The 257,422-nt window shown below is 39.4% G+C and overlaps 5 protein-coding genes, 1 long non-coding RNA gene and 1 other non-coding gene across 14 annotated transcripts; 4 read left to right on the forward strand and 3 right to left on the reverse strand.

Annotated features, from left to right (window-relative positions):
• Positions 1 to 1,695: 1,695 nt before the first annotated feature.
• On the forward strand, positions 1,696 to 22,287 carry LOC124261597. The gene is made up of 3 exons (XR_006894371.1): positions 1,696 to 1,746; positions 13,113 to 13,115; positions 22,207 to 22,287. It is a non-coding gene; the product is annotated as an uncharacterized LOC124261597 (long non-coding RNA).
• Positions 22,288 to 51,496: 29,209 nt separating this feature from the next.
• LOC124261513 (poly [ADP-ribose] polymerase 1-like) lies at positions 51,497 to 98,165 on the reverse strand. Its single transcript, XM_046695830.1, has 27 exons — positions 98,007 to 98,165; positions 97,292 to 97,312; positions 96,640 to 96,763; positions 95,404 to 95,522; positions 93,977 to 94,116; positions 92,204 to 92,281; positions 91,079 to 91,161; positions 81,894 to 82,012; positions 80,360 to 80,442; positions 78,682 to 78,801; positions 77,766 to 77,867; positions 77,065 to 77,231; positions 75,764 to 75,909; positions 75,081 to 75,156; positions 73,591 to 73,668; positions 68,626 to 68,758; positions 64,005 to 64,203; positions 63,244 to 63,369; positions 62,500 to 62,583; positions 61,156 to 61,278; positions 59,658 to 59,780; positions 58,830 to 58,928; positions 58,012 to 58,164; positions 57,462 to 57,589; positions 57,222 to 57,283; positions 56,029 to 56,146; positions 51,497 to 54,650 (listed from the first exon to the last, which is right to left on the reverse strand). The coding sequence occupies exons 1-27, from the start codon at positions 98,124 to 98,126 to the stop codon at positions 54,578 to 54,580; spliced, it is 2,997 nt and encodes a 998-aa protein (XP_046551786.1). The 5' UTR covers positions 98,127 to 98,165; the 3' UTR covers positions 51,497 to 54,577.
• LOC124261602 lies at positions 73,992 to 74,116 on the reverse strand. Its single transcript, XR_006894372.1, has one exon. It is a non-coding gene; the product is annotated as a small Cajal body-specific RNA 8 (non-coding RNA).
• A 1,164-nt stretch (positions 98,166 to 99,329) lies between the features above and the next one.
• Positions 99,330 to 115,024, forward strand: LOC124261511 (protein YIF1B-A-like). 2 transcript variants are annotated; one of them, XM_046695829.1, is made up of 10 exons: positions 99,330 to 99,376; positions 99,468 to 99,498; positions 103,410 to 103,529; positions 105,538 to 105,677; positions 106,506 to 106,610; positions 107,118 to 107,196; positions 107,689 to 107,746; positions 108,365 to 108,520; positions 109,940 to 110,033; positions 112,463 to 115,024. In XM_046695829.1, exons 2-10 carry the CDS (start codon positions 99,471 to 99,473, stop codon positions 112,619 to 112,621), a joined length of 939 nt encoding a protein of 312 aa, XP_046551785.1. In that variant the 5' UTR covers positions 99,330 to 99,376; positions 99,468 to 99,470; the 3' UTR covers positions 112,622 to 115,024. The 2 variants fall into 2 exon arrangements, with proteins under 2 accessions (XP_046551785.1, XP_046551784.1); XM_046695828.1 differs by having other exon boundaries at positions 99,346 to 99,376; positions 99,468 to 99,504.
• Positions 115,025 to 116,499: 1,475 nt separating this feature from the next.
• LOC124261574 (signal recognition particle 9 kDa protein-like) lies at positions 116,500 to 121,269 on the reverse strand. Its single transcript, XM_046695902.1, has 3 exons — positions 121,094 to 121,269; positions 118,772 to 118,840; positions 116,500 to 117,809 (listed from the first exon to the last, which is right to left on the reverse strand). The coding sequence occupies exons 1-3, from the start codon at positions 121,163 to 121,165 to the stop codon at positions 117,714 to 117,716; spliced, it is 237 nt and encodes a 78-aa protein (XP_046551858.1). The 5' UTR covers positions 121,166 to 121,269; the 3' UTR covers positions 116,500 to 117,713.
• A 163-nt stretch (positions 121,270 to 121,432) lies between these two features.
• On the forward strand, positions 121,433 to 189,528 carry LOC124261562 (protein enabled homolog). Of its 7 annotated transcripts, none has more exons than XM_046695884.1 (9): positions 121,433 to 121,680; positions 141,270 to 141,435; positions 141,821 to 141,986; positions 156,588 to 156,620; positions 160,090 to 160,200; positions 161,900 to 162,020; positions 173,806 to 173,858; positions 176,073 to 176,354; positions 177,083 to 177,249. In XM_046695884.1, the coding sequence occupies exons 1-8, from the start codon at positions 121,676 to 121,678 to the stop codon at positions 176,297 to 176,299; spliced, it is 882 nt and encodes a 293-aa protein (XP_046551840.1). In that variant the 5' UTR covers positions 121,433 to 121,675; the 3' UTR covers positions 176,300 to 176,354; positions 177,083 to 177,249. The 7 variants fall into 7 exon arrangements, with proteins under 7 accessions (XP_046551840.1, XP_046551842.1, XP_046551841.1 ...); XM_046695889.1 differs by lacking the exons at positions 121,433 to 121,680; positions 141,270 to 141,435; positions 160,090 to 160,200 and adding exons at positions 178,395 to 178,563; positions 179,726 to 179,865; positions 181,299 to 189,528 and having other exon boundaries at positions 141,885 to 141,986; positions 177,083 to 177,265; XM_046695890.1 differs by lacking the exons at positions 121,433 to 121,680; positions 141,270 to 141,435; positions 160,090 to 160,200 and adding exons at positions 178,398 to 178,563; positions 179,726 to 179,865; positions 181,299 to 189,528 and having other exon boundaries at positions 141,885 to 141,986; positions 177,083 to 177,250.
• Positions 189,529 to 197,597: 8,069 nt separating this feature from the next.
• On the forward strand, positions 197,598 to 207,214 carry LOC124261564. The gene is made up of 8 exons (XM_046695891.1): positions 197,598 to 197,848; positions 199,270 to 199,379; positions 201,020 to 201,088; positions 201,690 to 201,813; positions 202,499 to 202,650; positions 204,711 to 204,782; positions 206,554 to 206,674; positions 206,968 to 207,214. The coding sequence occupies exons 1-8, from the start codon at positions 197,794 to 197,796 to the stop codon at positions 207,084 to 207,086; spliced, it is 822 nt and encodes a 273-aa protein (XP_046551847.1). The 5' UTR covers positions 197,598 to 197,793; the 3' UTR covers positions 207,087 to 207,214.
• Positions 207,215 to 257,422: the final 50,208 nt, after the last annotated feature.

Below are 257,422 nucleotides of genomic sequence, written 5' to 3' on the forward strand. Positions count from 1 at the left end.
CACTGCGCAAACATAACAACGAAATAGCATATTATTTTAGAAATACCAATATATCAAAATGAAAAAAGTGAATCATACGTTTGATACCTCTGCAAAGTTTCATAATAAAACCTTAAAGAGTTTCCGGTTGATGCTGCATAAACAGACAGATCTAAGGCCAGTATATTGCCAAGGAAGCAATAAAACTTGTATTAATAAATACTAAAACATCAAAAGGCACCAGTTCATCATGTGTTGACACACGCATAATACACGTATAATAATGTGTTAAATAATAAAATAGCAAAAGCTTTCCCAGTAATGAGTTTCCGACGGACAGTATCCATTCCTATATCCTCTTCCTACTTTGTGATTGAGTATAAAAACTAAACTATCTTGTAGATAATGTTGGTTCAAACTGTTTTCAACTCATCTGTCACCAAGAAGTTGCGATTTTCAACACCATGTGACCATGCATATGGTTACTGTGTTTTCTCGTGACTCTTGCATTGACACTGCCAACTCGTTAGTTTGAAAGATTGCCTACGTCTCATATTTCTCGTTAATTTATTCTTTTCCAGGTCATTACATCCAGTTGGCATTTCCCCGACATCCTAGAAAGTCGATCGAAATTTAGGCTGTTATATAGATGGTAGATTTTTCCCTGTAGTTAGTAACATTTGGAAATTCTTTGTTTCGAGCTGGCCGCCAAGTTCCAATTCTGTTTGCACATCTAATGCTTTATGGGCGATATGTGACATGTCTAGTTTCATCTGACGGGTCTTGTATATTTAAACAGTCTCTTTTCGTCTGTTCAACACCTAGTACAAATGCTACCATGTATCTCTTCACAAGAAGTTGCGATTTTCAACACCACTGAATGTCGCAACAGATCCTGGAAGAGGGCGATAAATCTCCAAATCAACGGTATCAGTTGGCCTTCTTCCTCTCTTGTGACCATGGTTACTGTGTTTTCTTTGAGAACCAAGAACAGACTCTTTTAATGACACCGGCAACTCGTTAGAAAGACTACCTACGTCTCATCTTTTTCTTTAATTTATTCTTTTTCCGGGTCATCCAATTGGCATTTCCCTGGACATCCTAGAAAGTCGATCGCAGTTTAGGCTGTTAGATAGATGGTGGATTTTCTCCATGTAGTTAGTCATGTTTAGAAGCATTTTTGTTTCGATCTGTACTGGCTGACTGACTGAGTTTAGTTTCATCGCCGAGTCTTGTATGCAATCAGTTCCGTCAATATCACGGCGGGGACACTTAGTAAAATGCTACCAAGTTCTAGTTTGCTTGGTTCATGAGAATCTATCCCGCATTTCATTTCTTATGCTGCCTAGGTTCAACACTGTGCTATGAGGGCGATATGTGTCTAGTTTTATCTGACGAGTCTTGTATGTTTAAACAGTTTCTTTTCGTCTTTTCAACACTTGGTAAAATGCTACCAAGTTCTAGTATTTCTTGGTTCATGAGAACCTATCCATAAGCATTTCATTTCATTATGAAAAATGCCATTGTACAATTCTGGCTATAAGTCAACGCAACGATGACAACCAGATAATGAAGAGAGGAAATTTAAATAGAAAGTGTAAATGCCTTATTATGACGTATCAGATGAAAAACTACCAAAGGAAGACGAAAGATGTAAATACGAATGCAGCGAATACGTCCCTTTATTTACATTTACACAGTTCCTCTCTTCATTTTGGGCAGGGGCTTTCGGGTAGCCAAGTGGTTAAAGATTTCGCTCGTCAAGCCGTATACACGGGATGGATTCCCCACATGGCTGCACTGTGTGAAGTCCATATCTGATGTCCCTCGCCGTGGTATTGCTGGAATATTGCTAAAATCGAGTAAAACCAAACTCACTCACACACGTTTGGGCATCGCAATTCAGCCGCAGTACACGATAACTATGTCTATAAATAACAAGGCTGAAACAAACAAAGGTAACATACCGGAACAGACACCCAGCAACGCACACACGAAACTCTTTGCGAATGGAGACACTGATACATTCAACAGAGTTACCTAAGTAACACAAATTCTTGTGACATTCAGTGCAAAACAGTGTAAACAGTCACATGTATAACAGACTCATGATTCTCACTTAACTACGCGTCACAAACGTTACCTTACCAAAGAAACTGGTTAAAATACAGTCAATAACAAGACGACATATATCTTCTCTTTTATGCTGCAGAAAGGTCTCCTTTCAAGAGGATTATCGATTTGTATACTAACCTTTCTAAGTTGCATCTCTGACCGCCACTGGCGGCAAGTGTCTAATCTTTTCACCTTGTGTTGGAAACACATCAGGTACCATTTCAGGCAAACACTCTTTCATCCATACAAACTGAAACTGTTTTTGTTTCGGACAAAATCTAATTTTACTGAATACAAGTACAATTTTTACATTAGTTGAAATCACTAACAACACGGCATCAATTAGCGCTTACACCAGTGTTACCCAATGAAATCTGAACTTAACCATCACAACATATTCCGGGTTTCATGGTGAACTGCATGTTGCTAATGCAAGGGTCACACTAGGCTCTACCTACTCAGCATCACCAAGCACTGCTAGTTGTCCACAATCTCCGAGTTCATCCCTGAAACGTGTAAAGATCTACCATGGAATTCTGGCTGACATAATGAAATAGAACCAACTCCCCAGGGAAAGGTAAATTGAACTATGCTCGCCATGAGGACTTTGTCAAACGACTAATAACATCTCTAGTTTCCGATAAAGACCAAATGCTTGAAGATACTAATTATGGGTAAAAGCCTTGTGGTACCTCTAGTATATATGAACAAACAAAATAATAGCAGAAGTTCATAGACACCTACTTAAGCTATACATCAGGCATGTAATTTGGAGTGGGAGTGATGTGAATTACAAATATATGTCTTGTTTCCTGATGCAGTTAATGAATATGGTCTTCGGAATTATACGATGGGGCGCTTTTAGCAGAGATCTTTTTGTCAGAATTATTGACAGGTTTTGTTGCTTTGATGCCTTCTGTCATTCTGTACCATTATGTTACCGTTGTATTCACTGTATTTCTGTCATTCTCCATCGAATACACATTCATTATACTAAAACAACACATCACTAATTGCATGTTGAGATAACAAATCATCCACCTTTGGATTTCTGTAACAGAGAAAGAGAAAAATGTCACCTTCATTCACCAAAGCAAAGCTACGGTCGAAAGTGATGGTGGATGTAATGTGGATTATATTATTATTATATTATCATGAGTTCCATTGCTGTATGCACTTAATTAAAAGCTGGCCAATAATAGGATGATATTCCTTGCCTTTGCATAACTGGTTTGTCATTTCTGATTAAAATGCTTACCCATTCCACCCGAGTAATCAGTCTAGGACATATGTGAAATGATTCCTTGCTTTGAAGTTCAGTATTCTGTGTCCTGACGTAACTCAGCAGGATTATGACTATCAGAGAAAAGTTGTACGGTCAGGCGAATGGCAAAGTACACCTTATTTTTATTTTTATTTTTATTCCAGCAAAATAGGTTCAATCACATGGGTAAAGACAGTGATCAGCATGATGTACAGGCTTCAAAACAAAGTTCAGGGAGATGAACATTGAAAGCATAATGAAGTAATTCTATGGCTGTACAGATTTGTTTGAAATAGTGTTCCAGGCACATTTTTTATAAAGTGGGGTAGCTGTGGCACTGAGCCAATACTATAGCTGGTACAAACTGGTACAACTCAAGCTGGTACAAGCTGGTTCAAGAATGGCACAATGTTTGCCGAAGAAAGTAAACTTCATGGTTGTATGCCAGTGATACATAAAGTTGTACGGTCAGGCGAATGGCAAAGTACACCTTATTCATCAAGACATAAATAGTTCCTGTTTAATGTAATAGAATTAAAATATTGTTACATCGGGTTATTAGATAGATTTGGTAGCCCAGACGAACCCTCTTTAAAAACCTATTGACGTAAACGCCAGTAGTGCACATCAGACAGATAGTAGACAACACCGTGGTGAGACTAATTGAACGGAAATTGAGACTGCAGGTGAGCGAATGTATGGGTTTCTGAATAATATAAAACCTATGCAAGCTATTTACTGGAATTTGCTTAGCATTATCTACTAAAGTTTGTTATTCTGGATGTGACTTTTAAAAGAAATGGTGATGATGTAAGTAGAATAACACAACACTTTAGTCACGACTGCAGGCCAAGCTTACCAAAGCATGATCTACACTAGACTCCCATATGTTGTCCTCCAATCAACTGCAACTTGTCAAGAATGGAGCGGAAGTTCACCAGTAAGTTGGTATTGTGGAGGTAATTAAGTGGGTCTCCTTCATTTCTACACACTCTTTTCAGTGTGATTGCACAGGCAAATTTAATCTTCTAAGGTCAAACACAGCTACTTGCTTTGAACTAAATATATGTTATACAGTGTTGAAAGCAGTAGAGGTTAGCAGTGCTTCCTGAAATGTTTTCAGTGATCGCTGCCATGTTTATATAACACAGCAATGAGTACACCCTTCTTACATTAATATAACTGTCTTAAATTGGTATAGTAAGTAATAATAATAATGTTACTGGCTACAGGTCACATTTTCCTCTTCCCATCTCAGATTCATGTTATTATGACGGAATTGCTATGTTCCTACAAAAAGGATGTCATATTGATCATAACTTATTACTATTTGCTCTCCGATCGTTCATTAACTCTCGTTCAAGTGTGTATTTGTGAATATACATGTACATACATTGATATTGCTAGGATGAAGGGTTTTAATTAGCCATAGCTCCATAAACATGCCCTTCCCATCAAGGACGCATAACACCAAAGGACTTTCATACGGTATTTGTTTTTACCCTGCCTCGCTGGCATCATTTCACTCAGTAGTGTATCCAGGTTAAACTGCGGAATGGTATCTCAGTCGGTTAGGATTATATAACCCACATCAGTTTTGAAGATTACATACAACCACAGTCATACAGTTGTATACTTGCAATGGACCAATACTTAATCAAGATCAAGATGGTTTATTTTACATAAGGCCTCCGGCCCGTATACATAGTGTTATATTGACAGGCAAAGTATGGACATTGCAAATAGTGGAAAGCATCATAACATTGTGAAATTAGTTGACTTAAAATTCTAATGTATGTGGTATTTTCGCATATGCTTATATCTCCTGATGACAGGTAGGTAGAGTAGGCGAGTAAATTGGAAGAGACCCCAATTAATCATTTTCAATGTTTTAAGGTAATTGGCATTTCACAAGTAAATTTTCATGTGAACCTGTGGGTTAACTTTCATTTGCTTCTTGCTTTTAAAAAGCAAGTTAGCATCATTATATACATGTTTGCAAAGTTGTTTATGTTTGACTATAACACCTTTGCTCCCTTCATTGTTGAATTAAAGTTTACCAAGAATGCTAATACACAATTGACTTTTTCCCTTTAATGCATCATATTACATCTCCCTACAGGTGCCTGTTGTCCACAAAGACGAGGCCTAGGTGATTCCAGAATACACATGATACAGGTTAATGTTTGTTTCCTTTTGGTATGAATTCGTCTGAATAATGTCTGGTGTACATGTTGAACACACTTCTTATAATTAGTATCAGACATTTCTCCCTATAGAAAAAAAATAACGAGGAGAGTTACTTGCTTGATAACGGTGTTAGTAGCTACACCGAAATGTCGCTCATTATTATATTGAAGAAGTTGTATATCCATAGTACTCTCATCACACCAACTTCTAAATGCCACTCAAAGAAGGAAAAAAATGTCAGCATTTTATAATATGCTTCTCCATAGTTGAAACATTTGTTAAAGGTCACATGCAACCAAAAAATCAAACATAATTAAAACACAATTATCACTTATTCATGACATATAATATACATTGCTGATTATGAAAAAAACATATATAAAATTATAAGCGTACAATCGCAAATCAAAGTGCAATATTTTGTACTTGGGTTAACTTTCCTCGAAACGAAGCACCCGGGATACCGAACCCAGTCAGAGCGGGTGGGTGTGCACTCAAGTGTAACGGCTGGTTCATTTGCCGATGCCCTCACGGCTCATTGTGTGTGTGTATATAGAGATGTTGGGTTTTGTAAATACATGCTCATTTTTTGTGTATAACATTTTGCAATCAACAGACATCATAACATGTCATGTGTACAAGTATCACACCTGCCTGTCTGTGTAATTACATAATGTGACAGAGACCAAACTCGGGCCATAAATTAATGCGTTTTGTTTATGGTGTATAGCCTGATAGGTGTTAAGTTCAAATTGCATGTGGTCAGTGATCGAAGTTGTGTATTGAATATTGTCATTAGCAGACAGGCAGCCAAACACACATAGGTGTCAATAAAACAGACATTGAGTTTTGTCTGTGACAACGACATATATCACAGTTAGAAATTCTGTCAACGCTAAATAATGACATTGCTTTTAAGTATCAAACTGAGAAAGTGACTCGGTAAGAAGAACGTGCGGTGAAATAGACAAATGAAATTATATAAACAGTTAAATCGGTAATCTACGGTCATAACATATAAAAAGCTCGCGCCTGTGAAATATCAACAAAACATTAGAAAAATAGCTCACATCAAAGCCTTCACCGAGTATTCACCGCCAGCGAAGGTTACCCGTCTTGAAATGTCGAACGCCTCACTGGTTGACACAGCTGAGTAGATCTAGATCCTAACAAGGTTCTTTTATGTAATGAGTAGATTATTTACCATTTGTGTTGATTAGACTACTCCTGCTCACGACCTTATAATCCGGACATCCCGCTTCCAAGATGTGCGAACCTATTTCACTGCGCATGTGCTATGAGCGCAGCCCAACGCAGCGCAGCACAGCTGTTGAAACCACGTTTCACCCCAAGCGCTGGGGTGAATTTAGTGAATCGTTTGAACTCCGATTTCGCGCGGTTTTTTTCATCGCCTTATTTTTCAACTTTATAAGTTGAATTTGCATTTTGGATGAATTGTATCTGTAAGTCTATACCGAAAGGTATCAAAATCTGCAAAGTTGTGTTTTACGTTGCATGTGACCTTTAAGAATACTGTTTTCTACCTTTGACTTATCCAAATGAATATGTTCATCATGTGACATGTCTTTCTCCACAACAGTAACTTAAATCTGATAATGATACAATTTCTGGCAGTCGTAAGATAATATCACCCTGTATCAGTTGGGATAGTAATACTCCATTGATGTTTTCCAGGATGAACACCTCTGAGGCAAGAGAGAAAAACAGATGCTGTATGACCAATTCTTGACTGTATCAACTGACCCACTTAATGCTGGTGGATACTTGTGATATTGAATGTAACATCAGTGAGGTTGCTGGGGAGGAAACAATCACCCATGATGATTTTGATGGCAAGAATATTGAGTCAAATATTTTATCTCCAGACTGGGCAGAGGCCAAATATGAAAGTACCTGTATATGAACACAGAGAGACAAACATGCAGTGCTTCCAGTACTAACTATTATGCTTAGTGCTGCAGCAATTTTCATTTACACAGAAATGTCAAACTATTCAGACTTCACTGTTGTACTTCCATTTTGGGTCCATATGCATGTCACCTAAATTATCTGTACAGCAATATTGATAGTGTGATTGTCAGTGTGGAAAACATCAACATGCATCTGGGGTAAGTGTTAATCAAGGCTCTTCAAAGGAAACCGTCATTTTTTACTGTATTTCTGTCTATATTTATGAATGTCCATACATGCAAAATATAATATGTTCAACAATAAAAACTGAAATGACAACCCAGACTTTATTGATTAATTATTCCTTTTTTCAATATTTCAAATGCAGACTGTTTTCACTGACAATGTGAGTCCATAATAATTGTGATGAGCCTTGATGTAATTTGCAAACCCTTCACACATGCTGGAAAAACAAATGTGAAATATTTGTATTCAAATCTAAAAGGCTCCCACCTTAAAGGACAATGAACCTGATACGCCCTTGCTTCTGGCATCAGATAGTTCAGATCTCCAGTAATGGTTCAATGTGTTTATATATATTTCAGTATTTCACTCATGCTTAGTTACATTATTTGACAACACCTGAAACACAATTTCAAATAATATTCTTGTGTTTTCAAAATGTGATCTGTCATTTAGGTACTGGTTATTTGTGTAGAGAAGGGACAGCCTTTAAAAATAGTAAAGATTGGGGTGGGGTCACACACGATACTTAGAAATATATCATGCAAGCAATATGCCAATTTACTGAACATTTTTGAGATTGAATAATGGCCTAAGGGACAGTTCATAATTTATTTGGGGGATATGGGGTGTGAGGTGATGATGATTTTAAGGGGGTCACCTATTTTGTTTTGGAAAGGTAGGGGTCATCAATTTTGTACCCATATACGAGGGGGGTCAGCAAATTTGTACATAAAAAAGATCATGCTTAAAATTATGGGGTGGGGGTGGGTTCAATTAATTTTGAATATGACTTATGCAAAGGGGGTGTCACTATACTTTGTACATGAATTGTAGGGAGGTCATTCACATGCTTCTCCATAAAAAGTCATCACCAACCCCCACCCCATTAATTATGAACGGTCCCTGAATATGTAGAAACTATAAACCAGCAGTTGTGTGCTTATTTATCGTGTGAATGTCAATATTACAATAACTGCAGTACCGTTCTATTAGCAATTTTTCGTCCAGACACGCTAGTTCTTCGTGCTTTGAGCACAGTCTTCAGTCGGGGCAACTTCCAGCTTCCGTAATTTGTAATATAAGAATCACAGAGTAAAAAGTACGTTTAATGTCGATTTAAGTTTAGGCTTGGCCGATAGGCAGGCCAGTATCAGAGTGACAGCTACTGTTGGACCGTAACTATCGCAGCGCTCCAAGCGGGCAAGGGGGCGCAACTCCAGGAATGTTCCCCATTGGAACTCATGTTTGGGTATTGAAATATTTTGAAATTCTCATAACTTTTATGTTGTTTTGAAAAATGTAATTTAACGGTACCAAAAGGGCTTGGACTCCTCTGTAATTGCCAAAAGGCATCTGTTATTAAGGTGACATGAATATTCTTGTTTCCTGTGCACTTAAAAGAACTGACGAATGATCTGGTAAATGACCAGATGGTGGCCACATGAATACGTGCAAAGACCTAGTTGCGGGTACAGCAACGTGCAGTACACTTGGACAAAGTACTGTGACTCTGTGTCCCAGTCCACCCAGCTGTGACTGGGTACCTCGAAAGGATGGGAAAGTCACATTAACTCGGTGCGCCTAGTGGCAGCAAGAGTTGTATGATCCTCGGGGAGTGGAGATTCATATATATATATATATATATATATATATATATTTATATATAGCGCTATAGTCCATTCCATTTGCATAGTCAATCTCAGCTATATATATATATATTTCACATATATATATATATATATATATATATATATATATATATATATATATATATATATATATATATATATATATATATATATATATATATATATATATATATATATATATATATATATATATGTAGCTGAGATTGACATCCAATGATCGAGGGAAAAACAAAGAAGCGCTTTGAGCATGCAAATGGAATGGACTATAGCGCTATTTGAATACCCATATGTGTGTGTGTGTGGGTGTGTGTAATTTACAGTAAATCAACTTATACATTGAAATCATCATTACAATCAGCATGGCCTGTAAAACATAAAGAACCCATCTGATCAAATGAGTGTTCTTCTGTACAGTAATCACGAGTCACATTTCTTAGATGCATCGCTGCTGATTAATCCCATGAAGTAATGCATACTGCAATCATGTTGCTCTCTCAACTTTACACAACATCAGAGAGAGAGAAAAACACATGGCATCAATGAAGACAGAACTTGTTTTCAAACTAATGAAGATGATCAATATTGCCATTTTGGATATGTGTCTTCAATATCTGAAATGACAGAATAAAGGGTAAAGCGGCACAGAGGCACATTGACCATGATCACAAGCTCAGAATATAATTCTTTATAGATTTCATTACCTGGGCTCCTGGGACATTAGATTAGAAAGAGAAAGAGTGGGACTCCCACTATCACACATTCTTTGGTACAGCATGGCAGTGTTCATCTTTCATCACGAGTTTTAATTTCATTTGAATATGTCAGTTTTCTTATTTGTGTATGTCAGCTGCACACAACTATTTGTAGGGGAACAGAGAGGAACAAGTTAAATACCACTGTGTCACTGACTAAGGAAGGGCGTTGTGAGCATAGAACTATAGTACACACAAAATGCTACATTCAGTGACACATTTAAAAATCTTTCCCAGACTCCCAGAGCATTTAGTGCATAAATCTCGGCAATCCTGTACATCGTGTCAGATGGATCACTTCCTTTGTGCTTCTGTAGATTGGTATTGTGTCTTTCCACAGGCTATTGTGTCTTCAGATGTTTTGATCGAATAAGAAAAGCAGTGGGTTTAAACGTAAAATGCCTCAGTTTGGTAAATAGATCAGCCAGCACCCGAAGTCAGCGATCTAACCCACTCAGCCATCGCGGTTTCCACAGAACTGGAAGTCTGACAAGTAGTATTTCATATCACGTACTTTGTGTACCCCTCTGACAAGATTAATTTGGAACGATTCCAACGCTTGAAAAGCGTCAAATGTAAGAGGAATTGTGTTTATCAACCAGTAACAGAAAACTATGAGAATATCAATTGGGTATATTATGCTTTTGCTTTCAGGTAAAATTATGGTATTTTGAACAGTACGAGGCATCATGCAACACTCAATCAATGGCAGTGGGTGTGAAAATATAGTTAGGAAAGGGTAGGAAAGTGAGGGTTCATAACTATGGGTTGTTTCAAAGATAACATTATATGAATATATGTGATGTTTAACGTCATTGTAATAAACATTTAGACACAGTATGACTGGTATGGTTTTGTACAGTGAACGATGGGCATACCAGACATCACCTTGTTTACGTATATTGGTCAGGATGACCAAGCCACTCCTTTGCCAGACCCGTGTCTGGTTCTGTAATCGACTGATACCTGCCGAGACCAGGGAGGAGGTTTGCTTGTACGGAGGCAATACTGATGTTGTAATGGTAATGAAGAAGGTATGGTGTACTTAGTGCCGCCGTGGGCCTGCGTGATCTGGGTCAAGTTCACCACCATTTTATTCATCAAACATTCCTTCATCCAAACAGGAACTATTAGGAAAATAGTGTCAAGTTATATTTACTGTTATCCTGTTTTAGTCAATTAAGTTAGACCTACCCAACTGGACCATTGCCTGGAAACTCGGTTTTCACATCTGCAACCTTGCTCCAAAGCAAGACTAGCATGATCCTGTAGAGTATACTCCACATGTCCATGACTACTTCAGTAAGATTATCACACACCTTTCACATTAAGACATCATAGCAACATGAGCATAAAGCAGACAACATGCGCTGTCAGGCTAAGGTCAGAGTGAATGTGAAAGTATTGTTTATCAGTTTTAATTGTCAAATGGAATAAATTCCTAGCTTTATTGTATGTGTGGACTTTTTTATCTTTCCACCTTAAAAGAATGGCATACTGATATGTTTTCCAGGTTCCTTAGGAATCTTGTTACCAGCGGCAGGCATCTGTTAAAAAACTATTACAATACCATTTCACATGTGATTCAGCTCTTTGGAGGCCAGTGTCCTGACGGCACGGGGAAATGGTAGGTTACAGGAAGACCATTCCACATCCTGGTATGGGAGCACCTGTATGGTCAATCTGTAAGGTCAGTGGAATGTTTTCATGTGCACACGACCGAACAACGCGACAATGTTCCTTCTTGGATTACACTGAGTATGCAATTTTTTAAAGGTTGTCAATGGTTAATGAGCGCTTTATTATGATGCATTGATTAATGAAATGCTTCCTTAAAATACATGTCATGTTGACGCTGCGTGTAGATTTTGAAATTGAACAGTAACTTTACCCAGAAATCTATACACACAAAAATAAAAAAATAACTGTTATAAATTAACAATGTAATAAAACAAGCTTTGTTTAAAAGTCAATAAAAATTGCTAAAAGGAATTTCCATGGCAGTACACAAACGTGTGGCGGTGTATTCAGTGAATGTACAATTGCAATGTAAAGTAAAATAATGTGACAATTTCTTCCAAAGTAGGCCTATCCTTGATATCCAGGTGGAAAGATGATCTTCACACATCCGCTAGTCTTGTAATATCAGATTATAGAGGCATTTATGTGCCTTATATAGTCTTAAAGCCTTCCCGAATGTTCGTCTATGCTGTTCCAGAAGATTCCAGGTCACACCTGACATCCAAAGCACTTAAGTATAGCAACTTCCTAACCACTGCTTACACCAGGCAGTGATAATTTCCTGAGAACTAGCTGATTTTCTAGCACAATGTCATGAAGTGCAACTGAAACAGAAACAATGTAATGCCATTCCAACATTGTTTAGTAATAAATTTCACAGCCATATAACATTGACATATCGGATGGATAAGGAAAGGCTCCCATCAGTCCATGCTAGTTGCAATAGACGACTGAAACGTTGATCTGGTGGTCGGGATGAATGACATGGTATATTAACCACTAATTTGTAACAAATGGTTCTAATATTCACAGTGCGTCGTAGCTCTCCTATGAATGACTGTAAACAAAAATACGTCACGGTCTGTGAGGTAAAGTAGAACTCTGTTCAAGAAACATTTCCACATTGTGATTTCTACATAGTTTCGTGGAGTTCAGTACAAATGAGTCACTGTCATTGATTGTAATTACGCCAACACGACATGTCGTCAATGTCTCTGACATTTACTGCTGGTCTTGCCTGATGAAACCACCATTTTATCGACTTGGCGAAATTAGAGACACAAATTACACAGTACGGACAGGGTCAAACCGGTAACATTGTGTTTTTCTCCTAATCTATCGGTGCATGTTGCCATTGTTATTCATAGCCAATATAAGTGTTTATTCTTGTTGACTTTCAATTCAATGTATTGCGTTTCTCAGGATCAGGATTATGTCCTACTTATGGCTGCTGTAAGTTGTCATAACATAGCTTGCAGGTAGCAGGAAGTCGTTTTAACGAGGAGGGTACCGAATAGCCCAGTCGGTATTTGCTGTGCAGAGTTGCATCCCTTGAGCACGCAAGACGTTAGTGGTTTCCAATTCCGTTTCGCCTGGATTATCTTTCTGGTTTTGTCAGTTCCTAGACCTGTTTGTCCTGTCACATTAAGCTGACATGCTGTGATGTAAAGAAACACTGTTCAAAGCGGGGTTAAACCCAACTCATTCCCTTTAACAGGAAACATATGATTCATATACTTAGTTGTTTCTCTGAAACGGAAACCTTCAGTTTCGTTTGCAATTGTATCAAATCAATACATTGATCTTGCCCGACAATGCATCATTACAATAAAACATTTCCTTTATGAGTCTCCGATTCCTGTCTAACTGATGTCATTTTTATTTGAAACATAAATTATGTATTCACAGATCGCTGTGTTGATGTGATTTCAGGTAAAAACGTCAGCCCCAAACCAGTGTATGAAATACGGCCCGACCGACCGAGACGGTCTAGATTTTTGACGGACGGTCTAAATTTACAGCTAGCCAGCCCGATGGTCTTGTACAAAATTTAGATGTTCCATACATCTGAGTAAATTCACCATATTTGGTCTGGTTAAATCCATTTTGGGCTGGTAACATTTTGAAGTTACCAGCCCTGATGTCTGGCTGGATTTTTGGCTTATTTCATACACTGCCCAAACCTTATTTTAGTACTCTGGTATATCATATACAGTGATGCTGATAGTAAAGTGCGGTCAGTTAGTATGAAACATCACAATGTCAGTGCAGAGCTTTGATCCGAGGAAACAGTGAACATACAGCTAATATTGGATAACGAAGTTGTTAATCAATCTACTTCAGTCATGTTTCCAAACTAATGAACGGGGTCGATATTTTCAGTATGGATTTCGCTCAAAATCAACTGTGCTGTCTAAGTAAGGATCGAGAAGAACCACATGGTGGATAAAGGCAGGGGTGCAAGATACAGACTAGACCCATGTCCAGACCAGGTGGTTCTTTCACCTGTCGAAGACGGTTTTGTACAATGAAGAATGGTTGTCATTTGTAGGAGTGATTCGTTGTTTCTTAAAGGTCACATGCAACGTAAAACACAACTTTGCAGATTCTGATACCTTTCGGTATGAACTTACCGAAACAAATCGTCAAAAATGCAAATTCAACTTATAAAGTTGAAAAATAACGCGATGAAAAAAAACGAGCGAAATGGGAGTTCAAACGTTTCACTAATTTTCCCCAGACTTTTCTGGGGAAAACGGGTTTCAACAGCTGGGCTGCGCTCATAGCACGTGCGCAAGTAAATAGGTTCGCGCAGCTTGGAAGCGGGTTGTCGGGTGAATACTCGGTGAGGGCTTTGGTGTGAGCTATTTTTCTAATGTTTTGTTGATATCTCACAGGCGCGAGCTTTTTATATGTTATGACAGTAAATTAACTGTTTATATAATTTCATTTGTCTATTTCACCACACGTTCTTCTTACCGAGACACTTTCTCAGTTCGATACTTAAAAGCAATGTCATTATTTAGCGTTGACAGAATTTCTAACTGTGATATAGATATGTCGTTGTCACAGACAAAACTCAATGTCTTGTTTTATTGACACCTATGTGTGTCTGCCTGCCTGTCTGCTAATGACAATATTCAATACACAACTGCGATCACTGACCACATGCAATTTGAACTTAACACCAATCAGGCTATACACCATATAAACATAATGCATTAATTTATGGCCCGAGTTTGGTCTCTGTCACATTATGTAATTACACAGACAGGCAGGTGTGATATTTGAACACATGACATGTTATGATGTCTGTTGATTGCAAAATGTTATACACAAAAAATGAGCATGTATTTACAAAACCCAACATCTCTATATATACACACACAATGAGCCGTGCATGAGGGCGGCATCTGCAAATGAACCAGCCGTTACACTTGAGTGCACACCCACCCGCTCTGACTGGGTTCGGTATCCCTGCTGCTTCGTTTCGAGGGAGGTAAACCCAAGTACAAAATATTGCACTTTTGATTTGCGATTATACGCTTATAATTTTGTTTATTTGTTTTTTTCATAATCAGCAATTCATATTATATGTCATGAAGAAGTGATAATTGTGTTTTAATTATGTTTGATTTTTTGGTTGCATGTGACCTTTAAGGGAGGCTGGTGATGACGTGTTACTGCAGAGGCGTCCGGATGGAGTGGATGGACGTTGTATCTGACAACTGTAGTCAACCACCGCATATCAAGCAGATATCTTTGTGATCAAGCGTTCCAGAGGCCAATACGTTTGTACGACATGTCCAGATACTCCACCAGATGAGATACTGAAGTAATTGATCGCACTGTCCATTATTGTATGCCAGTGGCCTGAAGGAAAACATCAGTTTTAACTATATAACGTCAGTTCTAGAGAAGACCCACTCTCGATTATCTGCAGATTACATTTGACGTTAAATGAAAAACAGCGCTGGACATAGTTAACATCGGACATTTTATTTGGCTACAGATGTTGTTCAGAATGATGGAAAAATATGACACAATACGAACTATTACCACATATAGAAAATACATTTCCAAACGCATGCAGTAAGAAGGGTTCATGTGTCTCTGGCTTTTCAAAGGCTAGAATAAGATTCATACATCTCCAACAACGTCCTTGCACTAAACCAAGACAACGGTGCCGTCTTCGGCTTGACACTACAGCAAATATCCATGGAAACAGTCATTGCCAGAAATAAGTATTAGTTTTGTTTTCTTTGTTTCTGTTTCTGTTGTTTTCGTTGTTGTTGTTGTTGGTGGTGGTGATGGTGAAGGTGTGTAACACCGAACTCAACAATATGCCAGCTGTATGAGGGTGTTCAGTAAATTGGGAAAGGGGACGGACATTAATTAAGTGAGCGTGAGATGTAGGTGTTTATAAGCATCACTAATAATTAGGGCTGCGCAATATAACCGGTTTACCGGTATTTACCGGTGCAGACATGAAAACGATACGTATTGCGATACGCTGATCGAAAACCGGTATTTTGACATGCATTCGGAAAACTTCGTAACACTCGGAAATCTTCGGATATTTCCGTTTTTTGAATTGTTCTTTTCCCTGTTTCATTAGTGCCAAATGTTACTTACGTTTTTATTTTGTCATGATTAAAAGTTTTTATTAAAGGTTAATCAATCATAGTGATTTTGTTGTGTTTTTGCTTTATAATCAAGCATTAACTCGATTATAAATAGTTTTTGTTAAAAAAATAATCCTTGCAATATATTGCAATACATATCGCAATATATGCTTTTGCATCGCAATATATCGCAATACGAAAATTCTCTGCAATACCCACCCCTACTAATAATGTTTCAATAGGTGTCCCCTACAGTCACCTCCAGGATATAACAAAAGGAACAAAAGCGTGTCTGCGTGAGCTAGGTCATTACCAACAATGGTGGATGATGCGCGCCAAAATTGGTAAAGATGAATCTTTGCAAATTATATTTCTGTAGTCCCTGGAGAATTTCATTTTCACATTCCAACTGATGACTTATTCAAGTCAAAACATGTAGGTCACGCTACGCGTGTCGTGAAAAACACTACCTCGTCCATTTCAGTCAGTTTCTCCAGGGCACAATACCGGCATCTAGATTGCGAGGAAAATGACTCTGTAAACGGGATCTAATATTTCGTATGAAGAATTGTCTGTCTCGTGTATAAACACTTCTCTTTCTATGTTTTGTAAGCATTGTTCACTTGGTAAACATACAACTGACCAGCATAGATGACCAATGAAAGAAGACGGCTTCTAGTTTAGAAATATTCAACTAGTTGACAGTGAGACATACAAATGTCATATTTTGGAGTCAAGAAATGTTGAGGTAACAGGTTCCCCCCCCCCTCTCTCTCTCTCTCTCTCTCTCTCTCTCTCTCTCACTCTCACTCTCTCTCTCACACACACACACACACACATTCTCTGGCGTAAAATGGATGAGAAATTTATTTCGCATTGCAAAAATGCTTGTTCAAACGCAAACCTATGCCTGTGCACTTATGTATATATGACACGTGGAGGGCTAGTTTGCGTACACTATTTACATGACATTCATGATGTGAAATCATTCAAGTACGATGGCAATATATACTGTATCTATATCAAAACAGAAACAGGTTATTTTCACTTCAAAGTGGCGAACTTGACCTGTAGCATTAACACACAAGCACACTGAACGGCGTGCATTAAGCAAATTAGTCCCTCTTCATTACCTCCACAAGACCCGTATTGCCTCTGTACAAGCAACCCTACCCATGTACTCGCCAGGTAGCAGATGATCACAGTACCAGACACGGGTCTGGCGAGGGATTGGATCGGTCACCATGACCTATATTGAGTTAAGTGTACCCCGTGTGGCACAGTACATACTAAGGAGTATATTTATGAGACGCCGACGTATTACTGAAGGCAGCAATAAGCTATATACGTTTTAGTATCGATGTCTGTTAAAATGATAGTGCCTTTCTTCGGTGAGTGAATTGCTCGATGGTACAACTAAAACTACAAATAAGAGCACTGAAGGAATATAGATGCAAGAATCTATAAAAGTTAAAGGGCGGTGAAAGAGAATATCCAGTCTTAGCTTTATGCCAAAACACACAAAGTCAATATTTCAGCCATATCTTGCTTTGATGAATTCAAAATTTGACCCCCCTCAAAACTGTTGAGGCTACTCCCTTTTTATGATCGATGGTCGATAGAGGCTGCCTTGGGACAAACCTTCTTATGTTTGATATAATTTCCCATTTAATATTTGTAGCATTATGTATTTTATCAGGTTCACAATTGACTTGCCGCTGCATGTGTTTGTAATGTTGGAGCAGGATACACTCTCGTTTTCGTTAACAACTGGATGCTCACTCATCACCTGTCCTCACGTCCAATGACCAGTCTATCTTTTCTGAAATGAATATTCATAACACTTACATTTGTTACCTTTGAACTGTGTCCCCTAAAACAGACATTTGACGCTACATACGTCCGATGGGAACGATACCAACAGCAACCTTTCCAACATCAGTAACAGGGATGACCTCTTGCTGGGCGATGACTGCAGACTACAGCACCCCGGGGAACCAGAACCAATAAACACTGGCAGTTTGAACATAACCATTTAACGGATGTCTGCTGCAGATAACCATTGTTGTATTTCCGTCTGATGGCAAACGCGTGATTACATTTTTATTTCCCACTTGTTCTACGACAGGATACAGTGGACGACAGGTTCTATGGTGTATTTAAACAAATATAACATGGTAATTCTTGTCGCATCCAATCAGACCAACTTTGAGACATAGCGTTGGTCCTAGGATTTTTATTTCTTTGAAGTGTCAGTTCGAAACCATTGAATTTATTCATTGTGTGATGATTTCATCTTTAATATTTCTTGATGGAGTAAATAGAGATGACAAAACCCTTTCCGGTTTCGTAAGCGATGTTTACTAAAAGCAGAGTCGATTGTACAATTGTGACTTCATCATGAGTGTGTGTTTGTTTGACGTCATATTCATCTGTATTATCGCTGTAGGACGCTGTATGAAGCGGTCGTTAAAAAGATCATTTAAATAAGTAAACTATATTTATAACGAATGATTTTTGGTCACTTTCTGTATATTGTAAACCAAAAGTCACTGTGTTTTTAATCTGACTGGTTGAAAAACATGATCAAATGATATTCGATTCCTTGAAATATTTAATTCTAATATATATTACGACCTAAATGCGTGGGGCCTTTGAGTTCGTTATAACCGTTGTTTAGCTATATGCTATGTGTACGTTTTTCTTTATGTATTACATGGTGCCATTACGGGAGGGAGTCAGCATTTTGTTGGCGTCTGTAACAGTTAGTAAAATATAAAACCCAATTAAAACAATTAAATGTTCTCGTCACGATATGGCTGAAATATTGCCGATAAATTATAACTCACTCACTCACTCAGATCTTGAAGGTAGAGTCAGATCAGTTGTTCAGTCTGATCAAGGCAAAAAACATATTACGAATCTTAGAATCGAACTAGCAATCTTTTGATCCTAGTACTAGTTATTTGCAACTGGAAAGGCACAGTGAAACTGACCTCAACTCAGGGTGCTGATCATGAAAAAATAGGATACCAAGCTGAAAAATGTGTTTTTGACCCTCAAAATTGAAAAACAAAATGGCCGCCAAAATCGCCTAAAATAGTGGTAGGTGTGCACAGTAGTTTCGCCTGTGACTGTATCTCTATTTTGTAAATTTTGGAAACTTGACCTTTTATGACATTCAAAGAATGCTGACGTCAGTCGATATTAGTGAAACATTCGCGACAGATATGACGTTGTCAGATACACGATCCAAATCTGGTCAAAACTGAGATCAGAACTCACTTCCACTGACACTCACTGCGTTGCCTTAGATTCATCCGGGCACCTTTGCAGATAAGGTTGTATAGATGAAACATTAACGGAGACGACATGTTGTATGCGGGATATGGGGTGACGGCACTTGACGACACTTACGACGACTGTGTAAATCAATAGTCTCACTTTGAGGAGACATGACTTCAGATACATAAGCTAAGTATACGTCTGGCAATATATTCACTGGGTGTTGTTTTTTTCATTCACAGTTACATTTTGCATGAATGATGGACTCGGTGGCACGGCGGGGCAGGGCAATCCATTGTTTCGTTCATCCCAACATTTCTTGACTCACTGTCAACCGGCCGTCTTCTTTCATTGGTCATCTATGTTGGTCAGTTGTATGTGTACCAAGTGAACAATGCTTACAAAACATAAAAAGAGAAGTGTTTATACACGAGACAGACAATCCTTCATACGAATATTACTGAGTCATTTTCCTCGCAAAGCATCTGGATGTCGGTATTGTGCCCTGCAGAAACTGACTGGAATGGACGAGGTTGTGTTTTTTACGACACACGTAGCGTGACTTACTTGTTTTGACTTGAATAAGTCATCAGTTGGAATGTGAAAATGAAATTCTCCAGGGAATACAGAAATATTTCTAAATTGCAAAGATTCATCTTTACCAATTTTGGCGCGCATCATTCACCATTGTTGGTAATGACCTAGCTCACGCAGACACGCTATTGATCATTTTGTTATATACAGGAGGTGACTGTAGGGGACACCTATTGAAACATTATTAGTGATACTTATAAACACATACATCTCCTTCTATACCTCCAGTGATCCGAGTTGGTCTTTCAACAAACTCTTGCTGTATGTGATGAGGCGACAGACGGGATCAGCTGGGCAGCTTCGCTCACTTGGTTAATGTCCGTCCCCTTTTCCCAATTTACTGAACACCCTCATACAGCTGGCATATTGTTGAGTTCGGTGTTAAACACCTCCACGCCTCTGCAGTAACACGTCATCATGAGCCTCCCGTAAAACAAAACGAATCATTCCTACAAATAATTCTTCATTGGACCTAACTATCTTCGACAGGTGAAACAACCATCTGGTCTGGACATTGGTCCACTCTAATCTTGCACCACGTTAAAACACCATGTGATCTTTCTCGATCCTTACTTAGAGAGCACCGTTGATTCCGAGTAAAATCCATACAGCAAATATCGACATTGTTCATTAGTTTGGAAACATGACTAAAGGAATTGTTTGGCAGCTTTCTTTTCCAGTATTAGCTGTATGTTCACTGCTTCCTCGGATTTATGTAATGAACATTAATCAAGCTCTGCACTGACATTGTGATGTTGCATAGCCAACTGACCACGGGTTACTATCCACATCAGGCTGTATATGTTAATATGTTATACCAGAGTACTAAAATATAGTTTGGGGCTGACCTTTTTACTTGAAACCACATAAACACAGCGATTTTTCAATTCATAATAAATATAATAAAGAAAAGAAATACATCAGTATAATATCTAGCATTGATTTGGTATTATTGCAAACGAAACAATAGGTTTCAGTTTCATTAAAATAACTTAGTATATAATCATAGTTCCACGTGTCCTATTTAAAGTGACTGAGTGAGTTTGGTTTAACCCCGCTTTGAACAGTGTTCCCTTGATATCACAGCATGTCAGCTTAATGTGGCAGGACAACCAGGTCTGGGTACTGACAAAACCAGAAAGATAATCTCAGCGAATCAGAATTTGAAACAACAACTATATAGGTTTCTGGCTTCCCCAAGGGACGCAACTCTGCACAGCGAATTGCCACTGGGCCATCCGTGACTCTCCTTGTTAAAACACTTTCCTGCTATCTGCGAGCTATGTTATGACAACTTTCAGCAGCCATACTTAGGACATTATCTAGAACCTGCACAATTTAATACATTAAATTGAAAGTAAACAACAAGAATAAACTCTTATATTCACAATGAATAATAATGGCACCATGCGCCGATAGATTAGGAGAAAAACACAATGTTACCGGTTTGACCCTGTCCGCACTGTGTAATTTGTGTATCTAATTTCGCCAAGTCGATAAAATGGTGGTTTCATCAGGCAAGACCAGCAGTAAATGGTGGTTTCATCAGGCAAGAGTAAATGTCAGGGACATTGACGACATGTCGTGTTGGCGTAATTACCCAGATTCTGTCATGATTCTCAATCAATGACAGTGACTCATTTGTACTAGACTCCACGAAACTATGTAGAAATCACAATGGGAAGATGTTCCATGTTACCTCACAGATCGTGACTTGTGGTGAATTACACCACAGTCACCAATACGTGAGCTTCTCTATAGCGGCCTGTAAATAGGAGAACCAATGATTACAAACTATTGGTTAACATCGTCAACCACGTCCACAAGAACCACGTTCCAGTCGGTTCCTGCCACTAGCATGGAGCAATGGGAGCCTTTCCTGATCCAAAATCCTCACAGGTCCATAGCAGATTCCAGGAAACCAGCATCCCGGGTGGAAGGCGATGGTGGTAATGCAGGGGAATTGCACAGGACAGCCTAGCGGTGTATAGTTATTATCAGTTATTAGCACTGGTTCATTCAAGATCGGGCGGTGGGGTAGCCTAGTGGTTAAAGCGTTGGCTCGTCACGCCGAGGACCCGGGTTCGAATCCCCACATGGGTTCAATGTGTGAAGCCCATTTCTTGTGTCCCTGCTGGAATATTGCTAAAAGCGGCGTAAAACCAAACTCAGTCAGTCAGTCAGTCATTCAAGGTCAGGGTGACACTGCAATCCTGGTCAGTAATGCACCGACTTGAAATGAACATTCGACAGACTGGCAAAGGTCCTCTTGTGTAAGTTGTTCAAATGCTACAATGACAAACCACCAATACAAGGGGGTTGCGGACGAGGCACGGACCTTGAGCACTCAGAATAAGAGGTTGAATATTTAAGTGAAAAGGGTGTTTAGCTTCGACTTCGACTGTCCGATACACCTCAGACATGTTGTCTGAATTAAAGTGGTGGAGGCTGACGAACTTGTGTTGTTTATGCGGGATAAATCAACTCGAGCATCAAACATACACGCCGGATACAAAACATATACTGGACAAAATAAGTTAGGGATAGTGGTATTTTTATGATTGATATTTTATCAATGTGTCAATGAATAAATATACTGAGTCAAAAAATAAACTTCACATTCTTTCTTCACATACCGTTCACGACGTCGTCTCCAGACTCTATGCCTGCCGTCCGCGAATCTGAGGGTAAACCTGGATTCATCGCTAAAGACGACTAGATTCCAGTCTCTCTGGGTCCATCGGAGGTGATGTTGGGCCCACAGCAGACGTTGACGTTGATGAAACGGCGTCAATATTGGCCCACGATATGGACGTCGAGAATGGAGATTGGCAGCCCGCAACCGATTTCGAATGGTCTGTGAGGACAGTCGACCTCTAAACATCTCAGCCCTGGTTCGTGCAGCCGGCAGAAATCTGTCACGTAGGTGACGTAGGACGATTTGACGGTCTTCTGCTCGAGACGTCACACGTGGACGACCCGACCTTGGGCGATCAGAAGTGGTGCCAGTTTGTTGTAGACGACCTCGCAAGTCATACACAGTACGACGGCTGCATCCCATTGCTCTTGCGACGTCAATAACTGATCTTCCCGCTTGCAACATGCCAACGGCACGTTCACGTTTGCACATTTGACAATCGTGGCATTTCAAGTACCGTTAGAACTGTGGTTTAAAAGTGTTTTTTCAATTCTTGAGGCCAATGCAAACACGTGCATATGAAGAAAACTTCGATGCGAAGATCACGTGATCGACTGCACGTGCAAAACTTGATTTGGCACTAACGTCATTTGCACGACGAATGGATGGGTTTGAGTGGGTTTTGCTAACGTTTTTCTAGAGTCGAAAGATAGGGATCCCATTTCGGATACATAGCTGTATCATCAGAGAAAAATTATTCATTATTTTTCAAATTACATTTTGTGAAGTTTCTTTTTTGACTCAGTATACATCATTATTCATAATTTCAAAATGTACATATATCCCTAACTATGTTTGTCCAGTATGTGTCCGCTAAGTGAAGATACGAAGTGGGATGCGCAGATACCAAGAACGTGATCACACCGAGATCACACACTTTTTATTTCAGATACCCTCACACAAATATTACTCGAGAAAAGGAATAGTTTCCAGGCCCTTCCAAAAGCGAACTGTTAAAGCCAAAAATCCTATGCGACCAACTAATAAGAACAGGTATCTGGTTGGTTGGGTGGTTGTTTAACACTGAACTCGCCCCTCCAGCTATCAATCGACCATCCAGTGATCAACATCATGAGCATCGATCTACGCAATTGGGATACGATGACATGTGTCAACCAAGTCAGCGAGCCTGACCACCCGATCTCGTTAATCGCCTCTTACGACAAACAAGGGTTGCTGAAGACCAGTTATGACCACAGGCCATCGTGTCTTTGCGAGGCTTAAAGATGTTAAGAAAAATAAAAAAACTTTGAGATGACCCCCGATTCGAAATGCTTCACAGCACAATACATTATAACGTATTGTACAGTGTAGCATTTCGAGTAGGGGGTCATCTCAAAACTTTTCTTTTAAGTCTTTAATCTTCGCAAAGACACGAGGGCCTGTGGTTATGACCCGGATCTTCACAAGTCTGTGAGTTGTTTAGCACCATTATCGTGCTCTATCGTTTCACCAAAGTGGATCATTTGGTCAGTCCTTCGATGTTAGGCCTTGATGTAACAAGATCACAGTTTGCAGTGGCGTTAAACCTAACTCTCTCACCCACTCTTTACATTTGGCACTCGTTTGGAACTGAGTCAGGACGGTCTGAAAAACTATGAGATGGAGTCCTTCTAAGTCCATCGAAAGTGTTGATCAATAATGATTACATAATTCTGCTCTTAAATCAAGAAACTACTATAATAGTTGTCAAAAGTTTTACAAAAATAATGATTGTCAGTGGAACTGAAGACCCTGAGATGGTTGTAGAGAATCATGTTTCTAGTGATTAAACTGCCCAACACGACAAAGTAACCAGGAGATTCATCGTCAATGTGAAATCGACACATCTGAATATTGTGTTTGATAAAGAGAGAAGAATTATACTGATTGAAACTCAGCAGTTGTAATACATTCTTCGGTCTCAGCTGAAGAATGGGATGTTCGGCAATATTCAATCTGGAACACGTATCCTGTTGACAATGATGTATGAATCAGACAAACCTGTGGTTGAAAGTACGAGCACCGTCCAATGCCTACCGGGGACGACCACACACAGACCAGTCAAAGAGTGTGTTGAGTTTTGCACAGTGTTCAAGCAATATCATGGCGGGGGACACCAGAAATGGGCTTCACATATTGTGTCCATGTGAGGAACTGAACCCGTGTCTTCGGCATGACGAGCGAACGCCTTAACCACTAGGCTACCCCACCGCCTCGTTGAACACTATGTGTACAGTATTCACCTTATATGAAGGCGTGTCATTTAAGTGAAACCCTCGGGCACGAGTATGGTCCTGACAAACCAAGACGCATGATCGGGGCGAACAAAGAATCTAACCCACTACCACAGGCGCATGTCCACCCCGACGTCAAAGAGCCTGTCTGTCCAACCCATACCTCCTTATGTACAGTCCGTCCTCCTTCAGATGGCTGAGACGTTAAATAATTCACTTCAGTAACTATCACTCTACATGCAAGATGTAGTTACATCAGGTATAGCCCAGCATATCAACATTTGAACATGGCCCTAACGTAATAAAGGGAGACAAATCTACGAATGCTTACATTGACAATCGTACTAACGGAGTACTCGAGCCCGGACTGTTAGTCATGTGACCGAAGTCTCGCATGTCGCGAGATTTCGAATTGCTCTAGTGATGGCTGCCGTTAGACATGCCATCACGCCATTGCAACTATCGGAAGATTAAATCCACACTTCAGTTCCAGTCCATCGGACCTCTAGAGTCCCTTGTTAATTGTGATTGGTATTGATCACTGTTTTATTACGACCATAACGTTTTGAATCATACACAGCCCCACGGTTGCCAAAGACCATGTACCGAAATGAGTATATGGTTGCCTAGAAACCAGGTGAAAGATTCTGTGTCCATACCTCCAACTGTACTGGATTAACTTCCTGTGCATGGCGTGAAACACTCCTTCATAAATTCATCAGCACGATGTTTGAAAAGAGCATGGGAATTAAACACGGGACTAAGATTCAACTAAACTGAGCTTTAATTTCCTCAACGAAGTCGTTATATTTTCTATAATGGCCTCCTACAGCGCAAACTACTCTCTTCCGACAAACCAGCGGGGTTTCAATAGGCTTGCGTCCATATTTAACAGTTTTTAAACTTAGTTTTTATACAAATGTATCCTTGATGTTGGGATTGTCTCAAACAAAATTAGACGATGTGAATACTTAGAAAATGCAAAAGTCAGTTTGTTATACCCAGGCAACTTCATAGGAGCTACACTGACACTGTGTTTAGTTTTGTTGACGACACTAGGAGGACTCATTATATATTCAGAGCAGAATGTTGGAATATTGTCGTGGCTTGAGTAGTCAGATCTGCCACAAATAAATAGGTGAAAATACATAATAAGACTGAATGGAGAGACATGTTTGTCTCTTGCTTTGTAAGATAATGAGCAAGGTGTAGTACTTTAACACTTGAGATCCCCGACGTAAGCTTGTTTGTTTGTTGTTGTTGTTAAAGCCGCACTCAGCGATAGTCAAGCTATATGACAATAAGTGATCGATATTGTGAGTATTGATCGACACAACTGGGATCCAATGAGATGCATCAATCAAGTCAGTGAGCCTGACACCCCGATCCCTTACGACAAGCATGGGTTGCTGAAGATCAATTCTAATCCGGTCCTCGGTGTAGGTAGTTACACTTGATACTGATACTTGATATGGGTGTGGTGCTTATAAACCAAGTTTCGTAACTGAGAGTCGAACCCACAACTAGATGACCCAGACAGTTCAGTAATGGCGTTTTAACCAACAACCCCCAAAGGCTTAAAGTGAGAAAGAAATCTGTCTTACATGTATTTTTTTCACAGGTCTGAACAGAACGGGGGTTAAGATGCATTGCCAAGGAAAAAAAACGTCGAATGATCCTTCCAAATTATGTCGTGAATGCTTACCATCCGGCCTTTGTAGACCAACAGGTCTTGTCCCATACTTCACACGGTCCTGGAGGATAATTCAATGATATTGCAGCTCGATAGAGACTCGGAGAGATTTATGTTGTGTGGAGAGCAGTTGGTTTTGCAGCAACCGTTGATGCAAGTTCCTGCGGCGTGGCACCCATAAAACATCTCGATACAATTAAAGGTGCACGATATCCGAGATGCAGGCATTTCTATCTCGTATGCATAGAACGCCTCTCTGTTGTCATTGATTGACCCGAACTTCTCAGGGTAATTATCCCCACAACATTTTGATGTTTTTGCACCCATCCATGTTATGAGGAGTAAAAGCAGTTACCGTTTTTTGTTCACATCATTTTTTTCATTTTCTCTAGAAAAATAGTTTTTCTGTGCTTATATTGCACTACACTGTGCTAAGTCAGAAAATGGTTAATGGTCTGAACACTATTTGAGGCTGTAGTGTCTCGGGTTAATACACATTTGTTCACATGAATGAATACCAAGTGAGTGAGTGAGTGAATTTGGTTTTACGCCGCTTAGCTAAATCACCGTAGGGGATACCGTGGGGGATCAGTCAAAAATTGTACTGATATGGGGAATCGACCCCGGGTCTTCTTGTTTGATGAGCAAACACTTTAACCACGTGAACTAGGCGAATAACATGTGATGGTGATATGCAAACGTATTGTAACTATAACTGTTGATATATGTAACATTGCACCCAGATTGTGCACCTCTTGGTGCATTCGTATTAATAAAAACAAACCCTGTTTAACCCGATTGTCTATATGTCCCTTCACACGCTTCAATTTTCTTGTACCCTAGGACCTTTTCCTTTTTCTCTAAAATAATCAGGACCAATAACTTACTGTGGAACTATAACCATCGTACGGAAAATGGTTTAAAACACTCCAAAAACCACCAGCATTATGTCCCTTCGGACAGGTAAACATATCAAAATTATATTGCCTCGGAGGAAAATCCGGCTGGAAATTGATTGGTCTGTCTCCAGGATTAATTGCTTCATGTAGACACAGGGATGCGTTTTCCGCCCACAGGCATGACGATAGGCACTGTGCAGAGGATCCTTCTGTTGCATGGTTAGACTATCGTGTCATGACAGGATCTCGTGGTTAACTCGTTTACGAAGACAGCGTCTAATTAAGTGGACAGCTCTCCTCCCGCTGAGACATCTACGCCACATGCGTCATGGGCGGGCACCACAGCATTCTGGTCCCTCTATGAAACCTTACATCATAACAACCACTTACCCATTGCGTCGCTGCACGAAGAAACACAACCTGCCCGACTGGAACCAAATATCCTTACAGGTTGCAAATATGAATGCAATCTCAATTTCTTCTTTGTTGAAGAAACCCGTCTCGAATAAAGCAGGCAAAAACAGATGCAACCCTTATCCTCTTGGTAGTTCGTGACAAGAATGTAATTGTGTATTTGGTTAGGTTACCGGCTTCTTTCACACTTCCAGGAATCTCACCAAAATTGTTTCCGTGACAACCGGTGTTGTAGTGTTACGGTTTTCTTGACATAATCCAAGTTTGCCCTCATTGCGATGTTTCACTGACCGCTGTGTCATCCCGGACTGGCCTTCCAGACAGGTAACAGACCAGGTGAAAAAACATGACTCTAACCAAACACACATGTGGAATTACATCGTACAGTGGGTAGCCTCTCACCTTCATGTGGAGTTACCCTGGCTTATTGTTCTATGTTTTATGTCGTATGTTTATATTGTGAAGATGATTTCAGCACACATCTAATGGTTTTCACCTGTGATGCTAGATTTGTTATGTGATAACGACCGGTAAGTGGCAACTGAAGCCCCGCTTCAGCCTTTGATCTTCCAATGATGCTATACTCATCCTGTTTATTTATGTGATGTACTTTAACCGCTATCAAAGGAACCCACGTTTTGTATTTTTCCTATGATTAACTTTAACCTATGTAATATGTAACTTCATCCCATTGCTCTGTGTGTTGAGAGAGCATGGTGCTCCAGATGTCCAAGACGCCGCAATTAGCTGTGCAGAGTTGCCTCCCTTCGAGTCAGTATAATGTGTCTGAGTATTCATGCTTCACTGCGGCATGGTATCTCAGTGGGCTAGCACTATAAAACCAGCTTAAGTCTGGGCTAGTACAAGCAGCCGCACATACACATACACACATACACAAATATTCTCAAGCACGACGTTAAACCCAATTTCACCTCACCTCACCTCACTACGGGTTTTCCTCCCACATCAAGCAGACATCTTGCTTCCTTCCGGAGATAAACTTTAACCAAGGTCATATGTAACTCCCCTTGCTTTCTCCCCATGATGAACAATCACCACTGTACAATCTAGACCCATTCTGTTTTATCCCTGAATCAGTGTCCACTGTCGTCGTCATCCTGAGTTCGCCCTGTGATGAACTAGTGTCCATAATTGACCTCATCCTGTCTTCTTCTTTCCTGGGGATGGGGTGGTCAGGCTCGTTGACTGGGTTGACACATGTCATCATTTCCCAATTGCGCAGATCGATGTTCCTGCTGTTGATCCCTGGATTGTCTGGTCCAGACTCGATTATTTACAGACCGCCGCCATATAGCTAGAAAAAATTGCTGAGTGCGGCGTAAAACTAAACTCACTCACTCACGTTAAAATCGCCGTTTAACCCTCACTCTTATGGGAGCGCTCGCAGTGTACATTCACTTAAATCGGGGCATGTCCGTGCCAGTTCTTGAAGGCGCTATGTGGCTGTTTTGTTCCACATACTTTAGTTTACCAGATATTTGATTCGAAAGTTTATACGTGATAATAAAGATATGTGGTCTCGAAATGAATATGTTTTATGAATTATCTCTTGAGGCAATACAATGTTTACTCAGGTATAGTTCCTCTTTTACTTGATCTGTTCACCATGTTTAACTTGGAAATGCCAGGCAGACAAACCTCATGTAGACTAGCTGTATGTTATTGGTATATGCACTGCAGCTTTGTTTGCAGCTGGTCTGGCATTTGGAAACACTCTGTTTTATGGGCAAATCGAAACGTTTAAGTCCTTGTGGATTTCCAATAAGCATCTGTTCTAAAGAGCAGTAGAGGCCATCGATTCTCAATGCCTTCCGTCCAATGTAGATGTGACTCCTGTCTGCTGATGTGTCATCCTGACTCACATGATTGTCAGACCGACAATCTCTGGTCTGGCTCCTTCAGACGCCAATGTTATGCAACTGTAATAAAGTTGTTGCCTCAGTTTTACTAACCATCCCATTGTAAACCAATCACTGAGTTTCTGGTTTTTCTCCGTTGTAATTCCAAGCAGAATTGATCTTCCTAATCTGAGACTTGTAGCAAATAACAAACGTCAACGCCAGAGAATATTCAGTTTCGATTATTTACCAAAACAAATTCCACTAGGCTCAAAAAGGCGAAATGGTGAAAATTATATGCGTCGATCACTGATAAAATCATCAAATCATCAAGTCGATCAAATCAGATATTAGCGAAAGGCATACTATTAGCATATCAACTGGTAGCACACCTGTTAGTACCCATCACACACACAATATACATACATACAAAAGTATCTCATTTTTCTCTGCCGCAATCAGCAATACCTCCGCCCTACGGCGGCGGCTTGTAAATGTGATTGGTCTCCAAGATAGCTGGAAAGAAAGAGTTATGGCGTGTTTGTTTTACACCGCGGTTAGATCACTAGAAAAGTACTTCCCTTATTGTACTCTTACGGAAAATCGAACTCGAGTCTACCTAAACGACTGACTGACTGACTGAGTTTGGTTTTACGCCGCTTTTGGCAATATTCCAGCAACATCACGGCGGGGGACACCAGAAATGGGCTTCACACATTGTGCCCATGTGGGGATTCGAACCCGGGTCTTCGGCGTGACGAGCCAACGCTTTAACCATTAGGCTACCCCACCGCCCCTCTAACTAAACGAACTAAAGGAATTCTCCAAAACTATAACTAGCTACTCCGCTGACCCTTGCAGGTCTGAATACTAATGCACCAGTCTGCGTTAATTTGACCTTGATATTAAAGCGCCACAATCATCGTTACGAAACTCCTATTCGTGAACAGTCTCGTTCTGCACCTAGCTTTGTGATCGCTTCATGGAAAGGGAGGAAGATTCATAGTTGACTAATGTTCCTTACTGTTTACATTGATGCGTGCAATCCAAAACTCGGGTTTATCTGGTTCAGATTCATTTACCTCTCTGTCTGCCTCAATACGGATGAACCACTGCCGAGTTTGAAGAAAACATTGTTTACTAATCTATGTAATCATTTGATCCTAGTCGTGCCTCACCATCTACCGCCGTCTCGCAGCCCAGGCTGTGGATCAGCTCCATCGCTTCATCCTCTGTCTATCTGTGTTTATGTCACTCTGTTTATACCTTCACTTAAAACAAACGTAGCGTACAATTTACGCCACTGTGTAAAACTAAAAACATAATCACCAGAAATAGCGCCCCAAGCACGTTGTGCTGACGCCTTCCAGCTATTTTGGACACCGTCTATTTCAGGACCCGCCGAGCTGGATTCCCTGTACACAGGTACTCCTGTCCAGGTGTTAATGAGCGCTGTACACAGGTACTCCTATCCAGATGTTAATGAGCGCTGTATCTGATAAGGTGTTAGTGTGTACGAACGTGTAACAGTCGCCCTTAAAGACGTTATAGAGGAAATATACGTACGTCGTTCACTGGAATCAGACCAACTGTGGCAGATCGTTCAGAGTTACGATCAGGGCACCGTGCATTACATGGCCGTGAACTTAGGAGCCGGATATTACCCCTTGAGTTGCTGAAGTTTGGAAAGTTAGGTCGCGCTGACTAATTGGATGGGTTAGCACATGGGGAACTTCGACACCGCCCGACGGAATAGCTTAACAACGTCTCGCAAGCGGCAGTACGTCAATTTAGGCGTATTTTTTTCATGATGCATTCAAACGTATTTTATTTTGTTTCCTTGGGATATGTGGCAGCACTGGTAGATGAAAAGTACATTATGACACGTTTCAATTACAGAGGACTAATTGTATTGTTTACTGTCACGCTTTAGTGTATGAACGCCCAATGTCACGATCCATGTCATTTTCGCTGGATACGCAAGACACAGATAAATCACGTTTATAACGAACTCAAACGGACCACTAAGTTTAGTTCGTTATAACCGTAGTTCCTTATACACATTTCAACTAAAATATACAGTTCGTTGCCGGGACTGAATGATAACAGCTTGTTATAAGCGTATTTGTAATATATTTAATGTTCACACATAATATGGAATCTTTGCTGCTTTTACCTTGATGTCTTGGGCATTGTCTTCAGGTCTACGTCGTAAGCTACGACAATACGTCATAACGGGTAAGTTATCACTATGGTTAGAGGACTATGTAAGTCATCGGAAACAGAATGTATTTGTTTATGGCAGCTTCTCATCTATGACACTTAGTTAAAGCTAGAGAATTACAAGGCTCAGTTTTAGGCCCCTTTATGTTTGGCTTACATCAATGATATCGCAGACAATCTAGTGATTGTAGACCATGTTTCAATTTGTTTATCATCTATTCACATTCAAACGATAGAATACAGACCAAACAGTGACTTAGAACGTGTCAGTAATGCTACTTGTAACGCCTCTGTTTCTCAAAACCATGTGGGCGTTTCTCTGTCTCAGGATATGACATGGTCAACCCACTTTGATAAGATTTGCTGCGCTGATCAAACGATTTTTTTTCTTATGAACCGTTAAGTATGTGTTTGATAGACCAACCGTGTAATATCTATCTCGTCATTATAAATATGCTTCAGAGGAATGGGATAACTGTATTGAAGGCAACTCTGAAAAACTTGAAATGATACAACTAACAACAAACAGTAGGCCTTCCTACGTTCTCTTCAAGATCGGACCGCCTCCGTGGTGTAGTGGTTAGAGCGTCCGCCCGGAGAGCGAAAGGTCGCGGGTTCGATCCCCGACCGCGTCATACCAAAAGACGTTAAAATATTGTACTTGTTGGTCCCTGCCTGGCGCTCGGCATTAATGGGTACAACAAGGACTGGTCGGCTCGGAGTCAGTATAATGTGTCTGAGTGGGGTATTCATGCTTCACTGCGGCATGGTATCTCAGTGGGCTAGCACTATAAAACCAGCTTAAGTCTGGGCTAGTACAAGCAGCCGCACATACACATACACACGCATGCACGTCGTCATATGAGCGAAATATTCTCAAGCACGACGTAAAACCCAATTTCACCTCACCTCACCTCTTCAAGATCGAGTTTGAATTTCTGGACAGGATGGGAATTACTGTCTAATATACAAAAATCTAAATAGCTTTGTACAATATACATTATTGTTAACAATTTATGTCCATCGTGTTTACATGACATGCTACCATCCAAGGTATCAACAACTTCTATATGATTTACGAAATATGAACAATGTTTATTTACCGCATGCACGAACGACTACATACCAACACTCATTTATACCTGCTTCAATCAAACTGGGGACTAATGTTGACTACCTTGGTAGCTGCTTATGCTATTCATCACTGGTTTGTCTGGTCCACACGAGGTCATTTAGAAGCCACAGAGGTATAGCTGTGATTTGAACAGCCGGACAAAAGAAGGTATACATCTATGTTTGATGGTGGAAATATATGTAGCAAGTGTCGATGTTGATGTATTTAACAAAGAATTTATAGTTGTGTTTTAAAGCTTACAGTGTTTTGGCGGGGTCTCATTTCTTTCACATAGTCTGTAACCAGTTGTACCAGAGAGGCTTGCCCCACGGAAACACATTCAATAAAAACCAGAAACTAGATTGGACATGACGTCAGGGGCCAATCTTCTTTGATTCCAGATGTGCGTTTGATGAGTAAATATAGAATGCACTTGGATCCAAATCAGAGGCTCCGCCGGTCACCCTTGTGTCCGGAGATTCTATCTGCATCTTGTCCAGATTAATTCTGATGTTAGTCTAGGGGATTCCCGGGGTAAACGTTCACCTATTTCCGGACCTTCCCTCCAAGGCTTCTAACGGAAAGTGTCGATGATATCCGACTTGGGACTTCACTCGGAAACATCTCGGTTTTCCCTGGGGATGTTTCTCTATAAGCTACCCGGCTGAGGATGCACTTATATCTGGAGTATGATCACACCGTAATGGTGGAAACAAGTCTTGATCCTTGTGCAGAGTGTGTGAGTCACTACTCGAGCTCGTTGTGTTTATGGAGCGCAGGTGTAGGTGTATATACACATACATTATACATCAGGTGCTAGATGTAGAGCTCGTTATTGACAACAGGTGAGGGATAATTGTTTCTGCCGACGTACTAGAAGAAGCGAGCGTTTGTTAACAGGTGTACCAACAGTAGGAACTGTTGTGAATTCAAAGAAGGAAATTAGCTTGCTTTTCATATTTGGCATTTTCGTAGACTACTTAGCAGCGTAAGACGCCTTAACAGATATCTAACAAGATCGTATTATAATGTATTTGATAATGTCAACATATATACATAACATAATGACATGATGATGACTTCACTATGTACTCGCTGGCGTCAGATATTTAGCTTGGAAAGGAGATGGGAATTCTATCTCTAATGACGAATCTGTTAGCGTTAATACGACCCAAAAGGGGGAGATGATGTGGTCAAGTGGTAAAGCCAGCGCTTGTTTCCATTTCCCTGTTATCCCGTTAGAATATTGCTGGAATGGCGCAAAAACAACACTTCACTCACTCACTCAAAGGGGCAGACAAAATGGCGTTTGATATGATTTACAATTCAGACACAAACGCTAATTTGGAAGGCGTACTGTGGTTGGTTTGTGATTGTGGCTATGGTTGGTTTGACTGTGACTTTGGCTATGGTTGGTTTGACTGTGATCGTGGCTATGGTTGGTTTGACTGTGATTGTGGCTATGGTTGGTTTGACTGTGATTGTGGCTATGGTTGGTTTGACTGTGATTGTGGCTATGGTTGGTTTGACTGTGATTGTGGCTATGGTTGGTTTGACTGTGGTTGTGGATATGGTTGGTTTGACTGTGATTGTGGCTATGGTTGGTTTGACTGTGATTGTGGCTATGGTTGGTTTGACTATGATTGTGGCTATGGTTGGTTTGACTGTGATTGTGGTTGGTTTAACAGTGATTGTGAATGTGGATGGTTTGACTTTGATTGTGGCTGGTTGTGTTAGAAGACAATAGTGGTAATGGTTTGTTGTTGAACTAGGATTGTTGGTTGCGTGAGTTTATCTAATGTAGTGGTCGGTTGTATTCGACGGTTAGATTGTGATTGCTTTTGGGAAACGTTTGCGGTGGTTGTTTTATGTTGTAGGTGCCCCTACAAATACTAGTATACATCAGTGTATGAAATAAGCCAAAAACCCAGCCAGACATTAGGGCTGGTTACTTCAAACTGTTACCAGCCCAAACTAGATTTAACCAGACCAGACAATCCAAAGAAAATAACTCAATTTTTAGGTACAATGAATAATTTAATGAACCTGAGACATGTATTTGCTACTTGTTTGCAGAACTCCACACATCGATAGGTGTCGCTGTTTTAGTGATAATATATGTAAACGCAGTTCTTTGAGCCTGCGACACGACAGTTCAATGTTCAAACAGTAATTGTCAAATATAAATTTAACGCTCAAGTTGAAAAAAGATTTTAAGATATGATGAATTTACTGAAATGTGTGGAACATGTTATCGAAGGTTTTTACCAGCCAACGGGCTAGCTATATAGCTAGCTGTTAATTTAGACTGTCCGTCAGAAATCTAGCCGTCTCGCGCGGTCGGGCGGGCCTTATTTCCTACACTGTATACACAAACATCCGTTAGCCTCAACTAGTTACACTGCCACATATCGACCTAAGAGGCATGGGTAGTTGTAGGTATATACATGCATCAGGAACTTGAAGATCCCAAGTAAGGCATATATTCATTTACCGGCAAAAGACCTAGGCATTTCCCAAATCAACCATTCTCGTAGGAAGTCGCATGGTTCAATAGTCTCTACATGTAGGTGGTAAGTGCTTCACACACATCGGTGTGAGTGTAGATGGTTAAAACATCTCTTGTTTCTTTGTTTTCTTCAAGTTTACTTGGGTGCAATGTGACAAGCCAGTTTCCCCCGCTGTGATATTGCTGGAATATTGCTACAAGCGGCGTGGAACCTAAACTCACTCACTCACTCCCTAAAACATCAGTTGTCTTAAAAATACGCAAAAAAACGACTCTAAGACATTTCCCAAATGACCCCTTCTCGTAGGAAGTCGCACAGTTCAAGAGCCTCTACATGTAGGTGGCGAGCATTTCACACACATCAGTGTGAGTGTAGCTAGATGGTTGTGTTAATACATCCCTAGGTTGGAGGGACTGAAATGTCACACTGATTTGATAGAACTACGCTTCCACATCACATTTACTTTTATACCAGTGACCTTTGTAGCCAGCGCTGCAGTCACCAAGAACCGACATTGCCTGTTGTTAAAGTAACATATTTCTTCCCTATCGCAGAGGACAAAGACGTAAGCTTCAAGCGACATGCAAGAAGATTGAAATATAATCCCCGAGGACGACATTTGCAACACGAAACGTGACCGAGGACGTCATTCCTGTAGACTGTGCCACATGTAATGGGAAATGTTCACGTGTAGGTCTAGCTCTGTCTTCACTGTTTCAGTGGAATTAGATACCGGCGCTCTTCGCTTTTTCTGATCGACTCATTACAGGAGAACACATGTTGGACATTGCCTAACAGATTACAGTCTAACGTGTTCCGATCCAATCTCCATTTCAACAATAACGTTTTTCTTAAACGTGACATCTGATATACACTAGTGTAAGGCCTCAGGGGAGATGTCAAGGACGATCGTGAGAGTACGCTCCGACGATTTCAACAACGTAAATGTCTGTAGGCGTCAGAGAAATGTATCTTTTGTTGGTTAAAAACTTACACACGTATTCTAATGTTATTTCCTTTACTGGCAAGTGAGTTGGGGTTTCATGGGCGGTCAGTAGTCTACCTGGCATGGTAATTCAAGTCGTTGCCTGGATCCGCTGTTCATTGGTTCGAATCTCAAATTTACCCAAAGCGTTATATGACAGTGTGATGTATTCAAAACCAGCGTTTAACTTGTATTACTTTGTTTTATTTAAGGCTCAGTAGGGGTTCAAACAATGTGTTTTGACAATAGTTCTCTAACGTTTTTACGGAATTTTTTTCAATATTACAGCAATTTCACGGTGAGGGAAATGGGTTTCATACATTGGGTTTCAGAAATGGGTTTCATACATTGTATCCATATCGAATCGGGGCCTTCGGTGTGACGAGCGATCGCGTTGACCAGTCGACTACCCCACCGCCCAATGCTTTACAGAGAATGTACGTTCATAAGTATGATGTACTCCTTCACACACACAAGGAGGCACTGGTCGCCGGCCACATGAGGTTGTAACATGGGAATAGAACAATCGTGTTGTGTACATCAGGGCTGAGGGTATTTTTGGGACTGTTCAGCAGTAGGAAATACCAGGAAGGTGAGACTGCCGTACAGCCTCGGCCAACAACCATCAGGAGGTTACATCGAGCCCTACTGCCCTATCAGACACGGTGCATCAGTGAGACCCATATCGTCTACAGAACACAGACCACTTTAACATGATCTATTACAATGCCGACATACTGTCCGGGTAACGATGGGGATACTGCAGCGCAGGTGCACCTATTCAGTGAGTGCACGAGGACAGCCCTGCGAGTACCGTGGATTAAATGGGTGAGTGAGTGAGTTAAAGTTTAACGTCACATCGGCAATATTGCAGCCATATCGTGACGATGGATTAAATGATGCCCAGTGATGACGTTATAGGGAATGGGATACCTGGTTTAAAACGTCATTGAGTGAGTTTGGTTTCACGCCGCTTGTAGCAATATTCCAGCAATATCACAGCGGGGGACACCAGAAATGGGCTTCACAGATTACACCCATGTGGGAAATCAAACCCAGGCCTTCGGCGCTGGCTTTTACCACTGGACCACCTCATCTCTCGGTTCGATCTTGGGTCGAACGCTAAAAGATTCGTCATTAGAGATAGAATTCTCCATCTCCTTTCCAAGCTAAATATCTGACGCCAGCGAGTACATAGTGAAGTCATCATCATGTCATTATGTTATGTATATATGTTGACATTATCAAATACATTATAATACGATCTTGTTAGATATCTGTTAAGGCGTTTTACGCTGCTAAGTAGTCTACGAAAATGCCAAATATGAAAAGCAAGCTAATTTCCTTCTTTGAATTCACAACAGTTCCTACTGTTGGTACACCTGTTAACAAACGCTCGCTTCTTCTAGTACGTCGGCAGAAACAATTATCCCTCACCTGTTGTCAATAACGAGCTCTACATCTAGCACCTGATGTATAATGTATGTGTATATACACCTACACCTGCGTTCCATAAACACAACGAGCCCGAGTAGTGACTCACACACTCTGCACAAGGATCAAGACTTGTTTCCACCATTACGGTGTGATCATACTCCAGATATAAGTGCATCCTCAGCCGGGTAGCTTGTAGAGAAACATCCCCAGGGAAAACCGAGATGTTTCCGAGTGAAGTCCCAAGTCGGATATCTTCGACACTTTCCGTTAGAAGCCTTGGAGGAAAAGTCCGGAAGTAGCTGAACGTTTACCCCGGGAATCCCCTAGACTAACATCAGAATTAATTGGAACAAGATGCAGATAGAATCTCTGGACACAAGGGTGACCGGCGGAGCCTCTGATTTGGATCCAAGTGCATTCTATATTTATTCATCAAACGCACATCTGGAATCAAAGAAGATTGGCCCCTGACATCACGTCCAATCTAGTTTCTGAGTTATTGGATGTGTTTCCGTGGGGCAAAAGGAAACTTTCTGGTACAACTGGTTACAGACTATGTGAATACAGATTCCTTTAAGTGGAAATGGACCGTGGAATGTGTTTTCATCGCAATGTGATCAGGTGTTTTGCAAAAGAATCCGTCCATTGTATAAAACACAACATCAAACCGTGCTAGGCTCAAAACAGTCGCCCGCCGAAACACTGTAAACTTTAAAACACATCTACAATATCTGTGTTAAATACATCAGCATGGACACCTGTTACATTTTTAGCCACCATCACAGTATATACCTTCTTTTGCCCGGCTGTTCATATCACAGCTATACCTCTGTGGCTTTTAAATGACCGCGTGTGGACCAGATAAACCAGTGATGAATAGCATAAGCAGCTACCGAGTGATGGACATTGGTCCATAGTTTGATTGAAGAAGATATAAATGAGTGTTGGTATGTTCGTGCATGCGGTAAATAAACATTGTTCATATTTCGTAAATCATGTAGAAGTTGTTGATACCTTGGATGGTAACATGTCATGTAAACACGATAGACATAAATTATTAACAATACTATATATTGTACAAAGCTTTTTAGATTTTTGCATATTAGACAGTAATTCCCATCCTGTCTAAAATTCAAACTCGACCTTGAAGAGAACGTAGGAAGGCCTGTTGTTGTCCGAGATGTTTGTTGTTTTATTTCAAGTTTTTCAGAGTTCCCTTGACTACAGATATCCCATTCCTTTGAAGCATATTTATATATAGGCCTTGAAATGACGAGATACATTTGCCAGGGTTGGTCTACCAAATACACATTAAACGGTTCATAAGAAAGAAATACCTTTTGATTAGCGCAATAACGCTTATCAAAGTGGGTTGTCCATTTCATATCCTGAGACAGATGGTTTTGAGACACAGACGCGTTACGTGCAGTGTTGATATGTGCAGTTTAACCTTTTACAATGAGTGAATAATATGAATGTTGTTTTGTCCGGGTTAGTTTTGACGAGGAATCTATTAGTTCAATTACTGGCACGTTATAAGTCACTGTTTAATCTGTATTCTATCGTTTGAATGTGAATAGATGATAAACGAATTGAAACAGTGTCTACAATCACCAGATTAACTTGTTTGAGTGGCATTTTAGAAGTTGAGACGTACAATATAGAACAAGTTTTATGGATAACAACTTCTTTATTTCTAAATCACCAGATTGTCTGCGATATCATTGATGTAAGCCAAACATACGAAGGGGCCTAAGACTGAACCTTCTAATTCTCTAGCTTTAACTAAATGTCATACATGAGAAGCTGCCATTAACAAATACATTCTGTTTCCGATGACTTACATAGTCCTCTAACCACAGTGATAACTCGCTCGTTATGACGTATTGTCGTAGCTTATGGCGTAGACCTGAAGACAATGCCCAAGACATCAAGGTAAAAGCAGCAAAGATTCCATTTTATGTGTGAACATTAATTATATTACAAATAAGCTTATAACCAACTGTTTTCATTCAGTCCCGGCAACGAACTGTATATTTTAGTTGAAATGTGTATAACGAACTGCGGTTATAACGAACTAAACTTAGTGGTCCTTTTGAGTTCTTTATAAACGTGATTTATCTGTGTCTTGCGTATACAGCGAAAATGACATGGATCGTGACATTTGGCGTTCATACACTAAAGAGTGACAGTAAACAATACAATTAGTCCTCTGTAATTGAAACGTGCCATAATGTACTTTTCATCTACCAGTGCTGTCAAAACTCACACGGAACCAAAATAAAATACGTTTGAATGCATCATGAAAAAAATACGCCTAAATTGACGTAATGCCGCTTGCGAGACGGTGTTAAGCTATTCCGTCGGGCGGTGTCGAAGTTCCCCATGTGCTAACCCATCCAATTAGTCAGCGCGACCCAACTTTCCAACTTCAGCAACTCAAGGGGTAATATCCGGCTCCTAAGTTCACGGCCATGTGATGCACGGTGCCCTGATCGTAACTCTGAACGATCTGCCACAGTTGGTCTGATTCCAATGAACGACGTACGTATATTTCCTCTATAAGGTCTTTAAGGGCGACTGTTACACGTTCGTACACACTAACACCTTATCAGATACAGCGCTCATTAACATCTGGATAGGAGTACCTGTGTACAGCGCTCATTAACACCTGGACAGGAGTACCTGTGTACAGGGAATCCAGCTCGGCGGGTCCTGAAATAGACGGTGTCCAAAATAGCTGGAAGGCGTCAGCACAACGTGCTTGGGGCGCTATTTCTGCTGATTATGTTTTTAGTTTTACACAGTGGCGTAAATTGTACGCTACGTTTGTTTTAAGTGAAGGTATAAACAGAGTGACATAAACACAGATAGACAGAGGATGAAGCGATGGAGCTGATCCACAGCCTGGGCTGCGAGACTGCGGTAGATGGTGAGGCACGACTAGGATCAAATGATTACATAGATTAGTAAACAATGTTTTCGGCAAATGCAGTTCATCCGTATCGAGGCAGATTGAGAGGTAAATGAATCTGAACCAGATAAACCCGAGGTGTATGCACCGATGTTAACAGTCAGAGTATATTAGTCAACGGTGAATCTTGCTCCCTTTCTACGAAGCGGTGTCAAAGCTAGGTGAAGAACGAGCCTGTGTTAACGAATGATTCGTAACGGTGATTGGATAACCTGCAAGGGTCAATGGCGTTGCTATTTATATTTTTCATAGAATTTTAGTTCGTTCCTCCGAAGACACAAGTTCGATTCTCCGTAAGAGTACAATAAGTGAAACACTGTTCTAGTGATCTAGACCGTTACCTGGCAACAAGTTCTAAAAGCGGCGCAAAGCACTCACGGCCTTAACTCATTCTTTCCAGCTATTTTGAAGACAGGGTCCTCATTGTGACCAATCACATTTACAAGCCGCCGTCGTAGGGCGGAAGTATTGTTGAGCGCGGCAACAAAAATGATTTAGTTGTGTATGCATTTTGTGTGTCTGATGGGTATTATTTCGCCTTTCGAGAATAGTGGAATCTGTTTTGGTAGATAATCGAATATATTCTCTGACTACAAGCCTCAGATTTCGAAAATCAATTCTGGCCTGATTTCCTACGGAGAGAAACCAGAAACCAGTGAATGGTTTAGAACGGGATGTTTAGTAATATTGAGGTAATAACATTATTACAGCTGCATAACATTGGCGTCTGAAGGAGCCAGACCAGAGATTGGTGGTCTGAAGGAGCCAGGCCAGAGATTGGTGGTCTGAAGGAGCCAGGCCAGAGATTGGTGGTCTGAAGGAGCCAGGCCAGAGATTGGTGGTCTGAAGGAGCCAGGCCAGAGATTGGTGGTCTGAAGGAGCCAGGCCAGGATTGGTGGTCTGAAGAGCCAGGTGGTGGTGGTCTGAAGGAGCCAGGCCAGAGATTGGTGGTCTGAAGGAGCCAGGCCAGAGATTGGTGGTCTGAAGGAGCCAGGCCAGAGATTGGTGGTCTGAAGGAGCCAGGCCAGAGATTGGTGGTCTGAAGGAGCCAGGCCAGAGATTGGTGGTCTGAAGGAGCCAGGCCAGAGATTGGTGGTCTGAAGGAGCCAGGCCAGAGATTGGTGGTCTGGAGGAGCCAGGCCAGAGATTGGTGGTCTGAAGGAGCCAGGCCAGAGATTGGTGGTCTGAAGGAGCCAGGCCAGAGATTGGTGGTCTGAAGGAGCCAGGCCAGAGATTGGTGGTCTGAAGGAGCCAGGCCAGAGACTGCTGGTCTGAAGGAGCCAGGCCAGAGACTGCTGGTCTGAAGGAGCCAGACCAGAGATTGGTGGTCTGGAGGAGCCTGGCCAGAGATTGGTGGTCTGGAGGAGCCAGACCAGAGATTGGTGGTCTGAAGGAGCCAGACCAGAGATTGGTGGTCTGAAGGAGCCAGACCAGAGATTGGTGGTCTGAAGGAGCCAGACCAGAGATTGGTTGTCTGAAGGAGACAGGTCAGAGATTGGTTGTCTGAAGGAGACAGGTCAGAGAGCCAGGCCAGAAATTGGTGGTCTGAAGGAGCCAGGACAGAGATTGGTGGTCTCACAATGATGTAAGTCAGGATGACATACCAGCAGCCTGGAGTCATATCTACGTTGGACGACAAGCGTTGAGAATCGATGGCCTCTTCTGCCATTTAGAACAGACGCTTGTCGGAAATCCACAAGGACTTAAACGTTTCGATTTGCCCATAAAACCGACAGTCTCCAAATGTCAGACCAGCTGCAAACAAATTTGCAGTGTATATACCAATAACATACAGCTAGTCTACATGAGGTTTGTCTGCCTGGCATTTCAAAGTCAAACATGATGGTTGTTCAGTGATTATTGTTCATCATGGAGAAATCAAGCAGAAGTTATAAATGACCTTGGTTAAAGTTTATCTCCGGGGAGAACCGGGATTCAGTCCCACATCATAGCTTTCCAGAATGTCGAAGGGAGGCAACTCTGCACAGCTAATTGCAGCGCCTTGGACAACTGGGCCACCATGCTCTCTCGTCACACAGAGCAAGTGGGATAAAGTTACATATTACATAGGTTAAAGTTAATCATAGGAAGAATACCAAACGTGGGTTCCTTTGATAGCGGTTAAAGTACATCACATAAATAAACAGGATGAGGATAGCATCATTGGAAGATCAAAGGCTGAAGCGGGGCTTCAGTTGCCACTTACCGGTCGTTATCACATAACAAATCTAGCATCACAGGTGAAAACCATTAGATGTGTGCTGAAATCATCTTCACAATATAAACATACGACATAAAACATAGAACAATAAGCCAGGGTAACTCCACATGAAGGTGAGAGGCTACCTACTGTACAATGTAATTCCACATGTGTGTTTGGTTAGAGTAATGTTTTTTCACCTGGTTTGTTACCTGTCTGGAAGGCCAGTCTGGGATGACACAGCGGTCAGTGAAACATCGCAATGAGGGCAAACTTGGATTATGTCAAGAAAACCGTAACACTACAACACCGGTTGTCACGGAAACAATTTTGGTGAGATTCCTGGAAGTGTGAAAGAAGCCGGTATCCTAACCAAATACACAATTACATTCTTATCACGAACTACCAAGAGGGTACACGCTGCTTCCTGCCTGCTTTATGTGAGACGGGTTTTTTCAAGAGAGAAGAAATTGAAATTGCATTCATATTTGCAACCTGTAAGGATTTTTGGTTCCAGTCGGGCAGGTTGTGTTTCTCCGTGCAGCGACGCAATGGACAAGTGGTTGTTATGATGTAAGGTTTCATAGAGGGACCAGAATGCTGTGGTGCCCGCCCATGAAGCATGTGGCTTAGATGTCCCAGTGGGAGGAGGGCTGTCCACACAATTAGACGCTGTCTTCGTAAACGAGTTAACCACGAGTTCCTGTCATGACACGATAGTATAACCTTGCAGCAGAAGGATCCTCTGCACAGTGCCCATCGTCATGCCTGTGGGCGGAAAACGCATCCCTGTGTCTACATCAAGTAATTAATCCTGGAAACAGACCAATCAATTTTCAGCCGGGTTGTCCTCCGAGACAATATAAACTTTAATATGTTTACCTGTCCGAAGGGACACAATGGTGAAGGCTGTTGGTGTGTTTTAAACCATTTTTACTTACGATAGTTATATTTCAACAGTAAGTTATTGGTCCTGATTATTTTAGAGAAAAAGGGAAAAGTCCCAGGGTACAAGAAAATTAAAGCGTGTATTCCTAAAGGGGGCATATAGACAATCGGGTTAAGCAGGGTTGTTTTCGTTAATACGAATGCACCAACAGGTTTGTAAAACTAGTGAATTGGTTGAGGATATGACGACGACGATGCTGATGATAAGGACGACGACGACGACGATGATGATGATTATGATGATGAGAATCGACACTCCTCGTCACATCCCGAGTCAGCACTGCCGGCCGGAAACGTATGACGTCCGAAAACCTATGATCCAACGATATCTCAATGTCCTGAGAACAGATACTGTCAGATGGTTTTCGCCTAGTGCCAGTCTAAGTAAGCTTAGGCTCAGTATTATTCGTTATATTGCGCCTAAGTTTACTTAGACTGCACCTAGTGCACGTGTTTGCTCGTCACGCCGAAGACCCGGTTTCGATTTTCCATATCGGTACAATGTGTGAAACTAATTTATTGTGGTGTCCTCTGCCGTGATATTGCTGGAATATTGCTAAAAGCGGCGTAAAACCATATTCACTCACACACATGGTATTCAACCATACTTAACTCGAGACGCTCTATGTATTACAGTGTTCAGACCAATGGCCATTTTCTGACAATATAAATATAAATTGGGCAATGTAAACACAGCAAAACTATTTTTCTGAAGTGAAATTGAAAAAAAACAATGATGTGATCAAAAAACGGTAACTGCTTTTACTCCTCACAACATGGATGGGTGCAAAAACATCAAACTTTGTGTGGGGGATAATTTCCCTGAGAGGTGAGGGGCAATCAGTGTCAACAGAGAGGTGTTTTATCCACATGAGATGGAAATAACTGCATCTCGGATATCGTGCAACTTTAATTGTATCGAGATGTTTTATGGGTGCCACGCCGCAGGAACTTGCATCAACGGTTGCTGCAAAACCAACTGCTCTCCACACAACATAAATCTCTCCGAGTCTCTATCGAGCTGCAATATCATTGAATTATCCTCCAGGACCGTGTGAAGTATGGGACAAGAGTTGTTGGTCTACAAAGGCCGGATGGTAAGCATTCACAGCATAATTTGGGAGGATTATTCGAGGGTTTTGCTTTGGCAATGTATCTTAACCCCCGTTCTGTTCAGACCTTCTGTGAAAAGAAACATACATGTAAGACAGATTTGGGGGTTGTTGGTTAAAGCGCCAACTTCTGAACTGTCAGGGTCATCTGGTTGTGGGTTCGACTCTCAATTACGAAACATGGTTTATTAGCACCACACCCATATGAAGTATCAGTATCAGGTGTAACTACCTACGCCGAGGACCGGATTCGAATTGATCTTCAGCAACCCATGCTTGTCGTAAGGGATCGGGGTGTCAGGCTCACTGACTTGATTGATGCATCTCATTGGATCCCAGTTGTGTCGATCAATACTCATAATATCGATCATTTATTGTCATATAGATCGACTATCGCTGAGTGCGGCTTGAACAACAACAAACAAACAAGCTTACGTCGGGGATCTTAAGTGTTAAAGAACTACACCTTGCTCATTATCTAACAAAGCCATTCAGTCTTATTATGTATTTTCATATATTTATTTGTGGCAGATCTGACTACTCAAGCCTCGACAATATTCCAACATTCTGCTCTGAATATATAATGAGTCCTCCTAGTGTCGTCAACAAAACTAAACACAGTGTCAGTGTAGCTGCTATGAAGTTGCCTGGGTATAACAAACTGACTATTGCATTTTCTAAACATTCGCATTGTTTAATTTTGTTTGAAACAATCACAACATCAAGGATAGATTTGTATAAAAACTGTTTAATATGGACGCAAGCCCATTGAAGTCCCACTGGTTTGTCGGAAGAGAGTAGTTTGCACTGTTGGAGGCCATAATAGAAAATATAACGACTTCGTCGAGGAAATTAAAGCTCAGTTTAGTTGAATCTTAGTCCCGTGTTTAATTCCCATGCTCTTTTCAAACATCGTGCTGATGAATTTATGAAGGAATGTTTCACGCCATGCACAGGAAGTTAATCCAGTACAGTTGGAGGTATGGACACAGAATCTTTCACCTGGTTTCTAGGCAACCATATACTAATTTCGGTACATGGTCTCTGGCAACCGTGGGGCTGTGTATGATTCAAAACGTTATGGTCGTAATAAAACAGTGATCAATACCAATCACAATTAACAATGGACTGGAACTGAAGTGTGGATTTAATCTTCCGACAGTTGCAATGGCGTGATGGCATGTCTAACGGCAGCCATCACTAGAGCAATTCGAAATCTCGCGACATGCGAGACTTCGGTCACATGACCAAAAGTCCGGGCTCGAGTTCTCCGTTAGTACGATTGTCAATGTAAGCATTCGTAGATTTGTCTCCCTTTATTGCGTTAGGGCCATGTTCAAATGTTGATAAGCTGGGCTATACCTGATATAACTACATCTTGCATGTAGAGTGATAGTTACTGAAGTGAATTATTTAACGTCTCAGCCATCTGAAGGAGGACGAACTGTACATAATGGGGTATGGGTTGGACAGGTAGGCTCTTTGACGTCGGGGTGGACATGCGCCTGTGGTACTGGGTTCGATTCTTTGTTCGCCCCGATCATGTGTCTAGGTTTGTCAGGACCATACTCGTGCCCGTGAGTTTCACTAAAATGACACGCCCTCATATAACGTGAATACTGTACACATAGTGTTCAATGGGGCGGTGGGGCAGTCTAGTGGTATAGTGTTCGCTCGTCAGGCCGAAGACCCGGGTTCGATTCCCCACATGGGCACAATGTCACAAAGCCCATTTTGGTGTCCCCCGCCCTGATATTGTTGGAATATTGCTAAAAGCGGCGTAAAACCAAACTCACTCACTCACAGCGTTCAACACAATTAACTGACTCAGTTGTGTGTCAGTGTGTGATCGTCCCCGGTAGGCATTGGATGGTGATCATACCTTCAACCACTGGCTTGTCTGACTCATACGTCATTGTCAACAGGATACGAGTTCCAGTCTGAATATTGCTGACATATTGCTCCATCAATTCACTCACAAAGGGCTAAACATTTGATCATCAAAGTTCCCATGAACAATAGTTTCGATCTTTGCTTTTCGAAAGTCACGACTCTGAACTTCAGAACTTCCTTGACGCATCCCCATCTTCAGCTGAGACGGCAGAATGTATTACATCTGCTGAGGTACAATCAGCATCATTCTCCTTACTTCTCCAAACACAATATGTATCGATTTCATATTGACGATTAATCTTTTACTTCGTCCTGTTTTATCAGGAATGGCAGTTTAATCACTAGAAACATGATACTCCAAACCCATCTCAGGGTCTTCAGTTCTAGACTCGCAGTTCCACTGACAATCATTAATTTTGTAAAACGTTTCGCAAATATTATAGTTCTTCTATGATTTAGGAACAGAATTATGTAATCATTATTGATTAATACTGTTGGTGAAGGACTCAATTTCATAGCTTTCCAGAGCGCCTTGACTCAGTTCCAAACGAGTGCGAATGGTAATGAGTGAGTGAGTGAGTTTAGTTTTACGCCACACTCAGCAATATTCCAGCTATATGGCGGCGGTGTGTAAATAATCGAGTCTGGACACAACAATCCAGTGATCAACAGCATGAGCATCCATCTACACAATTGGGATACGATGACATGTGTCAACCAAGTCAGCGAGCCTGACCACCCGATCCCGTTAGTCGCCTGTTATGACAAGTATGGGTTTCTGAAGATCAATTCTAACCCGGATCTTCACAGTCGGCGACTGGTAATGACAAACGTTACAAACAGTGTTCCTGTTATACCATGGCTTCATGTGGAAGAAAAGTCCCAAGTGATCCACTTTGGTGAAACACGTGAGCATGGTTATGGAGCTAGCAAACCTAGAAACCTAATCGGGAGGAACCTGCATTCGAACCAAGGATAATAGCATTCTGGTGTTCCCAAGGGAAGCAACTCTACACATCGACTCAGTTGACCCAGGTTTATGATATTACTGTTAGGGTATTATGAATAATTGTTTTGGGTATTACCGGAGACTCACTCAGTCTCTATCGGGCTCTAACAATGAATTATCCTCCAGGAAAGTGTGTGATCAGAGTTGTTTATCTACGAAGGTGGATGGTGGACTGACTGAGTGAGTTTTGGTTTTACGCCGCTTTTAGCAATATTCCAGCAACATCACGGCGGGGTACACCAGAAATTGGCTTCACACATTGTACCCATGTGGGGATTCGAACTCGGGTCCTCGGCGTGACGAGCCAACGCTTTAACCACTAGGTTACCCCACCGCCCCTGGATGGAAAGCATTACACAATATAATTTGGAAGGTTCACTCGGGGGCTTTGGGCAATATTTTAACCCCAATTCTGTCCAGGCTTTTTGTGACAAAACTTCAGACAGATTTCATTCTGTTCTTAAGCATTTAGGGGAATGTGTGGCCTGGTTGATTGAAGCGCCATTATTGGCTGTGTGGAAATGTCTGTGCCAACTGGTTGTGGGTTCGATTCTCAGTTACTAAGCTTTGTTCATTAGCACCACACCAGATTCTCCAACTGAGGTCCTTTGAGGTTGTAGTACTCTGCAGTACCATCCAGAGCACAAATCTAAATACAGAGCATATCATTGAACCCTACTGAATGTAAACAGGTACAGTGTATTACACTTGGAACAGTATAACACACTGAATAACACTGCCACAAAAGAACGTTCGAGTGAGATTCGGTGTGGTAAAGAAGAGCTAGTAATTTGGGTTTTACGCCGCTTTTTGATAATATTCCAGCAAGATCACGGCGGGGGACAACAGAAAAGGGCTTCATACGTTGAACGGATATAGGGAATAGAACCCAGACCTTCGGTGAGACGGGCAAACGCTTTAAACACTGGGTTACCCTACCGCCTATTATGGCGGTGCATTATTATTAATGCCGGTTTTATAGTTCCAGGTTGACACTGCTGTCCCTCACACAGTGCACCCCCAGCCGGCCAGTCCTTGTTTCATCTCACTAATGCGATGCTAGGTAGGGGCACAGCAAGTTGTTTGACCGGCCCGGATCGATCCTATCCATACTGCAACGTCACCTACATTTTACAGTAGGGCAAACCATCAATTTTATATCTTTGATGTGATTCTGATGATAGATTGCCTTCCAAGGAAAAAATAAGTTGTAGCTCGAGGCATTTAGTCTGAAAAAGACCAAGTCATACGATCGTTGATGAAAGAGCAACGTGATAGTCCGGTCGGAAGAACAACGGAGTTACCGTGGAACATCATTGAGGCGGCGAGATAATTACATTACAATTTCCTCCTGCCATACAAGAGAATGATTTCCCCAAGTAATTGAGCATCTACTGTTTGTTACTGGTGTCTGTGAGTGACGGTCGGTACGTGTTTACAATACAGACCATTTTCGCCAACAGGGCTGCGAACTGAGGCCTCGCTGTGAAGCCTTACTGAATTATCTCCCTTGAGTCCTTGTAGCTCACATGTGCCATTAACATGTAATCTTGAACCTAAAATTGGCGGCTGTCCACTTACCACACTAACAATATGCACAAATTATAAGAGAAGGTCGTTGTTGAATATGTACACATGGTAGCCCCGTAAACTGATCACGCTCAGATCCGGCTCCGTCTCTCATACGGCTAAAATATGCATTCAGCTGTTTTGGTGATGTTGTGGTGCACTGAGGATGAAACCTCATTCACTCGGATCAAAATTTCATTCACATACACATTTTCCCTTAAACGTTCGTCGTAATTCAAACACCATGCACTGCATTGCGGCTAAAGAAGGAAAACAGATAGTTAAGCAGGCCTTAGAGCTTTTTTATGGAGGAAATGAGTGTTCATCGATGCTTTAAACATTTGTAAAAGGAACTTACCACGAGTGTAGAGGTGACAGACTAAAAGGGTCCGGGATTGTACCAACCATTGCACAACCAGACAGCTACAATAAAGTAAGTTGACTGTTCAAGCTTCTTTTTCTAAAAACGATGGACCCGTGAAGATCCGGGGTAGAATAGGTCTTCAGCAACCCATGCTTCCCACACAAAAGGCGACTATGCTTGTCGTAAGAGGCGACTAACGGGATCGGGTGGTCAGGCTCGCTGACTTGGTTGACACATGTCATCGGTTCCCAATTGCGCAGATCGATGCTCATGCTGTTGATCAATGGATTGTCTGGTCCAGACTCGATTATTTACAGACCGCCGCCATATAGCTGGAAAATTGCTGAGTGCGGCGTAAAACTAAACTCACTCACTCTCACTCTAAAAACGATGTACCTGCAGTTTATTTGTTCACGGTTTAAGTATTACATCAGAGATTTTGTTTGAATAGAACTCTGCACTAAGAAATACCCTGTACATGACAACGCCCTGTAAGTTATAATGGTTTAGTGATCGATGCTGAGAGCACGACGTCGGGTCAACAAGGCACCGAGCCTGACCACCCTTTCCTCTTACAACCATACGGATAATCTTAAGCCCAGAGAGTTGTCCCCCTTGATCTCGAAGTTCGATCAAAGCCTTAAGCCATGTGTCAGCGGGGTGAAATCGGGTTTAACCTCGCGTACAATACTATTTCACTGATGTAGTGACAAGCTTGTACGTCAGTTGCAGGATGCTATCTACTGAGCGTGTTTTAGTTTAACGCAGTTTTTAGCAATATTCCACCAATATCACAGCCTGAGATGATTGCACGCTTTAACCACTGTGCTACCCCTCTGCCCCTGGTCAACTTACAATGCGATACCCAGATTCATGATTGGTTAACTCTTGCTTGTCGTAAAAGTCGACAAACGGGATCAGATGTCTGGCTTGCTGACTTGGCTGACACACGACATACTCAACTGCGTGGATCAATGCTCATGATATTGATCACTGGATCGTCTGGTTCAGGCTTGATTATTTAAAGATCACTTTGCTGGGTGCGGCGTTAAACAACACACAATTGGGACACTGTGCACATCCTCCCTTCATGTGCTAAATGAAGAGTGCCATGCAAGGTAATAAGTGCGCGTTTAAACATCTTTTATTATGACGCAAATGGGTCGATTCATCAATCCTGCACTCCATGCCGATGCACTTACCTTGTAGTGAGTATTCATACAATAGTTGAAAGTAAAACACATTCCCAGTTTTTCACATATTTATTTGTTCAAACATGGCATAGAAGGAAAATGCCTCAAGACTAAGGTATCAATATTTGTCAATGACAAATAAACATGTTGATTCGTTAAATGACAATCTTAGTTCCTTAATCTAAGCATTATTCATCAAACAAAGAAATCAGTCAAGAGTAAAACTTGTTCATTACTAACAAGACACTGAAGTATGACAATGTCATACACTCCTGATCCAGACATCCGATCGTCCAGTTACTTACATGAACCAAGACAAGTCATCAGATTGGCCAATTGCTTCCTTGAGCAAGAACCAAGACAAGTCATCAGATTGGCCAATTGCTTCCTTGTACAAGAACCAAGACAAGTCATCGGTTGGCCAATTGCTTCCTTGTCCAAGAACAGAGACAAGTCATCGGGTTGGCCAATTGCTTCCTTGTCCAAGAACAGAGACAAGTCATCAGGTTGGCCAATTGCTTCCTTGTGCATCAACCAAGACAAGTCATCAGGTTGGCCAATTGCTTCCTTGTGCATCAACCAAGACAAGTCATCAGATTGGCCAATTGCTTCCTTGTACAAGAACCAAGACAAGTTATCAGGTTGGCCAATTGCTTCCTTGTACAAGAACCAAGACAAGTCATCAGATTGGCCAATTGCTTCCTTGAGATAGAACCAAGACAAGTTATCAGGTCGGCCAATTGCTTCCTTGTACAAGAACCAAGACAAGTTATCAGGTTGGCCAATTGCTTCCTTGAGCTAGAACCAAGACAAGTCATCAGATTGGCCAATTGCTTCCTTGAGCAAGAACCAAGACAAGTCATCAGATTGGCCAACTGCTTCCTTGAGCAAGAACCAAGACAAGTCATCAGGTTGGACAATTGCTTCCTTGTGCATGAACCAAGACAAGTCATCAGGTTGGACAATTGCTTCCTTGTACAAGAACAGAGACAAGTCATCAGGTTGACCAATTGCTTCCTTGTGCATGAACAGAGACAAGTCATCAAGTTGGCCAATTGCTTCCTTGTGCAAGAACAATTAGGCTGTCATGTACAGGGATCAATCAACATAACATTTGCCATCACAAGACAGATCTGGACTGCCACACAAATATATCACAAACATATTCATGCCATGTGATATAGGTATAGAACGTGTCATCATGTCAGTGGTGTATGTTTGTTTTTTAGGCCTCATTCAGCATTATCCCAGCTACACGACTGAGGTCTGTAAATAATTGAATCTGAAACAATGATTAAGAAAATGATACTGTGAGCCACAGTGGCTTACACTATTAAACTTTAACTCCTGTAGATACAGCAATTAACACATACTTCATCATATTGCAAATCATGAACTCGAGGCACAAAATATTTCACTTAACTATAACAATAAGGGTTCTGTCTGGGTGCATAAAACACATCTTGGCTGGCATCCCTGAGTTTTCACAGCCAGCCAACATCATCATCAAAACATACTTGTGTTTTTAACTAAAAAGTCACTAAGTTTCAAGTAGGAATGGATACAGGTCTTGCTTATTACTACAGAGAAACCTATGAACATGAGTTTGGTGCAGGAAAACCGAGAAACATTACTAGGGAAAGCTAGGATTCAAACCCACAATCACATATTTCTGACATGCTCACGGGACAACTCTGCACAGAGAAAAGCAGCAACTGAGACAAGAGGACCACCAATGCAGACTAGTATGATTCATATTAACAAAATGGTTCACAATACATCTACAGCAAGTGTGTTTACACCTTTCACCAAACTAAAACAGTTTTGTGTACACTGCAAAATTACATAAAGACAATCACACAACATGACTGCTTGAGTGAGTGAGTGAGTTTAGTTTTATGCCGCTTTAAGCAATATTCCAGCAATATCACGGTGGGGAACACCAGAAATGACAAGGGAACTCTTTAACTACTAGGCTACCCCACAGCTCCAATTGCTTGAGACAAGACAAATGTCACAGCGTGATTTCAACATTTTCAGAGGCTTGACATGAATCATATTTGCCAAGATTTGTGTATGCCTGTTTATATGACAAATCGTTCTCTGTTGGCAGAAAATATCCATTCAGACATTTTGGTCATCAAACAGGCTTAACAAGAAATCAATCTGGCAAGGTTAAATCATAATTTTAAGTCAACAACAACTACTTTGTACCAAACATGGGAACGAGCAGCTTTAAGTACTTCTGTTGTATCACGGAATGTGAGGGAGTTCGGTTTTACGCCGCTTTTAGCAACATTCCAGCAATATCACGGCGGGGAAACACCAGAAATGGGGTTCACACATTGTACCCATGTGGGTAATCGAACCCAGGTCTTCGGCGTGACACGCGAACGCTTTAACCACTAGGCTACCCCACCGCCCCATCAAAAAGGTGAGTTTTTTGCAGGAGGAAAGTGATAATCACTACAGACATTGCCACATCAGTGAAACCTACATGCTGACAGATTGAAAAACAAATGGGAATTCAGCCCAGTGATTTGGCATGCACAAGAGATGCCACTTTGTTCAGCAACTGTGCCTCTCGTGCCCCTTGCACTAAATAGCAGCATGACATGCATTGCTTTGTCAAGAGTATGTCAAATACATGCAAGTGCTTTATTCTGTTCGGTGGTTTATCACAACATCAGATACATTCTCTTGTCAAGAAAACATCTGTTTTTGAGTAAAACAATACATGAAAAATAACTACAAAACAAACAAGTTCGATGTTAAAAACACAAAGAAATCCTTTGTCATAGAAGCAGCATTAAACAATACTGAAGCTGTATTAAACAGAACTGACGCTGCTTCCAGGCATCTTGGTTTTGTCTAATTCAGTCAGTCATTTTAAGCATGGAACTGTTTGGACAAACCAACATTCATACTTGTGCACAGACATAATCAGACAGCTCTCAAGCAAGAACACAATCAGCTAATCGCAGACAGGTAAGGAACACAGGAGGTGCAAAAACCACATTGTCAATTCTCAGTTTCTCATCATGGGTGTCCAGGTGAATGTGTTCAAGCTACGTATATGCATAGTGATCCCAAAACACATTGTGACACCATACAAATGGCAGGTGTCACAAGTGTTTCACCACTTGTAGTTGAACTTCAACTTCAGCAGGTACTTGATGTTAACCTGGGCTATGTCATACACAATGAATCTGAGGCATGGTTAAGGAGAACATAGAATGCAGCTGCCAACTTACTGTTTTATATTGAATTCTACCCTGCATCGATTATCGGGTCTGGTACGTTCTATTGAAACAAATTAAACAAATATATAAAGCTGTTCAAACTTAAAATGTTATCACGCAAGATAGATTGTGGATTTAATGCTGCTTTGGACCATATTTCAGTCATATGACAGTGTGTCAGTATGATGTGTGAAGAAAGAATGAAGTCACACACTTTGATGAAACTCACCAACGTTGCTGTGGTACTGACAGCAAACAGATAATCATCCTGATCTCTCATAGCAATCTGTAGTTTCTAGACATATACAGAGAAACCTGCCAACACTGGCACCTGTCTAATACGGCACACTGTCAAAACGGGCATAAAATTTTGCATTAACTGTTTTCAAGTGAGTGATATGTGTCAGAGAGTATATAAATAGGCATTGGTTTTATTGACTCGTCAGTCACTTTGTGTGTCATGATGAGATAAAGGTGAGGTGAGGTGAGGTGAGGTGAAATTGGGTTTTACGTCGTGCTTGAGAATATTTCGCTCATATGACGACGTGCATGCATGTGTATGTGTATGTGCGGCTGCTTGTACTAGCCCAGACTTAAGCTGGTTTTATAGTGCTAGCCCACTGAGATACAATGCCGCAGTGAAGCATGAATACCCCACTCAGACACATTATACTGATTCCGAGACGACCAGTCCTTATTGTACCCATTAATCCCGAACGCCAGACAGGGACCAACAAATACCAAATTTTAACGTATTTGGTATGACGCGGTAGGGGATTGAACCCGCGACCTTCCACTCTCCGGGCGGACGCTCTAACCACTACACCACGGAGGCGGTCGATGAGATAAAGAGATTGACGAGTGTAAATGGCAGCCATGTTGGAAAATGATCATCACTGTCTAATCCGGCACCCTGTCTAAGGGACTGTTCTTAATTTATGGATAGGGAGGGTGATGATGATTTTAAGGGGGGTAACCCATTTTGTTCTGGGGAGGTGGGGGAGCAGCAATTTTGTACACATGTACTGGGGGGTGTCAGCAATTTTGTACATGATATGCAGGGGGGCACTTACTTTGTATGTAAATTTTAGCGGGGGGTCATTCCCATTGTACATGCTTCTGCATAAAAATCATCATCACTTCTCCTTGCCATAAATTATGAACGGTCCCTAAACCGGCATTTTATTTCGGTCCCGTGGGGTTCCGGTTTAGACAGGTTTCACTGTATTAGGGATAGAGCACTGTTACCTGACCTTTAACGATGATGCTGCATTCCCCTTCACTCCAGTGCCCCAAGTACATGACAACTTTAACAACTGAATTATTGTGGACTAACAAAGGATACTCATTGTAGAGCAGACTTGAATATTTGATGTCTGCATTACATCCCTTGCCCATGGGAATCTCCACGCCTTTAGGAGTTGTGTAGGAGCCCTTGGGATCAGGAGCTGTCATGCCAATACCTAAACAAAATAATAGAATTATATAAATATATATTTTAAAATAACACATAAACAAAGTTTACAATCACAGACTCCCTTCAGAAGTGTTCAAGGAATCTGACATAATATTGTTGGTTTGCTGATTGTTGTCACACTAAGCATTATTCAAGCTGTAAAACGCCAGTCTTCAACTAATCAAGTCAGGACCGAAACATCCAGTGATTAACATCATGAGCTAGGATCTATGCCATTGTGACAGGATGGCATCAACCAATTCAGCAAATCTGATCACATATCTGGTTAGATGCCTGGTGAATATTACAAACATTAGGGTTTTTTTAAAAGTACTGCAGCACATCACTGCTAGGGTTTTGTGTTCAAGCCGCAGAGTATCTTTTCAATATAATTTTACTTTTAAGATGGGTAAGGAAACAAGAGGTTTCCTGACTTTCTGATGATGCAGTGGTGTCTGAGTACCAAGACTATATTTTTTTAAGCGGTACAATAAGCGCGACCTTCAAGAGATTGACACTCATTGAAATAAATAAGTTGTATATCCACAGAATTATCTCCATTCTTTCATAACGTCACCTTTGAAGTCAGATCTTAACAAGTCTTTAACATTTTTAACCAGCTGGAATAAATTGTTCTTCTGGGACAACATGCGTGTGTATGTGTATGTGCGGCTGCTTGTACTAGCCCAGACTTAAGCTGGTTTTATAGTGCTAGCCCACTGAGATACCACGCCGCAGTGAAGCATGAATAACCCACTCAGACACATTATACGACTCCGAGCCGACCAGTCCTTGTTGTATCAATTAATGCCGAGCGCCAGGAAGGGACCAACAAGTACCATATTTTAACGTCTTTTGGTATGACGCGGTAGGGGATCGAACCTGCGACCTTCCGCTCTCCGGGCGGACGCTCTAACCACTACACCACGGAGGCGGTCTCCTGGTATGAACAACAATGTCCTCTTTATAAACATGTAAACATGTACAATTTCTTGTGGATTAACACATTAAATGGCTTCATAGTATTTTAGCTGTATAACAGTTTCAGACAAATCTGGGACTCCAACCATATTTTTTTTTACCTTTGGTACTGTGCTTGCCCTTGGGTAGCTTATCGATGTAGCTTGCACCAGTCAGTTCATGCCTGCAACAGAATACATTTCAGAGGCTCAAACTATTTACAGACAGGTTTGCATGTTTGTCATAACCTTAATCCTTCCACATAGTTTTAGACGATAGTCAGTAAATGAGCACGAACTCCATGACAAATAAACCAGAATACTGTATAAAAATAATACAGATGGCACTGCCACGCTACTCACATGTTGCCAAGAGCAACCTCACACAGCAGCAGAATACCCGTGGGATCGTTCTTTGACGTACGACAATAGTTGGCGGACTTGGACACCATATCAGCAAAGTAGATACCCTTCCCAAACATGTAACCAGTCTGCAAAACAACCAAAAAGAGTCAGTCTAAATTACCACAATACACACTGAAGATTTGGCATGTCATGAAAAGAATATTCATCACAATAATGGAAATACAAATTTACGTAGGTATGAAGTATTTCACCAAATCACAGATGCATAAAACCCAAGAAAAGGGTTTTTTTAAACAGTGAAAGGTTTGATTTGTTCTTATCAAATACATGAAAGTATACCATTAACATCATATTCTGTATCGTGTACAGTACTACCACAACTATTCTTTAAATAAATGTTTGATGCTACAAACAACTATCCCTAATCACTTCAGTCAAATATCTAGTCCATACATGGAAAATTGTAATTGACTGCAGGGGCATGATCACACAATCTATCTGCTTTTCTTTATGATAGCTAACATGGGGAATCCCCTTTTATACTGACCACTGGAGCCTCTGGAGGAGCTATTCTGAGACCCTGTGAGAGAATGCCAGCAAAGTTGGTCGTCCTGGAACCGTGCCACAGCAGCTGTTTATTGTGCAGGTCCTCAAATGGGCGGTAACGATTGTACTCTCCTTCACGATCAACTTCAAATATCTGAAAATATAGACACAGATTACACATATTATCAAGTTAGAAATCTGATTCTACCGTAAAGATTTCTTGGACCAGATTATTGATCCACAACCCAGATTGAGAATGTATAGTCGGTTATAGTAACTGTAGTAAATTGTAGCTTGAACAATTTGTCCATCATGAAGGTAACGCCCTTTCCCTTTCCAAAACCTCTGAAGATTTGGGTTAGAACCTATGCTTGATAAAAGATTGACTTAAATTGATTTTAGGGTAATCATCTACATTGTCAGTGAACAAATGCACACAGTAAATCGCTTCACCAAGCATGATCACCCAGTCCCATTCTGTAATATATAGAGTCAGCCTAACCGCCACCATTCTGTCGCCTCTTACAACGAGCATAGGTTGGTGGGTACAAGGCAGGAAACCCCACAGAGTTGGGTGAGTGAGTTTAGTTTTACGCTACACTCAGCAAAATACTAGCTATATGGCAACGGTCTGTAAATAATCAAGTCTGGACCAGTCAATCCAGTGATGAACAGCATGAGCATCGATCTACGCAAGTGGGATAAAATGACATGTTGGTCAACCAAGTCAGCGAGCCTGACCACCTGATCCGATTAGTCGCCTGAAGATCAATTCTTCACGGGTTACACAGAGTTGGATCAATGGTCAGTCACTACTACGTCTTGGACCTCCAGGTCATACTGGTTGTGTGTGGCAGCATGGGTGTTGGCTGTGTATTCTGCCAATCTCTTGAACATCTCATTGCTCTTATCCAAGGGCTGTAAAACAAGAAACACAACATTTTAATTCAAGTGTCATGTTCCACAAAGCACTTACACTATCATATGAGTGAGTTTAGTTTTGATGCCGCACTCAGCAATATTCCAGCTATATGGCGGCGGTGTGTCAATAATTCAGTCTGGACCAGACAATCCAGTGATCAACATCATGAGCATCGATCTGCTCAATTGGGAACCGATGACATGTGTTAACCAAGTCAGCGAGCATGACCAACCGATCCCGTTAGTCGCCTCTTACGACAAGCATGGGTTACTGAAGATCAATATTCTAACCAGGGCCTTCTCGGGTTACACTATCATATGCCTACATCAAAGTGAAATACTGCTGTAAGCATTTAAGCAATGTCTACTTTAAGCAACATGCCTCGTCCCATTTCAAAAAGCATTTGTAGCACTACAACTATTGTTAAGTTAAAGTAAGGAGCTATGATCCTCTCAGTGCTAAGACTGACTGACTGAGTTTGGTTTTACTATTGCAATTTCCAGCAACATCACGTGGGCTAAAGTACTCATGTGGGGATTCAACCCGAGCGGCGTGACGAGCCAACGCTTTAACCACTAGGCTACTCCACCGCCCCCTCAGTGTTAAGATATCTTTGTGGAAGTCAATGAGGAACAACCTGATCCATCTTAGGTTGCCATTGAATTACCAAGCAGTGAACTTTTGTGCTTGAATATACAACATAGGACTGTGAAACTGACTTGTACCTTCATGTCACATTTGAGCTTCTTGTAGTGTGCATCAATGGGGTCTTCTCCCTCGTCTCCTCCCTTCAGCATGCTGTAGGCCACCTCTATCTCCAACAAGTTGTCCAACATCTCCGTCTTTGTCTACAGAACAACGTAGATATATGTGGGTTATATACATGAAATACAACATGGATTAAGAATTGGATAGATGGTCTTCACCATGACCTTCTACCTACCTGTTGTGAGCAGTGTCTATTGGGTCACTATCAAGTGAGAGAAAGGGCAAGGTTATACACCAGTTCAAGGTGAGGTGAAATTGGGTTTTACGTCATACTTGAGAATATTTTGCTCATATGATGACGTGCATGCGTGTGTATGTGTATGTGTATGTGTATGTGTATGTGGTGTGCTTGTACTAGCCCAGACTTAAGCTGGTTTTATAGTGCTAGCCCACTGAGATACCATGACGCAGTTAAGCATGAATACCCCACTCAGACACATTATACTGACTCCGAGCCGACCAGTCCTTGTTGTACCCATTAATGCCGAACGCCAGACAGAGACCAACAAGTACCATATTTAACGTCTTTTGGTATGACGCGACCGGGGATCGCACCCGCCACCTTCCTCTCTCCTGGCGGACGCTCTAACCACTACACCACGGAGGTGATCTACACCAGTTTAAGCCATATTAAAGAGATATCACTGCAGAGGATGTCTAAAAAAGGGCCTAACACACATCTGTATTTGGCATCTAGAGCAGGCTTACAGTGTGCTAATTGAATGCTTTAACCAGTTAGTTAGGTGATCATATATCAAGCACGACCTACAATGTCTGTCTTGGACATACAAACACCATTTGAATTACATGAACTCAGAGCCAAAACGTGCACAAGGAACAAAAGTACAATCGTGAATGAATGTCAACAGTCAGAGAAAGATCTATGTTTCTGCAAGAATTCATCTGAATAACTGCAGTGTTCACGAATGGTGTTTCAAAGTAACAGGACATTGGGTCCTGTAAGCTTCAGATGTCTGTCAGACCCATTGAAAATTCACAGGACCAAAAGAATAAAATTAAACACACATTTCAGATTTAACATTTCTTATAATTGGCATTGAAATTATTAACAAACATAAGATTTATAAACAGCAAACAAGTGTCACATGTCACATGTCACATATAACAACTTCAGTCAAAGTCATCGTGAAATATACAGTCAGACACTGGGTCTGACGGGTTGTACAGTTCTATCAGACCTTTGCCGAATCTGCCGGATTTGTCAGAGGGTCAGACGCTATTTGTTAACACTGTAACTGTCAACAGTTTTCTTCGTGTCTAAAACACCAGGTTCATACAATGAGCATCATGTCATCCTTATCAAATAAACCTGTAAATTGGGATATCCTGCAATTCAAATCAAAACTATTTGTGTGGAAGTACTAATTATCTCCAAATAAGTATACCATATTTGTCCACATTATCTGATGCTATTCCTGTATACTATGCACATACCTTGATGACTGCTGCGGTGTCAAGAAGCGGTGGTTTCTTCATGCCAAAGTCATGTGGGATTAGGGTGTAAAACCTGTTGGAAGCATCCAGGAACTGAGTCGGTGTTCCACTCTTCTCTGTCAACTGAAAAATATTGTAAGTACAGCATCATAGAGAAAATGGGTAGTGCTGCCTACAGTTCAATATCAATACCAGCTAACATAGATGTCATGGGGCCAAGAACATATGTATTGGAGCAGTACGAACCACCAAGACCTTCATTCTAAGTCTAACAGCAAATAGTATGGCCAAGCTGCATCATTCTTGTCAGTCCAGTGTTTTTCTCAGTGTATTAATCAAGTTTCTAACACAGGTAATTGACGCAAAGGAAATCTAAACAGAGTCTTTGAGGGGCATTTAGAAGTGATACATATAAAGGCATGAATTTTATGGATGTCAACTTCTTTATTGTGATGGACACAATGTTTCGAAGTATATTCTTACTCCTTCATCAGGTGAATGAAACAATTAGGAACAGACAGCTATATATGTACATGTTAAAACAACAACAGTTATGAGATAACAAGGGAAACCAGTAGTTAATTGGTAGATGGACAAGTGGAAGCCAGGATTGTTAATCCAGGCATCATTAAGGTAACAAAGGTTGCAATTTAACAAGGGATAAGAAAACAAATAGAAGCCAGGGGGGTATAATTAGCACTAACTTGGTGGATGGACAAATGGATGTAGATTTTCCAGGGTGTAGATTTTCAAAGCTCTCTTAGCGCTAAGATAGTCGTAAGTGCCATACATTAACATTAACTTACGACTATCTTAGCTCTAAGAGAGCTTCGAAAATCTAGGCCCAGGGATTGTTAATCCAGGCATAGTTGATGAGGTAACAATGGTGGTAAGAAAACCAATGGAAGCCAGGCCTAATAGTAATAGATACAAGGACAACAGGGCCAGGACAATGAGGACAGCAGTGATGATTGAATTAAATTAATAAGTCCCAAGCGCTAGGAAGGTATGTTCCCTGGTCACGATTGATAGCTGGTTGGCTTCTTCTCTTGCCTTTATTAACAACATGTGTTTTAAATATGGAACAAAACTTGGGGAGAAACGTCCGATCATGTTGGTCATTACTTTCAAATTCAGAAAATATTTACTCTTCTGTTAAAGTGTAAGTTATGATGACTCTCTTCATAAGGCCATGTAAAACCCACACTGTCAGTGTTGTTGATGAAGGATTCAATGCATATTAATAATCAGGACTCTGAGTCCACTTCCACAATTCTCTTTTGTTCATCAGGACCATCTCCAATATAAAGTTGCTGCCTGGAATGAGGGGGAAACACCAATTACCTTTTGTAATTCTGATAGCACTTTGTATGCAGATTCAATCTGTCGTTTTGATAATTTTCCCAGTGGCATTTTCTTCAAATCAATCTGAAAAGAAGCATTTCAGGACATAACTCACAGCGAATAGTGTAACAGCAATGTACAACAGTTCATTTACTAGAATCATGTTGAGAGCGGAGGTGAGGGGATAATAGTACTCATATAGTTTCTTTGTTTAATGCCGCACTCAGCAATATTCCAGCTAAATGGCGGCGGGCTGTAAATAATCAAGTCTGTGATTGACAGCATCAATCTACACAATTGGGATATGATGACATGTGTCAACCAAGTCAGCAAGCCTGACCACCCGATCCCGTCAGTTGCCACTTACTACAAGCATGGGTTGCTGAAGACCCAATTCTAAACCGGATCTTCATAAGTGACTTATGTTGTGATGTTTGTGGTGGTCGAGGAGAAGGGGTGGTGGAAAGAGATGCCTGAACTAGTATTGACTTTTGATGGTTTTATAGCAGTCTCCTGATAACATGGACACGATACATTATACTGACTCCAAACCAACCAGTCGCATTTTCTCTTATCTCCAGTACCATATTTTGGTATGATGCAAACTGGGGACTTACTTCAGTTTTGGATTGGTCACAAAACTTCAAAGCCTTTGCTATGCACATTATCCATTTTCAAGAGCTATACAAGCCATTGCAAGAAGATTTGAAACCATAACCAATTCTAGGATATGGAGCACCTTACCTCGAATTCCATCATGGCCTTCTTCATGCTCTCCACATCAAAGATGAGGCAGATGAGATCCTGAACTTCTTTGGGCAATTTGGACTTGGAGGAACTTCTGTCTATGGATTTCACAGCATCTTCCTCCTTGATAAATCCATAAAGAATGACTCCACAATTACAGAACAGTGTTTGATATTAAGTATGAAGTTATGTCTTTTGCTATCCTTACATAAAATGTTAAAGTTGAAGATTGTTAATAGATTTGAATACTGTTGGAACAAACTTCAGAGCCACAGTTAATGTCAACACTTTAGAATAAATGTTTTATTTTTAAACATAGTTTGTGTGTGCATTGGATATGGGTTGTTTTTAACAATACAGTAGGGGGAGGGAAAAAGAAAAACTGTTCACAAATTGTTCAGAAACCATTTTTACTTGTTTGAGGAGCAAAAAACATCAGAATTGTCAACCTAATGATAAACAGTCGGTCAGATGATCCCTCAATATCTAAACTAAAAGCATCTGCAACACTGTAAACTGACTCTTTGTAAACAACCGATGTCAATCACTTCTACATACACAACTTACTTGAATACTTCTTCACAGGAATATTGTATGAAGGTTTCTCACTACAACTGTGATCTCAAGATATAATCTAATGTCTGAATATATTCTAAATTAAAATCCATTTTCGAAACTCATCCTAGCAATATCCGGTAAAACAAACTTTCAGCAAAAAGATAAGAATGTCACAATATGATATAAATTCTATTACTTACCTGGCCATAGTCAATATCCAAGGGATAAAATTTGTTGGGGAATTTCTGGAAATTTTTGCGGTCATCAAAGCTGTTATTTGTTTTCTCTGCGTACAAAGCTTTGAAACTCTCAATAGCCTTATTTCGTGACCCACATTTCTCCAGCTTGTTCCCTCCTATTGTTGTCCCAACACGGCCCCATGCTCGGAATATCCACCATCTGAAACATTCAAACAATTTACTTACCACTGCACAGTTTAATTAGCAACAAAATATGTAATTTTCTGAGTAAAATTGATATTTTATACTTATCCTGACTCATGCTAATATTATGCTTGTCTCCTTCCTCTTGCAAATGATAGTGGAACATTTGAAATCCCTTGAAGTTCCCTTCTAAAAAAGCGGACATAAAATCACTCACCCAAGAGTAGCGTCCCTTTCCTCCCTTTGGCGCCCAAATGGTCACATGATCAGCCATATTTGTCTTTCTCTCCGTATGTGAGCCCGACACCCGGATGTACAGGGAAAACCAAACTGCCATAAGAGGGGAGGTTGGGAGGGCTAACCTCATGAGTCAGGATAAGTATAAAATATTAATTTAAGTCAGAAAATTACATATTTTTCCTTATCCTGACTCATGCTCATTATGCAGGCAGAATCCATCGGAAACGGTGGTGGGTCAAGCCACTTTCTGGATTCACTGGTTGTAGATTTATGTCCTGTACTACCCCTTCTGGGAACTTATGACGGCACTGTTGAAGATTCTTTCAACTTCTCTCTGATGAGTCTGGGGGACCACAACTTGTCAGATTTCTTCTGAAACTTCTCCTGACATTTTCGTGTGGATTTTTTATATACTAATATTCCATTAGTTATCTATTGCAACTCCATCTCTTGATGCGCACATCAAGTGGAGATGCGACCCTTCTTCATGTACGAGTATGTCCTACTGGACTCCTGCAAACTTAGATTTGTTTGAGTAGCGCAGGGACGTCTGACGAATCACGTTAGCCAAGGTGTCGATGGATTTAATCATCATAACTTCCCTAGAGTCATGAGAGACTTCTCTGGCGACTTCTTCAATTCCTCCTCTGAAGATGTAAGATGCTGACCATGGGGCTCTGTATAAAGACTTGGTGAAGCGTTCACTCCAAGTGCATGCTGACAATAACCCTTGTCTTCTCAGGAGAGTCAGGCCCGCTGATGTGGATGCTAGGTGCTCCGACATAAACTGATGGTCTCTCTTCTGCATTAGTAGAGCGGAGTATATCATCCAGTCTTCTTCTGACGAGGAATTCTTGAACTTCGAGATAAGTGTGTCATTGATAGCCCTCGATCTGGCTCATCCGAAGAAAATACGTCTGGTGGTTGTATCCAGCTGCGCTAACTTCTTATCCTCAATCTTGTAAGTTCTTTGACGGGAGTCAGTGATAATCTTGTAGTCATCATCAACCTCTGGAGCCTTCAGGAAGGGTTCCATCCTATGTAGAGGGAATTTCCTGGCGTTGAATGTCGGGATGTGCTGACTCTGCGACTTGCTGGCTTTATCAAAAGCTGCACTGAGGTTGTCTGGTACTTAAGGTGTGTGATCGGGTCGATCGGTGGAAAGGTGAGTGTGTTGAAATCATCGTTGGACATCTTGTAGGTAAATGCCTCATCTGTGTCCTTAGAAGGTGATGATAAGTCCAAGCCATTGGCAATCCAGGAGTTAACTTCATATCGGAGAATATGCCTTCACCTTCATCCTCTGATTTAGACATCTCTCGCTCTATGGATGCACGACAACTTGAGTCTCTATAGGATGATCTATAAGATGAGCTTCTCGCAGGCGATCGATCCCGATGCGATCTTGAATCCTTCCTGGAGGTTTGAGATAATTCTCTAGGCCTTCGCGAAGTCGGTTTCCTGGACATAGCTACCCCTCTGTAGGAGTGCCTTCGCGCAGGCTCTTAAAGGGCGTCAGAGTCCGATGGAGATGATGACTCATATCTGCGACGTCTGTAGGGTTGGGGAGAACGCCTCGATTCCTTCCTGCGTGGAGACTTCTTAGCAGCACTCTCTGGGGCATCTACGTTGGCAGCAGAGTCCCAACTCCTCACTTCAGATGGGCAAGATTCGTCGTGTCCGTGAGTCTTCGCGCAGGCTTCCTTCTTCATCCGGATGTGGTGGGGAGACTGTAGAGCCTTCACGCAGGCTAGTAGACGTTGTAGCCGTCTTCATAGCAGCCTTCTCCTGAGCGAAGCGACGTTCCATCATCGACATCATCTGGTCTGTAAACTGTTGCATGAACAGTCCCGGGTTGAAGTTCTGCGTTGTCTGAAGAGACTGCTGCAGGGATGATGCATCTGATACTGAAGAGACGTCATCTAAGGCTTGCTGCACTCGTGAAGAGTTGACGCTGCTGCTATCTCTGGCACTCGATGTTTGCGTTGATAGCAGGTCTTCTGTCAATGTCTGCGCTGATACCAATGCCGAAGTAGGTAACTGTAGAAGCAGGCTTCGTCTTCTTACTGATGATGGTGACTTCAGGTATGAGGATGGGTGGATCATCATAAACATCTGCTTCTTCCGGAGGAACAATCTCGGCTGAGAAAGACCTCGTCTTCTGTGTAGAGCTGAAAGTCTTCATGGTAGTAGCCTTCTTCTGCAAAGATGAAGATTTGGCCTTCTTCATCTCGATGAGGTCAGCTCAGTAGACGATGATCTCTTATGGCCTCCGGCGTTCACCCCTGGTACATCGACCTGCTCCTGAGAAACCTTCAGCAATTCACTAGAATTATGAATATCTGCAGCAGTGGATACACACGGTTATCAGCGCAATCACTCGATTTAGACATGACTTGTGAATACCTACGTACCCAGTCCTTAGCACGGCTATGGATGGAAAAAAGGTAATTGTTAAATTCAACCAAATTAGAATTTACACAAGACTTACAGCGAGAGCTAAAAGAACATGAAACAGTGCAATTAGGACATAATTAATGAGGGTCAGCCGCAGACACTTGGTACCCACAAAGAATACAAGTTTTCATCAAATGTAAACATGAAGAAAACACATGTCAAACAACGGAAAATTTAAATCAAATTTCCAACCGTAATGTAGAATATAATCCTAAAAACCATATACAGCAATAATGTTGATGTAAGGTCCGAAAGTATAAAAGGATATGTGCCGTATAGGGACCCAGGTGCTCTCACAACCGTCCTCAAGGGCGAAGAAGGAGAGACTGACAAAAACTTCAAGGGATTTCAAGTGTTCCACTATCATTTGCAAGAGGAAGGCGACAAGCATAATTAGCATGATTCAGAATAAGGAAAAATAAAAAGTTTTGTCATAAAATACTTTGAATGTAGATCTATCTAGATCAAGCTAAAATTCATGCATATTTACTGTCAGCCATATCATGTTGACTTGCAGGGCTTGATTTAAGAGATGTTAACCTACTTGCACCAGGTGCAACCTAAGATAAAGACCTAGTTGCACCAGCCAAATTACAGTTGCAACGTAGTGTGTTCAAATGTTTCGGTGCACATAAACCTTAATCAGTGATGTAGTACCCATGAAACCATAGCAACACTCAGACACAGCTGATCCCTGTTTACAAGAGCTGTCATAGCCGAGACGTGTTTATGAATAGCAATGTTTCATTGCCATAGCTATTCAAAGTTTAGAAGAAACATGGGCTGGCATATTTATGCATATGTTAGATTTATTGTTGATTTATTTCTCAACAATTCACTTACACCTTGAGCAAGATAGACTCATAGCTAGGTTGTATTTTGTAATATTGGGTTGCACCAGTGCAAGTAACAAAGCACTAAATCGAGCCCTGACTTGTCAATAGTGAAGTCATGTTAGCCAATCACTGTCAGTATGATCCATGATTCAAGTTGTCCTCTCACAAGAAAACAATCAGTTTAATTGTTAACATGGTTTGCTACCTGGTCAAGTACTAGGTAAATATGTCATGATACAATAGGTATCCCGATACTATGCATGTGATGATTTCTATCCTCATTACAATGTGTGCGATATGATTACAATCACAATACTATGCATGTGATACGGTTATTATCTCAGTTACAATGTGTGCGATATGATTCCCATCACAATACTGTATGTGCGATAGGATTCCCATCACAATACTGTATGTGCGATAGGATTCCCATCACAATACTGTATGTGCGATAGGATTCCCATCACAATACTGTATGTGCGATAGGATTCCCATCACAATACTGTATGTGCGATAGGTGCGATACTATGCATGTGATACGGTTATTATCTCAGTTACAATGTGTGCGATATGATTCCCATCACAATACTGTATGTGGGATAGGATTCCCATCACAATACTATGCATGTGATACGGTTATTATCTCAGTTACAATGTGTGCGATATGATTCCCAGCACAATACTGTATGTGGGATAGGATTCCCACCACAATACTGTATGTGCGATAGGATTCCCATCACAATACTGTATGTGCAATAGGATTCCCATCACAATACTATGCATGTGATACGGTTATTATCTCAGTTACAATGCATGTGGTATGATTCCTATCATGATACTGAACTTACTGTATCATATTGCTGACTCGTTAAACCACCAGTACTGAAACCTGATGGTGTGATTACCTTGAGCCTTTGTCTCCTTCAAGAGCCTGGATCTTGTAGAAGGAGTTAGTTCCCCTGACAATATCCACCAATCCCAGAACAGCACTGTACACATCTTCCTTCTCGTCAATCACATGGGCAGAGTCCTCCAGCCCTGGACATAAACAGTCTCAGTCACAATTTACACAACTACCTACACACTACATTAAAATAGATGCCAGTTAAGACATTACTATCATGTTCATCATAAATGTAAACTTTCTGCAGCATTCATTTGTCATATAATTAGCATAGGTTTACTCTCTCAAGTGTAGTTTGACTTGATAGCTATTTTAGCATCATGGACCGCCTCCGTGGTGTAGTGGTTAGAGCGTCGCCCGGAGAGCGGAAGGTCGCGGGTTCGATCCCCAACCGCGTCATACCAAAAGACGTTAAAATATGGTACTTGTTGGTCCCTACCTGGCGCCCGGCATTAATGGATACAACAAGGACTGGTCGGCTCGGAGTCAGTATAATGTGTCTGAGTGGGGTATTCATGCTTCACTGTGGCATGGTATCTCAGTGGGCTAGCACTATAAAACCAGCTTAAGTCTGGGCTAGTACAAGCAGCCGCACATAGACATATACACGCATGCACGTCGTCATATGAGTGAAATATTCTCAAGCACGACATAAAACCCAATTTCACCTCACCTCACCTTTAGCATCATGATATCAAAACCCTGCTCAGTAGTGAGTGAGTTTTACGCTGCACTCAGCAATATTCCAGCTATATGGTGCCGGTCTGTAAATAATAGAGTCTGGACCAGACAATCCAGTGATCAACAGCATGAGCATCGATCTCACGCAACTGGGACATGATGGCATGTGTCAACAAAGCCAGCAAGCCTGTCAACCCAATCCCATTAGTCAAGCATGGGTTACTGAAGATCAATTCTAATCCGATCTTCACAGGTCCCAAAATTCCTGCTCAGAATTAAGAGAGTAATGGTTGAGTCAAGAGTATTTATCAGGTACAAGGGAATCATAAACTAGGTAATTCAGGACTGTCTCCACAAAGACATTTTACTTATGACTGTATACTTTTTTCATTCTGTAAGGCCATCCACATTTTTTCTCTGTTTCTCATCTCCAAACTGGTGCTGATGAGGGGCAGACGGGTGAAAAAAATAAAACCCAGAAAAAAAAAAAACAGAAAAGAAAACCCAAAAAAGAAAAAGAAGCAGTTTGCAATCTTCTTTTCAAGCTGGTGACAGAAAATGACCCACCTACAGTACCCAGATCATATTTCCAAACATAAGGATGCTCAAAATGCACAAACATGGTTTGATATTAAGAGTCAGGGAAAGCTTGGCAGAAGAGGAAAGTTTTTAGTAAGGATTTAAAGGATGACAACGTTTGAGAGTCTTTGAGTTCTTGGGGCAGATTATTCCACTCAGTTGCTGCGGCATATGCAAATGATCTGTGACCGTAGCGGACAGTGTTTGTATTTGGGACAACAAGGAGAGACTTGGTCCGGATCTGCGAGTTTGAGCAGGCTGGTATGTCTGAAGAAGGTTGCAGAGATAGACTGGAGCTGATCCGGAGATACATTGGAAGGTCAGGGACAGGAGCTTGAACTTGATACGGAAGTGAACAGGAAGCCAATGAAGAGATTTGAGTAATGGAGTGATGTGTGCCTGTCTTGGGGTAAGGGATGTAATTCTTGCGGCTGTGTTTTGAACATGCTGAAATCTGTTGATCAGAGATTTGGGAGCGTTAATCAAGAGGCAGTTACAGTAATCAAGACGTGAGATGACGAGAGAGATAATGAGGGTTACAGAAGCACTGGTGGTAAGGTGTTTTCTGATACAACTGATGTTCCTTAGGATGAAAAAGCAAGTTCTGGAGATATTGCTGACGTGGGCCTCCATAGTTAGTTGGAAGTCAAATGTGACTCCAAGGTTCCTGGCTGAGCTGGCAAGAGGAATCGGCGTTGTTCCAACTGTGATGCTGTCAAGCTGTGTTTTTCGTGTTCAACTCACAGGTCCGGTTAGGAGTGCCTCTGTTTTCTCGTCATTCATTTTCAGTTTATTTGCGGTCATCCAATGTTTAATGTCTGAGTAGCACTGACAGATCTTAGTGTGAGCTACTGATGCTGAGGAAGGATCCGGTCTGAAGATGTTGATGATCTGGGAATCGTCAGCATAGAAGTGCTTCGGAAGATCATAGTTTCCAATGATTTCACCCAATTGTCGAATGTAGAGGGTAAATAACACCGGTCCGAAAGCACTGAACCTTGTGGAACTTCCATCTAAGCTTAAGCCCTGATGAAAATACCCCGTTGAGATGGATTGATTGATGCCTATTTTCCAGAAATGATTTGAACCAAGCAAATGCAGTTCCATCGATACCGATCTCAACTTGAAGACGGGACAGGAGACTGCTGTGGTCGATGGTGTCAAAGGCTGCGCTTAAGATCTAGCAAAACCAGGAGGGCTGCATTGCCTTTGTCAATTCCAGATTGCAGTTCATTCATGACATAGAGCAGGGCCGTCTCAGTGCTGTGATTTGGTCGGTACGCAGATTGGTAAGGCTCATGAAGATCATACAAAGACAGGTGTTCTGATAGACGTTGGCACACAGCTCTCTCAATGAGTTTTGAAATGTATGGAAGGTTGGAAACCGGACGATAGTTCTTTAATATATCACAGTCTAGGCCAGGTTTTTTCAAGAGAGGTTTGACAAGTGCAGTTTTCAAAGAGTTTGGCATGATTCCATTGGCTAAACTGAGGTTGACCAATGATGTCACAACTGGAAGGAGGATGTCAATGTTGTCGATAATAAGCGTCGTAGGAAGGGGATCTAAGGGACAAGTAGTTGGTTTAGATCTTCTAATCAACTTCAGAGTTTCGGCTTCAGAGAACGGTTGAAAAACAGATAAACGATTATTCTGAAATTTGACAGGATCGTTGTCCTCGGTGACGTCATCAAACTGCTGACGAATCGCCTCGATCTTGTCGCAGAAATAGGTTGAAAATCGTTCTGCTATTTCCAAGGTTACGTCACCAGAAGGCAAGGATGGATCAGTCTTTCTACCCATCAGGGAGAACATAAGTTTATACAGTGCCTTGGTGATCAGATGTACTTTCCTCGATTTTAGCATTCATATATGTGCGTTTTGCTTGTCTAACTGTCTTATTGGAAGCATTCCTGGCAGAGACACATATCTGGCGATAGACTTCAAGTTTAGTTTTTCTCCACTTGCGCTCGGCTTTCCTACTTGCAGATTTTGCAGTCTTCACATCATCCGTATATAGCCAAGGTGTATCTACAAACTTTTAATAGAGCCTCTTTAAATGTCAAATTGGATCAGAATACAACAAAGTCAGTTCTTCAAAACTGGCACTTTATTTTGGAGAGATTTATTCCTTTTTGTAGTTTTTTTGGCCACCGGTCAAAGGCTATCATCCACTGGTAGCTCACTGGTTGCAGGTCCACAGTTTGTTTAATTTCCAAGAGCAATACGAATTGACACGATAGAAGATAACGGGAAAACGCCATGAAAAATCGGTATATATTGTCACAGCATTTCTTACGACAGAACACGAGAAAGTGTAAGTCTCGGGTGTCGTGGCATCTATGAAATAATGTAAACTCACTTTATATATCAGCCCTTATGTTATTTCCGAAGGCAATAAGAAGAATTGTCGATCACAACCACCCACGAGTGATCTGAAGCTATGGAAGGAGGTGATTGATGCATACCTAATAGGTGCCGAACGTCCTTAGATAAGTAAGAATCTGATGAAGCGTCCATAAAATCCTCTTGAACCACAGACGTCGCTCTCTTGCGTGAAGGTACAGTTTTCTGTCGCTGTAACTTGATACGCTTGGCGGGATTGGGATCAGATTCTGTTGATTTCCTGTCCCTATCAGCGATTCTCCAGGAGCAAACACGAAGTTAGGCCTTAAAATCCTCATCTTTTAATGAATTACACTTGCCACATCGTTTGTTCCAGTTACATTGTCCAATACAGTCACTGCAAGACAAGTGAGGGTCGAGGGACGAATAATTTGTCTTGCATTGAGCACAAACTTTCCCTTTCCTTGACTGATTATCAGTTTTCCCATGATGTTAGGGTGAAATAATGTCCCTAATATACAGCACGTCCACACAGTCGTGCGACAAGAAAGAGACTGATCATTCAAGGTAGTCACGTGGGCAATTAGTGGAGCATGCTGCAAGCTTTATTAGGAACTAGGAAGCTAATTAAGGAGAGCAGCATGGAGTGCACAGGCGAATGGACAAGGAGGCCTATGGAAAAAAAGTTTACAGTCGTTCCACTAAAAGTCGAAGCAAGTGAGAGGTGCAAGTCGTGAGATAGGATAAGTTTGAAAATGTGTGATATTCAGACATCTAGAGCCAGATTTTAATTACCGATTGCAAAACGTGTATCATGGAGTCACATAACAAATATTTCAGGATATCACACTTGATATATCATCGGTCATGGGAAAAGATATACTGTCCATATGCACCAGCGTGAACGTTAACGGTGACGGTGAAGGCTTAAATGTCTCTAAGTGTTTAGTAACAAGAACAGCTCCCATCGCGCCTAAGACATGCGCTGTCAGTTTAAGGTTGGACCGTCCGGATCAGTGCTCCAAGCGGATTAGTGAAGGGAAGATAAATTCAAAAAGATCGCCCATTTAGATGCTTGAGAGACTTTTCAATATGTTATATTTTTTTCAAAGTTGACTTTTAAGACACATTTTTCGTTTGATCGGGCTGAAATTATAGCTGTCGGCGGCATTTTGTAAAATAAATATTTGGGTCAGTCGGGAGATGAGAAACACAGAAAAAAATACAGACGGCCTAACAGACCTGTTAAGTAACCTTATCTAGCTAAGATAAAGCCTATACTACAAGTCAATCCTGTGGCTTCTAATGCAACATAAATGTAGGAGTGCCCAGCTCCCCACAATATGAGGACAATGTCTCACCTGTGTCAGGATCCACTGCAGCTCCACCTTTCACCTTCATCTTCAACTTGGCCGGAACACTTTTGGTGTACATCGCCTCTGAAAATACAACCGCAATGTGTGTAGACCACCACACATTCGTGTTTTAGAAGAACACTACCAGGGGTGGAAATAACTGTAAAATTGCTAGTGTACTCCGGTACAGTGGCACATGTAAAATCACTTGCCCTGATAAGTTTTCCACTATACCAGCCAGGTATTTTTGTTTTTTTTACAGATTACTTTTTATGCATCAAAGTATTGATATAACACTCTTGTAACATTGATAGTGCCCCCCTTATCGTTATACGTATCACAATACAGACTTGTGTATCGTAATATATTGTGATACATTTTTACCCTCAAATACTGATCCTTAGTGAGTTTGTCCACTCCGTATCTGTCTGTGATAGTGCCTTCAATATCACAGTCATCAGAGAGGGGTTTTATCTAGGAAGACAAAGAGACTGTTACACTGACCTCAGTGTGCACCGTGTATCTTCTTCCATGTAAACATGCTGGTTGTGTTCGTTCAGATTTATGCTCAACAAATTCACTGCTGTTTTCAAGGTGTTTCAAGGTATTTGTATTCAATTTCCATGTAAATATAATCAGATTACATTACATTTTTCAGTAATGCGCAATTCGTCATACAAATGAGATATGCAAAATCAGCTATGAAGTTTAAATCACTTGTTATCCTATATCATTACTGCATACATTCATGGTTTTTCACACAATTGTGTTTTTATATAAGCATTAAAAAACCAAGACAAGTCATCAATATCTCCTGCCACAGTATTCTGTTTCTGTTCTTGATTTTTAACTCTAACATGACATGTCCTAAAAACACATACCACATCTGGTTTCCCTATCTATAATGGTTTATGAGTTCCAGTTGGGGATAATGTGCACTGTCAAGAAATGCATGACAAGGGCCATAACTCTGTAAAGAATCATTACACTGTTTCTGTTTGCAAACTCCATCAAGGCATTCGTGTCCTGAAAACACATACCACATTTGGTTTCCCTATCTATAACGTTTTTTGAGAAAATCTGTCCCCATTGAGGATACCATGCACCAAGTCAAGAAATGCATGACAAGGGCCATAACTCTGTAACGAAGTGTAACACAGTTTCCGTTTTCAAACTCAATCAAGGCATTTGTGTCCTGAAAACACATGTCCAGACAAACTCTTTTGGAAGCCTGTGAGCCCCATGTATATCATGGATGTCACCCATATGTTTATTTACATCAAATATATCAACACATGTTAATGTAAGTTTAAAAATCCAAGGTTTGTGAGATTCTGTTTACCATCCAAAATCTGTCTTCCAATTTCTGCAGCTTGACAACAGTTATAACCAGTCTACAGTGATTTATTATTTATAACTTGAGCTGAAACCAACCAATTATCCATAAAATCAATTGATCAGAGAAGCTCAAAATTTGAAGGGTATCATATTCTCACCATCCTTGGCACTCATGCCACTCTTGGCCATACTCTTCTTCACACGCATCTCTGGTTCAGCGATTCTATCAACCGGCTGAAATACAAGATAGAGTAACTTTCAGGCCAGTTATCATCATGCCAAAACAAGCTATGACCCTCACCAAACACGAATGCCAAGACATCCATTTTAGTACCAATTATTTGACTCGGAACAACATTTGCTGGTGAAAGCACACAAAAACCAAGTAAATGAAGTCATTCAAACAGTGAGTTTGGTGAAACTCTGTTTTGAATAGTATTCCAGTTATATAACGTGTAAAGTTAATGAGGGTCTCATGGGGAGGGGGTGGGAATGATGATTTTGAGGGTGTGGGGGTTCCACCCAATTTGTTTCGGGGAGGTACAGGTGTCATCAATTTGGTACACATGTACTAGGGCTTGCAGGGGGGGAGGGGGGAGGAGGAGGAGGAGGAAGACGCGCAACAGTCAACGAACATCAAAACTATTCTTTGCTGTGGGCAGTCACAAACCCCGCTTGCCAGAGTTAGTGATGATTTGTTAGGGTCGTTAGCTTCTAGTTACATTAACATACAGTGATGACGTACAAAGATATCCCACATGTTTGATTGTCTGAAATGTCGTAGCCATATTTGCCTCTAACACTTTTGTATATGCCAGCAACACAAGCCAGTAACACTCACATCAGCTCCCCACGTGGCTATACTGTGCTTCTGGATCATCAGGGCAGCCCCACCTTTCTTGACTTCTTCCAAGAAGCTTTCAGCAACAACATGTACATCAGATTTTTGAGCATCCTTGATGCTTTTGCTCTTTTTATCCACTTCATCTGCAACAAATATAACAAGATACTAACAATATCTAAAACAACACTAGGACAGGGCTTGACATTTACCCAAATTCCCGGACAAGACCACAGGAACCGGAACTTTTAACAATCACTGGTCCTTACAGATTCTTACTGGCCCTGCTGAGAGATTCTTATTGACAGCCTTAAATATCTACTAGACCGTCGGGATACTACTTATCAAAGTTGCACCGGTACTGTCAACATTTTACTAGACCCGGGCCAGTGGGATAGCAGGGCTCCAGATAATTTTTCAACATCAGGAGTACGTACTCCTTATTTTTTCAATATAGGAGTACTGGATAAACTTAAGAGTACATTTTGAGTACTGAATGGAATTTAATGGCGTATCAGTAATCTTGTGTTTCGTTTCATATATGCACCACAACATTGCTACTGTTGTGTAACAGGTCAATAATCAATAAAACAGCACTCTTTCAGATAAATACGTCTGTAAATGATTCCAAGACCGTACAGCATTGCTGTGGTGCGTATGTGCTACGTTTTCTAAATTATTTCCTACCGTATCGTGCATATTTTTTATCCGGACATACGCCGATACGGTCCTTATCTGGAGCCCTGGGATAGCATGAATGTCGAGCCCTGTAGGAGTGCATAAGACAACATATTGCATCATCCATGAGATGACGCAGGACGGAGAGTGTCACCACAAAACCTAGGAGTTTTGGTCCATGTTGTAAGCGCTGATGACTTAGTAATTACTAGGAATTATGCAATTTACTGATACATCAATAACATTTTGAGACAATCTGATACTTCACACACATCTGCATTAACACACACTATCTCCAAGACCAGTATAGTTTGCTGGAGACAAATTCAAACCTAAGATCCTCTCTGTATGATCATTATAATAGTAACTGGTTTTGTACCAAAATCTTGTTTGTTGTTTAATGCCGCACCCAGCAATATTCCAGCTACATGGAAATAATTCGAGTCTGGACCAGACTATCCAGTGATCAACATCATGAGCATCAATCTACTCAGCAAGCCTGACCACTCGATCTCATTAGTTTCCTCTTATGACAAGCATGAGTTGCTGAAGACAAATTCTAACCCAGATCTTCCTGTGTCGTACCAAAATCTGAATTTGTGCCTACATGTGCTCTCCCTCACCCTTCGTGCTGATGACAGCTGCCACAGTTTTATCCACTTTGCCCACAACAGTTCCTCCCATACTAGAGATTTCCTTGCTGAGGGCTGCTTTGGATTTGCCTGTCTTTCCAGCGATCACGAACCTCATGTTCTCCAAGGACTGTGTCAATCCACTACTGCTTGCACTGCTGCAATTGTGATGACAAATCAAGTAGTGAGAGAATTTAGTTTAATGCCACTCAGCAATACTCCAGCTATATGGCGTTGGTCTGTAAATAATCAAATCTGGATCAGACAATCCAGTGATCAACAACATGAGCATCGGTCTACGCAATTGGGATACAATGACATGTGTCAACCAAGTCAGCGTGCCTGACCATCCGATCCCGTTAGTCCCATCTTACAACAAGCATGGGTTGCTGAAGACCAGCTCTAACCAAGATCTTTTGTGGTAGATTTCTGACAAGAAACATGCCCACTTTATTTAAATTTATTTTTTCTCATGTATAGGAGTGAAAATGAAACAAGAAAAACAAAATAATTTCGGTGCAGTTGAAACGTTGATGAAACCACCAATGTTGACACTAAACAAGTTACACAGAGTGGAAGCAAACATACTTTGAGGTATTCACATTCCATCTTGTGAAGAACGAAAACGAAGCATGGAGTACAAGTTGGTTGGTGGTACTGACGATACAATTACAAGACATTCTTAAACTTACCTTCCATCTACAGTGTCCATTGATGAACTGACTGGCCCCTCAGTTGACCGAACGGTCACTGTTGGGAACACGCGGACACGCTTCACATACTTGTACTTCTTTCTGAACAAATATTTTGAAGAATACTATGTCAACATCACAGAATGTGTGGCTTTAATTATAAAATGTTCTCATTTTACCTGACCTAAAGTAACAAAATAAATGAATGAAATAGTAATCTTTGAAAGCATGTGAACAAGTATAAGAAATCATAAGACAAATCTTCTGTGAAAATTGAGACACTCCAGAATACTGGGCTGACAGTGTTAAATTGTTTGTATAAACAATATTCGCTTTAGATTCTGAATAAGATGTATCTCAACTTCATTTTATCATCAATCAATCTGTTGGCTAAAGCCTCTATATTTGTAGGGATCTTGCTCCCTGCAACTATACACACGAAACAGCACATTCTTTCTTTATTGCAAATCAAACACTGTAGTCAGAAGTATTACAGCTAAATGATGGCAGAATGTGAAGAACTGGTTTAAGACAAGACAAATCAGTGAGAGTGACTGACTGACTGACTGACTGACTGAGTTTGGTTTTACGCTGCTTTTAGCAATATTCCAGCAGTATCATGGCAGGGGATACAAAAAATGGGCTTCACATATTGTACCCATGTGGAGGATCAAACCCGGCCTTTGGCATGACAAGCAAACGCTTTAACCACTAGGCTACTCAACTGCTCCCTGATTGAATTGATGTGTTGGGTCTGAACCTGAGAAGATGCAACCACAGAGGCTCACCGACCGATACATTTAGCCACCAGTTTCAACAAACAGTGAAGTGCTTGGGATATTTTCTCACCAAGAATATCACAAGGGGCACTGCTTTGAGAACGTGAGACTAAAAATATACAGAATTGATAACTTACAAAAAGTCAACATCATGAAATTCCTTAGGCACTTTGAATGGCTTCCTCTTTGGCGTCTTTGTAATATTCATACACTTTGTCCACTCAGTCATGTTCCCTGTACACTTGTAGCCTTCACTCCTATAACAGTTTAACATGTATGTTATCTCTTCACTACAATAACTCCTTAAGACATGGAATTAACTCAATATCAGGATGGCATGTTTGAAGGGAATGCAAATCTAATAAATACACTTTACGATTATGTACACCAGTAACAGTGTTGTTCTTCAGTTTTGGAAAATATGGGCCCAAGGGCCTCTACATGTATGATTTTAAGGGACACCAGAAAATTTAGAGGTGGTCCTGAAAATTTCAATACATGGAGTGAGTGAGTTAATATTTTATGTCACATCGGCAATATTACAGCCATATCGTGACGAGAACAATTTAATTTATATCAACATTAAAATCAATAAATTGAGAACATAAAAAATCTGTCATCGAAGGACAGTAAAACTACTAGAGTATCACAGCTCTTAATCTAAAACTAGTACGCTATCATAAAAAAGATATCACTATAGACAACAATACAATATAAAAACGGGCTATAGATCACCAGCAACTGAAGGCTGATCACCATACTAGGGACCATGGGGACTTACAGTACTTTGGCTACTTTATTTCAACCCTTCAGCAGCTGGCGATTTTGGTCAAATTTAGCCAAACTTAAAATGACAAAAATGCTACATTCAAAAATCTGGTCAATTTAAATTGCCTTTGAATGTTTCAGGACTTACGTACCCTCTCAGGAGGACAATAATTTTACAATACATTAACCCCCCTTGAGGGTACAGTCACTAACAATCTAAGTTACTAATCTAAACTACCAATCATTAAAATGCATCTATCTAATGAACATATTAATCAAAATTCCTCAATTAAATCAATTTCTTTTAAAAAAGCAATAATTAAATGAAAATTAACAGTGGTAAAAAGATCCTTAACGGTTTTCAAACTGAAAAATTTATCCCTTATGATGTCAAAACATGGAAGTAAACAAGAAAACATAAGTTCACTGCCATTTGACATGCATAATTATCAACTTTGATGGGTTGAACATGCTCAAAATTCAAACAGGTCACTGATTGGCCGACATGCTCTCTGACAATAGTGACATGCTTGATGATCATGTGTAAGCCAAATATATATCAAATCATTTCATTGGCTGATAAATAGCATTCACTGACCGAAACTGACCCATAGATTTGCAACGATGAATCTGATTGGCCAAGAGCTAATGCATTCAAAATGGCGGCATAAATATTGCGTTGTTTGTTTGTCAAGTATTGCAGATGAAAAATAAGTTTAACCACGAAGTTTAATCACAGCATATTAATAAAGTGATAACTTTCTATGAAAGTAGGTTTCTTTAGAAACAGCACGCGTCGTTAGGGACACAATTTAAGAAGATTTATGCGCCATGTGAAAAATTATTTGCGTGATTGCAGCAAGCCTGCACTTACGGCACAACACTGGGTATGCAAGCAACTCTCACACATGACTTACAATCAGAGCTCTACTCAAGCGAACACCACAATTTAAGCAACACTCACACTAAGATATAACACAGAATACAATATACATGATATAAGCAAACCATATGTGTATGGCGCACTTCAATGTAAGCTGTACTCACGAGTACACCAGCTGCCCCTCTGAGCACTCGGTACAGGGCTCCAAGGACCCAAACGTCATCACATCAGCCACAGCGTCCATAAGCTGAATACAAACAGGAGTGGTGTCAATTATGCAAGGTGGGTAATACTCACTAGTCAGATATCAAAGATTATATTCAAAATTGCTGACAGAATTATCCTTGCAGAATGTAGTAATTTTAAAATTAAGAGTATATTTTAGGCATTTTGGGATGTGTGAATTCCCACAGGTCTTAAACGCATTTGGAGTTCAAAGTTTCCAAATTAAACTAAAAAGTCCCACAATGGCTTGAACAGTTCAAAATAAATATTAATGTTCACAAGCCCACAGCTGTCTAATTTTCAAATCACTTCATACACAATGGACTGACATTAAAATAATAACATCAAAGGCACGATGCTTTCTAACTGCATGAAAATCAAATCGAGCCTAATTAAGAAGTACAGCTTCGATCAAAGGTGAAAGCTGAGTAATGTATAGACAACAGCAGCAAATTACTGAAGTGTACTAAAGTGACTGCTGTTGACGGGTTAACTGAGAAACAAGGAAAACAAGACTAAGATCATGATGATGAATCAAATATTCGAAGTTACACTTATACCACGGCACCAACCCATACACAGTGAGATCAATTAAACACCCGAGTTGACACCCTCTTTAGTTGACACCCTCATCCCATCACCCTTAATCTTTCCCTTGCTAGCCACCAGAATGGTCACTGGTATTTGTGTTAATCTTGAAACCTAGTTTTGCTTTAAGATAAGACCTAGAAATAATCTCTCATAATGACATTAGGTTTTTAAACATTTACTCTGTTGGTTGTCGAGAAACCACAATAACTCTACTGGTCTGCAAAACTGCTGATGCGGCGTTGAGGCAATACTCATTCACCATGGCAACTCAAACTGTTTCCCACTTCCCACATGTTTGACACAGGTTTGACTAAAGCAAAGAATTAGCCCTATGTAAAATCCAGTTCAGAAACTGATATATGGTCTAAAACCACACTACTACAAATACTGTACCAAGTAGTGGTGTTCGATTAATTGGAAATAATCAAAGATTGGTCGCAGTGACTAAATGACCAAGCAATCGATCACATTTCCTCATACTCAAAACAAACGATTTTGGAACTACTGTTTAGTGTTTGAAACACTTGACAATGAAACATATCTTAGAATTTGTCAGGGCCTGAAAACATGTTTAATTCTTAGAAAATTCACTTCACTTACTGAAAAGTCATGACTGATTATTTCTTGAAGTCTCATGATGTTCATGATATATGAGATGTAGCAATTTGCACATTCTCTAAATAAAACAAAAAACAACAGAGAACCATGATATTCTTATCTGCATCAACAACCTAAATAGGAAAATGTGAAAATGAAGCAAACCAATTTTTTTCGATGATTGCTTGTTGGCAATGAACCAATCATCAATTGTGAGATTTCAACCAATTCCCATCCCTAGTACCAAGACAACATTTACTGTCAAAGTTTTCACCCAATATTCACCTTGCTCTCCCCAGAAGGTATTTTCTGGCTGTTCAACTCCAGGAGAAGCCTCATCGCCTCATTGGAAACATTCTTCGACAGCTGGTCTCTGATATTCCAGATCAGCTGACTTTGTTCCCATAATGAGAGAACAAATCATATTAGGCATTTCTTGCAATACTTGATCTGAAGGATTTATCTGAAAACAAAAAACTCAGTCAAAATCTCCTACATCGTTCATGCAATAATTGTTTGCTTATCTTCAACAACAGTGAATGAGAGAATTGGGTCTGGTTAGTGTAAGTTTAAAAATCCTAAGGAGTTTGTGAGATTCTCTGTTTACCATCCAAAATCTGTCTTCCGAATTCTGCAGCTTGACAACAGTTATAAATTCAGTCTACAGTGATTTATTATTTATAACTTGAGCTGGAAACCAACCAATTATCCATAAAATCAATTGATCAGAGAAGCTCAAAATTTGAAGGGTATCATATTCTCACCATCCTTGGCACTCATGCCACTCTTCTTGCCATACTCTTCTTCACAATGCTGAGATCTCTGGCTCAGCGATTCTATCAACTGGCTGAAATACAAGATAGAGTAACTTTCAAGCCAGTTATCATCATGCCAAAACAAGCTATGACTCCTCACCAAACACGAGAATGCCAAGACATCCATTTTAGTACCAATTATTTGACTCGAAACAACATTTGCTGGTGAAAGCACACAAAAACCAAAGTAAATGAAGTCATTCAAACAGTGAGTTTGGTGAAACTCTGTTTTGAATAGTTATTCCAGTTTATATAACGTGTAAAAGTTAATGAGGGTCTCATGGGGAGGGGGTGAGGAATGATGATTTTGTGGGGTGTGTGTGGGTTCCACCCTAATTTGTTCCGGGAGGTACAGGTGTCATCAATTTGGTACACATGTACTTGGGGAAGAAAGAGGGAGGAGAGGAGGAGAGAGGAGGAGGAGGAGGAGGAGGAAGACGCCAAGAACAGTCAACGCAACAAACATCAAAACTATTCTTTGTTGTGGCAGCCCAGCAAACCCCGGGCTTTGCCAGAGTTAGTGATGATTTGTTAGGGCTAGCGATGGTAGTTATATTAACATACAGTGATGATTTATAAAGATATCCCACATGTTTGATTGTCTAGAAATGTCGAGTAGCCATATTTGCCTCTAACACTTTTGTATATGCCAACAAGCTTACAAGCCAGTAACACTCACATCAGCTCCCCACGTGGATATACTGTGCTTCTGGATCATCAGGGCAGCCCTGCACCTTCTTGACTTCTTCCAAAAGCTTTCAGCAACAACATGTACGCATCAGATTTTTGAGCATCCTTGATGCTTTCTTTTGCTTTTTATCCACTTCATCTGCAACAAATATAACAAGATACTAACAATATCTAAAAACAACAACACTAGGACAGGGGCTTGACATTTGCACCCAAATTCCCGACAAGACCACAGGAACCGAACTTTAACAATCACTGGTTCCCATAGATTCTTACTGGCCCTGCTGAGAGATTCTTATTGACAGCCTTTAAATATCTACTAGACCGTCGGGATACTACTTATCAAAGTTGCACTGGTACTGTCAACATTTACTAGACCCAGGCCAGTGGGATAGCAGGGCTCCAGATAATTTTTCAACATCAGAGTCATGTACACTTTTATTTTTTTCAATATAGAGTACTGGATAAACCTCCGAAGAGTGCATTTTGAGTAACTGAATGGAATTTAATGGCATTATCAGTAATCTTGTGTTTCGCTTTTATATATGCACCACAACATTGTTACTGTTGTGTAACGGGTCAATAATCAATAAAACAGCACTCTTCAGATAAATACATCTGTAAATGATTCCAAGACCGTGACAGCATTGTTGTGGATGGCATTATGTGCTAACGCTTTCTAAATTATTTCCCTACCGTATTCGCAGCATATTTTTATCCCAGACATGCGCCCGATACTTAGTCCTTATCTGGAGCCCTGGGATAGCATGAATGTCGAGGAGCCCTGTAGGAGTGCATAAAGACATTATATATTGCATCTTCCATGAGATGACGGCGGGGATTTGAGAGTGTCACCACAAAACCTAGGAGTTTTGGTCCATAAGCAGTTTCTGATGATTCTTAGTAATTACTAGGAATGATGCAATTCTACTGATACATCAATAACATTTTGAGACAATCTGATACTTCACACACATCTGCATTAAATACACTATCTCCAAGACCAGTATAGTTTTACAGTTGGAGACAAATTCAAACCTAAGATCCTCTTCTGTATGATCATTATAATAGCAAACTGGTTTTGTACCAAAATCTTGTTTGTTGTTTAATGTCACTCCAGCACACCATTCCAGCTACATGGAATTAATTCGAGTCTGGACCAGACTCATCCAGTGATCAACATCATTGAGCATCAATCTGCTCCAGCCAAGCTCCTGACCACTTTGGATCTCATTAGTTTCCTCTTATGACAAGTGCATGAGTTGCATGAAGACAAATTCTAACCTAGATCTTCCCAGTGTTGTACCAAAATCTAAATTTGTGCCTCTACATGCTCTCCTCACCCTTCAGTGCTGATGACAGCTGCCACAGTTTGATCCACTTTGCCCACAACAGTTCCTCCCATACTTAGAGATTTCCTTGCTGAGGGCTGCTTTGGATTTCGCCTGCCTTCCAGCCGCATCCACAAACCTCATGTTCTCCAAGGACTGTAGTCAATGATCCACTACTGCTTGCACTTCGCTGCAATTGTGAATGACAAATCCAAGTAGTGAGAGAGACTGGAGTTTAATGCCACTCAGCAATACTCAGCTATATGGGCGCTGGTCTGTAATAATCAAATCTGGATCAGACAATCCAGTGATCAACAACATGAGCACCGGCTCCACCAATTGGGATACAATGACATGGGTCAACCAAGTCAGCGCATTCTGACCATCCGATCCCGTTAGTCCCATCTTACAACAAGCATGGGTTGCTGAAAGACCAGCTCTAACTAAAGATCTTTTGTGGTAGATTTCTGACAAGAAACATGCCCACTTTATTTAAATTAATTTTTTCTCATGTATAGGGAGTGAAAATGAAACAAGAACAACAAAATAATTTTTGGTGCAGTTGAAATCTTGATGAAACCACCGATGATGACACTAAACAGGTTACACAGAGTGGAAGCAAACATACTTTGAGGGTATTCTATGATCACCCATCTTGTGAAGAAACTAAAACGCAAGGAGCCGGAGGCTGGTTGGTTGGTGGTAATGGACGATACAATTACAGGACATTCTTAAACTTACCTCTTCCATCTACGGTGTCCATTGATGGAACTGACTGGTTCCCTCAGTTGGACTGAACGTTCAGCTGTTGAGAATTTCTGGATGACAGCTTCAATATAATTTGTACTTCTTTCTGGAACAAATATTTGAAGAATACTATGTCAACATCACAGAATGTGTGGCTTTAATTATAAAATGTTCTCATTTTACCTGACCTGTAAAGTAACAAAATAAATGAATTGAAATAGTAATCTTTGAAAGCATGTGAACAAGTATGAGAAAATCATAAGACAAATATTCTTCCAGAATACTGGGCTGACAGTGTTAAATTGTTTTGTATAAACAATATTCGCAGCTTTGAGATTGTGAATAAGAATGTATCTCAACTTCATTTTATCATCAATCAATCTGTTTATTAAAGCCTCTATATTTGTAGGGATCTTGCTCCCTGCAACTGCATATAAATAATGGGGCAAAACAGCACATTCTTTCTTTATTGCAAATCAAACACTGTAGTCAGGAAGTATCACAGCTAAATGATGGCAGAATGTGCTTGGAAGAACTGGTTTAAAGACAAAGACAAATCAGTGAGAGTGACCGACCTGACTGACTGACTGACTGACTGACTGAAGTTTGAAGCCTTACGGCTTTAGCAATATTCCAACAGTATCATGGCAGGGATACTCAAAATGGGCTTCACATATTGTACCCATGTGGGAGGATCGAACCCGGTCTTTGGCATGACTTGAAGCAAACACTTTTAACCACTAGGCTACCTTAACTGCCCCTGATTGAATTGATGTGTTGGGTCTGAACCTGAGAAGATGCAAACACAGAGGCTCATCGGGACCGTTACATTTGAGCCACCTTCAGATTTCAACAAACAGTGAAGTGCTTCGGGATATTTTCCTCACCAAGAATATCACAAGGTATACTAAGGTTTTGAGAACTGAGAGACTAAAAATATAAATATACAGAATTGATAACTTACAAAAGCCTCAATTGATCACGTATGAAATTCCTTTAGGCACTTTGAATGGCTTCCTCTTTTACGCCTTTGTAATATTCATACACTTTGTCCACTCCAGTCATGTTCCCTGTACACTTTGTAGCCTTCACTCCCATAACAGTTTAACATACGTATGTTATCTCTTCACTCACACAACTCCTTAAGACATGGAATTAACTCAATATCAGGATGGCATGTTTTGAAGTGGAATGCAAATCTAATAAATACACTTCACGATTTTCGTGTACACCAATAGTAACAGTGTTTCTTCTTCGGTTTGAAAAATGGGTCATTCAAGGCCCCCTACATGTATATGATTTTAAGGGACACCAGAAAATTTAGAGGTGGTCCTTAGTGGAAAAATTTCAATACATGGAGTGGAGTGAGTTAATATTTTATGCCTACATCGGCAATATTACAGCCATATCATTGACGAGAACAATTTAATTTATATCAACATTAAAAGTCAATAAATTAGAGAACATAAAAATCTGTCATCGAAAGACGGCAGAAACTACTAGAGTATCAAGCAGCTCTTATAATCCTAAAACTAGTATGCCATCATAAAAAGATAGACACTTATGGAACAACAATGCAATATAAAAACAGGCTATAGATCACCAGCAACTGATGGCTGATCACCCATACTAGGGACCATGGGGACTTACAGTACTTTGGCTTACTTTATTTCAACCCTTCAGCAGCTGGCGGTTTCGGGTCAAATTTAGCCAAAACTTAAAATGTCAAAAATGTTACATGTAAAAATCTGGTAAATTTAAATTGCTCTCGAAATGTTTCGGGGACTTACGCATGACTTCCAGGAAGACAATAATTTTACAATACATTAACCCCCTTGAGGGTACATTTCACTCAACAATCTAGGTTACTGAAATCTAAACTACCAATCATTAAAATGCATCTATCTATAGAACATATTAATCAAAATTCCTCAATTAAATCAATTTCTTTTTAAAAAGCAATAATTAAAATGAAAATTAAGAGTGGTAAGATCATCCTTAGCGTTTTCAAACTTGAAATATTTATCCCTTATGATGTCAAAACATGGAAGTAAAAAAGAAAACATTATTCATTTACTGCCATTTTGATACATGCATAATTATCAACTTTGATAGGTTGAACATGCTCAAAATTCAAAACAGGTCAATGATTGGCAGACGTGCTCTCTGACAATAGTGACATGCTTGACGCATCATGTGTAAGCCAAATATATAACAAATCATTTCATTGGCTTGATAAATAGCATTCACTTTTCATGAAACTGACGATAGATTTGCAGTAACGATGAATCTGATTGGCTGGAAGAGCTAATGCATTCAAAATGGCTGCATAAATATTGCGTTGTTTGTTTGTCAAGCATTGCAGATGAAAAATAAGTTTAACACGAGTTTAATCACAGCATATTAATAAAGCTAGATGGCTTTCTCTATGAAGTGGGTTTCTTTAGAAACAGCACGCCGACGTGCTAGGGACAAAATGTAAGAAATTATATAAGCCATATGAAGAAATTATTTAAGTGATTCTCACAAGCCATGCGCTTTACGGCACAACACTGGGTATGCAAGCAACTCCTCACATGACTTACAATCAGATCTCTACTCAATGAAGAAACACCACAATTTCCCCAGCAACACTCACACTATGATATAACTTACAAAATACAATATACATGATATAAACAAACTATATGTGTATGGCACTTCAATGTAAGCTGTACTCACGAGTACACCAGCTGCCCCTCTGAGCACTTTCGGTACAGGGCTCCAAGGACCCAAACGCGTCATCACATCAGCCACAGCGTCCATAGCAGGCTGAATAATAAACAGGAAGTGGTGTCAATTATGCAAGGTTAAGGTAATACTCACTAGTCAGATATCAAAGATTATATTCAAAATTGCTCACAGCATTATCCTTTGCAGGATGTGAAGTAATTTTAAAATTAAAAGTATATTTTAGGCATTTTGGGATGTGTGAATTTCCACAGGTCTTAAACGATTTGGAGTTCAAAGTTTCCAAATTAAACTAAAATTCCCACAATGAGCTCGAACAGTTCAAAATAAATATTAATGTTCACAAGCCCACACCTGTCTGGAAATTTTCAAATCACTTCATACACTATGGACTGACCTTAAAATAATAACATCAAAAGACAGCTTCTACCCCAAAATAATAACATCAAAGGGCTAGCCACCAGAATGGTCACTGGTATTTGTGTTAATCTTGAAACCTAGTTTTTTGCTTGAAGATAAGACCTAGAAATATTCTCTCGTATTAATGACATTTTTTAAACATTTACTCTGTTGGTTGTTCAGAAGCCACAATAACTCTGCTGGTCTGCAAAACTGATGATGCAAGCGTTGAGCAATACTCACTCACCATGTAAGCAACTCAAACTGTTTCCTACCTCCCCACATGTTTGACACAAGGTTTCAGACTAAAGCAAAAATTATGCTTCTCTATGTAAATCCTGTTCAGAAACTGAAATATGGTCTAAAGTAACACACTACTAAATACTGTATTGTGTAGTGGCGTTCCGATTAATTGAAATAATCCAAAGTTTGTTTCGAGAAACCAAATTCACCAAATCAATCTATCACATTTCTTCATAATCGAGAACAGAAACGATTTTGGAACTACTGTTTTAGTGTTTGGGAAACACTTGACAATGAAACATATCTTTAGAAGTTGTCAGGGGCCTGAAAACATGTTTAATTCTTAGAAAAATTCACTTCCTTATTGAAAGTCATGACTGATTATTTCTTGAAGTCTCATTTTCTAAATAAAACAAAAACAACAGAGAACCATGATATTCTTATCTGCATCAACAACCTAAATAGGAAAATCTGAAAATGATGCACATAATTTTTTTCAATGATTGCTTAAGCTGGTAATGAACCAACTCATCAATTGTGAGATTTCAACCAATTCCCATCACTATAGTCCGTTTGGCTCAAAAAGGGACTGATGAATTGCAATCTAAATCGAAAAATAAGAAACATATAATACTCAATGAAACGCTGATCAAAAATCAAAACATCAGACCAACTCTTGTGATTTATTTGCAGATTTTATGTCCTAAAATAAAAATGTTGTTTAACAAACTATCATTAAAATTTTTGACTCAGTTCACTATTTGTTACTGAAGGAGGAGTGCAAAGAAAGGGACAGTCAGGTGTGCGAGAAAGGATGGAGACAGCACAGCACAGGTTAATGAATCAATAACTTTGTCGGCACTTGTGCACGCGTTTCTAACACCTGGCTGTCCCTTTCTTTGCACTCCTCCCTCGTAGTAATAATAAAGTGAACTGTCAAAATTTTAATGATGGTTTGTTAAACAACTTTATTTTAGGACATAAATTCTGCAAATAAATAACAGAGTTGGTCTGATGTTTTGATCATGATCAGTGTTTCATTGAGTATTATATCTTTATTATTTTTCGAGTAACGGACTATAGTACCAAGACAACGCTTTATTGTCCAAGTTTTCATCCAATATTCATCCACCTTGCTCTCCCAGATGGTATTTTCTGGCTGTTCAACTCCAGGAGAAGCCTCATCGCCTCATTGGAAACATTCTTCGACAGCTGGTCTCTGATATTCCAGATCAGCTGACTTTGTTCCTGTGAGAAAACAAATCATATTAGGCATTTCTTCCAATACTTGATCTGAGGGATTTATCTGGTAACAAAAAACTCTGTCTAAAATCCCCTATATCGTTCATGCAATAATTGTTTGCTTATCTTCAACAACAGTGAATGAGAATTGGGTCTGGTTAGTGAAAGCAATGAGAACAGGTACGGTGTTGTTTGTTTGTTGCATAATGCTGCCATATTCCAGATATATGGTGGTGGTCTGTAAATAATCAACTCTGGCGCAGACAATCAAGTGATCAACATTATGAGCATCAATCTATAAATTGGGATATGATGACTTGTGTCAACCAAGTCTGTGAGCCTGACTACCCAATCCCATTAGTCACCTCTTACGACAAGCAAGGGTTACTGAAGATCAATTCTAACCTCGATCTACGAGGGTCTACAAAAGTAGAATCATCGGGACAAACCATGATTCGGACCAATGATGATAAGGTTCTGTCACATTCAAAGAATGCAACTCTGCAGCCTCCTAGGACTGAGCCACCAATACAATAATTGACAATAAAAGTGAAGAATATGTGTAAAACACAACAACTTGCAATTATAGGTACGCCTCCTATTCTCGGGTTTCCTATTCTCGCTGTAAAACACGCTTTCTGCCGAAATGCATGCGCCGCACACTTAGCGGTTGTTTACATCACCGACTGGAAACTAGGAAGTCGCCCAAGTCTGTGAGTGATCAAAATCTTGCAGTGTCACGCGAATATTGGGAAGTTTATACCAACTTGGACATATCATTACTTTTTCCCCTTTCCGGCAGGATTGCTCATACACTCAATAACGCTTAATTCCTGGTAATACCGGAGAATGGGAGAAGCCTCTCGCTTCAGTCAATGGCTTAATGACATTGTTTATCACCGGGCTCCGAGTGGTAATTCACCTGATGGATCTGGCAGCTGATAGATGTAGATGTTAGACGAGAAGGCCCTTCATTTAAACACAACAAGCATGAATATGATAAGAATTGTTTGTGTTATTTTTTCAGCCGATATCCGTAGAATTACCGCTGAGAATAGGAAACGCCTTCCTACTACTTACAAAATTGAACACAGATTCAGGCAATTCAATCTGAATACCTACTGTTACAGTAACCATATACACAGAAACACAGGGCACTCAATCAAGCCACCAAGTCCATTGATCTACTAAGTTGCCTCTTATGTTGGTCCAGACCTATTCTATCCCATAATCCCCAGATTAAAACATGTTGGTCGGAACAATGTACTGACTTTCAGGTTCTTTTCTTCTTCTGTTTCTTCTTTCTTTGCTTTCTTCTTGCCTTTTTCCTTATCTTCTTCAGCTTTCCTCTTTTGCCTAAAAAACAGAATTAAAATCTGTGTGTTGCATCACACATTCAGTGTGCACCAAAAAAACCAAACTATCAACACTGCTTCAGCCAGGATTTAACCAAAAAAGTGCTCAACTTTTATATTCCTAGGAATATCTGTAGCCAATGAAACATTTGTCTAAGAAATCATTCAGTAAATGATGAAATTCAGAATTTGGAAAGACAAGCTCCAAAAACATGCCAGGCACACATCTAGCATAAGTGTTGTATAAATGTACCATTACTGACAGATATGTGCCAATGTATTTGTACGTTTATATTTTGGCATAAGATCCACAAATTTCCATAAATAATGTGCCTAACAAATTATTATTGGATATTTATATAGCGCACATATCCACGCAACTAGTAAATGACTAAGGCACAATATTCTCCCGAACAGTGTGTGCTTAACACATTACACTAATATAGGGAATCAAACCCAGGCCTTTGAATGGAAGAGCAACACTTAACCACTAAGCTCCCCAACAAACTTCACCTGCTGTCTAGCACTGCTGTGTAAGCAGCATGACATTGCCGACAGGTATCTGTAAACTGTAAGCCTATAGTTTGGCATGAAATGCATGTGGACCCGTTTTTTTGTAAATATCTCTTCATCCAATGACCCAATCGATCTCAAACTGTGCAAGTGGATGTTTTGTCAGACAACCTAATCACATTGTAAATCACCGATTTTATGCATTTGTATTAAAGAATCTGTCTATGTAACTGTCAACAAAATAAACAGCAGAACGCAGACTGCTTGCAGAGGGAGGGAGCCAATGACCTGTAACAGCGGCAGTGTTGGGTCATAAAGGTAAATGCACGTGCAGTTCATGATAGTTACCTGTGCACTGCACAGTGATAGACCGTTTGGATCATTCACATTGACTACTACTAGCTGTCATCATGAAAGCTTATTCAGATGAACAGATATTTACAAAAAACGGGTCCACATGCATTTCATGCCAAACTATAGGTAAGGAGTCTAAGGACACATTGTCCATTTCAGAAACACTCCTGACTTACGCTTTTGGGTCTCCCTTCCCAATCAATTCAATCAGTTCTTCTTTGTCTTCTTTCTTCAACTTCCCAAAGCCTAATATCCTAAAATCACACCACAAACAAAACATGTAAAACATATGATTCAAACTGTGATAAATTAAAACAAATGTGCAGAACATAAAGGTAAGCTTGCTTAAGGGGTGACAAGAGCAATTTTTTCATTTGTTTGCAGTCAATTACAGCACTGTATTAATCATGTTAATGTTTAAATCCTAATGAACTCACCCATTCATGTACCACTAAAGTTAAGAGAGAAAAAGGTTATGTAGCTCACCTGATACTTTCTGGTTTCTTTTTAACATTAGATCATAAAGATAAAAGAAGGGTATATAATGTTCATAAGCTTCAAGAATACGGATACAGAGAATACAAAAACATATGAAAGTTGAAAATAAAATAATACTGTAAACGTACTTATTTTCGCGTGGTGCAATTTTCGCGGAATTGACAGTTTAGACTACATCGCGCGGTCAATTATTCGCGCAATCAGTAATTGCCAGAACTGCCAGCTGTCTCTTTGGCCGCCACTAATAGCAGTGAAAACAAACAGAGTGGCTTAACCTGTCAGGCAGCGTTTATTGCTTACTCACAGGAAATCCCTATCTGTGCGATATACTAGTACACAGTAATCCGTTTACTCACGGAAGTATTAAGTGCTTAGGAAGTGAGATATCGTGATGCAAGTACTAGTATATAAAGAGATGAAAAACACATCAGTCTTATGTTCCGAATTCTGACGATCTGACGATGGCATTGCGAATGTGTATATGAAGCTCTTTGTGATTTCAAACAAGCCGGGTTGTTGTGAATGAGATGATTGAGTGTTAAGTGACTATTCGCTTCATGATGTACTGGTAAATAAAATCTTAATGAATAAATAAAATACTGCTGTATTATTTCTTTCCGAGTGGTTTCATGGTAATCTGTTTTGTATCAAACCATCTGTCACTACGATTGGTCGAAATAGAACATGTGACCAATTTCCATGGCGGCCACAACACACATTGCTGTTTTCGCTAATTCGGCGATGGGATTTGGCTCATTATGTAATTATGTTTTGGGAAATCCATTACAGGGACAGTTAAGTATGATTCTTTATGCTACTATCAGTCGTCATTTTAAGATTCCCGTAGATTTCTGTCTTCAAACTTGATGTGTTATGGTAACAACTCAGGGGCGAGCGTGGCTAGACTGAATGAATGACAGGTTTATTCGCGGTGTATAAATTTTCGCGCTAAAATGTTTTGCGCGAAAAGCACAAAAATAAAACCTGCGCGAAATATAATACGTTTACAGTAGTTAGTTTATATCTGTCGTCTAATAACAATTAAGCAATATTTTGAGATCTATGACAGCGGTCTGTAAATAATCAAGTATGGATGATACAATACAGTGATTGGCATCATGAGTACTGATCCACGCAACCAACCAATTCACCATGAGTGAGCACCACCCTATACATACAATCATCTCGTACAACAAGCTGCAGGGGATGCTGGGGACCTAGAGTTATACATAGAATCCCCACAGGTGTAATGCATTGACTGACTGTCTGAGTTTGGCTTTACGCCGCTCTTAGCAATATTCCAGCAACATCACGGCGGGGGACACCAGAAATGGGCTTCACACGTTGTACCCATGTGGGGATTCGAACCCGGGTCTTCGGCGTAACGAGCAAACACTTTAACCACTAGACTACCCCACCGCCCCGTAATGCATTGAAACACTCAAACCTACTTTTCAACATTGAGGTCATTGCCAAAGCCAAGATCTTCTCTGTTCTCTTTGAAACACTCGCTATGATACCACAGATCTTGTGGGCCATACATCTTGGCACGCTGACTGTTGTAGTCCTTCTTGGATATTCGGATAGAATCCTGGGAGCAGAAAAATTCAAATTCAAAGAAAAGTATTAATTTACTTTTGAATTATCCTGTTGTGAATAAGTTTAGCTTTCTTTGAGTGGCATTTTAGAAGTTGGGAAGTACACTATAGAAAAAAACTTTATGGATAACAACTTCTTTTTATTCGTGAGTGCGACGTTTCGATACAGATTCTTGTACCGTTGTCAAGCATACAGTTGTCAAGCATAATGCTTGACAACGGTACAAGAATCTGTATCGAAACGTCGCACTCACGAATAACAAGAAGTTGTTATCCATAAAGTTTGTTCTATAAAGTTTAGTTTTATGCCACACTCCAGCAATATTCCAGCTATATGGTAATGGTCTGCAGGGGTGGCAGTGTTTTTTTCTGTCGGGCAAGCAAATTTTTATATCACACTTTACCGGTGTCCAGTTGACTTTCCAATGTTAATAATGTTGTTTATATAAAAAAGCAACAAGAAAACAGCCGGTATAGTGGAAAAATAATCAGGGCAAGTGATTTTCATGTGCCACTGTACCGGGAGTACACTAGCAATTTTAAAGTTATTTCCACCCCTGGTCTGTAAGTAAGTCTGACCACCCGATCCCGTTAGTCGCCTCTTACGACAAGCATGGGTTACTGAAGATCAATTTTAACCCGGATATTCATGGGTCAAATTATCCTGTAAGTGAGTGAGTGAGTGAGTTTAGTTTTACGCCGCACTCAGCAATATTCCAGCTATATGGCGGCGGTCTGTAAATAATCGAATCTGAATCAGACAATCCAGTGATCAACAGCATGAGCATCGATTTGCACAACTGGGAGCCGATGACATGTGTCAACCAAGTCAGCGAGCCTGACCACCCAATCCCGTTAGTCGCCTCTTATGACAAGCATAGTCGCCTTTTGTGGCAAGTATGGGTTGCTGAAGACCTATTCTACCCCGAATCTTCACTGGTCTATCCTGTAAGAATAATCATCATGACCTAAATAAGTTCTATGACAACAGCCATAACATTTTTCTTGGATTTTAAGGTTGGTCTACAGAAAAGGCATGTTATATGATTATCTTCTGTAAACTCAAATTTGGGTGGGCAGGCAAACTGTAAAAGCATTTTCCATGACTTGAAGAATGGCTTCATAAGAACGCTAATCTATGTTTAAGTCAGAAAACACCCAATTTATATCACATTAGTTTATCTTTCACTTCTGGTAAATACTGCAACAAAAAGGCTTCCAAAATATTCTTTAATTTCTTTTGTGCAAAATATATATGTATCAGCAGAGCAGGTGTGAACCTTGTCTATCTTGCTTTCACATCCTCGACACGTGCTGCGACCTGACTTGGCATACTCGGTTGTGAAGTCATTGTAGCCGGACCCTGGCACAACATTATCCCCAGCTGCACCTGCTCCACCTGGCAGAGAATATATCCTTATAAATCATAGGGTGTTAAACACGTGAATCATTTTTCAGTACAAGCATGCTCTAGGCAGGAATGTTGCTGAAGACAGTGAAAAAATCACAAATTCAAAAAATTAGTGACGATCTGTTTGTAAACACTGCACATAGTTAACAGTGAGCAGGGGGCTCAGGCCCAACTCCTGAAAATTCCATTCAGTAAGGTGAAATGGGGTTTAATGTCGTACTTCAGAATATTGCGCTCATATGACGACGTGCATGTGTGGGTACGTGTGGCTGCCTGTACTAGCCCAGACTGAAGCTGGTTTTACAGTGCTAGCTCACTGAGATACCATACTGCAGTGAAGCATGAATACCCCACTCAGACACATTATACTGACTCCGAGCCGACCAGTCCTTGTTGTACCAATTAATGCCAAATGCCAGGCAGGGATCAACAAGTACCATATTTTAACGTCTTTTGGTATGACGTGGCCAGGGATGACACAAAATGACACACATATGCCACTATAGACAGAAGACAGTCTAATCTTATGTGGTAAGCCAAAACAAATGCATTGATACGACAGTAGTAGTTAATCATTTTCAGGAGCAATATTGTCCTTTCTGGACAGATGCTTTTTTTACATTAAAGCAATTTCAAGAATTATTAAAAATGATTCCAGCACTTTTAAATAAAAAGAAGTTGCTATCCATAAAATGTGTCATGTGCTCATGTTCGTCCAACTTCTAAATGCCTTCCAAGAACTTTACTTTTATAGCACTTGAAGAATTTAGCAAGTTTGACAGAACAATGTTAAATTCAAGCACTTTTCAAATCTCTGCAAAACTGGCAGACCGAAAAACCAAAAAAACAACAAAGTAAAACAGATTTTAGAAAATAAAATGGCTGCACCATCACGAACACTATCAGTCTTACAACCTGATCCACTACTTAAAGGCCTTGTACAAGTATAGGTCACTGGTACACATATAATGGTACACTAACACTGAACCGAAATGGCGACCAAAATGTAGTAATACCAATATAATGCTCATCTTACAGTGGCCAGGCTGAATATTACTTATGGTATTCACCCCTATAACCAAGTAACATGAGTTCTCCAACTCACCAGCAACTTTGTCTTTAATCTTCTGCTGGTCGTCCCAACGGAGAGAATGAAATCCATGGATATCGTCTGGATTTTCAACTCTTGAACGTTTCCAGAAACAGGCATAGTGGAACCAGTTTGGGACCTTATAAAGATGAGACAGCAAACTTTTACAGATTGGGAAAACAAGATGGAACCCACCATGAAAATACAACCAGTTGGAATCAAAGTTAATATTTGATGAAATAAAACATACTGCATACCCTACTAAGATAAAACAAGTGGTGTGAGACAATTAGTTTTTTCTTTTGTACATAATAGGATACGCTTTCAGAAAACGAGATACTAATCAAGGAATGGATGAGGTGACAGCCTCAGCTGGAGACAAGCAAGCAATAGATTTTCTATAATGTTCTGCAGTTTCTCTGTGACAGAGCTATCCAACAACATTGATCAACTGCTTTAAACAACTATTTCTTAATATTTCCAACTGGATTATATTACAATTTGATATTTTTAAAGAACTGACTTTAAATTTGTGTGAACTGACATGGGGGCAGTGACACAATCTCATACAGTTTTTTGCACATGTAACAGGTCTTACATTTGCACCTCTTTTACTGGTCATGGCAGGCTAAATTCAAGTGTGTAACACACAGACTGTCTGACTTACCTTTCCATCAAAGTGGGGTGACTGAAAAAAAGGAAGAAATGAATATAAGTTTAAGTTTCAAGAAAGTACAAGAAATATAAGACTTCATAATTTTCCTCAAAACCATTGGAAAGAATGTCCAGTTATTGAAGGGTGTGGAAACAAGTTCACTCCACACTGCTGAAATGTCAAAAACTTACTGTCTGGAGTTCATGAGAATTTTAATTTCGGAATGAATCAATAAAATCAGTAAATAATGAATCAGTAAATGAAATGCAATTAACTACTTCTTTTAGAACATTTCATTTTAATAGTCTTTCGTCGTCGAAAGATTGTGACATTTGCGTCCCGTGCGTGGACCGTGATGCACATTTTGCGCATGTTGCATTATTTACACTACCCGCCCTGGCCTAACACGTTCGTTCATTGGTTGTTTCGTCGTCACGTGGTACAATCCAACTATGCCGGCATGAGCATGTTGAGCTTTCAGCTTACGAATATGTATATATAGTGTATACATTTACAGGCAAGATGATGACAAGGAAAATATCCACCTTTAACAAATTAAACAATAATAAATAAACAAAATCTTGCACAGAAACATACACTACCCTATTTCAATTGTTTAAAAAACCCTTTAGACCTATCTCTTATCGGAAGACGAAAAATAACAACATCGTGGGACATTACATTACAGACCATTCATCTCTTCTATAATGTCGTTTGTCTTTTATACCTGTATCATGATAGCCAGTCGGAGAGAATCCTGACCGATTGAGCCCTTGCATCCTTTACAGGATGACCGGCCACTCTTCGCATATTCAGCTTTGAATGGTAAATCGTGGTGGTCAGCCATGATTAGGAAACTGCCGCGGTTTGCACACGACACACACGAGTCAACTATGAGCAGATTATCTCCCTTCGCGCACCTATTCCAGTTACTGTTGTAAATTGAAATGCGCATAATGTGAAAAACTGGAATGCTTAAATTATTCTCAGAACATCGTGTACTCAGAGGCAAAAAGAGCATCCGCGAACATGTCCTTATTCACCACATTATATGATTATAGTATTATAAAAGGGGGTAAATCAAAACGTTTCATGTTTTCGAAGATTCTAGTTGGTGGTTTAACGCACTCAGCAGTATTCCAGGTATATGGCTGCGGTCTGTAAGTAATCGAGGCTGGACCAGACAACGCAGTGATCAATAGCATGAGCATAGATCTACGCGGTCGAGATACGATGACATGTGTCAACCAAGTCAGCGAAGCAGACCACCCGATCCCGTTGGTCGCCTCTTACGAAAAGCATGTGTTGTTGTTCTAACCCGGATCTTCACGTGTTTGTTTTCTCACATGATTTCTGGTATACAGGGTGCAGTTCGTTTCAAGTACTCAAACACAACAGCAACTGCCTTTGTATAACAGCAACCTCATGTTTAAAACATGTTGAATGGCAGTAGCATATCTAGGGTGTTTGTCACAATTATTTTTAAAAGTTTCAAAAATTAAAATTCTTCCCTACTTCTTCCACTTGGGTGAAACTAATTTCAGCATAAATACTTTCATATTATATTTTCACATACTAACACAAAATTTCATATTGTGAGTTTAAATATCATGCGTGCTAAAACTTCTTAAAACGACGTACGTGTAGGCCTACACATGTAAATAGAGGCACTGGTTTATGAATTAAATGAATTAACAGTGAAGAAACATGTCCAAAACTAACAATTTGTATGTATATGATGGTTGAGCCGATTGTTTTCATTCATATCTGAAAATCGTAAATTCTATTCTCCCTGGGAATCAGAATAAGCTATGTATATATCAGCAACTGATAAACAGCTGCCTAAAGTTGATGACCGTTGTGCAATGTTGTCAAGTTAAAAATGTCAAAATGGCTTTGTCATTTGATGCTATAGGAAACTGGCATTTGCGAAAAGGATTTGGTACAGTTGCTGTGTTCGCTGTTCATTCTCAAATTTACTGTCCATCCCTGTCATCTGTTAGGTACAAGGGAGGTAACTCTCAAGGCTTGAGTTAATGCCCCTGTCTGTCTGTGTGTCTTGCCAACTCAGACTCGGGTTTTTGACAGTGCAACGTGGTAAAATGTTCTTGCACGATTAATCGTATAGGCAGTTTCGACCTGTTTATTTCCTTGATAACTTGTTATTGAAAGTATTGTTTATTTTCAGAAAATGGACGTCCCATCTGGCTTCAGACAGCGTAAGTGTACGTCCAGTTTATTTGACGTCTGGATGTTGTGTGTCTATCGAGTGGCGTGCCAGCTGAACAAAACTTTCCCAAAAGCCTGAGCATTGTCCCTTGCACAAATAGCACTGTATTGTCAATGAGCATTTTCGTGCATGATGTATATACTGCATGGTGTTCCGTGAATGAAGTATATTCACTGGCATGATCTGATAAGTCAAGATTAGAAATATAAAGTTACAAAGCCTGTTGAAAGTTTATCACTAATTTGTTGTAGTGTCACAGTATAACCCACACACTTTTGACATTGAAGACTGACCAAAACTTCATTTATTTTGTAAATGGTGTGTGTGAGTTTTGGTGTGGACTCGGTCTCTGGGATCGTAGGATAGATAGCCCTCATTAAGTCAAGGTAGTAGTCTCTTTGTTGTTTTGTACAAGAGAAGAAAAATATTTATATTGAAATAAGATACAACCCAAATCATGTCATTTGTGAAGTCAGTTAATTTGTTAGGCTGATGTGTTACATTCTTCTGGGTGTGATTTTTTACCAATGACCTGAAGCTTGATATGTACTCCATGTACGTTTCTGTATGCAGAATCATACCATAGCCAAAATCAGAATACAGAAACATACCCTAGGACAGGTCTATTCCGCATTGTATGTTTACATTGAATTAACATTCATTCAACATGACCAGAAGATCACCATATTTTGTAGCTGTTGATGCATTATATAGAGGATGTTATGAACTGTACTAACAACAAAGCCTGGATATGGCTTGGGACTTCCTGACATTCTATTTGCATGTGTAAGAGTGGTAGTAATGATTGTTTCCAAATGTACAGCATTGCACTCCTTGTCCACATAAATACTGCCTGACCTAAATTATAATGCTATGCTTTGTAGCTTCAGTATGTACTAAATATACATGAACTCTAGGTTGAAAATCTAACTGTTCTACAATTCTAGACTTTGAGCATGATAGCATGGTTTAACATTTTTTAGATGTTTAGATGTATTTTTTCTTTTGTTTTGTTCTTGTTTCTAAGCATGTTCAGCATTCAATGTAACTTCTTTCCAATATGGAAAGGTAAATGATCTTGTATTTTTAATATTTAATTTTTTTTCTGTTTGGCTTCTTTGTCAATATTTAATACCATGTAGATTCAGTTACAGCAACATTCCTATTCATTGTAATTTGTACATGGGATAGTAGTCAGTACTTTCTAAAAGGGAGGTCACCAACATGTCTGATGATACTGTTATACAGGTTGAAACAATAAACATGCAGAATGTCCTTGAATCATTATAATCACTAACCATAAGCTATTGTTGACTAGTTGGCTTGTAGGCTTACATCTAACACTTACAGCCTAACTGTGAAGACAAGAAACTATTATAGACATAAATGTATGGGTAAAAGTGAAACCAATACTGTTTTTGGGGGTTATTTTGTGGAGTATTAGTGTTTACAATGATTTTTGTTTGGTTTCCATGGAAGTGTGAGAGTTATGTTAGTTATGAGCAACCTGCATGAATATGTACCCTTTGTGTTACATGTAGTTTTGAACTTCTGTGTTTAACCATAAGATGAGCATATCATCATGGGATGTTTTGTAACCAGTGTAGGTTCCAGGGCAGACGAGATCTTCACATAATGCTATGTCCTGTTTGTCATGATTAGAGTTCATTAGCAGCGGATAATTTGTTACAGTGGTATATATTATGAAGTAGAAAACAATATTCCACTACTCGATGAAAGGTTGCTCACTGCCACTTTTCTTTATCACTTCATAAGAGAAGATAAGTAGATCATCATGTACAACATTGACAAGTGAAGTTATGACACAGACACAGACTCGAATGAGTTGACTGATGCTCAAACCAGTCATGCTAGTTGATACCCAGTTTGGTCTGGTCCAAAAACTACAAAAGTGTTAGTCCAGAAGCAGACTAACTGGATATGACCAATGGTGATGAACAAATGCATGAACATCTGACTATCTCTATTGCCCGAAATAGAGGGAGGTCAGTGTCACAAGGGGAAAATTTAGTAATGATTAACAAAAAGTCCATATGTTGTTTAGTAGAAATTTGTCATTCAAACTGGACAAACAAACTTTACAGAAAATATTCACAGAATGTGTGCTCATTCATCCTAAAAGTATTCACTGCTACTCAAATTACCAAAGCAGGCTGTTTTGTGTGCTTATTCTTTTACAAAAGGGCAGGTAACTCTAAACTGTTTTCCCCAAAACAAACATACCAAGTGCATATGTCACACAAAGCACAGTTTGTATGAACGTGAAAAGATTTTAAGGCCTTTCAGGCTTGTTGAGTGCAGTTAGTTGTCCTTCTTCAGAACGTCTACGAATCTTTATAAAAACGAGTTTAAAGCCTTCGACAACTTCCAGGTTTATGAACAAAATGTGAACTTGTGTTATTTGGACCAAAAACAGAAACAATTATTGTTCTGGTGACACTTAATAACTTTGAAACTATCGTTTCAAATTTATGTCATCCTACTGCATAATAGTTATATGAAATCTTGGTATGTCCTGATACATCAGTGCATTGTCCCACTTTTATTTTTGTATATGATCATATTATTTGTATCTAATTTTCCCAGATTCGTTGATCATATTATTTTGATCAAATTTCTCCAGATTCGTTATTGAATAAAGGACTGTGCTTGATATTGTTGTGTGTTGGTCATGTGCATGGGTTTATGAGGTATTCAGTGTTCACGAATAGCGTCTGACCCTCTGACAAATCTGGCAGATTCGCCAACGTTCCGATAGAAGTCTACAACCCGCCAGCCCCAGTGTCTGACTGTATATTTCACAATGACTTTGACTGAAGTTGTTATATGTGACATGTGACACTTGTTGGCTATTTATAAATGTTATGTTTGTTAATAATTTCAATGCCAATTATAAGAAATGTTAAATCTGAAATGTGTGTTTAATTTTATTCTATGGGTCCTATGCATTTTCAGTGGGTCAGACAGACATCTGAAACTTACAGGACCCAATGTCCTGTTACATTGAAACACCCTTCGTGAACACTGGGTATTGCTATAGCATCATACATACACAACAGAACATGTAGATCCCCTAACAGGCAGATTCACTAACACAACAGCTGGCACAAGACGTCACACACAGGCATCCAGACAGAGGATAATCTGGTTCTTTGTTGATATTTTTGGTGATCATGTCAACTTAAATACATTAATTCTTGTTTACCTAGCTTGGATATTACACAGTCTCTGGCTGTTCAGGGGCTGAGACAACTAACATGTTGATCTGGTGGTCACAATGACTGCTGTATGGTTGTTACATGCATGATTGAAGTGAAATGCATTTCTCAGCTGTGACTGCGCCAAGAGTTACAACAAGACTGTGGTCATACAGTTTGCTGCTCTGTCAACCACTTGTTAATATTCTCAGCAGGTTACTTCATGGCCAGATGTGTTGAAGCTGAAATATTGCTCTCTGATGAAAAACAAAAAATATGTTTGTTTTACTGTATTTTACTTTTATAACTCAAATATGTTTTCATTAAACAGATTGTACAAGTAACATAGTAGACATTGTAGACTGTTTTGCTTACTAAGCATTTTACTCCTGCAATTGTTGTTGTCTTGATGTCAATGTTGTATGCACTCTCGGTGACTTTTGTGTACCTAAACATTGGTAAGTGTTTGCATTTCCTAAAGCTTCTGATAATCATACTTATATACCATAAAACACTAGCCAATTTATGTTAATTCAGTTTGCATATGTTTGTCACTACTATGAAATAAGTTTTCAAATGTAGCATATAAAACAAGTCTTGTGAAGATTATTCTGTATATTATTATGAATTATTAAATGATAGATAGATAAATGGTAGCTGCATGTGCAAATGTTGTCTACAGCTGGGCAGAAACGGAAGGCCAAGGGCACCAAGTCACAGAAGCCTCAGTTGTTTCAAGACACCAGCTCCCCACCACAACCAGGACAGTTTCCTCCCCCTGGCAACTATGGACAACCACAAGGTGGGTCAAGCAGGAGGACTTTCTCACTTCATTATTATTATTTTTGGATATTTACATAGCGCACATATCCACGCACTAGTGCATGCTCAAGGCGCTGGTATTTTTTCCCTAACTTTATCTATGACAACCCTTCAGAAGGGTAAATACTAGACACAATTGGGGCTGCAACAATACACTCCTGGTTCGATATGATACGTATCACAGTATCAACCGCTCTTTTTGGTATATTCAATACACAAAGCACAGTTTTAAGGAAAAAAAGGTTTGTTCTTTTTTCATTCCTTGACATAAAACAAAATAAAATAAGTCGTCAAATATATTTCAATGACTTGGAGTATAAAACAATACAAAATATCGTAGGGATAATTAGTGGTGTGATGATTCATCGATACACATCGATGCATCGATCTGACGGGCTGCCGATACAGTGAATCGATACAAAGGTTTACATTGCCGTATATCCCGATACGATACTTAAAATGGGCCACGATACATCGATGTTTCACTTTGAATATTGCCGAATCGCGATATCTGACAAGAAAGACTTACTTTTGTTTGATGATTAAACACAGCCTCCGTGGTGTAGTGGTTAGAGCGTCTGCCTGGAGAGCGGAAGGTCAGGTTCGATCCCCGCCAGCGTTATACCAAAGACGTTAAAATATGGTACTTGTTGGTCCCTGCCTGGCGCTCAGCATTAATGGGTACAACAAGGACTGGTCGGCTTGGACTCAGTATAATGTGTCCGAGTGGGGTATTCATGCTTCACTGCGGCATGGTATCTCAGTGGGCTAGCACTATAAAACCAGCTTAAGTCTGGGCTAGTACAAGCAGCCACATGCATACATATACACGCATGCACATGTTCTCAAGCACGACGTTAAACCCAATTTCACCTCACCTCACCTCACCTCACCTCCACCTCACCTCACCTCACCTCACCTTGATGATTAAAATATATGCATACTTATTTTCCCTTCATAAGTTTCTCGGACATTCTTGTGTCAGGAACTGTGTCAAACAGAGCACTCGCATTTTATTAACATTCACGAAGTCTGTATAAACTTAATTATCTCATTTCCGAATGAACATTGAAAAACACTGGCTGAATTTGACTAAATACTTTTAAATAGTTTTGTTTTTATCTTAAGGTCTTTTACAGTTGGTGTTAGAATTAAAGATTTCAGTATCGTGATACGTATCGTATTGCCACCCTTATATTGGGATTCGTATCGTATCGCAGCTTCCGTGCACAATACTTTGGCAATATATCGTCGTAACTAAAATTTTAGTATCGTGATACGTATCGTATTGCAGGTTGTATGCCAGTACCAGCACTAGGGATAATGGTGGCTCGCATAGTTTGGGAATGCCATCAATAACCTCCATCTTGCTCGTAACCATGGATTCAAATCTCACGCTTATCAGTGACAGCGATAGGGATTGGCTGAATTGCGCCAATCAGACCAGTCGTTATTTTGTTCACAAACACTTGCTTATCAGTCAAAGTGATTAGCTCGCCACTACGAATTGATTCAATTGAACCAATTACTAGAAGTCTCGTTGCATTATTTAGCTATATATCATGCTATTTACGGACCGAACTGAAATCAGCACAATCTGAACCATAAATCAAACCGAGAGTAAATAACGCTGTTTATTGAAAACCGCTGTATACCGTTGCAGCACTTGACACAACTAGCAAGTATAGACAGAGGTGTCACTGAATACTTGTGTGAAACATTTTGGAAGATATAAATGACACAAATGATTGTAGATTTGGACAAATATATTATTGTCCCTGGGTGCTCAACATCCCACAGCCTTTGTCGTTGGTTCTTTCAACACCCTCCCCGCCATGATATAACTGGAATACTATTCACAGTGACGACAATTCCAACTCACTCACAGCACCTTCTTCCGCCCATTTCATGTTAGATATTTAAAGGGAATACAACATTTGTCAGACTGTTAAATGAATCCTGTCCCTAGCGTAACTGTCTATTTGCAGGTTATGACCCAAGTGGAATGCCACCTGGTGATGTCAATCAGTTTCCTGGACAACAGTACATTCAAGACCCCATGGCTAACTTGGCAATGCAGTATGGCACCTCATGGGCAGGCCAGAGTAAAGATATGCTCAACAAGAATGTAAGTCATGTGCTCAGTGGGAAACATGGCTGAAATGAGTCGGTGGAGGCCCATATGGCCCATTGAAGGGAACATAGGTGGCCCTCATTTTGTCTTTGCAGAGGTGTGTCTGCTTGCATGCCAGAAGACGAGTCCGAGTCTGTAATGATAATGAATCTAGGTTTGTCAGCATTATGCCTGTGGTTGTAGGGTTCACTAGAGTGGTGAACTACTGAGACATGCATCACTTTGCATCACGTCCACATTCAGCTGAGACACCATCATATAACTGGAATACTGTTTGAACCGGCATGAAAACCCAACTCACTTGCTAAATAGCACCCTCCAACCCACCTAGTCCTAAAGGTACCATACCACTCAGGGGTGGAAATAACTTTAAAATTGATAGTGTACTCCGGTATAGTGGCACATGTAAAGTCACTTGCCCTGATATTTTTTCCAGTATACCGACCGTTTTCTTGCTGATTTTTAAATAAACAACATAGTTAACATTGGAAAGTCAACTGGACACCGGTACAGTGTGATATACAAATTTGCTTGCCCGACAGAAAAAAACACTGGACTCGGACGTCGGGCAATGGGTTATTTCCACCCCTGCCACTCTGTTGAGTGCCAAGATCTGTTTGCCGTGGGTTTGTGTACCAGATTTGCTCTGATAATGTCTTTTGTTGATTAACACAGAGTGATTAATGTTATTGATCTGATCACCTTGTACTTTTCTCACACATTTATCTGCCCTCTCTATTATTTTTGTGAATTAGCAAAATATAAGATGCTTTCTGTGGTTATACAGTATCATATTTGATCATAATACTGTTTTTCTTACAGATAGAACAGTATGTAGCGACGTCCAAAATCAAATATTACTTTGCTGTAGACACAGCTTACGTTGGCAAGAAGCTGGGGCTTCTGGCTTTCCCTTTCACACATGCAGTAAGTTGTTTCTTTGGAGGTCAGGGCGGTGGGGTAGCCTAGTGGTTAAAGCGTTGGCAAGAAGACCCGGGGGGTACAATGTGTGGCTTTTTCTGGTGTTCACACATGTTGTAAGTTGCTAAAAGCGCGAAAACCAAACTCAGTCAGTCAGTCTTTTGAAGTCAGTATAAGCAACCATTATATTCTCATAAAGGCCTTTAGTAAGTGTCAGCTAATAACACACAGTATTCTCTTTATGGGTGTTCCTTGAAGCCAACTCACTGCTTCATGTCAAAGATCACATTGTTGATAGCAATGACGTTGTCAGAACCCATGATTTTCAGATGTTCTTGTAATACCCGCTGATGTTGGCAGCTTGCACTGGTGTGAAGAAGTTCATAACTAGTAGAAATTGCTAAGCTTAGGAACCTTTAAGAAAATATTGCAATATCATGCTCTGTAATACTTCAATGTATAAATCTGTTGTATGTGCAAAAGGTGATGCCTTGTATCCTATATGGTTTATAGGACTGGTCCATTAAGTACAACCAGGATGAGCCGGTAGCTCCAAGATATGAAGTCAATGCTCCTGATTTATATATTCCAGGTACGTTTCGCTGTTCCTGTCTCTGTTGTCTTACACTCTAGACCAGTCCTTGTGTTGCGATTTGTTATTGAATTATTGCTCATTTTACCAATACTTCACTCTCAATTCATTCTGGCAAAGGCTTGCATTCTACACACTATGCAGACCTGTGAGGTGTAATCTGAAGCTAATTCATTAAAGAGGAAGGGCAAAGTGCATCTTGGCATAGCCGGAAAATGATGTTTTGGATTTCAATTAGACTTCTATTTCTCCCACAATAACTGTTATTAAATAGGGTACTGTTCAAGACAGCATTAAATTTAATTCACTCGTAGATGTCTACTGTAAAATATCTGAGGATGAATGGATTGTTTTTTTTGAGTCTGCAAAACTTTTAGCATCATCCCTATATTGTTAGCCTTTTAGCCTCTCCACATATTTTTAAGGTTTCTTCTGTGTTGTCATGTAAGGGTGAATGTATGTGATGAGACGTTGACACTGTTTCTGTTTCAGTAATGGCATTTGTCACCTATATCTTGGTAGCAGGTCTAGTACTAGGAACACAAGACAGGTATGTCCATGGAGTGAGTGAGTGAGTGAATGTTGTTTTATGCCTGTCATTAACAATCCAGATGAATATCAATATTAGAAAAATAATGGAATCTTACACTTAGTGTACCATACCACCCATTAATGTATGAATGTAGAATGTTTGGGGCACAGCAACATCCCCCAAACCTCCACCAGCCCCTTTATACTGTCATTTGTAATGAAATTCAGTCGGAACCTTTCTAAAACTTTGTAATCCAAGAACCTTATCCATATTGAAAGACTGACTCCTCAACCAAACACTGATAGATGAAGGAAAGTAATCAACAAAGTAATTTGTAGTTAATGGATGCATTGTTTTTGTTGGTAACACATCACACAATGAGGTGGTAATCATGGTTCTAGTTATGACGTGTTGTAATACGATTACATCTGTACACACCAAGTATCAAACTTGGGGTCATGCACCCTGATTCAATAGGAGTGCTCTGCCTCTGTTACTGTATAGTGTGTCTAGATGAACAGTAAACTATGTTTATAAGAAACACTCTTACATTGACCTGATGGATAAAACTAACATTAGTGGTTTGTTTGAGTTTGTTATAACTGTAGTTTATTGAGAGCAATTTGTGTTTTGCAGGTTTACTCCAGAGCAACTAGGTATCCAAGCAAGCTCTGCCCTTGTTTGGTTCATCATTGAGTTGCTGGTTGTCATGTTCACGCTGTACGTGATGAACCTGAGGACTGACCTCAAGTACCTCGACATCATGTGTTACTTGGGATACAAGTTTGTAGGGTAAGCTGTGGTATCATGTGTTACCTGGGGTACAAGTTTGTAGGGTAAGCTGTGGTATCATGTGTTACCTGGGGTACAAGTTTGTAGGGTAAGCTGTGGCATCATGTGTTACCTGGAGTACAAGTTTGTAGGGTAGGCTGTGGTATCATGTGTTACCTGGGGTACAAGTTTGTAGGGTAGGCTGTGGTATCATGTGTTACCTGGGGTACAAGTTTGTAGGGTAGGCTGTGGTATCATGTGTTACCTGGGGTACAAGTTTGTAGGGTAAGCTGTGGTATCATGTGTTACCTGGGGTACAAGTTTGTAGGGTAGGCTGTGGTATCATGTGTTACCTGGGGTACAAGTTTGTAGGGTAAGCTGTGGTATCATGTGTTACCTGGGGTACAAGTTTGTAGGGTAGGCTGTGGTATCATGTGTTACCTGGAGTACAAGTTTGTAGGGTAAGCTGTGGTATCATGTGTTACCTGGGGTACAAGTTTGTAGGGTAAGCTGTGGTATCATGTGTTACCTGGGGTACAAGTTTGTAGGGTAAGCTGTGGTATCATGTGTTACCTGGGGTACAAGTTTGTAGGGTAAGCTGTGGTATCATGTGTTACCTGGGGTACAAGTTTGTAGGGTAAGCTGTGGTATCATGTGTTACCTGGGGTACAAGTTTGTAGGGTAAGCTGTGGTATCATGTGTTACTGGGGTACAAGTTTGTAGGGTAAGCTGTGGTATCATGTGTTACCTGGGGTACAAGTTTGTAGGGTAAGCGGTGGTATCGTGTGTTACCTGGGGTACAGCTGTGGCATCAGGGACATTCCTATCCTTGTGTCAGTGGGTCACTCAGTACTCTGGGATTCAGATCCTTGCGTCCAGATAATATTTGGCGCTCATTTTTTATGTCCTTCAGCAGGATATTCTAGGGATATTGCTGGAGGTGGGATACATCATATAATACAACAGAAATACTTAAAAAGGGAATGTAACTTTTGTCCAAGCTGGAAAATGTTAACATGCGGTCGAGACTTCCTCTTCCATGTCATGATCACAAAATCGAAGTTGCAAGCTCTTCGTTTTTATGCAGTTTTAGCGATTTAAAGTTGCCGTTTTTACTGTTTCAGTAGCAAGGTATTATGTTTATGTTGCTATTTCCACAATTAATGTGGGCTTTTCTGCACTTTTCTGCACAGTGGCAAAGGTTTCTTTGGAAAGCCTGACACTTTGCATCTCTCCCTTCTCTGTCGATCCTTAGTGGAAACGTGTTTGGAACCCTTAGAATGTTTCCAGTTTCAAAATTCCTTACCAAACCTCCCCCAGCAGTTACCACCACCTTCCCTTGTCAATGTCATGGCTCTAGCTGATCATGACCAAAATAAACCAATATATTGATATGTTGCTGAGTGTTGTCCAGTCCTTTAGTGTTTTGTATTGTTGCAGAATGATCGTGTGTATGCTGGCAGGCCTAGTGTTACAACGTATGGGCTACTATGGAGTGCTGCTCTGGTTCAGCATCTCACTCGTCTTCTTCCTGGTAAGTCCAGTCACCCCTTTATCATCCTGGATCTGCCAGCACCATGCTGATGCTGGATTTCCTCCCACCGGCTCAGACCCATGAAGGTCCAGTGTAGCAGGCCATTTCTTCCCTGGTCTAAACTTTCCCCGGGGGAATCTGGCCTAGGCCAAACTTTCCCAAGGGAGGTTTTGTCCTAGGATATCCTTACCCTGGGGAAAGTTTGGGCTAGGCTAAACTCCCCTCCCTCCTAGGCCACACTTTCCCCTGTTTAAACTAGGATATTTTGTTCTGTTTTCTATGAAAAGTGGGAAGATTCTGGCCTAGCTAGGGGGACCCTTGTTCTTATATCAAAGGGGTGATTCTGGCCTAGCTAGGCTACTTCTTCCCCACCCTTGCTCTTATAAACCGACAGTAGGTTTGACTTATATTTTGGTACACATTTTTGCTAAATAAGTCCATTTTTACCTCTGACTTGGGTGTTGTGATTTGAATGCATACATATTTGAACGGCATATATCTCTAAATCCATCCTGCTCCTGCCGACATTCCTATGAAGACACATTGCATAAGTTCTTCATCTGTCCACCATAAGATGTAAACATTTTATCGCACATTTGATGGGTAAATAACATGTAATATACACAGGTTGCTTGCTCTCTTATCATGCTGTTTATTATCTAATTTTGTTCTATTTGATGTATAAATGTAATGGAACATTATTCACATAAGCTTGAATTGCTATGGACATCCAAGTAAGAACTGGGTATTTAGTTAAAGTTTCGAATATAGTAATGATTTTGACATAAGCCAATTTTGAGTAAGTGGGGATAAGTAAATTATTGAAATATAAAAATAAGTAAATGATAATATAAAACAATAGTAATGATATAATATCTTTGCTTTTATGCTTGCTTTTCTTTTTAATCTCACCTTATAGAAGGGTATTGAAACGAAAATGGGAACCATATGCATGTTATATATGAAGATGAAGATGACCTGTAGTGTAAATTGTTAATGGAACTTGACATCAACACAACAACCGGCCAGCCCCAGTGTCTTGTATTTTCACAATGACTTTGACTGAAGTTGTTATCAATGTGTCCCTTTTTCATAAACATGTTTGTTTATAATTTCAAGGTTGGGGAAGAAATAGCCAAATGCTAGGGCCAGAATCTCCCCTTTCAGATATATCTAGAACAAGGATGGGAAACAAGTAGCCTTTAAAGTTGATTCAAGGGAACTTGACATCAAAGTTATCTTATCAATGGTTCAAATAGCTTGTCTTGTTTTCAGACTTTTTTGCCTAGGGGGGAAAGTTTGGCCTAGGCTAAAGAATCTTCCCCTTTGATATAAGAACAAGGATGGGAAAGCGAGTAGCCTTTAAAGTTGATTCAAGGGTGGGGAAACTTTCCTGGGGAAGGTTTGGCCAGGGGTAAAATTTGGCCTGTTACACGGGTTAGAATATTGATCTTCAGTAACCCATGCTTGTCGTAAGAGGCGACTTACAAGGTTGGGTGGTCAGGCTTGCTGACTTGGTTGACACATGTCATCGGTTCCCAATTTTGCAGATCAATGTTCATGCTGTTGATCACTGGATTGTCTGGTCCAGACTCGATTATTTACAGACCGCTGCCACATAGCTGGAATATTGCTGAGTGCGGCGTAAAACTAAACTCACTCACTCACCCGCAGGCTCAGGAGTCCTGACATATTTCATATGCTATTAGATAGGGATGTCACAATACATAAGTTTCATGAATCGATACGTATCACGATACCCATGTCACGATTCCATAAGTATCACGATACCTATTTTTCGCGGCATTATTGCGTAAATTTAGTTACATTTTGAACATTAATATTTCATATTTTATAATTGTCCATGAAAAGATCAACATTTTTTATTCTCAGAGATTAAAAAGTTCCAATTTCCCATCATTGTGCATGAAAAATAATCATTTATAACACTCATAAAATCAAAAAACATGATACAATTGCAAAATGTAAACCATACATAAACATATTTAAACCGATACTTTCAAAACTAATTGTATTGTCTTAGCAAAAGTATCGATGTATCGTGGCATCCCTACTATTAGTTATCCTTGCATTTTCAAATACTATTCAACCCATGTCACTTCTTTCCATATTCCTGTAACTTATCTTACTTGGATTCCCTTATAAAATGACATTTGAAAAGGTTCTAATAATAAGATACTTTCCTATTAGAGTAAATGTCTCATTAAAAACACACTCAAAGCACTTTCAAGCAGGAATTATCATATCTGCATGTATATAAATAATAATCTTGTCTTACATTGTCAACTACAAATTGACAATGTTCCGTGATGTTGTTTGCGACCCAAGTCCATGGCCCAGGTCGTGATCATGTTGTTTGTCAACTTTCCATTTAAAAGACTTTCATACCTACCACTTCTGTGTTGCAGGTTCGAACACTGAGGGTGCAGATACAGCCCCACAGTACTGGGGACGATTTCTCTCGTGGAAACAAACGCAGCTTATATCTTATACTGACTATAGCAATATTACAGCCTTTACTCATGTGGTGGCTCACAAATCATATCATGTTTGGAAGGAAACAGTAGATGTGCACCAGGTGTAGTGGCTGGACCATACTTGTCTCTGCTGGAGGGCACAGGTGGTCCAGTGTCTTAGCGCAGTCAGTATCACTTGGCCTGGGTTCAGTCCAGACTCATCCTGGTGTGACCCTTGGTCTGTCAGCTTTGTACAAGTGCAGATGGATTTCACCCTTTGTGGTAAACTTCTAGGGTGTATGTCAGATAGGGATTTTCTCCCACATGAAGCTGACACACAGTGATACTGTTCAGAGCAGTGATAAACCAAAACTCTTATTTACTTGACTAAATAAAGAAAGTAAGTCATGTTGGACCAGGTGTTATCAGAATAGGCAGAGATCAGTGGAGGAATTGTGAATTTTTCTGTTGAATCCAATTAATGTATGCATGATGTAATGTATTATGATGATTAGAAGAATATATTCATCCTCAAGAAAGAATGTTTACGCTTTGTCTTCCTGGTATCGTGGGGGGGATTTTAGGTGTTTTACCTATCTCCTTTTGAAAATTCAACTGTACTAAGAAATCCACTATTTTAACAGTTCTTGAGAAAAGGAAGCTAAAAAGGACAGACCACCACCCAAAGGATAAAAATGTTGATCATGTTGAAAGAAATATTATATCGTGTCGATATTATTTAGAAAAGGTTCTTCAAATCCCGACCCCTGATTGTTTCTAGGCTTGTCAGCACCAAACTGGTGCTTCACCAAAGTGTTAAATGTTTAAAACTTACAACACTCGAAGTTTCCACATTAAGCTGACACATGGTGATAAAACTGGAATACTGTTCAAAGCAGCTTTAAACCTAACACTCTCAATGAGAATAAGTTCTAATACAAATATTTCAATAATAGGTCATGTACGTCGCACATAGGTAATGTTTTATACAGTATTATGTTGTTGTGCATGACTGGATCATTGAATGTACAGTTATACTGTTCGTCCTGAGTACCCACCTTAGCAATGGTTACTGTTTCAAACATATATACATGCTCTTGCTCTCACATAAGCTGAACTTCAGGGTATCGTTGGATATGTCAATCTGACCTTAGTTTAACAAAAGTTTCAGGTACAGCTGAAGCTGATGATCAAACCAGTTGGTATACAAACCCTTATGTTCACATGTAATTTTAAGATGCAAACAGGCAAGGGATAATCATAATTACCATCAAATAGTTATAAAATGTCATTAAATAGTCAATTTTGGTTTGTGTTTTCAATACATGTATTTCACTTTGTAGCCTAAAATGATTTTTTTTTGTCAAAAAATATATACAGGATTTGATTACATTGAATTGCTCTTTTCATACTGACAATTATCGTGGTGCTTAATTATTTTCAAAGTGTATGTATAGATTCAAAACTGTATCACATTGCTCCCAAGGAGTCATTAATCGATTTCAATAGGAACAATCAGATACTGATACTTTCTCTTTATGTCAAGAGCAGTTGGATTTGTGGTTTGGATTTGTCAAATTTGTTCAAGATCGTCAGAATCTATTCCTCACATCTGTAAACTGTGCTGTTCCCCCAAAACATTTTTTCTCAAGCTGTTTATCATTTTCTGAAAGCTGTGTAACTTCCTACTCTTATTTCTTAAAAGCAGTTTTTATATACATTGATACTTTCTATGCCATCTTCAGCTGTGTCATGACAAGATGGAGTTTTATTTTTGTGCTTGGTAAATTCCGTAACTTGCATTGTACAAAAAGCATGTTCATACTTCAACTGATATTAAAATTGTCATTTTCATTTAACATATTAGTTGTTATGCATGTGAAACTTGTAGACTATAGACGTTTCAAATGTTAAGTTGAATGTAGTGGATGATATTTCTAATAATGACTGTTCTGCCAAACATATTCCACAAAGTGCTGTATGACCATTTTATTTGCTGTGCTTGTCAAGATTTAGAGTTATCTCCCTTCCTTTGTGCAATGTTTTAAGTAAATGCTACCACTACAGAATATTTAGAACAGGTTTGATTTAAGTTATTAACTTTTCAAATAAATTCATCCTGATCTTAAACATCTGAAATTTACAAAAATATGTCTTTACTAAATTTGTCTCTGTTGAATGTTTACTTAATTCATCATCTTGTAATCCAATTCAAATTCATTAAAGTGAAATGTTCATCACATAATTTTCAAGTGATTATGTTCAGTTGATCAACCATTTACCATATGTTGTTTCTGTTTAGTTACAAAGGCTTGCCAGATCTTATTTATTGTGCTCAACCAAAATCAGTTGCAGGTGAATATCATTTGTCAAACACATGACATTCAACCTCTGTACATACAAGTCTGTAAATGTGTACATTACTGTGTGGTTGGTATACTTTATGGGGAAACTTTTTCGTGACTTTGTAATACAGTTGCAACAAAGCTTGTAAATAAAAAATGTTATATTGTTCACAAGGTGTTGATATTATTTTGTTTTTGCCTGGTTTAAAAACCAGCCCATTTCCATGAATTTTGGGCAGTGGGTCAGCAATACATCTTTATGGAAATATTCAATGTCATGTTTGCAATGTGCAGACATGGAGGTTTTGGAAAATTACAGTTTCAAAAGTTTCAGAACTATCAGTGTTCACGGCCACTGAATGTATTAGATCCAACTTGTTTCATCCAAATTTGACTTAAGTATAAATTCAATTTGTGATGATTTAAATGATGGTTCTCTTTGTCTTTCACTCAAAACACAAGATTTCTGGAAGTTTCTGATGATCATAAAGCTTTGATACTAGTCCTTCAACATCTCAACTGAATTATACCCATGAAGATCCAGGTTAGGATTGGTCTTCAGCAACTCATGCTTGTCGTAAGAGGATCAGGTGGTCAGTCTTTATGACTTTGTTGTGGAGATCGATGCTCATGATGTCAGTCACTGGATTGTCTGGTCCAGACTTGATTATTTACAGACCGCAGTGATATAGCCTGAAAATCGCTAAGTACAGTGTTAAACAACAAACAAAATGGGAAAGTTGATCAGTTGTTTCTGAAGAGTGACCCATCTCACTGTGTCATCCTGCCCTGAATTCAGGGAACTGCCTCCTTTTTTTGCATGTAATTAATACACCTTTCTAAGCTTTGAAACACTTTGTTACATACACCTATGTTTTGATAGCACATGTGCATGTTTGTCATCAGTATATCAGTTTAGTTTCCTGAAAGCCTTAAATTTTAAATTACATCTTATGTTTTCACAGGTTCAGCCATGAAGTACTTATCTTCAGCCCAACTTTCATGCATTCAATCCTGTCACTTTTCACCAGTTAAGAAGTTTCCATGAGCATTCTCGGAGAACTCACTGGCTGAGATGCTGAGCCTTCCTGGGTGATCCCAAGCTATGTAATTTAAAAAATGTGTTTAAGTGATTTAAATTTCATTTTAAACACTATTTCAAACATAGTGCTAAGACCCTGTCAGGGACAATATATACCTTGTGTACTGTAACATTATATACATTTTCTACCACTGTGGATCCAGGTTAGAATTGGTTTTTAGCAACCTACGCTTGTTAGAGGCGACGACAGGGACTGGGTGGTCAGGCTCGCTGAATTGGTTGACACATCATACCCCATTTGCATAGATCGATGCTTGTGCTGATCACTGGATTGTCTGGTCTAGACTCGATTATTTACTGACCACAGCCATATAGCTGGAATATTGCTGACTGTGGCGTTAAACAACAAACCAACCAATCTACAACTGTGGATGCCAGTCATGGCATGAAAATCAAAATGAACATCTTAGCAAGACTTACTTCATGACTAACCTATAGTGTGAGTTGTCATTACAAACTTGGTCAACTAGAGGCTTCAAAATGTTGCATGCAATAGTCCATAACTTTAGCTGGTGCTCTTAAAATCAACAACAACACATGGAAACAATGACAGATTTAATATTTACATGATAAATAAATGACAGACAACTGTGGTCATGAGATGTACTACTAATTCGTTCCATTACAAATACTGAGGGGTGAATGGTTGTTTGTCCACAACACTTCCACCAATGGTAAATGTCACGTGCACAAAACCTAAAAGCTTGAGAAATTCAGCCCAGAAGATACATAAATATACCAGTACACACCTATTTTGTGTGTAGATATGCACTGGCTCAATATTTTAGTGCTGTATGTCAAAACTATAATTTTCTCTATTACATAATGTCCCTTGCATTTTCTTAAAAACAAATGCTACTAGTTCACACTAGCATGATTAGAAGCTGTTAGCCACATCAAACTACATCAGTCCTCATCTCATTTTGAACTAGTGGGTTATGGCAAATAGCTAGATGTTGATAGAAATGGATTTTCACTCATATGGTAGTAATGGACTGGTGGCTGTGTCTAACCCTGACTTGTGTAGGGATGTACAAGTTTACATCACTCTCCTAAATGGCGACAGATTGATATACAAGACATACTGTCTCCCATCAAACAAGATCCCATTTATACACTCCCCATTACCTCAAATATCAACAAACACACTTGTTTTCATATCATCTTGCAATCAGTTGCAACTCAAACTTCATGATCATTCTTTAACACTAACATCTCAATAAAAATTACGTACCACAGAATACTTTCATATTACTACAGAATATGTCATGCTATCACACATAACGATAGTATCATGAAAGAATCTTTAAGAAACTGTGTTGTACAGATACATGTGAGGTATTATTTATTCACAAAAGTTTTTAATGAAATAAGAGAATGGAAATCCTTGCATCTTTTCAAAATAGCCACATAAGCATGTTTCTGTAACAAAATTGTCAAAACGAAAATGATCAGTCCAATAACATGGTAACACATAGACAGTAGACAAAAAAGAAGACTGAAAATAACAGTGACAAAAAAGATATCAAAAGATTTGCCATTTCTCAAACAAAATCTTAACCTAATATCTTTGTACATTCACTTAGAAAAGAAACTGATGGTAAAAATAAACATGTATACTTATCCGAACAAAAGAATTTCAATCGGCTCCAGCTTTGTGTTGATATCCATCATGAATGTTCACAAAACAGCGACATGTTTATCTTGACCGCCATCACTCACTCATCAATCATCCATCCACTCACTACTACACAGTTCACTTTTCCTTGGATGCCATATGCCTCATTAACTGGCTTGTCAACTTCTCTAGTTTCTTCACATCCTGTGCCTGTTCTGTCTTGAACTGCAAACACTGAAAGAAAATATGACTTAATGAACAAGTGAGTAGGGTTTTAAAGCAGTATTTTAGTTACATCACAGGGTGTCAACTCAAAGTGATGCAGACGTCAGAGGTTTACCACTTCGATGATTTTGGTTCTGGTGAAACCTACCAGCACGGGTGTTAAGGTGACAAACATGAAACAAACACAGGAAATTTGAGACTCAAACCACAGGATTCTGGTGTCCAGTGCTGCAACCATGATTTCCTTGGAATGGGCCACTTGGCCCCTACCTTTAGAAAATGTGGGCCAATAACCAAAAGTGAAAAAATCTGTAATCCTTCTCTTTGACATTTTGTCAGCCAAAACGATTTGATGATCAAGTCGAGTCAGTGAGTGAGTGAGTTTAGTTTTACCGCCGCACTCAGCAATATTCCAGCTATATGGCGGCGGTCTGTAAATAATCGAGTCTGGACCAGACAATCCAGTGATCAACAGCATGAGCATCGACCTGGGAACCGATGACATGTGTCAACCAAGCCAGCGAGCCTGACCACCCAATCCCGTTAGTCGCCTCTTACGACAAACATGGGTTACTGAAGGTTCATTCTAACCCAGACCTTCACGAGTCTACTCAAGTCAAGCTCCGTACAGCAAAATGAGCTCCTTACAGCAATTCATATTACAGTTTCGTTTGCAAATAGACATACTAGCAATATGCATAGCTTAGGAAGCCTCATTTTGAATTCTGGCAGTTACACAATTTTGTTACACTTCCTGTATTTGTTGGGAAAGACATGGAACAATATTGTAAATGTTATTATTATGATGTGGTTTTCAGATTCAGAAGTAACAATAGAATTATCTAAATTGAAAAGTATATTTTTCTACTTTGTTCATTTCTAGGGTTGTTGGATCCATAAACCATAGAATAAAACAACAGACTACTCAAAAAGACACAGTCAAGAAACGGTTATCATGCCATTACACTTACCACTCTATCATCTGTCATTTTCAAGACCAGTTTTCCTTCACTGTGACGATACTTTATGACAAATCGACACTGAAATCAGAAATACATGAATTTTCAGAAAAACAGATAATATTGGGTTATTAATAATAGTACATTATTCTAAAGAGAGTGAGTGAGTTGGGTTTTTTTTGCCACTTTTAGCAATATTCCGTCAACTTCATGACAGGGGTAACCACAAATTGGCTTTACACATTGTATCCATGTGGGGAATCCAACCCTGGCCTTTGTAATGACAAGCGAATGCTCTAATCACCAAGCACACCTAGTGCCCCTATTATAACGAGAAGTGGTCAGTGTTGATCTGACTATTTTCACCTGTTCAAGTTACCCAACTATCCACCATCTGCTTGTGCTAAATGTATGACGATCCCACTAAGAAATTTATAATCAATTATAATTACACAGAAGTTTCTATTCCAAACACTCATCATGACTATTGCCCTTGATCACTATCAAATATCTTGACACTTGCTAAGTAAAAGAGTGAGTCCATGTAGTGCCTAAGTCAGTACATTACCATTCCAGCTGTGGCTGTCAATTTAAGCCTGTAAATATCTGAGACCTGGACAGACACAGCTACATTTGAGAGAATGTGAGCAAGGATTCCTACAAAGGAATACAGGTTAAAGAGGGTTCAAATGGATATATTTATAAGCTTGTATGTGCTTAAGTTACTTGAGTAGCATTGCATGATTTCTATGAATGTTCATGTAAAATGAATTTGCTTACTGTAAACAAGCATTGTCACTAAGGTGACATAATCCCCCGCCACAAATTATCAAATCAAACTTAGAAAGTAATGAAAGTTTAAGATGAAGTTAAATGTCAAGAAAAATATGACCAGTCAACCTCTCTTGATATCTTGCTCTTTAGTTGTTCAAACACATTAACATTTTCAAGACTGACTTTGACCTTGACATGAATGTCATAGTGTATGAACTATGCAAAAATGGTACTAAAGAAATTGCTTATTGAAAAACATTCAAGGAAAGTCTTGAAAGTCTATGAAGACAATCCAGTGAATTCAGGTTAACATGCTGAAATCTTCAAAGTGTCGAAGTGACCTTGAAAATTAAGTGAAGGTCACCAAAATCGACTGGGCCCTGCGCCTTCCCTGGATGAAGCTTGGTGTCAAATATGGAGAAAATCCAGTGACTGGTTCTCGAGGTATCTCGCTGACAAGCATAACATGCAGGTTAATATGCTGAAATTTTCAAAGTGTTGCCATGACCTTGAAAATTATGTGAAGGTCACCAAAATTCACCTGGGCCCTGCGCCTTCCCTAGATAAAGCTTGGTGTTGAATATGAAGAAAATCTAGTTAATGGTTCTTGAGATATCACGCTGACAAGAGTAAAGCGTTAAAGTCCCCTTGTGACCTTGGAATGAAGGTCAAGGTCACCAAACCTGACTGGGACCTTTCTTATACTGTGATGAACCTAGGTACCAAATATGACTAGAATCTAGTCACGGTTCTTAAGATATTCCAATTTGTACGGACCGAGGGAGCCTTATACTATATCCCCCGCTTCACGCTAAACGCGTGGCGGGGGATATAGTATTAGGCTCCGTCCGTCCGTTCCATGAACAACATGGACATGATAATGATGGGGAACACCAGCATTGGGCTTCACACATTGTACCAATGTAGGGAATCAAGTTAAGGGTTTAATTATTGAGGCATATCTTGAGTCACATAATCATTGATAATGGGATGTTTTAAACAACAGTTTGTTTAAAATATCATTCAAAGATCATTACTTAAGAACATAACACAGTGAAACACTCTGTCAAGTAACCTTGCCTGTTGACAAAGCTAACATTTTCACTATAAAAGCATCAGTATATTTAATACAGTTTTACATCACTTTTATCACAGCTGGTCACCGAGAACAGTCTTCTCACATAGTGATTGTGTAGGGAATATAACCTGGACAGGCAGCACAATTAGCAAACACTAAGTTAACTAACATAACCAACAAGCCATTGTACACCATATTATGTGTGTTTTTCCTAGAACATATGTTTACACCTTTTAACACCATTCTTCATTCGATACAAGCTATGGCATCAACTTTAATTATTCCATGCTAACTCGCGTGTCCGTCCTTCTTAACTCTGTATAAGTCCTGTCAAGGTTGTGCCATTGCAAGAGATGATGTGAGGGTGAGGATCCTGGTTTATTCCTCATTTCCACGCCATCTAAAATTTTCTAAACGATTCTGACAACTAACTACACACCTTTTAAACTATTATCCTATTATTTCTCAAAACTGCATCTCACCCTAGATGGATCGTTGATATATAATCTCTCAGTTGCTTTCGCAAATTCTTCCCACGTATTGAAATAAGTCATATTCAGTCAAACTTGCTGTGATGAGATCCAAATGATGTTAACTTCTGTTTCTAGCAGATGGACAACTCAGTTCAGCTTCCACGCGCACCTTATCTCGCGTTGACTTCCGGTCTCAAGGACCGAATTTAATACGCTATACAAATAATATTTTCAGTAGTGTTTTGGTATGATTTAATTTTTATTATACGCCTAATATACATATTAGTCATTTATAATGCAACAATTGTTATATATCGCATAATTGATATCATTGAAGTGATACGGACTCAGATATCATGGCGTCTGGGAAGGAAGTGGATTTGTCGCAGTGACCAATTGACAGTTGGACAGAACGTCAAAATTTGGAACTAGTTTTAAATCTCGGTAGCCTTGTTTAGTTATCATATGTTAGGGGGTGATTTACAAACATTCTCGACTAGTTCCTCCTAGACATTCTTATCATAAAGGAAGAAAATACCTGCCGAGTTAATCCCACATTATTCTCTGCAGAACAAAACAACAACAAAAAACATGAGGTAAGTTGACTGCATTGCTTAAACCGCACCCAGATATGAGATTATAAAGTTCATTGATACGGGTTAGAATACGCTTTATCAAAAGGACGGGTTGCTTTACGAAGTTTCCTTTCAAATACTGTGTATATCATTCAAATGCTAATGCTTTGAAGCGAGCTTGTGGGAGATCTTATGAACGTTGTAGTTAGGATCCACACGTGTATTGGAACTGTTGTTTAAGAATATTAATAAGTAGTTGAAACATAACAGCGACAACATATTGAATGGTTAATCGAACTAGACTCTTGAAATAAGAGTAAACTGGTAGATCATATGTCTAGATTTGGCCATATTGGCTGACGATAGGCTGTGTAACAACTCTCCAAGGAACATACATTAGAATAGTTATATAAATGTTATTGCTTTAGTCAACACAATAGCTAATGAAAAAAAATGAATATATGGCTAGGAACAGCTGATATAAACATGTTTATTATAAGCAGGTAGAAAACAAACAACTGGATGGCATACATGTTGACTAAAGGCCAAATTAATGAATGGGATAGAGTTGGAAATACCCATCTATGTTCAACAATTAAGGGCAATAGTTGCAATAAAGATTGATAGAAATGTACTTATAACCAGATTTGTTTAATCATACATGTACTTTTCCATAATATGATGCAAAATTATTTCAATTTTTTGTCTCAATCAAGGTAACACTTGCTAACAGTTGCTGCTACTGAATCTCCTTATAACTATAGTCTTACATAATCATATATTTAGACATATTTGTATTTGCAACTGGACCTTGAATTAGACAGGTGCAGGTCTTTTGGGGGGATATTTTCCATCTATCTTTGACAAGTTCTCATCTCCTACAAGTTCAGAAATCATAACAGTAATTACCAACACTGTTTTCATGCTAATGATCCATGTTTATTGACACTTATCAACAACCTCAGTGTTAATTGATTAACCACTCTTAGGTGATGTGTATTTTCATGCATCACTAGTTTTGTTTACGCATCACTAGTCCAACTGCAATTTATGCATCTCGATATATTTTAGTTGTGTCAAAAGTTGTGAGTACAAACTCTTATGCGGTTTTAAATTGAATTGTCTAATTGTTGATACTGAAGGTCATAATGACTTTCCATTGTACTTAGTATTTGTTCTAAGTTTTTAACGTTTTCATTTTGACACAGATCACTTATTTGTTCAAATACTATAAAACAAAGGATTTAACGTTTGAGTAACAACTAATTAATGATTGATGCCCCAAACCATCATACATGTTATAAATAAGTTTCCATTCAAGCAGGTTGTTTGTGTGGCTCATGAAACTCTCATTTGCTAGTTATTCCTTTGAGAAATTTTCAAGCAAGAAGTAACTGTTCTCCTTTTCATGGGACTGAAACCAGGAAGTCAAACCTTCAGAATAGCTTATGATCTGCCAAGGTTTAACTTCACTCTGCAGGACCTGAGATATTCTGTCATCATACAGTAGCAGTTTTGATACACATTTCACAAAAAGTGACTCTTTGCTGTGGTATTGCAGTACCCACATTGCCTGAAATATGTGTTTCTAACTGGTTACTGGATACAGTTACAGTAAGAGGAAATGCTATCTAAATATCTCCTCAAAGTGGGAAGAAGATGGTTGGGTTGCCTTAGGATAAACCTGTTCACTCCTCCTGAAGAACAAGGTTTAGTTACCAGAAGGGTAGCAGTAAAGGGGAAACCTTTGAGTCTACCCAAATTTGACTTAAAAGCTATATTTTCAGTAGGGGTGAATCGATTCCTATTTTAAAATTTTATCGATTCAAATTTTTATGCTATATCCATCTCCTTCAAAGTCTTGATAGTAAAATTATACGAGGCCGCTCCGATAAATAGATGTAGCTAGCTTTACTTAAAAAATAGGTTGGAAACTAACAGCTTTTGTGATTGGCTAGACTATTTTGATGGACCAATCAGTGAGTGCGTACGTTGCCGGTAAGGTAATGCTATGAAAAGGCGTGAAAATTATGTATCGCGATACGTGATCGTGATCGTGAGATTGGTGTATCGTGACACCCCTAATTTTCAGATATGAGTACTGTTGTATGGAATATTAATACCTGATTTAAGACTAAACAGAATTTCCTTGAGTTTTCTCAGACAAAACTTAGTCTTGATATACCCTGCCATGACATGGTGGGAACATTGCTGAAAGTGGCACACGCTATTACTTATTCATCTGAAAAGATGGTTGGTTCCTTGCTCACTTAGGATTTACAAAATATGACTGCTAGTGAAGCATTCATTTGCTTACTTGTTCAAAAAGGCATGTCATGGTCTTAAAAGGCATGTCATGGTTTTTCTGCACCAGCCTCATAACATGTTCTTAAAGATGGAAAACAGTGTTTATTTTGCTTTGGTAATAAGTGTAATCCTATATTCAGGCTTGATCCCACAGAGGATGTCAGTTGATATTGTCCAGTAGCATATTACCTGTCTCTGTTTCCTGTTTGTGTTAAGTTAAGATATTTAGGTTACTTAGTTACGCTTGTTGGTTGGGTTAGTGTGTTCGTTTGTCATGCACATTTTGTTACTCCAGTCAATGCTTAAAATCCAACTTAGGACATCTCCATGTATGATAAACTAGAAGGTATCGCGTTAGTCTATTATATACCTGAATGTGTGAAGCCCATTTCTGGTGTCCCCTGCCGTGATGTTGCTGGAATATTGCTAAAAGCGGCGCAAAACCGAACTCAGTCAGTCAGTATTATATAACTGGGGACACAGGTGGCCCAGTTGTCTGAAGAGCCACAATTCACTGTGCAGAATTGCATCCCTTGGGTGCACCTGGAACCTATGATACTTGGTTTGAATCCTGGGCGGTGGGGTAGCCTGGTGGTTAAAGCATTGGCTCGTCACCTCAAAGACCCGGGTTCGAATCCCCACATGGGTACAATGTGTGAAGCCCATTTCTGGTGTCCCCCACCGTGATGTTGCTGGAATATTGCTACAAGCTGCGTAAAACCTAAGTCAGTCAGTGGTTTGAATCCTGGTTCACTGCAATGATGCTTTTAAGTTTATCAACACCACATCCATACTCAGGGGTTTCATGCATTATCTCTGGCTTTTGTACCACAATAAGCTGATACACTTTGAGATAATTTATATATTGTTCAAAGCAACAATAATCCAAACTCACTCACTATTATATACCTGAACAGTCTTCAGATATACAACTAAATAGGCATTCCAGGTGAGAATGTAAAACCCCAGTAACCTATGCTTGACCTGTGATACAACAAAATGGATTGAGTTGTCAGATGTATTGACTAACTTGATATTCAAGTCATTGTTTCATAACTGCATGGATTGATGCTCTGGTGTCAATCACGGGATTGCCTTGTTCAACTTTAGTTATTAACAGATCACTGTCATACAGCTGTAATACTGCTGAGCATAGCATTACAAAACAATCAACAAATATTAAAATAAAATGTTTATTATCACAACAAAGGATCTACGACTGATTTCACTATGTGTTCAGTGTATTTCATTTAACACCCTTTGTTAACTGCAAGACAATTCCTTTTGGCAGAATTGCAAAATTTAGATTGAAGAAAAGATCATATTACATGCTATTTACATGAGCTATGTGAATCTCAGAAATGGCTTTCACTTTGAAATTAGAAAAACATTAATTTTCAAGATTCTGCATGATGATATGGTAATGTGTTGAGGCAATTTATTACAAAGAATAAGTTTTCACTTGCTTAAAAAATGCACTCAAAAGAAACCTATTTTTGTATCAGGATGTACAGCACTTGTCTGAGTGACATCATTCAAAGAGCGATTCACATTTCATGACACTAGTTATTAACATGATAGACCAGTTTTATGTTTCAAATTCTGGTGTTGCAAGTTGTCTATGTTCACTAATCCTGTACTTAAACAAAACTAATAATTTTTAAAGAAACCCATCACATCATGTGATTTCATCAATTCCTATTTGATAATAGTATCTAATCAATAAGACAGGTTCAGCCAAACAGATGGGATGTGTTTGACGACAAACATCTTTGATTGAACAAGGATTAAGTTTGTCAATACGTCATTGCGCACCCCAAATATTGTAAAACAGGAAGTAAATGTACGTCAGCAAGGTGAAGGTCATTGTTTGATTGATGGATTGACCTGCATGTCCTTACAAACGTCATGTTTACAAGGCTTAGCTAATACTGACTGATTGTAGAAGGTGACAGTCATGCAATATTAGTTCAGACATGTTAAATGTACACCACCAATTTGACTCAAATCTCTGCTAGTTTGCCATTCTTTAGGAATGTGAAAGATGTCTGACATGCAGATTTGTCAAATAAAGGCACCTGTCACCTTAAGGTTTCACATGTTCTCTTTTCAAGTTTTTGCTTTCAATCACTTTGCTAGTAATTGTTTGTCAAATATCAATATTCTAAATTCTAGAAAAGAGCAAAACCTGGCCAGAATTAATTAAGTGCATATGAACATGCATCTCTATTTTCAGTTGGCATGTGTTAAGTTGATGTTTTTCATTCAAGGATGTCTGATGTTTTAGCTTTACTTGTCAGAGCATTTCAACATCAAAAATGAAAACCTGATGATATTCGGCTTTTGTAGACAAGGTCATTTTGCCCAAAACAAAAATATTTCAATTTTGCAGATTGGTCATAATATTTTCAATTATGTCCAAAATTATCTCACCTATTCTTTACATGGACTTTATTCCCAGTTTAAAAGGAAATCCAACATTTTTAGATACACTTGGACAGAGATTTATCAGTGTCAGACTGCCTGATTCTGTCAAAGAGTTGTAGGGTGTAAAGTCTCTGTTCATGATAGTCATGTGGGTCATCTTGGTGTTATATCATGTTAATGATATTGCCCTAACAACCCGTGTTAGGTGAAATATGGAAGTAAACATTGCAAGTTAAGTAATTACCTGAATGCCCGGGGTCAATGAGAGATTGATCATATGACCTATGTTGGTACTAGGATTGGTGCCTATAAAGTTTGTTGGAATGCCAGTCCATCATAAGTCATCCCTTGTCAATTAATTAGGTATCTTTGAGGAGAGTTGTCATGTTGAACTAGCCAGAAGGTTGTGAGGGCCAGGGAACATGCTGAAGGGGTATATAGTTACACTGCTAAATTTAGCAGACAGGCGGTGCGCCCCCATCCCCGTCATACTCTCAAACAGTTTTCCCAGCTAAATATTTAGGTGTAACAGAATCATTTCTTGATGAAAACTAACTCACAGGATGCAAAGTTATCCCAGCTATCCTGAATATGAAGAATTGGATGATTTGTTACTGGATCCCGAGGAGGATACTGTGCAAGCCAATGTTTATGGGTTTGTAATTTTTGGTTGGAATCTTCCTTGGTTTGTGAAAGATCTGAGATCTTTATTTATTCACATCAGTGGGTGTACGTAAGACAAAGAAGATGGGCTCCTGATCCTCTTTTCACACTCTTTGTCTGATAAATAGAGCATTTAGTCTTAATCATAATGGCGTTCAACTCTGACCTTGTTGTAAAATTGCATTCCCTGTGGGTTCAACTGGTAGACATTTTAGATCTTTATCAACTTGGAAGAACTCCATGTCTCAGAAACTTGTGGCTGGTTTACACATGGTTCGTGACAGTCACATTTGAATGTTTCAATGTTTTGGTCTCAAAGTTAACTCTGTTTATGGTTGAATGTTACAGTTGTTAGTCCCCTTTCTGATGAATTCTGGGGAATGTCAGGTCTTTGTTGTAGCATAATTTCTTTCATGTTACGAGGTTAAATGAGTCATTCATTGTGCCTGTAACTAAGAACTTCAGTGGTGTGATATGGCAGATTGCAAATTATTTTGGTTTGTGATAAGCTCCATGTAACAATTGTTAATCAATAGCAGCCCCATGGTTACAAGATTAATGTTGTACAGAAGTTCGCTAGAAACATGGCTGATGCAGGTTGTTCTCAGGAATGGTACGTATCAACCATTGTTGTCACCTCCACAAAACAAATCTCAGCTATAATTTCCGTTTTATTATCATTGTTGATCTTAGTATTTCTGAACATTCGGAAATATTTGCTGAACCAGCAGACAAAGGCATAATTTTACTTGTGTTTGTGAATCATGTGTATCTGTATGTATCAGGAAAGCAAGTGCAGGTATATATTTTGATTGAGGATTGTTATCATATTCATTTGCCCTATGTACACAAGTACATGTAATGCACTATTTTTGATAAAGATGTTTGTGATAGTTCATAATTTTATGTATACATTGGTTAACATTTCCTGTGTAAATCCCCCTAAAACTATATGTGACAAATTACTTCATATACTTTTGTGGTAAGGCTCATAGAATATGTTTTGTTTGATTTATCATAGACTCACCAGGGAAACTATTAATCAAATTTTCAATAATTATGATGTCATTTAACACAAAGAATATATATGTACAGTTAGTGCCCATGTATACAATACAGCCAGTAGCCCTGATTATAAAGTAGCCATTACACCATAGCTTATTCACTATTACAGGTAATTGGGATACACTCATCGAGGCTCAGTGACTGTTGATTAGTCACACAGCATGGCATTGAAAGACTTTTGTTTGGATTCAGTGGAACTGTAGGAGTAATCTTTTCAGTCCTGGGGAATATTATAAACTGCAGCTTTTCTGGTTTTTGTAATGTTTCATAATTAAGAGATTGTGTCAGATTTCATAACAATTTTTTATATTTCATTTTCACATCATAAAAGGAATAATGGTGTCATTTTGCTTGTAGTTTGAAATATTCAGTACAAGTGAAATTATAGTAACTTATAATCTGAGGTGAGATCATACTAAAAACATTGGTTTTCCTTCAGCCTTCCTGGCATTTCAGGGGCGGTGGGGTAGCATAGTGGTTAAAGCGTTACTTTAGAATCACATGGGTACAATGTGTGAAGCCCATTTCATTCCCCTCAGTCAGTCAGTCCTGGCATTTCAGGACCAATATGTTTTGCCTGATCATCATTGCTAAGGCTTAACTGTAGACAGAATGTGGTTGGTATTGGTATGTAAAGATACCATCATTAAGGTTTAAATGAATAGACACTTTTGTTGAGATTTCTATTTTCTCAGCATGTTGTAGCATTGATGTTTTCGGTGGTGGACCTTTTTTATATTTTGTCCTTATATTTACAATGGAAATGAACTGAAACTATTATCTGCTACATCAAAGGGGTAAAATTAAATGTAGTTGTGACTAGGCTTCCCCCACACAATAGACTGATCTGTATATCTAGTTCACATCTGTCTGGCTTGGTATTGACTTTGTAACTCAGACTTCCTTTACATACAAGACCAGCTGACAAAACAATCATCTGTATCTCAATATAGCCATCTGCCCAGAACTTCCGACTGTTATTTTCGTCAAAAATTGTTATTTTCGTCAAAAGGTTCAAAATGTTTCAAAAGTTTATTAATACGGATGATTCATTTTTACAAAACAATGTTAAGTTCAGATTATTTAATCTTGACTAACATGATTAGAAACTATGCAAAGGCTTTATGATACCTCCTTTGTGAACTGTTCTACTGTCAACACTATGAAAAGAAACATGTTGATTTTTTTTAAATTATTGCTAGATAATAAGTACCAATATTGTCATAAGCAGCTGTAGTCATCATAATTATTATGTATATTAGGCTTATGTCAATAACTTGTGTATTACCAAGGCATTTAATCCCTATTCATGTTGTGTTCAAGACTGTTTTGTCATGAGTTGTAAATTGTAACTACTTTTCAAATCTTTCATAACCCTTTCTGTTGGAAATGTTCATGTGTAGAACATGCCTTTCTTGTCTTTTTAAAGTACTAGTGTTTGAAGCAATGCCAGAAACATATCCTCTATGTGAATCTGTTTTAATATTGTCTGTAGTATTGTCATTACACATTGTGTTGATTCGGCTTTGTGTTGTTGTAAATTGTCACGGTGACCCAAACACATCCAATAAAGCTATAAACCACATCTGCTTGAAAAAAGTCTGACATGGCGATAACTCCACAGCGAAAATGTTTTGATGCTTCCTGAATGAAATCTGAGTTCATTCACCAATGTTCTTAGTTCAAAACATTTAATTTCTTTTTGAGTGTCAGTGGAATGGATTTGTCTAATAAAATAACAAGAATATTGTTGGAGAGAATTGTTTGATAGCTATAATGAAATTTTATTGATGAATTTTTCGAAGAAGTTATATTCTGCTTTCAGTTACTGTTTTACACTTTTAATGAAGGCACATGACGTTCTGTATTGGTAGATACTGTATACTGTTTCTATGTCAGGACAGTAGGATTAAACTCAACTCAATATAAGTTTCTAAAGACTTGCAGATAAGTTGTGATTCATTATTTTAGTAAATTTCTCAGGATATTATGATTCTGTGAGCATCCTGTACTGCGTCGTTAGCTGTTGTCCGACTAACCTGCATCTACATCCATGCAGAAGGCTAACCTTCTGTTGGTGTGCTGCACGTGTTGACTCGGCTTGTTTACCTGCATTACCTTGATTACCCAACACCTGCCAGTCCTCCCTCCCTGGTCCTTTATCTCACTGTTGGTATACACACCGCTTGTGTTAATTACAGCAGCCTTTTCCAACATTACACTTTGCCATGACAAGAACATATGGGTCCTGTTTTCCATAGAACATTGGTTCTAATTTCAATGAGGAGTTTGTTTGTAGTTTTGTAGGGATAGGCTTGATACATTTGATTTTCGTCGAATATCAGCGTGGTGTTGGAGTTGACATGACCTGCGTTCATTTGTCGCCTGTGGAATCCTTTTTCCCTACAGTTGCCAAGACCAGCAGCCTCATCTTCAGCAAAGAGAAAACTAAATCATTTTTTTTACCTTTCAAAGCAACAAGATAATGGCAACATATAAATGTGAATCTAGAAGTTAGAACTGTTTTTTATAGGACTGTCGGTCTGTCAGTAATATTGGGCACATTGCAGCCACTATGGTTAAATCACCAGTGTAACCAGCCAAGTTTGATCATTCATAACTGGTTTAAATGTGGAATAGTTTATATTAAAGATATTTGTAACGACCACGCATTTCTAACATTTGCAGAACTTAAGGCAAAATTTGGTATTAAAGGTACTGTACTTGACTTTAATCGTGTTCTCCTTAGTATACCCAAACAGTGGAAAGAAGTTATACGAACAAACAACAATTTTAATATACCATCGTTATCTATGTGCTCTCCTTGGAACAATTTGATTAAACCTAGTAAAGGTTCAAGGATATTCTATGATAATTTTATATCTGACTATAACATTCCGAAGGTGTGTCTCAAATGGAACGGGGAACTAAATGAGTTGATAAATTGGAAAACCATAATTTCACAATATAGACAATGCACTAAAGACATGAAACTCTTAGATTTTCAATATAAGTTTTTGCATAGAGTCATTTACACTAAACGAGAATTACTAAAAATGAAATTGATAGATAATGACCTATGTACATTATGTGGTTCAGTAAGTGAGGATATTTACCATGTATACCTTGATTGTCCAACCATCAAAATGTTCTGGTCAGAATTTAACAATTTTATAACTCAAGTCCTTGGTAAAACGTATGAAATGTCAAACCATGATATTCTATTTTGTTGCAGTAGTAACCACTTACTCAACCACATGATACTATTGGCAAAGCGCCACATTTTCGTAATGAATATAAAAGGACACAAACCTAGCTTCACCATCTACAGAACATTATTAAAAGATGTCTACGAGATAGAGAAATTTATCGAGAAGAAACACGATAATATGAAACATTTTCACAGAAAATGGAATGTCCTAGATGCAGTCCTGTAATTTATTTTTTAGTCTTTTAATTCTCTGTAATATTAGCTAGCATCTCAATTGTTAATCTATATTCCCAGTACCATATGTTATACATTGTCTGCTTTCTATTATGCAACCTGTACCATTCAACTCTACCCACATATCTTGTTAAAATGTAACCAAGTAAAGTGACTAAAAATACTTTACAAAAACAAAAAAAATAATATTGGGCACATTGCTTGAGGTGGAAGGTTATGTTTTTCACTACATGTTTCTTAGTTATACAGGTACTTATGTTGGATATTACATGTATATCTGATGTCATGATTAGTTCAATGATTATTCAATAAGCTATGTGCTTCAAAGTCAAGATATGACAGGGAGCTATACTTGATGAGTTTATCACTGTGATAGTGAGGTACCGTATATGACCGTCTATAAGACGACCCCATGGATAAGACGACCCCCAAACTTGACCCTTAAAATCAGTGTTAAAATGGTATGTTTCGTGCATAAGTTGACCCCCCGCGATGGGGTCCTAATCGCGGCAAACACAGACCACAGACAATTGGCAGTTACCAATAATTATAACTTTGGTCCACATTATTCAAAGAATTCACAGTCATATATATTGTGTCTACTCACGGATCGAAACGAAGTGTAGTTGACAGAAAATGCATAATATATTTTGCTTCTCTAAATATCATATTTATTGTTGCAACAAACTGGCTTGCTTATTTTACCCCATTCAACAATCACGAACTGATTACCGCCTCGTTTTCCATTGACTGCTAGTTTACAGTAACATCGGTAAAAATGTGTGAATTTAAATGGCTTCCGTATTTTACCCCATTCCATGTGCGTACAACTGCTTACCACGTTCGTTCATGAGGGTCCGTATAACCTTAGTGTTGATTATATATATTTTACATAAAAACTGTAATTAAAATTACACAATGCTAGGATATATTTCTTTGGGTTAAATAATAGTATTCAGTATTATATTTTACTGACGACTTTCGCCAGAATTCATCCCGCTATATTATTGTGCATGTTTGAACTTGTTCGCCGGGAAACGTGTGCACAGCTGATTGCTATTTCCGGTTCAAATACACACGGTAATCTTAATCTTAATTAATTTATAGAGCAAAAACTGTAATTAAAATTGCACAATGCTAGGATATATTTCTTTGGGTTAAATAATGGTATTCTGTATTATATTTTACTGATGACTGCGTCAGAATTCGTCCCGTTATATTATTGTGCATGTTTGAACTTGTTCGCTGGGAAACGTGTGCACAGCTGATTGCTATTTCTGGCTCAGATACACACGGTAATCTTAATCCCTGCAAATAATACAATGCCCAGCAAAAACAACTAATAACTTAAAAGGTAAATAATCTTGGCTAGTGATGTTTAATTGCAAATTTGAGGTCTCTACTGACAAAGTCGTCTTCTGTTGTTTGTTCACGCGAAGTGATACGATTTTGTTTTCTTACCCCTGGAAAAAAGCTTGACGAAAGCGTAACCCATGGATAAGACGACCCCCTTCTACAGACTGCTTTTTTTGGTCCTCAAAATTCGGCTTATAGACGGTCATATACGGTAACTAAGACCTGCACAGTCCAAATGTACACATGATGATATCTCCTGGTGTAAGCAGGAAGTGTAATAGTAGTTGCCCTATTTGTTCAGTTATTTGTGTGTCTCACAGAAGATAGTAGATATTTTGGATGGGATCCAAAATCCAGTGATATGTTTAGTGTCTGATAGTCTAGATCGCAATAACCACTTGCATTTGCATTTTTCTCTTAACCTTTTGAAATGATTCATACATATCATAACTTTTTATGCTGTCTGTTTCTGTTTGTATTTGAACTTAATGTCCAATAATGGATTGTTAGTTTATCATTTACAGTCTGTTATCAGTAACCAGTCGAAAATCAGAAGACTGAAAAAAATGTCAACTTGCTTTTGGTCAATTGGCTTCTCTTCTGTAATATGCTTTTATGTGTCCAAGTGTAGTTGGCATTATGTGTTTATGGTTATCTCCCAAAACTTAGACCGCCATATCTTATAGAGATGGGTATTGCAGAGAATTTTTATATTGCGATATATTGCGATGCAAAAGCATATATTTAGGGGATAACTGTACTGTGTTTGACGAATCGGGGACGTATACCGGTGCTTATATAGCCGCAAATTTAGTTATATCGGCGACGCGTATCCCCATTCTAATTCAACTCGTTTTACGCTGTTTTTTCATGAAAGAAATTCATTATTTAAACCAGGTCAAAGTTCCTCTAGGTCAAAGGTAAATCATATCACTCCTTCAACTTACACCATCGCCAGAGAAAGTAGTTCCCTTTTCAAACTACACACGTTTATTATGTGCACACAGACTAAATTTGACAATGATGAATAGATCATAGTATTATAGATAAAATGGACGGTATTATGATGAAACCGCCCTCTAGTTACAGAAATGAGTGGCCCGCTGATTCCTCAACTACGGGCCATTATCAGTTCTGTTGTCAAATGACGTCATAGCAGGTGACGCCACGCCCATAATGACGCCATAAACCTTGTTTCATGATCTAACAGTGTTGGGTCAACAGCCCGTTGCGAGTAAGTTGTTTGAACTTAAAATTAAATTTATGATACTGTTTTGTCTTTTTTAACACAAATTCCACCCATTTTAGCTGGATAGGGGAGTTAATTGACCAATGGCTTCTGCAAATGACAATGTCCTGCGAAACAGCGTTACCCCAATAGTGTAGGGATACATTCAAAGGTTTCGGTGAATCGGTTTTCAAATTGCGACCGTATATGCTGATTATACGGTCGGAAATTTATAGCATTGACCAATCAGAACTCGTGTTACATACTAAGTTGAATTAGAATACGATATGTATTGCAATATATTGCAAGAAGGGTTGTTTTTTTGTAACAATAAACTCCTTATAATCGAGTTAATGCTTGATTTATAAAGCAAAAACACAACAAAATCACTATTCTTGATTAAGCTTTAATAAAAACTTTTAATCATGACAAAATAAAAATGTAAATAATATTTGGCATATTTAACATCAACACAGTGGTTACTAGTTTGAACTAGTTTCTCCACTCTCAAAAAAGCCCTGAGCTTTTAGACAGCAACTTGACCTGGTCAGGACATATCAGGGATCATTGGTCATTAATAAGTAAATATTTACAACATTCAGATCCAAAACATTGCAAAAAACTTGAACAAAAATTAAGAACACAAATAGAACCCAACTAAACAATCCAGTTAAATGTAAAATCTTTGAAGGGCCTTTAGTTACATGTAATTTTCACCACGATCATTCCCACCACCATTACCACAGTTGCCACTATCATCAAGGTTTCCGAGTGTTACAAAGTTTTCCGAATGCATGTCAAAATACCGGTTTTCGATCAGCGTATCGCAATACGAATCATTTTCATGTCTGAACCGGTTAATACCGGTAAACTGGTTATATTGCGCAGCCCTAATATCTTAGACAGCCATAACATAGACATTAATGAAGGGGATTAATTAAGACAACACCCATGGCTGAAATAGAACAGTCCTAATTAGTGTTCCCTGCTGAGTTCGATTCGATTCGATTCTTTATTCAGTAAAGACTTGGGCTATATGCCCCTCGTTATCATTTTACACTGTATACATGATAAAATATGGTTATCCATTGAAATATACATAATGTTTTACATTTACAAAATGAGGCTGGACAAAACATTTCGGTACTTACATGCATAACTTTATGTATTTACATAATTTTGCAATACTATCTTTAGATGGGTTTGTAGACCTAGCTTGTATTCAGAAGTACATGATACGAACTGTACAAGCGGGATTAAGTTTAAAGATGCATGCTATGTTTTCATTTGAATATCTCCTCACAAGATGAAAGGAGTCAACTGTTCTGATACCTTAAGTGGAGTACCTCTGAAATAAATAGAACAATTGAAACTGTAAAGTATGTGTAAATCTCATTACATTAATGCCAGATATCAGGAGAACATAACGTCTTGTCTAATTGATTCTACTGGACTGATCCATTATAAGAAATAGGTATCAGCTTGAGGATTAGTTGTGCATTGAGCCAGAAATGTTGTTGTTTTAAGCTGTCTCAGATATGGCGGTCTAAGTTTTGGGAGGTTACCGTGTTTATCTTTCATACTTCCTATGGAGATATACATATAAGGACATTCATATCCATTAATATATGATATATAATGCAGTTCGCTGTGGTGTTTGATGCTATTTTAGGTGTGTGTTGTTTATCATATTGTTGTAGTTATTGTTATTGAGGAAGTTTGATTTGGTGTTTGAGTCATGCATGACAAGCATCCTCATGACAATCACTGGAGTACAGACAATTATAAAGTGAAAACACAATAGCGGTTTGTAATTGCAGTCAAATTCCTATGTGTAGTAGATATAAAATATGGTGGTTGTGACCAGTAGACTCAAATATGATTGTGCATTCAGTCCAAATTGAAGCTAAGTCTTTGCTTCTCTGTTGTTTCTAAGGTCTTTGATGCCAGTTGATGCAATACAACATCAACAAATGCAATATAAAATCCCAAGTCTTCGTAGTAAGAGAAAGTTGTGTTAAGCAGCACAAGCCACAGGCCACACTCTTGCAACAAGTGGGGGTTGTGGAAGTTGGGTAGTAGTTTAAGCGTTCACTCATTACACCAGAGTCCCATGTTCGATTCCCCTGATGGTCACAATCTGTAATGCACATTGCTGGTGATATTGTTGGAATATTCCTAAAGGAGGTGTAATAATATTCCTAAAAGGGGTGTAATAACTCACCCACATAGAGTTCTGCAAACTATTCTGCATTAAATTGACAATAGGTTTGTAGTTTCAAGCATCTGTCAACAAACTTTGTAAGATATACACTGGAATAATAGAGTCCTTATGGGTTTTTTGTAAGTGCATCTCATGGGAAATCTTATGTGTAGTTTGTGTGTATTGTCAAATATTGACAGATACAAGGTACAAGATATTTATTGTGCAGACATTCCACATGGAAACAGTTATGAAGGTGTAAATTCATATCAAAATGTAAATCTAAGAGGAAGTCACAGAATTTGTGTCCAGGAAAATGTATTTAAATTGTGAAATGGTTACAAGAAATATGATTTGCTGAACATCCTATCTGGGAATATGAATTGTAATTCACACGTTGCATGCAGTAATGTGTCCAATTATCCATGATAATTGTTGCAATTGACAGGGAAGCTGGTTTTGCCACCTGAAGTATGTCGAGGGATGAATGAATCAACATGTTATTATCAAGATAATAGAAACATTATACTAAGTAATGGGTACATTTAAGCAATAAATACACCTATTGATGTGATTTCATATTTTGCAGTCTGGATGGAGTTTAAACAAGGAAATGAGAATATGTTTCATATTGGATATTTATCTCCTAGCTAGGTTTTGATTGAAAATCAAACAGATAATTTATTACCAAGTGGAATATGGTGTAACCATAGAAACCAAAAATGAGGTAAAAATGTCTGAACTTTACAAAATAATAATGTTGATCTTATTGGCTTGATAGTTCTCCCTGATGTTATAATTGCAAGGTTGTGCTGTTGGCATAAACCTACCACTTGTTTGATCATGGCTATCTAGCAGACATATACAAAGCTCATACAGAGGATGATGAACAGATTTACAGTCAGATTTGTGCATATCTCATATTTGCTGCAGGCTATCAACAGATTTTGGAATCTGAACCAGAAGAATTGGCCATTTAGACAACCCCCTCTCAGGAAAAATAATGTCAAAGGTCAATAGTATCTTGGCATGGGGATAAGGTTTTCTTCAAGAGATAGAGTTAACTTAGGAGTGCTAGATTGGGTGTAGGATTTCTCATTCCATCAAGGGTTGTTTTTAGTGGGGCAGTGTCAGAAACAGCTGTCTACATGCTGATAGGGCATCAGCTTATTCAAACTGAGCCATTCATGAAATATTTTGTAAACCTTGGTTAGAATGTCATCAGTTAAATGAACAGTATTTGTGTTGAATTTCTGGTAGAAGTAGGGACAAGCATGTTTTCATCACATGCAACAAAGGGCTGAATATCTGGTCAAGTTGATCTTTGTAATAAAACAACAGATTACGACAGATGCTGGTGAAAATTAATTTCATTGCAGCAGATGCTCTGATAATATTAATCTAAATGTGCTCAGGTTTGATTTTATTTCCTGGCAGGATATTTCAGTTTCAAAATCTCCCATTATTTTTAGGATTATAATCTGATCAATGTCATTGCTTATGTCTGAGACCCGTGAAGATCCGGGGTAGAATAGGTCTTCAGCAACCCATGCTTGCCACAAAAGGCGACTATGCTTGTCGTAAGAGGTGACTAACGGCATCGGGTGGTCAAGCTCACTGACTTGGTTGATACATGTCATCGGTTCCCAATCGCGCAGATCAATGCTCATGCTGTTGATCACTGGATTGTCTGGTCTAGACTCGATTATTTACAGACCACTGCCATATAGCTGGAATATTGCTGAGTGCGGCGTAAAACTAAACTCACTCACTCACTCACGCTTATTGTCAAGGCTTTATTTTTATTAGCAAGGACAAGACAAATTTAAGTATTGCCAATATATACAGTGTTCACGAATAGCGTCTGATCCTCTGACAAATCCGGCAGATTCACCAACGGTCCGATAGAAGTCTACAACCCCCTGGTCCCAGTGTCTGACTGTATATTTCACAATGATTTTGACTGAAGTTGTTATATGTGACATGTGACACTTGTTGGCTGTTAATAAATCTTATGTTTGTTAATAATTTCAATGCCAGTTATAAGAAATGTTAAATCTGAAATGTGTGTTTAATTTTTTTCTATGGGTCCTGTGAATGTTCAATGGGTCAGACAGACACCTGAAACTTACAGGACCCAATGTCCTGTTACTTTGAAACACCATTCGTGAACACTGTATATATTTGGTTTTAGATATGTTCTTTTTTATATACAACAAGTGTGGTGGTTAAGGATAATGGTGATATTATTGTTCTATTACAGTCATAATTGCCAGGGCCGCTCCAAACTGATGTGGTTTATACTGTTCCAGTTTCATTTTTTAATTAGCTGGTTTATCATCATGTCATTGTAAAGTGATTAAGGCATAACATGGCAATTTATTGTCACCTTCAGTGGAAGGTTGTGGTGTAAATATTGCAAATAATTTCTCACTAACAGGGGACTGTGTTGATTATTTGTATGTGGTACTTCATGAACGATATGAGTATTTCGATATGGTACTTCATCTATGATTCAAGAAATTGTAAATGGAAAGGATAAAAATGCAGTTATTTACTCACTTTTTCCTTTATGGCATATAGTGTAATCAATAGCCAACATCCAGCATTGTTAACACTGGGGTTTTTTAACCAATGATCAGGATTGGTTTCATTTTTTCACAAGATCACAGAGACGTGTGAGTTGGCATGTATTGAATGGTTGATGAGGTTGTGAACAAGGAAATGTCACTAGTCAAAACTGAACTTTGATAACACCTTGATGCATGTCCGTGGGAAGCACCCTAGCTCAGTGGTTGACAGGTAGAGGTCACCATCTGGTTCAGTTCCCTTCACCAGTTACTGATCCATCAAATGCAACCTTTCACCAAGCATCACATTATGTGATACACACATATCTGATAAGATTTATAGTGGTGTCCTACTCAACTTCAACCAACGAGATAGGGAAGTTCCGGGGGATCCCAGTTTCTTTTTTATTCACATGTTATCTCAAAATTTATAATTTTTTCCAACTTTATTATTTCTGCTGAACTTACTTACCGTAGTCTCTGCATTGATATAAGAGGTGTTTGCAATGTGAGCGTTTTCATGAAGAAAATGCTTTCCTCATTGTTTCATGTTGAGGATTGCATGGCTATTGAAACTTCTTTTCAATCAAATTTATTTAAGTTTGGAACAGTCTGTCACTTTCAAGAATTTAGGGTTTGGATAATCATGGAAAACACATGAAACAGACCTGGCTACAGTTATACCACCAGACTTGATAGACTAACATTGCAGTACAGCAGTAATTTGGTATCACCTTGTAGAGATAATCGGTCCATAATACCCAGGTTTTCAAGCAGGAAGGTCAGATGTTACTGTGTATGGTGAGGTTTATTGTGTGTCATCCAACCTTGAAGGGTTATACTGTCAATCACTGACTTGCCTTGCCTTGTCAATTATTGATAAGCTGCTGGGTTACAGCTGGAATACTGCACCATAAATAAACACTCTCTCTCTCACTTATGTTTGTCGTGTTTGTTGATAACACGTACAGTACTTCCAAAGGGAATCCAGATTAGGATAGGTCCCCAGCACCCAGACTAACAACTAGTCTCTAAATGAACATATTTTACTAAAAAAATGTTCATAGTAAAAAAAATATATATATAATGAAAAGGAGCCCTGAGACTTTCTTCATTTTCAGAAGCTGAGGAAATCTAGACTTGCCACATTTTCTAGACTTGCGTGGGCTTTCTTGGATATATTTACTTCAGGGTCTGTACGACAGACTACCCAGCACCCTATGCTTGTAGTTAGTGTTATTTAAATGGACAGGGCTGGTATTGGATATTGAGAATAATATCTGGTTTGTCTGGTCCAGATTTGAATAATTACAGCCAGTTATGTATGTGGAAAAGCTGAGAGGAGCATCAGATGGAAAATAGACAAATGTAGGACATTTTGTTGATGATAGAAGGCACAGGGGCTTTATGATCTCTGGCTGAGTGGCAGGCATTTCGGTTGCACATTGCTTCCCTTCCATGTGAATCCCTAGCCCTCTCTGACCTTGTCCCAAGTAGCTGCTTCTGAGGGTTTGTAATGTCCCAGTCTGTCTGTGTCAAGTATGAGTGACTCATGATTTATAAACACATTCTTGTCCCTACTAATTACTGTATCAATTGCATTATGGGCTGCTTAGGGGCTCTGCTGGCTGCTGGATGGCTCATTCATAGCCAGGCACTGTTGAAGTGTTGGCTTTATCATTTTAGGATTATTGTACTTCAGCCGGTTTTCTCCTCAATGTTTGTGGCATATTTTATCGGTTCTGCTTTTTGAGCAAATAAACAGAGCATGTTAGGGTTGCTGGTGTGATAATATAAGAGATATTGCACACAGTGGCAAACTGCAAAACATATGGAACCTGCAGGGTTGTCATGATGTAATAGGATTATCTGTGTTACCATGGTGAAATATGGGGTAAAAGAGTTTTTATGTTTACATCTTAATCTGAAGTTGAATACGTTAATTTCACCAGTAGTATAAAATAATAGTTCATAGTTGTCATTGAATCAGTGGAGTATATCTAGAGTGTGGAATGAGAAATATTTATGATTTTGTTCCGTTCCACAATCTCTGTGTTTTTAAGATATTTTTGAAAAAATATGGTATGAGAGTGAAGTGAGTGGTTATGTTTTGGTTTGCTATTGTAGGTAGAAAAACATATTTGATGATAGTTTGAGTCCTTTATGCCAGCTAGAAAATTAGTGTCTGACATATTACTCACATAATGCAGCACAATACAATATGTTTACTTTGTGCCCATTTAATGTTACGTTTTTAATTAAGTTTTTCAGTTTAAACTTTGCTGCCCAATACATAGGTTTCAGTATATAGAAAGATGTCAGCAAGCTCTGTTTTTCTCTTTTCAGTGAGTTAGCCATTGTGGCTGCTCGAGCCTCTGTTATGATATACGATGATGCCAACAGGAAGTGGATACCAAGTGGCGCCACCCAGGGGCTGTCAAAAGTTCAGATATACCACCACACCACACAAAACTCCTTCAGGGTTGTGGGGCGCAAACTTCAGGATCATGAGGTGAGTTCAGATCTTTGTTCAGACTGTTAAAACACAGACCACCAGTGCAGATCCTTGTCAACATTGGTCTTCAGCAATGCATACTTGTGCTTGTGCAAGTATCAGTGGGGTAAAGGGTTTGCTCATCACCCTGAAGACATGGGTTCAATTCTTCTTTGGTTGTGAATGTAAAACCTTGAGCAGGTAAAATGCATGGTGTCTGTTGTTTAGTGAACAAGAAACAGAGGCACCAGATATCTACTCCTTTAATCAGTACAGCATCCAAGTGAACCTACAGAATATGTTTCTCTTGGTATTCCAGTAATTTCATCAAGTCTTTCATTCTTGATCCATGTCTCTCTGTTTCAAGATCTGATTATTACTAATCAAAATCTCTTCTTTTCAGGTGGTTATAAACTGTGCCATATTAAAAGGATTAAAATATAACCAGGCTACAGCGACATTTCATCAATGGCGGGACAGCCGGCAAGTTTATGGATTAAATTTTGCCAGCAAAGAAGAAGCAGAACACTTTGCTCATGCTATGATGACAGCATTAGACACATTGAACAGTAAGTTACCAGCATACACAGCTCAGCATGGCATGATGGTTCATGGTTTACACTGTTTTGTCATTGAGTTCAGAAGGTGTCAATTGTCAGTTACATAACCCCAGTTATTTCTGTTTTACATGGTGGCCCTGTGGTCTGAGATGCAGCCACATTCTGGACACGGTTGTGTCCCTTAGAAACCTACCGGGAATGCCCGTATTTAAGCCCTGGGCTTAAATACTGAAAATCATTGTTCTAATGATGACATATTTTTTGAAGCCCAGGGCTTAAGTTCAAAAATGCGCAATATGTTGATAAATAAAAAGAATCGGGTTTTTTTAAAACTCTTTCATCAGGAAACTGGACTATAAATCCAAAATTGAATGACCACGTGGTTCAATTTAACTGCAGCTGCATGCACATCATAGGGGTTAAGATGATCAATTTCTGAAAAATTCCATATTTTAGCCCATGGGCTAAATTTCGATGGGGCCTAAATACGGGAATTCCGGTAGATCTGCTGGTCATGGGTTTGAATCTTTGGTTTGCCCTGATTATGATTCTTGGACAGTCAACACCAGACGTATGTTTGTGGGTTTAACAAAAGTGCTAAATGCCTATGAGCTGTGTGTCATTTTTGGTTTAAATTCTATTTTACAATGTTTAAGATGATTTATCATGACAACAGAAGTACTGATCAAAGTGACATTAGCTCAACCACTCACTGTCTGTGATGGTGAAATGCTTCAAAATAGTTTTGTTGCTCTCTTTTTTTCACACACTGGAGATAAGGCAGGGCATGTTGAACTAGCATCAGAGCTTGTGTTCACAGAAAATACGCTTACAGCAAAATATGTGAGTAGAATATTGATACAATGAAATCTTGAAAATTGTTGAGGGAAAAAGATCAAGTGGGCTTGACTTTGTTGGAAAAGAATGATGATTAGGTATGCATCAAGATATGTTTATAAGTCTATAGATCTACTGCATAGTTGCACTGGCGTGAGATCAACACAAAGCATGACTCACTCACACCATCAACCATGGTTTTCTACACTGGAACTGAACTTACAATGCAAGAACAGCATGTTATGCACCTGTATGTCACGGTCAGTAGATAACCATCCACCTTATTCTCTCAGGTGTGGGTATGAATAAAGCCCACAGAATTACTTCAAGGACAACTCCCTGTGGACTCCCACAGCAACAGACTTGGTGTGTTAATTTGATGGCTGTTTGCTTTGCTTCACCTGTCTGTGTGTAGGCTGATTTTCCCCTGGACCAATAAATAATCCACTGTCTACTATAGCACATGCTATTTCGGAAAGTATCTTCAGCGATTAACGTCAATTTGGTTTAGGTAACCACCACCTTACACTATTGATTTGGAGTTGCAGAAATAGATGCAAGCTATTTCAACAATATTTGGGATGAACATATCCCATTACTTAATATGAAGACCTGAAAACTTCTCAACTTTCTATTGCTGTGTCTGACATGTTTAAATTGATTATTTTCAACATGGTTTTGGAGGGCTCTAATATGCGCTGACAACTGAAAGCATCTCCTACAGGGTTAATTCCTGTAGATTATTTGTGTCATTTATGGTTCTTGCAGAATCAATACCCAAACTTTGAAATTTGTGATTGACGATTTTGCCTGTCTATAAGAAGATCTATTGGGGTGTCAAGTACAAAATCCAGCAGAACTATTGATCCATGGTAAATGCTGTATTTATCGTGATGACTCAAGATAAATATTTGATCTATGAATTTGTAGACAAATATGGATGCGTTTTCGATCCAGGTGAGATAAGCGGCTGTCTCTATGACAGGAGTTGAGTAAGCAATCTAAAACACAATTGACATGGGTTTAGATCTGGAATTTTTCAGGAACCACAATATATAAAACATTATTGTTGATGTGAAATTATGAATCTATCATACGTATCTGTATCTGATTGTAGAAATGCTTGACATTTCCTCTGAAGCATCAATACTACTGTAATGCTTGACTGTATTGAGCTCTCAAGTGATATTTGCCATTTGTTCCATACAAGTGTTTGCCATAGGCCATTTACATTTGCTGACTCAGCAGATCAATTGTTTGGGTTCATCTCGAGGGATACTTTGGAATTATTTGATATTTGGGGGTGTTTGTGTGTCACTGCTTAGCAGTGGTCTTTCAACAATATTGTTTTGGGTTTTTTATATTGACTGTTATGAATAAACAATTTGAGATATGACAAATATATTTACAAGTGTTGGTGAAGTTAATCTTTAAAAGACACCACATGAATCATAATTTCTGTTTAGCCAAAGGTCATGACATTCATCGATAAGCTGTCATCAGGTCATAGCTCCTTTTGAACGTCAGTATTCATTTAGCAATATTGTTTTAAGAGAATTGTTATAATCATATTAGAAAACACTTTTGCTATGACATATTTTTTGTTACGAAGATAATGAATACCAAGATACAAAGGTTTTGGTCCTTTAAATATGTATTTGATGAATCTGTCATCTATTTCATTAGATTTATACTTTAAGCTTTTTTGAAAGTAAAACTGAAATTAGAAAATTTTAGCTAAACTGCTCATTTCTGTCAGTTATGAATACTTATACCCATCAAGACAGCACCAGTATTGTAACAGTGTGGCTTGCTTTTTGTTCCTTCTCTGTCTTTAATAAAACATTACCCAAAGGAAATCGGATAGAAGGTCTCACCATCGCCAGACACAAATAGAAAGGCTAGGTTGTTTGGCTGATTTGATTCAGTGTTTTCATAAGTTGATGAATGTCATGTCCAGTTCCTGCAAAGTGACATCAATTACACATGTCCGACATCTGTCACTCTCCCTATGTCTGGTAGATTGCGAATTATGTCCTCCAGTACACTGTCTTGACAGCCAGGGTCGGTCAATAACTGATCAGCTACTTTATGTGTCCACTGTCAAGGATACATACCTTTTGGCTGAAATATCACAGGAATATTACTGCTAACATCTGTCGAGAAAATTGACTTATGACTGCAAAGTGTTTTGTCAGTGTCAGTGAGCCCTGAAATATGATCATAAAAAATGATGATTCAAAGTAATCTAAATGATACAATTACTTGCATGCTGTTATTCATATTAACATTGGGCTGCACTATATCTTGATGTCAGATTGATAATATGAGAAATGGATTCATGTCAGTTCTAAAAGTTAATGCATTCATATTGCTGCTCTTCACATCATGTTTATATTGGCTAGTGTACAGTGTATCACCCTGTTAGATTTGAATCAGAAACCGCTTCCTAAGATTAAACATGAATTAAAACTGATGGATTAAAATATATACTGATTGGGCAATAAATAGGAATGTTAAAATATATCGGACAATCAAACTGTCATAAATGTTTTCCCTATGATAGTACTTTATGCATAGGAAGTTTAGGATACCATCAGTAGTGTGTGTAATTAGTGATAGTTTCACAAGTTACAATTACTTATAAATAATACATATGTTGTGTGAATTTCAGACCTGCTTCTCTGATTGATTAAAAAGGATTACAACAACTTCAGTTTCAGTAGCAACAGGCAGAAAAATGACAGTCATTGAGATTGTCTCCAATGCTCTGTTCGTTTATAAATAGAATTATCAAGTGTTGTACTTGGTTTGTTACTATCACAATATTGCGATGGTTGACAACTATCACAATATCATAGAATATAATGCTGAAATGTAAATAACCCCAATAGTCACACATAGTAATAAATCTGTATCATGCTGTAAAAATAGTTCGTAATTTACAACAATGTACAATCCATGAGTGTTTATTTTCGAGCTTGTATTTCTAGTTTACTTGGTCTGGTCAGTGATGTTTCTGGACTAAAAGATTAGATTAAAGATGAACTGAAACAGTAAACCATCAATCGTCCCATGAAGGCTGAAAACATAATAGCTGTTACCGTTGTTTCTCAGTACAGAAGAGCTTCTTATTTGGTTGATCTCTACATTCATGTTAGGATCAGTAGATTCTGTTCTGCCCTACACCTACTTACAGTGATCATGGTGTGTCTTTTGGTACTCTTTACCATTAAAAGAGCTTTATCAATCAATGAGTGATTTGATGAAGTGCTAGAGATTGAAACACTACACACTGACATGAAACCATCCCTGAAAGTAGATCAATTGGTGTTTCCTCTTGGAGTCTGGAGCTCCCAGACATGTCCGGACATCAGTCAGTGATCACAGTAATTAGATAAAACAAGACAATGGCAGGGGGGATGGGAGGATGGAGATGGGAGGATGGTTGGGGGATGCCAGGCCAGCTGCTCTCTACTGTTGAATACATTGATATGGGATAACTGAGTTAATCCACAGGCAATCAGCATGGTGGTTATTGCTACAGGAGCTGTGGGAGACTTGCCTGGAAAACCAAGGATCACATTAACCGGGCACCACTGAAACTTTGGACATTTTTCATTTGTTATACTTTACTCTACTTCCTTTTCGAAGAATGTTTAGAGTTGGTTTTCTTTTGCCCAGATGATTCATTGTATCAAATATTAGTTGGTTTTGGATTTCCTCATGGAAATTTCTGAGAGCAGTGTAAAACCATACCCATTCACCTCACTCACTTGCTAAAAGTAAATTGGTTTACCCTCACCATGTCTACCCTGTTTGCCCGGTTCAGTATTTTAGAAACTGATTGTCAGTAATTTCTCTTTCCGATAAACTAAATAATGAATAGTTGGAAATGGGTCATACTTTTGTTTAGTTTCCTAGTTTGTTTGCTGTGTATGGTCCAACAAAACTATGTGTTGCCATATGCTGTGTAGGGTTTATCCTCTTTGTTTGTAGGTATCTATATTATATTCAGTAGACTCATCCAGTGTTATCTGGCCTTTTACATCTAATGGAATCTGTTTCTGCAGATAATGAAGACTGATTTTTTCTCTGACATTATATTTTACATACCCTACTCAAAAGAAGTTAATAACATGCAATTTTCCGATATGACTACAGTTAATCTGTCGTTTCATGACAAATTAACTACAGTCATATGAAAAAATCTGGTGATCTTCAATGTCTTTTGTGTTTCTGGTGTCCCCACCGAATGTATTAGGTTGCCAAATCAGTCAGTCCAGTCAGTTAGTCTATCATGTACAAGTTGTGAGGTGATAGTGACTTTTCGTGAGCATAGTGTTATAATCCAATCCAGTGTTCTGGAAATAACAGTAGGATACTGATACAAATCTGTATAAATATCAGATGGGGAAAGATAACAATAATATCTTGTTTGCACATTCATAGGCTGTAGCCATAATGTTTGGCAGATGATGAATTGAAACAGTTTATCACCTTTCATGGAGGATGATAGAATATAACTATTGCAGGCATGATAAGCCATGTGTTAAATTCTCTAGCTCTGCTCTTTACCCTGGTGTATTGTTGGAGCTGATACAGAGCAGTATTACACTTCATCAATCCATTGAAGGAAAATTGAATTTGTATGTTTTTCAGTAACCCCTTACCAAATTATTACATTTACACAACTACAGATAATTTCTGAGGTATGTTTTCAACAGCATTGCCTGCCATCTTACTCAGTCTATAGATATGTGAATAGGTAAGGTTGTGAATCACTTTTCCGTCATAAAAGTTCGAGCTGTTTCTCAAAGTACCCATACAGAATCTATTTTTGACCTGAGCCGCCCACAGTTTGCAACAAAGCTTGTGAAGGGGTTACATCCAGTTGTGTTTGTATTGCTACAGCTGAGTTGTTGCTTGACTGGTTTATTAAACAGTTCACTTTACAAACCTCTGTCCCCATCAGCCAGTAATGCTCTATTGTTGCAGACATGCCAGGCAACATTTGATCTCCGTTGGGATCATTTGAGAGCAGAAATGTCAAACTTCCAGGTTAACATAGCAAAGATGCCTGGCCATTCATTAATCTGTGGTTTCCTGTAGGGCCAAGTGGACAAGAAAACCCTCCTTGGTGAAGTGTTAGGGTACTTGCGCTTTATTAAAAACAAATGCAGTTTGAGATTTATGGCTATGTACAATGCATTTGGTTATGGTTTCAGTGTGGGGTTGGCCATGGATGCACTTCCACACACAATGACATTTTGTCGAATGGTAACCATATGGATTCATTGTGACCTTTATACTAGAAAATGGGTACACCTTATTAACTGGCAGTAAATATATGTCTATAATCCATTCAGTTGGACAGAGCTGTTATCCAGTGGCAGTAATGTTAATACATAACTCAAGGCTCAGACTGTTGGTTTTCATTTGCTTGTATCATTTTGACAATGATAGCTTAATGGGGTAATCTTTATATCTAATCAGTCGTAGATGTTGAAATGGTGTTTTTGGTTTACCTTCATTAAACAAGGCTGGTTTGCAGACATTGAGTAAACCAAGAGTCAAATTAGAATGGAAAGGTCAAACATATCATTAAATCTTAATTGTACTCTGTAACAACTTTGATGTGTACAGAGCGTTATCCCCATGAGCCAGACTGGGGAGCCATGTTGGCATGTTGCATATTGATCTAAAAGTTTCTGCTTGTTCAAGATTTTCAGATGTTAAAAAACAGTCTAAATTGGCCATGTGGGAATAAAAAAATCAATAGAAAAGAACTAAGTGTTGTTTAATTATGTTCATTGTGGTTAGTAAGAAGTAATTTTAGCTCTGCAAGCCTCCTCAAAAGAGGCAGATTGTTGCTAGGTTTATCCATGAGGGTGGTTACTATTTACAAGCTCAGTTGTTTATAATGTCAGATGTAGAAAGGTTGCATAGCAGGAACCTATCAAGTCTCAGTGATGCCTTCATTCACAAGCATAACACTGTCACATAATTGACGCTACTTGATATAGATTGGACAGTTAAAGGTCCTGGAGGAATAAGCCAGAGAGAAACAAATGGTATCTTCAGATGTGGAAGCTGACATATTGTCTTGCTTCTAGTCTGTACTGAATGATAGATCCATGGATGGAAAGTAGTTCTGCCCTCATAATAGGCAAGCAGACAGACCTGTCTACAGGATTCTTGTCTTCTATAAGGCCAAATAAAAAAATGTGGTTCTGATTACACCTCTTTAAAATTTAGGGTAGGTAGGTAGGATTTTAGATTTTAGAAGTTAAGTACAAACTAATAACACATTTATCAATGTGTAATTGTTTATTCAAGCAAGCTTACGGCCATCGTGTCTTATCAATTTCTTATTATTTATGTGTCAAAACATTTTATTTTTATGATTAAAACCAGTAATCATTACATGAGAGACTTTTGTAAACCTAATGCAAACACATGTTTAATGTATATTTTCTTTTCTTGATCATACCAAGCTTAGTCTGCACAATAGGATTGGAGTGTTTCCTCTTTAAGAAATCACAGTAGATACTGGCAATCACTGCATTACTGTCTTCCCTAACCTTTACATATTAGTCTATAATATGATAATAACACAGAAATGGGGGTATGTTGTATGAGTAAGTGCATTTGTTAGCATGTGTAATGATTTAGCATTTTATTTGTATTTTTCAGTGTTTCAGTTCAGCTCAAAATACTTGTCCCACGCAGATTAGGTTCTTAAATGAAATATCAAAAAGGGACAGATTTTTTGTTTAATCTCCTAACTGAAAGAATATTGTTAAATGATAGAAAAAACATAAATGTCAAATGGTATGTGATACGGTATGTATTCCTTACAGATAATGTCAAATCCAAATATGATATTTATTTATCTGCAGATCAGTCACAAAAAGTCACAGTGTAACAGTTTTGATTTATTCAATATCCTCCCTGTTCATATTGTTTTGATCATTTGATGTTTGCTTTGATAGGAAGAAAGGATACAATTAAAATCCATCATATCTGACAGCTATAAAAGCTGATGATTTGAATGGGGAACCTCCAGATTCATTTGAATATCTAAGTGACCCATTACCTTGGAAAGTGATGGACAAGGATGATTTTAGACCAACTCATCTTGGAAACCATTTTTAATTGTTTTGTTTTTTCCACTAGAACCTTTCCTCCTCAGGTCAGAAGGTTACTGTGGAATCAGAGACTCTAGGCTTGGTTCAGTTTCATCAAAAATTGCCTCAGCTTTTCAGGGGAAAATAATTTTATAAACTAACAATTCTTCAGTCATGGCAGTGGACTACATGTTTTTTTCTGTTTTGGACTTAATTGTTATTGTAGGGAAAAGGGCAGGAGAGTAATGGTTGTGGGAAAAATTGTATTTTTCAGAGTTCCCTTTTGCACAGGAATTGGGTAATATTTGTGGTTCATCTGGGTTCATATAACTTGCTTTGAGAGAAAAAACGGATAGGTGTGACTAATTAAATTTTAACAGGGTTCACATATTACAGGGATATTGTGGTGGGTTGGGTTGGAGGGGATTAGGTTTCAAGAATCCATGTCATGCCCATTGCTAAGAACTGAGGTGCCTCTAGATGTCGGCAACACTGCATTGGTTTCCCAAATGTCTGTTCTGTTCAGTCAGCGTGCAGTGTTTGCCTTTAGGGTTAGATGTAACATTTGCCACAACTAGGGTGCAGCATTTCACGCAACCCGACACATCTTGTCGTTGATGACATCATCAGCTGGTCTGGACTTTCACAGGATGCAGCTCCCCGGCCTGGTTGTCTGTCTACAACATGTACACTGTTATCTACAACACTACAGGCAATGAATATATGTAGGTGATATGCTGGGACTATTAATGTAATCAGAATCATATGAGGATATATCGTTATCACAGTGTATCAGTGATACCATGTACTCAAGTTTCACATGTCTCAATACAATCTTGTTTAGAAGGTGTTTGACCTCTGTAGAATGCTGGGTTTAGGTGAACTCCCATGTTGCTCAATGCCACTGAAGGCCAATTCAACCTTTACATTAAGGCAGAAAAAAGTGTCAACATAAGCATACATTTACTGAACAAATTCAAGGTTTTATATATGTATTTTATGTGATCATGGGTCAGTATATAATAGTTTGTCTGCTTTCCCTAAACCAGAGTTCCAAAACTGTCTAACAATTTATTTTTTAGCCATGTTCAAATGTAAAGTCTGTTGAAAATCATTCTGATTGACATCTATTGACTATTAACTGAATAACAGTAAAATGCATTAACGTGATAAAAGAAAAAAGCTGTTCTGTGACCTGACATTCATTTATTGTATGAAAACTCTTATGCCAAGGTATAGTTCTGTAAACAATTTCATCTAAAACATGCTTTGATTTTTTACTAATCAGCCTGGATTCATACCTTTGAACTATACACATCAGAGACTTGTTCGTACAGTATGTATGTGAAGGCACTTGAGGCGAATGAGCCTGGTTATGAGAAACACTGTGTTAATATGTGTCCAGACATACTTATCTCAGCTAAATATTTCCAACAGCACCTGCTGTGATATATACCACCTGTATTTCTCTGTGGGTTAATGTGGCATTGTAATACTTGCCATTGGCTATGGTAAGCTTTTTGTCAACAAATGTTTTCCGATCCACATGGAACTGGCATGTTGGTCTTTTTTGTACTGATAATGGTTCCAGTGTGTAGGTGTATTTTTGACAGTTCGATCATTGACCCTATTTGGTTTTTATGGTTGTTGAAATTGTCAGCTGTAAATACTTTACTTCTTGAAAGATAATAGAAAGCATTGTAACAGGCCTGCAGAAAAAGCAGTATGTACGTTGTTAAAGGTCTGCTACAGAAGAAAGCCCACGTGAAAACACCAAACACAGCACTTTGGAAGGTAGAGATTACGATGTTATAAAAATGAAGAGATTCTCTGGAATTCTTGCTGCGATATACTTCAAGACAGTTAAACATACCACCCATCAGTTCCACAGAATAACCAATTCAAGTCTGAAACAGATTCCATTGGGCTAAAAAAGTAAAAAATATTTTGTGGTGAAACTTGAATAAATGTTCGCTGACAGTCATACTGAAAAAAGTTCAGTTAATGTTTTAGTCCAGTATGTGAAGTCAGTGTTAGTTACTCTACAGTAGTCTGTACTGTCACATTTTATGCATAGCAAATGGGTACAAATATTTTGAGGGATACAGATTTTTTGGCACCAACTGATCTTGCTGACCACTAGTATTTGTATATTGGGTATTTTGTAGTTTTTCAAGCAACAGAATAATTCATTCCTCTGTTGGGGTAGTCTTGTGGTCAAAGCATATGCCTCTCGAGCTGGAGACCTTGGTGAGGTGAGGTGAAATTGGGTTTAACGTTGTGCTTGAGAATATATCGCTCATATGACGACGTGCATGCGTGTGTATGTGTATGTGCGGCTGCTTGTACTAGCCCAGACTCAAGCTGGTTTTATAGTGCTAGCCCACTGAGATACCATGCCGCAGTGAAGCATGAATACCCCACTCAGACACATTGTACTGACTCCGAGCCGACCAGTCCTTGTTTTACCCATTAATGCCGAACGCCAGGCAGGGACCAACAAGTACCATATTTTAACGTCTCTTGGTATGACACGGTCGGGGATCAAACCCGCAACCTTCCGCTCTCCGGGCGGACAATCTTACCACTACACCACAGAGGCGGTCAGACCTTGGTTCAATTTCCCACATGGGTACAATGTGTGAAGTCCAATTCTGGCGTAGATATTTCTGTAATATTGCTAAAAATAGCGTAAAACCATCACTCACTTCATTCCACTGCCATGTTTTGAAATAGATGACATTATTATGTGTCTACTTTAGAGTATAAGATGGCCACAGGACTTTGTTGTTATTTTACATACAATCAGCAAAGTTGCCCAGCCTAACCACCTGAGGGATGATGATGTAGCCCTGAATGATATATCATGTGACTAACCATGTATCCGAGAAATCCTGTCGATACCTTTGTGCTACTCAGTACCCAGCCACACCAAGCACCAGAGTTACCCATCCCAGCCCTATAAGTTGGATGTACTTGCATTTGGTAGTACATGTCATCATATGTTTAATACTCACACTGAATGTACATTATTTTCACTCCATAACACGAATAGTTCATCTGCAGAAGAAGGGCTTGTCATGTCGTTTTGTATACATTTTTCAGAGTCACAATAATGATATGAGTTGTGTGTGGTCATGGTATGCATCATATCTCTTCCTTATTGCCGTCCTGTAGTCATCATTTTGACTTGGGGAGAGTTTTGAGGGACTTCAACATTGTTAGACACAGATTTATTATGACCACATGCACAATGCATGACTGTACCCAGGTAGAGAACAATGACTTTACTTACCAAGGCTGTTACTACTTCCTTGTTTACAAATGGTTTAGCTTTCCCATTATTTCTTTCACATTTGGGGCTTGTTGAAGCTTTCGGAGTCTTTGCAATAGTGAGTAAATAGGTCAGGATTTCTGACCTATGCACAGTCCAACAGGGAACAACATTGTAACAATGTAGGGACTTGAACAAGGGTCTTCAGCATGATGAGTGAACACTTTAACAATAAGGCTACCTCAGTATTCCTTGTCATAGTATTACTCAGTTTTATCACAGTTATTGTTTACCATGTTTTCAAATTTGATAAAAAATTGTTATGAATGCCTTTTTTACCATTAATTGCAACCAAATGATAATGAGTGTTCCAAATTTGGCATGCAGCTTGTTTATAACCCATATGTTAGAATCTAAAAGGTTTAAGGGATCACAAGATTCAAATACTGTAGCAGCAAACCTTAAGAACCCAATGGTTTGCTTTAGTTGGAATAACAAGTTATTTATTACATGTTGGACACTGTTTAGGTGCACCTTATCACTCTTTTATTTATATTTTGGAGAGTCAGAGAGGTACATAAGGGGAAACACCTTTAACATGATATTCCTTTGAGCTTCTCACAGATGAACTGTCTAGAATTACTGGTTAGCCTATTTCACTCTAGAGTGATATATTCTCCATGAAACTTGAGGAAGCATGCTCCCTTCCTTAATATTTTCTATTTCTGAACAAGGAAATGTTCGTGTCTAAATTTACAAGAACCAATATGCGCCAACGTCTTTTGAGCTCTCTTGTTTGCCAGCATTATCTTCAGAACAAATGAGTATTAATGTGGCTAAGCCTTCTCAACTGAAAGAGATTGTGCAGAATACTGGATTGGGACAGCCATGTAGAAGCTACCTCTAAGACTGTTCATTGGTCAACTTTGTTGGAATATCACTGATGTATTATCAGTGGTGATGTTGTCAGAGCTATATTACCGGTAGTTATCACCAGTGCTGTGGATGTGACAATGTAAGTAGTTAATTCCTGTTGTTGTTCCTCTGTCAACATATATATGCTGGGAGAGCTGCTGGGGAACCATATCTGACATAGGCAAAGTTAGAATGCACAGGACAGTAAATGAAAGGTCACTTAGTGGATCCTAGTACCAAATGACTGGTCTAGGGGACTACTGCAAAACGTAGGTCATGTTGAAAATCAAAGCATAAGAGAAGAACATAAAAATACAAAACCGACAAATACCCAGTACTACTAGTCATTGAGACACTATCTTTGGATTTTTAATTTTAATTTTTGACATTTGTACAATTTTTATATACAATTTAATAGTCATGGGTTGGCACACTCAGATTCCACCATATGAATCACCAGCTACAGAGGGAGACAGAGAAATCATTGTTTTGCATAGGCAACTGTCATCGGTGACACGGTTCTCTATGATGATCTTAGATGTGCCAGGATCTGCTGATCATGGGTTTGAATCCATGATTTGCCCTGAATATGATCCTTGGTCTGTAAGTACTGTAACTGTGTATGGAGTTTTCAGCAATGAATGTCTGAAAATCTGCGCTATCTGAGCTTTCATCACTTATTAAGCTGGCACAATGGGAATAACTAGACTGAAACCAAACTAGCTCTATTCACTTCATGCACACACAGATGAATAGATATTAATTTAGATGCAACCATATAGCAGTATAGATTCAAAATTAATTGTTAAATTCATGTCTGACATAAATTGGAAGTTTGATTGCAGGAGTTATTGAAGGGAAGATAGGCCCTCCTCAGCCACAAGATATGGTCTCAACTATATGTTCCTTGTTACATGTTAGACTTAAACAAACAAGATGCTTGGTTGTCAGCTACCACCACCAGCAGCAAATCACTTCTAAAGAAATTCTGTCTGACATAATGAAGAAAATAAATGGTCATAGTGTGGAAAATTTTGGTTGAATGAGCGTCAAGTCACAGTTCTTACTTCATTGACTCATTGCTGCAAAGGCCTGGCCCAATTCCCTACATCGGTGCCATTTCTGGTGTTACTAACCTTGATATTTCCAGAAAATTGCTCGAATTGATGCGAAACAATGCTCTCACTCAGTCTTAAGGCATCATATACACTACTTCACCAGCACCATCATATTTGTGGGATTATATGGTAGTCCAGTAGTTACAGTGTTAGCTTGGATTCAGTTCTGAAGATTATTGTCTGGTGTTCCCATCCCAAACCAATCACTGATTCACTGGCCATAAATTTGTCAGATGAGGTCACAAATTAAATTAGCTAATGAAATTATATGTGCAACTTCCTTACATCATATCACATCATATCATATATCTCTCATATTGTATCTTCTGTCATGTATAATGTTATATTTCATGTAAGAGAGAGAGAGAGTGTGTGTGTGTGTGTGTGTGTGTGTGTGTGTTTTACCACAATATAGAATACAATGTTGCATATATGATGAGGCCTAAGTAACATCCCTATCAATACACAGCCATGGAACCAGGCTTTTGTGCTATTTATGATGATTTGGACTGTAAATTCAGACATGTCTTGCAAGATCAGTGAAAATGGCATCAAAGTCGGATGGAAGACTGATTCTCCTCACCACAAGAGACACTTCTGAATTCTATGGATTATCTGTGGTCAGAATGCATTGTGCTTGCTGGCAAGGATGGTTCGAGGATCCATGATGTGGACATGAATACAGTGTAGCAAAGATTAAATCTGTGACCATGGCCATTTATAACACTGGATTACCTACGTGGAATCCATACAGCCACCTCAGTGATCGACAGGTCGAATTGACAGAGACATAGTGTTGACTTGGTTAAGAGCTGGAAGTCAATGAATATGAGTATGTCTGGAATTGAGATGAATCTTAGACATTAGAACTTTGAACTCTTACTTTTTGTGTGCTAAGGTCATTGATCAGGTGAACATTCGTAATCTTTCTTGTACTGAAGCTTGTCAGTGACTCGGTAAGATAACAATGCTTGGCATCATGGTATGAAACAAATTGTAGAAGGATAAAGTGAATTAGTTGAAGGATCTGTGTCAGGATTTAGAGAACTTTAAGCTGAAAAATCAATCTTAAACTTGTTAAATTTCATGTTCTTTGCTTGTAAACCTGAATAATAGGTATGAGAAAATGGTGATGTCTGAAAACACCTGACTGAGACCTTGCATCTTGAAGGAACTTGGTCTAGGAGTTCCAATTCAAGAATTGTTGTCTTTTTAAATAATGATTCGATTGTCCAGGCTGTGTTTTCAGTGAACTGTAATTTTAGTTATTTTGTCATAATGGAAGTCTACATTTTGCCATGACCCATCCAATGACATGTATGGGTTGCCTTCCTAGTTTCAGATGGAGCACCACAGTATGAACGTGGAGGTATGTTCGTAGACAAATCACTGTATAGATTTGGCTGCTAGTTATGCTTTTGTAATGTTTGATGTTTACCTTAACAGAAAAACCCACGTCACTTTCCATACAGGGATAGAACTGAATGCCAATGTGTGAAGAAAATATATATTTTGGTAAAACATTATGCCTTCTTCGAAAAGGTTCACTGACATGGATAATTATGTTCTATCCCTGGGATAAATAGACCTTTCCAGTAGATTGAGTGATTGATTAATAAGCTGTATAACAATTACAAGCATGTACTTGATACATACCTTCACCTGCCTTAACTAATCCTGCAGTGTCACAATCATCTACCAAGTGGAGATCCAGGTTAGACACATGAGAGGTGACTAACAGGATGAGAAGGTCATGCTCGCTGATATGGTGATTTAGTCATGTCTAAATTGTGTGTATCTATGCTCATGATGTCAATCACTAGACTGTTTGGTCCAGACAAGATTATTTACAGATCACTGCCATGTGGCTGGAACATTGATTAGTACGGCCTTAAAAAAATTAATTTTACCAAATCATTCACAACTTGAAAGAAGATAATGAGATTCACTGCTCTTGTTTGAGAATCAATGTTAGCAATGGTTGATCAACCAGCAGAAACTGTGGTTACCTGTGCAGAAAGCAAACTGTCCCATACCTAATGTGGGGTGTAACAGTAAGTTGTTACAATACCATGCAGGTAAAAATTTCTCAGTGGCTAGAAACACTGCCTTGTTTGTTGATAGAATAGGGGAAAACACATCAGCTGGTAAATGGTACAAACTGTGCATTATACTGAACACCCTGTGTTGTTACACCTGAAACGTTGACCTCAGCCCTGGTCAATGACAGGATTACCTCACTTGCCTTTATCTGCACTGGTAGTTAGTATGCATGTGGGTTGAATCAGAGATATGTTGTTTCTGTGTCCATCAGTTATCATTTCCAACATGAATTTCACAAAATGTAATAATTGATCTCAGATGTTTAACCCATGGCATGCCCCTTTTCAATATATATGAATTCCCATTGCAACATATACCTCTTAAAAGAAGTTTAAACCTGATTCTTTCATACTCATATACTTAATCTTTCATTGCAGGAATCAGATTTTCTTTACTTCTTTTGTATAGCATACAAAGTTCAAAGTGCAACCCTGCATGATTATGTTATTGACTAAATGACCCAGCATAATTAGATCATGTAGATGCCTCCAGCTAAAAATGATTCATTCAGAGACCCATTGTGATACCCCTCCATTGTATGTTTACTAATACATGACTCAGGCAGTTATGAAACATTTCAGGATTAACACTGTTACCCCAACTAAAGCATGCTGGAAGCCATGCCTACTAATGCTACTTCGTACTTAGTTGAACAGCAGTTGGGAGAACCATTAGGTTGTTAGCAAAACATGATATAAGGATTGTGTTTATATGAGGACACAGTTTTATGTTGCAAATGCATGGTGTGTGAGTCCCCTGTTGCAGCAAATACAGCACTTTGTCCAGTGTTCACTCAGTAACCTTTCAAACACCTGGAGGATTTCCTTGTCGACATTTTCAGGTCATGGATAGACTGGCTAATGTGGTGTACTTCACCGGAACCATCTTATGTCATAACATCTCATCCATCATAAACTGCGAGCAGTCAGCTTTCAAGAACCTTGAAGCTGATATGACATTATAGGGTGTAGGGCTGCGCAATATAACCGGTTTACCGGTATTTACCGGTTTAGACATGAAAACGATACGCTGATCGAAAACCGGTATTTTGACATGCATTCGGAAAACTTCGTAACACTCAGAAATCTTCGGATATTTCCGTTTTTTTAATTGTTCTTTTCCCTGTTTCATTAGTGCCAAATGTTACTTACATTTTTATTTTGTCATGATTCAAAGTTTTTATAAAAGGTTAATCAATCATAGTCAGCCAGTTGTTGTGTTTTTGCTATATAATCAAGCATTAACTCGATTATAAGTAGTTTCTGTTAAAAAATAATCCTTGCAATATATTGCAATACATATCGCAATATACGCTTCCGCATCGCAATATATCGCAATATGAAAATTCTCTGCAATACCCACCCCTAATAGGGTGGCTCATTTTCCACGGTCAATATGTCCTTGAAGTTATCATTAACATAGAATTTTTATATGATCTTTATCATTGCTGCTTCACAATTTTAAGTGTTATATTCAGTAAATATTTTGGTGACACGCAATTCAATGTTGCTCATTAAAGAGATGTTTGTCAAACATTCACTAGAGTGTCCTTCAAATCATTATTGGAACCAACATGAGCTTCAATTTTGTATTCAGGTTATGCTGTTCAATATTTGTGCTGTTTGTCATTCTTGGATATAACAATGGAGAATAATATTGACTCACTACCTCTTTGTTTGAAAATCGGATATATAATAGATACATATAAAGTGCTACATTGTTCTTATTCCTTAAGACACTTTCATGAAAAGAGTGGATTCGATGTCCCCCAAAACACAGAGTTATTTACTATAAATAGCTAAATGGGTTACAACAATTTCTTTGAGTAAATTTGTATAATGGGAGCCATAAAAAATAGGAGTCATTACCCTAGAAATCAATTTTTATGATCACAAAGGAATTTCAGAGCAGAGTGGATCCCTATCACTTACTACGTCTTATTCCAGGGCACAGGTGGCACCATCGTCTATGCCACCACATTTCTCTATGCCGAAATGTTTGCCACAAATGGCAGTAATGGTTTCGAATGCCAGAGTCACCCTGGTAGTATTTGTAGGTTTCTCATCACCATACCCATGCACATCACACCAGGAACACGATAAAACTGCAGTACTGTTCAGAAGGGTTAAAGCCAAGTCACTCACACAGGACAGTGAGAGCTGCTTGAAATAAGGAGTAGGTGGTGGAATATAATTACATGGACAGATTTTCAAGACCTATATCCCAATAATGATGGAGAGGCAATTAAAATGAGACCAGATAGTTTTTGTTCATTACAAAGGAAAATGTCAAGTTATAAAAACTATATTGTTATTATGCTAACTATTTTGAAATGCTTAATGCTTTAAAGCTAACTATATTTGGTTGCTGATAAAGCCTTAATTTAAAGAAATGTACTAATAGATATTCCAATATGTAGGTTGGTAGTCACATTGGTTTGAAATGCACGTATGCTCACCTACACTGTCACATTATTCAAGATCCTTGCGTAAATACTACTTGCATAGGTGACCTCCAGAAGGTCTGATGTCTATTACAGTCATATTGTAGCCTGGTTTCTATGGTGTAGCTTTGGCTACTGATTTGTCTCAGGTAGGTTTAAGAATATGACAGTTCACAAGACTATAACTATGATGTAGCTTGTCACAAGGCAATATGACAAAAATAATCGACAGAAATATGGTACTTTGGAAGAAGGTCGAGTTAGAGTTACAGATTGTCATGTCATATTGCAGAACAGCCCCCATCACCTTCAGGTCGTAGAATAAGTATGCCTTACTTTGACGTGAGTCAATCACCAATACCACCATCTGCCATGGCCATGAGGATGGGTGGTAGTCTGAAGCGTAAGTAGCAGTTACGGTATCCATCCTGGGCCCTCAGTTTCTGGCAGCAGACTACTTGATCATAGTCCTGCTTCTTTATGACAAGTCTGGTGACCTTCTTTAGCCTTGGCCACTGCATTCACTAGATGCAATTTCTTATATCTTTCTGAGCTCAGCCTTCATAAAAACATTTTGCAGGCTTCTCTGCTTGACGACACATATATGAACATCTTAAGATTTTTGTTTAACTCAAGATTTTAAAACCAGTTTGGCAGTCTTCCATCTAACTGACCAATAAACGAAACATTTCCATAATCATAGCTCATACTTCATTCATATTCAACTCTTCTACATTTGTTCCACTATATATTTTATATTTTATGAAATCAGTTTGTTATATTTTACATAGCTGACCCATTTAAATGGCAGTTGGAAGCTATTTCTACCCTTATTTCATAGTTAGAATAAATTATCATTTTGAATTTGTCTTCTGCATCTGCTTACACTGTCCATTCTTGGGACCTACATTTTCTTGCTGTAGGTATTGCAACCAGACCTTTCCCACTTCTAAGCTGGTTCACACCTTGTGCTTCAAACTCCAGTGGCTTACAATGGCTTAGTTTGAGCCAGTCAGTTTTTCTGAGCAAGTGTCTGACAACTTTCCATAGCTTACTGATGTCCATGACCCACTGCATCATAGTGAGACTTCAGGTTCTAGCTAGATGCTGGCAGGCACTATTGATGGTGTAGAGAGCTGTCAGCTTTGCTTAGATCCATCAGCTGGACTCAGTTACATCTGCAAACACCCACTACTTCATGCTGATATCATGCTGCTTCCACTCTTTGTACAATCTGGAGACATTCTCTACTTAAATCAGCACAGTATTGTCAAAGACAGAAATATAGTTCTGCTGATGCCTTGTGGCAGAACTCGCTTGGAGACAATCAGAGAATAACCAACCCACCTCTGGAAACAGGATTTAATTATGCCTCCTGTGAGGCTTCTTACACTATCATAGTAAAGACTTGTATGTTTCATGGTCAACTTGGAACTAGTTTTCTTTGTTTGATAAAAGGTTAGCATGAGCTTGGAAGTTCAGTTACCGAAGATGATTTCAGTATGTCATCAATGGATATCTTCAGGTCTCAGCGATATTTGAGGTAGCATTTGTGTCCTTCCGAATGTTGTATGAACTTCCAATGTACTGTTGCATGAAACCATCCTCCAAGCAGCATGAATTTTTATTTCAGTCAGGAATATGTTTATTGAATTTACTAACCACTTGAAAAGAATGAAACTAATTGAATGTCAAGCATGTCCTCTCAATTATGCCAGTATTAGAATAAATGATGTTTTTTGTATCAATGATGTTGATTTATGTGATACTTTGATGCTGCAGTTGTGCATATGATTTATAAAGGGTTTTTTAGCGTGAGCTTTGTACATAGAATTGCTAGTTTATCACTATTCAGATAAGATCCCATTATTTCTTGCTATCTGCTTTGTATTTCAGGGAAAATCCCATAAGTCAGTTTTCTTATCAATCATCATAAGTTCTTTGGGAATTGTCCAGCATTGTGTTCTACAAAATCATTTTAACAGCATCACTTCTTCTTCATTCCAGGTGCTTGTATTCGATGCTGTCCATGTTGGTCTACCAGGCTAACACTCCCTGCTTCCACCTGATGTATAACTCTTGCTGTGTGTGCTTCATTACAGGTATTTACCACAAGCCAGCACCAGTAACACCAGCTCCTGCACCTCCACCGCAGCAGCCACAGCAGCAGATCTACAGCCAGATTGGCAACCAAAATGGGCCATCAGATATGGATAATGAGAGGTAGGTTCCAAACAATAAAATTATCATTCACCACAACATGGCATTCTTCAATGCTGAAACTGTCAACTACTTGCCTGTTTAAGATGTGTTAATGCTTGAGGATATCAGACAACGTGATTGTGTCCATTAGTGATATTTCACAATCTATATTATTGAAGACAGGCTTGAAATCGATTTCTGCTTCAGTGTTCTTCGAATGCATCACGACTATGACATGAAAACCTTTCATTTCTCTCTTCATGATAGAACCTCATTGGAGGAGCATTTTAAAGTTATACTATTCAAAATATGTTAAGGACCACCCAATTTGTTTCATATTACAATTGTTAATCTATCATGCCAAAGTAATATGAAAAAATCAGGTGGTCCTGGACTTCTTTTGAGTAGTATATGTGACATCAAGGATTTTGGATTTGCTTGTTCCGACTGATAAACTTTGATAAATGCTTTGATAAGGTTGGAATGCTCAGATTTGAAATATAAAACAAACGTCTCGCTCACTCGTTACAGCTGAAATTCAGTTAATATTAGGTTGCATGTAGCCAAGTGGTTTCAGTCTGTTTCTCCAAATGTCAGTTTCACCCATATTATAAATTTTAGATTGTCAACACCTTTGCGGGTTTCAGATTGGTACACCTTTTAAATCTGTTCATCACTTTGGGCTGTGGTGTAATTGAAATGCTTTCAGGACATGTCAAAGTGCCACAAAAATCTGCCATAGTCACATTATGTGTTTTATGCAGCATTATGTTATTATGGTAATGACATAAACGGAAACTGGTTTGTTCTATGATTAGCACTAGTTACAGCTGACCATTGGACTCGGATGTAGGATGTGCCTTTGTATAAACAGGAAATGGACGATGCTTGAAGCCATATGTTTTGAATGTGAAAATTAAATTTGGTTGTTCAGAATGAACTGTGCAGTTTGAATGGAAGGTGATTGTCAACCAGACTGACTTGTGAAGGATTTAAAATATTGATGTTGGTTCAATCTACTTCGCTGCCGTCAGCTGCGCTGCATGTTGTTGATGGGATGTAAAGCAGTCTTCACTTCCATACATTACATGCCTTCCAAAGTTTACTGATGCACTTTGTTTGGGATCTTTTTGTATTAGAGAGTTTTTTAATTTATCAATTTTCAAACTTAGGTGTGGTGAGGTGAAATGGGGTTTAATGTCGCACTAAAGATTATTTCGCTCATATGATGAGGTGCATGCATGTGTATGTGTGGCTGCTTGTACAAGCCCAGACTTAAGCTGGTTTTATAGTGCTAGCTCACTGAGGTACCATGCCGCAGCATGAATACCCCACTCATTCACATTATACTGACTCCGAGCCAACCAGTCTTTGTACCCATTAATGCCGAGCACAGGGCAGGGACCAACAAATACCATATTTTAACGTCTCTTGGTATGATGCGGCCGAGGATTGAACCCGCAACCTTCCCCTCTCCAGGCGGTTTGATAGTGGTATAGGAACCTACACCTAATCAGGGCTATTAGAGTATATTGGAGAAGTATTTATCCATATGTTGTGTCTACTTTGTCATCAGTCAGCTTCTAAGAAAAGGCTGTCAAACATAGAAACGTAATCTGGATGAACTAGGATTCAAACCAATAATCACAGGTTTCTGATCCCCAAGGAACATAACTCTCGTATAACTTGCATCTATGATAAAGAGAACTTAGGACTGATTTTTTTACACATGAATAAGTTGGGCCTCATTTTTTAGACAGTTAGGGGGGTATTTTGATACAAAGCATAATCAGTTTTTCTCACAGGTCAAAATGGGCCTCTGTCATTCTGAAACCTTGAATTTGGCTCCTTGTTTCTGTTGCATAGCTACATGCCAAAAATAAAAGTAATTGAAAAATAACAGTCCCAGTCTATCCGACATGTTCATAGGTAAGCTGGTAGTATACTGTCTGCTGATACACCAGTCAATATGTGCCATATGCTAGACTGGATGGAACAAAGTAGGTAGTACTAACACAGCATATGGGGAAGTATCGATGTAGAAACAATATTGTCAGTGAGCATGTTCCCTCAGCAATAAATCACTATGTAAAGAGTGATTTGCCTGCATTGTCATATTGTTGTTTGCTGTGGAAGCTGTGCTTTCGATACAGGTTGTTTCCTTTATATTATACATTTTTTTTTTTTTTTTATTTCCTTATTTTCACATACATGTTGAGTAAATATGCAACAATAATATCTTTGTGGCTGATTTTTTTAACATCCTGGGAACAGAATAAAAAGTTGAATATACTGCTTAATTGCCACACGATGCAATTATTAAACTTTTAACAGGATATCGATGTTCCACAGTTATGTGGTTTATAAGCTTTTTGTATCTGGTTTCAAAGTATTATCTGTGATATCAAGTAGAATGAAGTTGTCAGAGATGTCAAAATTACATTTCCTGAGTAGTAATTAACGTTTTTAAGCTATTGATCTGCGTCTTGTGAAGATGGATAGTGAAGTATCTAAGGAAGTAGACACATGAGTGCATTTGTAAGGTGAGAGCTCGAGTTGATGAGCACTGACAGAAAGGTGAGATTGCAGCCTCTGTGTGTGGGAGGAGGTAAACAGATGCCCAAGTCATGGCCGTTACCACCTGGGGCAGAATGAGGAGAGAGTCCCTCATATAGGCTGCAGATACAGCCTACTTCCATCCACAGAACACCTGGGATAGGGTGATTGGAGGGATGGGTAATGGGATGATCGAATGCAGCAGTAGTTTGTTGTTTAACTCAGTATTGCAGCTATATGACAGTGGTCTGTAAATAAACAAATCTGGATCAGACAGTCCAGTGATTGACATCAGGAGCGGGGATGTATACATTTGGGATATGATGACATTCATCAGCTACGTCATTGGGCCTGACACAGACTTGAAGGAAGATTCTTGCTTTGATCTTTATTGGGTATGGTTGACTATGATAGGTTATGGATGGGTGGAAAGTTTCTTAATTTTGAGATAATCAAACTGGGTTAGGTAATCGGAAGTTGGTGGAATTTTACAAAAGAACAACAGTAGGGTTGTGAAATGGGAAGGGAATTGTTTTGGGGGTAGTTGGTGCAGCAATAGACAAGTTTGGAAAGAGTAATGAGAATTAGATGTATGAAAGGCTTGTGAGATTAGATGACTGATCCAAGTGATAAGGTTGCTGGTAATGTGGTAGTGGTGTGGGAGCCTGGTGGAGTAATCATGCAGCGGTGGTCATAACTTACACCCAGATACCTGATGATGGGGAGGATGGTTGGATGTAAAACAATAGAACACCACATCAGTCTAACTAGGGTGGAGTGGTGGATTAGGTTGGTTATTGTTCAACGCCTCACTCAGCAATGTTCCAGCTATGGCAGTGGTCTGTAAATATTGAGTCTAGACCAGACAATCCAGTGATCAGCAACATGAACATCGATCTACGCAATTGGGAATCGATCACATGTGTCAACCAAGTCAGCGAGCCTGACCACCCAATCTCATTAGCGCCTCTTACGACAAGCATGGGTTGCTGAAGATCTGTTCTAACCCAGATGTTCATGGGTCAGAGTGATGGAAGGGGAGGTGATAGGATTGGCAGGATGGGTGATGGGATAGGAGGCGGAATGATTATACCTTTAACCTAATGCATGTCAGTAGCCCATCAGGTGTTAAATGATTGGCGGAAATGATCGTGATTTTATGTAGCAGCAGCAGCAGATAAAACTTTCTGAGACCACCTGTGGAGAATCTGGGGATGTTAAAGTTATTATGCTAAGACGAAACCATCCAAGATCAACTGAAAGGGAATCTGAAATAGCATGAAGCAGCATCTCATTTTAGACCAAGAGAGAAGAGGTATAAAAGGGGAGGTGGAAAGGAAGCTGTGAGGGTGTGAGAGCCATCTGTTGCCGGAAGAGTCTCAGGTGCATTTTACTCAACAAACCATTATCATTTTGATGCTGTGGCTCTTCTGAGAATTTTTTAGAACTCATAAACAAGCTGAAATGTTGTCAATAAATGGATAAAACATTTTACATCAGTTTCGTAAGTGATTCCACTTTTAGATATATATATCTTCATGTATATTGACTCTCTCAACCTCAGTAATTGAAAATCTGCTGAAGCAGTTCAGGATCTAGCTTGATTACTGATTTGATTTGTTAGAAGAAGCACTTTAAGCACTGCCATGTCGTCTTTACCAGAACCAATGTGGAACTCTGACCAACAAGGCATGATGGGAATGGTTACACTCAATAACCAGCACCTCGTTCAGCAAGCAGTTTTAGTGTATTGAAACCATCGCAACTCCTATGCTCTAACATGGACGTGTGATGGTCGTAACACTGAGATCATTTCGTGGAATGGTGACCTTGAGGATCTCCTACTATTCCTGTGTTAGCAAGATTTCCCCCATGGCGTTGCTGAAATAGTCAGCATTGATTCCCATTCTGCACCCAAGTCAGACAGGACTACAATCACAATAAAATCTTTACTGCACTGTAAATCTGCTAGGTTTGTTTTTGAATGGCTTGCAGGCAAATTGAAAGCACTGCAATTGCATGTTCTGCAAATATATGTCACATGATCCAAGTAAATACCAGCAAAATACTGTATTTTAGGTTTAAATTAACCAAATTCTGCAGCAATAGGAAAGGAAAGTCTGCCCGAGGAACTGTTTGAATGAAACAACATATCTAAGAAGTATGATGATAGTAGTTTGTAAAGAAGCAATGATATTATTAGCAACATGGCATTCGGACTTTATCATTTCTATTATTGCCAAGTTTGAAAAGTTTGTTTTAATAAAAATCATTCTGTGTCCATGAAATGAACTAAACTGAAACACTGACATGTAATTTGCCTTATTCTAGAAAAAAATGACAGCGGCAATGACAATCTTTTTGTGCGCTTTATACCTATGGACCCACACAACACATGCATCCACTTGTAATATAATGTACACTACATGCTTGTATAACTTTTTGTTTTATGTTTCCATGATTCTTGAACATGTTATACACAGATGTTGCTAGCATGAATATTGTTTTCTTATTATTTGATAAACACATGAGTCTTACATCTCGGCAGTTGATCATATTAAGGTACAAATAAGAAGAATGTTTATTATATTCTTAAGGGTGAAATGCTGTAAATATTGTTGAAAATAAAAATGGTATTTTCACTGAGTAGAATAACATGTTATTTCACTGAGTAGAAAATCACTTTTGCCTGGAACTACTTTCTGATTAAAGAGAATGTCTCGATCATTTATAAACAATGATCAAAATATAATATTTTGTTAATGTTGTCAAATAACACATACAAATGTATATTTCACCTCGTGGTCTGACAAAGTTGATATGTTCGTGAACATATAAACTTTGTCAGACCACTCAAATAAATATACATGTTACCGGGTATTTGACAACATTAACAAAATATCCTCTATATATTATTAAACTGAGGGCAGAGCAAGAGCATGTCTGTTATCTTCTAAAAAATAAGAATGATGAATATAACAGATAAAAAAAGAAAAAACGTCTGAAGACTCCTTTCCTCATAGATTACAGCATACTAAGGGCGGTGGGGGTTTGAGGTTCAATGCACGGGAGCATTGCCATGTTTGCCGAGTACATAAATCAGCTGATTGGGATCTGGACTAGTTTCCAATAACTATTATTAGTGTGAATCCAGCCAGGGGTGAGCTTCAGTCATCACCTGACACCCTCCCTCTTCACATTTCTGTGACATTGCTGTCGGATGTGTCACCATTGTCATCTGTCACAGATTCAGGTTATCAGTATTGTGTTGCAACATTCATGGCAACACATTCATGGCAGTTAACTTTATGTTCTAAGAACATGAACCAAGCAGTCAAAGTGCACATCTATAAAAAAGTTATGGGTCGCCTTTTTCTATACAAGAATAAGGATTGGGTTATTTTTATTCATGCCATGACAGTTTAACTGTAGTAATATGACAGAATCAGGTTATCTTGAACTTTTTCAAGTAGTAATACAAAAATCTTGAAATGGGAAATGATGGATCTTGGAATAGTTGTTGTATATTATTTTAAAAAACAATCATGATGGCATTTATGCAAAATTGGCCTTTATGTCAAGAATGGTGTAAGTTGCTTGCAAAAAGTTAACCTGTTTAAAGATGATGTGTATAAAGTTTAGTTTTGTTAATGTTTCAACTGAATTTAGAAATTATAATGTTTCAAAGTTTGAAGACCAGGGATTTTGCTTGAGACAGTTACATCAGGATGTTTCAATCACAGTATCAACATTTGATAGGACTTTCCTCTATACCATTGCCAAATTTTAGTGCAAATCTTTTTTACTCTCTGGATGACAATCTGTCAGTGTCCTTGGAAATGAACAGATATGAAACCCTGGATGACATTTTGAGAATGGAAATATGTTGATAATGAATGTCATACATGACATTCTATATTTTCAGTTTTATGTTTCCCTCCGAAGGATTCAAGCCTTTTACCTTTCTTTTTTTATTTCATTTATCCTGTTATCAATAAAAGAACAAGTCACCATATCATGCATTACATAAATCAGGCTCTCGAATGCTTGTCTGACCTCACTGCCGCTTCCCTCACAAAGGACAGTCAAAGGGAGGTAATTGCATTACCCAATTAACTGGTCACCTTTGGAATTCACATTGAAGGGAAGATATGTCACACAACTTTCAGTTGTATTTTCACCTTCCTACAACTAAATTAGAAACACTTTCACATACCCACATAGATTCAAGTATATCAACTTGCCAGTCAACACATTTAGAATGTTAAGTGTAAACATAAATCACATTTAATTGAATTTATGTTCTGGATGTTTTATTCATTGCCACCAATGCCCAGCTCTCAATGAGATCATACCCATCTGTACATCTGTGTAAGTTAGTTACAGACCTGTCAGACAGTGGTTATTGATTGCAGAATCTGGCACTTTGATGTTAGGCTATATATGGAGCTATATCAGAATAACATGTATGTAAGGATCTAGAGTTGGCCTGGGTGAGTTGGCCACTCAAGCTTAGGCTGACATTTGGGACAGCAGGGCTGGACAACGCAGACAGGGGTCATGGCACACCACTGGATTTAACTGCTACAAATCACAGTACATTAGGCATTCCATATAGATACAAGGCAGGAGTTGGCAGATGTGTGTGTAGTATTATGGTAAATGGAAAAATTAATTATTAAAGCATCAAGAATGCATTCAGTGGTTATCTGTCCAATAGGTAGTCTTCATACATGTGTCTATTTTGAACTTAAATGTTGACATTTTGCCGAGTCAAGACAAGAAAACAAGTAGAAGCTGTTAAGCTGATATTATCCCAGGGTGGACTCTCTTTAACTCTTAATACAGTTAAAGGTGGTTTAAGTGAAAAACCTAGCATAACAACCCAACATGTGGCACCCAAACTGATTGTAGTTATTCTCCCATGTATTATTGTTAAAACACACAAGGATTTGTCTTGGATTGCAAAATAAGTGTCCTTTGGAAGTAATGTAGGGAATAGAGGTAAAGTTTGCTCAAAATTGTTTTTTGAGTTGTTTGTTTTTTCACAGAGAGGGTACATTTTTTCTAAGGACAGTCTGGGAATTTCACTAGTATGTGCTAAAAGGTTTGGACAGTACATATCATCTTCTTCATAAATCCCTTTCACGTTACTGATAAAATGAATTCTAATTCAACTTAGAATGTAACACGAGTTCTGATTGGTCAATGCTATAAATTTCTGACCGTATAACCAGCATATACCAGCATTTGAAAACCGATTCACCATGTTTTTGAGGTGGGTTTTATAGGTACGATCTAAATTATTGATTAAAATTTAAAACATGGAGATATTGTTTCCCAGGTGTATGAAATAATCATCAAAGTTATGGTGTCATTCATATGAAAACCTATAAGAAATGTTAGGTGTATTCTTGTTGCTTATTTGGACTCCTTCCCTTTCATGATTATTCATCCATTCATTCTGGAGAATTCCTGCACTGCCAGTTAATGAACAACATCATGCTAAGAATCTCTTCTCCTCCATAAAAAGTCCTGGCAGTCCGTCCAGTCAATGAATGAATCAGAGTCTAGCCAGGCTCCATGCAGCCATAGATAACTCCAGCACAGCTCTGTGTACAAATACTGTGGCACTGATGCCAAAACACCAAGCCTGTCTCCCACTGCCTGAATGAGCTGGCCAGTGCTGAGAGGTGATGCTTGTGTGGGGTGTTGGAGTCCGGAACTCATCAGACTGGAATGTACCATTCCTTACACGTGGAGGTGTGGGTGATATAAATAAGCCAGGAGTGACTTCATTCACTGTCTACATGGGTTATCCCCCATTTTGGGAAATTCCCCATATAGAGTTGCAAGCAGTGGTCTTAAGAGAGCAAAGCTTGTTGTACAGAGCAGTTGTTTGTCAGGATTCTTTGAGATCATATCACTTGCGGTTTATACGGAATAACCATGGTGTACACTTCTTCACAAGTGATTGTGTATGTATGAATTTCTTCTTTTATATTGATGTAAGACAATCTGGTGTGGTTTACACTTGCTTCAAAATAGATACAAAAGTTGGAATACTGGTTTTGTATATATTGTCAGTTTGTCCCTGTGTGTAGAAATGACAAATAGTTTTTTTGTTATAAGATTCCCCAGAACAAATTGTGTGTGAGGGTGAGAGCTTCATTTGTAATGTTTGGGCCTTGCTTCAGATTCTAAACATATTTGAAAAGTTAAACGTTTATGTTGGTAGGTATGCTTGTCATAACTGACTGTGTGAGCAGTGTAGCAGTGATAGGGTAGCATTGTGGTCAAAGTGTTTGCTCGTCAAGCCAAAGACCAGTGTTCAATTCCTCACATTAGTACAATGTCCATTTCTGGTGTCCCCCGAAAGTGATATTCCTGAAATACTGCTAAATACGGCAAAAGGCCATACTCAGTTTCTAGTGTAACTTATTATTTGTCTTTATCAAACCAGACTATGTCTTGGATAATTTCTATCCTGCATTTTAAATCATTGAAGTAAAACAATAAGTTATTGTAGTATTATCTTTGTTACTTATCATGCTGTTGTTTGTCTGTAACCTGTTGACATGAGTTGGATCAATAGGTGTCATTACAAGATTCAATTGCGATACCTTGATGAGGAAGTAACTATCAGATATTATCTCAAACTAGTGTCATTTGGAAATATCTGCGACTTAAATGCGCAGGTAAAATGTATCATTCAAGGGAGGAAAGTACTCAGCAAGAATGTCTACATGAGACTGGTACCAAAGTTTATACGTTTGATGATGGTTGTTTTGTCATGTCTGTGAAACCAAGCATTTGACAGGCAGTTCATCATCTTCAACAAGATGGAAGAAATTTATTATCAACTGAAAATGTCAACAACATGTATGGAAATACCCAGAGGACTTTGCCTATCAGGGCATAGACATTAATACAACAGCAGAGGGTGTTATTGAAAATATTCTCCTGCTGAAGTGGAACATTTCAAAGGCACTGGACCTGAAAACATTCAATTGATTCTTATCAAGTTTGCTGCAATGATATTTATATAGTGATTAACATAACATGTATGAAATGTGAGTACACACAACTACCTTGTTCCCTATTGATTTTTGTGGAAAAAAAGTCTATTTAGCGTTTAGTGTTAAGATCCGGGTTTGAATTGGTCTTCAGCAACTCAAGCCTGTTGTCAGAGGGGATTTGTAGAAACAAGTGGTCAAACTTGTTGATCTGGGTGATGCTTGTCATTGTATCTCAATTTCTTAGATTGTGGCTCTCAATCACTAGATTGTCTGGTCCAGATTCATTTTGAAGTTAGACATTAAACTTGTGGTAATATGATAATTGAGGCATAAAGAAACAAAGGAACAAAACATACTCATCTTCCAGTCTTCCAAATTGTCTATTTACCAAAATGTCGGCCTTCTAAATATGTTACTATATTCTTAAGGATAGACTGAAAGCAAGCGCAGCGCTGCTTATTGATTATAGGCAGATCATATAATGTCAGTTCAAATAGCCTGGGGCAGACATACCAACCTTTGGAAAATGAAGGAAAAGTGCCATAAATCACACGAATTACTATATAGGTACAGCGACATGCATCACATGTAACGCTGTTTTACCTGCTAATGAGATAACTGCAAGTTTTACACTAATCATCGTGGTGATTTGAATGTGATCAATCACAGCGGTCCTTCCTGACAAGAGGCAGGAAGAACATATAGTGTGCGGAGAGGCAGACTGGCCCATGCTGTACACAGGCTGCTGCTGTGGTCATATCAACATGGTGTACTGGTCCTGCTTACCTTCTCCACACACTTCTACATCTGTGTTGTCTTCTAAACCGTGGTCACAGTCCTTGTTAACTCAGTAGATACAATGGACAACAAGAAGAGTGTTAGGTCACAACAGTCCATCAAACGTCGTTTCATGAACATGTAAGTCCTCTGGTCATAACATGGTCATGTTTTCAGGTAGCATGTGGTGATAGTAACCAGGAAGTCATAAAGAAACACATATTGTTTGTATATGTCACAGTTTGAATTGTCTTTGATGTTCAGGTTGTAATTATCCTATAGTCATGGTGGGTGTTGGTAGAAAAAGTGGCCTTCGTTGTCATCTTTGATTGAATGCAATTGGGAGTGATGGAGGCAGCTGTAGCATTGATGGAAGAATTGTAATTACTCTTTTGTTTTTAACTGAGGAAGGTCTTTCTATACCTTTACAAGTTGATACCCATTGCGAAGGAGTAGCCTGTTGTAACTGTTATTGTCTGCACAAGATGTAAATATGTCTTCAGTAGTTTTCCAGTATGTTGTTTCTCAGCGGGATAGTGCATGCTGATGATAATAGTTCTTGCATATTTTTTCACTTGTATGGGTAATGATAGTGTAAATTTGTTTATGATGTTCACTTTTATGTCTAATGACAGGTGTTGTTATGTCTTGTGTATATATTATTTTTGATATTGCTCAGATTGTTACTAATGACAGTGTTAGAGTCATTGTGTGATAGTGAATATTGGTCAGATTGCATGGCATGGTTGACACAGACATGTCAGAATGATTCTCTATGTGGATTTTAATGCCATGGCTTTTATTCTGTCTAGTGATATCTTTAGAATGATGGTGTTCATTAGTTCTTTGTGCGAATATATCTTTAACATTGTTCCAGTCTCTATGGCAGTGTATTTTAGTGTATGTGTTCCAGGTTTATATGTAACAATAGCTTCAGAGTGACTCTGTCAGTGTAAATATTTGTATACATGTGTGTAAATATATGTCCACTGGTGTAGACATTGCTGTTGCAAAATGCCACTTTTCACTAACAGCCTATCCATGGAATTACCCTGTTCAATGTATGATCAAAGAACCTGTCAAGGGAGATGTGTTGGAGTATCAATAATGTTTCATCAATTAGACCACTCTCTATGGGATGCAGCTGATGTGTAGATGTTGAGAGTCATCACCAAACCAACCCAATCAGGCATCACAAACACATCACATATTACTTGGATGTAGGACTCCTGTGTGGCCAGTTGCACTTACAGCAGTTCTGCGACCTGTTGCAAAGTGTTCACTTCGTCCTATCATTGATTGTGGCCATGTGGGCATTGTGATGAAGTTACTATAGAGATAAAGTGGGAACAGTGCCAAAATGCTGGTTTGTTATTGTTACATTAGTATTTATTTTTAAACTTACATTTTAAAATTGAAATTTGTGGACTGTAACATATGTGTGTCTGTTTCAGACTTCATCGCGACGAGTTCCAGACCCACAAGCGACAGATGTCTGGTGGAGGAGGTAAGTTTGTGTTCCTGTTTTAAAGCACTGTTTCCACCTTAACATTTCCACATCCCATGGGAATCGGTGTAGGATATTGTGACACCAGTACCATATGCTCATCCTGCTTGAATTTAAAGCAGTTCTACAGGTTTAATTTAAATCCTGGTACCCCATACATCCTGAGCTTTTATTCAAGAACAATGTATGTTTAAAAATAGTTACGTGTGTCATGTTGTGATATTGCCATGTGGTTGTAACCATTCACTCGCATCTTTAATATTTGTAACTGTGTGAAATGTTTGATCACCAATAGCTGTGGATGTTGAAGAAAGGATATAACAGCACCAGGGTTTAACTGGTATGGCAGTCTCACGTGACATGAAGTCCTGTTATTGACATACAGCTGTGTAATTAGACCCCCAGATATGATATGTGTAGATTTACTTCCTAGAGGTTTGTCCTGGTGCCAGGCACAGGTGTATTCATAGTTACCATCACATGGATAGGCCGTGAATAGTGATATATGGTAGGTTGGATAGTGGTCTGATCAGACTTTTTAATGTGATATATACCCTTTTGTGATTCTGACATTAATCATTGAATATTTCCACCGTACCCATTCTGGACACTGGAAAGGACTCATTACTAACCAAACTGTGGAACATTTACCCATTACGCATTCTTGACACTGAATAGTTCCCCCTTTCTGATTATTGACAAGAATAATTCTCCTGTACCCATTCTGGACACGGGAAAGGACTCATTACTAACCAAACTGTGGAACATTTACCCATTACCCATTCTTGACACTGAATAGTTCCCCCTTTCTGATTATTGACAAGAATAATTCCCCTGTACCCATTCTGGACAATGGAAAAGGATTCATTGCTGTCTAAACTCAAAGTGTTTAACCAGGGTATGAAACTCCAAAACATTTCAGCAAGACAACAGGGCTGGTTAGATGTAACTTGCGAGCCCTTACTAAAACTTACCTGCCCGCAAATAATTTAGGTTTGACAAGCAACATAATTTATCATCCAATTGGAATTCATCATATATTTTTAAGAGTGAATTGATAATGATTTATTATCCTGAAATATGATGAATACCTTCATATACATGTCTAAATTTTAACCTGACTGTTAGGCAGATGAATTTGAGAATCTGGCAGTCAGTGTTGAAAATAACCCGTCCGGGGCGGTCGGGCAGGCAGGTATTTTGAACGCTAGTTTAACATTACCCTTTCTTGGAACAGAATATTTTCCCAGTACCTATTATCGCCAATAAATTACTGTGTACCAATTCTTTATTCAAGCAAAGTACAAAGTAATCCATTCCAACTCCAGGAATGGCCCCTACCCCTTCTTACAATGGTTATCTACAATTATCTTTTGCAAATGAGCATCAGAACTCTTTGGAGGTAAAGCTGTACTCAAGGTATACTGTTTGTCATACACGTAGGATACAGACCACCATGCTAGATGTGTCATGTACCTAGACCTCAGTCCACTACGTCTGCAACCTTAGTACATGACAGTCCACCATGCTTGATCTATGAAACACCTTTCATCTCACTAACCTGTTATGCTGACAGTGTTTAAATTAATGAAACTCTCTCAAAGCACACTTGACATGAAGAGGAACAAAGTATTTTATACAAACAGCCTTTTTATAATGTTTAAGCTTGCACATAACCAAGTAATCTTAGTTGATCAGATGTGTACTAAATGTCATCAGTTTGGTTTTGAAAGTGGAAGACATTGAATATAATTGTATATATACATCAGATACATACTTCCAAGTAATAAGCAAAACATACAAACTGAAAACTGTTATGAAAGCTCTTTTCTTCCCTTCAGAAGGTTTCAATGAAATAATGAGTGTTTTTATCTTATCTGGCTGTGGAAAACAGTTGCATTAGTCACCCAGCATACGGTGCAAAACAGAATTGGTTAACAATAATTCACAAGTCTTGATGTAATGTAAATGTCACCAGTGACTTTGCTGATAACGTTTCCTCGTACCCCAAAAGCATGGATTACTTCTCACAACATTGATCACTGAAAGGTCAAGACTCTATTATTTACAGACCGTCATGGTATGATATGGCTAAAGGCAACATTGAACAATATGGAAACCAACAAGACAACAAGTTTGAACAAGCATGTAGACTCTTGGATTGTTTTGCTTTTTGTATTGTACAGTTTTCTTAAGACTGGCATTTTATAACAGTTCCAGGAATGCGGGACTCTCAACCTCATGACCCCCTCTCCAGTGGTGCCACAGCCTCCACAGGCTCCAGCGGCACCCCCAGCTCCCCCAGCCCCACCCGCTCCACCAGCTCCACCACCAGCCCCGTCTCCAGGAGGTGCACCCAGAGCACCCCCACCGCCAGGAGCAGGTGCCCCTCCACCTCCACCTCCACCGCCCCCAGCATCCAATGCACCCTCAGCATCTAATCAGGGAGGGCTAGCAGCAGCCTTGCAAGGAGCCAAACTGAAGAGAGTTGCAAAGGTAGGTTGTGCGCGCTTTATAAATATCCAATAATAAATAATAAAATAAAAATGTCATGATTAGAACAAATGATCAGGGTCAGATTTTGAAAAGGATGTATACTCAAACATTACTTTGGACACTTTATCATGAAAATCAGTATATCAGTTAATGGTAACCTTCATAGCACAGGGATCATCTCAGTTTCACACCTGGCTGTAATTACAACATCTAGTGTTACAAGAAACACGGGCAAAATACTATAGATCATAGTCACGCTTCAAGTTTTTCAAATAATTTCCATGCCCCTGTGGTGTTAATACATAGATCAGTGATCAGATCATCGATAAGAATAAGGATTGCGTGGTATATTATTACTTTAATGAAATGTGATGGGTTTTTTTAAATAACATCCTTTTCCCCATATAAATACACATTAATGAAATATAAGGTCATTTTTACATTTTTACATTATAACATCCTCCTGTATAAATACACCTGTATTTATATGCACAGAGTGGTTTGTTGGATTTTCTTGATAGTAATTAATGCTTCAATCAAAACTTTAGACTCCTGGGTATCCGATATCTAGATATTGTTTTTGTCCCTGCTGAATTAACCGGTGAATGGGAGGATTGAATCCTATCGAGTTAGGATCAGTAAGTCAGTTTGCAGTACGATCAGTATCCTAAAACAATAAGTTTGAATCCCTTTGCTGACCTACTGCACTGAATGCCTGTGTATTGCAGCCTGAGGAGACAAGTGGATCAGGCAGCGTGGGAGACAGAGACAGCAGTGGGGGCATGGGCACCTTGGGTCGTACTTCTGGTGGGGGAGGTGGCGGCGGCGGAGGTGGTGGCGGTATGGACAACATCATGAGTGAGATACAGAAGAAACTGGCACAGAGGAGAGCAAAGGTAGATAATTCTGGACATTTACATATCATTATGCTGTTGTTTGACCAGTGTTCATGTCACTGAAGCTGATAATTTCTCATCAAGCACTTCAATGACTGTTTATTTTGCCATTAGGTTTCAATAGAGGATCTCTATACTGTTTACACTGCTAGCAAGATGTTGGGACAGGCAGTTAGAAGCAGTTACACTGGTGGTGGGGTAACCCAGTGTGTATTTCCTTATCCTTCAGAATACATAGGTTTTATTCCAATGCATGTTGTATACAGTATTCATCATAGTAAGCGAGGCATGGGGTGACCTAATTGTTGAAGTGTCCGCTCATCACGCTGAAGACCCAGGTTCGATTCCCCACATGGGTACAATGTGTGAACCCCATTTCTGATGTGCCCTGCAATTATATTGCTGGACTATTGCAAAAAGCAGCTTAAAACCATACTCACTCACTCACTCACTCATAGTAGGCACCTTTGAGGCTGAACACAAGTTAAGTTTGTCACCAGTGATCAAGAGGTAGAAAACAGTTCACATGTCAATACAATGAAATATCTTTTGATAACTGTTACTTGGTAATTATTTGATCTTTCTACATTGTTGCATTTTCTGTAAAAACAATTACAATATTCACTGGAAAATGCACACTGTGATGTACATATTCAGGCTTAGGATGGGGCACATATAAGAATTGCCTACAGATAGTCCTGGTAGTTTGTAAGATTGTTGGAGTCAATATTCAACCTGCATGATAAAATCTGCCTTTCAATAAGTTCATGCGGTATGTCACTGTTTGATTGTAACTGGCATTAAGAATTCAGGTCATATATCTTATGCACAAAGAATTGTGTTGAGTTCATGTTTTACCTGAATCATAAAACTGCCATTATACATGCTATATCGGTATTTCTTGTGACCTGTGTAAGTTGGTCACATGGTGTGAAGCCAATTCCTAATGGTCAGTGTGGCAGCCATTTGCTGTTTACTATTGCAACCTTAATGAGTGGCAGGATCTTGAACTGTTATGATGTGACTAAAATACTCAAAACACTGATAAACCAAACTGATATGGGGTCCTACTCTTTGGGGTACAACACTGATAAATGTGTCACTCTTCTTTTCATTATGATTTGAATGTTTCCATGTTATGATTCAGGAAGAAGGCAGTGGGGGGTCAGAGCCAGCAGCCACGCCCCCTGCCCCAACCCAACCCCAACCCCCGCAGGCGGGGATGCCGGTAGAAGACCATGGGAAAAAAATACACCAGCACAAGGCAATGGAAAGTTTGTTAATGGATCAGGATCTCCTAAGCCGCTCAGAAAGTAAGTAATTACTTCATTTGATTCCTGGTAATCAACCTCTCCATGGACATACAGGAAGAGGAAAAGACCCAATGCTGGTCTTCAGTAACCCATGCTTGTTAGATGTGACTATTGGGATTGGGTGGTCAGGGTTGCTGACTTGTTTGACATATGTCATCATATTCCAATCAATGCTCATGCTGCTGATCACTGGATTGTCTGGTCCAGACTTGATTGTTTACAGACATCCGCCATGTAGCTGAAATATTGCTGAGAGCGGCGTTAAACAGCAAACAAACAAACAAATCCCTATACTTCTCTCAAGAGTTAAAAAGATGATTGTGTGAGTGGGTGGTATCGTTTATGGTATCAAACTATTGTTTTCCTGGCCAACAGTTTATATTTTACACTGTCATATAGAAAGAGTATTACTCACTTGGGTATGAAATGACATTTACACTCTTCCTCACTCACTATGTATTAATCAGCATTTCCATCTTGATGTGGTAGGACAGATTATTCGGGAACATTTTGGGCTGTCATCCTGATGGTTTGATTCCAAAGATGGGTACAAGGTGTGGGACATATTTTTGGCTTAAGGGTTAATGGTAGCCAAGTAGACTAAGGTGCCATGTTTTGTTCTGCATGGCTCCGACCCTCCAGGCTGGTAGAAACGTGATCATTGATTTGAATAGACATTCATACAGGTTGTGCTGCTACGTTTGTGAAAACAATACACATCCTCGTACACATTCACCAGAATGACGACTATTGAGACCTACATTACACTGAGTTTTCCTGCTACATGTTGTGCCCTTTATATGACATGGTATAACTGAGTTATCAGTGCAGTGGTTTACCAAACTCACTCTCTCAATATTCCTTGTTTACCCTTCCTGTTGTGATATCAGAAAAATGCTTCTGTTTGTAACATAATAAATACCGTTACTCACTGATCACTGTTAATTAAAAGGTTGTAGATTGTGGCCTGTATTAAGCTCAAGTATTACTGTTTGTGTTTTAAATAACTCATGGAAACATTGTAGGAAAAATGTTTTAGACTACATTTTAAATTTTGTAATATTTTGTCACTTGGCTGCCTGAAAGTTACTGACATAGCGTGACAAACATTATTTGTTGGCATTCAAGTGAAGTAATTGTGACTGTATTTTGTTACTTTCAGACGCAATCCTTCCCTGACAGGTCAGGAGAATTTGAGTATGGCCGTAAATGGATCCTCAGGAGATTTGGAGTCCTTGAAACAGGAGATTCTAACTGAGATGAGAAAAGAGCTGCAGAACATGAAGAAGGAAATCATAGATGGTAAGTGATAGTGTTTTACTTAGATATTGGGCATTAACACAGGTGAACAAGTTGTCCAAGGTGCAGCCCAGAGTTGCAGGTCTTGTTCATGCCAGAAACCTATGAGTTTGGTTTGTATCCCTGTTCATCCTGATTATGGTGCTGGGTTTGTCCACACCATTCTTGTGAGTTATGCATCACTTTGTCTTTCCTTCCACTTCAAGCTGACACACTGTGATATGACTGAAATACTGTTTAAATAGGTGTTAAAACCAGCTCAATCATTCATGCCATGATAAATGGCAAATCTTTAATGATAAGTGACAAATAAAATTCTTATAGATATTATACAATCAGCTGCATTGTTCTTATTGTCGTTAATAGAAGATGGTTTCAATAGGAATTTCTTATAGATGGAATAAAAAATCAGATACATCTTGTTCTTATTGTAAAGCACAGATAGAAGATTAGCACCATGTCATTCTGGTATGCTTGGCTTATAATGAGTTGCATAACAAATATATTCCAGCCTATTATTATTACCACCCAAATATGTATAAACTGATCTACTTGTTCATCAATGTTGATAATGATAAGCTATTTAACATTTGTATTTTCATTGATAAGGTGTTTAAACTAATTAATAATGTAAATGCATTATGTTAAATTCAAATGAATTTTGTTAGTGGCACAGTATGTATGTTCACTGACATATTTTACACAAGTTCTGTTTGCCTCATGGCCATTTATAGGGAATAAAAAAATTAAAAATAACGCATAGAAAAAATTAAAAACAGTTTATTGCATCAAGAGACATCAGTTGAATTTATTAGTGAAGTAGCCACTCATAAAAATGTCAGCTGTTATGAAACCATGTGTGACATCAACTGTTTATTTGACAGCCTCCATGGAATATTATATTTGTTTTATTTTCAACAGTGTTTTGGTTTCTTACAGTATGAACTGATACTCAAACATAAACCCTGGTTTTAAATTACTTTAGGTTTCACATACTAAGTTGTAACTTTTGAGAATAAAAAAAGTAGGAAAAGAATTGAAATGTTATTTATGTGTATTACCGGTAGTATTAACATGCAACTCAAAAGATGTTAAGGATTACCTGATTCTTTTATATTATCACAGTTAATCAGTTATGATGCAAGATTAACTATAGTGATATCAAAGAATCGTCTTCTTATGATTTGTGGGGCGATGGGTAGCCTAGTGGATAAAGCGTTTGCTCATCATGCTGAAGGCCCAGGTTCAATTTCCCACATGGGTACAATGTGAGAAGCCCATTTCTGGTGTCCCCCACCGTGATATTGCTGGAATATTGCTAAAAGCAGCATAAAACCAAACTCATACACTCTTATGAGTTGCATGAGCATGTCGACAGTTGGTTCTCTCTTTGGATCATCTCAGGATTTGGATCATCTTGCTAATCTTTGTTTCAGTAATCCGCCAAGAGATGGGACACAGATAAAGACTGTTACAGCAAGCAGGAATTGCTCATCATGTCATCAGTTTTTATGTCGTCAGTGTGGACGACGACGACACCCCAGCGTACAGTGCTGACACAGAGCCAGGGAACATCTTCCAACATTGATCATCATCTTCTCCTGTTCCATTAATACAACTACACACAGGACGATATACACATACACACCACTCAGCTCATACACACAGGAATGCATACTCATGTCTTCATCCCAGCCGTAGCATCATCGGATAATACTACTGGGTAACGCTGCTATCATCTTAGACCAAATGGATATAACTTATTCCGTCAACCATAACCAGTACTTGCTTCGCTTTGTAGATGTGTGGAATCAGAATACTCCCCAGTAAGCAATAGAAATATTGATGATAATCTGCATGTGAACATTGATGATAATCTGCATGTATCTTGCTTTACGGAAGAGGATCAAATAACCCTAGTATGTTTGCCCAGAATCTGTATACAAACTTGTTTAAGGGGAGATAATATGTATATAAAAAGACACCCCAGTACAAGTAAACAGTTGCAACAGAATATGAATGGTGTTAGTAATACAATAGCTTGCTGATACCACATGCTTCCTTGTTCCTTCTGTCAATAATAGTTCATGTAATTGTAATGTAGTCATCAGACTCATGGATCATTGAAAGGCTTTAGTAAGCTACACTCCACCATTACAGACATTGATTAACTGTAATTCAATAGTTGTCATTGATGAAATATATATACGGAGCATTGTAAAAAGAAATATGCTTAAATATTCAAGTGTGATGCATGGACTTTGATCAAAATGTAGAGTGTGAGTTGCCTAACACTGAGGGCAGTGTACATGCTGCAGTTAGTCTAGCATTTAGAGGAGCATGGAATGACAACAGACGCTGGAGGGATGAGATCTGCAGATCAAGTGCAATGTAATCGGAGCAGCAGTGCATTTTGGGAGACCACATCCGTCGATTTCCCTGTTGTTGTATTAATGGACCTGGAATACACATTGTTCTGATGACTGGCATAGTGTACTGGCTAGATGCGACCAGTCCGAACAAATGAAGCTTTGATGCTTGATAATGAACCAATGGAGAACTCTGCCAATTGTATAAATCTTTTCTATTTTAAGGTGTAATATTATCATGATCTTATTATGATTTCACTGCATGTCCTCCTTATGCTACCATTATGTTCGATTCAGGAAGAGCAGGTTTGCCACAGACGGTCACTCGATGTGTTCACACGGGCTCAGATTATTATGTGATTAGGTTTAAAGCAACAGGCTGCATGAAAGACGTACACCCCCATCACCTTTCAATGTATCATGTGGGGGAACCATGTAAGGCACTGTCAGGAACCTGTGACTGGGTTCATGCTTTCCTCAACATTAAGCACACATGCCGTGATATAACTGGAATACCGTTCCATGTGGCATTAAACCCAGATCCAGTCTCATTCAATATGTCATTGACATATTAATAATACAATGTTATCATTCAGGAATAAGTTTATCTAACTTTAATCTACAGCATTTATGTTTGTTCTTTTGTGACAGTTGTTCCATTTCCCTGTTTCTCAGTGTTGATTCAGGTGATTTCTGTGTTATCATAGTCCTTGGTAACTAGCAGCTGAAACAGGAAGTTCCACGGACAGCTTTAACTTGGATTGGCCATTCAAGAAATCTGTGTACAACATAAGGCTGATATAGGTTTTATGTTCACAGTGTTAGAGTTTTGTCACTTGCTGTCAAAGAGCATATCTACATTCTCAGTGAATGAGTTCTGTAGTTTGTGTGGAGGACATGATGTTAGTGTATGGAGGCCTTGTAGGGGTGTAGAAGTCAAATGAGATGTGTTGCGTCTCTCACTGATAGGATGACTCAACTCTCAGTCACTGTTGCAAAGGGCAGCTCAGATGCAATGACAATGCTGTAGTAATAGGAGCCTGATTAGGGCATCTTATTCTATCAAAGAATTCTAAAACTCTTTCAGTTTACGATACATTTTTAATAATTAATAATTAATTGATACGTTACTAAAGATCGTTTGAACCTATATGATGTGTTCTTCAATATCTTTTTTAAGACAGACACAAATGATTTATTGGAAATGTTTGGTGTACTGGTAATGTAAGTGGTACACATACAGAGCCTCAGAACCAGTTTTGAATGTATTTTGTGTGATTCACTGTAAACTGATAATTAGTTATGTAATTTGGGTAATTTAAAAGCAGTTTGGTGAAAATGTTAAAGATAATTTGAAACAATGAAAGACTTGACGTAGTGTTAGTGTTTGAGCTGCCCTGAGTCCTACGTAACAGCCATTGCTATGAGCATGTTGTATTCGTCAGTGGTTGATAATGAATCCAAAGAGTCTTCACATTCTTGATGGTTTAGAGTGTATGCTCATTTACTGTGTAAATACTGATGTGGAACTTTCTCGCACTGTTTATCTTGCATTCATAATGACTTTTCATGTAGTGGATGAATGACAAAGCTTATATTAATCCCTATCCCTGTGCATGCCGATTGTATTCTAGCTGCTAGAAGCTACTCCTTTGCTCAGTACTTGATCTCAAGACAAACAAGGGGGCTGAGGTCACTCATTCCAGCTTCAGTGGAGTTTCAGCAGCAGTAACAAATGACGTTTAAATTTTAAGCAAGTGTTTCATGAAACAGACTTTCTTTAAAGGAAGTATGGCTTGTTAGTTTGCTTAAATAAGTGAAACATGGACTTGTAAGATCAAACCAGTTATATTTCTGTTTATGGTTTTCTTTAAATGTTTGTGAACTTGCTATCACTCAGTGTTCTTACATTGATAAAAGGGGAGATTGTGTTCTTGCAAATTTTCAGTCCAAGCTGGTCGTCATAGTCATTAAAAGTAACCTTTGTGTGCTGACTGAAATTTCTGATACTATTGTAACATTGGTTAATTGGTTTACCACAACTACACATTGACACTGTCTTAATTTCAAACTTAGCATTAACTGTTAGTGTTGAAAGGGGATGGTAAGGGAAACGAGACCATGGATTGTGCTGAAAATCATTGTTTTCGGTTTCACACCACATTCAGCAATGTTCCCGGTATGGGACAGTGGTCTGTCAATAAACAAGTCTGGACCAGACAATCTCACTCTTTAGGAATGGAGGCTTTCACGCATTCACAATGACCTGCCATAATACTGCTTGGAGTGGTAAAGCTGTGATCATACAGAGTTACTTCCCTTGTACTACACAGCCATGAGAACTTGTCATGATGTATGGTTGCCTCAGCCCTGTCACCCATAGAATACATACACGCAATGTAATTAACCCTTACAGTGAGAACACTGACATGTCACAAGTAGGTGCTATGCTCCATACTAACTATAGAGCTCAGGTGGCTTAATGTTCAGTAACATTGCTCATTTAGTTTTAGTCAGTATTGAAAATGAAAAGCTCTTGCTGTTAAGCTAATACTTGGGCAAGTCATTAAAATCCACAGTCATGCCAATTGTAATTAGAAACCATCATCATCTTAGATATCAAATGTCAGTCTATCATTGATGATACATCTGTGTATATTTAGGCCCAGCTCTGCTGAAAATTTGTTGATTTCTTCAAATTAAGGATAGCTTTTAACTGTAAGTTTTTGCTTCATTTCTGTGAAAAGAATCCGAGCTGATTTTTTAAAGATTATCTTTGCTAATTATGAGTCTTCCAGACCAGAAACAATCATTGACTTGAATGATTTATTGCAGCGTTGATATCACAAATGAGTACCATTGTACATGTGACAGTTTTTGTCCGACAATTCAATATTGAGGAATATTGATACTTAAGAAAAAATATTTTTGTTTTCATTCAAGATTTTCTAAATTTCTAAGAAAAATTCATTATTGTATTGTGTATTTATGAATTTTTCAAAAGTTGCTGTCATGATTTTTGTTATTGGCCAGCGTTCTTCAAACCAATAACTCGGGTATTTAGAACAATACACATTTCATATCTAGAAGCAAGTATTCACCAATATTCTAGCTTTTAAGTCGCTTGAGGAAATTGTTTAAATTATCATCATGTCCAATAGAATTTGTAGTTTGAACAAAATGTTTATGAATTCATCCCTTTATCCTTGAAGATGTGTTTATTTACTGATTTCTTGTGATGTTTATGAATTTTTTTTGCACATAATTTTCCTTATCAATTTAAGTATATGTTATGTATCTTGTAAATATTCACAGCTATTTGATGACTGTGCCTGTGTTTATTATCATTTTTGCATGATTGATATTTAACAAACTGTAATAACTAATCAAACTGGATCAACATCCCATATTCTTCTTATTATTACAGATATTATGCTCATTATTTTTATTTATGTTATACATACCATATATGTTCCCATTCAAGCCACTTTACACATTATGCAACAGTGAAACGGGAGATATTGTAAGGGAGATAACTCAGTCTCAATAACTTAATACTGGTCTCTTTGCTTGTTACTTAACTGTCACCTTTCCTCATCCTGTGCAGTCACTATAAGCTGTATTGTGCCTAATACTTGCATAGTAAGCAGATATTGTGATTATACCATAGGAACACAATTAGCAACTTTTGCATATAGCTGCCCCTTAAAGTTCAGGTTTGAGGGCATGTCCCATATTAGTTCAAAAGGTTCTTTTATGACAATGATATTACCATTTTCTACAGCTTGATATTTTGAAAGGGTTATTTTATGCCCGTGAAATAGTATATCCCGAAGTCGAACTGTGTCTAGCTGAATAAATAGTGGTTACATTGTTGGCGCTTTGCACCGAAGACAGAAGATTCCACATGTATATATACTATGTATATATATTGTGAAGCCTATTCCTTATTTCCCTACAGTAATATGGCAAGACTATTAGCATCAAACTATCACCCAAATACACTAGTCTACTTATTTGAATGTTTTCTCTTATATTCAGACATGTTTCAGATATGGTATATTAAATATTTACATTCTTTTATTTTGATTGCTAAGTTTCTTTGATTTTTTTTTTTTTTCGATTGATTTCCAATGTGTACATCTGGCCATGCCTTGAAGACTGAACTATATGAACTATCACTGAAATACAAACAATGTGTTCAGCTTAGACTTTTTAGTTTTTTGAAGTGCATAAGTAATTGTGAATGTCAAAGGAAGGAAGCTGATTCAGAAATACATTTACACAATGCTGCAGTGAATTAATTTGGAAATACTTGAGGGAAGCATTCACTTGTCTGTGATCATAAAAATAACCCAGTAACTCAACGCATTGATTTCTTCATGTTTGTATGTAGGAAACGCAAAACATTAGCCTTTGTTTGTCCAAACAAATCACCTTTTGTGCGTGCAAAATTCCATTTCTGGGCACAGCGAATGATTGGGACCGAATCTGTTTTAAGCTACTCAAAAGACATTATTCTTTCATATTACTGAACATAATCTGTTGTTCCATAACAGTTTAACAATAGAAATATGAAAGAATCATGTGATCCATAACCTCTTTCATATTACAATAATTACTAGTCATCCCATGACAATTAACTACAGTAATGTGAAAGATTTGGATGGTCCTTAACTTCTTTTGTGTAGTTTATTCAAATCTCATTTTATCACATTATGCAAGTATTATCAGGGGATAAAACTATATGCTCAATGCTCCTTCACTCAGTACTGTATCATAACTGAGATTCTGTGTGTCAAAATTCATTTCGGCTGATAAGAAGTACACCAAAAACATCAAAATCCTATTCTTCCATCAGTTTGGTAGTTTGAATAGATCGACTTTTGATTGGTGACTGTTGGGGTTCTCTGTGGAATAACTTGATGTCTTTTGGGGTAATGTATGGCACTCAATACCGATAACTGTACATACTTGTGTGTATATTTCATGACCTCATAATATAAATACAAAATATAGTAAGTGTGTGTCTTGTCTTTTGAGATGAAGGGTAGCTGATTGCCTAATGATTGGATATTAGATGTTTTGAGCTGATAGGAAAGGTTAAAATCCCATCTAAAAAGCAGTGTCTGATATAGGTTTCTGTTGCAGTACAATAAAACAATGACTTGATCTTTAGTAAATGATTTTGTTAGACCAAAGGAGATAGGTTCTAACATCTTTTTCCACATTTTTAATTATGAGAGACGTTGTAAAAGGTGTATTTTCCTTAATTATCATGGAAGCACAAAGTTCATGGATATGGAATGAGGCAAGAAGTGGTGGAGAATGGTCAAGGCTTATGCAATGGACTTGATGTGTCCTGTTTTAAAGAAAATGGGCTCCGATGAAAATTATGAACTTGTTGCAGCCAAAGATAAGCAATTTAGAGGTATCATATTTGTTTGATAGATCTGTTTTTTCTGTTTGTGACAAACAGTACCTGCTCAGAAAACTTGCCAAGCTTCATAGTAGATTTTGCATCAAGGCCAGTATTGATTGTTTAGCATGGTATCTATCTGATTTATGTTCATGTTATTGTATTAATAATGGACACACCCTTCAGTTATGTGCTGATACATTACCATAATACTTGCTATAGTCAAGGGACTGATGCTTCTAATTGAAAGCTGCTAGTAGACTTCAGTACTGAAAGGTAGTGGATATTGTATGGTATAAATCCTTATGTCCCTTTCCCTTCAAGGGTGCTGTTCCACAAAGGAGTCTTAGTGCTACAGTCCATTGGAAGTATTATGTCAATTCACTGACATTGTTAAAAGGACATTTTACAATACATAAATTGCTACATTTGTAGTCTATGTAAAAGTATGGAAGTTAAAATTTTCATAGCACTAAGATAACTTTGTGGAACAAGCCCCTGAGAAGCCCCCTGTTAAGTTGACACAATATAGGATCAAGACATATGAAGACAAATATTTCTGTACTTCACATGAATTATTACCGCTCCAGAGGATCCTTTGAGGTTGAGAGGGATCTTCAATGTGCTCATTCTACTACTTTGATCAGGAGTGTTACACAAAGCTCCATGGATTACAAAAGCCAAATTTATTGCCAGATTCTGGCTGCTAAGTATCAGTGTAACATCGAAGCATGTTAATATCATTACTGTCACTAATACATGTGTATATGTCTTTTGTATTAACCCCTGCATCAAAGGATTGCTGCTGCTAATTGTAGGGTCATACGTATTCTCTGCATGGCATCACTGCTGGACTTTGATATCAAATATACATGATTAAACCTCATTGTATTCAGTGTGCAGGTTTTACAACAGTGTAACGTCAACTGCTGAGAGCTAATTATACCCCCATCTCTAGGAGTCTAATGGCAGGAATTTCAACAACATACTAAAATGCATGTGTGGTTTGATCAGTGGAAGTTCCAAACACAAGGAAATGTTTTATGGTTTACCAATCTTCATTTGCAACAATTCCATAGCAACAGTGATAGCATCATGATTTGATATTTATTTATGAATTTATTTTATCAAGTTTTCGCTTTGGCTGATTGTAGACAATTGACCGGAGGCCAAAACTGTTCACATAAGTATTACATAAAGCTGTGACATCTGGGTGCTGCATCCTTCTGATATTTATGCAGTTTGATTATGTGAGTCATGTTATCATTCCAGTCCAAGTCCATAAGAAGGCTCACAGTTGCCTCCCTTGGTTCAAGGACACAAGAATGTAATTGCTTGAGAAGAGTCACTTAATATCCAGTGCTTTTGCTGAAAATGTTAAAGGATGTGTGGTTTCTCTAGCATCATAAATAATGTGGGTTTTAACTGAATGAAATTCCTGTAAACTCGATTTGCAGTTACTCAGAATTACACAATCGTATGCCAGTTCCCCCTAGCTTGCCATGTTCATTTTGAGATACCAGTATCTAGCATAAACACTTAGTGACAGACATCAAATGCTGGTCAGTGTTTTCAGTTAGGACCCAGATTAATTTGTGGTACAAAGGTGTACAAAGAATAGCCTTGCTACTTTTAGCCTTTGGTTCTTGGTATTTCTACACTATATTTCCTAGACTATTGTATATTTTACAAAGGAGGACAGGATTTTGGAATGCTAACTTTATGAACATTGTCTTTAATGAACCAATTTTCAAGACAGTTCATTTCTGTGGATTTTTTGTTTGTTTTTGTGTGTATGTTTCATTGTTTACACTGCTTTTTATTAAGATGATTGTATTTGTATTTAACCATCATCGAAAAATAAAATGTAGCATCTTTCATTTTCGTTTTTCTTAAATGTGAAATGCTAGAAGAGTGTTGAGTCAGAAGATCATAAAAGAGAAGATCTTCATTTTGATCAGCTGTTTGAGATGAAGACCTGAAAATATGCTCTATCAATGTCCTGTGGGAATGCCGGAGTCAGAATAGTATGTTCCATGCTTGGTGTGAGTCAGCTAACATATTCTTGCGATGACCCTACTCTACTGATCCACAAATGGGGCATATAATGTTCTGTTAGTCTGTCTCGTTCTATCCCTGAATAATAACATCTCTTCCACTCAGGCTTTGCAATGATGCTATATTCCTAAAAGCTGCAAATCCTGTTGCACAGGATCAGGTTCTCCCACCTCACTTGTGCTTATTTTCAATTTAAATGGAGCTGTTACTTTCTTTAAAATATATATATGTTTTCAGAGACTAAGCCGTAATATGTGGTTGTATCTCGCATCTGGTGTCCTCGTGGTTTGCTTGGAGCACATCAAGTCCCCATTATCTGAGTAAGGGTAGAGGTCTGGATGTACTGTTGGTCTATCATGGGTAATGTGGATGGATTAAAACGTCCAATGAGATGTAATAACAGCTACTGACACACAATTTCCTGTCACGGTGGCACTCTGACTAAAACACCACTATTTGGTGTAATGATCTGCTAGTGACCGGTTTAAATCCATGATTGGTCCAGATCCTTCATCTGACTATTCGTCAGCATCTTGCGATTGTCAGAAAAAGTCTTTAATCTCAAGCCTCATTTCTATATCTTCAAATGTTAGAAGCACTATCATGAACACTTCCCATTGCAAAATATGGACTTGATTTCTTTAACGTTTTACGCCACCTTTACCAGCAATATCAAAGCTTAGGACATACGGTACCCGGGTCTTTATACGTGGCGCTTCAACCACTAGGCACCCCCACCGGGCCTATTTTGATTTTACAGACCACGAACACATCTCGGGGACAAATAAAACACTGTGGAAAAGGGAAGAGGTTAATCCGTCGAAGAGGGTAATCCATCGGCTCACCACCTAGATCCGGGGCAGAATAGGTCTTCAGCAACCTATTCTTGTCGTAAAAGGCGACTAACAGGATCAGGTGGTCAGGCTTGCTGACTTGGTTGAAACATGTCATCGTTTCCAATTGCGCAGATCGATGCTCATGCTGTTGATCACTGGATTGTCTGGTCCAGACTCGATTATTTACAGACCGCCGCCATATAGCTGGAATATTGCTGAGTGCGGCGTAAAACTAAACTCACTCACTCACTCAAATATCCATAAGACCGTATCCGTGGTCCAATGGATAGTGCCTCTGCCCGGTGAGTGTTAGGTCGGTGGTTCGATCTCGTGGCCATGTCCATCCACAAATGTTAAAAGGTAGAACTTTTTGTTGCACACTAGGGCCCCGTTCCTCAAAACGATGATCGTAACTCCCATACTTTAACCTAGACTTACGACTGTCTTAGCGCTACGATTGATTTGAGGAACGGTGCCCAGGCCTTCAACATGAGGGAAGAAATCAAGGACTGATTGTCTCATAGTCTGTATAATGTGCCTTCAGTTGCACATCCAAGTGTGACTGCTGCATGGTGTCTCGGGGGCTACCAAAGTACAACCGACTTCTAAGGTCAAAGTGTACATAGTACAAGCAGCCACACGCGTCACTGTATCTAAGTAAAGTTCACTTGAACCGAGAAATCTCATCTTACCGTAACCTTAATTATCTCGCCCCTGCATACACCCAACAAGGAGAACAAACCATTTTCTGTCAAAAAGTAAATATTTATTAATATACAGATAACAGTATTTCCACTTAAACACAAAATATTCAGGTACATGCACAAAGTGTGTTCACTGGGTTTTTTCAACCTATCAACGCCATGTAATAGTTTACAATATGTAAACCCGAATAACTAGGTTGTTTAGGCTCAAGTAATTGAACAGTTACCGACAGTTAAGTGTTTGATAAAGGTTAACCCGTTAAATAGTAATGTTTGTCATACACTGTTATATTTGGCCTACATTGATAAGGCGACAAATTTGTCGCCCTGTTTGTCTCCCCGATATTTTGCTGTTGTATACCGTAATACATGTAAATATTATAAAATGGTTTATGACGTGTTCCTTCTTTCGACAGTGGTCGATGGGGTAGCCTAGTGGTTAAAGCGTTCGCTCGTCACGCTGAAGACCCGGGTTCGATTCCCCACATGGGTACAATGTGTGAAGCCCATTTCTGGTATCCCCGCCGTGATGTTGCTGGAATATTGCTAAAAGCGGCGTAAAACCAAACTCACTCTTTCGACATTACGGGAATTCATATACTACAGGGGCTGTGGGGTAGCCTAGTGGTTAAAGCGTTGGCTCGTCACGCCGAAGACCCGGGTTCGATTCCCCACATGGGCACAATGTGTGAAGTCCATTTCTGGTGTCCCCCGCCGTGATGTTGCTGGAATATTTTACTAACAGCGGCGTAAAACTAAACTCAGTCAGTCAGTCAGTCAGTCATATACTACATGTCTTTGGGCAGCTGTCATCTTGTGATGTCTTGTATTGCTCTTACGGGGCTTTCTTTTCTCCTCTGTCACAGACTTATTCTATATAGTCTTTGGATGGCAAACTTGCAAAATGAGTTTGATATGTTTAGAATGTCCCTAGTTAGTGCTATATTTAGCTTTTAGAGCACAATATGTTCACATCGCAACATCCGATATTGTTCATGATGTCACTATGTTACCATTAACCACAGCAAAGGGATCTTATAACAACCTCAGATTAAGTTATTATCTGGATAAATAGTCCCTTGAGGATTAATTAAATGGAATATATAACCGAAAAAGAACTAAAGCTGGAGTTTATTCACAGAAGCAAACATATCAAACAACTAGGGCTGTGCAATATTACCGTTATATACCGGTTCAGTATCTCGCGATACGATTATCGCGATATGGTTCCGATTCTGCAATATATTGGGCCATCCAGAACTAGCTCCATTTGAATTATCTGCCCTTGATTTCCATAGCAAAAACTGTGCTCTAAAAGTGCCAAATATACTTTTATTTCTGTTGGTTTCATGTAACATTTTACAAGTGGAAGTGTCATGCTAAGTGGCACCAAAATTGCCAAATATTCTACCAAATGCCTTACGTTTTGTGGGTTTGAATGGTTTCATTTGGAGGAATTAAGTGGCCTCAAATGGACCAATTTTTATTTGTATTTTTTAGTAGAGCCTCTGGCTCTGAGTGACCATTTCACAGTTCACAGTATTTTGGTATTTTTGTTTGTTTCATAATGGGGCATATGATATCAATTTATCATAAAGGCCTGAGTCATAAAGAATTGTAGGACTGTATAATGAGGTGAGGTGAGGTGAGGTGAGGTGAAATTGGGTTTAACGTCGTGCTTGAGAATATTTCGCTCATATGACGACGTGCATGCGTGTGTATGTGTATGTGCTGCTGCTTGTACTAGCCCAGACTTAAGCTGGTTTTATAGTGCTAGCCCACTGAGTCACCATGCTGCAGTGAAGCATGAATACCCCACTCAGACACATTATACTGACTCCGAGCCGACCAGTCCTTGTTGTACCCATTAGTGCCGAGCGCCAGGCAGGGACCAACAAGTGCCATATTTTAACGTCTTTTGGTATGACGCGATCGGGGATCGAACCCGCGACCTTCCGCTCTCCGGGCTGTATAATGACATTCCAGTCAAGGATGTTAGTTATTGGAGGTCACATGCGATTGTAATCTCAAGTAGTTCAACTAAATCATGCTTGTGTTTTATTTTGCAATAGTTAATGTTAACACATGTTTATATTGGAATTGACATACAGTAACAATAATTACATACTGCACTGAAGTGCATTCTGTTTAAGCAAACAACACCGACTATGAAAATCATGTTATATTATTGCCTTTATCATTCTGTTCGTAAAACGTTGTTGCAGTACATCCCACATTAAGGCTCTATATTATTTTATTTATCTGTAAACCACTGGCATACACCCATACACAATGGGGACGGGAGCCTGAAAGTATGGTGTAACAGCAACGGAGAAGATGATGTCGCACACAGAGAGCTATTATGGATTTATGATGTACACACTTGGGCAGAAATCTTCCAGTCAATTTATCACAACATGTATTGCAATATCTCTTAAATTATTGCAATATATCGCAATATGAAAATCAGGGCGATATCCAGCCCTACAAACAACTGACTCATTTTGTAGTGCTGAATATGGTCGTATGACGTTAACAGGTGCGTCCATCTTCAAGATTCTGCCATACACTCCTCAACGTATCACATAAGTATCAATAATTGAACACAATGTCAATATCTGGTGTAACTTCCGCCAACTGCAATAACATCCCTGACCCTCGTCATTGACTGTGTTAGACGTTGCGTTTCATTCTTGTTGGAGGGTTTACTCCAATACATAAAGGCTTTATGCTGGAGTAGGCTATTTGTAGGGGATTTCGGACCGTTTTGTTGGACAAACGACGAATTGCAAACCACCCCATTTTTAACACGTCACTTGAAGCGGTGAAGTCATGTGATTCTGAGGTCTAGCACTGTATCCTCCCTAGGGGTTGTGACTTGTGCTCGATCTGATCGCTAATGGTAACATATCACATCTTATCATTAACGTCATTAGTTTAACTTCCTTTAGAGGCATTTAGAAGCTGGTATGATGAAGTGGAGCACTTTTTATGGATAGACAACTTCTTTGTTGCAGTAGTAGTTGCGACGTTTCGGTGTAGATCCTAACACCGTTCCAAGCAAATGATACACAACAATTGCACAAGGAGAAATATATACATGGCGGGTATTGGGTTTCACAATAGAAGAGGTTGATGTACGGTGTGTTGACATGAGACTTGTTGTTCAACCTCTTCTATTGTATAAACCCAATACCCGCCATGTATATATTTCTCCTTGTGCAATTGTTGTGTATCATTTGCTTGATAACGGTGTTAGGATCTACACCGAAACGTCGCAACTACTACTGCAACAAAGAAGTTGCCTATCCATAGAAAGTGTTCCACTTCGTCATTAGTTTGCTGATGTTTTTTGGCCAATCGGCTGATAGTCGATGGATGACAACCAATGCAGCTCTTGCAATAGCCCTCAATCACATGCCAGCATTCCGCAAACCAATTACTTGCCATCTTTGAGCAATTGTCAAGGTGACGAAGCCCCTTATTTGCTCATCAACAAGGACATCAGTTTCCCAAATTATCGAGCAAAAAGAACAGTTTACTGAAACTTGATATTTGCTTTATGATGGATACACAAATAGCACGTGATGCTCGCCCTTGATCGTAGCACTTGCACATTTGAAATAAATGTATGGTGCTCCCGAAGGGTCAATGTACAAACGAACATAATTATAATATTAATGTATATGGTTATAAGGGCGCTGTGATACCTTTTCCCATTCATTGACATCCCCACATTTCAATGCCATTGATGAATGGTGAAAAATCAAACGCTTAATGTTACTTATACTTCAGTACGATCGTACCGGACACTTTTCGCACTGTTCCTGTGGCCTGAACTACCAGGCTTCAGAGGCGCTGATAAATCACAATGCCTTAAAGAACCTCTTTTTGAAGTACTCGTAAGCTACCAAGGTGTCTGTTACCATTGCAAGGTTCTTGGAAAATGTGTTGGAAACACAAAATTAATCGTCAACATTTTCGTTCGATTTTTAAGCCATTGATCTCAAACGGGCGTTAAACAACAAAATCCTACGTTTGTTTGGTCAGATGTTGTTTGCAAGGCCTGAACTATGGCTGCGAGTTCTGCTGTGAAGATACTGGAGTTTGCCCGGGAGATTGTTTAAGACTTTTTGGGGGGGTATGTAGGTACCAAAACCAGTAGTACTCTTCTGATTTCAAGCACATTCTAACAAATCCCAAATTAATTAAACCACTCACTAAATATCTCATTCATACAAAATTATACCAAACAATCTAGCAACAAAAACAATAATACTCTTTTTTACCATTTTAAAAATTGTTATAAATATGTATATATGTTCTTTTTACTTTATAACCATTTACTACACCACATCTATATTAATTTCAAAATTTCTAATACTCTTTACCTATTTCATATTTGTTTTTACCTTTTTAATTCGGCATCCCATTCAAATTTCCCTTAATACTCAGTTGTTGGGTGTTTTTTTGGGGGAGGGGGGTAGTAACACCACACTTTCAAAATTTCTAGTTTTTGTTCCCCTCATTTCTTGTATAAGTGTACTACACCGTCACCGAAATACCTTAGTTGTGCGTGCCACATTAAATAAAGCAAATAACTACTACTACCTTACTCCAAACGACACACCCCTGCTTTATTGATAATTGGGCTGTTTCATTATTCTACAGGGCAAAATATCATTTCCAACGCTGCCTACAATATTTTTGTTGGCAGTTTGGGGTGTAGGCAGTTTGGAACTGTAGGCAGTATGGAACCTAACCATTCTGAGCTCCATATATTATAGCGTGTTTAATGTGACGACTGTGGTAACTCCATACCTTAGCCAAACCTACAATAGTCTTAACCTTGGATCACGTTGTGGAACTCGGTATCCACACATTCCTTGTTTCCCAGCTGTGCCTGTCTGAGATCCGTGACTGGGCGTGTCTCCTTCTGCGCCCCCACACCCTTATTGGAAACCTTTGATAAATGCCACGATGTTATCTACGGTCAACAGGCACACTTATCTACGACACACTGACACACCGTAATCACACCGTCTTGGATCTAATGTCCATACTTGTCAATACACAATGTTAAACTGGTTTTGCCATTATCGTCAGGTTGGATTTATTGGCTATGGATTGTGTAACTCACAATGTCGAAGCATTTTTACAAATATATTTATTCACTAAATCTATGAGCTGTGAGCTTTTACGTTACTGACAGTCGCACTTTTAGTAATCATATGTTGACCAAAGACTTACAATTTGACCCCGAAATATGACATAATAACCGCCTGGCAGAATCACAAATTTAGAGTTCATTGTGAATATTAACACCGAACTAATTCTGGAACAGTTTGGAATTGGTTCATCAAAATAAAATGCCTTCTCACTTGACCATATAATGACTACTCCCCCGTAAAATATGAATATAGTGTTCGTCTTTGTTTGCGTGTGTGTTCGCGTCGTTAAACGTTAAACACAATGACGAGGAAGTCGGATAGTCATATGTCGTCACTGAATATGTCGTAAAGACGTGTCATTGAAGACGTCATGCAAAATATGTTGTCTCACATCAAGACGTGTTATCACTGAAGATGTCGTACAGACATATTGTCTCTGGCATATAGATTATATCACTGAAGAAGTTCTCGGGAGGTCTTTATATGCACAGTTACAATAAGCTCATTTACCATAACTAATGTTGTTGTTGTGGGAAGATTATCGGGGTCTCGCCAGGTGTCTGTGAAGAAGTCCAGTCTCCCCGCACAGTATACATTGTATTGTAACCAAGAACACTGCAGAGGTTATTTGCGAATCAATTCATGCGCCCCTCCCAAAATATTTCAGATGTAGACTAAAGGTTCATATTTTACTATAGGAGACTTTGGGTTGTTTTCGCCTTCTTTGTTAACATTAATCAGTAATTATTTTCACCTGTTTCACAAGACCGACATTTTTTTAGGGTATTAATGAAAAGGGTAACGACCCGTGTGTAATAGCTACTTTTTCATAAACAACAAACATCAATACATAAACCACTGAAATCTCATCTAGCTGAAAATAATAGTGTTAATAATTTCAGATCTGAAAAACGGGAACTATTGTACAGACGCCTTGTGCTCTAATTCATTACACAATAAGAAAGGAAAAAACCAACCCTAAAATATTAGCCATAACCTTTCCACATAAATTGTATATCACAAAATGTAATTTCAAAATCAAATAACCATTACTCTTTAAACTCTTGCCTTGATAATAAATCATTTAAACCTTGCTTACCCAGGGGCATCCTGCATATACGTGTCAACAAATCTGAGATAAGACGCCAAAAACACAAGGTCCAAAGCCACACCCTTGCTGTACATCAATGTTTAAAAATGTCTATTTGAACAGCGTCAGTGAGACAGGCCCCAGAGTTACCTACTACATCAGAACGAGGCGAACAGTGTTGTATCATTTTTCGGAATCCTGGTGCCAATAAATTAAGGCGTGGGGTGTCGGGTGGTATTAAAGCTTCTGTTGGCCTGGACATTTAAACACAATACACCGTACCCATGGCCATGTCCCCACCACTGTGGGTACTCGTTGTGGGATTATCCATTGCGCAAGGTAAGATCAATTGTTATATGATGGTAAGTTTGTAAGTTATGTCCGTAAAGTCAACTATTTGTAGTTAAATAGGTTGAGTTATTGACATAAGTTATATGCATTCCTCACGGAGTTTTTATGAAAATGAGAAAAATACTGTATATTATAAGCACACGGATTATCATTTTTGTATATCGCTTTCTCGTCTCGTGTTCTCGCTTTGTCGCGGCCGTATTTGAAGGCGAGAAAGCAATGTCCCATCTGGGCTTCCGTACGATTGAGGTACTTTATATTTTCATTTCGGGTTCTTGCCCAGAACAGTTTATTCTCCATTCCAAACAAGTACTGTTTATGTGTGAGAGATCTCATAGTCATTCAGTCACGCAATACGTCTCACAACTGTAGCATTACGTATACTCAACAAAAAGAGTTAAGGATCACCCCAATATTTAATATCTAAGTATTGTATGGATCATAATATGAACTATCATATACTTTAATTTTGAAAAGTGGGGGCTCCTTAACTTTTTTGACTGAGTATATTTAATGTGATTTACTATTATACCAATAATGGTTGTCACCCCCTTCAATTTTTTAATTGGAGAGGTGGGGGTGATGGGGGTTAGGGAGGGGGTGACAACCATTATTGGCATGAGTATATTTCCATACCTCGAAGCAACTGCACATTAAGCCCCCTAGTTATATTATTTGGTGATCTGGGTCGGAATTGGTCCTCGGCAACCCATGCGTGTTGTAAGAGACGACTAACCGGATCGGGTGGTCAGGCTCGCTTACTTGGTTCATGCGTATTGTCATATCCCAATAGCGTAGATCGAAGTTCGTTGTGTCAATCACTGGATTGTCTGGTCCAGATTCAGTTATATACAGACCACCGTTACATTGCTGGTAAATTGCTGAGTACGTCATTAAACAACAAACAAACAACTGGGTGTTCGGAGTTAGTGATGTGTGTCTAAACAGCACCCCATTCCACCCAGCTCGCCGACAACTCACTCGCCTTCGTTTTCCGTATCAGTGAATGAATGAGTTTAGTTTTACGCCGCACTCAGCAATATTCCAGCTATATCACGGCGATCTGTAAATGATCGAGTTTGGACCAGACAATCCAGTGATCAACAGCATGAACATCGATCTACGCAATTGGGAACCGATGACATGTGTCAACCAAATCAGCGAGTCTGACCACCCGAACCCGTTAGTCGCCTCTTACGACAAGCATTTGTAACTGAATATCAGTTCTAACCCGAATCTTTACGGGTTGTTTCCCATGTCAATCTGTTCAGTGGGGTGTTTGTGCAAGAAAACAACTGTGAAATGTGTTTTGATGAATATATAACTTAAAAACGACTTATGCCATTTCTATATCTCCAAACGTACCCTATTAAATACTTTGTGATATCGCTAGCCAACTTGTTTGTCAGTACTACACGTGGATGCCGCCCCGCTCTCCCCTCTCACGTGCTACACGTGCGATGACCCTGACGACCCCGACGACTGCACATTTGATGAAGTCACGTGCGAGCAGGATGAGGTATGTTTCACAAAAGAAAACGAGTGAATTTAGTTTCACGCCGCTTTTAGCAATATTCCAATTTCACGGCAGGGGACGCCAGAAATGGGCTTCACACGTTGTACCCATGTGTGGAACTGAACCCGGGTCTTCAGCGTGACGAGCGAACGCTTTACCCACCAGGCTACCTAACCGCCCCAAAAGAAAACGAAATATCCTGAAACAAACGTTCTTGTGCCTGCAGAATACTCCTGATTATACAGTGGCCACTACGAAATACCATACGAGACCATGCAACAGACTTTCTTAATTCATAAAATTACTTTTTTAAACTAGGATAATGATTGATCAGCAGTCAACGTTTGTTAGCACGATGATCAGTTGCTATGATCAAAAGGAAAGTAGCCTACACACCATTGTTTCAAACAAGAAATGGTTATCCGTGTTGATGTATTTGAAAGGGTTATCGTAGCTGTGTGCTTGACCTTAAATCTGTATTGTTTAGGAGTCCGTTTCAGGATAGTAATTAATCTTTGTTAATGCCTGTAATTGTGAGGTCAAACAAGTTTTCAAGTATATTGTCCTTTTCCCGGCAGCGTAATTGTTCGTGGTGAATATATAATGGACAAACATAGTTAGGGATATATGTAAATTTTGAAATTATTAATAATGATCTATTTATTCATTGACACACTGATAAAATATCAATCATAAAAATAGCAATATCCCTAACTTATTTTGTCCAGTATATATATATATTCCTGTAACAACAGAACTGATTTAATAGTTTCAGAATGGAGGATATGGTAAATTAGCCGAAAGTGGACATGGAATAAAAATTCTTTGCTGTATGTGTTATGTACCAATGTTGACCGCCTCCCCGACCGCGTCATACCTAAAGACGTTAAAATATGGTACTTGTTGGTCCCCGCCTGGCGCTCGGCATTATGGGTACAACAAGGACTGGTCGGCTCGGAGTCAGTATAATGTGTCTGAGTGGGGTATTCATGCTTCACTGCGGCATGGTATCTCAGTGGGCTAGCACTATAAAACCAGCTTCAGTCTGGGCTAGTACAAGCAGCCGCACATACACATACACACGCATGCACGTCGTCATATGAGCGAAATATTCTCAAGCACGACGTTAAACCCAATTTCACCTCACCTCACCTCATGTATCAATGTAAGCCGTTCCATAGTGTAACAAGGGAAATGCTCTTCTGGATGTGCAACGTCTTTGTTACAATGTATGCTACGTTTCGGTGTAGATACAAAGGTAGGTAGGTAGATAGATAAGGTTTTAGGGCGACCTTGGGCCTTAAAAGGCCTATATGCGCCCAACACTTAACAAACTGTTATATTTTTGTTCAGTTAAACTACGTCGTACTTACCCGCTTTAACGAGGAAGTCTAAAACAGCTCTTTGTATGCAATCATACATTAAATTATCGCAAAGTATTGCGTTCATTGAAAAAGTATTTTAGGTTTTGTTAAGCTTTCTTTCTTTTAGAGCCTTACATGGGTTTTCATGAGCTGGACATTCAATTGTTGATGCAAACATTCTGTCAAGCATTATCTCCCTTGTTCACATACTAACGTTTAAAGCATATCTGCAGTCTGTTTAGTATAGTTTGTGAACACCTGTATCGTTGTTTGTGCCAGGTGTGCTACTCCATATTAAGGAAGGAGAGAGGTCACCTTCATCCTCAGCTGGGATGTATGAAGAAAGAGGTGAGATATTGAAGTATTTATACACCTCCCAGCGCCACCTACCGACGTCAGTACATTTTCAGTCAAACTATTTAATCTACGTACTAGCAATAAATGGTTTGGGGACAAGAAGATGTTAATACTCTTTATTGTGCATTTGAAAAGCGCTAGTGAAGGACGATGCCAATCCTCATCCGACTCTATAAAAAAGTTAGTGTTTGAGGGTAGATGCTCTAGTTAGTTTCTACGCGGTATACTGATATCTGCTGGATATTCTCAATGCACCCTCGCACAATTGGACCTGTTCGAATCCCTCATTCGCCTCGATAATATCCTTAGTTTGTCACTCTCATACCTAGTCCTTGGCCTAATGGAAGAAAAGTGCCTATCTTTTAGGATTTCACAGCAGCAGTAAAAGTATTATCCAGTAATTAGTATGGCACCTCTCACCCTCCAAACATTCTTGTCGATGTGGAACTAGCCACAGATATACCCAGTCATGTCAGTTTCCTGCCGACAAAGTCACCCAACGCATCCACTGGATCAGAAAGATAAATCTCATCACGCTGATTCTACCTTATCTAAATCCCTAACATGTTAACTTCCGCTTATCACCTTCCAGACCTGTTATGAGTTGGAAGGCAACAACACCGACAGGTGCGACTCTGGGGCCTTCCTCGACGGTGACCGCTGTGCGTTCTGCTGCCAGAAGCCCCACTGCAATGTTGACGCCATCATTATGGAAGGTAACTCAAGGACTTCTACCTTGTATCGCAGTCAGATGTTTGCTGTTAGCTGGTTATCGGATTCACGACTCCACAAATTAAGGACAGACGTCCCATACGTCCTTATTTTAAGGTAGACCAACCTCTTATATGGGCGTACCCGTGAAGATCCCGGTTAGAATTGATCTTCAGCAACCCAGGCTTGTCGTAAGAGGCGACTAACGGGATCGGGTGGTCAGGCTCGCTGACTTGGTTGACACATGTCATCATATCCCAGTTGCATAGATCGATGCTCATGCTGTTGATCACAGGATTGTTTGGTCCAGACTTGATTATTGACAGAGCGGTGCCATATAGCTGGAATATTTCTGAGTGCGGCGTTAAACAAACAAACAAACAAACTTGTATTGGCGTATGATGCAGACATTATTATCACTGTGGATCAAAGAACAGCTGCATATACCGTTTTCGCTCTATAGTCAACATTTTCTGGCGCCGCCCTCTTCAAGTACCTCAATTCTGTGCATTCTTTAGTTCAGGCATCGGCTGGTCCATGTTCGAATCCTAGATTCCAACCCATGAGTGTAAACGGCCTGTGAAACACAGGTTCTTCTTTTTATGACTGATCTCGGACTCCAATACCGTAATATACTGAAAACAGTTCCAATTGAAGTCACACCCGCTCACTCACTGATTTGTGTTGTAGAGGTACCGACGACCAAGCCTCCCGTCACCGACGGGGCAAAGATAGCCGGAGACGGACAGACGGAAGGGCATCAGTGTTATGTGTGCAATGGCGAGACGGACAACGCTCTGTGCAGTCAGCCAGACCACCTCCACACCTGCCCCGACAATGCCGTGAGTACACGAAGTATGACGTCTGGACATCCAAACTGTCAGTGTGTTTATGTTGCGACTGCGATATTAACAGCGCACTATGTTCGTCTACAGACTGTTGGTAGTTGTAAAGGGTCCTAGTCAAAAGGGCCGCATCAAAAGGTCAAAAGGGCCGCAAACCCCTAGTCAAAAGGGCCGCATCAAAAGGTCAAAAGGGCCGCAAACCCCTAGTCAAAAGGGCCGCATCAAAAGGTCAAAAGGGTCGCAAACCCCTAGTCAAAAGGGCCGCATCAAAAGGTCAAAAGGGTCGCAAACCCCTAGTCAAAAGGGCCGCATCAAAAGGTCAAAAGGGCCGCAAACCCCTAGTCAAAAGGGCCCCATATAAAAAAAATGTATTATAGTGAAAGGTTATACATCTGTACAATGTATACTTTATACATACTAGTTCAGTTTAATATGATATTTTTTTCAATATCTGAAAGCAAATGCTGACAAAGAATAGATGTATGTGATGTTTATTTATTTCATCTAAGCATAAAAATGATTTATGATTATGACAAATACTTTGGCAGAGAAATGCATTTAACAATAGTACAGTACCACAACCCACCTGTAAGAAACTAAAATATTTCACAAAAACACATATCCCTTTGATGCCATATTTGTGTTTTGACAATCATGTAAGCTGTCACTAATCCCTAAGATTTCTTTGCTCTTCAGTGAATACTGTCAGAATATTTTAGAGTGTTGTTTTCATTGTTTATAAACCTTACAATTGAAATACATGTCTCAGTTGAGTTGACTCAGTGTCAATATGTGACTATAAAATCCTGGATAGACTTGTTTTGGATATCACTTCCCTCTACCATGGCAGTAAAGTGTGAGAAGTGTTTGAAAACTCAACGACGTAGTCCCATGGTTGATTCAAATACCTCTGAGAGAGAATCATTAAACTTTCTGTATTTTTCACTCTTTTTATAAATAGCCCGTAAAGCACTCAAAATGTTTCCTGATAACGCTATCTGATTTAGTGATATAATTATACATTTTTTATCAACAGAGTCGCAGGCTTTACGGAAATCTATAAATGCTACATAGAATCTACCCTTCCATTGAGATATATGTTTTTGAATAATCAATAAAGTGAGGAAAAACCAGCATACCACCCATTTGCTAATATAGACAGATTGTTTATTTCTCTGCCAAAGTATTTGTCATAATCATGTTTTGTTACTTACATGAAATAAATAACCATCACATACATCTATTCTTTGTCAGCATTTTCTTTCAAATATTGAAAAAATATCTTATTAAAAACTGAACTATTGTGTATAAAGTATACATTGTATAGATGTATAACATTTTACTGTAATACACTTTAAAAAAAAAGATCGATGTTATTGTGTTTTTATATGGGGCCCTTCTGACTAGGGGTCTGAGGCTCTTTTGACTTTCTGATGGGGCCCTTTTGACCTTTTGATGCTGCCCTTTTGACTATGGGTTTGCGGCCCTTTTGACTTTCTTGCGGCCCTTTTGACTTTCTTGTGGCCCTTTTGACTTTTCCGTTTTGATGCCCTTTTGGTGCCCTTTTGTCATGCGGCCCTTTTGACCTGTTACCGTTGTAAAGACTGACCAACTTAGTTTGTATATAAACTTATTATTATTTATTATTTATTCACCGCATTATTCACTCCAAGGCTTCATTATGAACAAAGCTAAATGCTGGGGTTCAGCCGGTCACTTTTAATTCTAAGAGTTTTATCTTATTGACAATTATTTTCCAAACTCCAGAATCTCTTATCCATGAAACTGAGCTTTCCCGTTTCTATTGCTGAGCCGACTTTAATGTGAGCTCAGTTGTGATTGTGGTAATCTTGTTGTTTGTATTTCATCGACTTTGTTTTCAATAGAAACAAAAGATAAAAAGCCTACCCCCGTCTAGATATTTCTGAAAAATTATTGCCCGAGAAACAATTTTGTATGCAGCCAAACCAAAGGTGATAGTACCAATCAACCTGTTTTTTTTCTCTGATTAACAAGTCATTGTTGTTTCACTAAATACTTTGTGTTGATATTTCCAGACCGCTTGCCTCACCACTGTACACTATGGGTCAAAACACTCCGTTATCACCAAGATGTGCTCCAAGTTACAGGTTAGTTGCATGTCGTCACGAATAATCCAAAGTGAGCACACACCCATATTTGATATAGCGTCTGGAAACAAAACAAACCAGAAATCGATGTTCGATGATGATGTATTAGATTGATGCGGTTGTCAGAGAAGCGTTTAGCATCTTGAGTGTTTCGGTAACGCCTTGAAAGCTTTGGTGAGTGAGTGAGTGAGTTTAGTTTTACGCCGCACTCAGCAATATTCCAGCTATATGGCGGCGGTCTGTAAATAACCGAGTCTGGACCAGACAGTCCAGTGATCAACAGCATGAGCATCGATCTGCGCAATTGGGAACCGATGACATGTGTCAACCAAGTCAGCGAAACTGACCACCCGATCCCGTTAGTCGCCTCTTACGACAAGATAGTCGCCTTTTTTATGGCAAGCACATAGGTTGCTGAAGACCTATTCTACCCCGGATCTTCACGGGTCTGAAAGCTTTGGTGGCTCTTTTGTCAAGTCTATTTTACTTCAAGAGTATACTTTCTTCTTCCCGTCAGTATATCTGAATGTGTGAGTGAGTTTAGATTTACGCCGCTGTTAGCAATATTCCAGCAATATCACGGCGGGGGACACCATAAATGGGCTTCACACATTGTACCCATGTGGGGAATCGAACCCGGGTCTTCAGCGTGACGAGCGAACGCTATATATGAATGATCCTTCTCGGTGTAAGTGTATAAGACCTTTTTCTAAATGTATGTTGGTGACCAATAGTTTTACAACATCATCGTTCAAGGTGAATGAGTCAAAAGCCTTGAAAAGGTTTTGTGTTGTAGACTTGACCCAACTTGATCATCCAATGCACATCTCCGTTGTGTCACGATAGAATGGAGCTGGATAATCGACGATTGCCCTAACCTATCCTCTGCTTATTGCCCACCAGACCTTCTGACGTGACTGTAACCCTGCATCTCCACCCAGACCTTCCTGATCTTCCAAACTCCGTGAACTTGACTCAAAAGAATTCTTTGCATTCCCAACATATATGGGCCAAGAGTTCCCAGTTCCACTAAGCAGTTTTAGGGAAGATGATTGTCAAAATATTACTTTAACACAGGCCTGTGATAGTTGTAGTCCAAATAGTCGTTTTGTGAAACTGTGCCTAGGTCAATGTTGTTGTTTGTTTTTGTTTTGTTTTGTTTTTTTGTTTGTTGTTGTTGTTTTGTTTGGGTTTTCTTTTTTTTTTTTTTTTTTGTGGTGTGTGTGTGTGTGTGTGTGTGTGTGTGTGTGTGTGTGTGTGTGTGTGTGTGTGTGTGTGTGTGTGTGTGTGTGTGTGTGTGTGTGTGTGTGTGTGTTTCATCATCATTTATTAGCAATAAAATTCCACGATTTTATACCTGTCTGGACTTTGGGCACCCGCTCGACCTTCAAACCCTGAGACCTTGCCCCCTTCGGTAAAACTTCTCTACCCACAGGAGCAGCACGGGTTATTCCGTGTTTGGTCAATAAACCTCCACCCGACTTTCCACCCCAAAGACTAACACTATAAGAGAGTGAGGACAGAGTCGGGTAAATCTTATACTCTTACATTATGGTGTGGTTCAAGTGTTATACCAACACCGTTACATTATGGTGTGCTTCAAGTGTTATACCAACACCGTTACATTATGGTGTGGTTCAAGTGTTATACCTTTGATAACACCGTTACATTATGGTGTACTTCAAGTGTTATACCTTTGATAACACCGTTACATTATGGTGTGGTTCAAGTGTTATACCTTTGATAACACCGTTGTTTCTGTCAACCCCAGTCATGCATGAACCTACAAGAAAACAATGACGACGACTGTTGGGATGAAGATGAGGCGTATGGAAAGTGTTCTTATTGCTGCGAAGGACCCGGATGCAACAAGGCAAAGATACCCGGGAGAGGTAGGCCTATGGATGCAGAGATACATCGGCGCTCAGTGTGGCTTTTAACTTGTTGATACTTTTCCTAAAACACTGGGCCTTTGATTGAAAATTGATATACATTGTAGTTTCATGTAAACTTCTCTGGGTCAGGCTCACCAGCAATACGTCCTGCGACGTGATTATTTCTATAAGACAGGACACAGTTAAATACTTTATTATTCAAGGGTTCCATGGAACGCTATATTACCTTGTGTATTTTATTTTAGGTTATGCTTTTAGATCGTTGTAGCAAAGTTTCGTTGTTGAACTAGGTGAGGAGGTCCCTGACAACCACGTTGCCCCTCCTCCCGGTGCCCACCAGGAATCAAAAGATAACCCACTAAAACCCGCAGGGCCTACCAGTAAGGGGCTACCCAGGAATCGAGGATAGTAAGACTTCCCAAGGAAGCAAGGAAACCAAGAATCCCTCAGGAAGCAAGGAAAGCAAGAATCACTCAGGAAGCAAGGAAAGCAAGAATCACTCCGGAAGCAAGGAAACCAAGAATCCCTCAGGAAGCAAGGAAACCAAGAATCCCTCAGGAAGTAAGGAAACCAAGAATCACTCCGGAAGCAAGGAAACCAAGAATCACTCCGGAAGCAAGGAAACCAAGAATCCCTCAGGAAGCAAGGAAACCAAGAATAACTCCGGAAGCAAGGAAACCAAGAATCACTCCGGAAGCAAGGAATCCAAGAATCACTCCGGAAGCAAGGAAACCAAGAATCCCTCAGGAAGCAAGGAAACCAAGAATCCCTCAGGAAGCAAGGAAACCAAGAATCCCTCAGGAAGCAAGGAAACCAAGAATCCCTCAGGAAGCAAGGAAACCAAGAATCCCTCAGGAAGCAAGGAAACCAAGAATCACTCCGGAAGCAAGGAAACCAAGAATCACTCCGGAAGCAAGGAAACCAAGAATCACTCAGGAAGCAAGGAAACCAAGAATCACTCCGGAAGCAAGGAAACCAAGAATCACTCCGGAAGCAAGGAAACCAAGATTCGCTCAGGAAGCAAGGAAACCAAGAATCACTCAGGAAGCAAGGAAACCAAGAATCCCTCAGGAAGCAAGGAAACCAAGAATCACTCAGGAAGCAAGGAAACCAAGAATCCCTCAGGAAGCAAGGAAACCAAGAATCACTCCGGAAGCAAGGAAACCAAGATTCACTCAGGGAGCAAGGAAACCAAGAATCCCTCGGGAAGCAAGGAAACCAAGAATCACTCCGGAAGCAAGGAAACCAAGAATCACTCCGGAAGCAAGGAAACCAAGAATCACTCCGGAAGCAAGGAAACCAAGAATCACTCAGGAAGCAAGGAAATTAAGCATCCATCAGGTAGTAAGGAAACCAAGAATCCTTCAGGAAGCAAGGAAATCAAGCATCCCTCAGGAAGCAAGGAAACCAAGAATCCCTCAGGAAGCAAGGAAACCAAGAATCCCTCGGGAAGCAAGGAAACCAAGAATCCTTCAGGAAGCAAGGAAATCAAGCATCCTTCAGGAAGCAAGGAAATCAAGCATCCCTCGGGAAGCAAGGAAACCAAGAATCCCTCAGGAAGCAAGGAAATCAAACATCCCTCGGGAAGCAAGGAAATCAAGCATCCCTCAGGAAGCAGGAAGCAAGAATCCCTCAGGAAATTAAGCATCCCTCGGGAAGCAAGGAAATCAAGCATCCCTCAGGAAGCAAGGAAATCCCTCAGGAAGCAAGGAAATCAAGCATCCCTCGGGAAGCAAGGAAATCAAGCATCCCTCAGGAAGCAAGGAAATCAAGCATCCCTCGGGAAGCAAGGAAATCAAGCATCCCTCGGGAAGCAAGGAAATCAAGCATCCCTCAGGAAGCAAGGAAATCAAGCATCCCTCGGGAAGCAAGGAAATCAAGCATCCCTCGGGAAGCAAGGAAATTAAGCATCCTTCAGGAAGCAAGGAAATCAAACATCCCTCAGGAAGCAAGGAAATCAAGCATCCCTCGGGAAGCAAGGAAATCAAGCATCCTTCAGGAAGCAAGGAAATCAAGCATCCTTCAGGAAGCAAGGAAATCAAGCATCCCTCGGGAAGCAAGGAAATCAAGCATCCCTCGGGAAGCAAGGAAATCAAGCATCCTCAGGAAGCAAGGAAATCAAGCATCCCTCAGGAAGCAAGGAAATCAAGCATCCCTCGGGAAGCAAGGAAATCAAGCATCCCTCGGGAAGCAAGGAAATCAAGCATCCCTCGGGAAGCAAGGAAATCAAGCATCCATCAGGCAGTCACTCACATGTAAGACCTGGAAGCACGTCAAAAGGAAAGCCATCGAAACCTCATTCCGGCTCCTGTCGTGGTAAATCCTGTGAGAAGCCTTGCAGGGGGAAATCTTGTGAGAAACCAGAGAAACCTTGCAAAGGGAAATCCTGTGAGAAGCCATGCAATGGAAAATCTTGTGAGAAGCCATGCGAAAATCCTGTGAAAAACCTTGCAATGGGAAATCCTGCGAGAAACCGGATAGACCTTGCAAGGGAAAATCTTGTGAGAAGCCATGCAACGGGAAATCCTGTGAAAAGCCTTGCAGGGGGAAATCCTGCGAGAAACCGGATAGACCTTGCAAAGGAAAATCCTGTGAGAAGCCATGCAACGGGAAATCTTGCGAGAAACCAGATAAACCATGCAACGGGAAATCTTGTGAGAAACCGGATAAACCTTGCACAGGGAAATCATGTGAGAAACCGGATAAGCCATGTAACGGGAAATCTTGTGAGAAACCAGATAAGCCATGCAACGGGAAATCATGTGAGAAACCGGATAAACCTTGCACAGGGAAATCATGTGAGAAGCCAGATAAACCATGCAACGGGAAATCTTGTGAGAAACCAGATAAGCCATGCAATGGGAAATCTTGTGAGAAGCCAGATAAGCCTTGCAATGGGAAATCCTGTGAGAAACCTGATAAACCTGACAAGCCTGACATACCTGATAAACCCGATAAGCCAGACAAGCCTGATATACCTGATAAGCCAGACAAGCCTGACATACCTGATAAACCCGATAAGCCAGACAAGCCTGACATACCTGATAAACCCGATAAGCCAGACAAGCCTGACATACCTGATAAACCCGATAAGCCAGACAAGCCTGACATACCTGATAAACCCGATAAGCCAGACAAGCCTGACATACCTGATAAACCGGATAAGCCAGACAAGCCTGACATACCTGATAAGCCAGACAAGCCTGACATACCTGATAAACCCGATAAACCCGACAAGCCTGACAAGCCTGACATACCTGATAAACCAGACAAGCCTGACATACCTGATAAACCCGATAAACCAGACAAGCCTGACACCCTGATAAACCCGATAAACCAGACAAGCCTGATATACCTGATAAACCCGATAAGCCAGACAAGCCAGACAAGCCCGGTAATGGGAGTGGTTGTGGTTGTGACAAACCAGACCACCCAGGTAGTGGCGACAAGCCATGCAACTGTGGCTGCTGTAACACCATCATTGTCCCCAAGGTGGACATCGACATCAAGGTGAGTGTCAGCGCAGACGTCATCAAGAACTGTACGAACCATAAACTGCGAGAGCTGCTAGGGCTTATCAAGGAACAACACTTCCACAAAGAAATCAGCCTCGGAGAACTCACAGGTAAGAATCAGTTTTTGAATATGGTCCCAGAGGCAATTAGGGTACTCTGGGTTAGTCATTCGTAATTTTGGTAATGGGTATTTGCATATTCCTGCGAGGGTAGTGGTAACATCAAGTGGGCGGATGACATGCGGTATACAATTACTTATTGTACATGTACAATCACAGGCAAATTGTAGCGCAAATATGGAAAGACTGGTCATTTTCTCTTTGCTGCGCAACCCTAAGTGCGCTACAATTTGCCTGTGGAACAATACACAAGAAGCGCTATGAGCTTGGTCTACACATAGTGGTAGTGGTATTGTTGGTGTCCACGAACCCTGCAACCAGGCTCAGGCTGAAACCTCATATTTCGGGATGAATATCAACAGTGAGTGAGTGAGTATGTTTTTACGCCGCTTTTAGCAATATTCCAGCGATATCACGACGGGGGACACGAGAAATAGGCTTCACACATTGTACCCATGTGGGGAATCGAAGAATATCAACAGTAATAAGGAGAGTTGTAGTAGTTGCAAGGCTCGTTCTGGAAAATTGACGGTCAATGTACAATACAACTGGTATTATCATTTGGGATTAGCTCGACGCCTCCAACACTTGAGTAGATAAAAAAACATCAGGAACAAGTATGTTGTCACTATTGCAGTGTATAAAACATAGCCCGTACCACCGTCCTTGACGGTCTGTTTTTGTGAAGGACGGTCTATTAAATCAGTAAAGCCGTCCTTTGGTCGGGAAATGGAACTTGACTTGGTTTGAACTTATCCATTATTTTTTCATTGTTTTAGTTTTTGGGACTGGCTGTGTTTGTTCAGGACAGGTCACTTTTTTGGACAGGCCATATTTCAAAACTATTGTATAAAAACTCTTATTCTTTTCGACGTATATTTACATTTTGGAATGGTTCAACTTTCAACACTTCTGAGGAGCCTATCTTTAAAAAAGACATACGTTTCTTTTTCAAGGTGAAGCGATTATTCCCAAGACAGATTCACCGCCGACATCAAGAGTCTCCACTACCATTCCAACCAAGTCGACGACACTGACTACGACTGTCGCCCAGACGACAGTTTCAACTACTACATCGACTACAACAACCACGTCTACCACGACAACGCCAACTCGTACGTCAATCTATGTGGCGCGTTTTGATCAAACAAATAAGATTCACGGTCACAGTTACGTCCCTTGCTTCAGCTGTTTCACATTCATCAGATACCCGTGAAGATCCGGGCTGGAATTGGTCTTCAACAACCAATGCTTGTCGTAAGAGGCGACTAACGGGATCGGGTGGTCAGGCTCGCTGACTTGGTTGACACATGTCACCGGTTCCCAATTGCGTAGATCGATGCGCATGATGTTGATCATTGGATTGTCTGGTCCAGACTCGATTATTTACAAACCGCCGCCATATAGCTGGTACATTCCTGAGTTAAACGGCAAACAAACAAACCATTTATCAGAATAACAGTGTTTCCGGTTTGACAATGTTGTCCTCGGCCTGTTTCCCCGGATAGACTTCACCGGATAGAATTAGCGCAAGCGCACCCCACGCAATGAACCAGGCTGGGTATTACTTTATTCCTCTAACGCTGTACCTCTTAAGAGACAGATAACTCTTCTCAGTCTCGATTCGTCTCCATGCAGCGTTCCAGTGTTACCAGTGCGAGGGGGTGGAGTGTCGCAGCCCGTGGGTGGAGCCCTGCCCCTCCGCTCTCTGCCGCACCACTATAATACAAGACGTGAACGGGCAGCGAACACTGAGTAAAAGGTACGACCAATGCCATGTTTGTCCAATCCCAGTTGTCAAAACAGAGTTGTTTCCCTTAGAAATGACAGCCACCTAAGATATTGGGTTCAAATCCAGGTTTTCTAATATGTTTGTTTTGTCAGCGTAATACTCGTGCAGACGGGGATTAACTAAAGTCGACAAAGTCACATCGCCCTTTCCCCCACATCAAACTGATACAACGTGACATAACAGAAATACATTCTTCAAAGCAGTGTAAGTATTATGCGTATTTTGTGATACATGGTATCGTTTTGTAGTGTTTGATGCGCCGTAAAATCTGTATTTCAGCTGCAGTAACGAGTCGTTCTGCGAGAAGGAGTGGTGGCAGAAGACAGCCCCAAACAACGAGTGCTTCTTCCTGGACGAGAGTCCGTCAGGGCCACCCGACATGCCGCTCGCGTGTACATTCTGTTGTGAGGGCACGCGGTGCAACAAAAACTTTCTACCAGATTTCAGCAAACTGTACAACAAAAATAACCACAAGACGTCAAGACCAGAAACCGAAAACTAACACACGTGGAATAGTTAAGTTTAGTATTTATAGTTTCAAATCTAGACTAAAATAATATTTTGGTCTAGCAAACACCCAAAAGAAACTATCTATATAAGTAAGATGGCAGTGAAACAATAACATGTCTCAAGCTTTACGTGTGACATATATATATATGTCCATGGTTCACGGCAAGCTCTTCGAGCCAACATCTCCGTAAGAGAATACACACTTTATACCGTCTCTCTCAATCGCCTGTCTGTGCATACAAGCTGATGAAGAGCTATTTGTGTCTTGTATGGAATAAACACATGACCAACCTCCCTGTTGTGGTCTCCGGAAGATAAAACGCTCGTAAACTATCAACACAAACACACGCCATAAACATTCAAATTAAACGCTGCCCCTGCAAACGTTTCAGAATTCAGACACGAGTTTGTTCTTGTAAGATGTTGGCGACTGGACAGCCAAGTGGTGGGAGTGGTTGCTCGTCTCACCGAAATCCAGCTCGATTCCCGAAAATAAATATATCTGAAGCAGACTGATTTTATTGCAATGCTTCAAAACATCCTACACTCACACTTTTACGAAGCATTGTTCCATTTTTACACCCTTCCACTAAGTTTCATTGTATTATCTTCGGTGTTGTCCAGCAGTGGATGCAGTGCTTTACGTAGCATAAATGACCGAAGTGCATGAGCTGTGTATATTTAAACACACGGCGTTACCTGCAGTGTCAACTATGACAGAAAATATAAGGAGAGTCAATTACAATCAAACACGGGTATTAATGCCCCCTGACTGACAGCTTGCTCATATAATCATTGCAAGACCCGTGGAGATTCGGTTGACGCTCGTCATCGTATCCGCGCAAATTGGTGCTCTTGATGTCAGTCACTGGATTGTCTGGTCGAGACTCGATATTTACAGACTGCCATCATATAGCTGGAATATTGCTGAGTGCAGCGTTAAACAAAACCAAAACCAAACTAAAACGACCACTGCAATGGGATTGATTCCAGCGAAAACCTAAAAACGTAGAAAATCGTTGTGAGTATTTTATGTCCGTTTGAGTTATTTTTGTCACGTGGAGGCGGGTATAGGTTATAAAGTAATAATATTGGGCATACTTTTTGGGATGCATTGGGCAATACACCTATATTACCCTCACCATGTCGAAAGTATTCAACTTCGTAAAAAAAGAAAAGGTGTAACTGGGGGGAAAGGCGTGAACATAGAGTTACGTCCCTTCGATCTGGTGACAGAAATCCGGACCATCAAGCGAAGTAGTATGTTTATTTAGACCGACAAACGATCGAGTGAGTTTAGTTTTACGCCTCGCTCAACAATATTCCAGCTATATGGCGCTGGTCTGTAAATAATCGAGTCTGGACAATCCAGTGATCAACAGAATGAACATCGATCTATGCAATTGGGATACGATGACATGTGTCAACAAAGTCAGCGAGCCTGACCATCCGATCCCGTGTGTCGCCTCTTATGACAATCATGGGTTACAAAAGATCAATTCAAACCCGGATCTTCACCGAAAAGCGAAAGTCACACAGTTCGATATTTTGTTCTAAAGTGTAAAGTAATTTTCGTGTGTTTTAAAGCAAGGCGTATTGAAAGGTTTTGTGAATAAGACGGAGAATGTTTTCAAGGGGGTCTTTGCGTGTACGAACAAATATATCCTAGTGCCTCTCCATTCCGTACAAATAATGGTCCTCGGGGAGCACTCCCCTCTACGCAATGCTAGATATATAAGTCTCTCTTCTATATTGGACCCAGGATATTAAATTAGCCTTGGGTGTGAAATATACTTTTTTTTCCAAGACTGACCCCCTGAGTTTGGTTTTACGCCGCTTTTAGCAATATTCCAGCAATATCACGACGGGGGACACCAGAAATGGGCTTCACACATTGTACCCATGTGACGGGCCATTCCATAACTACAGCCCCCTTTTTCCCAAGATGATTCCATAACTACAGCTACAAGGTACACTCATACAAATTATGTGCATTGATGGTAAGTAGGGGTAACACTATAATACTGCAGAATATTATTTTAAAAATGTTTCACGTGAACGAGATAAGTCCGTGAGTGGAATGTGAAAGGTTCATTTCTCAGAGGATGCTGAATCCAACATTTACCTTTGTGCATTGAAAATTCTGTTTTTAAGAATTGTTCATTCAGCAATATTCCAGCTAGATAACGACATGAGCCAGACGAACCAGTGATTAATAGCAAGAGCATCGGCACACGATGACTCACAGTTAGCCCGATCACCGATTTTCATCAGTTTAATCGGCTCTTGTAACAGACAACGATATTGCGATCTAATCTACCCCATCTTCGATTATCCAGTGTATTGTCTCTCCATTCTGAACAGATAAACGGGTGCTGTGGTAGCCTAGTAGTTAAAGTGTTCTCTCGTCACGCCAAAGGCCCGGGTTCGATTCACCTCTTGAGTATAATGTACAGAGCCCATTTCTGTTGTTGTTGTCGTTGGAACATTGCTAAAAGCGGCGTAAAACAATATTAACTCAGTGTACAGATAAATACCCAGAACATAACCCCGCTATGCCTACAGCGCTAGAAATAGCCCACCAGTTACATGAGGGAAGGGGCGATCTGCGCGAAGTTCGTGCTGTGAGCGATTGACGTGGTGAAGCTTCGGCAGAGATTGAGTCCAGGGTATTTAGCATAACAGAATGGAGATATAATTCCCTGGACAACCGAGGATGATCCTACAACGGAGAAATTCTGATCTGAAATCACGCACCTCTATAGCCCTCTGTACATAACGCCCGCGCTATACCGGGCAATGATCGCAATGAACAAGTTACGTGCCATATCTCAGACAGCTAGGCAGCTGAGTGACGGCTATGTGCTCTTGCATAGTGTATGTGGCCAAACGTTCCGGGTCTGTGTACCTCAAGGTCGCCCAGCCTGCAGGGTCAGCCTAACCTCCACTGGTTATGTAACAGACCAGAAAGAACATGTCCTGACTTTATTATAATTATTATATATCGTAGATCCGCACGTGTTTAAACATATATTTTTAGAATGAAAATGTCAGTCTTTATTAATGTGCACAAAGTGCAATAGCTGCAAGCAATACACCAGTAATACAAAAGGTTATGTTAATCATATTCTTTATCGTTGTGTTCATGTTCTTCCAACGAAAATTGAAAAAAAAGCATCATTAGCCTCTTTTATAAACAAGGTTACAACATTCAGGGCCTCAGCAAAACTTTCAAATAGTGAAATTGTGGCTATATTGTTGACATTTACAAATGTGACGTTACAGTGGCAAAAACTATATCTGACGCAGCTACCTGTTTTAACTTGTACTATATGTTTCCGTGTTGTTATTTACGTTATCTCATTTTTATTCTTTCTGTTGTTTTTCTTTTTGTTTGTTTGTTTTGTTTTTATCTTAATATCTTAAACTGTTTTTTGTTGTCTTGTTTATTTGAGTGTTGGGTGGGGATAATTGCTTTGGGTTTTGTCAGGTGGACAACTGACTTGCCTTTTACATATTTTCCATGAGGAGCTCCACACAAAAAAACTGGTGTCATCAATAGTTAACAATGGAACCCGTGAAGATCCGGGTTAGAATTGGTCTTCAGCAACCCATGTTTGTCGTAAAAGGCGACGATCGGGGGGTGGTCAGGCTCTCTGGTCAACACGTGGCATCGTATCCCAGATACATAGATCGATGCTCATCACTGGATTGTCTGGTTCAGACTCGATTATTTACAGACCGCCGTCATATAGCTGGAATATAGCTGAATGAGGCGTTAAACAACCAATCAACCATTTAACAGCGATTATAAACACCCCAATAGCTGGAATCTGGATGTGTTGTATCCTGTTTGTTGTTGCATTTCATTGGTCGAGTATTCATCACATGACATAGATTCATTAGGGACCGTTCATAATTTATGGCTAGGAGGGGTGATGATGATTTTAAGGGGGGATGACCATTTTGTTCTGGGAGCTGGGGGATCGTCAATTTTGTACACACGCACGGGGGTCAGCAATTTTGTACATAAAAATATGTTTAAAATATGCTTAGAAATTATGGGAGGGGGGGTCATTGATTTTGTACATGACATGCAGGGGGGTCACTTATTTTGAACATAAATTTTAGGGGGGGTCATCCACATTGTACATGCTTCTCCATAAAAATCATCATCACCACCCCCACCCCTAGCCATAAATTATGAACCGTCCCTTACAATTCATCATTCATTCAACGGGTGTGCAGTACCCTGGGTTTAAAATGTTTGCACGACGATTGCTGTATCGAATCACTCGTATGACAGGATGTGCGTATCAAGAGTGTCTCGAGTGTTCTGATTGTTTACGGGACAGCATATCATCATAACAATTGGCGGACCTCGGGATATCCGTTTTCAACCCCAACAAGGATATACCGTTAGCTCCACATGAACACTGAGGCTGAATACATATATTTCATGTTCCAATTTAATCTCTTGCAGACGCTAAACTTGACTAGTTTTCATATTTCGAGTCCAGTTCCGATTTTCAAAGTTTTTCTTGAATAAGAAACATTTTGATAAAACTAAAACGGTTGTAGAGTGGGTGAGATGAGTGAGTGAGTTATAACGCCGCTTTGAAAGTCATCATGGCAGCTTCTTGTGGGAGTAAGGGCGAAGCGGGAAGTTGGACTGTCGCTTACATCATTTCAAAAGGAGAGTTATCGCCCCTCGCAATAAAAAGATCGCCCATTTACCCGGCGAAAAGCTGATCTGAAGCTGGGGATACGCGGAGAAGTTCTGTCTTCAGATGATCAGGACGTTTACGACCTTGTGAAACACAATGGTGTGAATGGTGCTGGCAAATCTCGAAACACAACTGAGACGAACTGTGATTCGACCAAGGGACGTAACTCTGCGCAGCAAACTGCAGTGCATTAGACTCATGCGCCACCTCAAAGACTGATGAGAGACAGCAATGCTTTATGTGACCTTTCAAATGACTCAAGTAATGTTCAACGCGAATATTTAGTTACACGATATATTAAAAGGGAAAGGGCATATAATACAATGATGGTTATTTCATATGTGCTGGTCAATGTAGCATATCTTCTATATGGGATTACACTTTCTCATGAAAGTGCAGATTGTTGTATATTTTCAGCTGAGACCCATCAGGGATTCAAACCCACAATCTCACCAAATGCGATCTAACCCACTAAGCCAGCGCAGCTTCTACAAAATGGCAGTCTAACAACTGCAGGTAGTCAAGCTCGCGGGCTTTGTGTACCCCTCAGAAGTGTGTAAATTGCATGAATATACAATGCCATTTGGAAAATGGTCAAGTGTGACGTATGTCGTATACATTTTCTGGGGCGGTGGGGTAGCCTAGTGGTTAAAGCGTTGGCTCGTCACGTCGAAGACCCGGGTTCGAATCCCCACATGGGTACAATGTGTGAAGCCCAGTTCTGGTGTACCCCGCCGTGATTTTGCTGGAATATTGCTAAAAGCAGCTTTAAACCAGACTCAGTCAGCCAGTCAATCAGTATACATTTTCTCAGTGCATTCACGAGTTTGTGCATTTGTCCGATCAAAGTCGAATATATATCAAACTTTTCATGTATTTAATCACCGCCATTAAGTAAGTTGGTGCATTTCGCGACGTTAGGGCTATAATATTTCAATATAGATCTCGATAATCGATCAGAGCGTCGTCATTTTAATTAAAGCAAATACAAGGAAAATGATAGGTAGAACGAAATTCTAACCTTGTACGGCAAGGGTACAAACTGTACGTTTATGGTTAGTTAGACCCCTTACCTTGGGAATATGGAGTCAATAAGGAAACCACAACTAAAGTGTGTTTTGTTTGGAACTGATGTACACCCGATATGACGGGGAAATAAGACAGTAAGTCTTATCTTGTGTAAAGCACACATCACTATATTAGGCAGAGTTATAATTTAAAATTACATTCACAACACTAAATATTGGACAGAGTCTGTGGAAGTCGCAATGCAGCGCATCAAGAGGCCTGTTTTAGTTGTGTACGATATGCACTTGAATATATGTGTGTCACAGCTGGAAGTTTGACGTGATATATATTTTTCAACATGAAACCATAGTCGTAATTACATTCTTTAATAAAACTAAAGAATATGCTTCTCAAGTATACGACATAATAATCACCGCCATTCGTCAAAGCAGAACATTTATAGCAGTGCATTTCTTTAACGGTTATATTTACATGGGCCTTAGACTGGAACCTGTCAAGGGCTGTTTGACACGAGTGGTTTTATGACTAACTGCAGAAATGACAAGACAATATGCCGGAGGTTACCGACAGCTTAGGGATACACGCCTAGTTTATGTGAAGGAAGTCACGAACGCATAGCCAAATTGAGCCAATTTTAGTTGTCAAAATACCAGCAATTCTTAATATGGAAATTCGACGTATTGAAATCAGGACATCAAAACCAAAACTAATATCTGTATTTTAATCACCGCCACACTGGTGACACATTTGTCTCACTTTCTGAAAATAAATGGGCGAAGGGAAAATTGTATATTTATATAATTGTATATATAAAAATCAGAGCATTTTATGTTTATTTAGTTTTCTTTTTTATTACATATATTGATATATTTTTCTTGATTAATACATCAAATACATTTGACACGAGAGCATGTGGTGGGAAAGGGAGTGGCCTCATGTTGCAAATAATTTCAATGCATTGATTTCACAGACTGTAAACATTAACGCTTTTTGTGGCAACCAGTTTCCTGGTCATGGCTGATTCCGGAGCTGATGGTTGGCTTGTCGATATATTTCAAACGTTATGTAATGTTTTGGAGTTTGCAGCTGTGGCGGAGGTTCAAGGCCAGGGGGGTATATCAGTCGAGGATATTCTCGCTCACGTACCTCGGTATCACATCCACACAAACCGGAACCTATCGCCTCTTCTCCGGAGCTCTGCGACATTATAGATGAGACCCCTAATTCCCTCCCACTACCCATGTGTTCCGAGCGCATGTGCAGATCGGCACGTGAACATCGCACGTGACAGTCTGCACAAGCACGCGAGTTGTCAATCAAACACGGAAACCAGACACAACATACACCGAGTAAACACAACAACCAGTCACTTTACATTCCGCGTCAAAGGAATTTCAGAAACGGAAAATATATTTCCGGAAAGTGATGAAATGAACTGGATTTTGTGAAGTTCAGTCACGATTTTAACAGTTGTGAGAGCTCGCTAGGTTTTTGTAAAAGAGCATCAACAAGGATTAGTCGGATTTAGATATTTCATGAATATAATCTGTTTTTTGACGCCGTTCGTATTCAACAATGTTGACATGGTTGTGTATAATGTCGAATATTTAAAGATTATGATATACAATGTAGTGTATATCAAAGAGCGTTTTGCCCAAACAGTCATGAATGGAATGATTTCTCCCATCGGGGTTGTCTTGTGTTGTCATGCTTGTCGAAAGAGGCAACCAGAGGGGTCCAGTGGTTTAACTTGCTGCATTGGTTCGTGCCTGTCATCGTATCCCAACAGCGTAGATAGACGCTCATGTTGTCAATCACAGGATTGCCTGCTCCAGATTCGATTAGGTCATATAGCTGGAATATTGTTGAGTGTGGTGTAAAACAACACACAAACAAAGCCATGATACTGTAAGTGGACATAATCTATCATTGGTTCATCGCGAAGAGGGGCGGTGGGGTAGCCTAGTGGTTAAAGCGTTGGCTCGCCATGCCGAAGACCCGGGTTCGAATCCCCACATGGGTACAATGTGTGAAGCCCATTTCTGGTGTCCCCCGCCGTGATGTTGCTGGAATATTTCTAAAAGCGGCGTAAAACAAACTCAGTCAGTCCAGTCAGTCATCGCGAAGAAGACTTGTTAAGATTGGTTTGTTAGCTCCAAACGTCCAAAGAAGAATAGATAAGTCACGTCAACAAAGATCTTCATCACTAATTGCAGATACAATATCATGGTGATTCTTAAGAATTAATTTCAATATTCTGATGACATACGTGATGTACCGTGTGAACCGACTGCTTACCCAATTAAATTCCATGAAATAAATTGCAATTTGCTTTTATGTATATTTGGAAAGAATGTAAAATTTGAATGTCTTGCAATACATTGTCGTCCTTGATAAGACAGTTATTACATGGCGTACACTATGGACAGATGTACATTTATATACTAACAAGATGTAAAAGATAACACGATTCTTCCTTCTTACTATATATAGTATAGTCGTGTCATGGCAGATTAACTAGAGTGATAAGACAAAATCAGTGTTCCTTAACTTCTTTTGACTGGTATGGTTACATGTGTACATTGGAATAAGAAAATATCACCAATAATGTGTTTACAGACTAGTCGTATACAGTGATTATACCACAAGTGAGTTACACAAATGTCGATATTATCACGACCAGAGTCATATGCGTGCCTTACTCCCCGGGGTAAATATATCTGGCTGGCAATAAGTTTCATCAAATACCCCCATTCCCTAACAATGAATAGTTATAGAAAATATCTCTAAAATCTGTTTATTTCCAAGTCCGAAACCTACTTCCGGAATCAACAGACTTGAATCGTGATATGGCTGAAACTGAATTTCTTTGATTAACGTTATACAGTTATCTACAGTTCTGTCAGTTAAACTTTTAAACTTGCACGTTTTGAAAGCGCAGTTAATTACAGCCATGGCTCAGATTCAATACCAACAATGATGGATGACGTCATCACAATGGTTCTGTCTGAACGATGCCTGATACAAACCGTCTGTTTTCTTCATAAATATTTTGCAAAGCTGCATCTTTTGACCCAGACAGCCGACCAGTAGGTTTATTCACAACGTAGGAAGGTTTGCAGGGAAAAAACCTGCAGAAAATCCCATTAGCCGAGGTCCCTACGTGCTTCATTATGCGTGTCTGGCCCTTGATAAGATTACAAGTGGAGGAGCGAACGATTGTATGCTAAATACTTTGTGTAATCTTCCTGTGGCAACAGAATCAATGGAACTACCTTCACACCAGTGTACAGGCACGTAGACGTCGTTTATCTACAAATATAGGCATTATAATCACAGCATGTTTGTGTCAGCTGCTATGCAGTATGTCACACGTACTCCCAGGATTGGCTTCATTGTTTTCCAACGCCATTGTTGTTGACAGCATATCGATAGCCGCGTTATACACAGTTTGTAAAAAATATTAGTCGTACTTGTGAGTGAGTGAGTATGGTTTTACGCCAGCAATATCAAGGCGGGGGACAACAGAAATAGGCTTCACAAATTGCACCCATGTAAGGAATCGAACCCGGGTCTTCGGCTTGACGAGCGAACGCTTTAACAACTACACTACCCCACCGCCCCCGGTAGTACATATACTTGTGTAGCTTTATATATGCACCAAAGGAACATGTATTCTAAGTGAAATTTATATGAGAGTTATGTTGTGTAATTCACCATGTGTTTTGGCTTTTGTTGCAGATCATACTGTTGTACTGTTGTATTTTATATAATGTACAATTCTGAGGGTACAAGTACAACTTCATGTACTTGTACAGTTCTACTTCTTCTTAAAGGCGCTGGTATAATGGTATTTGTTGTATAACTGCGTATGGTATTTATTGTACAGTTCTTGCACATGGTTATGGGTTGGTTGGGGTTTGTTTTCAATTCAAGGTGGTGTATGTTGTACACTTCTGCATGGACCTCACAGTGTCTGTTAGGTAGACTTTGTGTTCTCATGCCTGCAAAGACGACGCAAAACTGACAAGCGTAAGTATTGGATAGTTGCAACACTTGTTTAGTAAGACCAGTCAGTGTTAAGCTTTGTTGACTTAAACAGAATCCGCGCCCGTTTACGACCGGAAATTGTGCGTCCGGGTATTTATGTCGTTGTGGGGTTCTGTTTCATAGTCTGACACCGACAGAACCTCTTCTAATCCTCACTGACAGAACCATGTTTCTCTTCTTGCGGTCTCTAACAGAACCATGTCTCTTTAGAAACACATAAAGCCTCTTAAGTTGAAAAGGAGCCCAAGTGAGATGGGAAATTCCTGAACCTGACGAAATCTTGCCTTGTTTCATTGCTGGAAGGTCGAGGAAAAGCGGTTCAGCGACTGTCAGACAGACTATTTATAGCTCATGTCGTCTGCACCACACTCTGTTGTGCCTGTCAATGAAGTCCAAAGTAAAACTGAGCCATCAGAAAACACAACGACAATTGGTCCAACGCTGTCGTTCTTGCAATCAGTGATGTCTTGCAGTAATGGGTAAGATTACCGAATACCGGATACCTTCCGCCATCTTTCAAAGCACGCGACTTTACTTTTGGTGAACAGCAGTCTTTAGTGTTGTGTTTCTGTTTACTTGAGTCCACAAGATGGCGTCAAAGCCAGTACTTTGTATTACCACCATCGACAGCAATAACTGCTCGGTACCGACTGGATAAGTCCACGAAGTCGCTCTTGCGGAATTCTTCCCCACTCTTCATGCAAATGCGGCGGCCAGTTGTGGAAGTGTATGAGGCGTGTTTTGACGTTGGCGTCTGGTGATCGGGAAAGCCATGGCAAGACATTGACGTTAGAATTGGGAAGGTAGCGGGCCGTGACGCGTGCTGTATATGACGTAGCGTTATCATGATGGAAATACCCACACCGTGACACCGCCTCCACCGAATCGAATGCAGTTCATTTCTTCGACGGTAAACACACTGTCTTCCATCTCGCCGGTGAAGAAGAAATCGTGATTCATCAATGAAGCAGAACTTTTGTTGTTCATCTTGGAGTGACGAGATCGGAATGTCTGAGTTATCTCAACAAGATCGCATTTGAAACAACGAGACAGTTAATTATTGTTTATCTAAAAAATGATCAATATTGACTAACTGATGAAGCTTTGTTCTATTTCAAATAATTGAAACTGTGTAAATTGACAGTTTAAAATCTGCAACAATCCAGGTAAGCTACAGCAACTTGTGGTGGTAATTATATATGAATGCGACAGAATGCTCCACACCGTCATATGGAAAATATTGATCGACGAAAAGTACAAGTGTCTCCATGCTGGACGACGTCGTGATATCCTAGAAATAGGGAAAATATGAACAGTTTTACATTTACACGGGGTTAATTTAACCCTAACATTGCCAAATATATTTCAGTTTTCAAACGTTACACACTAAATGTTACACAACCATGCACGTAGCTATTCTTATAAATGAGGCAAAAATTCCCTTTAAAACAAATACCCACATGTTCTATATCAATCTGTAGTTAACGATATTAAATATGAATAATGTATTATTAGTGTAAATGCCACGCAGTTAGTGTTGGCGTTGTTCCAGCTGCATGTAGTTGCATGTCAGGTAGCCTTGCTGTTGTATAAAGTAATTTCGTAGCTGTCGTGGATGCTGGTGATGTGTGTAACTGCACGTACTCCCGTGTGCAGCGTGATTTCATTACCCAAGGCCATTCTTCTGTCCACATTGAAGTCAGGTAACACAAGGAAACGTGGTTGCTAGTGTGCATAATATGGCGCGCTTTCCGGGTCACAAAAACTTGCAATAATTAATATCGCGCTATCCCTGTAAAAACTCTCAGGGTTTCCTTTGGCCTGTTCTGTCCTGGAATCCACATGAATACCAAGACTGGGAGAGGAATATCAACTATTGAATAAAATTAAGAGACAATAATTGCTGTGTCAGCGTTTACATAATTCACTAATAATTTCTGTTATTCACCACTCTCTTGTCACAGCGAGCCACCAAGCAATTTTTAAAATCAAGATAATTTCCGACGGTTTCACGACATTTATTCATCATACGAGCTTTAGGATATGTCAACGAGGTCCAAACAGGATATACAATATTGTATGCAAGAAATAGTTCTCGCTCATGTGAAATGACTGTTTTTGTTTGGGGTTTATTCATTCGCGATGTTTAGATAAACATCCTGTCGTAACATCGTAACATTGGTCGTCAGTAAACGTGAGGTGGGGTGGGGTGGGATGTGTGTGTGTGGTGGTGTGGTGGGGGGTGGGGTGGGATGTGTGTGTGGGGGTGTGGGGTGGGATGTGTGGGTGGTGGTGGTGGGGTGTGGGTTGGGGGGTGTGTGGGTGGTGTGTGGGGTGGGGTGGGATGTGTGTTGGTGTGGGGGTGGGGTGGGGTGGTTAGATTTGGGGATGGGGTGCTAGTGGTTATCCCATCCCCGGTTACCAAGGGTATTTTTCTCCATTCTGTCAGAATACATACCCTGGACCCATTCACCTCAGTATCTTCGTGATGTCGACATATCCATCTCTCCTATCACTAATATGTATTTAGCACAACATTTCTTTCGCTAATGTGAGAAATGTGATTGGATGCCAATTGTATTCCCGGGTACAATTCGAAAAGGGCTGAAACTGAAGCTGTATTGGGTCAGAATGTTTTACACTTAATCGGGGATGTATGCACCCAGCCTCATAAACGGACGACACTATGCCTTACCAAAAAGACATTCTGAAAAGATGCAACAACAAACAACGTCCCTGGAAAATGTCCGTAGTTTTTCACACCTTACGTAACTGAGTTGAATCACGTGCTGTGTAGTCTGACCTTTGACTTTGACACCAGTGAGCGGTGTCACTGATATGCAAACAGAAACGAGATTTGATTGGCGTTGATTGACAGGTTGTCATCTTGTTACCATGACGTTCTCTTCAAGGTGGAGACGGAAGGTGGAGGTTGGGGGGCATGTTCGACTGTGGGAATAAACAAATTGTCAGGACATACACCTCCAGCTCCAACGACACTGCAACGGAAAAAATAACACTTCAATCTGTGATGGGATGTTAAGATACGTTCACATGGCTTACGTCAGTTAAACCAGATTGTTATCGGGAATACGAGCGATGCATTCCATAAATGTGTTTATGTGTCGTCAGCCAAACCACTTGGGTGGTTCACGGCATATTAAGAGAAACACTACTTTCTTTGTAACTGTTTAATAAAATCACGCTCATATCTTGTCATATTAATTTGACATCTTAACACACATAAGTATGATATATAGTCGAACAAGGAGTAGATAGACCCGCCTTATAACTGACGCATTAACAAATATATTTTCTACGATGTAGGAACTTTTAATTTCACGTGGAGACATTTACTAAAAAAACATTTGCAACGAAATGGGCGTAGGGTTCAGGAAACGTCATTTATCATTGCTTACTTCTGCGTATGTTTTTCTTGTTGTTTTGTGATGTGACATGACCATTTATTCAGAGCATGTACAGAGTCATGTTGTTCCGGCGGCTTCAACGTTATGCATCGTCTTTGTGTAAGAGTTTTTTAAAGTATTTAGCTGGGTTAAAAAGATATACTTTGAAAAACATTCCTTGCTCTTTGTGTTATTCGGTACATACTTGAGTGAGTGAGTATGGTTTTAATGCCGCTTTTAGCAATATTCCAGCAATATCACGACAGGGGACACCAGAAATGGACTTCACACATTGTACCCATGCATTTAGGGCATCGAACCCGGATCCACTAGGCTACCGCCTGAGGGGCCTAGACACATGACAACAAGCTTCTCCTGGTGATGCCCAAAGACAAATAACAAAACAGTTTTTTACAGAAAATATAAATATTTAAATGTAAACAAAGGAAACATCGACAAGACCATACGATCATCATTCACTAGGCAGGCCATTATCGACAAAAATAAAGAAGTTTTTTTGGTAATGTTGGTCTCACTTCGCTGACTAGTCGACCACAGGAAATCGTTTTTTATGTTTTCGGTGATAAGCACGACAGAACCTTGTTACCACTTTGGTGGCAAAGATTTTGTGTATTTTTCCGTTATTCCGAATATTTCTTTCTTTTAGAAATATACTTTTCACTGTCACAATTATTTTCTCGTTATTTTCGGGGTTTTTTCATCATTTTGAGTTTTTCTCGTTATCTCGAAAATATGAAAAAAGATAGACATTTCAAGTATATAACTCGAAATTTCAGTTATTTCCTCGTAATGTTGATTATTTACTCGTTATTTCCAATTATTCTAAAACAATTGTGTTGGAATTTCGCGTTTGTTCTCATCGCTTCGATATTATCATCGCATTTTCGACTTTGTCATCTTTATTTCGATCTTTTTAATACACTTCAAATAACGAGAACATTTTCAAAGTAATGAGGAGAAACTCGAAATTTCGAGATTATGAAATATGAACTAACGAGAAAACAGGAGTATATAACCGAAATAACAAATAATTTAAATAACTGGACATTTCGAATATAAATACAAAGTTGTACCATTAGGCTTTCGAAATAAAGAGGGTGGTGGGGTAGCCTAGTGGTTAAAGCGTTGGCTCGTCACGCCGAAGACCCGGGTTCGAATCCCCACAGGGGTACAATGTGTGAAGCCCATTTCTGGTGTCCCCCGCCGTGATGTTGCTGGAATATTGCTAAAAGCGGCGTAAAACCAAAACTCAGTCAGTCAGTCCGTCGAAATAAAGAGTCTGAAAATAAATCATCCGGGTACCTAGGCCGCAGGTTAGAGCCTCGATCTCGACCCGGATGAAGTTAAACTAACAATCAAGTACATATATAATGTGAGGGTCACTTGTGTTCACAGGGGCTGGTGATGTATCCGACATCCCCCGTGCGGCTTCTCAATATCTCGTACACTGGTAGTTCATCCGCTTTATGTGGAAGCGATTAGTGAGCGTGTAAAATTTGTTTTACATTAACCTGCGTATTTATTTTAAAGGCGACCCTTAAACGAGCAACACGTTAAAAACGGTTTACCTACGCGTATTGTCGATACTGCCAACCAAATACATACAGATATAAGACTTAAACGGCAAGTTTACTTTCCATTGCAGTTTTGTGGCATTTGGTATTGCTGAAATATTATTAATAGAATCGGTTAGGAGAAATATAAGATACTTCTATATGATATAATATACTGATGTACAAAAGAAAGTACACTTTTGTTTTGAGACTATTAAAACAATATAAATATTTTGCTAGCAATGTTACAATTGGGTACGATATCTATGGCGTTATTGCAACACGTACACAATGTTTGTGACTTGTGAGTCGCAATCAAAACACTTTTCTAAATATTACGCTGTTTTCAGGAAAACATGTTACCAAAGCATCAGGTGTGTACTTTCTTTTGTACGTCAGTTATATCATATCATATCATATCATATCATATCATATGGTATCGTATCGTATCATATCATATCATATCATATCATATCATATCATATCATATCATATCATATCGTATCGTATCGTATCGTATCGTATCGTATCGTATCATATCATATATCATATCATATCATATCATATCATATCATATCATATCATATATCATATCATTTCTTAAATTGCTATTTAGATTGCACATGAGTGAAATTTTAGGGTAGTACTGAAATAATATACATAGAATCGGTTAGGAGAAATATATTTCTTAAATTGTTATTTATATTGCACCTGAGTGAAATTTTAGGGCAGTGGGTCCATCAGAGACCATATATCGACGGGCCCTATAATTAGGAACTGGTCGGTATCTGGGTTCATAAACAAAGCGATAAAACAGATGTCGAAGTACACGCCATGGGATGGGTTGGTTCCCTGCATGTCGACATTGGTCGCGGGAATGAAGCCCCATCTTTCCATGCTGAGCACCCTGTACATGCTGATAACAAAGTGATCGCTGAACTTGTGCTGGTAATGGGCTTCTGGTTTCTAGACCTAATTTATGTGTCTGGGATCGTCTCCTTCTTCAGGGTGTTCTGTACCCAGAGCGTCGAGACGGTGTCTCTGGCTTCACAGGGAACGTGCATACAATACTCTTTGTAGATCAGAATCGGACACCTACAGCAATAAACACCTCAACCCAGCCTCCATCTTCCATTAAAACCCCGACCCCATCTCAACCTTCCGGCACCAAGCCACCCTAGAATCTGAACTGAATAACCCTATGGCGTCCACCTACTGTTTTGTCTAAACCTACACAGAGGGACAACGACATATTTTTTTGACTGAACCTACACAGAATGGCATCCACCTATTGTTTTGTCTCAACCTACACAGTGAGACAACGACCTACTGTTTTGTCTGAACCTAGACAGAGGGACAACGACCTATTGTTTTGTCTGAACCTACAAAGAATGGCATCCACCTACTGTTTTGTCTGAACCTACAAAAAATGGCATCCATCTACTGTTTTGTCTGAACCTACACAGAATGGCATCCACCTATTGTTTTGTCTCAACCTACACAAAGGGAAACGACCTATTGTTTTGTCTGAACTTACACAGAGGGACATCCACCTACTGTTTTGTCTGAACCTACACAGAATGGACATCCACCTACTGTTTTGTCTGAACCTACACAGAGGGACATCCACCTACTGTTTTGTCTGAACCTACACAGAGGGACATCCACCTACTGTTTTGTCTGAACCTACACAGAGGGACATCCACCTACTGTTTTGTCTGAACCTACACAGAGGGACAACCACCTACTGTTTTGTCTGAACCTACACAGAGGGACATCCACCTACTGTTTTGTCTGAACCTACACAGAATGACATCCACCTACTGTTTTGTCTGAACCTACACAGAGGGACATCCACCTACTGTTTTGTCTGAACCTACACAGAATGGCATCCACCTACTGTTTTGTCTGAACCTACACAGAATGGCGTCCACCTACTGTTTTGTCTGAACCTACACAGAGGGACATCCACCTACTGTTTTGTCTGAACCTGAATGGCACACTGAACCTACAGAATGGCATCCACCTACTGTTTTGCCTGAACCTACACAGAATGGCATCCACCTACTGTTTTGTCTGAACCTACACAGAGGGACATCCACCTACTGTTTTGTCTGAACCTACACAGAAGGACATCCACCTACTGTTTTGTCTGAACCTACGTAGTGGGACAACGACGTATTGTTTTGTCCGAACCTACAAAGAATGGCATCCATCTACTGTTTTGTCTCAACCTACACAGAGGGACAACGACCTATTGTTTTGTCTGAACCTACAAATGGCAATGTTTTATCTGAACATCCACCTACTATTTTGTCTGAACCTACACAGAGGGGCATCAACCTACTGTTTTGTCTCAACCTACAAAGAATGGCATCCACCTACTGTTTTGTCTGAACCTACAAAGAATGGCATCCACCTATTTTTCCCTGAACCGTTTGACCTTCATATACTGGTCCTTTTCACACATAGGTCACCAAACAGGCGAAGTGTGAGTAACCATATTTGGCACTTTGGCAACTGAAAATTCTGAGGACATCGGTCCTACCCCACACCGAGTGAGTTAGTGAGTATGGTTTACGCCGCTTTCATCAATATTCCAGCAATATCACGGCGGGGGACAAGAAGTGGCCTTCACACATTGTACCCATGTGGGGAATCGAACCCGGGTCTTCGGCTTGACGAGCCAACGCTTTAACCACTAGGCTATCCGACTGCCCCTCCTACACGGGTAACACGTTAGATGTGACCAATCACACAACAGTAAATATCAGTTACACAGCAGTAAGTGGGTACCCGGTAGGATGGGATGATGGCTTATTTGTATACCTCCCGGGGAGATGAAACTTAAATTTGAGTCCGCATTTTAATTCCACCCTCATCCACCTAAACCCGCCCCAACTCCTTTCCGTCACTTACACGCATCAACATTTATATATGTTTTCATGAATTATATTAAAGAGAAAAATTCCAGACTCAATATTGAATGACTGGGGGTCGGAGGCTCACGACAAATCCCAGTGTTTATTTGCTTGGCCCTTTATCAGTAGACAAGTGACCGACCACACGTACCTGGGCACGAAGGTCCTCACTCGAGGACGGCACGTCCGCATCATTAATCACGATGGTCAGTTTGGACAGGTGAACCCACAGTCTCCAGGAGAAGTCCTCTCGGAGCGGAATTTTGTTTGCTATAGGAAAGGTTACCACGTGTACTCAAAAACACAAGCTCATTCAGAGAAATAAACTTTCAACAGATTACAGCTGTTTTTCATTCTATTGGGTTCATATAGGCCGAGTTAAATGTCTGGGGACGTTGATAGCGTTTCTGGATGGCATGTACTCCGCTCATAAAGATTTTGCAAGGTCAGCACAATTATCAGGAATACGATCATAATGTTGGGAATACGAAATACACAACTGACACTTAACGCTTAAACTTTTAATGCCCATTTTAAAGAAGTTGATAATTTACTTTTATTTATTGTGTTCACAATAGATAAACTGTAACAGCACTGCTACTGCTACCTTCCTGATTGTGATTTTAATAGTTTCTAGCCTCTGATCCCAGTAATAATACTACATTTATCATAGTGTTGCCAATACTACTGCTGCTGCTGCTGCTGCTGATGATGATGATACCTACCCAAATGCTTTTTCAACAAATATAAGTAATGCTTTAATTCCTAATCGTAAAACCACACGCATCATACTGTTGTTGCGCTGTCAATACTATTGTTGCTGCAACTACTACTACTACTACTACTACTACTACTACTGCTACTGCTGCTACTGCTACTACTACTACTACCACTACTACTGCTGCTGCTACTACTACTACTACTGCTGCTGCTGCTGCTGCTACTACTACTACTGCTGCTGCTACTGCTGCTGCTACTGCTACTACTACTACTACTGCTGCTGCTGCTGCTACTGCTACTACTGCTACTACTACTACTACTACTACTACTACTACTACTACTACTGCTGCTGCTGCTGCTACTACTACTACTGCTACTACTGCTGCTGCTGCTGCTGCTACTACTACTACTACTGCTACTGCTGCTACTACTACTGCTGCTACTGCTGCTGCTGCTACTACTACTACTACTGCTGCTGCTGCTACTGCTACTACTACTACTACTACTGCTGCTGCTACTACTACTGCTACTACTACTACTACTACTACTACTGCTGCTACTACTACTACTACTACTGCTACTACTACTACTACTACTACTACTGCTGCTGCTGCTGCAACTACTACTGATATTAGTATTACTACCACTGCTGTTGCTACAATACAATACAATGATGATAATCACAAAATGATATACTAACACTTTACTGCTACTACAACTACTACTACTACTACTACTACTACTACTACTACTACTACTACTACTACTACTACTACTACTATGACTGCTACGTTTACTTCGTGGTAAACCCCGCACTTGTCATACCAAAAGACGTGTGTAATGGTAAAGCTGGTACATTTTGTTGCCCCGCCCTACGTTCAGCATTAAAGGGGACAGCACAATGACTGGTCAGTTGAAAGTATAATCTGTATGACTGGAGTGGGGTATTCATGCTAACGACAACAAGCAGCCACACACACATGTATGTATGTCGATATATAAATGAAATAGTCTTAAACACGCCCTAAAGCCCTATTTCAACCCAGCTCTTCTTTAACAATATCTGCTGTATATACCGTCTAACAATACTGATTATAGTATTCTTTAACAACTAAAAATAAAACTGTACAATATGCACCTAATTTGCACACACTTACAACTATTATTTACCTAAATAACACGCCCCCTTATAAATGTGAAGCCGTGCCCCAGTGTTGACCAACGCACTAAGGTTAGAGGGTGGTACGTGGTCGCGGCCTATCTTATCTACATTGCCTACGTGCGACTTGGCATGCAATGCCCTGGGTCGGCTTGACCTAAAGCTTCTGTTGTGATGGTGTTTCGCGGCGACAATTTACATAAACAAATTAGAACGTAATTAACAGCTTGCCTGAAATACATAGGCTTATTTAAACCCCGATCTGAAAGTGATGATTTATGCAAAACTGAGAAAAATCATCGTATTTGTCACTGTAACTCGGCCAGTCACTGTGTGGGGTGGGGGTACATCTCCCTCTTACTTCCTGCAAACACACACATACCATCGATTGAAGGTGATGGACAACTGATAAGAGCGGGTTGAGATAACCAAGAAATGTATATAACATCATGCCTCTGATGAGCACAGTAAGACAAGGTGTGCATATACCACCAAATATTCACTGAGGATAATGAAAGGTTCAAACATGATTACCGCATATACCGCCAAATATTCACTGAGGATAATGAAAGGTTCAAACATGATTACCGCATATACCGCCAAATATTCACTGAGGATAATGAAAGGTTCAAACATGATTACCGCATATACCGCCAAATATTCACTGAGGATAATGAAAGGTTCAAACACGATTACCGCATATACCGCCAAATATTCACTGAGGATAATGAAAGGTTCAAACATGATTACCGCATATACCGCCAAATATTCACTGAGGATAATGAAAGGTTCAAACATGATTACCGCATATACCGCCAAATATTCACTGAGGATAATGAAAGGTTCAAACATGATTACCGCATATACCGCCAAATATTCACTGAGGATAATGAAAGGTTCAAACATGATTACCGCATATACCGCCAAATATTCACTGAGGATAATAAAAGGTTCAAACACGATTACCGCATATACCGCCAAATATTCACTGAGGATAATGAAAGGTTCAAACATGATTACCACATATACCGCCAAATATTCACTGAGGATAATGACAGGTTCAAACATGATTACCGCATACACCGCCAAATATCCACTGAGGATAATGAAAGGTTCAAACATGATTACCGCATATACCGCCAAATATTCACTGAGGATAATGAAAGGTTCAAACATGATTACCGCATATACCGCCAAATATTCACTGAGGATAATGAAAGGTTCAAACATGATTGTCATACAGACACAGTTGATACATTGTTTGAACATATTTTATTCAGTATTGAAACCAGTTGGGCACAAGTTATTCAAGTTGATATAATGTACTGGTATAAATCAAGATAAGATATTTATTGCAGAAAACATTCGATTACAGATTATTTAAATGATAAAAAACGCATATATGTTACATTCTATCATATTTGCAATTAATATGTTTTGTTTCTATTTAGTTTGTCGCACAGTCCCTGAACCATTTATTTTCCCTACTGCTTAGCCCTCTCTGCAATGCTAAAGCACTAAATGAAGCAAGTCTAGATTTCCACAGGTTCCCATCTGACTTGGGCTCCTTTTCAGTTTAAATGGGTTCATTTGTTACTATCAAAGTTATATAATTTCGTGCTTTCAAGTTTACACAGATTCCCGAACGTTGGTTGGTTGAGAGAGCGGTCATGTGATCTAAATTTCAAGGTTCATTACTCTTGAACCCCTCTAATCGTTCATACTTGTGAAAACACCGTTCATACGTGTGTGAACGTTTTTCGCTTCGGTTTCAAGGACCCCCAATAATTAGTGATGCCAATTTCGCGAACGAACCTGTTTCAAGTCACCCCAAGTTTGGCAATGTCACTAGTGAACGGACTGCCGAACATTGTTCCTTTTCACAGGAGTTTAATGTTTCGCAGTTTGCGGGTTCATCTGGCGGTTTTTTGCCCGAGGTTTGTTTAACAACTGCTCAATAAATTTCACAATAAACAATCACAAATAAATAGAATACAACAAGATCAGCTTCCTATTCGCCACGCCGCACAACTTCGAAGTCGGTCAGTGTATTATTACGCGGTCAAACAAGGTATTTACAAGTGAAAAGGTACAATGCTATTGTTATTGCTTCTTTTTTCTGTTTGATGCTGTTATTGATGTTATACTTATTAAAGCAGTTTCAAACCTCATAACGAATTTGTTGTTATATTTTAAACATCGGATACTTTGAGAACTATTTCTTCAAGGGTTGGGATACATGTGTAAAGAAAATCGCTGTGTATACAAACATCGCTGCAATACGTACGTTCTTGAACCGAATGGCATTACACCATTTTACAGGTATTAAAACACACTAAACAATGATCATCTACAAGTGGGTGGAAAACGTATGTAAACTTCAAAGTGCGAATTATAAGGATTGATGTCAGTTTGTGTGTTTGCACTGAAAATGAACGATGTCAAAGCGTTGTTCAAACTCTCGCGTGAACTCGCTCGTAAACTCGCTTGTTCACACGAGTTTGAACACCGCTTTGACATCGTTCATTTTTCAGTGCAAACACACAAACTGACATTCAATTCTTAAATATATTCAGAGACTAAGCGTTAGTCTACTCTCTATTCAATGGCGTCTTAAAAGCCAACCGGACACGGGTTTCTTTTGTCATCATGAACATGCTAGAGCCGAAGATTTACAAATGAACCAACGTTTGAGGTAACGCTGACGAATGAATACTATTATATCCTGTTGTGGCCTGTGACATCCACACTTTCACTTTGGTGGAAGTGTGTGTCATTCATTGCCCTAGTTGAGTAAGTACATATAAGTAAGTGTACACCTCTGTGTATTCGTGCGTGCGTACGTGCGTGCGTGCGTGTGCCAAGTATCAGTAGCAGACAACCATAGATAGATAGATAGATAGATAGATGCCCCAGTGATACAGGACATTCTGAGCCTAGAGAAAATCTAGACTTGCTTCGAGCGGTAGGGGAAATAACATGGTTCAAGGACTGTGAGACAGACTATGATGATGCTTGACCATTGCTCTTGTGGACCCACTGAATTAATCCTAACTATCAAGTAGTGTATGAAATAATGCCTTTCCGACCGCAGGAGACGGGCTAGATTTCTGACGGACGGTGTAAATCTACAGCCAGCCAGCCCGATGGTCTGGTAACAATTTTAGATAACATGTTCCATACATCTGAGTAATTTTCATTGTATTGTCTGGCCTGGTTAAATCCATGTTGGGCTGGTAACATTTTTGAAGCTACCAGCTCTGATGTGTGGTAGGGTTTTTGGCTTATTTCACACACTGATTATCAAGCCTGGGGTACTTCACTTCACCTGGACATAGCCTTATTGGTGATAGAGTGAATCATACAATCATTCACATCCGTTTACATTCAGTCCCATGTAAATGTATCTAAAACCGACCAAACCCCTTCGATGTCCACAAGATTGTACGATTCCGACATCTCATGAGCATGTGGTTATGAATCACTATCAAATAGTTCACGATGTTCACGAAAATGTGAGCAATAGCTGCCCCATCAGTGACACCCGTCACAAATACAGTCCCATCTATGTCACAAAGTTGAACACGGAAACGGTTATCAAAATATACTGGACAAAATAAGTTAGGGATATTGGTATTTTTATGGTTGATATTTTATCAATGTGTCAATGAATAAATAGGTCATTATTCATAATTTCAAGATTTAAATATATCCCTAACTATTTTTGTCCAGTGTATATTAAAATACATCCATGTACATAGTTCATATGTCACAAGTGGGCAGAACAACAGGAAACGGGTTCGAAACATGTTTGCACAATTTTCTTTCCAAAAACAAATTACATATCTGCTTTACTTTTTAAGTTATCCGATATAAAGGTCACAATTGTTAATACATGTATAACATTTCTTTTAAATAATTCAAGGACTAAAGATAGCATCAATTCGCGTATACATGCGTTTGAAAAATGAATAAAACAATATTTACAAAATATTTTTTGAAGTTCATCTCCATTAGACAGACAGTTCTATTTTCATAAATTTACATAATTTTCATAACTTAAATTCGGCATGCAGATGATATGCGTAAATGTTTTTGTTATCGCACAACACAGAAGTTATATGGAAATACATTTGTTGTCAACACCCATTTGCTAAATTCTGAGCTGAAACATCTCAGTTTTGCTTCCTGTTTAACCTCACAAGGTTGATACATAATCTGTATCAATGTCAGTCTGACGTCCATTTTGTCATATGGAGACATTACAACAGAATAGTATGTCCATAAATACATTAACGAGAACGAAATTTTTACATATCTGAAGTTCCATCTGTTGATTTAAACCTTTATTCTCCATCAATACCAAGTTTTTCTTTCTACGAAAATTCAAGTAGCGTCATAGATTGTTGATCAAAAGTTGTTTGATCGTGGTTACAACGTTTGAGATTTTGGAAATGATTTCAGAAACGTGAATGGTGGATAACATTTAGAAATATGGCGCATCCGTGACGAAAATGATTTTCTATTTTGACCCTATAAATGTTCCCGTGTCCGTTCAGATGAAATCGCCTTTGCATGTGTTTGGTACAAGGTTACATCGGTACAGCAGGATCCGTTTACCTTTCCTGAACACATCATGATAGTGATAAACGCAAGCTTGTGACACATTCGGAATCGCACAATGGACTCCACTTCAAGTATGCGTGCGTGCGTGCGTGCTTGACCTTGAACCCTTTATCATGTGAGTGAGTGAGTTTAGTTTTACGCCACACTCAGCAATATTCCATCTATATGGCGGCAGTCTGTAAATAATCGAGTGATCCAGACAATCCAGTGATCAACAGCATGAGCATCGATCTATGCAACTGGGTCATTATGACACGTGTCAACTAAGTCAGCGAGCCCGACCACCCGATCCCGTTAGTCACCTCTCACAACAAGTATGGGGTGCTGAAGACCAATTCTAACCCGGAATCGAAAAATAGGACAATAACAAAATGGTATTGTCTGTTGTTGACGCTCCAACAGCTGTCTTCAAAATAGTATGTGTTGTAACCTGTTTCAATTTCAATATATGCTTATAAGCAAACTGTTCCCATAGTCCAGCCTACCAAACACTGTACTATTGTTTTGGCTGAAAGTGATATCAGAATGACGAATTTAACTAATACATCTGAGATGATAGAATTAGGTCTTGAACAAATTGTCAACTTGAGAATCCATGGACAACTCGGAATCAAAATAGACACCAAGATTTTTCACCCGGGGTCAGAAATCTATAACAGAGTTACCTATCACAAGTATTAAGTTCTTGTCAGTTGACATCGAAGCCGTTGCCTAGACCCTACCACTAGAGCCTCAGTGTTTCCATCGTTACGTTTCAGTTTGCTATAATTTTATATCTGATACACATACACTTGTTTTCTGAAGAGATTCAGCAACTTCTGAAAGTTCAAAACTATCCAGCACTAGAGTATCACCAGCATATGATTGGTGACCGAGATCATGCCCTTTTATGATTCCACCAAGTCAGGGGCGTAGCTACCATTATAAAAAACGCCCGGGCTTACACATGATTGTTGCTAAAAAGTTGGGCAAGCACTCAATACTATCTAAATATTAAGCTTTGCAACCTACCGGGCTTACACGAAAAAATTGGCTTGCTACGCGCCTGCAAGTTGATTGGTACAAAGAGTAACGGACCCAGAACGTATCCCTTTGGTACTCCACATGTAAGATTGGCACAGCAAGATTGTTGGTCTCCTATGATAACATTCTGACTTCGGCTGTCAAGATAGGAAGATCATTGTCTCTCATTTATGCATGGTCTCTAGATACAATGTTGAAAATAACTTCACAACTTTGATAGTAAACCTAAGCTGAACTACCATCCACTATATATTTTCAACAGTAAAATCAGTGAATGTTTTGGAGATTCCATTTATGTGAGTGATATATAATGTTTGTAAACTTAGTCAGAACTGCCACGATACAAAGTTCACACAATACAAAATTCTTTCACCAACGTGGTAATGTTTGATCAGTACCAGCAATATGGAAACAAGACACTGTCAAGCAGAGATCGTGATTTTCAAACGAACTGTCAACAACGGGTAAAAAATAGTGACATGAATAACTGAATAGTAATAGTTTGAGCAAACACATTCACAGACTTAGTTGTTGTATTTTGAAATACATTGTACGTGGTATTTATTGTTTGGTACGTGATTGTAAACACTTTTTCTGTTTGAATTGATACAACTCATAAGCGATTTCCAGAAGAAAACAGACGACCCCGCACCTGGACGTCCCTGAGAATGGGTAAAAGACAGGGTTCTATAAACCCACTCTGTAGAACTTCTGTTACCTCTGTTATTACAATCTTGTAGGTTGGCGGTAATGGACAATTGTTTAGACAATTTTATACATGTACTATAATGTACACTTTGTATAATAAACACTGTGCTTAGAAAGCGGATATATTCAATCATGTTTAAATCGGAACATGTTTAGGAGTGTGTTTAAATCTTAAACGGAATGGAATGTGATGTGTTTTTCCAAACACTTGTAAACAAGAAATGATCTGTATGGTCTCACAACCTAAACATAGCCTAAGCAAAGTAACCTCATAATCTAAAATGTTTACGAGAAAGTGCATATATGTGCATTATCCTTATAACCTAAACATTTTCAATAAAGTTCATCGTTAGGCATTAAGTCAAATTTGGATAAGATGCATAATATACACTCATGAAAAGGAAGGAATCGTGAAATATAACCGTTAACATTAATTTCAAATCAAAGATGACTGTCCACTTCCTTTGGAAGAACGTTTATGTCAGTAAATTGCTCCCAAATACTTTTTGATACTGTACACGTAGAAGCGCCATTCACGTGCTGATTAGGGTGTCATTGTTGGTTATGAGACTTTCAAAGGATTTCCACATTCTCTGTGGAGTCTTTATTTCTGTCAAGTTTATTTTACTCATAAAACTTGGAACGAACGTCAATCAAACGTCAAGTTAAGACGTCCTGGTAGATTTCACGATGGATTGATTATCGTGTAGCATCATTATGAGTGCGCGAACTCCATGCCATGATTGGTCTCTGGACAGTGCTATTCGGACAACATACTGACACCCTTTGTTGTCATCGTGCATGAATAGTCAATGTTGATCTCTTGCATCACAACATTCATTAAGTGCCATGCTAGCAAGGGCCTCAGACCTTTACCCAACTGAATCCGGGAGACTATTTTGTCTTACTATCCCTGAACCGCGTTATTTTCCCTTCCGCCCAACCCTTTCTGCGATGCAATGCTCTAGATGAGGTCTGAATTTACTCAGATCCTGAATCTCCGAGTTCATTGGGTCTCCTTTTCAATTAAAATGGAGTTTTTAGTTGGTATCAGAATTATATCTGTTCAGAAGTCTTATGTGTCTAACAATGTCAGAGGCCGCCTACCGCGCTGGTTGATCTTGGGCAGGCGCTTCAAGAGGGGTGCGATAGACACCTTCAAACTAGTGCTGTAACGATGCATCGAACTATCGATGGATTGCAATTGTTGCGTCTCCGATAGCAATTAATCGATGGTAGAAACGAAAAACTATTGATGCATCGATAGTAGGTGTGACTATCGATAGTTTAGTAATATTGACTTCCGTTGATAAATGCGCAGCGCAAAATACAGGAAGTACCAGTTTCGTTTACTTTGATTTAGAGTTATCCGCCCCTGTTACCTCTTAACAAACATGGCGGCAAACACCGCATAAGACACGGACTTTGATATCGTGAATAACAATCAGTTTATGTTTTACCTGTTTACTTGATCTGGGTTTCAAGTTTCTCGCCAGTTATTAAAAGCGACCTAAACTACTTCAACTTGTTTTTATTTCATATAAACTATACATTCATTGGCACAGCAAGATTGTTGGTCTCCTATGATAACATTCTGACTTCGGCTGTCAAGATAGGAAGATCATTGTCTCTCATTTATGCATGGTCTCTAGATACAATGTTGAAAATAACTTCACAACTTTGATAGTAAACCTAAGCTGAACTACCATCCACTATATATTTTCAACAGTAAAATCAGTGAATGTTTTGGAGATTCCATTTATGTGAGTGATATATAATGTTTGTAAACTTAGTCAGAACTGCCACGATACAAAGTTCACACAATACAAAATTCTTTTCACCAACGTGGTAATGTTTGATCAGTACCAGCAATATGGAAACAAGACACTGTCAAGCAGAGATCGTGATTTTCAAACGAACTGTCAACAACGGGTAAAAAATAGTGACATGAATAACTGAATAGTAATAGTTTGAGCAAACACATTCACAGACTTAGTTGTTGTATTTTGAAATACATTGTACGTGGTATTTATTGTTTGGTACGTGATTGTAAACACATTTTCTGTTTGAATTGATACAACTCATAAGCGATTTCAGAAGAAAACAGACGACCCCGCACCTGGACGTCCCTGAGAATGGGTAAAAGACAGGGTTCTATAAACCCACTCTGTAGAACTTCTGTTACCTCTGTTATTACAATCTTGTAGGTTGGCGGTAATGGACAATTGTTTAGACAATTTTATACATGTACTATAATGTACACTTTGTATAATAAACACTGTGCTTAGAAAGCGGATATATTCAATCATGTTTAAATCGGAACATGTTTAGGAGTGTGTTTAAATCTTAAACGGAATGGAATGTGATGTGTTTTCCAAACACTTGTAAACAAGAAATGATCTGTATGGTCTCACAACCTAAACATAGCCTAAGCAAAGTAACCTCATAATCTAAAATGTTTACGAGAAAGTGCATATATGTGCATTATCCTTATAACCTAAACATTTTCAATAAAGTTCATCGTTAGGCATTAAGTCAAATTTGGATAAGATGCATAATATACACTCATGAAAGGAAGGAATCGTGAAATATAACCGTTAACATTAATTTCAAATCAAAGATGACTGTCCACTTCCTTTGGAAGAACGTTTATGTCAGTAAATTGCTCCCAAATACTTTTTGATACTGTACACGTAGAAGCGCCATTCACGTGCTGATTAGGTGTCATTGTTGGTTATGAGACTTTCAAAGGATTTCCACATTCTCTGTGGAGTCTTTATTTCTGTCAAGTTTATTTTACTCATAAAACTTGGAACGAACGTCAATCAAACGTCAAGTTAAGACGTCCTGGTAGATTTCACGATGGATTGATTATCGTGTAGCATCATTATGAGTGCGCGAACTCCATGCCATGATTGGTCTCTGGACAGTGCTATTCGGACAACATACTGACACCCTTTGTTGTCATCGTGCATGAATAGTCAATGTTGATCTCTTGCATCACAACATTCATTAAGTGCCATGCTAGCAAGGGCCTCAGACCTTTACCAAACTGAATCCGGGAGACTATTTTGTCTTACTATCCCTGAACCGCGTTATTTTCCCTTCCGCCCAACCCTTTCTGCGATGCAATGCTCTAGATGAGGTCTGAATTTACTCAGATCCTGAATCTCCGAGTTCATTGGGTCTCCTTTTCAATTAAAATGGAGTTTTAGTTGGTATCAGAATTATATCTGTTCAGAAGTCTTATGTGTCTAACAATGTCAGAGGCCGCCTACCGCGCTGGTTGATCTTGGGCAGGCGCTTCAAGAGGGGTGCGATAGACACCTTCAAACTAGTGCTGTAACGATGCATCGAACTATCGATGGATTGCAATTGTTGCGTCTCCGATAGCAATTAATCGATGGTAGAAACGAAAACTATTGATGCATCGATAGTAGGTGTGACTATCGATAGTTTAGTAATATTGACTTCCGTTGATAAATGCGCAGCGCAAAATACAGGAAGTACCAGTTTCGTTTACTTTGATTTAGAGTTATCCGCCCCTGTTACCTCTTAACAAACATGGCGGCAAACACCGCATAAGACACGGACTTTGATATCGTGAATAACAATAAGTTTATGTTTTACCTGTTTACTTGATCTGGGTTTCAAGTTTCTCGCCAGTTATTAAAAGCGACCTAAACTACTTCAACTTGTTTTATTTCATATAAACTATACATTCATTGGCACAGCAAGATTGTTGGTCTCCTATGATAACATTCTGACTTCGGCTGTCAAGATAGGAAAGATCATTGTCTCTCATTTATGCATGGTCTCTAGATACAATGTTGAAAATAACTTCACAACTTTGATAGTAAACCTAAGCTGAACTACCATCCACTATATATTTTCAACAGTAAAATCAGTGAATGTTTTGGAGATTCCATTTATGTGAGTGATATATAATGTTTGTAAACTTAGTCAGAACTGCCACGATACAAAGTTCACACAATACAAAATTCTTTCACCAACGTGGTAATGTTTGATCAGTACCAGCAATATGGAAACAAGACACTGTCAAGCAGAGATCGTGATTTTCAAACGAACTGTCAACAACGGGTAAAAATAGTGACATGAATAACTGAATAGTAATAGTTTGAGCAAACACATTCACAGACTTAGTTGTTGTATTTTGAAATACATTGTACGTGGTATTTATTGTTTGGTACGTGATTGTAAACACATTTTCTGTTTGAATTGATACAACTCATAAGCGATTTCCAGAAGAAAACAGACGACCCCGCACCTGGACGTCCCTGAGAATGGGTAAAAGACAGGGTTCTATAAACCCACTCTGTAGGACTTCTGTTACCTCTGTTATTACAATCTTGTAGGTTGGCGGTAATGGACAATTGTTTAGACAATTTTATACATGTACTATAATGTACACTTTGTATAATAAACACTGTGCTTAGAAAGCGGATATATTCAATCATGTTTAAATCGGAACATGTTTAGGAGTGTGTTTAAATCTTAAACGGAATGGAATGTGATGTGTTTTTCCAAACACTTGTAAACAAGAAATGATCTGTATGGTCTCACAACCTAAACATAGCCTAAGCAAAGTAACCTCATAATCTAAAATGTTTACGAGAAAGTGCATATATGTGCATTATCCTTATAACCTAAACATTTTCAATAAAGTTCATCGTTAGGCATTAAGTCAAATTTGGATAAGATGCATAATATACACTCATGAAAAGGAAGGAATCGTGAAATATAACCGTTAACATTAATTTCAAATCAAAGATGACTGTCCACTTCCTTTGGAAGAACGTTTATGTCAGTAAATTGCTCCCAAATACTTTTGATACTGTACACGTAGAAGCGCCATTCACGTGCTGATTAGGTGTCATTGTTGGTTATGAGACTTTCAAAGGATTTCCACATTCTCTGTGGAGTCTTTATTTCTGTCAAGTTTATTTTACTCATAAAACTTGGAACGAACGTCAATCAAACGTCAAGTTAAGACGTCCTGGTAGATTTCACGATGGATTGATTATCGTGTAGCATCATTATGAGTGCGCGAACTCCATGCCATGATTGGTCTCTGGACAGTGCTATTCGGACAACATACTGACACCCTTTGTTGTCATCGTGCATGAATAGTCAATGTTGATCTCTTGCATCACAACATTCATTAAGTGCCATGCTAGCAAGGGCCTCAGACCTTTACCCAACTGAATCCGGGAGACTATTTTGTCTTACTATCCCTGAACCGCGTTATTTTCCTTCCGCCCAACCCTTTCTGCGATGCAATGCTCTAGATGAGGTCTGAATTTACTCAGATCCTGAATCTCCGAGTTCATTGGGTCTCCTTTTCAATTAAAATGGAGTTTTTAGTTGGTATCAGAATTATATCTGTTCAGAAGTCTTATGTGTCTAACAATGTCAGAGGCCGCCTACCGCGCTGGTTGATCTTGGGCAGGCGCTTCAAGAGGGGTGCGATAGACACCTTCAAACTAGTGCTGTAACGATGCATCGAACTATCGATGGATTGCAATTGTTGCGTCTCCGATAGCAATTAATCGATGGTAGAAACGAAAAACTATTGATGCATCGATAGTATGTGTGACTATCGATAGTTTAGTAATATTGACTTCCGTTGATAAATGCGCAGCGCAAAATACAGGAAGTACCAGTTTCGTTTACTTTGATTTAGAGTTATCCGCCCCTGTTACCTCTTAACAAACATGGCGGCAAACACCGCATAAGACACGGACTTTGATATCGTGAATAACAATAAGTTTATGTTTTACCTGTTTACTTGATCTGGGTTTCAAGTTTCTCGCCAGTTATTAAAAGCGACCTAAACTACTTCAACTTGTTTTTATTTCATATAAACTATACATTCATTTGGGGAATGACTTCAAAAGAGACACTTCAAGGAGAGAGAAAACTATTGCAATAGTATTGCAATAGTTGGTCGCAATAGTATGTTGCAATAGACTATCGCTATCGCAATAGTTGTTTCCCCCTCAATAGTCACCCCTACTTCAAACCGTCATTAGGAAATTCATACGCAGTATGCCTCGTCGGGTGAGTGAAGGGTTAAAAATCGTGGCGGTTTTACGCACTTAGGATCTAAAACCGTCAACTTTTAATTTCCCCACCGTACCCAATCGTCTTTCAAGGTCGTTGGTGGTCATCATAATCTGTCAGACCTCACTACTATTTGGAATCATACAACTCATATCTCTTACAATTTTGAAAACTTTCAGTCATTTATTAATATCCCTTACTTTTTTGGAAGAGTGGGTATGCGCAAATCATTTGCATAACTCATAACTCCTTTCCCACTTTTAACTGTTAAATTCAATCCTCAACTTGATTAGATCCTAAACACATCAAAATTATGGAACGGGCTTATGTTTACACAGCGAACCGCCCTTTTACCGTGGAGTCAGATTTTGATCGTACAAGTGAATATCATTATTCTTCATGAACACATTTCTCTAAATAGCCAAATGGCCTATGGCCACCTTAATATAAAATACGGAATGACCTGAAATGCAATGAACTGGGCGTAACTTGCGACTGACAAGGAAACAAAACATGTTGCTAGGAAACACTCCCCGGATATTTTAATTACTGTTTCATGTGTGCTTCACAGCAACCGACATATTTAAGTGTGTCCGACTTTATACATCCAGGCAACAAAACGTGACATATCGCACTCGTCGAATTTTACCCGTATATCTCAATAAGTGACCACAGACAATCCACACGTACGTAGTTTAAACTTGGAGCTTGAAGCGTCACTGTACATGTCAGTGTTATTGTGCTGGAAGGTACAGTACGGAAGTCCATTGGGGCCATACAGTTATTATTTTTATATTGAAAGGTAATACTATTTTTAAAATTCAAGTTTACACCTGTGTCACCTCACAGCAGAAAGTGAAACCCTGGTCATTGAATTTGATCTTGAATGTTCAAGATAGTATCTGAATTGTTCAACTGATTGACTTAAATTTTCAAAATGGCCTCGCCAAAATGGGTTTCCGTTGTTTTATTCTGGCCATGTAGATGTTTACGACCAATCTATTTTAACCATACCGTTTCGAGGGGCGGTCACCCTATAACATCAAGTCCGATGCGCTGAATGTTGACTGAATGGTCAACTGTCGATCTGACGTCATGTTTATGAAAGTCTGGGAAAATACTATCACTATACTACTATCACTACAACTAATTACGGACCGCCTCCGTGGTGTAGTGGTTCGAGTGTCCGCACGGAGAGCGGAAGGTCGCGGGTTCGATCCCCGACCGCGTCATACCAAAAGACGTTAAAATATGGTACTTGTTGGTCCCTGCCTGGCGCTCGGCATTAATGGGTACAACAAGGACTGGTCGGCTCGGAGTCAGTATAATGTGTCTGAGTGGGGTATTCATGCTTCACTGCGGCATGGTATCTCAGTGGGCTAGCACTATAAAACCAGCTTCAGTCTGGGCTAGTACAAGCAGCCGCACATACAAAAGGGCTTTCTCCTATGTCGCACTTTGGAACTCTTTACCTTTAGAAATCATGCACGTCGTCATATGAGCGCATTGAGCATTCATATTCTCGCTTTATAAGCATTATTATTATTATTATACACATACGACGTTCATATGAGCCAAATATTCTCACGACGTTAAACCCAATTCCACCACAACTAATTACTACTTCTACTGACCCGTCAACATCCAGGGAAGAATTGGCCTTAGGGTGGTCAGGCTAGACCGATGCTCATGCTGTTGATCACTGAATTATCTGTGCCAGACCACCGCCAGATAGCAGGGATATTGGTGAGGGCGGCGTTAAACAACATTCAAACATATTATTTTTTTTAAAATAGTGTTGTGGTGGCAACTACACGCAGAAAAGGACATGCTTACTCTTTTCGTGAATGCTTTGTGTCATCACTGATTTCGAGTGATCCATTCAAACAATTTACATCACTCTTCTGTCTTTCATGCCATCTGGAATCTGTTGTTAGAGACTGGGTATTCCTTGACGTCGAAATTTTGACTTCAACTAAAAGTCTTTTGGGGGTAATTTTAACATGATGTTTTGTCTCCAACAAAACCTTTCAGTCCACGGTCTCAGCCAGCTGGATGATCACTTTACACTTTCAGATCATAAATGTAATGTTCTACATCTCTGCCTAACGGTTTAGTTAGTCAAGGACAGATGCAGTGCCGCACATGCACAATTCTTGCACAACGTTCACTTTTTAGTGAAACTGTTCGTCTGAAAACTAACCTGTCATCCAGTAGGTTAACGATATCCGATACAGTTATGTCGACTAAACACCACACTGTATGGTATCTGGTTCTACACGCCCGAACCTGTACAAAGATGGCTTTGTTTGGTTGTTATTTAACGCCGCACTCAGCAATATTCCAGCTGTGTGGCGGCGGTCTGTAAATAGTCAAGTCTGGACCAGACAATCCAGTGATCAACATCATGGGCAACGATCTACGCAACTGGGATACGGTGACATGTGTCAACCAAGTCAGCGAGCCTGACCACCCGATCCTGTTAGTTGCCTCTTACGACAAGCATGGGTTACTGAAGATCAACTCTAACCTGGATCTTCACGGGTAGGTTGTTATCGGAGGGATGGGAATATTTAAATATTGACAACATTCTTTGAATTGTAGGTAAACTGTAGTAAGAATTAAACTTCCTGGCAAAATTCAAAGCCACAAAATGCTGCTGTAAGCCAACTCACTCATTCAAACAACATGGTTTAATGAGAGCCAAACATTTCCTAGAAATATAATATAGATACCCACTAATTACAAACAAACCAAAGAATCCGTATATTTCAATTGTTTTTTTTAAGACTGTAGGCATTAGTAGACTCCACCATTTCACCAGTACTGATAAACAAAACAAACAAGCGGTTGACAAAGTGAGCACTGATCCCGACTGTCAAGTTTCGTTATCATGGCTATGTGAGTAGGTTCTGACATTACCATACTTTACAACCAATGTATAGTTTGATCTCGTCTAACAGTGGGTGTGTATTTCGCATGTGCTGCTGTTAGCCCCATTCAAGCAATATCCCCTCAGAAATTTGCTTCAAACAATATCCCCTCAGAAATTGGCTTCATACATTGTATTCACAAACGGAATTGAACCCGGACTTCCGTTTGACCAGCGAACACATTGACAGCTAGACTAAGCACCGCGCTGGAATGTATTTTCGGTCTTTGATGTAGTTAATGCACCTTCTCGGTTACTGACAATACTATCTCTAATGTAAATCACAGGCAAACTAGCGCAAACAGGGTTGCGCAACAAAGAGAAAATGACCAGTCTTCGTATATGCGAGCCCCCTAGGTGTCATAACTAATTTTAAAAAATTAAAAAATCAGGTCACTTGGAATCTGATGAGGCGGATATTAGAGACAGTATTACCTGGCGGTGACGTTTTGAAGTCAATGACAAATCATGCGAAGGTATGTGTAACAGGATGTGTCTCAGTCGTCTAGAACGCGCCAATAACAAGGTGTCTGTTTCTACCCTTATCCAGTGCAGTTATTTTTACACAGACGGACCTGTATAATGAATGACTTGTTTGTTCTTCGGATTTTGTGGTTGTTGTTGTCACATACTGACTGACTGACTGAATTTAGTTTTACGCCGCTTTTAGCAATATTCCAGCAATATCACGGCAGGAGACACCAGAAATGGGCTTCACACATTGTGTCCATGTGGGGAATCGAACCCGGGTCTTCGGCGTGACGAGCCAACGCTTTAACCACAAGGCTACCCCACCGCCCATTTTAGACATGTGTATCTTTGTACTAAGACTAAATACAGAAGTGTTTATACATCAACAAAATATATTTGTAAACTTGTCTGGAAAACATGTTTGTCTTGGCAATGAAGGACAGGATCTTTCTATTGCTTCATAGTGAGTGAGTTTGGTTTTACGCCGCTTTAAAGAATACTGGAAATTTGCAAATAAAGTCATCAGAAACATGTATCCACAATGTAAAAATATTAGTATCAACATTTGAATCGCGAAAACAGTTTCTGTATCTCAGCTTCGGTTATTATGCATAGCAAGTCAAGTGATCTTTTACATTTGTGACGTCATATGTGACTTAGGTCGGCCATGAATATTCCAGCAATATCACGGCAAGGGACACAAAAATGGGCTTCTCACATTGCACACAAATCGAACCTGGGTCTTTGGCGTGACCAGCGAACACTTTAACCACTAGGCTACTCCATCGCCCCTCTGTACATAGTGATTATCGCCCGAGAGATGGGGAATAAAAAACGTTCTTCTATTTCTTCAATACTAGTATCTTAGAAATTGGAAGAACTGGACTAAATTAACGGATCGTTGCTGTCAAGTGTCCGGAACACACTTCACTGTGACACATCATGGCTATGAGAACTAATCTTTTAGTCCACATACATTACGATCTCTCAGGCAACTCAGTGTATAGTTTGGGCTCTTTTAAAGATGGGGTGGGCTAGTTCATTGTGTGCACTGCTTTTAGACCCGTGAAGATCCGGGTTAGAATTGGTCTTCAATAACCCATGCGGCGAGTGGGTTCGAACTCCCAATGGTACAAGAATGACTACCTCCGACCACTGAACCAGAGCCATTAACTCTGTACCACTGACCAACAGTGATTTGATGAGTCAGCATTAACTCTGTACCACTGACCAACAGTGATTCTGATGATCCAGCATGAACTCTGTACCACTGGCCAAGAGTGACCTGATGAACCAGCATTAACTCTGTACTCTGTACCACTGACCAAGAGTGATCTGATGAACCAGCATTAACTCTGTACCACTGACCAAGAGTGATCCTGATGAACCAGCATTAACTCTGTACCACTGACCAAGAGTGATCTGATGAACCAGCATTAACTCTGTACCACTGGCCAAGAGTGATCTGATGAACCAGCATTAACTCTGTACCACTGACCAAGAGTGATCTGATGAACCAGCATTAACTCTGTACCACTGACCAAGAGTGATCTGATGAACCAGCATTAACTCTGTACCACTGACCAAGAGTGATCTGATGATGAACCAGCATTAACTCTGTACCACTGACCAAGAGTGATCTGATGAACCAGCATTAACTCTGTACCACTGACCAAGAGTGATCTGATGAACCAGCATTAACTCTGTACCACTGACCAAGAGTGATCTGATGAACCAGCATTAACTCTGTACCACTGACCAAGAGTGATCTGATGAACTCAGCATTAACTCTGTACCACTGACTGACAAGAGAGTGATCTGAATGATTCACCAACAACTCTGTACCACTGACCAAGAGTGATCTGATGAACCAGCATTAACTCTGTACCACTGACCAAGAGTGATCTGATGAACCAGCATTAACTCTGTACCACTGACCAAGAGTGATCTGATGAACCAGCATTAACTCTGTACCACTGACCAAGAGTGATCTGATGAACCAGCATTAACTCTGTACCACTGACCAAGAGTGATCTGATGATGAACCACTGCATTAACTCTGTACCACTGACCAAGAGTGATCAATGAGTGCATTAACTCTGTACCACTGACCAAGAGTGATCTGATGAACCAGCATTAACTCTGTACCACTGACCAAGAGTGATCTGATGAACCAGCATTAACTCTGTACCACTGACCAAGAGTGATCTGATGAACCAGCATTAACTCTGTACCACTGACCAAGAGTGATCTGATGAACCAGCATTAACTCTGTACCACTGACCAAGAGTGATCTGATGAACCAGCATTAACTCTGTACCACTGACCAAGAGTGATCTGATGAACCAGCATTAACTCTGTACCACTGACCAAGAGTGATCTGATGAACCAGCATTAACTCTGTACCACTGACCAAGAGTGATCTGATGAACCAGCATTAACTCTGTACCACTGACAAAGAGTGATCTGATGAACCAGCATTAACTCTGTACCACTGACCAAGAGTGATCTGATGAACCAGCATTAACTCTGTACCACTGACCAAGAGTGATCTGATGAACCAGCATTAACTCTGTACCACTGACCAAGAGTGATCTGATGAACCAGCATTAACTCTGTACCACTGACCAAGAGTGACCTGATGATTCAGCAACAACTCTGTACCACTGACCAAGAGTGATCTGATGAACCAGCATTAACTCTGTACCACTGACCAAGAGTGATCTGATGAACCAGCATTAACTCTGTACCACTGACCAAGAGTGATCTGATGAACCAGCATTAACTCTGTACCACTGACCAAGAGTGATCTGATGAACCAGCATTAACTCTGTACCACTGACCAAGAGTGATCTGATGAACCAGCATTAACTCTGTACCACTGACCAAGAGTGATCTGATGAACCAGCATTAACTCTGTACCACTGACCAAGAGTGACCTGATGATTCACCAACAACTCTGTACCACTGACCAAGAGTGATCTGATGAACCAGCATTAACTCTGTACCACTGACCAAGAGTGATCTGATGAACCAGCATTAACTCTGTACCACTGACCAAGAGTGATCTGATGAACCAGCATTAACTCTGTACCACTGAACCAAGAGTGATCTGATGATGAAACTCTGTACCACTGAACTCTGAACCAGCATACCACTGACCAAGAGTGATCTGATGAACCAGCATTAACTCTGTACCACTGACCAAGAGTGATCTGATGAACCAGCATTAACTCTGTACCACTGACCAAGAGTGATCTGATGAACCAGCATTAACTCTGTACCACTGACCAAGAGTGATCTGATGAACCAGCATTAACTCTGTACCACTGAACCAGCATTACCAAGAGTGATCTGTACTGACCATGAATGAGCATTAACTCTGCACCACTGGCCAAGAGTGATCTGATGAACCAGCATTAACTCTGTACCACTGACCAAGAGTGATCTGATGAACCAGCATTAACTCTGTACCACTGGTGATCCAAACCAGCATGAACTCTGAGTGATCTGATGAACCAGCATTCTGTAACTCTGAGTGACCACTGACTCAACTGATGAACCAGCATTAACTCTGCCACCACTGCAATATTCCAGCAATATCAATATTCCAGTGACGGGGACACCAGAAATGGGCTTAACACATTGTGCCCATGGGGAGAGTGAACTGATGGTCTTCGGGGTCATTAACTCTGTACCACTGACCAAGAGTGCTTTGATCACTAGGCAGCATTAACTCTGCACCACTGGCCAAGAGTGACTTAAGGATTCAGCAACAACTCTGTACCACTGGCCAAGAGTGATTGATGAGTCAGCATTAACTCTGTACCATTGCTTGACAGTGATTCAATGATCCAGAATTAACTCTGAACCACTGGCCAACTTTTAATATAGTGCACAAACCAACGAACACTGTTTAATCACTGATGTTTTATTCTATTGTGTCGAATATTTTACAACATTGGCATTTGGCATGGCATTGCTTCATAATTGGAAAAATTCTCACAGGATAAACTTGCTGTACAATCTTCATAGTTATCCTGATTACAAGGAATAAGCATCAAACAAACATACACTCATACTTACACTCGGTAACAATGACATCAAGCAGCTTTACATAATACTGACTAAATCTGTACATTGGCTTGTCCATCTCCTAGTCAGTTACTCAAGTCAATGATACACATCTCAAGAAGACATCACTTTTTCACGAACACCCGGTGTCATCACTGAATTTTAATGATGCATTCATATTATTCCCACTGATATTTTGGCTTATACACCTACTGGAATCTGGGCAGATAATCCACACTGATTAATACCTGCAAGGACAGTCTATATTTAGCTGACACTCAATGCTATACAATACATGTGGTACAAAATGTAGATGTACAATACATAGCAGCAAACACTATACAGTCAAACCCTCACATTGACTTTCCCTTTCTTCCTTTGGCTGAGAAACATAGCACCTGTAGACAGATGGTTCATGTTGGCATGTAAGTGTAGGAGTGAATATTGTCTGTTCCCTCCAATAATATTTCAGCAATAAATTGGCAGCCAGTTACTAATAGTGACAGACAAACTGGTGGTTGTCAGCAACACAAAATTAACATTGTCAGGCATGATGATACAAATCAGGTTAATCTTTATTTAGCTTCTGCCAAACACTAGCACAGGGAATCAGGAACCTCAAATGGACCAAACCCCCATGAAACAGTAACCCAATGATCATATCTGTGCGAGTAACCTGTCTGGATTCTGGATCACAGCTCTGGCCGATAAACTGACTATGAACATGATATATATAACACAGGCATATCGTACCATGCTTTTTAAATTACTGCAGTTAAAATGCTACAAAAATAAATGATTTTGTTTTTCAACACTGCCATATCTGCACATCTCTCCTAGTCCCCTCACTCGCTCTAAGAATCATTCGACAAATATTGTGTTCCATCAATGCACTTGAACCACACCCTGTCTGTGATTAGCCTTGCTGGAAGTCCAACATACTATATGCATGTTACGTTATAGTAACTAACTTTTGGCTATAGTCGTATGTACCTAACATAATTATGTACACAAACAATTTCTTTGACTAGATGCTCTGTTCTTGCATTGCCTATCAATGAAGGGTAGGTGTTTGTAGAAATAAGTCAAAACTTTAGATGATTTAAGAGGATTTTGTGAAAAGATTGTATATTATGTGTCCTTTGTGTTGCTCTGATAAATACAAGGGTTCTAATGCAGGAATGTGATACAAGGTTCATGATGTTCTCAAATACATGTACATGGAGTGAGTGAGTGAGTTTGGTTTTACGCCGCTTTTAGCAATATTCCAGCAATATCACGGCGGGGGACACCAGAAATGGGCTTAACACATTGAACCCATGTTGGGAATCGAACCCGGGTCTTCGGCGTGACGAGCGGATGCCTTAACCACTAGGCTACCCCACCGCCCCCATGTACATGGATCTATAGGGGGTTGTAATACACAGGGTCTAAAGAAGAATTGTTACATAATGTATAATGGATGATTGTAAGAAAAGGTTCAAATAAGCATCTTAATAGAACGTCAACGAGTGTTACATAATGTTTTCATGAAGGGGTGAGTGAGTTTAGTTTTATGCAGCGCTCAGCAATATTCCAGCTATATGGCAGCGGTCTGTAAATAATCGAGTCTGGACCAGACAATCCAGTGATCAACAGCATGAGCATCGACCTACATAATTGGGAACTGATGACATGTGTCAACCAAGTCAGCCAGCCTGACCACCCAATCCCGTTAGATGCCTCTTACGACAAGCATGGGTTACTGAAGATCAATATTCTAACCCTGACCATCACGGGTCTTTCATGAACAGGTTATAATTTACAGTTTAAGGAGACTTTAATACAAAGTTCTATAAAGGGCATATGATTGTAATATACATGTATGACTACATGGAGGAGTGCAATATAAGGTTGTATGGAGGATTGAAACAGGAAGTTCTAATTAAGAACTTATACAGCTTAAGTCTTAACTGAAGATTGTAGCCAAAATGTAAGGCCTGGGCTCTAACAAAGGAATGTAGAACATGGATTCTAATGGAAGACTGTAATGCATGGAGAATTACTGCAGGGATCCCTGCAGTAGACAACCGTTCCTACATCCAGCAGAGTAAGTATACTCTTCCGTATAATGTGAATGACATGTTGAAGTGCAAATGTAAGAAACTTACTGCAAAAAGAAACCAGCTACAATGAAGAAACAATATAACATAGTATTTGCTGAGAACATGAACAATCATTGATGACATATTACAAATTACTGATTGTGAAAGTTATACAAGTATACAAAGTTATTGTGAAGTATTTTATAGCTAGGGAATTCCAGGATATGAAAATTGACAAATTTTACTTTGCACTCTGGTTGAATGAATTGTCAAATACTTTAGGGTTCCCATGTATGTACTTCACAAATGTGTACCAATGTCTGGATTCAAACCCAGGCAAGTTGACAGAAAAGCACCACTTGGCCACCCTTGGACTACAGCTCTTTGTTTTAGACATTTTTGCTGTACATGTAGTTCTGCTGCTAGTTCCTTATAAGGAAAGGATATGTTTGTACTACAATGATCTAAGAATGCTTAGGTTGAATACTATCAAATCACTATCATCCCAATATTACTTTTCCAACAGACACAAAATACAACTTAACTCATTAAAAATTCTAGGGCATTATGTCGATAATATATGCATAGAGTATACAAGGTACCCTGACATCTGATATAAAAACCATCTAATAATTACATCGGATAATTACACCGTTAAAGCAGATATGAACACTATAGGTATTAATTACATACTGGCCAATCACTGCTTCCACATATCTACATCAAGCATCAGGTACTCCCATAACAATTTTGGCACATACTTCTGAAAGAAAAGTAACAGACTGGCTTTTGTAATTCCTTCCACCCATTCCCTTCATGTACTGATCGCCCTTTTGGTGCTGAAAGACGGGTAGGTCAAATTTATGCTGATGCTACCAGGACTTCAAACAATACATTTCATGCATTCAGTAAAGAAAAGCAGTTATTGAACACTGACCTGGAATATCAACTAGTTTAGCGAGGAACGTGTGATTTTAATAACCAAGGTCAATAATGCAGTGATTCTGTAACTGTCATATCTCTGAACCAACCCTGTCACATGTCCAAGCATATGTGAACGCATGACAATCACATGCTATCACACTGTACTTAAGTGTCATGGACACAGAGAAATAGGGAATCACCTATGTAATAAAAAGTGCTGAAATTTGCATACACACGAAAAACAGTGCTGTGAAGAAAATATAGAAACCACACAAAAGGCTCCTAGGAACAGTCTCCTGTTAATTTCTGTTCAATATTCATAAATGTTTGTAAGGCTAGACCAATGCCTATTCATTACTTCCTGCACACATTTTCAATTTTGCAATAGTAGTGAGTGAGTTTAGTTTTACGCCGCACTCAGCAATATACCAGCTACATGGCAGCGGTCTGAAAATAATTAATTCTGGACCAGACAATCCAATGATCAACAGCATGAGCATCGATCTATGCAATTGGGAATCGATGACATGTGGGTCAACAATGTCAGCGAACCTGACCACCCGATCCCATGAGTCACTTTGCAATAGTAAATACATCTAAATGAACCAAAGATATGATCCTCAATAAAAAAATATGCATGAACTGAAAACAGTTGTGTTTTCATTATCTATATATTACTTATATAACAATGTTTGTTTTCAGAAATTAGGAATGACAGCTCAAATCTACCTTGATGTTGTTTGTTCCTGCCTCCGATCAAACTGACCAAGTGGCAAGGCAAAACAAGAACATCACTGGCCTGGCTTTACTGTGGTGAAACACAGGCAACATGAACACACATACCTCTACACAAGGTGTACAAGCAGCTAGGGGTGTCGCGATACGCGAATGTATCGATGCATCGATACATTTTTACTGACGATACGTTACGCGATACATGCTTGCGTGTATCGATTCCTATGTTAAAACTTTATCGATTCAAATTTTTATGCTATATCCATCTCCTTCAAAGTCTTGATAGTAAAATTATACGAGGCCGCTCCGATAAATAGATGTAGCTAGCTTTACTTAAAAAAATAGGTTGGAAACTAACAGCTTTTGTGATTGGCTAGACTATTTTGATGGACCAATCAGCGAGCGCGTACGTTGCCGGTAAGGTAATGCTATGAAAAGGCGCGAAAATTATGTATCGCGATACGTATCGTATCGTGGCCTTAAAATCGTGATACTCGTATCGTATCGTGAGATTGGTGTATCGTGACACCCCTACAAGCAGCCCATATCTACTGACAGTGGCATGGTAAACACTGAGATGAAAGACATCATAGGAAGGTACATGTCAAATGCCACAATCAGACCCTTGATGTGATTCTAAGAAATCCAAGAAACCTGACTTGATCCATCTCTAATTCAATCAACACAGCTTCACCATTCTTGATGGAACGGCTTGATCAGTATGTATTAGAGTGGGTGTAGATGATAGTGGTATGACCAGAAATTATTGAGAATTTTTTTGGAATATGTTTAATTGGATTTCTAGTATAAACAACCTTGACCAGCTATCAAGTGCTTGGTTTCATTCAAGACAGACAACTCCGTTAATCCTTTTTCATTAGTTTGTGAAGAGTTATCCCCCTTTGTTTACTTGCTAGCAGACGACATTTTCAGTGATCCTCAGTATGGATGATATAGTGAAGAGGAAGTTGATTTTAGAGTATTATAACAAGGACATCAGATCAGCTAAAGTGATTTCAAACATACAATCTTTAAATTCTCAATAATTTCTGGTTGTACTGTAACAATGACATTACACAGTCACTGCGATTAATGGAGAAACAACATTTCCAAATAGATTCATTCCAGTAAAGCTCTAACAGAACTGATCACAGAACACACATCAGGATTGACTAAGCCCATGCTGGTGTAATGTCAGCCATTACTGAAAAGCTAAACATACAGAAAACAGTCCATTCTAATAGGTGCTAGATTAAATTAATTAACTTTCTATGGTCATGTGTGTCCTCAAACTTCTGAACATGTTGATACATATGATCATTATACACTTATTATTGTCTTCTTACCGACAGTAAAATTACCTTTAACAAAACACCTTTCATCACTAATAGGCCATTGTCACCAGATGTAACACCATGGGGTTGTGGGGTTTTCGAGATTATCCCAAACAATGATATCTCCTTTTCATCAAATAGTTCATCTCATAGAAACTGATAAACGTTAAATTTATAGATGACATTTATAGGATTATTTTGTTACTATTCACTGGGACAAATCTTCA

Source organism: Haliotis rubra, unplaced genomic scaffold (genome assembly GCF_003918875.1).
Source record: "Haliotis rubra isolate DU_JTF1 unplaced genomic scaffold, ASM391887v1 Scf80, whole genome shotgun sequence".
Classification (NCBI taxonomy): Eukaryota; Metazoa; Mollusca; class Gastropoda; order Lepetellida; family Haliotidae; genus Haliotis; species Haliotis rubra.

Bases quoted from the DNA above. Each gene is read 5' to 3' on its own strand.
- LOC124261513 (XM_046695830.1), bottom strand. From the start codon at position 98,126: ATGGCTGACCACCACGATTTACCATTCAAAGCTGAATATGCGAAGAGT. The intron at 82,013-91,078 runs AAGTCAGTACAT...TTCTCTCATTAT, and splicing joins AGAAGAAGAAAAGAACCTGA to GGGAACAAAGTCAGCTGATC. The intron at 61,279-62,499 runs GTAATTGGTGTT...AATATTTTTCAG, and splicing joins TGCTATCAGAATTACAAAAG to TTGACAGAGAAGAGTGGAAC.
- LOC124261511 (XM_046695828.1), top strand. From the start codon at position 99,471: ATGGACGTCCCATCTGGCTTCAGACAGCGTAAGT. The intron at 99,505-103,409 runs GTACGTCCAGTT...TGTTGTCTACAG, and splicing joins TGGCTTCAGACAGCGTAAGT to CTGGGCAGAAACGGAAGGCC. The intron at 107,197-107,688 runs GTACGTTTCGCT...TTTCTGTTTCAG, and splicing joins TCCTGATTTATATATTCCAG to TAATGGCATTTGTCACCTAT.
- LOC124261574 (XM_046695902.1), bottom strand. From the start codon at position 121,165: ATGACTTATTTCAATACGTGGGAAGAATTTGCGAAAGCAACTGAGAGA. The intron at 118,841-121,093 runs GTGAGATGCAGT...TTCTGATTTCAG, and splicing joins ATATCAACGATCCATCTAGG to TGTCGATTTGTCATAAAGTA. The intron at 117,810-118,771 runs GTAAGTGTAATG...ATTTTCTTTCAG, and splicing joins AAATGACAGATGATAGAGTG to TGTTTGCAGTTCAAGACAGA.
- LOC124261562 (XM_046695884.1), top strand. The intron at 160,201-161,899 runs GTAAGTAGCAGT...GCTTCATTACAG, and splicing joins GATGGGTGGTAGTCTGAAGC to GTATTTACCACAAGCCAGCA. The intron at 173,859-176,072 runs GTAAGTTTGTGT...ATTTTATAACAG, and splicing joins ACAGATGTCTGGTGGAGGAG to TTCCAGGAATGCGGGACTCT.
- LOC124261564 (XM_046695891.1), top strand. From the start codon at position 197,794: ATGGCCATGTCCCCACCACTGTGGGTACTCGTTGTGGGATTATCCATT. The intron at 202,651-204,710 runs GTGAGTACACGA...TGATATTTCCAG, and splicing joins ACACCTGCCCCGACAATGCC to ACCGCTTGCCTCACCACTGT. The intron at 206,675-206,967 runs GTAGGCCTATGG...TTGTTGAACTAG, and splicing joins GGCAAAGATACCCGGGAGAG to GTGAGGAGGTCCCTGACAAC.